Source organism: Bos taurus, chromosome 8, assembly GCF_002263795.3.
Source record: "Bos taurus isolate L1 Dominette 01449 registration number 42190680 breed Hereford chromosome 8, ARS-UCD2.0, whole genome shotgun sequence".
Taxonomy (NCBI): Eukaryota; Metazoa; Chordata; class Mammalia; order Artiodactyla; family Bovidae; genus Bos; species Bos taurus.
Window position 1 is genome coordinate 82,845,037 of NC_037335.1, and position 243,049 is coordinate 83,088,085.

Sequence of the window (243,049 nt, forward strand, 5' to 3'; positions counted from 1 at the left end):
CCATAGGATTGCTGAGAGTCAGACACGACTGAAGCAACTTAGCACACATGCACACATACACACTCCGATTGTGTTTTCCTACCCATAAGCCGTTTATTCAAAGTATTCTTCCCTCTTGTTCCTTCCAGCTCAAATATGACTTCCCCCTCCTACCCAGACCTAGCAAATCAGAATCTCTGAGGGAAGACCCATAACTGCATTTTAACCAGCTTTCCCAGGCAAGACTCTGATGTGAAGCCACTGACAGCCCCCCAGTGAGGAATGCAAGTCCAGCCTTTCAGGATTTGGAAAATATGCTGATATCACCAGAGCATGAGGAGATGGTTCATACAAGTGGTGGGTTTGGAGAAGCAAGCAGAAAGCATTCCAGGAAGGGGGAAGCCATGGAGGAAAGGGCAAGGAAGTAAGATAAGCACAGGGCTAGTGGGGGGAGGCAAGGATTCCCATCTGAGTGAAGCAGTGGGGAGGAGGGAAGCAAAGATTGGCTGAGCATGGCAGACACAGCACGGTTAGCTCAATCCAGCATTAGTGCACATTTTTAAAGCAGGGAATTAACATAAGAAAAGTAGTGTTTAAGAAAGTCTTGTGGGGACAGAGTATACAGCATAGGATCTGCTCTTCCGGAGATGGAGGCATGGTTCTTGAATGTGCCTCTTCATTTCAGTCTTGGAAAGGATTGTGTTGTTTATTCAGAGACCAAGATGTGGTCAATTTCCCTAAGTATAACCACTGAGAGACAGAAGACACAAGCAGGCAATGGCCAGACCATATATAAAAATAGAACTCTGATCCACAATCTGCATCACCCACCTAGGATACCGACCCACAGGCAGCCTGCTATCTATAATGCTTACAGGAAGTCATACCACTCTCTCTAGCCACTGGTCCAGGAAGCCAAAAAATAAACTGCAGAAGTCAGTTCAGAACAGCCAGGACTTTATTAAGAACTGACAGCTCCCCTAACTTTTGTCTCTACTTCCAGCTTAAGACCAAAGAGGTCTTAGAAGCAAAAGCCAAATTAACACCCCAATGAACTACATTAGGAAGCCCCGCTTCTAGTCACTCTTCTGGCTTCCCCAGGCCCAGGGTCTCCAGACAGGAACACCTGAAGCCTTTCCTTTTTCCTACAACTATAAAGCTTTGCAACTCTTCTGCCTGTCTTTGAGTCTCTGCCAAATGTGAGTGATAGTGGCTGACCCTCTTGCTGGAGCCAGTTCTGAATAAATAGTCTTTGTTTATTCTCTGTGGGTGGTCTTTGTTTATTTCCACATCACAAACAGTCATCTACATCTCAGCTCATTCAGCAGGAAGATGTTCTCAACCCGAAGACCTGCCAATTTGAACCATGCAAGGTTATTTCTACCATTAATTGGTTTCATCTGTATGTGGAATATCGTGATTGACATTTATTATTTCTACACACATCAATAGACATACCATTAGGCAGCTCTGGTAAGTAAAAGAAAAAGTGGGAACTTAAAAGACATGGATTCCAGTCCCAACTAAGTACCCACTCTGTGAAAATCACAACACTGAATGACTTGGTGGTGAAAAAAGATGAATGATATGGTTTGTGCCTTGAGGATCTTACACACTGATTGAAGGAATTTGAAATTTTTCCTTGTAAATCTATCTTAAAAATACAGATGCCAAAAATGGGTCTGGACAAGAAGTGTTCCAGGTGAGCAGAAGAGAGGGAGAAGTCACTGAATTAACTTGTCACAGTGAAGTTGGAATGTGAGCGAGATCTGGAGAAAGGCTATCTTTGAACAGATGGAGAAGAGAACAGAGGTCATTCTAGGAAGGATTCAGAGCCCTGTCAGACTCAACTGTTTGAGGAGGCAGGAATAGTGATTTTAAGTTGAAATGCACAGGACTGCAAATACTATGCTCAAAACCACAGCATAATTTTTGTTTTTTCTTAATAAAAACCTTAATGAGTATGAAGTGGTATCACAATGTGGTTTTCTAATTGTTGCTTGGCATCATTTCAGTTTGTCATAAATCCTGTTCTTTTTTTTCTTGAGCCTGTGACAAAACACTTTTCTTGAGGACTGAAAGAAATAGAGAATGAAGGGAAAAATCTGACAAAGTTTGACTTATGCATGTGTGAGACTCTGTCTCTAGTAATACTCCTTAAAAATATTGTGTGTGCTCAGCTGTGTCCAACTCTTTATGACCCTATGGACTGTAGCCCATCAGGCTCCTCTGTCCAAGGAATTTTCCGTGAAAGAAGAATGGAGAAGGTTGCCATTTCTGACTCCAAGGGATCTTCCTGACCCAAGGATTAAACCAGTGTCTTCTGCCTTGGCAGATGGATTCTTTACCACTGCTGCTGCTGCTGCTGCTGTGTCACTTCAGTCGTGTCCGACTCTGTGCGACCCCACAGATGGCAGCCCACCAGGCTCCCCCATCCCCGGGATTCTCCAGGCAAGAACACTGGAGTGGGTTGCCATTTCCTTCTCCAATGCATGGAAGTGAAAAGTGAAAGTGAAGTCGCTCAGTCGTGTCCGACTCTTAGCGACCCCATGGACTGCAGCCTACCAGGGTCCTCCGTCCATGGGATTTGCCAGGCAAGAGTACTGGAGTGGGGTGCCATTTACCACTAGCAACACAAATTTACCATTTTAAAGTTAAGTAGTATGAAGTACATTCACATTATTGAACAACCATCCCCAACATCCGGAACTTCTCATCTTGCCAAATTGAAACCTGATACCCATTACACAGTAATTCCCACTTCTCCTGCCCCAGCTTCTGGTAACCACTGTCCTCCTTGATGACTTTGCCTCCTCTAGGTACCTCACACAAATGGAATCATACAGTATTTGTCCTCTGTGTCCAGTTTTTTAGCATAATGTCTTCAAGATTCATCCATGTTGTAGCGTATGTCAGAATTTCATTTCTTTTTAAGGCTAAATTCATTGTGTGTATATACAACATTTTATTTATCTATTTACCTGTCAACAGATATTTGAATTGTTTTCATTTTTTGGCTATTGGGAATAATGCCTCTATGACCGTGGGTATACAAATACCTGTTCAGGCCCTTGCTTTTAATTCTTGAGGGTACATACCCAGAAGTGAAATTGCTGAATCATATGATAATTCTGTTTAATTTTGGCGTTTTCTTTGAACTAACCATACCATTTTCCACAGAGCCTGCACTATTTTATATTATACCAGCAAAGCACAAGTTTCCAATTTTATCTTTTGTTTTGTTTTTTCTTAGTAAAAACCTTAATGAGTGTGAAGTGGTATCACAATGTGGTTTTGATTTGCGTTTGATTAATGATTAGTGATGTTGAGCATCTTTTCATGTACTTTTTGGTCATTTGCATATTTTCTTTGGTGAAATGTCTATTCAAGTTCTTTGTGCTTTTTTTTTTTAAAAGAAGAACTTGGTTATTAGGGTTTTTTGCTGTTAAGTTGTAGGAGTTATTTATAGATTATGGATATTCATTCATTATCAGGTATCTGATAAATATTTTCTCCCATTCTGTGGGTTACCTTTTCACTCTGTTTTCCTTTGACACACAAAACTTTTTAACTTTGATGAAGTCCAATTTATCTATTTTACTGCCTCTGGTTTTGGTGTCATAGTCAAGAAATCATTGCCAAATGAAGCTTTTCTATATGTTTTCTACTAAGAGTTTGATAATTTTAACTCTTAAACACTTAGATCTTGGATCCATTTTGAGCTAATTTTTTACATATGACATAAGGGAAGGCTCTAACTTCAGCCTTTTCCATGTAGATTTCCTGAGCACCATTTGTTGAAAAGAATATACTTTCCCCATTGAATGGTCTTGACACCCTTGTCAAAAATCATTTGACTATATGTGAGAGAGTTTATTTCTGGGCTATCTCTTCTATATAATGTTAGCCTTTTAAGGTGACTAACAATTATACTGAAGACCCAAAGATGGTGCATGCTACTCCAAAAGAGAAAAATTAAATTGCTTTCTGAGTAATTATAATGAATTTCCAATGAGAGAAAGTGCATTCCTTATATATTTATTTTTCTATTCAAGAATTTTTTTAAACTAAGTATAGGTTCACGAGAGATTGCAAAAATCGTACTGAAGTCCTGTGTATCCTCCACCCAACTTCACCCGATACATCTTACCTATGTGTAGTACAGTATCAAAACCAAGAAATTTACATTAGTACAATCCCAGATCTTATTCTGATTTCATCAGTTTTACATGCATTCATCTGCATGTATATGTAGCTCTTTACACTTGTATTATTACATGTGTAGATTTGTGTAATCACCATTACAATCATGGGCTTCCCAGGTGGCTCAGTGGTAAAGAATATGCCTGACAATGTAGGAGCCTCAGGAGATGCGGGTTTGATTCCTGAGTCAGGAAGATCCCCTGGAGAAGGAAACAGCAACCTACTCTAGTATTCTTGCCTGGAAAACCAGATGGACAGAGGAGTCTGACAGACTACAGTCCATAGGGTTGCAAGTTGTCAGACACGACTGATTGACTAAGCACACACACTATAACCACTAATCTCCTCTCCATCTCTATGATTTTTGTCATTTCAAAAATATTATATTATATAAGTGGAATCATATAGTATGAAACACTTTGAGATTGCTTTTTTTTAACTATTAATAATGGATCTCATTATTACCTTGAGATCCATCCTACTTGTTGCATGTATTAATAGTTGACCAACATTTTCACTTTGTATTCTGTGGTGTCAACTACAAACTGGCACTTGCCATGGGTGCTCGCCATGTATCCTTACAAGGATTAAATCAAACCTGCTGTCATGGCTGCTGATCTTCAACAAGCCCTGCTGGGAGTTCAGGGTGGAGATCAGGAATGAGGCACTCTGTGTTCCAGAAAACTGGCAGAACAGGTCTTCAGATAGTTACATATTTTCAGGAGATACTTTTATAAGCCCAGTTCTTGCATCTCTTCATATCAAGAAAAGCACCACATTCCTTCATGGCTGCAAAAATATGTGCTTGATTGCATGTACTCCCCCTCTCCCAAAATCACATATATCCTGAACTTCCCCTACCTCTTTGGAGCAATTTCTCAGAGCTCTCAGAAATGCTGTCTCCCGGGCTATCATCCTCATTTTGCCCCAAATAAATCTTAACTCAGAACTCTTACATTGTACATTTTTAAAGTCAGCAATGGTTTGAATATTCTAGTATGTTTACACATTTATCCATTGATGATATTTGGGTTGTTTACAATTTTTGGTTACAACAAATAAAGCTAGTATAAAGACTCCTGTACATGTTTTTGTGTGGACATAAATTTTATTTTCTCTGAGAGAAATGCCCAGGAGTGCAATGGCTGGCTTATAAGGTATGTTTAGTTTTGTAAGAAATTGCTAAACTATTTTTCAGAATGGCTATGCCATTTTACATTCCCATAAGTAATATCTGAAAGACATCCAGTTTTTCTGAATTATCAACAGCATTTAATATTGTCAGTTTTTTATACTCACTCTTCTAACAGATATGTAATTCTATCTCATTGTGATTTTTCACACATATGACTTGTAATTTGCTACGTAGCAGATCAACTACTTTGCATTGCTGTCTTCTTCCTCTTATTCTCACATTCCCTTCCCTTTCCTTGCTTCATTATTCCTCACAGAATTAAAAAATGTAAAAAAAAAAAAACCACTTCTCATTTTCTCTTGGGTTATACTGTCCTAATGAAGTCTCAGTTTTATCATCCTTTATTTGCTTTAACTATTGGCTTTGTAGTCAGGAGGGAATAAAAGAAAGAAGCAGCTGGCCAGAGGGCTAAGAGAAGGAGGTCTGTTCTTTGTGCCTGTGTATATTCATTTTCTAGTCACAGCTCAAGCTGTTTTGCTTTCCACTGCTCAGGCAAAGAGGGAAATGGAAATGTACTCTCTGTTGTTTAAACCTCCTGGACAGTAAAACAAAGGCAGCTGTACTGCCTTTTTCCTAGATAATGTCACATAACCCCTCTGAGAGCTCTTCAAAAATGATCTACACATTTCAAATCTACACTTTTAAAATTAGAAAGAGTGCTGGACAAGGCCCTCAATAAACATTGATTATATGCCTACTGTATGCCCTGCTCTAAGAAAAGTCCTAGGTTAGAGATGTGAATCCTAGTAAGTCAGGCTCTCCATCCAGTGTCAGCAGCTATGAGTGGGATGGGTGAAGTGCTTATGCAGAGAGGTGAGCAAGCAGCTGCTGGATTCCTAAGGGCCCAAAGCTCATGGCCTGGGAGTCAGGAAACTCAGTGAGCAACTTACCCAGAGCTTCTCAAGCCTGAGTGAGCCTGAGACTCATGTAGTGTAGCTGCTAAAAAAAATTTCTGTATACTGCCCAAAACAGACCAAATTAGAACCTCTGGAGGAAAGACCCAGGAAGCTGTACTTTACAGAAACTATTCATATGTGTGATGGACTGAAATGTGTCCCCCCATCTCAAATTCATATGTTGAAGCCCTAAACCCAATGTGATGATGCATGCGTGCGTGCATGCTAAGCCACTTCATTCGTGCCCAACTCTTTGTGACCCTGTGGACTGTAGCCCACCAGGCTCCTCTGTCCATGGGTATTCTCCAGGCAAAAATACTGGATTGGGTTGCCGTACTCTCCTCCAAGGGATTTTCCTGACCAAGGAATCAAACCCACATCTCTTATGTCTTCCTGCATTGGCAGGCAGGTTCTTTATCCCTGGCACTGCCTGGAAAGCCTGTGATGATGCACTGAGGTGGGCTTTTTGAAGGTAATTGGGTTTAGGTGAAGCCATGAGGGTGGGACCCACATGGTGGGATTTGTGCCCATTTAAAAAGAGACACAAGACATGCATATACACAGATAAACAACCATGTGAGGACAGAGAGAAGGTGGCTGTCTGCCAGTCAAACAGAGAGGCCTCAGAAGAAACCAAACCTGCTGACAATCTTGATCTCAGACTTCTTGCCCCCAGAACTGACATGGCAAGAAGTCACTGTCTGCCAGGCAAGAAGAAAGTTGCCACCGGGGACCGAATCAGCCAACACCTTGATCTTGGAATTCCAGCCTCCAGAAGGGTGAGAAATAAATTTCTGTTGTTTGTCACCCAGCCTATGGCATTTTTTCATGGCAACCTGAGCAAACTAATACAATAATACAATGTGATTCTTAGAGTCATCCCAATTGAGAACCATTGACCCAGTTCAGCCCTCTCATTTGACAGGTGAGGAAACTTGTTTTTTTAATTTTAAAATGAATTTATCGAAGAATGCTTTTAGAAAGGCAACAACATTTGATTCATCATTTTTAAAATGTTCTGTTTCTTTGTGCTGTATCATAAAGGTAATGTAAGAGGGTTTGGAGTTATAAACTTCTTTCTACTGAAATTCTCTGATATTATAGCACAGGGCAAAACAAATTTTTTAAAAAGTCTCTTCTATGCTTCTCTTTTAAGAGAGGTGAATAACAGACGATGATATAAAAAACTATTTTTTCCTAGTCATTCTGGAACCAGTATTTTTACCATCACAGGCTACAATTTTCACTTTATCCACTTTAATAAGTTCTGTCACCTCTCTGAATTCAACATCATACAATACAAAAGGCCTCATATTATTGTAGAATTTGTACATATTTAGGCAGGTTAAAGAATCTCATCTGGTGCCCCCACATCTAGTTAATAGCCTAAAAGTGAAAGTCGCTCAGTTGTGTCCAGCTCTTTGTAATCCTATGGACCGTAGCCTGCCAGGCTCCTCTGTCCATGGCATTCTCCAGGCAAGAATACTGGAGTAGGTTGCCATTCCCTTCTCTGAGGGATCTTCCCGATCCAGGGATCAAGCCCAGGTCTCCCACATTGCAGGCAGATTCTTTACCAACTGAGCCATCAGGGAAGCCAGTTTATGGCCTGGTCATTAAGGCCAGGTTCTCTGGATTTTAGACCAGTGCCCATTCCACCAACTCAAAGATGACAGATAACATTATATGTATATATTGTGCATGTGTGTGTGTGCATGCTGAGTCACTTTACAACCCTATGGACTGTAGCCCTCCAGGTTTCTGTCTCTGTGGAATTCTCCAGGCAAGAATACTGGAGTGGGTTGCCATGCCATTCTCCAGGGGATCTTCCTGACCCAGGGATTGAACCTGTGTCTCTTATGTCTCCTACATTGGTGGGTGAGTTCTTTACCACCAACACCACTAACTCTGGTTAGTTGTTTGTGGCTGCTAAGAAGGCCGTGCCAGGATGGATTCTGAGTACAAGTTGAGGCTCAACTGATGTGGGCACCATGACTGGCAGGGGGAGCATGTGAGGAGTAAGAAGCATCATGATATTGGTGGGAAACCTGGACTTAGAGCCCAGCTACCCTGGTTGAATAAAGGCTCTTGTTACGGAAGCTCACTGAGAACAGTAGGGTTCAAAGGTGTGGTCCACGATCAGCAGCATCAGCATCACCTGAGAGCTTGTTAGAGATGTACATTCTTGAGTCCTATCCAGACCAACTAGATCAGGAACTCTGGAAGTAGGCCCCCTGAACCTGTCCTGCTTTTGCACACTACAGTTTAAGAAGCACTGCATTAGAATAGAAAGACGATAATGTCAGTGTCTCTGGATGGTGACCATGAAAAGATGTCATAAACTACAAAGCAGTTCACAGGCGTAAACTAGCGTCCCTCTTCCTAGCTGGAGTCTTGTTTCCATGGGCTTGCTCTGTATGTTGTATAGATCATAGTATTTAGCATAGCACCTCTCACATCTACTCCTCTGGTTGTGGGTGGAACAAATGGAAGCCCTCAGGGACCTCCTGACAATGTCAGGAAGCTTCTTCCAGCTCTCATCCCTTATAACCAATGAAAAAATGCCAGGGTTATGCATTTTTAGTTGAGGACATCTACATTTGCCAGCCCCAAGCCCGCCTTCTAACCATGTGGCCAGCATTGTGCAACTACTACACTCCTTTATGACAAAACCTTCCATTTTCTGTTAAGTAATGTGTTTGGAAGCTTGAGTGAATCAGAGACAGTAAGCATTTGATTGCTTACATTATTTTGGTTCAAACATGGCTCACAGCCCAGGAGTAATTTATTTATTTTTATATGGTACATTTCTATTTCACTTGGGAATTTGCCACCCCCCATTCCCTCTTCCAGCTGCTCTCCCTTCACCCACCCACCCCCTCTTGCCACCCTTCTTCCCAGGCCTGCCTCTCCGGTCGGGTGGAAAGTTTGTGAAAGATGCCCCCATCAGCAGCCTCCATGCCACAGACTCTGTTCTCTGCCACTGCGGTTCGCTCGCACGTTCCGCTGCCCACCCACAGCCTCAGACCTGACAGGCAGAGACCACCTACTGCTGGCCCAACAAAGGCCCACATTTTCCACAAGCAAGTCAGCCTTCTCCGTCTGAGTGCACCGCTAACCATGTGGGTGTGGGTCTGGGCTCATTTTTCCAGGAGCCACCAAGCCCAGACACAAAGATTGTAGAAGGTTTTTGCTCAGAGTCACCCTGGGAAGGAATGCCAGCAACCTGGACACGACAGAATCCATATCCTATGACAGGTCCCTTGAATCGAGCTGTCCCCTGCCTACCCCACCCCCATCTGCTAAAGCAGCCTGTTCTGCATATGTGATGGAAATTGTGTCCTGGCAAAACACAAAAAGTAAATATTTAAAGGGAAAAAAGCACACACAAGGAAACAAAATGCCTTGCGTTTATGTTTCCATGGTCTGCCGCCAAGTACCTCCCAGCCTCTCCCGGCTTGAGTTCAGCATGCCATATGGTTTGAGACCAGTGGATTAAACCCTCCACGGTTGTGAAAAACATCAGTCCATTTGGTCTGGCCTTTCTCTCCCTGCATTTGTTGTTCATTTGCAAGTTTCTCACATCCCTCAGCTGACTGCTGTCAGTGTGTTTACAGGTTTTAGATTTCTGATGGAATCTAAAACACCACACCACCCAGAGCCTGCTGCAGACCATCTCCAGAAGGAAGGGAGGTGGCCCTGGGGTGTTCAGATGGACATTTGCAAACAGGGCCCTGGGACATGTGTGACCCAACAAAACACACATTTTAATGTATCAGTGATACTTCCCCCCTGAAACTCAGGCCAAATAAAGAGTGATATTGTGCTTTAGTTCCCACTTGGCATCCTCCTGAGACATTGATGAACCAGGGCTGGAAGGGTAAGTCCTTGCCAGGAGTAGAAAACTGGCTGGCACTGGAGGGAAAGGTGGCTGCACCAGGATCAGCTGGAACAAAGCCTTGTCCACTTTTCACTTAGGTAAGGAACCAGACCTCTAATTCTTCACACGGAGGGTATAGCATTAAATAGTCATAAGAAATATTCTATACAACGTCTGACACTTCCCTACTACAACTGTGGGAGTGAAAGCACAGCACTGATGTGATGATTGGGAAGGACAAGCAGATATAAGGGGATGTCTTTCCTATTAAAGAAGTTCAGATAAGTGGCTAGAGCATGATATGCAAGCCCGGATCAGACTTCCAAGCCTTGTGCCCACAACCTTTCCCTACCACCCATCATTTTTTGCCTTCATTTCTAGAGACAGAACCATATGGAGTAAATTCCAATCTTATTTCTCACTCAGTTCTATCCAATTCACATTGGGATTCTGTTTAACTCAGGCCCTGCAACACATTTAGTTGGTTGTGGGAGATTGTTTAGCAAGATTCATAGGCGACTTTCAGCTGTGGATGTACGGGTGGGCTAAGGGGCCAACAGATGTGTGCTCATCTTTGAAGACAGAGGAAGACATAATATAAACTCATTGCCTTTATTTTTTTGCAGCTTCTAGCCTGGGTTCACAGAGAGGCTATCACTATCCTGATTTGGAAGAATATGAACTACACTTTTTCATTGTAATAAATCATGCCCTGAAGTTGCATAATTATTGGAGCAAAAGGCTTTAGGGACCTTAAGAAGTATTTTGCCCACCCCTGACTCCATCCTCACCTCTGTTCCTTTGAGTACTAACTTTCAGCTTGGAGTTTTATAGGACCCTTTTTTGATAAAATGCCCTAGAGTTGCTCAGATAATGAGTGCTGTTTGTGAGACCAGAGTGATTGGACATTAACACTTGGATATGCCCTGGTAGAGAGGCACAAACTCTTAGCAGGTAACTTCGTGAGCCAATACCACCAATGTTGCTACAAAAGGATAGAACCACATGGCACAAGACAAAGTAAACCCCAGAATAGGCATAAGAGACAAGTAAAGGAAAGCACATAAAGGAAGTACCCTGGAAAGGCCCCCCTTCAATCAAAGCCAGAAAGCACCCATCCTCCTGAGGTCACAAAGAGACTAGCAATCTTAACTATAAGACATATAAAATAGAAATGGAGTACAACATTCTTTTGAAAAACATTAATATCTTTTGAAGACTATAAATGTTGCTCAGCACACAGCCCTGACCATAATTCATAGTTTTTGATATAAAGTATCCTTCTTTTCTTTAATTTCTAGATAATTTGTCATTTTAAGTTTGTCCTTTTTTTCATTTTAATAGGTACCACCAAATTATTTTCCCAAAATGTGTGCCAGTCCAGGCCCCACTGGCATGATAAGACATGAGAGAGAAGTTTCCCACACCTTTACTGGCATTGAATATTACCACTAATTTTTGCCAACCTAATTGGCAAACTATTGGGTCTCTTTATTGTTATATAACAGTCTGCCTGCTAGTAATGTTGGGCATATTTTCAATTGTTTGATACTTATTCATTGAACTGCTCACTGTCTTATTTTTTTCTGCTTAATAATTTATGAAGCTATCAGTAGTATTAGGGAGATTAATATTCTATCATCTGTGTTCCAAATATTTTCTCTAGTCCCATCATATTTCTGTCAATATTTTTGTATTATCTTTGGCCACACAAAAATATTGAATTTTTGTGGAGTTAGACTTGTCAGATTTTTCCCTTAAGACTTTTTAGTTTCCTGCCTTGCTTAAAAGGGTGACCCCTCTGAAAGGCTGAACAACATTATCCTAAATTCCTGATTAGAACTGCATTAAATGAGGCATTAATTTAGGAAGTTTTATTTTTATGATATTTTCTTCCTCCATAGCAGGGGTCAGCAAATCACAGCCTGTGGGCTGGCTCCAACCCATTGCCAGCTTCCCTAAATAATGTTTTATTGGAACCCAGCCACGTTCATTCATTTGCATATTGCCTGTGTCTGCTTTTGCACTGCAATGGTAGAGTTCTGTAGTTGTAACAGAGACCCTAGAGCCTTCATAGACTAAAATATCTGTTATCCGATAGTTTATTTTAATGCCGAAACAAAAGAGTTGCAATAGGCGGTAAGACATAATTCTTGCCATTCTGAATTTCTTGATTACCTGTAGATTTTCTTTAAAATCATCTGCTGACTTATTAGAATTGTTTTTCTGGACTGTAAAACTAATACAAATTCATTCTAGAAATTAAAATTAAAATCTCCCCTGACCTTCTTACCTAGAGAAACTACCATCACTCTGTTGATCTGTATATAGTGTGGTTTCGTCTGTACATACTACCTGTCACATGATAACAATTCCTTGACATTTGGCTTGTAGAGATGTCACATTTCTTTTTCTAAAGCAAATTCTCATTCTGGCTGAGCCTGGTGAGATGGCCAAGATCAGTCCCTTGGGGTCTCTGTCTTATGCCTTATAATGGGATCAACTAAGAACTCTAGGCTATTTTGCTTTTGGAGAGAAGGGCAGGTACGGTCCTTGCTTCAGGGTGGTCACTGCTGTTACTAAGAACCGTCAACTAAAAGCACTAAAGTTGCCAATGGACAGAATTTCTTCACCACGGGTAGGCACCGCTGCCCCAAATAGCTCCAGGAAGGTCCTCCCCACTGACTACTACTGAGCCCTGAAGACCCTGGCTGCTGTTCCAAAGCCACGGCTTAGTGACCAACCCTCACAGGTACCCAGGCAGCCATAAAGACTTTACTACTGAAAATTGTTTTCAGTAGATGAAGACAAAGGACTTTGTGATTTACTCAAGTGATTAGGTACAAAGTTCCTTCCAGGAAACATAATGTTAAAAAGCTCTTTTTCCTGAATTATATTCTGCTGTGTGCATGAAGCATAATGGTGTTATTAAACATGCTACTTTTGTACTTTTTACAAGAGTTGACAGCATGGTGGATTAGTGATGAAGTCAAGTGCATTTCATCTTTATTTTGGTGCCAAGAGGTTCTGCTTCTTCCCAGCATAGTGAATCAGATTGAAGAAATATTTATGAAATGAAAAATCCATCAAGAAAAGTGTTGGGCAATTGTCTCTGACAATGGAACAAACACAGCGAAGGCTACGAGTGATTTAAGGATCATAAGCACCCCACGTTGTTCACACTCTTCAGCTGCATGTTGAAAAAGCTATTATGGCACAGAATTGCTGCCTGTAGTCACCAGGGATGGGCCCCCTTTCATCGTTCTTTTTCATCCAAAGATAAACTACATGATATAGAAGAGATTTTGGAACTGTCTTATCACGTAAATTTACAAAACGTTCCAACGAACTAGAACAGCAGCTATTGTGTGTTCAAAGGCTACTTGTACCAAAAAACCTTGAAATTGTATCTTGCAGCATGCCAGTTCAGCATGGGTACTAACAGTGAAATGTTGCTTCCAGAGAAAGTAGTTCATTTGTGAAACATGCTGAAGAAGTAAATCACCTAATGGATTTTAAGAAGGCAAGTATTTCATTCTTGAACTTGCTTTAAGGGCCTCTTATGTTCCTACTGCTGTAAAGGTGCTGGACTTAGCACGGGAAGCTGAGGAGCAGGTGGAAATTCCCGGATGATAGTGTTATCTTGAAAGCCAATTACAAGTTTCCCCCGCTATCCAAAAGTAGAGCATTCCTATGAAATCTTTTATAGCATGAAGCTAAGAAGTAATTACCCCAGGACATATCACGCTAATGCAGACATAGAATAACTAGAGATAAAGCACAGAGACTCACAACACAGCTCAAAGCTATAGCAACTTGAGGCTGAGATGCAGAGTGCAGTTCCCTGGGGAGGAGCGTGGCGTACCCGCCGACTATAACAACTCACTGCAAAACAAACACTGACACCACTTTGCAGTTTTACTTTTTTCCATAAAATTGAAAATCCTCTTCAAATCTCTCTCGGTTGGCTAAAGGAGGTACTAATGCAGGTCTTCCATAAAAGCAAAGTGGTGAGAAGTGAACTCTGGAAGAGCTGGGGATACTTACACATTGTTCCATTTTTAGATTGAACATTTAAGGACAAAATTTTCCTGAAGTCCAAGCAGAAACAAAGATGACCAAGTGAAGGCAACAGTCAAAGTTCTGCTTCTGAAATACTCAGAAACCCTCTTTAAGAAGTGCATACAGCTTTGGTTTGAGTGTTGCTTCAGCTCCCTAAGCCAAATCTGCAAGCCCAGGAGATGAAGAGGCAGAAAGACTTGACTTTAGTTGGTTATTAATGTCTAGAGCAAGTTTTCTTAACATCTGCACTATTGATATTGTAAATCAGTAATTCTTTGCGTGAGCTGCTGGCTGTCCTGGGTGCTGTAGCATGTTTACCAGCATCCCTGGCCTCTATTCACTAGATGTCAGTAACACGTCTCCCTTGATTATTACAACCAAGATTGTCTCTAGACATTTCCTAATGTCTCCTAGGGGGTAAAACCTAAAATCACCCTGAAAACCACTGGTTTATAGGAAAGAAGTCTTAACAACAGTACAGATGTTTCTAAAGGTACATGATAACCCTTCATAAAGATGCTGCCATTAATTCTCCTCAGGCCCTAGCGACTTCTTCAGAACACAGCACTGACAAAGCTGCCAAACACACCACACTCCCCACTGATTTCAGTTGGAAACAGGCTTCTGTTTTGCTCACATGTGTGAGCACTGCACCAAGGGGCCTTCTGCCGGTTGATAGTGCTGGGACATCATTGATACTCTACTGTACTATCCAACTTAAAAAATTTAACTCCTGGATGTCCCTGGTGGTATGGTGGTTAGGAATCTGCCTGCCATTGCAGAGGACACAGGTTCGATCCCTGGTCCAAGAAGATTCCACATGTCATGGGGTACCTAGGCAGGTGCACCACAACTCCTGAGCTCATGGGCTACAATTACTGAAGCCCACACACCTAGAGCCTGTGCTCCACAAGAGAAGCCACCACAGTGAGAGCCCACGCACCATAATGAAGGGTAGCCCCTGCTCTCTGTAACTAGAGAAAACCCAGCACAGACAAACGTAATTAATTGATCTTAAAAATTAAAAAAAAATTTTTAACTGCTAAAAAATTTAACTACTAAAGTTCTTAAGTGAATATCGAAATGTTATTTTCATTTTTAAATAAAATTTCAGATGTATCTATGTAACCTGGAAGTTCTAAGATGGCAATACGTGGCCTTGACAGAATATCCATTTACAAATGTGTGCGTTCAACATTGGGTCACAATTCACAGTCAGGCCACATGTCTGAGAAGAAGCTGCCTGAAGCAGGACCAGGGCTGGAACAGCAGTGGGCACTGTGGTGGGGTGTTCAACAAATGATTCGCTTGGCCAATCCTACGTGGGTGAGCATTGAAGTCATTTGCAGTATTTTGGCCTTAACATTACTTTGTGATGAACTTTCCTATTTAGAAAACAGTGAGGTCCTATTTAATTATCCCCTCAGAAATATTCCTGTAAGTAAAATTATGGCATCAAAAGGCCAGAACCCTTTTACGCTTTTTTATACCTATTATTGTGTCCTCCAGAGAAATCCCATTTGCACTATCAGCAGTAAGGGTCTTGGCAGACCCTAAATGTTATCATTTTTTCAAAGAACTTTATTATTATGACAGGGGAAGATCATAACTTCTTTTAATTATTTCACAATTCTCTGGTTTAAGGAAAAAAAAAACAAAAATTACACAGTGTCAAAATGACCATTGATTACTGTTTCTTTAATTAAGCCCCTGATGACACAGTTGAATTACAGAAAGGGCACATGAGATATGAAATGTACACAGCTTTAAACTCTAGAGTGACACTTGGCATGGTAAGACGCTTACACCGAGGGGGATGTGGGAACTGAGCTCTGTTAGGGAATAGCAGACGCTTATCCCCCAAATACAAGTTCATTGAGTGAAAGAGCAAATAAACTCAGGAGATTTTCAAGCTGCCTTGTTTGAACAAGATTTTTACACAAACTGCAACTACTCATGTTATTTTAACTTAGTCCACACTCTTTCTTTGCCAAGTATGAGCAGTTGAATTTGCAAAGTTCTAACTCACATGTGATATGACTGATTTGTAATACTTATTGAGTTGCTGCCATGTCTCATAGATGTCAATTAATCCCATTCAGTCTTTGAAACAGTTTTGCCAGGTAGATAACATGTCTATGATGTAAATAAGGGACTTGAAGTTTTAAAACTGGGCCTGAGGTTCAAGGTTATTGAGTGGCAGAGCTGGAAATCACACCCAGTTCTGCCTGGTTCCAAAATTTGTATTCTTTTATTTCCCATACCATATAGTGTACCAATATCAGTCTCAAATATTCATGTTTCCTCATGAACCCTCCCTCCCCTTAAGAATGAAAAATACATGATTCTCTCCAACTTGACTTCAGAGAGAACTATTGAACTTATTTAATTATTTTGATGACTATTATAGAACACCATCATGTACAGATATGAGAGTTGGACCATAAAGAAAGCTGAGTGCTGAAAAATTCATGCTTTTGAACTGTGGTGCTGGAGAAGACTTTTGAGAGTCCCTTGGAAAACAAGGAGATCAAACCAGGCAAGCCTAAAGGAAATCAACCCTGAATATTCATTTGGAAGGACTGATGCTGAAGCTCCAATTCTTTGGCCACCTGATGCCACGAGCCGACTCACTGGAGCACAGGAGAAGGGGGCGGCAGAGGATGAGACAGTTAAATAGCATCACCAACTCAACGGACATGAATTTGAGCAAACTCCAGAAGATAGAGGCTTCTCTGGTGGCTCAGATGGTAAAGAATCTGCCCACAGTGTGGGAGACCGTGATTCTATCCCTGAGTCAGGAAGATCCCTGGAGAAGGAAATGGCAACCCACTCCAGTATACTTGCCTGGAGAATTCTGTGGACAGAGGACCCTGGTAGACTACAGTCTGTGAGGTCACAAAGAGTCAGACAGGACTAAGCAATTAACACTTTCACTTTCCTGGAGATAGTGAAAGACAGAGCAGCTTGGTGTGCTACAGTCCATGAGGTCACAAAGAGTCAGACACAATTTAGTGACTGAACAACAATGGAACATCTGGGTCTCTTTTTGCCCCTGTTGTATAGTGGGGGAGAAATAAGTAGGAATAAAAGGGGAATTGGAGAAGGCAGTGGCACCCCACTCCAGTACTCTTGCCTGGAAAAATCCCATGGATGGAGGAGCCTGGTAGGCTGCAATCCATGGGGTCGCTAAGAGTTGGACACGACTGAGCGACTTCACTTTCACTTTTCACTTTCATGCATTGGAGAAGGAAATAGCGCCACTCCAGGGTTCTTGCCTGGAGAATCCCTGGTGGGCTGCCGTCTATGGGGTCTCACAGAGTCGGACACAACTGAAGCGACTTAGCAGCAGCAGCAGCAGTGCAAGGAAGCACAGCATATTACAACAGCAAGCACGCAGTCCCTTGTTGTCTTAAAAGCCCTCTTTTCAGTTTGTGTCACAGCAACATGACATGGCAGAGCCTGGCCTAGGCTGTCATTTCACATTCCCCCTCTGAAAACATTTGAAAAAGTGTAATCATTTGTTCCCTCCCCAATAGGACTCTTTCTGGCTGAAGGGCAGACTCTGCCTCCTGGGTGCTGTTGCTCTGATGCCATCCTTCTGTGGTTATTTCTGCTTAGCCCTCACGGGCCCTTGCAACTAAAGTCAGCATTACTGAATGACCCTAAAATTCAAGTCTCCAGTGAGTACTAAGAAAAGACAGGCATTTGAATTTCTGTAGTTAAGTTTTATAGAAGGGGAGGACACTGAGCATCCCGTGACATGCATTCTAATTCCAGAAAAGTCACTTTTACTCATGTGAACCTGAGGGATTTCCGTGATATTCCAGGCAGTTTACTCTTGTGAAAATCACATAGAATATACACATCCTGGCCCATGGAAATGAAGTCGTCTCATGTAAAAGCATTTTAGTGCTACTCATAATAGCACTTTTCACCATTTATTAATAACAGACTCTATATTTGACTCACTTTTGTTTCTTTTCTAGCCTCACGTTTTCTAAATTTTCCCCTCCCCCCATTTAGAATGTAAGACCCATGAAGGCTGGGATTGGGGCACTTAATTAATTATTATATCCCCAGAGCTCAGAAAAAGACCAGGCACAAAGTGCACATTTGATAAATATTTGTTGAATGAATTTATGATAATCCCTCTCGGGAATTAACAGTGTAGCTTGTAAATTTTTATTTCCTGGAAAGCTTTAAGAGAAGGGCAGGCAGGGACTTATCCAAATGAGTTTAGCGATAATACTACTTGGAAGACAAGACTAGGACCAAGGAACTCAGTTACTTAGGGTCCTGATTCTGTGGTTTTATGGCTCTTTGTCTAGTGCTGGTTTCATTGAGCCTGCCCACTCACCATGTTCAAGTCACGGGTCAAAGTTTTCCATTAAAATGTGTAAAACTCTGGCTCAGTGAATCTTAAAAACTTGGCATAGACTGATTCCCCTCCTCATTATCCCTGGGGAAAAACTGCTGTTATTGATCATACATTTAGCTACTGGCCACTCGGATACTCATGAGGCACTGATGCTGCCCAGGACTTTCCTAAACAGCCTTCAACTTGACAGACTGGCTAAGGTCTTTCCAGGATCCTAGTGACTAGCTGCCAATGGAATCCAGGGCTGCAATATTTAGTTAGCATTCAGCTTGTACATTCTGTCCCCTCCTTCTTCCCTCCAGGAAAACATATGGTGAGAGATGCTTTTTTTGGAGCAAACTCTTAAGGGAAAACAAGCTTTTCATCTTAAAAAAAGGTTCCAGGAAACCCTCCTTACTGATTTCTAAGGAAATCACTCCAGAGCTTAATTTTGCATTTCCCATCAGAGTAATCACTTCTGTTACTGGAGAAAGTGCTAACTGACAAGGATTGTGAGACAGCACTGGGTGGGCTTTAGTGCCTACCTGCAGGTGTGTGCACACATACTTGTGTATACAAACCAGTGTACATGGTACACTTAGTGATCACTGCTCAAGAATAGTCTGTTTCCTTTTCCAAAAATGTTAAAACCATGACATTGCTGACAGCTCAGCTGGGCAAAATCTGATGAAATTCTTGGCCCTGGAAATGCCAGGTGTTGATGCCTCCAGCCTCCATCAGCACCTCTGAATATGAAAGGGTCTCAGTGTGCGTGTGTCAGTGTGGAGGGGCAGGAAGTGCACAAGCAGGAACAGGGGGAAGACAAGTGTGGGTTCTGTGGGTCTTTACTTCCTTTGCTTCTCCTAACAAAGGCAGGAGTCAAATGCCAAGGCCAGAGCTGGGGGCAGCCAAGCCTAGCATCAGTCCTGAAGACAGGAATGCATTGTAATTAGTGCAAATGTTAATTATGTTGAAACAGAATCGGGCCAAATTTGCCCTGGGTATGTGGATCATGTCCCATAGGAAAGCCCTGTTTCTCTTTTTATTTGCAGTGTTTAGTGTAGGATTTTGTTTTTCTTAAAAAGTAGATGGAAGTATAAAGAACATAGTTTTCTTTTTCTTTCCCCAGATGCCTGCAATATTAGCTCTATTAATACAAGAGCGGATACAATACAAGTAAAAGAAAGTATTCTTCACTTTCTAAGAGCTAAGACATCTCTGCCTGGGCCCAGGGGTGCCAGCTCTGAGAGGTTGCCAGGTGTCATCTCTCAGTCATTACCTGAAGGGGAGCTCAGTCCTGGTTCTCACTGGAGCCCGGAGCTGTTCAGAAGTACAGCTCTTCAGGAAGGGAGAAGCATGTATCTATCATTGAGCAGGTAGACTCTGTAAGGCTGTGTGGAAGAAGCGGTATCAGGCGCCGCAAACTGCAGGAAATGGAGAGAAAGGCCCATGTGGAGAATTTCACAACATGTCTTAGGAGCAAAGAAGAAGCACTGAGCATTTGAGAGCTCCAGTTTTTATCAGAAGGTATTACACACTTTGGCTTTTATCATAGTTCTCCCTGAGATAAAAACCTTGATGCCTTTCCAAATAATAAAACAGAGCCAGAAGTCAGAGAAGGGAAAGCGTGTGTCTGTGTGTGTTCTCAGCGCAGCTTTTGAGAAAACCCAGGAATATTCAGGTCTCCACTTACAGTTTTCTGCCTCAGGTGACACACAGATATCATCTGCTTCTTTATTTCCCTGTCCAGTGTTTTCTAGGTAGCTGGCTAACAGGAAACTTCAGTGAATCAAATTCAAAGTCACAAACCTGTGGCGTCCCTCTGGGAGAATGAGAAAAAGTGCACCCTATGAGCAGACCCAGACCCTCACAGAGCACACGGCTTTGCAAACAGCCGCCGAAGTCTAGCCCTGCTCCTCTGGGGGCCCTTTGTATCATGCTTCAGGTGTAGACAGAGGCAGAGCAACACTCACCAACTTGAAATTGGGGCTAAGAGAGGGGGAGGGTATGACTTTTCTTTCAGCTTGGGATGCTACCAGCTCGGGATGGCCCCTTCAAAGAATTCCAAAGCACGGAAAACTGTTCTTCAGTTACTACCACAGCTGTGGTCTTCAGTTTCCTAGCTCGGTGGTCAGACTCCACCTGGCTTTCTCTTTGCCTTCTACCCATTGCTTGCAAACAGCCTTACACAGCTCTGGTATCCAAAAGATGCTCCATAAATATTTGGAGTTGGCTGATGGCCTGGCTACCAAGCACCCTCCGAGGATATAAGCATTTCCTTTGGCAAGCCTTCTTCCCACTGCTGGCTTCATTGACCCCTTTGTTTCAGAGGATTGCATGCAGGGGATGGCTCTCTGAGATGCATCCCAGGTTTCATGAAAATCCACAAATAACAACAGATGAGGTCTTAACGTAATTAGCACAATTCATATCATTCAGACTCCCAAAGAACAGAAAAAGAATTCTACTAAAATAAGAGACCAAGAGAAATTTGAGTTTGTTTCACCCTGGCAAGACTTAAGATCAAGTTAGAAGAGAATTAAATGTCTCTAAGGCAAGAAGTCGGAGAAGGCAATGGCACCCCACTCCAGTACTCTTGCCTGGAAAATCCCATGGACAGAGGACCCTGGTAGGTTGCAGTCCATGGGGTCGCTAAGAGTCGGACACAACTGAGCGACTTCACTTTCACTTTTCACTTCCATGCATTGGAGAAGGAAATGGCAACCCACTCCAGTGTTCTTGCCTGGAGAATCCCAGGGGCGGGGGAGCCCGGTGGGCTGCCATCTATGGGGTCGCACAGAGTCAAACACGACTGAAGCGACTTAGCAGCAGCAGCAGCAGCAGCAAGGCAAGAAGTGCTAGTGACCTCTCACTGGTCCTGGAGGTAATTCAATCACAGCTCCACAAGAACCCTTCCTCCACCACAACTCCTAGCAGTTGCCTCAAGAGCCTTCAGCACAACTATAGTAGGTATTTTTTGTGGTTTCCCCTGAAAAAAATTAAGCTCAGATATGATGGGACAAACGGCAAAGATATTTATTGGCTACAGAGAATCTTTTCCTTTTCTGCCTAGAGCAACTCCTCTAAATATTAAGTTGTTGATAGAAATCACTTCAATAAATGTAGTTTTTAAAACAAGACCAACTCTGCAAACACAAGCTCAGACCTTAGTACTATGCCATATTAACCCCTGAGCCCACTGCTTATTATAGCTTTAAATTTTAAGCCATATTGAAATCTGGCTAATCATCTCAAGGTTATACAAAATTATGAACATTGTTATGAATAAAGAAGCGACAAATCTACTCTTCCCTTGGGAACCAAACATTATTTTCACAGCATGTTTAAGGATTTAAGCATCAAACAGATTGATTTACTTTTTAAGATAAAAGTGGTTCAATAACCATCTCTTGATACACTGTCTAGTCTCCCCCAAATTTGCCTTCCCTCTGGTGTTAGCATTGGTGTGTGAAGTTGTTCTCTACAATAAGTCACCTGAGAAATAAAAGTTTCCTATATATCTTTTGAGGTAGAATTCTCCCAGAGAAACACAATTAGGCTGGTGACTCTATAAAGACTGTTGCCAAGGTGATGGACAAGCACCTCTGGATGTGAGAGACTTCCTCACGGGGCACTGGGGAGAGGCAAGGGCCACAGAGCACAGGCATGCTTCCAAGAAGAGAGAGGAACTTGCTGAGACATCCAGGATGGAGGGAAAACAAATGAAACAGGGAGAAGATGCAAGCATGCCCATTTCTCAGGTAGGAAGATCTACCCTCAAGGACTTGTGAACAATAGGGAGAAAGAAGGTAGGAAGGAAGGAAGGGAGGGAGACAAACAGGAAACAGGAGGTGAGTAATCCCACTTTCTCTGTCTCATGTTATCTTTATACAACCTGCATTCCAAAAGGTGATGTCTCTCTTTCTCCATCTTCCTGTTCCTAATGGAGTTTTTAGATACACCTTTTAGGTGGTTCTTGAACTAAACCTTACATTATTGGATCCAAGGCCCCACCTACACAGAGTTGGGCAGATCCATTTCAAGATAAGAATTAGAAGAAATCAAGAGGCACAGCTAACTAGGAAGTCAGAGAAGAAGATAAAAAAAAAAAAAAAAAAAAATTAGCCTTCATTGCACATAAATGGAGGCCAGAAATATAGATTTCTTGGGAATCTGTAATGTTCTCATTGTTTATTATTTTTGTTAATATCTGTCTATTCCCTATAAGTACAAGCAGTAACAAATCTTGAAACAAAACAAAATTGGCAAAAGGGTTATGGGATTTATTTTGGAGGTCAAAAAAGATATATCTTATCTCACTGCTCTTTTGTACAATCAGGAGAGAGAATCCTGAGAGGAAAGCAGATGAAAAGAGATTAGAAAGAAAGGTAACCCCTTAAGTTCTCTGGGACAAAAATAAACAGAGGAAATGTAAATTCAGCTTGGGGAGAACTGTTTCTAGGGAATTAACCTCCACAGTAGTCACTTTCCTCCTGATGTCAAGTCATAGAAACTTGCTATGCTAAGCATATGATCACTCAACTAGAGCCAGACATCCTGGAATGTGAAGTCAAGTGGGCCTTAGGAAGCATCACTACAAACAAAGCTAGTGGAGGTGATGGAATTCCAGTTGAGCTATTTCAAATCCTAAAAGATGATGCTGTGAAAGTGCTACACTCAATATGCCAGCAAATTTGGAAAACTCAGCAGTGGCCACAGGACTGGAAATGGTCAGTTTTCATTCCAATCCCAAAGAAAGGCAATGCCAAAGAATGCTCAGACTACCGCACAATTGCACTCATTTCACACCCTAGTAAAGTAATGCTCAAAATTCTCCAAGCCAGGCCTCAGCAATACATGAACCCTGAACTTCCAAACGTTCAAGCTGGTTTTAGAAAAGGCAGAGAAACCAGAGATCAAATGGCCAACATCCACTGGATCATTGAAAAAGCAAGAGAGTTCCAGAAAAATACCTATTTCTGCTTTATTGACTATGCCAAAGCCTTTGACTGTGTGGATCACAACAAACTGTTGAAAATTCTTCAAGAGATGGCAATACCAGACCACCTGATCTGCCTGTTGAGAAATCTGTATGCAGGTCAGGAAGCAACAGTTAGAACTGGACATGGAACAACAGACTGGTTCCAAATAGGGAAAGGAGTACGTCAAGGCTGTATATTGTCACCCTGCTTATTTAACTTATATGCAGAGTACATCATGAGAAACGCTGGGCTGGAGGAAGCACAAGCTGGAATCAAGATTGCCAGGAGAAATACCAATAACCTCAGATATGCAGATGACACCATCCTTATGGCAGAAAGTGAAGAAGAACTAAAGAGCCTCTTGATGAAAGTGAAAGAGGAGAGTGAAAAAGTTGGCTTAAAGCTCAACACTCAGAAAACTAAGATCATGGCATCTGGTCCCATCACTTCATGGCAAATAGATGGGGAAACAGTAGAAACAGTGCCTGAGTTTATTTGGCGGGGGGGAGCTCCAAAATCACTGCAGATGGTCACTGCAGCCATGAAATTAAAAGACGCTTACTCCTTGGAAGGAAAGTTATGACCAACCTAGACAGCATATTAAAAAGCAGAGACATTACTTTGTCAACAAAGGTCCATCTAGTCAAGGCTATGGTTTTTCCCGTAGTCATGTACAGATGTGAGAGTTGGAGTATAAAAAAAGCTGAGCACTGAAGAATTGATGCTTTTTAACTGTGGTGTTGGAAAAGACTCTTGAGAGTCCCTTGGACTACAAGGAGATCCAACCAGTCTATCCTAAAGGAGATCAGTCCTGGGTGTTCATTGAAAGGACTGATGTTGAAGCTGAAACTCCAATACTTTGGCCACCTGATGCGAAGAGCTGACTCATTTGAAAATACCTTGATGCGGGGAAAGATTGAGGGCAGGAGGAGAAGGGGACGACAGAGGATGAGATGGTTGGCTGGCATCACCAACTCAATGGACATGAGTTTGGGTAAACTCTGGGAGTTGGTGATGGACAGGGAGGCCTGGTGTGCTGCAATTCATGGGGTCACAAAGAGTCGGACATCACTGAGCAACTGAACTGAAGCATATGTTGGATTATGCAGAGCTGAGCTATAGTAGTTTTCCATCATACTTCAGGTTTTCGGGATAGCTTGTTAGTTATCACTGAAGTAACATCAATAATACCCAAGTTCACCAGAAGTAGAATTAATTTCCAGCGAAAAATTTCAGCGAACATTACAAATTTCTAACTGCCACTCTCAACCAGTTTCTGTCTTTCGTTCTACATCTGTCAACATTAGCTATTAAGCTCCTGCAAATGTCATCCTTATATGAAAATTATAAATGTAAGGATGGTAATAACAGCAATAACAATAACATTAACATTTATTGAACATTTAATATGTGCAAGGCAGTATTTTGTGTACTCTGCATATAGTAACTCATGCCTCACCAAATCCCCTTAAAGAAAAAAACCACTCTCATTTTACAGATGAGAAAACTGAGGCTTAAAATAACTCAGCTAGTTAGCCAGGAAGCCAGATGTGTTTGTACAACTCCTAACCTCATAAACAAAGAACATCTAAACACTAAGCATCCTCCATCAAATACAGACTCTCCCAGACCACCCACACTCCTGTGGCTTTTGAAACATTTAACCCCACGCACTCCTTTCTTCAAGTAAAACCTTGCACAGAAACCCCAAGTCTACATTAAACGGATAAAATTGAGGTTTGCTGATTAAATCAGGTGGAGAAACAAAGACCATTGCCTGTCCCATCTCCACTCAGCCCTTCCTGCTGCCTCAGAAGGTTCTGCAGAGCCTTGGAGCTTCTGTGAAACACAGAAAACCCTTAACAGTCTTTAGCTGATCTCCTTCCACCTGTAAAATTGCCAACTCAAGAGCTGCTTTCCAATCTGCTTTCAAAATTTCAAGGTTTTTGTTGCTTCTAGGATAAGTTTTGAAATTCTGCATTCCCATGCACCCAGACACTCCCTCTGTATCCCCATTCCATCCAGCTGGCCTGACCTCCTTGTCATCCCCTAAAAGGCATCATTCTTTGAACCATTTGAAGTGACTTCTGCTTTCTCTTCCACTCTTGCAAATTCCAGCATCAGAAACTGAGTCAAGTGTGAATTCTCCGTAAAATCTCTGACTGCTGTAGTCCTGTTCACCTTGTCACCATGTTTAGCGCTCACTCAGGCCCTGCCCCTTCCTGTAGTACCTAGTAGATGGGTTCCACTGCCAGAAAGAGACCAAAACAATGACTTAAGATACAAGTTTCTTTCTCTTGCAAGAATTGTCTGAGGTGTGCACGCTGGGCTAACACAACACCCCACAGGCTGGGACCCAGGCTCCTTCCGTATTGTCACTCTGCCTGACTCTATGATGGCTCACCACTGTATCCCCATCAGAATGAGGAAAAGGGAAGGAAGGACATATTCTTTCCTTTTAAAGACTTCTCCCTCTACTTTGAGCATCACTTTTCGCCTTCATGCATTAGAGAAGGAAATGGCACCCCACTCCAGTACTCTTGCCTGGAAAATCCCATGGACAGAGGACCCTGGTAGGTTGCAGTCCATGGGGTCGCTAAGAGTCGGACACAACTGAGCGACTTCACTTTCACTTTTCACTTCCATGCATTAGAGAAGGAAATGGCAACCCACTCCAGTGTTCTTGCCTGGAGAGTCCCGGGGACGGTGGAGCCAGGTGGGCTGCCGTCTATGGGGTCACACAGAGTTGGACACGACTGAAGTGACTTAGCAGTAGCAGCAGCAGTAGCAATCTCTTCCACTTAACTATTTCAAGGAGAAATTAGGAAACAGCATTTTGTCTCAGCTCTCATACACTCCTGAAATAAAGAGACTTTGTCTCACACATTGCATCCCCAACAATACCTATCTAACCTGGGCATCTTAAAAGTACTCAATATTAAAAGTAAATTATTAAAGAATTAATATATAGATATAGGCTTCCCTGGTGGCTCAGACGGTAAAGTGTCTGCCTACAATGTGGGAGACCCAGGTTTGATCCCTGGGTTGGGAAGATCCCCTAGAGAAGGAAATGGCAACCCACTCCAGTATTCTTGCCTGGAAAATCCCACGGACGGAGGAGCTTGGTTGGCTACTGTCCATGGGGTCGCAAAGAGTCGGACACGACTGAGCAATTTCACTATCACTATGACGATCACTATTAGTGCATGAGAAAACAGATGTGCAGACATTTTTGGAAACCACTTTGGAAACCAAAGATAATGTTGACTTTCTTTACATCAGTGATGAATTAAGTTTCTGATTACTGGGTCCTAAATCTGAAGGGGTTTTAACTTTTAGAAAAGTTACCCAAAGAGATTATTTAAATGGGTGATACTCTTCCCAACTATCTTCTTCACACACACACACACACACACACACACACATCCAGCTTATTAAAATACAAATTCTAGGAAACTGCTTCACCGATACTCATATTTTTTCCCCAAGATAGTTAATACAAAGTCAATGAAAGGTTTGGAAAGCTAGACTTTAAAACATTAAAGTATAAAGATAAAATTACCTTTTCAGATACAAATCTATTGTGATAACATCTTAGATAATTCACTGAGCTCTTTACCAAGCGATGAAAACTTTGGCAATACTTTGAGCCAGGTGATGTTACTATATTTAGGAGTATGAGTTTCATTGTACCTCCTTTTCAAAGACAATTTATTTTTAAGTATGTATTGAACTACAAACTATCATATTCTTTTATTTTAGGCAATAATTGGGTTTATGTGTTGATTAATTCATCTGTACACATATATTACCAATACTACTAAAAATTTTAAGAAGCTTTAAAGCAAATATAGTTAAGGAACAGTGACTAACTACAGGAACCCTACTGGCCAGTTGCAAAAACACTGTGTCAGTTCAGACTTCCCCAGCCTTGAATGAAGCCTGAGAAATAATAACAGTAATAAAAGCAGCTTCCTTGTGTACCCGGTAGTTTGGGCCAGATAATGTACTAACTGTGTCGCATGAATTCTTTCCATCCTCTAACAATACTGTAAGAAATTTAAGATAAGAAATCTAAGGCTCAGAAAAGTGTAATGATCTTACAGAGGAGTATTAGAAGCCCTTCAGAACTGGGTTCAAATTGAGCACATTTATTTCCAAAGACCTTTGTTTTTTCAAATGTAGATAAATCAGATTAGCAGTTGTCACTCTGCTGCTCCATGCATGCGTGGTACAGAGTTCTATGCAACTATCTACAAGAAGGCGCCAGCTTGTGTCACTGGTACTTGTTCTCACGTCTCATGGCAGGATTAAAGGGATTAGTTAGAATGTGTCCACAGATGCCCCACCAATGAGCTCACACAGAAAAACCCCCTTGCTGGCTGGGAACCTCAGGAGACTTTGGATAGAATGGGCAAAGGCAGTCTAAGGATCTGACCCAGACTAGACATAGAAGGAGGCACTTCCCTCGGAGGAGGCCCCCTGGTCTTTCCCTTGCTCATGTAGACTAACCCTCCCTCGATGAGGCATTCTCCCATCTGCCTTGCCCCTGAAATCCCCAGTTCTTGTGGCTGGAAATCTGGGCTTCTGGCACCGCCTGAGTAAAGACAGACCAGTCTACTTTATCCCTGGCTATCACTGCAGTACAGTTACCATTAGGGGCACTGAGAGAGCTAGTTTGTGCTTTGAATACGATGTTTCCAGCAAACGAAGGCCTGATCCTCAAGGCCTCTAGGTCTAGCCACACTCAGCAGGAGTCTGGCAGCATTCCAGCTAACATATTCTTCCAGGTCCCTCAAGGAAGTAGTGGGGATTTTCACTTCCCTTCAGTACAGAAAATCATCCAATACTTCTTCAAAAGACCTGGCTGGGAGACCCTGGCTCAGAATCACATATGCATGAAAATATTCTAGGATTTAGCTCTCCCCTGATGCTAAATTTGCAGAGTAGGACACAGGCCAGCACATCTCAAGCAGATTCGGGTGGCTTGTGTCTGCAGTGCTTTCCTCAGTGGAATGGAATCTTGCATAGACCTCCTGCATCATTCTGGCTCTCCCACATGAACCTTGTCTTCAAGTGTTTCTCAAGAAGCTCTCTCTCCCTGTTCTAGCCCAGAGTTGCTCAACAGCAGTACAACTGACATGTTAGGTTGGATAATTCTTCATCATGCAATTTTCCTGTGGAAACCTAGCAATGTCCCTGGCTTCTACCTACTAGTTGCCAGTAGCACCCACCTCCCCATTTGTGACAACCAACTGTGTCTCCAGACATCGCCCAATGTCATCTGGGAAGCAAAATCACCCTGTATGAGGACCACTGGTCTAGCCAGTTGAAACCCAGCCAGTTCTGATGGTCTCACGCTGCTTCTTCCCAGGGCAGCAGGCACACTCATCCCACCAGATTCTCTCAACACAATATTCAGATACTAAAACTCTTGCATGTTTGAAAACACCTGTAAAACAGATGTCCCAGACCTTTCTAGCAATTCAAGTTTGCTCTTCCCCACTAAAGTTCAAATTATTGTAATCCGAGTGCCTTTCCTGAGGAATTACAAGAATATCCTTTCCTGGGCATTTCTGCAGTCCCACTCTCCCCCAGCCCTCTCATCACTACCTTGCTGCTCCAGAATGCCACTCAGTCCAACCACAGGGCCAGGGTCTTCTCTAAGCCATAACAGAATGAGATGGTCATGCTTAATGATGTTAACCAGCAACCTTGAGAAATTACAAAGTAAAAGGGGAAATAGGCATTAGATATTAGCCCTCACAGCTCCCGAGCACCAGTGGCCATGTCTTTTGCACGGGCTCATCTCCCTACCACCCTCCCCGGGCCTCCCCCCAACCCTCCCCGCCCCACCACCCCCCCATCCCTCCAGCCCCCAGACTCTCCTAGACCACAAGCCTAGCACATTTCTCCCCACCCCTGCCACTCCCCACTCCAGAGGGTCAATAATTCCTGCAGAGATGCAGCCAGCCCAGTGAAGGCCAGCATTTGCCCTTCATTACACAGAACACTGCATATTCTAGCCTGAGGTGTGAACCAACCGCATTTGGACTCTTCATCTTCGGGACTCCCACAGAGGAAAATGAGCAGGTGCTTCAGGTGCAGCTGCATGACCAAAGACCAAGTCTCACGCGATAAGCTGCATGAAGAAATGGTTACAAAGCCAGTCCACCCTGCCCAGTCTTTCAGGACTTTGTTCCTTCTCAGCATCACACTAGGGACCAGAATCAATGTTGATGCACCCTTAAAACATGACTTCCCTTTTTAATCACTTCTATGATGTAGGGCTAAGAAGCCAGGAAATTTCTAGTTTTAGAACCATCCTGGTAAGGGACACTAGTCATATGAGTGGCAGTTACTCATCACCATTCCAGGAATATCCCTACTCTGCCACTTTCAAAGAGCCAAGTTAGAGTCAAAGGATTGCTAGTGGTGGTTTTCAAACTTCTCTCATTGTCAAGATCCTTCTGACACATGAGTCTGGCTAAGGCCTCAGGTGGAGCCATACTGGCTGATGTGGGATGGACCTAGAGACCCTGAACACACCTTAAGGACTGATGACCTGAAGTATGATCAGAATAAAGATGACCTGGGAATTTGGTATCTAGAAATCTGGTCTCAAAGGCTAAAGAAAATGAGGTGTGAGTCCATGTCCCCTTCTACCTAAGCCAGGTCAGATTTTATTGTCACAATAAGGAAAAGGAATGACATGTCTGGAAGGCAGAGGAAGAGCTGTGCTGGCTGGTGGACGAAGAGGAAGGAGGAGAGCCCTGCAGTTTTGCTGGGCTGTTAGCTTCCTTGGTTTCCCAGGCACTAGCTTGTTAAGCGGAGAAGGCAATGGCACCCCACTCCAGCACTCTTGCCTGGAAAATCCGATGGACAGAGGAGCCTGGTGGGCTGTAGTCCATGGGGTCACTAAGAGTCGGACACGACTGAGTGACTTCACTTTCACTCTTCACTTCCATGCATTGGAGAAGGAAATGGCAACCCACTCCAGTGTTCTTGCCTTGAGAATCCCAGGAACGGGGGAGCCTGATGGGCTGCCGTCTATGGGGTCGCACAGAGTCGGACACGACTGAAGCGACTTAGCAGCAGTAGCAGCAGCAGCTTGTTAAGAGGAGGGTGTTGCAGGGAGAATCCAAAGGGTTTCCCTAGACCAGGCTTCTCAGCCCCACACCATTGACATTTGGGGCTGGGTAATTCTGTATTTGGAGAAGGCAATGGCACCCCACTCCAGTACTCTTGCCTGGAAAATCCCATGGACAGAGGAGCCTGGAAGGCTGCAGTCCATGGGGTCACTGAGGGCCGGACAGGACTGAGCGACTTCACTTTCACTTTTCACTTTCATGCATTGGAGAAGGAAATGGCAACCCACTCCAGCGTTCTTGCCTGGAGAATCTCAGGGACAAGGGAGCCTGGTGGGCTGCTGTCTATGGGGTCGAACAGAGTCGGACACGACTGAAGTGACTTAGCAGCAGCAGCAATTCTGTATTGGGGGTGGAGGCTGTCCCGTGCACTGTTGGATGTCAGCAACATCCTTGACCTCCACCAACTAGATGTCCATAGGACCTTGTTCCCAATTTGTGCAAGTTGTAACAACCAAAAATGTCTCCAGATGCTGCTCCAGCAACATTACCCCAGCTAGAATCAATGATATGTACACAAAGCCTACCAGGCTAAGAGGAGATAAAAGGATGTAAGACATTATTCTTATCCTCCAGAAACTTAACATCCAGCTGGAAAGACAAGAAGTAAACATGTTAAATTAGTGAAATAGGTAAATAATAACAGATCAAGATAACAAGAGATGTCACAAGTTGGTATGTAATTAGAAGGATCTTAAATAACACTGTTGACTGAAAGGAAATCAAAACAGTCCATCCTAAAGGAAATCAATCCTGAATATTCATTGCAAAGACTGATGCTGAAGCTGAAGCTCAATACTTTGGCCACCTGATGCGAAGAACTGAGTCATTAGAAAAGATCCTGATGCTGGGAAAGATTGAACGCAGGAGGAAAAGGGGACAACAGAGGACAAGATGGTTGGATGGCATCACCGGCTCAATGGACATGAGTCTGAGCAATCTCAAGGAGATGGTGATGGACAGGGAAGCCTGGCGTGCTGCAGTCCATGGGGTCGCAAAGATTCGGACATGACTGAGTGACTGAACAACAAAATAATACTCTCCTAACACTTGTTACATTGTATTTTATTGAAATTACTTATCTATCTTCCTTGATGTGAAATGAAAATACCATGAGCACAGATTCTGACTCAATTTTCTTGACCACAGACATCCTCCCCCAGGGTCTGGCACATAGTAAGTGCTCAATACTTACCAGGGACAGTCTTGTACAGGATCAGACCTGACAGAAGAAAAAGGGCACTGAAGGGGATCCTCTCCAGGTTTCACGCACTACGCGATAACCAAATGAACTGGGCCAACCTGAATGCTTGACCATCCAAAGACATCTCTCTCTCTATGTGTGTATATATGTGTGTGTGTGTGTGTGTGTGTGTGTATAGTTGCTGTTTAGTAGCTAAGTTGTGTCCAACTCTTCTGCAACCCCATGGACTGTAGCCTGCCAGGCCCATCTGTCCATGGGATTTCCCAGACAAGAAAACTGGAGTGGGGTGCCATTTCCTTTTCCAAGGGATCTTCCTGACCCAGGGATTAAACTCATGTCTCCTGCATTGACAAGCCTATTATTCACCAATGAGCCACATACTCCTATATATATATATATATGGTCAACAAAATAAGAGGCAGAGTCTATGCTCATGGCAGTCTTGGAAGAGAGGTTTTCCTCTACCCCATAGCCCTCCCATCCCTCCATCACTGAACTTGTCTGTGGCATAATCCTCTCAAAAAGATAAGTGGATGGAAAAACCCAGTGAAAAACCCTGGGCCTTCTGCTGAGATATACTGTGAAGGGCCGGGGCAGAGGTGAACTCGTGGGAAGGAAAAAAGGAAAACACCAATCCAAATCAGCTAGCTGGCCCTCCCCTCTGCAACACCTGTTCGTTTGTAAAATGCACATTGAGCACCTGCTCAGGGCTGGACAGCCCTTGGGGCCTGAGGACCCAGCCACACAGAACAGATCAAAGTCGAGCTCGTGGGCAGCCAGCAGCCAGGCTCCTTGGTTCATATGCTAGGGTGTGCATGGAGTCACCTGGATGGAGAAGCTGTAGAAAAGTCGGCTGGGCCCCTTTCCCAGCGTTTCTGATTCAGCAGGCCCGGAGCAGGGCCTGAGAACTGCATTCCTGGCCAGCTTCCAGCTGAGGCCGCGCTCCCAGCCCGGGACCACCCTTTGAGCCTCCCTGGACTCCAGCTTCCGCGCAGAAGATGCTAACTGGCCGCGGGGAAGTGTCTGGGGCAGGAGGTGGGCCAGGAAGAGAACCCAAGGGAACATCTGAAAAAACAAGATTGAACGGACCCAAGTGCCTCCCGGTGGCCCGGGACAAAGATAGAGCTTCTCTGTTTACTGGAAAGTCCAGGGACTGCCCGCGGTCCCGCCTGCGCGGTGGGTGGCGGCGGTGGCTCCGGCCCGGGGGTGGGGCGGTGGGGGTGGGCATGGGGGTGGGGAGGCCTGCCCGGTATGGGCCGGCGGGAGAGGGCGGGGGCCGGCCAGCCCGGCCTCCGACCCGTTTATTTACTTAAACAACACAGAGCCCGCCCTCCGCGGGGCCAGGCCCGGGGCAGTTCCTGAATGGGACTGGACGCCGCGTCTTTGCAGCAGCCCACCCACGTCGCCGGAGGCGTCCTCGGCTGGGCCTCCGTCCGAGGAAATGACGGGCTGCGCTGGGGCGTCGCCGGCGGCCCGGGAACGTGGGTGAGGCCGCGCCGCCGCAGTGTCCCGGGGCGGCGCCCCCCTCCACAGAGCGCCCTTCTCCGCCCGGCTTTAAATCTCCCTTTATTTTGCTTCAGAGCTTTTCACTCTTTTCGATGGCGATAAAGAAAAGCAGATAATATTTTTTAAAGAAGAAGGGGAAAAAATGTTAAGCTGTCTCCCTCAGAAGGAAAAAAGGGGGCTGAATAAACAGAATGTCACTGAAAAGACAACAAACAAGACTGTTTCTGAAAGAACCAGATGGACTTGGAAATAGCCTTCGATTGCGGCCACAGGGCTGCTTCGGGAGCGGCCCGGGGACAGGGGACGGCTGGGACTGGGGACGGGGGCGGAGGGGCGGGGAGGCGGCTGATTTAGTAATTTAGTTCGGGAATCGAAAGCCTACAGGTCTGCCTGTGAAAAAAGAGCCGATTTTGGAAACCTCAAACTTCACTGCAGTGAAATAAAACGAAGCCACTATTACCTTCCCTTTCTTCTGACAGATCACCTATGTCTTGAATAAGAAATTGCTGACTAGATGTTTTTCCTTTCCTTTTCTTTGCAAAGTTGAGGGAGGATTAGGTGTTTGTTTTTTCATTTTTCTAAAGCTTTCTCAACTTAGCTAAATGGACACGTGCAGAGTTAGATGGGCTAGTTTGGCCTTTTCTGCTTATCTATTTAACTTATCCTTTACCCACTAAATCAACTATATTTCAAAAAATGGTACCAGACTGATATCCAAATTCCTGTAATAATTTCTCAGCTGCTGGATGGTGTGTACCACATAGATGGAAGGGGAAAACATTTGTCATAAGAATCAGGTTTCCATTCTCTAAGGATAAATTCAACTTTTTAAATACACTATTTTTAGAGCAATTTCAGGTTCACAGCAAAATTATGCAAAAGGTACAGAGATTACTCATGTACCCCCTGTCCCCACATATGCAGAACAAGCTCTCCTTGGGTACAAAGGAGAACAAGCCAAGCAAAATGTGAAACTGTGGTGAAACCTAGGGGGCACACATGAGGTTAGAAGGCAGAAATTCTGAGCAATATATAGACTCTGGTTCCATTGCCATTAATCAACTGGATCGTGGACAGGTCACTCTCTCTCTCCAAACCTTGGTGTCCTATCTGCAAAGGGAAATAGTCACAAGGCATAGCTTGTTGTGGTGATGTAGAAAGCAAGTACCTATAAAGGTTTCTTCACTATGATGTGTATTTTCTTTTAATGAATGTTTATATAACAGACCTATTCCTTTTGTTGCTTCTTTTCCAGAAAAGGAACAGGTAGGTGAGATAAATTTAGATGAGTGCTGGAGGAGGGAGACGTCTCATCAGATTTAAAATTGCTGATATAAAATAGGGAAAGCAGGAAGGGAGGGAGGGAGGAAACAAAACAGAACAGGTCATGCTTTTTTAAAAGCACTGATGGAAGAGTTTTTCAGCTATAGCCTCAGTTTTCAAGTGGAGACAATCCTAAGAAGTATTATTTTCTAGTATCAAAACTGCGTTATAGGCTACAGTTAAGGACCAGCAGAAAGAGGAAAAATACTCATCAAGGCTCTTAAACTTGTTCACAGCAAAATTACAACATTGTATCATGGCTAAACAATTTCAGAATTTCCTAATATGTGGCATAGCTTCAGAGGACATGGTGACATTTTACCAAAACATAAATTCTTCATCAATGTGGACTCCTTTTCTTTGGTTGGCAACGTTAATGAATTCTTTCTGAGCAGCAGTTTGTCAGGAACATTTTATGATCTTTACCACACAGAAACAAAGCCACTGAAGTCATGCCCAGCAGTGTTGCTACTTTGGCCATGTCCCACCACCAGAACATTCTCCATTTTTAGGGTTACTCCAGAATCACCTGAAGGACTTATTAGGATACAGACACTGGGTACCACTCCTAGGGCTTCTGATCTAGCAGGTTATGGATGGGCCTGAGAGTTTGGGTTTCTTATAAGTGGGTAATGTTAAGGCTGCTCGTCTGGAGGCCACATTTGATATCCACTGGCATAGAATAGGGCTTCTGCATACCAGGTCCTTAATAAATGTGTGCTGGTTGGAGGAAAAGGCAGTGTCTTGGATTATATCTGCCAGTGAAGGGTGGAGAAGGCTGAGTGCTTTGGGTTGCTTTGCAGGGTTTCTGGAACTTAGGGAGAATCTTAAAGGTCATTAGTCCAACCACACCCAAGGTAGACATTTTTGTAAGGCCAGGCTTTATTGATCAAATCTATTCAGTGCCTAAAATAAAAGCAAGAGCATCAGGATATCAGAAATCTGTTGCATTTCTTTACACTAATGATGAATTATCAGAAAGAGAAAATGGGAGGGGAGGGGAATCTCATTTAAAATTGCATCTAAGAAAAACACCCTTAGAATAAACCTAACCAAGGAGGTGAAAGACCAATACACTGAGAACTATAGGACATTGATAGAAGAAATTAAAGATGACTCAAAGAAATGGAAAGATATTCCATGCTCTTGGATTAGGAGAATGAATATTGTTAAAATGTTCTTATTACTCAAACCAGTCTACAGATTTAATGCAATTTCTATCAAATTACCCATGACATTTTTCACAAAAGCAGAATAATCCTAAAATTTATATGGAAAAACAAAAGACCCAGCATTGCCAAAGCAATCCTGAGAAAAAAAGCACAAAGCTGGAGGCATAATCCTCCCACACTTCAGATAATACTACCAAGTTATAGTAATCAAGACAGCATGGTATTGGTACAGACATATGGAACAAAGTAACTCAGAAATAAACTCACTACATTCAGTTAATCTTTGACAAAAGAGGCAAGAATGTACAATGGAGAGAAGACAGTCTCTGCAGCAGCTGGTGTTGGGAAAGCTGTATAGCTACATGCCAATCAATGAAATTAGAACATTCCCTCATACTATATTAAAAATAAACTCAAAATGGTTTAAAGACCTAAGTAAAAGATATGACCCCATTTAACTCTGAGAAGAGAACATAGGCAAAACTTTCTCTGACATAAATCACAGCAATATTTTCTTAGATCAGTATCCTGAGGCAAAAGAAATAAAAGCAAAAATAAGCAAATGAGCCTAATGCACAGCAAAGGAAACCATCAAAAAAAAAAAAGGAAAGAAAGAAAGAAAAGACAATTTATTTCCAAAATACACACAGCTCATATAACTCAATATCTGAAAAACAAACAACCTAATAAAAAAGTGGGCAGAAGACCTAAATAGACATTTTGCCAAAGAAGACATATAGATGGCCACCAAACACATGAGAAGACACTCAGCATTGCTAATTATCAGAGAAATGCAAATAAAAATTACAATGAGGCTATCACCTCATACCAGTCAGAATGACTATCATGAAAACATCTACAAATAATAAATGCTGGAGGAGGTATGGAGAAGATATAACCCTCCTATGCTATTGGTAGAAATGTAAATTGGTGACATCACTATGGACGACTAGGTGACTCCAACTAAATAGTATGGAGTTTCGTTAAAAAACCTAAAATATGAGCTACCATATGACCCAGCAATCCCACTCCTGGGCATATATCCAGAAAAAATAAAAACTCTAATTCAAAAAGATACATGCACCCCAATATTCATAGCAGCACTATTTACAATAGCCAAGAGATGGAGGCAAACTAAGTGTCCATCAACAGATGAATGGATAAAATTTTGATACCAAATATGGAGCTTCCCCATTGGCTCAGTGGTAAAGAATCTGCCTGCAACGCAGGAGACGTGGGTTCAATTCCTGGGTCAGAAAGATCCCCTGGAGAAGGGCATGGCAACGCACTCCAGTATTCTTGCCTGGAGAATGCCATGGACAGAGAAGCCCAGTGACCTACAGTCATAGGGTCACAAAGAGTCAGACACAATTGAAGCAACTGAGCACACGCACTCATACCAAGTACAAAATGAAATATTACTCAACCATAAAGAAAAAATGAAATATTGCCAACTGCAGTGACATGGACAGACCTAGACAATATCATACTAAGTAAAATAAGTCACACAAAAACAAATATTATCTAAAAACAAATATTATCTAAAAAATAAATATTATCTAAAAAATAATACAAACAAATTTATCTACAAAATAGAAACATACTCACAGACATAGAAAGCAAATTTATGGTTACCAAAGGGAAAAGGGAAAGGGAGGGAGGGATAAATAAGGAATAGGGAATTAAAGGATACACACCGCTATATAACTGGTTAACAACAAGGACTTACTGTGTAGCAAAGGGAATTATATTCAATATCTTGTAATAATCTACAATGGAAAAAAAATCTTTAAAAGTATATATACTTATATCTGAATCATTCTGCTGCACACCAGAAATTAACACAGTACTGTAAATCAGCTACACTTCAATGTTTTTAAAAAGCAGGAGCATCCAGTGTTTAAAGCAATTTACTCCACCTTCTCCTTCCCCAGTGTTAGTTGACCCTGAGTTCTTAACCAGAATTGTCATCCTGTTGCTCTATTTCTACAACCAAGAACTACTTCTGTTATCAGGCCTTATGTGTCTTCACAGACAACCTTGAATTCATTTCTGATCTTAGGCAAGTTTCTTTGGCTCCTCTTGTTTTAAGGATAAAGGGACTAAGGCAGTCAACTGAGATTTGGAGATTTATCCTAAGAACTGGTTCCTCACATGTCTGTGGTAGGATTATCCGCCTCTCCCTGACCAACAGCCCTCCCAACAGTTGGCCTGATGCTCATAGGTTACGTACAGGTTTGGTTACCTGATAAGCACAACTCAGCATACTCTTTTTCTTATGAAATATAGGGTGCCCCATTCAGACCTCTACGTGGTAGAGGTCCAACCATAATATTCTTCTGGATGATAAGATAGAGGTGCTATATCTCCACCTGCCCAGGCAAGATGAGAGCTGTACTATCTCTCAAGATATGTTTGTATTAAGCATATTAACCCTGATCATTGGGTTGAACCATTTCCATTGAGGAAATAGCGCTGAACTATTGATTTTCCAACCAATTCAACCTTGATTGAATCCAGCTGTGCTTTTCAAGGAGCAAATCTTTGACACTGAGCCTGAAAGCTTTTAAGGGCAAGAGGAGAGAACAAGTGAAAGCTTGATAGTAAGCCAAAGAATTGATCCTACACCAGGCCAAAGAGAAATACTTGCAACAGCTTGGGAGGATAAAAAGGGAAAGAGGAAAAGAAAAATTAGGTTAAGTCCTATAAAATTACTACTTTTGTAGGTCAAAAGTGGTGCATTATGGACAATTTCATGTGGTTCAACTTAATAGGTAAGAGAAGTCCTGACTTATTACCCACCTGGTATACACAGCTTCCCTTTCCCAAAGTCCGGGCAGTTCTACTTTCAGCCACTTCCTTTCAGCCATGTGAACCCTATCTCCTCAGTGGAATAAGAGCAAGAAGTGTAATGGCCCTGGATCAGCTAACTCAGAGCATAGGCAGGAAGCAACATATGCTAACTCCAAGCACTTTTAGCTTTTCCCTTTCCTTTGCCCTCTAAAAAATCAACCGAGGTAGATAGAATATCTCTTTTGGTTAATTCTCAAGTCACTAGCATTGTCCATTAAGATAAGCCAACTCAAAATCAGTCATGAGCTGAGCAGTAAAGTGTCCTTCATGGAATAAAGCCTGAAACTTTTGTATTTGGTAGACATTTTACACTAGTGAAGTTAATATTCTACAACTATAACTGTAATAGAGTAACACGATAAGGACCCATAAAATAAGGGATTGTAGTATTGAGAACATCATTCTTTTTATGTAGACTAAGAGGAGACTAAAGCTGGAGCTTTGTGCCCATGGGAGTTCATTTCACCTCTCTGAGCCTCAGATCCCTCAGCTATCAAAGAAGGGGGTTGGGATTTAGATCATTTAAAGCTGAACCTCCCCTGTTTACTGAACCTCACTGGAGTCTATGACTTTCTGGAGCTATGGATACAGCATGACTCTCCTGAAGGACAATATGAAATAGTGAGAAGGTACATAAGGGGGTTGGGCAATAACAACATAAGTGACAACAAACCTCACCATTTAATTTATGCTGTTTCAAAATAATTAATTCCAGCCTGGATGAAGAAAACTTCCCAGACTTCCAGTTTAAGGTGCTTATCTGAAAGAAGCAAAGGCAAAAGGTAACCATCCCCATTGGGGTGACAGGTTTTCCTCTATCGCACACATCCAGTGTTTTTCTGTTTTATAGGGATGATCAGTCCAGTTTGGTGCAGCAGAAGATCATCAGTAGAGAGCAGAGACTGGGGACCTCAGCTGATGGGATAAACTGACACTGATGATAAAGGTGCATGTTATGAAAAGTTTCCTTTCAAACTTGAATAACTTAGGTCTTGGCTATGATGATAATCACCTCTTACTGACAATTGAAAACAAATGCACGGCGTGTCAAAGCTGTCTTACAATTGAAGTTAAAATGTGATAGTGAGTTTCGGTGTTGTAGGCTCAGTCCCTGCATGGCTGAACACTGTTGACAGCACAGGGCAGGGCCTAAGTCTCTGCCCTTCCTGTTTTGTCCACCACTGTGTAGCTAGCCTGAAGAGCAAATCCTCCTCAACATACACCTGTGGAATGAATGTGCTACCTATGTTTACAAGATTGTACACAGTGCACAGGACTCATGCACATGACTCTCCAAAGCTTTAGAAATAAGATAACTTGAGTGGCTAGCAGAGTCAAAATCTTTCTTAACTATGAGAACAAAATTCAACTGATACTTGAACAACACTTTCTACGCCATTTGCAGACTAAATTTTTACAATTTAAAAAATTATGTAATAGCTGAAAGTAGATTCAATTTCAAAACAAGTAAGTAGGTTGTAAGTAGGTTTGGAAAAGATGACTAGCCTATGCTTTCACTTTTGCTACCTTGTCCCAAAGGATGCAAATAATAAAGTTAAGCATTAAGTGAGGAGAAAACTTTGGGCCCTGTGTTTAATATCATTTTACTGTTTTGCTTAAGTCTATTTTTAACAGAGTACTCATAAGGTTGGGGTTTTCCTAATTCCAAACTCTTTAACAGAAAACAGAAACCAGTTAAGAATAGAAGGCTCTATTTGTCCTGCTTAAGGGGAAAAAAAAATACTTTTGAGGAAACAGATGGTATGTAGCTAACCCTAACCACGAAAGAGAAGTGTTGCCGAACCTCAGCCTTGGTTCATCAAAGTTGAATAGAAACTCGGAGACAGAGTTTTGGGTGAAGTAGAAAAGAGTCAGGAAGCAACAGTTAGAACTGGACATGGAGCAACAGACTGGTTCCCAATAGGAAAAGGAGTTCGTCAAGGCTGTATATTGTCACCCTGCTTATTTCACTTCTATGCAGAGTACATCATGAGAAATCCTGGACTGGAAGAAACACAAGCTGGAATCAAGATTGCCGGGAGAAATATCAATAACCTCAGATATGCAGATGTCACCACCCTTATGGCAGAAAGTGAAGAGGAACTCAAAAGCCTCTTGATGAAAGTGAAAGTAGAGAGTGAAAAAGTTGGCTTAAAGCTCAACATTCAGAAAACGAAGATTATGGCATCTGGTCCCATCACTTCATGGGAAATAGATGGGGAAACAATTAAACAGTGTCAGACTTTATTTTTCTGGGTTCCAAAATCACTCCAGACAGTGACTGCAGCCATGAAATTAAAAGACGCTTACTCCTTGGAAGGAAAGTTATGACCAACATAGATAGCATATTCAAAAGCAGAGACACTACTTTGCCAACAAAGGTCCATATAGTCAAGGCTATGGATTTTCCTGTGGTCATGTATGGATATGAGAGTTGGACTGTGAAGAAGGCTGAGCGCCGAAAAATTGATGCTTTTGAACTGTGGTGTTGGAGAAGACTCTTGAGAGTCCCTTGGACTGCAAGAAGATCCAACCAGTCCATTCTGAAGGAGATCAGCCCCGGGATTTCTTTGGAAGGAATGATGCTGAAGCTGAAACTCCAGTACTTTGGCCACCTCATGCGAAGAATTGACTCTTTGGAAAAGACTCTGATGCTGGGAGGGATTGGGGGCAGGAAGAGAAGGGGACGACAGAGGATGAGATGGCTGGATGGCATCACTGACTCGATGGACATGAGTCTGGATGAACTCCAGGAGTTGGTGATGGACAGGGAGGCCTGGCATGCTGTGATTCATGGGGTCGCAAAGAGTCGGACATGACTGAGGGACTGAACTGAACTGAACTGAACTGAGAAAAGAGTAGCCTTCATTGCTTTGTCAGGCAAAGAGGCCACAGAAGGCTAATGCTCTCAAGACTGTGTGACCCACAGGAGGGTACTTGGAGAGGGTAGCAAGGAGTTCTATAGTGTTCAAAGAGCAGGACGTGATCAGTTCAGGGACAATTTGGGGGTTGGTTGGCATCATGATGAAGTTTCAAGCATCGTCAACCTTCCGGTTCCAACCAGTCTAGGGTCTGTGTTCTTGTGGTCAACTGTTTTCATCTGGGGGTGAGGTGGAGGTCTGCTTCCTGTAAAAACAATTTAGGAATGAGTGTCAGGTCTTTATCTGTATCTGTCAGGGAACTAGGAGTTCAGTGATTCTGCTCTGTGGCAGAATCCTGGTGTAAATTGTTTCCAGTTCCCCAGCCCAACAGCTATTCTTTGTTTCTAGAGCTCCGCATTTCCCATCATTAACTCTTAAGTCAGCCTTTTGCTTCAAAACAAGGACACAGAGACTCTTACATGGTTTCAAAAAGAATCCTTGTACTTCTTGGAATTTAGAGATAACTAATTCTTTTCTAAAATTAGCAGAAAGCAGTCAGGGAAAGATTATCCAAGGACATTTGAAGATCCCAAGGGAACTTTTAAGAGATGAAAAGCTGCAAGATTTACAGATCTACTGCATTGAAAGTGAGAGAAAGAACTAAAAAGTACTTTAAACAACATAAGAAAGGGAGGAGAAAAAGTAGTAACTCTCAAATTTTAATTTTAGATTTACACCAAAGTGCTTGTATTCCTTTACATTTTTCTCTACAATACATTATACTTTAAAATTAAAAAGTTTTAAAAATTCTAAGTACAAATATTAGTAAATATTATGTTTTGATTTTAGTAAGTTTCACTCAAGGGAAAAAAGTTTAACTAAATAGGAAAATGCTTTATATTCTAACATCTCAGTCAAACATGACTATGGAAAGTCACTTCATTGGATAACAAAGCTTAATGCAGAAACACCCACTCATCTGCATCAATACACACAAGAAAATAGTTTCCCTTAAGCATGTCTCATAAAACTACGAATGATGAGAAACATCTTCTGTGTGCTATCAACATGGCTTTGAAATTTCCTAGTCTTCCTAGCTAAGGACATGAGTCATAATTCTGAAGGCAAATATAAAATGTGATTCAAATGAACATCTACTGAGTTTCTAGCATTAAGTTTTATCTAATACTTATTGAATGTCTACTATATACAAGAGACTTGCTGACCATTTCCAGGGAAACAAAGATGACCAAGACATAGATCTTCATCTTCAGGGAAGTTACATGCTACCAGAAAAGAAAAATGTATGCACAAATAATATCAAACACAGAAGTATTTTCTGTAAAATACTTAAAACATAAACATTTCCCTTAAAGAAAATACTTATGTGTTCAGAGCCATTTTTTTAGTGTTCAGAAGATAACTTTTAGATGGACAGCTCTGGGATGAAACATGGAGAAACTATCATTTAAGCTAGATTTTGAGGGGAGGAGGGCATTTAGAGAAAGAAACAATAACACAAAGCAATGGAGTTTATTGGCTGAAACTAGAAATTACAAACTGGCAGCCCATGGCCAAATTTAGCCAGCAGATGTGGGTTTTATTTTATTTTTTGGCCTGAGCAATGTCTTTAAAAATGTTTGAATCTGTTGCCAGTGTTTAAAAACTGAGATTTTACATAAAATTCTGGATTTTGCAGCTGCTCTTAAAGAAATCAGAAGATGTTAGCACTGGGCCTGCAGCCCACCTAATACAAAGAGTTTTGTGGCCGTTGCTCACTTTAGCAAGGTCACAAAGCCCACACTGTGAGCCCCCTCAGCCAGCCTCATTCTTGGTGTGTCCCACAAGTACCCTGCAGGAGATTACATCATGACTTCCAATTTAAAGTGAGCACAGGTCAGACCAGTGCTAGATATGCTAGTAAATGTTTAACAGACTCTCTAAGGGGGGGGAAAAGCCCCAACAGTAGTATTTGGCAATTTCTGTGGTATAAATACTCTTACCATGGTCAATTTCAAGCTACTAACGTTATGGCACTGAAAGCGGAGTCGGGAAGAGATGAACCCAAAGGGTTCTCCCAGGTGACGCAAACCAGCCCCAGCATGCTGCTGCGTAGAACAGATCCGAGGTGCCCTCCTGAGAAGGTTTCCTAACTCTTCCTGTGTTAACAAGGACAAACAATTGCCTGCCTTGAAGTGTCACTGTAGGTTTCATGATTTCCCCATGTCTGCCTCTCATTCATCAGCTCATGCCGAAGGTTAGCCTCCTGTTTAATCCTTATCCTTCTATGAATATCACTGTTTTTAATCTCATAATTTTCATTTGGTCCTTTTTATAAATTTTCCTGTTATTTTAAAATGAAATCTCAGTTTTGCCTTATACAGGGTTGTTACTGCTCTCATCTCCCTAAGCAAGGGGCTCAAGATGTCCTACTATTTGCATTTTTAGGGTGTGAAATCTCTGTACATTATTGCACTGAGAGCTTGTTTTCTATGCAACTGGAAGTTTCTTGTGAGGGATCATCTTCAGGAAGAATTTTGCAGGAGAACAATTGTCTCTGTAACAATATGATACAGTTCTGCAGGTCTAGCCTACCGTTTTATATTAACTTATGGGCTCAGGATTCCCACAGTGCATGAATAATGTGGACACCCAACTGCACATGGGCAGCCTGGGGTTTACATTTTTGCTGAAGGTTTTTTTATTCCCCCATATTGAATGAGCAACCCTTCCTTGACACAGCCCTGAGCCAAAGAGTGGAATTTTCCTCTAGTGGTGGAGGCACAATGCTTAGAGATCCCTGGCTTTGTGTAGAGGGCACTTCTAGCTCCCCAACCCTGCCTGGACCTAAGGTCCCCTATGGGACATTCTGAGTTCCAGTCCTCTCATTGACTCTGGATTTAGCTCTTGCTCACCTCTCTGGAGTTGCTTCTAGCATCTTGGATTTCTCTTCCTAACTTCGTGCTCACTATAAATTTTTTGTGTTACATTTGTTCCATTTTAGGCAGTAAAAAGGGACTGACTGGTTGTCTGTAAGGAGTAAATGAAATCGTGTAGGTGAGGTACCTAGGACAGCTCCCAACACACACTAGGTGCTCCTTAACTAGGATTATCTTCATGGAGACAGGACAGGCAGCAGGACAGCTTGGTTTGCAGGAACACAGGGCCATAAAGGGAAGCCAGGGATGAGACTGAAAGGAGGAGTTTCATCCATATCGTGGGATGTTGGAAGTCAGAGCCCATGCTCAGGGCTTCAGATGAGAGCCTCAGACAACAGGGCTCACTGAAGAGTTTCGGAAAGGAAAAGGATTTGAGTTCTGCCTTTAGAATTTGATGCCACAAGCAGAATCAAAAAGGTTAATTAAGAGGCTTTTGACACAGTGAAAGGATGAGGCCATGGGAATCTGAGCTGGGTACTCAGTGTGGGGATGAAACTGAAGGATGGAATGCAGGATCAATACATTCCAAAGCCTGACTAGCTATGTGTTATTAACAGAAGTACATATATATAGGAGGATACAAAAGTGAGGACCTTAAAATTGACTTAGACATATTTAGCTGAAGTTGGATCTTCTTTATTCTGGATAGAAGAAAAAAGGAGGGAACTGATGCTGCTGAGGAAGCTAATACCACCTGAGTTCACTCACAGTGGACTTAGAGATAGTAGGTGGCAGGACTAATGGGCACGAGCCCGTCCACGTGCACCTCTAGGTCTATTCACTACCCTTACCCAACCTGTTCTGTGCCCTGAAGTTGACCTATGGCAACTACAAGATTTCCTCACCTTTAGAGTTCCTGTTGGGTTTGGGTAACAGGGAGCCCCAGAGGGACCTGAAGGAGGCGAAGAGAGTGAGCTTTGGTGTTTATTCTCACCTTCTCCCCTTCAATCCCAAGGAGGTTATTTCAGGCTCTCTGCTCCCCACAAAGCAGCTTCCTGTCAGGAAGGGCCCCTCATGAGCACTCTCTGGTTGGTCGTTATGGTTCCTGCCCTCAACCATTCAGGTCTCTGTTACCAGGCTCAGATCCTGCACCGTGTCTTATGGTTTCCACATCTTTGTAAATAGTCCCCTGTAAGCTTTTCAAATAGAAAAGAGCCACAGAAATAATTTGACTAGCTTCTAAATTTTATCAAAGAGGAAACTGGAGCCAGTACAGTGACTCGCACAAAAAAGGTTGATGGCAAATGAGGAATAAAGTAGAACACTGGTGTCCTGCATCTCCATTCAGAAGTCTCCGTTCTGACCGTGATCACTGGACTCCACAGTGGTGGCATCATTCTTCCAAAGCCATAGGTGAGGCCATTGTGTGTCTGCTCTTACATATACATACACAAGACCATAACCTTGACCATATGGACCTTCGTTGGAAAAGTGAAGTCTCTGCTTTTCAACACACTAGGTTTGTCATAGCTTTCCTGCCAGGAAGCAACTGTCTCCTGATTTCATGGCTGCAGTCACCATCCTCCGTGATTTCCTACCAAAAGGGGCCTATTCATTTAACATTCCAATTATTGAAAATCTTGTATTTCGTTTCAGGAATTCGTGGCAGTATTCTGAAAAGAAATAAGTGAAGTGAAAGAAATACTGTATCTATAGATTTCTGAGATAGATCTCAGAAAATATTTTCAAGTGAAGTGTCAGATTTAGACAAAACTCCAATCACACATAGGCTGTGATAGTTGGGGTATAGGATTGGTAGGAAATGTGCTCTTAGACACAGGTGCAGGTACCTGGAGGTTCATCAGAATGCACTAAATGTTTTCAGAACAATGGACATGACAGGGAGAGCATTTAGCACACAGAATACTAGCACATCAGGGGCTTCCCTGGTGGCTCGGACAGTAAAGAGGCTGCCTGCAATACAGGAGACCCAGATTCAATCCCTGGGATGGGAAGATCCCCTGGAGAAGGAAATGGCAATCCACTCCAGTGTTCTTGCCTGAAAAAATCCCATGAAAGGAGGGGCCTGGCAGGCTACAGTCCATGGAGTTGCAAAGAGTCAGACACGACTGAGTGACTAACACACCAACCACAGCACAGACAGCATTTATCTCAAAAGACACGTCTTTAACTAGAAGTTATAAAAATCAGTTTTCCTGTAGTCTTCCTAATGGACGTGAAAAAGGAAGGGACAAAGAGGGGGATAATATTGTTGAGACCAAATGGGAAGCTGCAGAGGACATGGAACAGAAGGGACTCACAGCAGAGCACTCATTCAGCACTCATTGCTCCTGAGGGAGCACTGGAGCTCAGAGGGGAAGTACTGACAGAAGCCTCCTTTTGTGTGAAAAACCATCGTTCAGTAACATTTTCTGGCTTCTCGACTTTTTAACAAGAGAAATTTTAACAAGGGACATTCCCTTCAAGCTTTCTTTATAAACCAGGGGAGCTAAGTTCACTATTTCTCCCTGAGATTAAGCTCTGTTCTAAGAGGCTTTCTTATCATCTTTCATATTCTTGTGTGTGTGTGACTTGTTTATACATATATCTTTTTATTGGAATGTAGTTGATTTACAATGTTGTCTTAGTTTCAGGTATGCAGCAAAGTAAATCAGTTATACATGTTTCCATCCTTTTTTAGATTCTTTTCCCATATTGGTCATTACAAGAGTATTGAGTAGAGTTTCCTGTACTATATAGTCACCTTTCATATTCTAAAAAAAAAGAAAAAGAAATAATTGAGTTGATTTACTTGGAGATAATTTTAAAGAGAGGGGAGAAAGAGAGCGAAATTGCATTTAAGGACTGGTATCTTCCCTGAGATTGGTCTTCCCAAGACTAATATCCCGGAAGCAGAGGCAACACAGCTCCCACAGTATGAGAGGGGCCCAGTAGCTTTTCCACGTCTCTAGCTGTGGGAGCTACTTATTATTTTTCCTCATTTAAGTTTTTTCTGAGGAAATGATTGGAAAAACCAGTAATGTTGTCCTCAGAATTATATCAGGAAATCCAAGTCACTTCAGTAGTACAAAGCAAAAAAAACAGACTCACCAAAGCAATGCCATTTCAGAGGTGGCCATTTTGCAAATGACTGTCACTCTGACTTGGTGCTTCATTGAAATTCTGGACCAGAGACAATCTATTAGCAGTCACCTCCCTTGAGAATCTAGCCTGTCCATTGGGTGGTTTGATGATAGAAGCCAAATTTTGTCTTGGATTTTTGGTTTCGATGTGATCAAAAGCAAGCCATGGCCTTTCTGCCGAACTTCACGTTCCTCCCTTGTCAGTGAAGTCATGGTTCTGAGTCCATCTCAATACACTGTGAAAAGAGATAGGGAAGAAAAATGCCTAGTAAAACTCCTTACCTAGTAAGGAACTGACAGCTACTCACCCAGTGATGGTTTTCAGGCTCACTGAAGAATTGCAGAATCACTCCAAATGAGAAATTGTCCTGTATAGTTGAATCCTTCTTTTAAATCTTACTTCTGATCACCAAGTCTGTACAGTTATTGCGGGCTCACCAGCAACATGCAGATCATTGTGACAGGACTGTGGGAAGTACAAAAAGAGTAGAGACACAGTTGTGCCATCCCCACTTGGGTGGGGAACCTTTCCCACTCATACCTACTCATTGTTCTCAGGGTCCTTACACCCTTCTGTTTCCCACTTTCTCATACCACAACCTGCTTTCCACCAAAAGAAAAAAGGAACCCAGTGCTCATTCACAAGATTCACAAGTATTAGGGTGGAAACGACCGATAGCAGCTTAAAACCCACTAGGGAGACTTAAAATTTCCCAGGGCATAGTAATGAGGCTGCTAAAGTGAGATTTCAGCCAATACAGTGAATGCAATGTGGGTTGGAAGTTCTATTCAACATCCAGGAACCCTACTACAGAAGGCTCTGCCAAGACCAGCTCTGTCCAGTAGAAATACAATGGGAGTCACAGATATAATTTAACATTTTCTAGTAACTATATTTAAAAGATAAATAGCCGAAATTTATTTTAACAATAGATTTTATAATTTGGCTATAAATATAGCCAAACGATCGCTTCAACATGTAATCCATATAAAAAGAAATAGAAATAATATTGTACATTCCTTTTTTCATACTCTGAAATCCAGTGTGTTATACAGTTGCACCACTTGTCAATTTGCACCAGCCACGTTTCAGGGGCTCTGTAGCCACCTGTGGCCAGTGACCACTACGCTAGACAGCAGAGTCTAATGAATGACTATGAATGAGACACTCATATCTCTGAAAAACTTCATAGTAAGTAGTTGATGAAAACCATTTATCTCCCTTTCTTCCCCTGCATTCACCCACCCTGTGTCTTTTTATAACACCTGCCATTCAGTGAGTACCCACAATACATGGGATTTTAAGCCTCATAACTTCCCTGCAAGCCAGGTTCAGGTGAGGAAGGAGGCACAGAAAGTGAAACTCTAGCTAGCAGTTCCCTAGCTCAGAAGTGGGGGAGCTGGAAAAAGCAGGAAATGATCACAAAGGAAAGAGAAGAAAAGAGGACAAAGGCCATAGGCTGAGCCGGCTAGATCCATTTGAAGACAAACGTGTGGGTCCCAGGATGGCAGAGATGAACTTAGAAGTGTCGCATCACAAAGCCTGTCTCCCCCAACCACCTGTCTGTTCTTCCCCAAAAAGTCAGGTAAAATGGGATCTCCAGTTTCACAGCCTGTGTGGCTCTATGCCTGCAGCCCACTGACTTGTTAGACAACAAGTACAGAATATGGAGAAATATAGGACACAAGCCTGCCTTCCAGGGTCTTATAACCTACTTGGGCAAATAATGAAAATGCATTATATAACTCAACTCTTAAAGTCAATATACAGACTCGAATTTAGAGCATTTAAGCAAGGCTTCATGGAGGAGAGAGTATGAAGCTGAGCTTTGGAGAACAGGAAACAGCCCTGGGAGGCTATTCCAGGCAGAGGGAACTGTTTAAGTGATGGCTTGAAGGTGAAGTAGGAGTCAGGCTGCCACTGACAGAAGGTGAACCCCTGGATACCACAGATACCAACCAGCGGTCGGTAGGTTGTAGGACGGTCACCGGTGCTAAGATTTCCATCACAGTAGGAAAAAGGCCAGAGCTGTTCGTGACAGCCAAGCTTCATTCCCACCCACCCTGAGGAGAGCTGTGTTCCAGGATTCCCAGAAAACATCTGGACATTCCTTCTGCTTTGGTCACATGCCCACCTCTCAGTAACAAGTTCCACCCCAGGATCTGGGGCGACATTTGATCTTCGGAATCTCCTGGAGATCCAGACGAAGCTATCCCCAAAAGGGAAGAAAGAATGAATTCAACAATAGCGGGAAAGTAACCGTAAATTGTCCATGACATTGAGTCCCTTAGGTGTGCACACCTTGCCCAAGTTTTAAGGAAAAAGTATTGTGGTTTTGGTGCGGTTTCTGAAGAGTTTTGTGCATAAAGGCACAGGCTGACATTGCAATTCGGTAACAATTTATGGGAGCTGTTTTATTCTCACTCCACTGTTTCTTCTCTTTACAATTATTCACAACATAGTAAACTGCATTAAACCTAAATGTCACGAAATAGAAAAAAGCATCTATGGCAGGATTTCTCAGTCTGGACACATTTTGTTTTCAGTCAGATAATTCTTCATCATGGAGGCTATCCTTTGAACTATGAATGTTGAGTAGCCTCCCTGGCCAGTTGCTAGTTCCAGCCATCAAAAATATCTCCAGACATTGCCAAATGTCCCCTGGGGGAAATATCACTCCTCAGCCAAAAACATTAAGTTTAAGGGCCTTCCTAACCTGGAAGTCATGGATAGGAGCTCCAGGGTCAGCCAGACACCCACTGGAGTTAGCAGCTGTGTGACCCTGGACAAGTAGGTCTAGCTCCTTTTCTGTGTAGCATGGGGATATTGCAGTTCTTACCTCATGGAATGGTTATAAAAACTGCAGAAGAGGGTATTACATAGGCCTCACCCAAAGGTAGTTATTGATACCATTAGAAAATATTCCTGGCGAGACAATAAAACAGGTTTCTTTTTTTTTTTTTTCAGATGGCCCATCTCGGGAGAATATTTGCAGGGGCACAGGGAGTGTTTGCTGGTTTGTTGCTTCTTTTTTTCTTAAATTGATCTCTGCTTTAGACGAGTAGCAAAGAAAACCTCTCTGGGGATAGTTTTTGTGGTTAGGCCTCCTTGAGTATCCCATCTTCAAAGAGAGCCACTCCTTCTCACTTACAAAGAAGTGGTCAGTAGGGGCAAAAGTCAAACAATCTGCAGGGTAGCTCAAGACTTGGGGAAGCTGTGTGGTGACAGAGCCAGGGGGCACACAGCGGGGCCTGAGTCTCCCACACACGCTGTCCGCGCTGGCGCTCCTCTGGCTTCAGAGGGTGGTCATCCTGCTGGTCAAGGGCTCTGCCCGTGTGGTCCCGGCTGCGGGTTCTTGGGGCTGTCTGTGGCCTACACGGTCCTTGTGCAAGAGAAGGGCCTTCAAGGTGGCGAATGTGCCTTAAATAACTAACCTTGCTTTCCAGAAGGCACAAGTTTGCTCCAAATGTCAACCCTGGCTTTGTTTCCTTGCCCCTATTTTTTTTTTTTTTTTTTTTAATTATGTTTGGTCACTCGCCACAGCCCTCAACTAAGACAGATGAAAATACCCAGGGGCACTGATCACAAACTTTTGGACTTCCCACATGACATGGAAATTTAGGAAACCGGACGTGGTGACCACCCTCTAATTTTATAACCCTACTTTATTGCCAGCACAGAAGCAATAAAGAGAAATAATAAACGAAACAGCATGCGGAGCTCAGGAGACAGCAGGCTTGCCGAATCTACCCAAGACACTTAACCTTTCAGTGCAACAGTTTCCCCTGCCCAGAAAAGGAAATGCAGACCCTTCCTCAAAAGCGAGTTCCAGGTGGCTTCATAAAAAGATACGTCAAATACTGTGTTTCTGGTAACCCAGTGTATAGGTCAGCAGCATTATGATGGAGCATCAAGACTGGGAAGACAAACAAAAACAGTATGGATTCTCACAATCGTGAATCACAAGAAGATTAACATTTAAGGTCTTGGCACATAAGAACAACTAACATTCTGCCAATTTTTCTGTTATTCAGTGTCCAGAACTATTCTTTTATTTAACTCATATGTATTAAAACCATTTGTATCTACATGTTGATGATAACCTTGTAATTCTCTAAGGGAGTACGGTAAGTATGGCCTCAAGAAATGGGAAACCTATGTTATTAGTTTAAACTTTTTAAAATTCCATAGAGTCCTCATAGTATGGATACTTGCTAACTATTAAATTAGATAATCCCAAGTTGGGATCAGTGAACAATGGAAAATTTAGATAAAATAATAGGAATACATGCATATGTAGATATGTGTGTATAAAATATGTTCCCCAAAGTATTCAACAGTGGGTAATGAAGTGCAAGAGAGATTAAAGGTAAAAAGAGCGAAAGTATAGCCAATGAATTCTGGAAAGTAGAAATCTGCATTCCCATTAGTAGTTTCTACCTGTTGGCACTACCTCATTCTTGACAGAGATCTGATGGAATGACCTATGGAACTCAGGGTCTGAGACAGCACAGGCTGAACTACCTCCCGTGGTTCTTAACCAGGTGCCAGGGGAAGAACTGTGTGGACACTGTTCACCTCTGACTTTGAGTCAGCCCTTGTGCCTTTGTCCTCAGGCTCCTCACCTTTAGAAGTGAAGATACGGTTTCACGGCCAATAAGAGCCGGTTATAAAACGTAAATGAAGTAAGGGGAACCCAGTTTACCTTGTGACTAGGAATAGCCGCAGGGAATCCTTATAAGAAGTTTGCCCCAAAGCAAACTAGCTCCATTCCCACTATCATTTTGCCAAAGAAATGTTTTTCTTCTGTTTTAGGGGTTTTTCTTAAGCACTCATTTATAAATTCATTTTGTGACACAGGTGAGATGGGAGAGAGGTCCAAGAGGGGGGGATACATGTATACTTATACCTGTTTCAATTCATCATACAGAAGAAACTAACATAACATTGTAAAGCAATTATACTCCAGTTTAAAGAAAAAGAAGCCAACCCAGAGGTCATCCTACCAATCCAGAGACCTGGGACCAAAGCAGCTTTTTCTTTTCAGAAACTTTCATTATGAAAAAAGACTGTGAATCTTGATTTATTTTGTTTGGAAACAATGCCCATATTTTGTCTCAGAATGGACTCAGTTCTCAAAACCAAGATGACACAGAAGAGAAGTAACAGGTCTTGAAGCAGCTCTGGAGTTAGTATTCTGCTGCTTTTGATTTCTGGCCAAAGGCATTAGCTTCCAAAGGTAGTTGAGGGTCTTGTAAACACAATGAACCGTTTTTTCATGGACAGTCTATGAGGAAATGATCCTAAGAATCATATACTTGAGATAATTGAGGTCCTTCCTGAGTAGCCACTGGCCATTGGGCATGTCGCTGCCCTCCCCCCAGGGACTGGTAAAACCCTCATGGCAGCCATAGTTGAAGAACCCAGCCTTCTGCCGACAGAATGCAGACAGACTCCAAGGTCTGGAGTACTGGAGTCTACCCTGCAGGCCAATCTGTCCCTGTGTGGCCATTCTTTCTTGTCCTCATATCATCCTTACTATTGCTCCTTAACAAAGTATCCCAAGTCTTCAGTTCAGCTCAGTCATCCAGCCCAGCATTTCTCATGATGTACTCTGCATATAAGTTAAATAAACAGGGTGATAATATACAACCTTGACATACTCCTTTCCCAATTTGCAACCAGTCTCTTGTTTCATGTCCAGTTCTAACTGTTGCTTCCTGACCTGCATACAGATTTCTCAGGAGGCAGGTCAGGTGGTCTGGTATTCCCATCTCTTAAAGAATTTTCCACAGTTTGTTGTGATCCACACAGTCAAAGCTTTTGGCATAGTCAATAAAGCAGAAGTAGATTTTTTCTGAAACTCTCTTCCTCTTTTGATGATCCAATGGATGTTGGCAATTTGATCTCTGGTTCCTCTAGCTCTTCTAAATCCAGCTTGAATATCTGTAAGTTCACGGTTCACATAGTATTGAAACCTCGCTTAGAGAATTTTGAGAATTACTTTGCTAACGTGTGAGATGAGTGCAATTGTGCAGTAGTTTGAGCATTTTTTGGCATTGCCCTTCTTTGGGATTGGAATGAAAATGGACCTTTTCCAGTCTTGTGGCCACTACTGAGTTTTCCAAATTTGCTGACATATCGAGTGCAGCACTTTAATAGCATCATCTTTTAAGATTTGAAATAGCTCAACTGGAATTCCATCACCTCCACTAGTTTTGTTCATACCTAAGGCCCACTTGACTTCGCATTCCAGGATGTCTGGTTCTAGGTGAGTGATCACACCATCATGGTTCTCTAGGTCATGAAGATCTTTTTTGTATAGTTCTGTGTAATCTTCCCAAGTCATAGTGGCTTTCAACAACCATCATTTTATTATATTGCCTGGTTTTATGGTTAAGAAATTTGTATAGGGTTCAGCAGATCAATTCTTCAGTCTCATAAAGCAGCCATGAAGGTCACTCAGTGATATTCAGCTGACAGATGAATACCAAGTGGTATCCAGCTGACAGATGATTACCAAGCCCTTTACTGTCAAGCCCTGCACCTTGGCAGGAATGGTTGGAAGACTGGGCTCATCTGGAATTGTATCCATATGGCCTCTGTGGCCTAACGCTGGACTCCCTGCATGGCAGCTCAGGCCTGCAAGAGTATTTTTTATGCATTGGTTTTTATGATTCAGCCTCAGAAGTCCCCCAGCAGCACTCCACCACACTCTTGGCCAAAACAGTCACAAATATGCTGAGATTCAAGGGATGCAGGCACAGACCCCACCTCTCTATGTGAGGCATGCCCCAAACCTACAGGAGGCCTAATCCGCTGTTCCCGAGAGCTGCTCCCTCTGGTCTCCAGGCACTGAGAAGAATCCAGGACAACCTACCCTTTGCCTCACCTTAGGGGGGCTTCTCATGGGAGCGTGCTCACCCACCTAACCATTAGCTGTAACAGCAGGTATATGTCACCAATGACTCTTCTTCAGAAGGGCAATTTGACAAAATTTGTTCAAACCTTTCCAGAGACGTGTTAATAAAATGAGTCTTCTTCATTAACTTCAATGACTTCCCAGCACACTGAGAATAAAATTTAAACTCCTTACTAAAACTCCTAAAGGCCCTAGCTAGCCTGACCCTGCCACCTCTCCAAGCCTTCATGTCTCATTGCCCTTCCTGTTCTGTCCTCTCCAGTCACACTGGCCTTTCTTTTTTCCACCTCATCAGACTCCCTCTCCCCTCAGGGTCTTTGTATTTCTGTTGCCTCTGCTGAGAATGCAGACCTCTCATTCTTCACATGGCCTCCCCTTTGAATCTTTCAGGTCCATCACACGTCATGAATTCAGGCCTCCCACCACCACCTATTTTACTTCTTATTATATCACTCTATTCTGTTGACCTCACACAAACATCTAAAATTATCTCATTAATTAATGTTAACCTACATGAGACTGGATTGCCCATATTCCATATACCCAGATCAGTTCCTAACACATAGATGACACTTTAATATTGGTTGAATGAATGAAGGAAAAAATAAATGAATGTTATTCCCCTGACTGACTTCCCAACTCCAATGGCAGGTCACAGGCTCCTTTAGGCTCGATGTGAGATTCTGTACAACTGGATCAGAGCCCATCTCAGCCCTTCACGCTGCGCCTGGTCTCAGGCGTTAGGCACTAAGCGATTCGGTAATGCCTTTCTTGGTCCCACAGGAACAAGATGCAAATGCAGTTCCAGGAAAAGTCTGAGCTTCCAATAGCACTGCGAGGTGAATACGCAGCATAAGCTGATAGAGAACCTGGCCCTCACAGAGAACCAGGCACCAAATTTGTCAGTAGGTCCCTGTTGCCAAGAGGACCGGTTAAACTGCTCAACAGTAACAAGAGGCCGTAAAGCAGAGGTGACCTCAGTTCATACCTGCTCTTCAATCTTACTCCAATCAGTTCCCAGTTTTTCAGTTTTCTCAGCTGCACATTAGTGTTGACAATAACAATATAATATGAGAATCAAAACACCTGTAAAATCTTTAGAACATTGCATCACACCTGGGGAGTGATCATTAAGTCATTAAGTATTAACTGATTGTCAACCTGATTTTTAAAGCCTTTCACATCCTAGCCCCTATCATACACTGATAAAAATCTTCTCTCCTTCATTCAGTTTAGCTGATCCTCTGTCCAAGGTAGACTGGTCTTCTCAGTGCCTGAGAAAGCCCCATATGGGTTCCAACATCTATGCGTTAATCCCCTTCTGGGAATATGCCTCATGCATATCTAGGCTGACTTCTCTGCCCAGTCCATGTTTTCGAATCCCACCTTGTTTTTCTCCCTGAATCAGTTCAAACTCCAGCCCCTCAGAACTGCAAAAAGTTCTGTCCTTCCTGCAAAGCAAGATATGTACAAGTCATTGGTTGATTACTCATGTGGCACCCATTGGTTTCAAATTATTTGAATCTTTTATCATCATTCCAATTTTCATATTTTGAGGTCCTATCTTCTTGGAGAGACTAAGTCTCCTCGAGAACATTGCTGCTGGGCCTTTTCACAGTGAGCCCTTAGATCATCATCCGGAAATTGCCGTGACTATTACCTGGGATCAGCCCAGTAGGTTTTAGACACAACTGGACAAATAGCCTTAGTAAAATTTAAGGTGCATTAAAACTTTCAAGTCCAATCAGAAGAGATTGTCTTCTGTTGAACTGTCTCCTTGTTGAGCTGTTATTTAAGCTCAACAAGGAGCTTAAATAGACCCTCAACATCTATCTTTAAATAGCCAGCCTCCCAGAATTGATCTTCAGGGTACAGAAGCGGGGGAATGTATTATATTTACAATCAATTTCTTAACTTGAGGACTTGCAGTCATCTGATTTAAAAATTAAATCTAAAAGGGTTCGTCTGATGTGGTGAAGCAAAATGTTTATACCACCCAACAATCTGAGCCTTTAAAAAGAAATACTAATCATATCCAAGTGGAAGTTTCAACAAGTGGACAGCCAGCTGCCAACTAAGAAAGGAGTGTCAATGGAGGAATCCCTGGAGGATCACAGTCCTGCAGAGTCTGCTCTGTTAGAGAGTATCCCTCTCTTGAGGACACAGACGCTTAATAGGTATCAGGAGTATGGTCAGAATATTCTGAGGCAAAATATGACTGGTGGAATTGGACAATTGCCTTAGCATATAATTGGTTTTGTTTGGGGTTTTTTTTTTAAGTGTTTTTAAAATGTTAGAACTGCTACTAAACTTAGCGCCCTCTCCCTTTGAGCATCACTTTCCCAGCAGCACAGCAACTTACTCCAAGACAGAAAACTTTTTGAAGGTTGTTTGTGTCTGTGCTCATTAGTATTTTTGGATTGGAGAAAAATGTGCAGGGTGTCTATACAACAGAGCCCCCAGCTTGTGATCCACACAGTTGGATTCTGACCATGGATTAATTTTGAGAGGAGCAAGAACTGGAAGGTTCTTGGAGGTTTCCTTTTAGTCTTTTACAGAACTTTCAGACAACAATGGCTGTCCTCTATCCAACACCACAGAAAATACTGAGGCCCCATAAATCTCTGCTAGAAAAGGGTGAATAGCCTAGACTTTCATCCCCACCAACAAGATGCCCGAGATGCCCAACATTGTCACCAGGATGGTGTCAGAGAAGGCCAAGAGGCGAGCTCAAACTTTCAACCTACTGAGAGATTGAAAACCCTCCCCCTACATGCTCACACCATCTACCATGTCCGTGGGAAACCACGTAGGGAGCCTGGACTTCTACCTCTGGAACCCGCAGTAACCCTCCTCACTAGGGCAGTGTTTTGAGGCCCAATGGAGAGTCAGGCCTTCACCACCACTCAGCAGTTACAAGATCACAGTCCCCGGGGTCAGTGGAGGCAACATGGGGAACAGTATCAAGGCAACACTCCCCATCCCAGCTAGGATGGTATCAGTGGAAGCCTAGCAGGGGGCCTACATTTTGAAATTGAAATATAGACTCCGTGGCCTCTCCATGAGCAGATAGGCCTGATGATGGGAAAGGGTAGATGGTATCCTTACCACTAGGCTACTAGAACTATTTTCTCAGTATGAGCCTGTCCCGTTGTCTTACAAGACCTCATTCCTGTGGCCAGAACAGCCTTAAACTATACCCACAACTTCAAAAATAATTCCAGTGGTAACCTGGGTTTTACGACCTGTCTGCTTTGGGAAGGTGATTATCAGGGTCTTGGCCCCCTCACTTCTCCTGCTAAGTTATCAGTTTACCAAATCCAAAATCAATACCAATCAATGCCCGTGGAGTTGGGATTTTATTTTGTGTGATGGAACTGGAAAGTTTTAAGTGGAGGCTGATAAATATGATTATGATTTTTAAACTTCTCCTTTTTGAGAGCACTGTGGATAATGGATTTGGCGGAGTGGGGAGAGATAAGCAAGAGCAGTAATCAAGTGATAATTGAAGGAGGCTTGAACAAGGCTGACAGAAACAGTGGGAAAGGACTAGATGTGAGGCATGTTTTTATGGTAGAGGCAGAAGGACTTGCTGTTAGATTGAATGAAGGGTGTGAGTGAGAGTAAGGAACCAAATGTTTCTCATCAAAGCAGCTGGGTGGATGGTGAAAACTTAACTAAGCTAGGAAAGGCTAAGGCAGGAAAGGCATTGGAGATGAGGAAGGAGTTGTATTTATTAGGGCTGAAATGTCTATTAAACATGCATCCTTTCACAGAAGTTAAACACATGAGTCAGGAGTGCCCTTGCCTTCCCACCATGTAATCTAGAATCGAGAAGCACCTGTGCACATCTCTCTGTTACTTCCCATGACCACGGAGAGAGCTCCAGATGTCAAAGACAAGTCCCTCCATTTCCTCTTTCCCTTACCTCTTTTCACCTACTTGGGACTTGCCTTGCAAAAGTCCTCCGCTCTCTCTCTCTTTGAAACACTACCCTGTCCTGGTTTTACTCAACCCCCATAGCCATCTTTCTCAATCCATTCTGTTGACCTCTACTGTATTTCTAAACCTTTAAGATCTTGATTTCCTTCTCTTCTCCATCCAAACCCTATTCAAACTGTGATATTATCTAGATTTGTAATTTTAAATGTCACGTATACTTTGATGACTCTCAAATTTTTACCTCTATCCCCAGCCTTTCCCTGAAACTTCAGACTCACATATCCAGCTGCCCATTTGACATCTCTTCTCTGATGATTTGAGGAAGGAGAAAGTGGAAGAGATTTGAGGCAAAAGGGAAGGTTTGAAACTGATGATTCAGGGAGGAACAAGCTCACTGAAGCTTCGGAGAATGGTCAGATATGGTGTCCCCTGGATGTTTAAAGTGAAACCAGTCATCCCTACTTTGTCATTTTCTCCAGTGGCTCAGGGATAGGAACACAGAAACCATATGATTGGGTTCAACCAAGTGTGGGATTTTAAGTAGAATATTCCTATTTTGATTACTGGGTGAAAAATTGTCCAAAGTTCTAGTGGCTTAAAAGAACTATGATTTTTTTTTTTTTTATGTTTCACAGTCAGAAATTCAGGCAGGGCTCAGATGAATGATTCTTCCGCTCCTGAGGACATGCCAAACATCACTCAGTGGTACCCAGTTGGCAAATAGACTAGTCTGAAGCATCTAAGACCACTTCACTTGCATGTCTGGCACCTTGGAGGCTGGGTTCACAAGGACTAATAATGATTCAAGACCCTATACATGGTCTTTTTAGCATGGAAGTTTCAGGGTGATTGGAATCCTGACTTGGTTGGCTGACTTCCTTAGAGTGATTATCCGAAAAGAACCAGGGGGCAGCTGGATGGCCATTTCTAAGCTACTTTTGGAATTTATTCATTGTTTCTACTGCATCCTTTTAATTACAATCAGATCATGAGCCAGTCTAGATTCAAGGGCAGGGAGTCTGACTTCATCTCTCAATTGACAGTGATAAGGTCACATTGTAGGAGAGCATGTGGAAGGGCTACATGGTTTGGAAAATATAATCTGCCTTTCAGAGCATTCAAAAAGAATGCTCTCACAAACAAGGCAATGACTACACATATAAACATGGAATCTAAGCAGGTAGTGAGTTAAATGCCTATGAGCAGATGTTAGGTAGAAAGTATAGGGTGTGACAGATTGCTGCTGCTGCTGCTAAGTCACTTCAGTCGTGTCCGACTTAGCGACCCCATGGACTGCAGCCTACCAGGCTCCTCCGTCCATGGGATTTTCCAGGCAAGAGTACTGGAGTGGGTGCCATCGCCTTCTCCGGTGACAGATTAGAACTCCCATAAAGAAGGCATTTTAGCAGTGAGAAGACTAAAACAATAGGGAGTGCTTGTCAGAGAACTGCATGTTTGAAAATGAGATTTGGATAAAACAACTTTTGCAAAAGACAAGATCCAGGGTGTGACCTTGGGAGCAGATGGTTAAAGTGGAAGTAAAGAAAGGCTACTTAGTAAAGTGTCAAGGACAAGTAGCCAAGGGTTTTGATGTGCCATCTATGTGGATATTGAAGTCCCTGAGAAAGAGCGTGAGCTAGGCTTGGGAGGAAGATTATAGGCCCCCATCTGTACCCAGGAGGAACCAGAAGACCAGCACCAGGAATCTCAGCATAACTGTAAGGAGGACTCAGAGGGGGCACAGATCCATGTCTTGATCTTCAAAGAATCAGGGAAACTGGCAGGAGGAGGAACAGATACACTGAGAGGCAGACAGACACGGGGAATAAGGAAGCCACAGACTCCACCTCTCTCCCTGAGGGCCCAGAGTATAGGAGAAAACCTGTACTAGCACAGCAAGCAGGACACCCTGCTCTCCATGGCTAGCCCCCTCATCCCCACCCCTGCAAAGGCCAGGTACCAGGACAACACTCAGAGGGGACTCAGGGTGCAGGGGCCCAGGTCATCTCAGACCAAGAGCCCCCCCAGAGTATGGGGAGAGAAGTCTTGGAGTCGTGAAAGTTGAGGATGACTGAGGAGGTCGTGCTGCCCGAGGTAAACAGAATATGAGGCCTGTCCCGGGTCCCAAAGGAGGATGAGAAAATCAAACTTGTGACCCAGAATGTTTTCCTCTGAGGAAGTCTGCTTTGGGGAAGACTTTGCCCAAGGCCACACTGGAGCGGTGGGTGCAGTGGGTGTGATGGGGCTGGGGTCACCCCCCTTAGGCTTCACTCCTTTCAGGAAAGCAGAACTCCTGAGCTGTTCACATTCTCTGCTCATTCTGTCTTCTTCCCTGAGAGCAGTCATCCCTCCCTTCAGGGGAGGAAGTCCCAGGCCTTGAAACCTCTCAGAGATGGCCCTAGATAGGGGAGCAAGCCCAGGGGAACAACCAGCAGCTTCCACTCAGCTGCAACTGGCTTGCTCTCAGAACATCCAAAAGCAAGCTTGTCATGCTTCACCAAGGATTGATGTCATTCCTAAGATGCTCCTTTCTAATCTGTACTAAGAGATTCATGCTCCTTCAGTTAATATGATGTTGGCCATATTTCTTACAGAACCATAAGCCTGGCATAATTTTGCTAAGGAAACAACCATGCTCTCCCTGTCCTGGTTATATCACAAAGTGTCCTCATATTAACTGTCTGTTCATTCATTCAATGGGCTTCCTAGGTGGCTCAGTGGTAAAGAATCTGCTTGTCAATGTAGGAGATGCAGGAGATGCTGTTTTGATCCCTGGGTTGGGAAGATGCCTTGAAGAGGGAAATGGCAACACACTCCAATATTCTTGCCTATAAAATTCCTTGAACAGAGGAACCTGGCAAGCCCCAGTCCATGGGGTCGCAAAGAGTCGGACATGCCTACAAATAGTCGGACATGGGACACTCCTGAGCAACTGAACACACAAATACACATTCATTCAACAAATGCTTAATGAGTGCCTGCTATGTGAGGCCATGTTCTGAGAACTGGGAATGCTTCAGTGAATAAAATGAGAATTAAAAAGAAAAGAAAAAAACAGACTAAAACAGTAACAACTTTGCCCTGTAGTTTATATTCTAATGAAGGAAGATGGGAAGTCTTATAAAATAAAACAGCAAGGAAAATATCATGTTAGCTACCTCCTTAGCACTTTCTCCAAATGCTAAGGAGAAAAACAATGCTGAGTGGGTCAGGAATATCGGTGTGGGAAGCAGAGTGGTTGGGGATGGCTTTAATGAGGGAACCTCGAGCAAAGCCTGAAGGATGTGTCCAAACCAGTTTTGTGGAACCCCTTTCTCTCCTGGCTACACCCAAGGGGAGACATCCACCCAGCACCTCTTGCCTTCTACAGGGTCCTGGGCAGAGCAGCACAGGGAGTCCACTGACCTGCCTCGTCTGCTGGTCCACATCACTCTCTATCCCTGGGCCCGTGACGCAGCACTTGTAACTGATGTTTGAACGCAGGGTCAATACAAGGACAGAGAGGGGAAATCCTGCCTCCTCAAGACCTAAAGGTGTGGTGCGCTGAGTCATCTCCATTTGCAGTGACCTCCTCCCGCTTGCTGGACTTTCCGGCAGAGCTTCCTTCTATTACCAGCAGCCACTTTCTCATGGTTTTTCAGTGTCTCTCGTCTTTCCTTCTTTTTGCTCCTCTGCCTGTTTGGTTTTCCCTTCTCCCTGTCTCTCACAGACAACTGCTTATTGTAGGTATAAGGGGGACAGAATGGTGACAAATACTTATCTCACTTAATCACTAACTTCCCTTCTGACATTCTGGGTTAAGTCATTTCAATCTCCTTCCCTTCCACACAGCTGGAAAGCTGAAAGGATGAGCAATACTTCCCTACAGACCAGAAATAACATCAGTTCCAAGCAGAACCCTCTTGGACTAATACATTTTACCAAAAAGAAAGACCTCCAGTTGCCAAAAAAGAGCATCTTGTGTCAATCACTGACATGAAGGGACTGCCTCATGCAAAGTTGGACTAAATCTTTAGGAAGAAGGAAAATCACCAGAAAGAAATGAGAACGTGTCAGAGGGAGCAAGAACAGCTCTTAGGGGAACAAGCTGAAATAAAGAGAGAATGTGCAAGAGACAAAAGAGGGAAAAGCAAAATAGCCATGAAAGCAAAAAGAAGGAAAAATGAGAGACATTAAACAACACAAGGAAATGAAAGGAAGCTGAAGAAGAAAAGCCAAAAGAAAACTGGAAAATAGGTACATAACAGTTCTTTGCCTTCAGCAGCTGAAATATGTAACAAGCAGAACAATCCGCACCCAACAAGCAGAGCAATCCACCCCCAATACTTGCTGCTATTAGTAACATGTTTCACAGAAGAGAGTTTCCTAATTGGGCTCATTTATTTATTGGTTTAATTTCAATCCCAAAGAATCCTGTTTAGGTAAACAATGAATGGTGCAGAACAGTGGTTATAACATGCCTTCGGCTACATTCTTTAGCACATGTCTGAACATGTGTATTCACATTCACACACATATGTCTCTACGTGGGGGTCGTCTCTGGAAAGAGATAAAAGTAACTGAACAAAGGTTGGTTAGGGGACAGGGTTAGGAGGTAATTTACTGTTCATTGTATATACTTTTAAATAGTGCATATTTTTTATATTATACATATTATCTATTAAATCACTTATAATTCAATTGAAAAAACAGAGTTAGAATAAAATGTGGAAAAAACATTTTAAGCCCCTGAAAAAACTCATGGATATTTTCTCAGCTTCATACAAAGATTAAAATGTATGTGTGTTGTGGGGGGCTGGTGGGGGGGAGCGCGGTGGTGGTGAAATCTACAAAGTAAGTCTCATTCAAAACCCTACATCCCCCTTGTTATCTCCAAATCTTAAAAGAATGAGCCACAAGATGAGAGAGTATGATACCACAAATGGATCAACCCCAGCCTCCTTCCTTTGATCTTCTTGAGGGCAAATCTTGGCTTGTATTATATAAAATAAAGTGATCTGCTCAATTGTGAATTTACTCAGGGTTTGGGCCAGTCCTCTGGAATAATAAATCATTCACTGTCTACCAAAAGGTATCTGTAGGAAGTACCATCGTGCCTATTTTTTTCAAAGTATCTAATTGTGGTTTTTTTCATGTCTTAAGCATCATAAAAGTTAAAATGCCCTAAACCCTCCATTTCTATAAGCATTTAAGCACATTATGATCCAGACAGAGGCCAGAGACTCCTTGTTCACCCCTATACTTGTGTTTTTTGTTAGAGGCTGCAGGTCTATCCCTCAAAACTAGCATTTTCTTTTAATTCCACACTAAACATGGCTTTGCACATTCAAGAGTGAATGAAGAATTATAAATTAGTGAAACTAATTAGTAGATTGATTCAAGCTAAGGGAAAAAATAGGTAAGACTTCTGCCTCTGCACAAACCTGAAATAGCTTGTTACTCACCAGATGCTAAACAAACCACGGACACGAAGGACAGCTGATGCACTGAGTTGAGACAAGCCTTTACAATGAAGAAAATCACTAAAAGAAAAATTCAGTGTCAGTCAACAATGTGGAAACAGACTTTAAATACATGGTGTGCAAAAGCACATGAAGGAGAGCTGGTTCTTGCTTTAGGCTTTCTTCCCACCATTACTATTTTTGGTAAGTAATGTTTCATATTATTTCCTGGAGATTTTTAGTTGGCTGTGGTGTAAGACAACTGGTCCCAGGATGTTTCACCAGGTTGCCCCTGGAGAATAGTCTCCCCGAATCGCCCTGATGGGTGCCCCCCAAAAGATCCATGGGAATCTTACAGCTCTTCCTCTGGAGGAAGTTGGCAACTTTCCGCCCTTGAAGATTTATTCAAGTACACATGCAAGACACTAGAGTTGCTTTAACTTAAGCAATGGTTGTGGTGGTTTAGCCGCTAAATCATGTCTGACTCTTGCAATCCCGTGGACTGTAGGCTCCTCTGTCTGTGGGATTCCCAGGCAAGAATACTGGAATAGGTTGCCATTTCCTTTTCAAGAGACTCTTCCCAAATCAGAGTTCAAATTTGTGTCTCCTGCATTGCAGACAGACTCCTGCATTACAGGCAGATTCTTTACGGCTGAGCCACCAGGGAAGCAATGTAATTTACCCCAAATCCTAGGCAAGACAGGCTGGGCAGCCAACCAAAATCATAGATGCAAAATGATCCCATAGAATCATATAAATTGGAAATACCAGCCACTCCCTCCACCCTTCTTTGGTTGGGCCAGGGGTGAGGGGGAAAAGGGGTAGGACTGAGTGAGGGATTCAGAAAATAAAAAAGCAACTAGTGCAAGAGTTTTCCTCTACTTCAGACACAGGTTCTCAGATAATTTTGTGTCAGCAATCACAGATGGACCAATACCCACAACCTATTCCTTAATAGTCCCCTGTCACCTCCCCAGTCAGGCCCTTTTAAAACTCTTACCTGGATTACTGCATCACCTTCTAACTGGTCCACTGGCCTGGACTATATCTGCATCCAACCATGCCCCGGCAGTACCTTATAGGGCTGATTTAGACCGCCACCCACAGTATGCAACCTTCCTATAAATTCTTGCCTGACACTTAGCCTCCCATCACCCTTTCCAGAATCGCCTCCATATTTCCTTCAAGCTGCAAACTTTTTTAAAAAGTAGCTTCTGTCTTCTTTGATGTCTGACCATTTATTGTGTGTGCCATTGATCTGGTATCTATGGGCTTCCCAGGTGGCTCAGTGGGTAAAAAATCCACCTGCAATGCAGGAGATACAGATTCAATCCTGGGTCGGGAAGATCCCCTGGAGAAGGAAATGGCAACCCACTCCAGTATTCTTGCCTGGAGAATTCCATGGACAGAAGAGCCTGATGGGCTACAGTCCATAGGATCACAAAGAATCAGACGTGACTAAAGTGATTGAGTATGCACTCAATCTAGTATTACCTTGTGCCAGCTTTTATATTTTTTATTAGCTATTTTTTAATTGAAGCATAGTTAATTTACGTGTTGATTTTAGGTGTTTAATAAAGTGATTCAGTTATACACATGTATGTTTATATTCTTTTTCAAATTATTTTCTATTATAGGTTATGACAAGATATTGAATTTAGTTTCCTGCGCTATACAGTATATCCTTGTTGGTTATCTGTTTTGTATACAGTAGTGTGTGTATGCTAATCCCAAATTCTTAACTTCTTATCCTCCCACCCCCAACTATAAATAACCATACAGTTTTTTTTGGTAACTGTAAGTTTGTTTTCTATGTCTCTGAGTCTATTTCTGTTTTGTAAATAACTTCATTTCTTTCTTTTTTTTAGATTCCACATATAAATGGTATCATATGGTATTTGTTTTTCTCTGTTGTTGCAAATGGCAATATTCCATTCTTTTTATGGATGACTATTATTCTGCTGTAGATGTGTATACCATATCTTCTTTATCCATTTGTCTGTCAGTCGACACATAGGTTGCTTCCAGGTCTTGGTTAGTGTAAATAACACTGCTATAAACATGGGGGTGCATGCATCTTTTTGAATTAGAATTCTCTCCAGATATATGCCCCCAGTTTCTTTTAAAAGAACCCCCATACTGTTCTCCACGGTGGTTGTACCAATTTACACTCCCACAAACAGTGTTGGAGGGTTCCCTTTTCTCAACACCCTCTCCAACGTCTTCTTTTTATAGACTTTTTACTGATGGCCATTCTGAAGGTGTTTGGTTTGTGTTTCTCTAACAGTTAGCCATATTGATTATCTTTTCATGAGCCTGTGGGCCATTTGTATATCTTATTTGGAGAGATGTCTATTTAGGTCTTCTGCCCATTTTTTATTGGGTTCCTTGTTGTTGTTGTTGTTTTAATATTAAGCTGAAGAGTATATTTTGGAAACTAACCCCTTGTTGGTAGCATCATTTGCAAATATTTTCCCCTAGCCTGTATGTTATCTTTTTGTTTTATGGTTTTCTTTGCTGTGTAAAAGTTTTTCAGTATAATTAGGCCCCATTTCTCTATTTTATTTATTTATCTATTTTATATTAAATATTTATCTATTTTATTTCCATTAATCTAGGAGATGAATCCAAAAAAAGGATTGCTATATGTCAAAAAGTATACTGCCTGTGTTTTCCTCTAGGAGTTTTATAGTATCCAGTCTTGCACTAAAGTCTTTAATCCATTTTGAGTTTATTTTTGTATATGCTATTAGAGAATTTCTAATTTTATTCCTTTACATGTAGCTCTCTACTTTTCCCAGCACCACTTATTGAAGAGACTTTTTCTGTTGTATATTCTTGCCTCCTTCATCATAGATGAACTGACCATAACTGCATGGATTTATTTCTTGGCTTTCTATCCTATTGGTCTCTGTGTCTGTTTTTGTGCCTGTACCATACTGCCTTAATTACTGTAGCTTTGTAATAAAGTCTGAAGTTAGAGAGCATGATTTCTGTAGCTCCATTCTTCTTTCTCAAGACTGTTTTGGCTATTTGGGGTCTTTTGTATTTCCATACAAAATTTTAAGTGTTTTGTCTAGTTCTGTGAAAAATGCCATTTTCATTGAATCTGTAGGTTGTCTTGCATAATATGGTCATTTAAAAGATATTCATTCTTCTAGAATCAATATTGTGAAAATGACTGTACTACCAGACACAATCTACAAATTCAATGCAATTCCTATCAAATTACCAATGGCATTTTTCACAGAACTAGAACAAAAAATTTCACAATCCATATGGAAACACAAAAGACCCCAAATAATCAAAGCAATCTTGAGAAAGAAGAATGGAACTGGAGGAATCAACTTACCTGATTTCAGACTATACTATAAAGCTACAGTCATTAAGACAGTATGGTACTGGCACAAAAACAGAAGTATAGACCAATGGAACAAGATAGAAAACCCAGAGATAAACCCTCACACCTGTGGGTACCTTATCTTTGACAAAGAAGGTAAGAATATACAATGGGAAAAGACAGTCTCTTCAATAAGTGGTGCTGGAAGAACTGGGCAACTACATGCAAAAGAATGAAATTAGAACACTTCCTGACACCGTACAAAAAGATAAACTCAAAATGGATTAAAGATCTAAACATAAGACCAGAAAATATAAAACTCTTAGAAGAAAACATAGGCAGAATGCTGTATGACGTAAATCATAGCAAGACCCTTTATGACCCACATCCTAGAATAGTGGAAATAAAAACAAAAATAAATAAATGGGACCTAATTAAACTTTAAAACTTCTACACAGTAAAGGAAACTATAAACAAGGTGAAAAGACAACCCTCAGTATGGGAGAAAATAAAAGCAAAGGAAACAACTGACAAAGATTAATTTCCAAAATACACAAGCAGCTCATACAACTCAATATCAGAAAAACAAACAACCCAATCAAAAAGTGGGGCAAAGACTTAAACAGACATTTCTCCAAAGAAGACGTGAGGATGGGTAATAAACACATGAAGAGATGCTCAACATCACTCATTATTAGAGAAATGCATATATATCACCTCACACCAGTCAGAATGGTCATAATTAAAATAGCCACAAACAACAAGTGCTGGAAAGGGTGTGGAGAAAAGAGAACCCTCTTGCACTTCTGGCGGGAACATAAACTTATACAGCCACGATGGAAGACAGTATGGAGATTCCTTAAAAAAACTAGGAATAAAACAACCATATGACTCACAATACCACTTCTAGGCATATACCCTGAAGAAATCAAAACTGAAAAAGACACATGTGCCACCAATGTTCATTGCAGCACTATTTACAATAGCTAGGAAAGGAAGCAACCTAGATGTCCATCAACAGATGAATAGATAAAGAAGCTGTGGTACATACATACAATAGAATACTACTCAGCCACAAAATGGAGAAGGTGATGGCACCCCACTCCAGTACTCTTGCCTGGAAAATCCCATGGACGGAGGAGCCTGGTGGGCTGCAGTCCATGGGGTCGCTAAGAGTCGGACACGACTGAGCGACTTCACTTTCACTTTTCACTTTCATGCATTGGAGAAGGAAATGGCAACCCACTCCAGTGTTCTTGCCTGGAGAATCCCAGGGATGGGGGAGCCTGGTGGGCTGCCGTCTATGGGGTCGCACAGAGTAGGACACGACTGAAGGGACTTAGCAGCAGCAGTTTAAGCAGAGAAACTTCTTAACACTGCTGGATCTACACTTCAGCTATTTATTCAACTTGAGAAAATTTAGTCATCTGTGAACGTCACCTTGAATCCAATTGTAACAGTTAATTTATTAAAGTAAAAGTTTAGAAATCTAAAAATATTGATTCTTCTAATCCAAGAACACATGTATCTTTCCATCTGTTCTTGTCATCTTCAATTTCTTTCATCAACGTCTTATAGTTTTCAAAGGGTAGTACTTCTGCCTCCTGAGGTAGGTTTATTTCAAGATATTTATTCCTTTTGATGCAATGATAATTGGGATTGTTTCCTTAATTTCTCTTTATAATATTGTGTTACTAGTGTATAGAAATGCAAGAGATTTCTGTGTGTTAATTTTGTAACCAGAAACTTTACTGAATTCATTGCTGAGACTTAGTAATTTTCTGGTAGTGTCTTTAGGATTTTCTGTGTATGGCATCGTGTCATCTGCAAACTGACAGTTTTTTCTTTTTCAATTTGGATTTGTTTTATTTCTTTTTTTCTCTGATTGCTGTGGCTAGGATTTTCAAAGTTATGTTGAATAAAAGTGGTGAGAGTAGGCATTCTTGTCTTATTCCTGATCTTAGAGAAAATGCTTTCACCATTTCTCCATTCAAGTGTTGTTATATATGGGTTTGTCATATAAGGCCTTTATTATGTTATGTTCCCTCTATGCTCACTTTCTGAAGATTTTTTAAATCATAAATGAATGTTGAATTTTATAAAAAACATTTTCTTCATCTATTGAGATTATGATCATATAGTTTTTATTCTTCAATTTGTTAATGTGGTATATCACATTGATGAATTTGCTGATATTTTTGTGACATCTTTGTCTGGTTTTGGTATCAGGATGATGGTGGGCCCATAGAATGAGTTACTCTGCAACTTTTTGGAATAGTTACAAAAGAATAGGTATTAACTCTTTTCTAAATGTTGGTAGAATTCACCTGTGAAGCCATCTGGTCCTGGATGTTTTAAAATCACTGATTCAACTTCAGTACTGGTAATTGATCTGTTTATATTTTCTATTTCTTCCTGCTTCAGTCTTGGGAGAGTATACCTTTCTAAGAAGTTGTCCATTTCTTCTAGGTTGCTCATTTTATTGGCATATAGCTGCTCATAGTAGTCCCTTATGAACCTTTTTATTTCTTTAGTGTTGGTTATAACTTCTTTTCATTATCAAAGATTATTGATTTGGGCCCTCTCTCTTTTTTCTTGATGAGTCTGGTTAAAGGTTTAAGAATTTCATCTTTTCAAAGAACAAGCTTTCAGGTTCATTGATCTTTTTGATTGCTTTCTTCATTTCTATTTCATTTAGTTCTGCTCCGATCTTTATTATTTCTTTCCTTCTACTAACTTTGAGTTTTATTAGATTTTCTTTTTGATTTCCTCTTTGATTTCTTTGTGATCCATTGATTGTTTAGTAGAATGTTGTTTAGTCTCCACACATCTGTGGTTTTTGCAGTTTTTTTTCCTTGTAGTTGATTTCTAGTCTCATAGCATTGTGGTCAATAAAGATGCTTGATATGGTTTCAGTTTCCTTAAATTTCCTGAGGGTTGGTTTGTAGCCCAGCATGTGATCTACACTGGAGAATGTTCCACGTGCACTTGAAAAGAATGTGTATTCTACTACTTTCAGATGGAATTCTCTATAAATATCAATTAAGTCCATCTGGTCTAATGTGCCATTTAAAGCCTGTTTCCATATTGATTTTCTGTCTGGGTGATCTGTCCATTAATGTAAACGGGGTGTTAAATTCTCCCAGTATTATTGTGTTACTGTCCATTTCCCCTTTATGTCTATTAACAAACATTTACTTGTATACTGAGGTGTACCTATGTTGGGCACATATACATTTACAATTTTTATATCTTCTTCTTGGATTGATCTTTTGATCATTTTGTAGTGTCCTTCTTTATCTCTTGTAAGTCTTTATTTTAAAGTCTATTTTGTCTTCTGTAAGTATTGCAACTCTAGCTTTCTTCTGATTCCCATTTGCACGGGATACCTTTTCCCATCCCTTCATTTTCAGTCTGTATGTATCTCTAGATCTAAAGCGAGTCTCTTGCAGGCAGCATGTATACAGATCCTCTTTTTGCAGCCGTTCATCCAGTCCATGTCTTTTGGTTGGAGCATTGATCTATTTACATTTAAGGTAATTTTCAAAATGTGTGTTTCTATTGCCGTTTTATTAATTGTTTTGTAGATCTTTTTTCCCCCTTTCTTCTTTTGTTCCCTTCTCTGTAGTGTTATGTTTGGATTCCTTTTTTCTTTTATGTATGTATCTATTATAGATTTTTGGTTTACAGTTACCATGAAGTTTTTGTATAACAGTCTCTCTCTTTCTTTGTATATATATGCTGATCTCTTAATTTCAAATGCATTTTAGATACCTTGTATTTGTACTCTCCTCCCCTCATGATTACTGTTTCTCATGTTATACTTTACATGTAATTGTAAAATTTTACATCTAACTGTCTTATATATCCTTTAACTGTTTATTGTGAATACAAATTATTTTACTACTTTTGTCTTTTAACCACCCTAGCTTAATGTGTGGATGATTTCCTACCTTTATTATATATTTGCCTTTACCAGTGAGCTTTTCCATTTTGTAATTTCTTGTTTCTAGTAGTGACATTTTCTTTTCCACCTATAGAAATTCTTTTAGCATTTGTAGTAAAGCTGGTTTGATGATGCTGAATTCTTTTAGCTTTTTTTTTTTCTTGTCTGTAAAGCTTTTGATATCCTCTTAAAATCTGAATAAGAGCTGCACTGGGTAGAGAATTCTTGGTTGTATGTTTTTCTCTTTCATCACTTTAAATATATCTTTCCATTCCCTTCCGGCCTGCAGAGTTTCTATTGAAAAATTAGGTGATGACCTTATGGGAGTTCTGTAGTATGCTATTTGTTACTTTTCTCTTGCTGTTTTTAATATTCTCTATTTATCTCTAATGTTTTCATTTTGATTGCAATGTGTCTTGCTGTATTCCCTTTTGGGTTAATCTAATATGGGACTCTCTGCACTTCCTGGACTTAGGTGACTATTTCCTTTGCCAGGTTAGGGAAATTTAAAGCTACGATCTCTTCAGATATTTTCTCAGGCCATCTCTTCCCTCTCTTCTCCTTCTGGTCCCCCTACAAGATGAATATTAGTGTGTTTGATGTTGTCCCACAGGTCTCTTACACTGTCCTCATCTCTTCTCATTTTTTCTTTTTTCTGTTCAACAGCCATGATTTCCACTACTCTGTTTTCCAGCTCACTGGTTTATCCTTCTGCCTCATTGAGGGTACTATTGATTTTGCAGTATAGTTTTTATTTCAGTTATTATATTCTTAAATTCTGTTTATTCTTTATATTTTTTAATTCATTGTTAAAATTTTCTATTTTTCTCTGTCTGAGAATTCATTCTCCTGCTGAGTTCTTTGACCATCTTTATGATCATTACTCTGAATTCTTTCTCAGGTAGATTGCCTATCTCCACATCTCTTAGTTCTTCTTCTAGGGTTTTCTCTTTTTCCTTCATCTGAAACCTATTCCTCTGTTGCCTCCTTTTGTCTAAACTACTATTTGCATTTTTATGTATCTGATAGTTTAGTTACATTTCTCGACCTTGGAGAAGTGACCTTTTGTAGGAGACATCCTATGTGTTCCAGCAGTGCAGTCCCCTCTCATCAGCCAAGAACCCGGGGCCAGTTGGTTCAAGGGTACTGTCTGGCCTGAGTTTGCAGACTCAGTCTTAAGACTGCAAGGCTGAAGTTCTCTTTCTTCTGGTGTCTGCCTCTTGGAGAGACTGGTCTAGAGGCTTGTGCAGGGCTCCTGGCAACAGGGGGCCAGTGCCCGCCCCTCAGTGGGTGAAGCAGAGTCTTCTCCCTCTGGTGGGCAAGACCATGTCTAGGGGGCATGTCTAGAGGTGGCTGTAGACTCAGGAAATCTTTAGGCAGCCTGTTGGCTGATGGGTAAGTCTATTTCCCGGCCCAATTAGTTGTTTGGCATCCCAGGACTGAAGCCTACAGGCTGTTGGATGGAGCAGGTCTTGATGTCAAGATGTCAGCCTCGAGGAGGGTTCACACAGATGAATACTTTCTGATATATAAATCACCAGTGGCTACATCTCTAGGGTGAGCCACAGCAACCTCCTACCTCTCCAGGAAACCCTCCAAAACCAGTAGGTACATCTGGCCCAGGCTTCTATAAATTATTGCTTTTGCCCTTGGGCCTGGTACATGTGAGATTTTGGTGTACATCCTTTAAAAGTGGAGTCTCTATTTTCCCCAGTCCTATGGAGCTCCTGCAGTCAACTCCACTGGCCCTCAAAGCCAAATGTTATGGAGGCTTAGACTCCTGACATGGGTCTCAGAACTCTCACTCCTGTGGGTGAACCTCTAATATATTTATCCTCCAGTTTGTGGGTCACCCACTTGACTCACAAAGTGTAAGATTTCATTATATTGTGAGTCTGCCTCTCCTACTAGTCTTGTTGTGGTTCTTTCTTCATGTCTTTAGGTGTAAAAGATCTTTCCTGGCCCAATCTTTTTTAACAATGATCGTTCTGCAGATTGTCCTGAGTTTGGCAGGCTCTTGAGAGGTGATGAGTTGAGGGTCCTTTTACTCTGCCATCTTGGCTGTCTCTCCCAAGCTACAAACTTTTAAGCTGAGACCTAAATGATCAAAAATGTTGATCAAGTGAAGAGCTGGCAAGAACATTCCAGGCACTAGAGAACGTATGTGAAAAGTACCTGAAGCTAGATAGAGTTTGGGCAAGAGCAACAAACTCCAAGAAGCCAGTATTGTTGGAAAGTTGTAAAAATAAAAAGGGGAGTGGCAGCAGCTCAACATGCAGTGAAGATGAGAGCCAAGGACCAGCCTGTGTGTGCCACAGAGAAGGGTTGCCTCTTCAGTCATTCTAAGAGCTCCTAGCCCGATGCTGAAATGACCTGGTTCATGTTGGAAGATCCCAATGACTGCTGCATGGAAAACAGACCTAGACAGGGTGTGGGTGGGACAGGAGCAGAAGTAAGGGCTATTGTAATGGTCTGAGCTAAAGGAATGGAGGCTCACGTGACTGGCAACCATGAAGACAAAGAGAAGTGGACAGACTTAAGGTATATCTTGGAGGCAAACTGGAAAGGATTTGCTAGTGAAACAGGTGTGTGAAGGGCAAGGTAGGTTGAGGAGAGAGAAGGAGGAAATCAAGATTGACTCCAAGGTTTCTGCCTTGAGCAGAGGAAAAGGGTGGCAAGTTCTACTGAGATGATGAAAACAGGTGGAAAAATGAGTTTCAAAATAAAAAATCATGACTTTGGTCTTCAATGTGGGAAGTTTGAGGTGCTCATAAGACATCCACATGGAGACACCCTGAAGGCAGTTGTCCATACAGGAGTGGAGCTGGAGTTCTATGGAAGTATCTGATGTGGAGATAGATACTTAGACGTTGTTGGTGCAGATGGGACTGAGTGGGAACAGCTTAGGGGTTCAGACACTAGTATGATGCTCTGCCCACAACTGAGCTTGGCTCCTCTGCTGCCCTGCCAAACAGGCTCACAAAAATCCCCCTCTCCCACCCAGTCACTGAGAAATTTTATAAGCTGTCTTTTCCAACAGGCTCTAAGCTTCTTAAAGGGATGTGAAAAAAGATTGATTTTGAAATCCAAAGTACAAGAAAAGCCTAGTGATAATGGGAAGGGTTCGATCTTACAACCCCAAAATGGTTCCCAGTTGCTGGCATGATTTCCAGGCCCGTCTGCCCACACAGGAGCTGCTACAGTGGCCAACCAGCAGAGGACAAGCCAGATCCGGTCAGGGGAAAATCTGATTATCTATCTAACAGCATTTGATAGCAGCATCCAAACACCCTACCCCTTCTCCGAAAAATCTCTTCACACCCCCAAGCCCTCAGAAGAGACTCTGCATTACTATTGCAAGCTAGCTAGAAAGAAGCTTTGGCTGAAAGGATGTGCTGAAAGCCAGCAGAGAGAGATTGATGTGTAGAGCTGGGCTGCCCAAGGCATGTGTTCGCCATCTGTCAGGCGGAGGGAGCCCTGCCAGCCCTACATGGTAATTCAGTATTAAAAGAGTATCTTTGAATTTGACTGACACCCTGGGCAGCCTCAGCCAAGACGGTTGGGCTCTGGGGTCCAGATGGGATGGAGGGGCTCTGCTGTCCTGAGGGAGATGCCTCCGGAGGGCTGGGCCACCCAGGGTATGCAGGCAGGCTCTCCAGGGCTGGGAGGAGAGTGTGGCTTGGCCCAGGCTGGGCAGGCTTAGGCTTGAGCTGGGACTTTTATGTGTGGCTCAGCTTCAAAGACAAGGGTGGAACTGAGAGAAAATGTTCTTCACACATTACCCCTGCTCCAAATGATCCTTGAGGGAACAGTAATGTCAGAGTTTCAGGGTGCCTCCTGCAATGGAATAATCAACTTTAGACTTTTCCTGAAAATGTGTGTACATAGTTAAGTTTAGTCCAGTAATTTCAGGCCTGAGACCAAGAATGAACAGAAAGCCCCTTTTTAGTGCCAGCTCCTGATAGCTCCATGGAGTATTCTGGTCCCTTTCCCCCGCCCAACACAGAGTTCAGTTCAGTTCAGTCACTCAGTCATGTCTGACTCTTTGTGACCCCATGAACCAACTCTTTGCAACCCCATGAAATGACTCTTTGCGACCCCATGAACCGCAGCACAGAGACTCTCCTCCAAAAAGAGTTAGATGTTCTCTTGGGTTCCCCTTATAGCTCAGTTGGTAAAGAATCTACCTGCAATGCAGGAGACCTGGGTTTGATCCCTGGGTTGGGAAGATTCCCTGGAGAAGGGAACAGCTGCCCACTCCAGTATTCTGGCCGGGAAAATACCATGGACTGTATAGTCCATGGGGTAGCAAAGAGTCAGACATGACTGAGTGACTTTCACCCACTCACTCCCATAGAACACAGGAATGGTCAAGTGATCTGCCTTGGTCAATGAAACGCAAGCAGAAATGAAATGTGCCAGCTCCAGGCAGAAGCATTCAAAGCCAAATGTGGTCGACTGGATCTTCTCTCCCTCTGTCACACCAGTAAGCTCAAGACAGAAGAGTTCCTGAAGCCTGAATCCCAGAACACAGCTAACATGGAGCCGAGTGGCAGCCAACCCATAATAATACTATGATGTGGGTGAGAAATAAGTCTTTCTTTAACCACTGAGAGTTGGGGTCTGATTGTGCAGCAAAACCCAGTCTATCCTGACTGATACAGTCTCCAGCCCACCCTACCACCATGCCCTCACATACCTGAGAGGTATCATAAGTTTCACTTGGCAGGAGGCAAAACTCCTTTGCAGCAACAAAATTCAGAGGGAAAATTGAAGGAGGAGATTTAAAGAAAGCCTATCTCATATTGTTGTCCTAAGTCACGTCCAACTCTGTGACCCCATGGACTGCAGCACGCCAGGCTCCCTTGTCCTTCACCATCTCCCAGAGTTTGCTCAAACTCCTGTCCATTGAGTTGGTGATGCCATCCAACCATTGTCCCCTTCTCCTCCTGCCTTCAATCTTTCCCAGCATCAAGGCCTTTTCCAGTGAGTTGGCTCTTTGTACCAGGTGGCCAAAGTATTGGAGCTTCAGCTTTAGCATTAGTCCTTCCAATGGGCGTTCAGAGTTAATTTCCTTTAGGATGGACTGGTTTGATCTCCTCGCAGTCCAAGAGACTCTCAAGAGTCTTCTCCAGCACCACAGCTCAAAAGCATCAATTCATCAGCACTCAGCCTTCTTTATGGTTCAACTCTCACATTCACACATGACTCCTGGAAAAACTATAGCTTTGACTATATGGATCTTTGTTAGCAAAGTGATGTCTCTGCTTTTTAATATGCTGTCTAGATTTGTCATAGCTTTTTTTCAACACAACTTAGGAAAGCACCAGGCCTGAAACCACAAGAGGTTGTTTTAAAAGCATTACATTTGTGACAGAAATAACTAAAAGTAGGAGACCCAGACAGAAAGGTCTCAAGTCTCCTCAGCAATGATACTGTGGTGTGAAGGGTACAAGATGGCAATTCAGGCACAAAGACGCAGATGGACAAAATGTACCTGTGGATTATTTACACATCTTGCTTTATACATGCGGGGGCTCTTTTTTTTTTAATCTGACTATAATACTTTCATCTTGGTGTGTGATCTAATCTTTCTCGTCTAGTAAAAATCAAACTTCAACAGCAGTGCCTATTTTGGTTAATGAAGAGAAAGAATTCTGCTCCTTTGAATCAATTCCAAGTTTATCAATGAGTCTTTCTGGTGTGAGGATTACCTGCACACCTCAGAGCCCCAGCTGAGAACATTGACTCGCTGGCAGACAGGATGCTTCCCGTTTGGTTACCAGGACACTTCCAGTTCAGCTGCTAAAAACCCAAACATCTTTCTTGTGAGCTGTTCCCCTGAGATGCCCGAGCTGGCTCTCAGAACTGAACTTCACATTTTCCATTGTGCTGTCAGTTACCAAAAGGGTGGGCTTACCCCCATCTAAAAGAGGCTCTGAAAAACCTGCATCTGATTTAGTGTTCAGCTCACAACTCTGCACTTCCAACAGGTTGCAGTCATATGAATTGGGGCACTCGTGCTGTTTACACGAACACATATGGTTACATGTGTCAAATGGCAGCACTCCCTCTGCTACAAGGACAGGGCTCTTCCAATGGGTTTCAGATGCAAGCCAGTGTGTTTCAGGATACCTGGGATATCTCCACCCCCAATGAGCATTCAGCAGCAGAGGCAAGGATGGCCCCCAAGAGTGGCAAGTGACTCTGGAAGGGGAGATGTTTGCCTTGCCACAAAACTATCATCTGGCTGCACAATTTTTTAAATTTTGCCCTTCTGTTTTTTTTCTTTTCCCTCCTTCCCAGTACTGGCGTCTGAGACCATTGTGTGCCTTCCCACTCCCAGCCTCACCCCAGACACAACCCCACACCCGCTCCAGCCTCCTCAACTTGGAACTGCCCTGTGGTCTTGTTATTTTACCCATGAATAAGCTTCAGTTTTATAGCAGAAAAAATTACGCGTGTTATCAAAATCTAATGCTGTCTTTGAAATGAGTTAACAGGCATTTAAAAAGAAATAAATTGTAGAGAGGAAGTGTGCGCTCTCACCACACTATGAAACACCTTAGACTGAAACACGGATAAATGAAGGGATTGAGAAGGAAAGAACTCCTGAAATACTCAGGGCAAGTACCAGAATAGAGGTAGATAGGTTTTAAAAAGTTGAAGCCTCCCACAAGTTTTGCTATATCCCATGTTAAGATGCCACCGCTGGGACCTCCTTTGTCTCAGGCCTTAATTCTTTCCTCTGTACTCTTGGTGGTGAAAGCAGTGAGGCTTTGGGAGTTTAAAGCAAGAGTTACCGTTTCTGCCCCTCCCTTGGGATCTCTACCCTCCCTTAAGACCCTCCATTGCAGGGACAGAACCATGAATGGGGGCCAGCAGAAGGCACCCCCAAGATGGGATCTGGTTTGAGGCGTCACTTAGATTACATGCAACATGTAGCTTGTCTTGAAGTGATGCTAGGGAAACCTTTCCTTAAATCATCTAGACTTGTAAGTCTGACATTTAACCATGAAGAAGGGTCATTCTTTTGAGGCTTCTGCTTTTTTATTATGCTCTTAGCACCCTCACCATGAAAACCTGTGATGAGTTGAAGGTTAAATTAAAGACCACCCCCTATCCACCTCCACCCTAAGACATAGCGTAAAGGCAGCAGTAGAGTCCAATAGTTAGGGCAGAAGATCCTAAAAACAGAAAGCCTAGCTGTGTGACCTTGGGCAAGTTACTTAATTTTTCCCTCTCTTTTAAGGAAAATGAGCACAGAAGAACCAACCTCTTGGGCTTAGAATGACAGAAAAACAACCCAAGGTGTGCCACATGCTCATCAGCAGTGCCTGGCCCAATAGAGAGAGTTGGGTGAGCTCTGAGTTTTATCCTTAGATGAGCAGATGTAACTAACTAAGCCAGGGAAGGGAGCTTTCAACTTCCTTCCCCACGGCTGGTGTGGTCAGATGGGTTTACCAGGAACCAGGAGGGGCCTTCACCCTCAGAGGGCCTCATATATTATCTCTATCCCTGGAACTAGAGGGAATTTCAGAATAGAATATCACAGAGTGAGTGTTTTTTTCATTCATTGTCCTGGGTGCCTAGGGGATGCTTTCAGTCTAGAGCAACTAATTTAATTAATTTAAATTAATTTAAATTTACATAGCATTGGTGGTTAACAGCTACCATGTTGGACAATGTGGCTCTAGAGATTCACCCATAAATTCTAACAAAATGTCTTTTTATTTTCTATTTCCTCTTTTTCAACTTCCATCTTTTCCTTCTTCATTGTTAACACCCTTGATCAATCCTCTTAAGTTTCTTACATTTAATGTTCTTTTTTTCTACCTCTTATTTTTTTGTGCTTCCTTTCGGGACATTTATTTTCTAGTTTAACTTTTCTGATAATACCTTTGCTTTTCTGGTTAAGTTTCAGAAGTTCTTATTTCTTAAGTTCTCATCTGATTGGCTTTTCTAGTATTTCTTTTAAAAAGAATCCTATACTTGTTTATGATACATTGTATTACTTTTTTCTTAGATTCTTTTTGTGGTTTTTTTTCTCCTTAAGTTTTCTTGTGTTCTGTGCATTTTCTCCTTTTTTCCTATGTTCTTTTATTCTGCCTCTGTTATGCCAACAATATTCCTTAAATGTCTGAAGATCCAGGACTATTTCCTTATATTTAAACTGTCCTGTTCTCTGTCCTGGCTGGCACAGCAGCCATAACAGCAGATACACTATATTCTCTCCTCTCATGGCTGACCCAATGGACACAGCCATGACACAGCAGTAAAGCGTGGAGCCCCCACAGGCATACCACACAAAGTAACCCATGACCAAGTAAGTACCTAGTGACCAAGTGAGTACCTCATGACACGCATGTGCAGTGTTATAAATGATCTCAGCTGTTATACAAACAGTATTTGCAAAATGTGGGGCAAGAGAGCCTAAACACACCATCTTGGCTAATTTTCTCTCCCCCTACACATATATTCTAACACTATTTATTTATTTGGGCAATTATTCTTTAACTTGTTTCTAAAAAGTTTTTAGGTCATTTATTAAGGGGAATAAAATATAATTAACTATTATTATATAACTAGGGCTTCCCTGGTGGCTCAGATGGTAAAGAATCTGCCTGCAATGTGGGAGACCCAGGTTCAATTCCTAGATCGGGAAGATCCCCTGGAGAAGGGAATGGCTACCCACTCCAGTATTCTTGCCTGAAGAATCCCTGGACGGAGGAGTCTGCCGAGCTACACTCCATGGGGTCGCAAAGAGTCGGACACGACTGAGTGACTAATACTCATACACAAATATTATAACTAACACACATTACACAAGTATAGGAAAGAAAAGGGAAAGGCCAGAGTAGAGATATAAAGAGGAACCAATATAAAAGCATGTACTATTATATATTATGTTCTACACTCTTGATGGGCGGACCTTAAATTGGCTTGAGGTTTCTAGCAGGCGATACAAACAGGGAAACTATACCACTTACTCAAATATGCGCACCCATGATGACAGAATCCAGCTTGAGAAAGTTAGATTACCAGCCTCGGCCCACCACCAGCAGAATAATGACCCATTGTGTATTCAGTTTTCATGAAGGAGACCCTGTGCCATGTAATGCACAGCACCTTCAGCTATACCAACTAAGAAGACCCGAAGACGGACTCTGTGAGACTACGATGAAAGAGTCCTTAAGCTTTTACGGCTAACACAGCAGATGAAAACGATCACCTTCTTTCCTGAAAGAATATTTGATACTCTTGTTGGAAACAACACTGGACCACCGGAGAACATGTTCACTGAAGCACCAGCAGTCTCCCCTGGGCAGTGCTTGCTCTCCTCTGGTTTCCTCTGAATTTCAGTTTCCTTCCTTGTTAAATGGAGATACACATCCTTGCCCATCACACAGGATTAATATGAGAATCAACTCAGTTAATATCCAATACCATTAACGTTTTAAAATATCAAACAAATGCAATATACTATTATCTTCTTGTTGTCTATGATTTTTCCTGATGTCTAAATTTACCATTGCAAGAAGCTGTACTATCAAAACCTTAGGTAGTTTGAAGATGTTTTACCCATGACACAGTATAAGGTCCTTACAGCACATTGGGCTGACCTGAGTTCTAAAATACAAAACCACCTCTCACTTAGCTCTGAATGCCCTGAACCTAGAACAGAAAACCTAACACAGAAGATGCTCAGTACAGGCAGAGAGTCAAAATGGCAACGGAATAGGGCAGAGAGTGTCAGAGTCCTTCCTCATACTCCATCTCGTTATGTCTACAACAACCCAGAGAGGTGTGCATTATCCCTCTCAATTTACAGGAAAATTAAATGAGTCATTCAAAACTCAGTAAGTAGTAGGGCACTTCTGAGTTCTAAATTTTTTTGAGATCTACCACAATCTAAAATGTTTGTCCAGCCAGGGAGTATGGTGAGAAACAGGATGGACAGGGGAATTCTAAATCTTCCATTATCTGTAACAGAGCCACTTGTGCACACACACAGACATGCAAAACGTAAAGGACCCATCATCACTCAGTGGCTCCAGGAATAATTGCGACAAGCACAAAACAGTAATAACAAAATAAAACCCTCTTTCTGGAATGAGCTGAATAAGTTCTTTAAATCTGGTTTAAAGCGAGATCGAGGGAAAGATGTTTTATGGAATCTATGTTTAAAACCTTGTAGTATAAATTCCTTTGTTTAGAATCTGTCTCATGCCCCAGGAAAAGAACATTTACTTTCTTGACCTTTGTCTGAAATCCCTAGAGTGGAAGCCCCTTGGCTTTCAAACAAACCACTTACAACATCTCAGGATTGGAGGTGGAAGGAAAAGAAAGCTGTTTCCCATAACCCAGCCCTGACACATTGATTGCCCCAAAGTACTGAGCTCTTAGGAATCACTCCACTCATAGGTCACCGACAAAAGGCAGCAAGACGTGAGGATAGATAGCAAAATCCATTTGGGCAACATGATTTTGCTTCATAGCCACTTCCTGCACTGCTAACCCAGGGGTAAAAGGTGAATAGTGAGAAGATCTCCAGGTGGAGTTGCTATGATTTCTGGTACTAAGCTGGCTAGTAGTTAAACCATCCCTTCCCCCACTCCAGTATTCTTGCCTGGAAAATCCCATGGACAGAGGAGCCTGGTGGGCTACAGTCCACGGGGTTGTAAGGAGTCAGACACGACTGAGTGACTTCACTTTCACTTTCCCACAAGCACACTGAAAGCATCCAAAAATGCTGATGATTGTTCTATCTTTTGAAAGCATCAAAGAATTGATCATTATCAGGCCAAATCTAAATGAAACCAGAAACACAAAGAGAGCTGTGATTTGAAGCTCTTGGCCTCGGGGGCATTTGCTGAACCTGGCACATTTGAGCTCCAACTTTTACAGCTTCAGGAAGTGCTGGGGAAGAAGATGACACCTAGAGACCACCCAACAAGGGAAGTCTAGAGTAAAAGTGTGACCCATGAGGCTGCCCCATCCCTCCCCCAGGGAACAACAAAGAAAAGTTGCCTTGTGCTGAGCGGAGTGGGGCGGGTGGGGCGGGTGGGGAGCAGTACAATAGTGGAGAAGTTGTACCAACAAGCCCACCCTCTGCAGCATTTGCAGCCAAATAGACAAAACATCAAGCTGTGAATTCAGTGGCTTCAGGTGGCAGAGAAAAGTACAGATCCTCTCTGAAGAAACTCCCTCATTCCAAACCTCAAAGAATTCTCACAAATAGCTTTCTGAGGGCAAGAAGTAACACAGTAAAAAAAAATAATTAAAAAAGCAAGCACACCAGGACAAAGGCATCATGAGTGAAAAGTAGCAAAAACAGAGTTAGGTTCCAGGCATGCATTTAGAACCTCCAAGGCCTATTACAGAGGAACCTGATAGACCACATCTCACCACACCAAGACATTTTGCCCCAAAAAAGAACAGACCGTTAAAACAGGGAATTGTCTCCAACAACCAGATTCACATTGGTTGACTGGCAGCTTGGTTCCCTAAAATTTAAAATTGCTGGAAAATTAAAGGTGTGTTTTGGGTGGTTCTTCTGACCCATTCTTTGTTCCCCTGCTGTTTTTCACTCCTACTTAAATCATGAGTGAAACTGCCGCATTCCTTATATTTCCAACTGCCAGGGTCCTCTGCTGCTCCTCAATTGATAACCCACCTCTTAACTTTCAGGAACCTGCCAGAGAGCCTGCTCTTAGTGCCCCAAAACCTGAAGGACTGCCCACACTCAGGATACCCTTAACATTAACCTGGCTGAAGTTCATCCCATGGAAACTAATGAGTTTTCTGGTAATCTGAACCAGTTTGGCTAATGGTGATCTAAAACCAATTTTATCAACCTCAAGATCTCAACACTTTTTCTGAATAACTATTCCTCTTCAGTAACGCTGTCCAGGACCCCATGTGATCTGGCTTATAGTCCCTTCCTCTGTTTTCTTGGCCCCTACAACTTTCATAAGCACTCGAGTCAACCACCCACAGCACTGCCATTCCTCTACCTCTCAGAACCAAGCATGGCTCCCTGGTGTCTTCCAGCCATCCACCTCAGCTCAGCGCCCTCTACCTCGCTGCAGCTGAAGCAACTGTGAACTCCATTATCCTGCCCCTTCATATCTCTTCATCTTTCTTCATATCCCTACCCAGCCTGAGCTCCTGACCTGGCACTGCAGCAATTCTCTGCTGGGGGAGTCTGTGCTGGGTGTGCTAACCCCTCAGCTGAGACTGGAATACTAAAATCTAAGGCAGGAGGACTCGCGGCAGAACAGTAAGCAGGTACAAAGGCCCTGAGGTAGGGACAAGCTTAGCAGGTCCAAGAAACATCAAGAAGGCCAGTGCCCTGGATAGAAGTGAGTGAAGGAGGTGTGGCAGGAGAACAAGATGTAATACTAAATAGATGTAAACATGTGAATACACAGCTCGGGGATGGGCACCAGCATATGTTCAGCAAACTTGTATTTCCTTTCTTTCTGTGTTCAGTGGTATCAGGCACTTCCAAGTTTCTAGTGTGGAAAGCACATTCAAATGTGGCCAGATCACGCAGGGACAAAAGACTGAGACAAAGCTTTGAACTTCACCCCAATCTCATGGAAAGCTGGTAGAGGGTTCTGAGCAAGGAAATAGCTAGTCTGAACCATATTTTTAAAAAATCATTTTGGGAGAATTCCCTGGTGGTTAGGATTCCCAGCTTTCACTGCCGGGAGCCTGTGTTTCATCTCTGGTCAGAAAACGAAGATCCTGCAAGCTGTATGGGATGGCCAAAAAACCATTTTGGCTACTGTGTAAAGAAAGATCCATGGGAGTGAGACACATTAAGAAGCTACTGCAGAGACAGAGCCTCAGTCTAGAACAGTGGCCCCGGTGGCAGTTGAAACAGAGAGGACTGAGTGAAGAGGGATAAACTTTGGACACAGAGCTCACTGGATTTGCTGATAAACAATGTACATCTCGCTGTCCCAGTCACATCCCTAGGGTCTCCAGCTTCCCACTGACAGTGTCTGCATCTCTGGCCTGAGCCTTTACCCCAGAACCTCAGAAGTCTCTCTGCCAGGTACCCACAGCAGGCAGGAAAGCCTAGGGAGCTAACGTACCCCTGCCATTCCCACTAAGACCCTAAGTCAAATACTCTTTTTTTTTTTTTTTCCATTTTTATTTATTTATTTATTTTTGGCTGCACTCGGTCTTCATTGCTTCATGCAGGCTTTCTCTAGTTATGGAGAGCAGGGGTCACCCTCTAGTTGCAGTGGCTTCTTACTGTGGTGGCTTCTCTTGTTGCAGAGCATGGGCCCTAGGGTGCACAGGCTTAAGTAGCTGCAGCATGTGGACTTAGCTGCCACGGCATGTGGAACCCTCCCGGACCAGAGATTGAACCCATGTCTCCTGCATTGCAGGTGAAGTCTTAACCACTGGATCACCAGAGAAGCCCATAAGCCAGTTATTCTTAAGTTTGACATGTCAATCCCCCAGCTCTCTTGTGCCTTGAGCTGGCTGGTTCGAAGATGTGTTTCCTACATTTCCACATGAGACTGTGCCCCGGTGTTCCACTGTGCTAGCTGGCCTTGTGCTCACCTGCTATTGGTCATCCTTCCCTGGAACAAAGTCAACCCCACGCCCTTCTGCAGTCCTCAAGTGAGGACGACCCAGGTTGTCTAAATGGCTGACTTCATTCTCCTCTCTTCTATCTGGACAGATGTGCCTGTCCTGGAGGAATCAAAATGCTTCACCTACTTAAAACATCTTTACCTCCCAACACCAGATATGAAACAACCATATCTCTATTTCAGGCAGTCTCCAAATGCCCCCAGAGGAATGAGACCAGGATGCAGGGCTGGGGCATATGAACTCATCAGCCACAGGAATCCACCACTTCTGGCTGGATTAGAGGACTGGCGGCAGAGACACAATGAAAGCAAGAAGAGTAATTACTCAACATGAAAACAGTATTGATCTTTGGAGGGCTGTGAGGGACTTTTTCCCCCCTTCTCCTTGATTATACTTTAAAAATTAACTAAAACATACAATGTATATTAAAAATAGAGTATTCCTAAGATACTTGTGAATTATGAAGGGGAAAACTATAACTTTACAACGGAGAAAACTTGCAGACTTTTTCCATGATAATGGCGCAAGCAGACCTTTCTGCCTCCTTGGGTAGAGAGCCCTGTGAGACCATGAGAGGATGTCAGGCAACCCAAATTCAGGGGCTTCCTACCAAATAACTGGCTTATATTCTTTCAAAATGTCTAGGTCATAAAAGACAAAGCAGATTGAAGAACTACTCCAGATTAGGGGAAACTAGAGAACCAATAGCTAACCCAAGATGTGATCCAGAAAAAGACATCTCTGGGGCAATGGGGGAAATATGAATGTCTATAGATGAACTATTGCTGTGCCAGTGTTAACTGCTGGATTTGATCTTTAGACTGGTCATAATTTTAGGTAATACAGACTGAAGGCTTGAGGGGTAAAGGGGCATTGTATCTGCAACTCAGTCTCAAATGCTGTTACCGAGGCAATCTGGGTGAAGAGTATATGGGAATTCATTGTATAATTTTTCCACATTTTTATAAGCTCAAATTTATTTCAAAATAATAAATTAAAAAATAAAAATGTATTGAATTTTTTAAAAAAATTTAAAGAACTTTTCAGAAAGAAAATATTTCCACATTCAGAGCCTGTGCTGTGAACCCATGGGATAGATTTTTGCTGTCAGCAAAGTTCCCAACAGCCGGGGAAGAACGAGGAACAAAGGCCCCCGCCCTGCCCTCCCCAGCTGTCAGAGCGCCAGACACACACACAGCTGCCTCTGAGGGGCTTTACTGAGAGATAAGTGCTGATAAGCCCTGCAGGTCATCTTCGTCAGCCACTGGCCCCCCAGCTAGCTGAGAGGAGGCCAGCCCTTCCAGAGCTCCTTCCGACATAAGCCAGAGCACAGCGAATTTCTTTCAAGTCCAAAGCTGCAGCTGGCCTCCCCCCGGGTATGAGCAGCCCCGCAGCGGGGTGCCCGCCAGAGTAGGGGTACTGCCGGCGCCCCTTCCCAGAGAGGCCAGGAGGTCACAGTTGGAGTCTCCTTCTAATTTACAGGAATGCCGTTCTGTTTGGATCTGTTTGGGAAACTGAACAAAATCCCCACATCACGCTTAGTAAAAAGATAAGCTACAAGAAATACCCAGTGACCTAAACGTGTATCACTCCCATCAAGTCCAGTGCAGAATGGACCTGGGAGAACATTTCCTTTGCCCTCCTTTGGGCAACGCCTGACAGGCCTGGGTGGATGGACCTCTGACGCTGCTTGTCATAGGACAAAGGACCGATCGCCTGGGGACCAAATCCTCCTTAACAACCATGAATGGTTTTCCAGGCCAGCCTGACCACACTGCACTTGTCTCAAGGAAATGTTACACTAAAGCACAGTCAAGTCTGTGCTTTGTAGCTCAGTCAGCAGAGGCTGGAACTGGACGTCTGGGTAGGACCCTGGACAGATAGACCCCAACTAGGTCAGTAAGAGCAAACAGAGGCTGTGCTCACAACAGATGCAAAACGCTGCTCTCCCCCACTTTAATTGGTAGTGGTGGGGGGAGCTCATTATCCAGTCCACAGGTTTGGGTTTGTTTTCTTTTTAACTTCTGGAAGATGTACCAATGAATCAAACCCATTCCACCACCTTGCAGTCATCCTGAGAAAGGAGAAATGAAAGAATCCTGAGGCTGAAGAAGTCTCTAGTGCCGGAGAACTGCTTCTGAGAGGAAGCCACTGGAACGCTATCATGGAGGAACAGTGCCCTCGTGCGGCAGCTCTGGGCACGACCTGCGGGGCCAGCATTCGCTCCCTTGCCCCTCACTCCTCGCCTCAGCCTCGTAAAGGTGTGGAAGATAAACTGTAACCGTAGGTTGCATGTATCACAATTAAGATTGGTGTATGGGCGATTGGTTAACCTGAAGCTGGGAAGAACAGTCCAAATAAGGAGTTAAAGCTGTAGGCTTAAGGTCTGGCTCTAGAACGCTGGGCAAAGTGCTGAAATTCTCTGTTCTCTGCAAAGGGAGGAAAATAGTTTAAAGCTGTGTTGTTTGCATCACAGGTTTGTTATAAATATTACATAAGATAATGTGTGTGATACAGGCTTTACCATTCCCTACAAACACATACAATTCACACACACAGCAAATAGTAACTGAATGGTTTCAAAGGGATTCTCAACAAAACTCTGTCCTTTGAACATCCTCCAACACAGTCCAGTCCAGCTTTCAGGCTCACCCAGAATCTTTTGGTTGTAAGGAATAGAGATCTCTCTCTGCCCACCTCAGTGAGGCCAAGGACAGAGTGGCACTGCAGCAGGGGCTGGTGGAATCCAAGGACAGAACCGGTCCTTCAGCTGTAGTGCAGGTCTAGCCTCTATGGGGTGTCCACTGTACTGGGGTCTGTGCCACATCATGGTCTCTGCCAAGTGGCTATCACCTACAAATTGGAACTCTCCATCTACCTCTCCAAAGATTAAATTAAGAGCCTCTGCAGTTGCTGAGCTTCAACATCTTTTGAAAGGAGTTCAGGGTGGCACTCTGCTCTGGAAAAAACTGGCAGAACAGGTCTTCAAATAGGTATTTTCAGGAGACAATTTTATGAGCCCAATTTTTGCATCTCCTCATATTTAGAAAAGTGCTAAAATCTGACATGATGACATCTGCTCCCCACAGTAAACTTCACAAGACTAGCAGAAACCTTCTGCAAAAAAAAAATATATATATATATATGTGTGTGTGTGTGTGTGTGCGTGTGTGTGTGCACACGCTTGGGGACTTGCCTGGTGGTCCAGTGATTAAGAATCCACGTTGCTATGTAGGGGATGCAAGGTTGCTCGTCCCTGGTCAAGGAACTAGGATACCACATGAGCCCATGTGCTCTGGAGCCAATGCACAGCAACAAAAGATACAACGAAGATCCGACATGCTGCAACTACCACCCAACGCAGCCAAATAAATAAATAAATACTTCTTAAAAATATGTGCTCGGTTGCATGTACTCCCCCTTCACCAAAATCACATGTATACTGACCTTCCTCTCTACCTCTCTGAAGCAGTTTCTCAGCGCTATCTGAGAGCAATCTGAAAGGCTATCTCCTGGATAGGACTCTGGATAGTGTCCTATCCCGTTCACATTCACATCACACAATACTGCCACTAACCTCAGCCTCTTTGTATCCAATTCCCTTGATCTCGAAAGTAAAATGTGTTTAGCCCCACCTTCTTTTAGAGTGGGGTCACTAACCAGCCTACAGATGGACCACAGCTAGTACTAGAGAAATAGCGTGACTTTGGATAAATATGCTTGTGCGTCTCCGCGGGGCCATGAGCCAAACGGTGGGTGATTTGGGCCAAATATTCAAGTAGAAGATGGGGAGGGTGAAGGCTGCACGCCTTTCTTGGATGCTAAGCTTTTTTCTTTGATTTTCATCGAGTCCCAGGGGCTGTGAAGGCACCCTGAGAGCAAAGCTTTGTAACTGTGGAAGACAAGGCTCCACTGCACTTTCCGAAAGTTCCGTGAGCCTTGGGGAGACAGACACCTTCCTTGGAGCAGAAGCAGGAGGTCTGATAGGGGGAGTGGGGTGGGCCTGCTTTCTGGTACCCCCTAGGTGAGCAGCACCTCTGAGAGCTTAGCCAGGTGCATTCTCAAAACTGTCAGGGAGGTGAGAGGACAGACCCAGTTTCTCAGTCCCCCAGAACTAGACCTGAACCCTCAGCCCCTTGCAGTTTGCATGTATTAACCCTGGATAAAAGACTCCAGTTCATCAGGGACTATCGATAACCTTGCTAAATCCCATTCTTTCTACATTTTGGCACGTGTGCACACACACACACGTAGAGACCAGCAAACTGTCTGTGCCCAAACAGTGGCTGATCTTTACTTCCAAACTAGATGTAAAAGAAGCACTGGAGTGGAGGCTGGCAAGGCCGTGACTGAGAATGGGGATGCTTTACTCTGCGTCCCGGACGCCTCCCTTGCCTCACTCTATTCCCAGCCCTGCTTCTCGACCTCCTTGACTAGTGGAAATCTCCAGATGCTCACAGCACTGGGTCCTCTTCTCCAGATACCTGTCATAACTGCAATTCTACCTTCGTTTCTGGGGTGATTTGGCTGTCTCCCCTGTTGGGCCATCAGCTCCAGGACAGCTTCGGTGCCTTCTTACTGCCAGGTATATATTAGATACAATAAATACTTGTTGATTAAATGAAAAAAAGAAAAACTCAGCAAGATGACAAGACCTCTGGAGCAGGCCAGAGTCACCACACTAGGAATCCCCAGAAGGCAGAGCTCCATTCAGTGATTCTAATGGCCCCCAAATGAATGTTACTCAAAATGTCCTCACCATTTTTATAGAGCAATGCTGTGAGAACACAGTCTTGTGTATATAATAAAATTGAGTGGATATAATAAAATCTGCTCTTGAGAGGGAAAAAAGGCCAAATGCATAAATGTCTAGAGTAGAAAGACAGAGGAAAGAGATGGCATTTGTTGGGTACCCGTGATGAGCCAGGTACTGGAGGCTTCACCTGCTGTATGCTTAATCACTCAGTCATGTCTGACTCTGTGACTCCATGGACTGTAGCCCACCAGGCTCCTCTGTCCATTGGGATTCTCCCAGCAAGAATACTGGAGTGGGTTGCCTTCCCCTCCTCCAGGGGATCTTCCCAACCCAGGGATTGAACCCAACTGTCCCAAACTGCAGGCAGATTCTTGTACCAGCTCGGAGGCTTCACCTGGCTGCATTATCTCACAACAACCCAACCGTCACATCCTCTTATCTTCATTTTCCAGGCAGCTAAGTATGAGAAATTAAATAATATTTAAAATGTACATGTACCCACCTCTAAACCTTATATTCTTTCTGCAGCATCAATATAAAAGAGGTGTCAAGCGATAAGAAGGTTCTGAGTGAGAAGAGAGATAGAATTTGAGATAGACTTTAATGTTAGAATTTTAACTGGCATAGACGATAAGAATGAGAAGAAAACAGCGAGGTCTTAGAATAGCTCACAGCTTACGTGGGTGTGTTGTTTCATGTGTGTGTCTTAGCCTGAGGCACTTCATTTGCCCAACCCTCTGCACCTCCTCCCAGCTGCTAAGTCCCTCAAAGAATTGCCTGGATCTGCAGTGGCCAACGAACGTCTCAGATGGTGGAGGGCCTGCTGCTTCACGATTGCTGCAGATGATAGTGAGTCACTTAAAAACTCAGATCCTGTAATACTGTGAAGTGGCTGGACCTTCACACATTGTTGGTGGGAATATAAGATGTGTAGTCACTTTGGAAAATAGTTTGACAGTTTCTTCAAAAATTAAGCATATACCCAGCATACAATCCAACTCTTTCATGGCCGCAGTCACCATCTGCAGTGATTTTGGAGCCCAAGAAAATAAAGTGTGTCACTGTTTCCACTCTTCCCCATCCATTTGCCATGAAGTGATGGGTCTGGATGCCATGATCTTTGTTTTTGGAATAATAAGATTGACTTACAATGATATATTTTTTCATTTACCTGTTGATGGGCATTTGGATTGTTTCCAGTTTGGGATTCTTACACATGTAGCTGTTATGAACATTTATGTTCAAGTCTCTCTATGGATATATTTTCATTTCTCTCGGGTTAAAATCTAAAGTTGGATGAGCACTGAAGAATTGATGCTTTTGAACTGTGGTGCTCTAGAAGACTCTTGAGAGTTCCTTGGACTGCAAGGAGATCAAACCAGTTGATGTTAAAGGATATCATTGCTGAATATTCATTCAAAGGACTGATGCTGAAGTTCCAATACTTTGGCCACCTGATATGAGGAGCTGACTCATTGGAAAGGACTTTGATGTTGGAAAGACTGAGGGCATAAGGAGAAGAGGGCAACAGAGGATGACATACTTGGATGGCTCAGCCTTCTTTATGGTCCAGCTCTCACATCTATACATGATTGCTGTCTAGATGATACATGATGCTGTGCTGTCTAGGTTTATCATAGCTTTTCTTCCAAGGAGCAAGTGTCTTCTAATTTCATGGCTGCAATCACTATCCACAGTGATTTTGGAGCCCAAGAAAATAAAGTCTGTCACTGTTTCCAATGTTTCCCCGTCTATTTACCATGAAGTGATGGGATCAGAAAAAAGATTTACTGAGCATGGCCACACCCATCAGAACAAGACCCAGTTCCCCCTCAATCAGTCTCTCCCATCAGGAAATTGCCATAAGCCTCTTATCCATCTCCATCAGAGGGCAGACAGACTGAAAACCACAATCACAGAAAACTAACCAATCTGATCACATGGACCACAGCCTTGTCTAACTCAATAAAACTATGAGCCATGCTATGTAGAGCCACCCAAGATGGATGGGTCATGGTGGAGAATTCTGGCAAAACTTGATCCACTGGAGAAGGGAATGGCAAACCACTTCAGTATTCTTGCCTTGAGAACCCCATGAACAGTATGAAAAGGCTAAAAGATAGGACACTGAAAGATGAACTCCCCAGGTTGGTAGGTGCCCAATATGCTACTGGAGATCAGTGGAGAAAAAACTCCAGAGAGAATGAAGAGACAGAGCCAAAGCAAAAACAATACCCATTTGTGGATGGGACTGGTGATAGAAGCAAGGTCCAATGCTGTAAAGAGCAATAGTACATAGAAACCTGGAATATTAGGTCCATGAATCAAGGCAAATTGGAAGTGGTCAAACAGGAGGTGGCAAGACTGAGCATCAACATTTTAGCAATCAGCAAACTAAAATGGACTGGAATGGGTGAATTTAACTCAGATGACCATTATATCTACGACTGTGGGCAAAAATCCCTTGAGAAATAGTGTAGCCATCATGGTCAACAAAAGAGTCCAAAATGCAGTATTTGGATACAGTCTCAAAAAGGACAGAAGGATTTCTGTTCATTTCCACGGCAAACCATTCAATATCACAATTCTATGCCCCAAGTCTATGCCCCAACAAGTAATGCTGAAGAAGCTGAAGTTGAACGGTTCTATGAAAACCTACAAGATCTTCTAGAACTAACACCCCCCAAAAATGTCCTTTTCATTATAGGGGACTGGAATGCAAAAATCGGAAGTCAAGAAATACCTGGAGTAACAGGTAAATTTGGCCTTGGAGTACAGAACTCTAGACTATTAGAGTTTTGCCAAGAGAATGCACTGGTCAGAGCAAACACCCTCTTCCAACAACACAAGAGATGATTCTACACATGGACATCACCAGAATGGTCAATACCAAAATCAAATTGATTATATTCTTTGCAGCCAAAGATGGAAAGGCTTCATACAGTCAGCAAAAACAAGACTGGGAGCTGACTGTGGTCAGATCATTAACTTATTGCCAATTCAGGCTTAAATTGAAGAAAGTAGGGAAAACCACTAGACCATTCAGGTATGACCTAAATCAAATCCCTTTACAGTGGAAGTGAGAAATAGATTCAGGGGATTAGATCTGATAGAATGGATGCCTGAAGAACTACGGATGGAGGTTTGTGACATTGTACAGGAGGCAGGGATCAAGACCATCCCCAAGAAAAAGAAATGCAAAAAGGCAAATGGTTGTCTGAGGAGGCCTTACAAATAGCTGAGAAAAGAAGAGAAGTGAAAGGAAAAGGAGAAAAGGAAAGGTAAACCCATTCAAATGCAGAGTTCCAAAGAATAGCAAGGAGAGATAAGAAAGACTTCCTACGTGATCAGTGCAAAGAAAGAGGAAAACAATAGAATGGGAAAGACTAGAGATCTCTTCAAGAAAATTAGAGATACCAAAGGAACATTTCATGCAAAGATGGGCACAATAAAGGACAGAATGGTAGGGACCTAACAGAAGCAGAAGATATTAGAAAGAGGTGGCAACAATACACAGATCAGATCAGATCAGTCGCTCAGTCGTGTCCGACTCTTTGCAACCCATGAATTGCAGCACGCCAGGCCTCCCTGTCCATCACCAACTCCTGGAGTTCACTCAGACTCACATCCATCGAGTCAGTGATGCCATCCAGCCATGTCATCCTCTGTCGTCCCCTTCTCCTCCTGCCCCCAATCCCTCCCAGCATCAGAGTCTTTTCCAATGAGTCAACTCTTCGCATGAGGTGGCCAAAGTACTGGAGTTTCAGCTTCAGCATCATTCCTTCCAAAGAAATCCCAGGGCTGATCTCCTTCAGAATGGACTGGTTGGATCTCCTTGCAGTCCAAGGGACTCTCAAGAGTCTTCTCCAACACCACAGTTCAAAAGCATCAATTCTTTGGCGCTCAGCCTTCTTCACAGTCCAACAATACACAGAATAACTATACAAAAAAGATCTTCATGACCCAGATAACCATGTTGGTGTGATCACTCACCTAGAACCAGACATCCTGGAATCTGAAGTCAAGTGGGCCTTAGGAAGCATCACCACGAACAAAGCTAGCGGAAGTGATGGAATTCCAGTAGAGCTATTTCAAATCCTAAAAGATGTTGTGAAAGTGCTGCATTCAATATGCCAGCAAATTTGGAAAACGGCAGAGGCCACAGGACTTGGAAAGGTCAGTTTTTATTCCAATCCCAAAGAAAGGTAATGCCAAACAATTCTCAAACTACCACATGATTGCCCTCATCTCACACGTTAGCAAAGTAATGCTCAAAATTCTCCAAGCCAGGCTTCAGCAGAACATGATTTGTGAACTTCCAGATGTTCAAGCTGGATTTAGAAAGGCCAGAGGAACCAGGGATCAAATTGCCAACATCTGCTGGATCATCGAAAAAGCAAGAGAGTTCCAGAAAAACATCTACTTCTGCTTTATTGACTATGCCAAAGCCTTTGACTGTGTGGTCCACAGCAAACTGTGGAAAATTCTTCAAGAGATGAGAATACCAGACCACCTGAACTGCTTCTTGAGAAATCTGTATGCTAGTCAGGAAGTAACAGAACTGGACATGGAACAGCAGACTGGTTCCAAATAGGGAAAGGAGTACATCACCCTGTATATTGTCACCCTTCTTATTTAACTTCTATGCAGAGTACATCATGAGAAACACTGGCTGGATGAAGCACAAGCTGGAATCAAGATTGCCAGGAGAAATATCAATAACCTCAGATATGTAGATGACACCACCCTTGTGACAGAAAGTGAAGAAGAACTAAAGAGCCTCTTGATGAAAGTAAAAGAGGAGAGTGAAAAAGTTGGCTTAAAACTCAACATTCAGAAAACTAAGATCATGGCATCTGGTCCCATCACTTCTGCAAATAGATGGGAAAACAGTGGAAACAGTGACAGACTTTATCTTTTTGGGCTCCAAAATTACTACAGATGGTGACTGCAGCCGTGAAATTAAAAGATGCTTGCTCCTTGGAAGAAAAGTTATAACCAACCTAGACAGCATACTAAAAAGCAGAGACATTACTTTGCCAACAAAGGTCCATCTAGTCAAGGCTATGGTTTTTCCAATAGTCATGTATGGATGTGAGAGTTGGACTATAAAGAAAGCTGAGCACTGAAGAATTGATGCTTTTGAACTGTGGTGTTGAAGAAGACTCTTGAGAGTCCCTTGGACTGCAAGGAGATGCAACCAGTCAATCCTAAAGGAAATCAGCCCTGAATATTCATTGGAAGGACTGATGCTGAAGCTGAAACTCTAATACTTTGGCCATCTGATGCAAAGAACTGATTCATTCGAAAAGACCCTGATGCTGGGAAAGATTGAAGGCGGGAGGAGAAGGGGATGACAGAGAATGAGATGGTTGGATGGCATCACCAAATCGATGGACAAGAGTTTGAGCAGGCTCCAAGAGTTGGTGATGGACATGGAGGCCTGGCATGCTGCTGTCCATGGGGTCACAGAGTTGGACATGACTGAGTGAATGAACTGAACTGATGGGATCAGATGCCATGATCTTAGTTTTTTTAACATTGAGTTTTAAGCCATCTTTTTCACTCTCCTCTTTCACCTTCATCAAGAGGCTCTTTAGTTCCTCTTTGCTTAATGCCATAAGGGTGATATCATCTGAATATCTAAGATTATTGATATTTATCCCAACAATCTTTATTCCAGCTTGTGCTTCATCCAGCCCAACATTTTGCCTGATGTACTCTGCATATAAGTTAAATAAACAGGGTGAAAACATACAGCCTTAACATACTCTTTTCCCGATTTGGAAGTAGTCTGTTATTCCATGTCTGGTTCTGACTGTTGCTTCTTGACCTGCATACAGGTTTCTCAGGAGGCAGGTAAGGTGGTCTGGTATTCCCATCTCTTTAAGAATTTCTCACATTTGTTGTGATCCACACAGTCAAAGGCTTTAGCATAGTCAAAAAAGCAAAAGTAGATGATTTTCTGGAATTCTCTTGCTTTTCCTATGATCCAACAAAAGTTAGAAAATTTGATCTCCAGTTCCTCTGCCTTTTCTAAATCCGACTTGAACATCTAAAAGTTCTCAGTTAATGTACTATTGAAGCCTAGCCTGGAGAATTTTGAGCATTATTTTGCTAGCATGTGAGATGAGAGCATTTGTGCAGTAGTTTGAACATTTTTTGGCATTGCCCTTCTTTGGGATTGGAACGAAATTGACTTTTTCCAGTCCTGTGGCCACTGCTGTTTTCCAAATTTGCTGGTATATTGAGTGCAGCACTTTCACAGCATCATTTTTAGGATTTTAAATAGCTCAGCTGGAATTTTATCACCTCCACCAGCTTTATTCATAGTGATGCTTCCTAAAGCCCATTTGGCTTTACACTCTAGGATGTCTGGCTCTAGGTGAGTGACCACACCATCGTGGTTATCTGGGTCATGAAGATCTTTCTTGTATAGTTATTCTGTGTATTGTTGCCACCTCTTCCTAATATCTTCTGCTTCTGTTAGGTCCATACCATTTCTGTCCTTTATTGTGCCCATCTTTGCATGAAATGTTCCTTTGGTATCTCTGATTTTCTTGAAGAGATCTCTAGTCTTTCCCATTCTATTGTTTTCCTCTATTTCTTTGCACTGATCACTTAGGAAGGCTCTCTTATCTCTCCTTGCTATTATTTGGATACATATTAGTCAAACTAACAAAAACTAAACTAGAGAAAAGAATATTAAAAGTGAAAAAGAAAAAACAACAAGTAACATCCAAGAGAATCTCCATAGGGTTAACAGAAGATCTTTCAGAAGAATCTCTGTAACAAGTAGGAAGTAACAAGATATACTTAAAGTGATGAAAGGGAAAACCTACAACCAAGATTACCCAGCAAGTATCTCATTCAGATTTGATAGAGAAATCAAAAGCTTTACAGATAAGCAAAAGTTAAAAGAATTCAGCACCACCAAATCAGCTTTACAACAAATGCTAAAGGAACTTCTCTAGGCAGGAAACACAAAAGAAGGAAATGACTTACAAAAACAAGTCCAAAACAATTAAGAAAATGGTAATATACTGAGCACTGAAGAATTGATGCTTTTGAATTGTGGTGCTGGAGAAGACTCTTGAGAGTCCCTTGGACTGCAAGGAGATCAAACCAGTTAACCCTAAAGGAATTCAGCCCTGAATATTCATTGGACGAACTAATGCTGAAGTTGAAGTTCCAATAATTGGCCACCTAATGTAAAGAGATGCAGAGAAGGCAATGGCACCCCACTCCAGTACTCTTGCCTGGAAAATCCCATGGACCGAGGAGCCTGGTAGGGTTAGGGGTCACTAAGAGTCGGGCACGACTGAGCGACTTCACTTTCAATTTTCACTTTCATGCATTGGAAAAGGAAACGGCAACCCACTCCAGTGTTCTTGCCTAGAGAATCCCAGGGACAGAGGAGCCTAGTGGGCTGCCGTCTATGGGGTCGCACAGAGTCGGACACGACTAAAGTGACTTAGCAGCAGCAGCAGCAGCAGCAATGTAAAGAGATGACTCATTGGAAAAGACCCTGATGCTGGGAAAGATTGAAGGCAAAAGGAGAAGGGGAGGCAGAGGATGAGATGGTTAGATAGCATCACTGACTCAATGGACATGAATCTGAGCAAACCCTGGGAGACAGTGAAAGACAGGGGATCCTGGCATACTGGAGTCCACGGGGTAGCAAAGTGTCAAATGACTTAGTGACTAAAGACAACAAATAGGACGTTCCATCCAAAAGCTGCAGAATATACTTTTTAAAACACTTTTTTCTCAAGTTCACATGGAACAATTCTCCAAGATAGATAAAATCTTGAGTCATAAAACAAGCCTCGATAAATTTAAGAAAATTGAAATCATACCAACCTTTTTTCAAACCACAACACTATAAGATTAGATACCAATTACAAGGGGAAAAACTGTAAAAAACACAAACAGATGGAGGGAAAACAATATGCTATTAAATAACCAAGAGATCATTGAAGAAATCAAAGAAGAAATAAAAAATACCTAGAAACAAAGACAATGAAAACACAGTGACCCAAAACCTATGCAGTGCAGCAGAAGCAGTTCTTAGAGGGAAGTTTATAGCAATACAGTCCCACCTTAACAAACAAGAAAGTCTCAAATAAAAAACCTAACCTTAAACCTAGAACAATTAGAGAAAGAATAACAACAACAAACCAAAGTTAGTAGAAAGAAATCATAAAGATCAGAGCATAAAAAAAAATGAAAAAGAAATGAAGAAAACAATGACAAAGATCACTAAAACTGGCTGATTCTTCTAGAAGAAAAACAAAGTTGATAAACCATTAGCCAGATCCATCAAGAAAAAAAAAGTGGGGGGGGGGAGGAATCAAATCAGTAAAATTAGAAATGAAAGGAGAGAAGTTACAATTCATACTGCAGAAATACATAGAATCATAAGAGACCACTACAAACCATATGCCAATAAAATGAACAACCTGGAAGAAATGGACAAATTCTTAGAACAGTACAACTTTCCTAGACTGAATTAGGAATAAATAGAAAATATGAAGGGGCCAATCACAAGCACCGAATTTGAAACTGTGATTAAAAATCTTCCAACAAATGAAAACTCAAGGCCAGATGGCTTCAGGTGAATTCTATCAAACATTTAGAGAAACGCTAACACCTATCCTTCTCAACAGAGAAGGCAATGGCACCCCACTCCAGTATTCTTGCCTGGAAAAATCCCATGGATGGAGGACCCTGGTAGGCTGCAGTCCATGGGGTCGCTAAGAGTGGAACACGACTGAGCAACTTCACTTTCACTTTTCACTTTCATGCATTGGAGAAGGAAATGGCAACCCACTCCAGTGTTCTTGCCTTGAGAATCCCAGGGACGGGGGAGCCTGGTGGGCTGCTGTCTATGGGGTCACACAGAGTCGGACACAACTGAAGCAACTTAGCAGCAGCAGCAGCATCCTTCTCAAACTCTTTCCAAAAATTGCAGAGGGAGTAACACTCCTAAACTCATTTTCCAATGTCACCATCACTCTGTTACTAAACAGACAAAGATATCACACACAAAAAATTACAGGCCAAATCACTGGTAAATGTAGATGCAAAAATCCTCAACAAAATACAACAAACAGAGTTAAAAGGATAGTATGTCATGATCAAGTGGGGTTTATCTCAGGGATGCAAGGCTTCTTTAATATACACAAACCAATCAGTGTGATATGTGCCATACTAACAAATATCTACATTACCAATATCAAATTACCAACTTCATTTTTCACAGAACTAACACAAAAAAATTTCACAATCTGTATGGAAAAAGAAAAGACACCAAATAGCCAAAGCAATCTTGAGAAAGAAAAATAGCTCCAAGTATCAACATTTCTGACTTCAAACTATACTACAAAGCTACAGTAATCAAGACAGTATGGTCCTGACACAAAAACAGAAATATGGATATGGTATATTGTTATATACATAGTACTGACACAAAAACAGAAATATCATATGTTAGTAAAATAGTGCCATACTAACAAATAGAAGGACAAATACCATATGATCATCTCAATAGATATATTTAATAGAAAAGCTTTTGACAAAATTTAACACCCACTTATGAAAAATCTCTCCAATAAGTGGGCATAGAGGGGACATAACTCAACATAATAAAGACCATATCTAGCAAACCCACAGTAAACATTATTCTCAATGGTGAAAAACTGAATTTCCTCTAAAATCAGGAACAATACAAAAGTGCCCACTCTCACCACTATTATTCAGCATAGTTCTGGAAATCCTAGCCATAGTAATCAGAGAAGAAAATGAAATGAAAGAATCTGAATAGGAAAAAAAGTAAAATTGTCACTGTTTGCAGAAGACATGATACTATACATAGAAAACTCTAAAGATACCACCAGAAAACTAGTTGAGCTAATTAGTGAATTAGTAAATTTGCAGGATACAAAATTAATACACAGAAATCTCTTGCATTGCTATATACTAACAATGAAATATCGGAAAGATAAATCAAGAAAACAATTGCATTTAGCACTGCAACAAAAAGAATAAAATACCTAGGAATAAACCTACTTAAGGAGAAAACTATAAGACACTGATAAAAGAAATCAATGATGGCACAAACAGATTGAGAGATATATTATATTCTTGAATTGGAAGAATCAATACTGTGAAAGGGGCTATACTAACTCAAAGCAGTCTACAGATCAAATGCAATCCCTATCAAATACCAATGACATTTTTCACAGACCTAGCACAAAAAAATTTCACAATCTGTATGGAAAAAGAAAAGACCCCAAATAGCCAAAGCAATCTTGAGAAAGAAAAACAGCTCCAAGTATCAACATTTCTGACTTCAAACTATACTACAAAGCTACAGTAATCAAGACAGTATGGTACCGACACAAAAACAGAAATACAGATCAATGGAACAGGATAGAAAGCCCAGAAATAAACCCACGTAACTATGGTCACCTCATCTTTGATGAAGGAGGCAAGGATATACAATGGAGAAAAGATAGCCTCTTCAATAAGTGGTTCTGGGAAAACTAGACAGTTACATGTAAAAGAATGAAATTAGAACACTTTCTAACACCATACACACAAATAAATTCAAAATGGGTTAAAGACCTGAATGTAAGGCCAAATGCTACAAAATGTTGAGAGGAAAACATGGGTAGAACACACTTTGACATAAATTGCAGCAAGATCCTTTTCGACCCACCTTCTAGAGTAATGAAAATAAAAACAAAAATAAACAAATGGGACCTAATTAAACTTAGAAGCTTTTGCACAGCAAAGGAAACCACAAACAAAATGAAAAGACAACCCTCAGAATGGAAGAAAATATTTGCAAATGAAGCAAGTGACAAAGGATTAATCTCCAAAATATACAAGCAGCTCAATATTAAAAAAACAAACAACCCAATCAAAAAATGGGGAAAGACCTTAATAAAGTGTTTTGCCAAAAAAGACACATACAAATGGCTAACACATGAAAGGATGCTCAACATCTCTCATTACTACAGAAATACATATCAAGACTACCATGAGATATCACCTCACATTAGTCAGAATGGCCATCTTCAAAAACTCTACAAACAATGAATGCTGGTGAGGATATGGAGAAAAGGGAACTCTCTTGCACTGTTGGTGGGAACATAAATGGATACAGACACTATGGAGAACAACATGGAGGTTCCTTAAAATACTAACAATAGAATTACCATATGCTAACCTCCTGGCCTGAGAAAACCGTAATTCAAAAAGACACATTTACCCCAGTGTTCACTGCAGCACTATTTACAATAGCCAGGACATGGAAGCAACCTAGATATCCATCAACAGATGAAAGGATAAAGAAGGTATGGTACTTATACCATGGACCATTAATCAGACATGAAAAGGAACATAATTAGGTCATTTGTAGGGATGCAGATGAACCTAGAATCTGTTATACAAAGTGAAATAAGTCAAAATGAGAAAAGCAAATATTGTATAGTAATGCACATATATATATATATATGGAATCTAGGAAAATGGTACAGATGAACCTATTTGCAGGGCAGGAATAGGGACATAGACATAGAGAATGAACATGTGATTACAGGGGAAAGGGTGAGTGGTACGAATTGAGAGAGTAGTATTGACATGTATACACTTCCATGTATAAAATAGATAACTAGTTGGAAGCTGATGTATATCTCAGGGAGCTCAGCTTGGTGCTCTGTGATGACCTATAGGGGTAGGATGGGTGGTGGGTGGGAGGGAGATTCAAGAGGGAGGGGATATGTGTATACATATAGCTAATTCACTTTGTCATACAGCAGAAACAAACACATATTGTAAAGCAATCATACTCCTATAAAGAAAAATTCCATGGGATGCATTTAAAAAATAATAATGGGAAAAATTATGATGAGAAGTAACAGGCTATTTGCATAGTCTCAAAGTATTTTTCTACAAGATAATTATTAACTACAATGAGAAAAATAGTGCCTTTATGGTTACCATCTTAACCAGTGTTCAAACTTAACATCACCTATCATGAGATATTGTGAGTCCTCTGAATGCTGTCCCGAAAGCAAATATTTCTGTGGTTATTGATATTCAGTTGCTAAGTCATATCCAAGTCTGCAACCCCATGGACTGCAGCACACCACGCTTCCCTGTCCTTCACTATCTCCCAGGAGTTTGCTAAAATTCATGTCCGTTGAGTTGGTGATGTGATCCAACCATCTCATCCTCTGATGCCCTCTTCTCCTTTTGTCTTCAATCTTTCCCAACATCTGTACATGACTACTGGAAAAACCATAGCTTTGACTATACAGACCTCAGCTGGCAAAGTGATATCTTTGTTTTTTAACATGCTGTCTAGGTTTGTCATAGCTTTTCTTCCAAGAAGTGTCTTTTAATTTCAGGGCTGCAGTCATTTTGGAACCCAAGAAAAGAAAATCTGTCACTGCTTCCACTTTTTACCCTTCTATTTGCCATGAAATGATGGGACCAGATGACATGATCTTTGTTCTCTGAAAGTTGAGTTTTAAGCCAGCTTTTTCACTCTCCTCTTTCACCCTCCTCAAGAGGCTTTCATTACTTTCTGCCATCAGAGGGATATCATCTGCATATCTGAGGTTGTTAATATTTCTCCCAGCATCCTTGATTCCAGCTTGTGATTCATCCAGCCTGGGATTTCACTCGATGTACTCTTTATGTAAGTTAAATAAATAGGATGAAAATATACAGCCTTGTTGTACTCCTTTCCCAATTTTGAACCAGTCAGTTGTCGCATATCCGGTTATAACTGTTCCTTCTTGACCTGCATACTGGTTTCTCAGGAGGATAGGTAAGGTGGTCTGATATCCATATCTCTTTAAGAATTTTCCACAGTTTGCTGTGATCCACACAATCAAACACTTTAGTGTAGTCAAAGAAGCAGAAGTAGATGCTTTTTTCTGGAGTTCCCTTGTTTTCTCTATGATCCAACAAATGTTGGTGATTTGACCTCTGGTCCTCTATCTTTTCTAAACCCAGCTTGGACATCTGGAAGTTCTCAGTTCACATACTCCTGAACCCTAGCTTGAATGGTTTTGAGCATAACCTTACTAGCATGAGAAATGTGCACAGCAGTCTTGTAGTTTGAACATTCTTTGGCACTTCTTCTCTTTGAGATTGGAATGAAAACTGACCTTTACAGTCCAAGGTCTGCTGCTGAGTTTTCCAAATTTGCTGATATATTGAGTGCAGCATTTTAACATAGCAAGGAGAGATAAGAAAGCCTTCTTCAATGGACAATGCAAAGAAGTAGAGGAAAACAGTAGAATGGGGAAGACTAGAGATCTGTCAAGAAAACTGGAGATATCAAGGGAACATTTCATCCAAGGATCAGCATGATAAAGGACAGAAACAGTAAGGACCTAACAGAAGCAGAAGAGATTAAGAAAAAGTGGCAAGAATACACAGAAGAACTATCTAAAAATGTCTTAATGACCAGGATAACAAAGATGGTGTGGCCACTCATCTAGAGCCAGACATCCTGGAGTTTGAAGTCAAGTGGGCCTTAGGAAGCATTATGACAAACAAAGCTAGTGGAGGTGATGGAATTCCAGTTGAGCTTTTTAAAATTCTAGTAGATGATGAATCACTAGCTAATCCCACAAAAAGGATGGGCAAAAAAGTCCATAAAAATATATTCACTATCAGCTACTTGTAAAAAACAGAATAACTCTGAACTAGGTTAAAAAACAGTGCATTTCCTACAAATTCACTAGAACACTCTCTTTTGAAACCCTAAGTTACCAAGCAAGATCTCTGTGCTGTGAGGAGGCTCAAGCCACATGGATAGGCTTCAACTGACAGCCCTAGCTAAGGTCCCAGCCAATAGCTCACATCAATTGTCAGATACTGTCACTTCCATCCATCACACCTTCCAGGTGAAGATGAGGCTTCATGCATCTTGAAGCAGATACAAGTCTTTCCCACTATTTTGTTATTGTTCAGTCACCAAGTCATGTCCAACTCTTTGTGACCCCATGGACTGCAGCATGCCAGGCCTCCCTGTCCCCAACACCATCTCCCAGAGTTTGCCAAAGTTCATGTCCGTTGCATCGGTGATGCCATCCAACTATCTCATCCTTTGTCTTTCCCACTGTATCCTATCTGAATTCAAAACCTGCAAAAGCCACAAGCATAATAGAATAATTTCTTTAAGCTGTTAAATTTGGGTGTTCATTACACAACAACAGTAACCAGAGCAAACAGATATTCTTAGTTCTCTCTGAAAAACATTGACTACAAATCAGGGACTATGCTAACTAAACGTTTATTACCAAGTATAATGCTCCTCTCTGTTATCTACCCTTTCATTTCTTCCTACCAAAAGAATTTAGTGCTTATGAAGAGAATTGTGTTATTCCTGTTTTTATCTGTTGCATTTATCATTATAATTATTCAACGAATTAAAAATTATATAAACCAACAAAATCTTGTTATGAAAAGAAAGATGATTCAGTTCAGTTCAGTTCAGTTCAGTTGCTCAGTCGTGTCCGACTCTTTGCGACCCCATGAGTTGCAGTGACCCCAGGCCTCCCTGTCCATCACCATCTCCCGGAGTTCACTCAAACTCACGTCCATCGAGTCAGTGATGCCATCCAGCCATCTCATCCTCTGTAGTCCCCTTTTCCTCTTGCCACCAATCCCTCCCAGCATCAGATTCTTTTCCAAAGAGTCAACTCTTCGCATGAGGTGGCCAAAGTATTGGAGTTTCAGTTTTATCATCATTCCCTCCAAAGAACACCCAGGGCTGATCTTTAGAATGGACTGGTTGGATCTCCTTGCAGTCCAAGGGACTCTCAAGAGTCTTCTCCAACACCATAGTTCAAAAGCATCAATTCTTCAGTGCTCAGCTTTCTTCAGAGTCTAACTCTCACATCCATACACGACCACTGGAAAAACCATAGCCTTGACTAGACGGACCTTTGTTGGCAAAGTAGTGTCTCTGCTTTTGAATATGCTATCTAGGTTGGTCATAACTTTCCTTCCAAGGAGTAAGCGTCTTTTAATTTCATGGCTGCAGTCACCATCTGCAGCGATTTTTGAGCCCTCAAAAATAAAGTCTGACACTGTTTCCACTGTTTCCCCATCTATTTCCCATGAAGTGATGGGACCAGATGCCATGATCTTTGTTTTCTGAATGTTGAGCTTTAAGCCAACTTTTTCACTCTCCACTTTCACTTTCATCAAGAGGCTTTTTAGTTCCTCTTCACTTTCTGCCATAAGGGTGGTGTCTTCTGCATATCTGAGGTTATTGATATTTCTGGCAATCTTGACTCCAGCTTGTGCTTCTTCCAGCCCAGTGTTTCTCGTGATGTACTCTGCATATAAGTTAAATAAGCAGGGTGACAATATACAGCCTTGACATACTCCTTTTCCTATTTGGAACCCGTCTGTTGTTCCATGTCCAGTTTAAGACCTAACAGAAGCAGAAGATATTAAGAAGAAGTGGCAAGAATACACAGAAGAACTGTACAAAAAAGATCTTCACTACCAAGATAATCACGATGGTATGATCACTCACCTAGAGCCAGACATCCTGGAATGTGAAGTCAAGTGGGCCTTAGAAAGCATCACTACAAACAAGGCTAGTGGAGGTGATGAAATTCCAGTGGAGCTATTTCAAATCCTGAAAGATAATGCTGTGAAAATGCTGCACTCAATATGCCAGAAAATTTGGAAAACTCAGCAGTGGCCACAGGACTGCAAAAGGTCAATTTTCATCCCAATCCCAAAGAAAGTCAATGCCAAAGAATGCTCAAACTACCACACAATTGCACTCATCTCACATGCTAGTAAAGTAATGCTCAAAATTCTCCAAGCCAGGCTTCAGCAATACATGAACCATGAACTTCCAGATGTTCAAGCTGGTTTTAGAAAAGGCAGAGGAACCAGAGATCAAATTGCCAACATCTGCTGGATCATCGAAAAAGCAAGAGAGTTCCAGAAAAACATCTATTTGTGCTTTATTGACTATGCCAAAGCCTTTGACTGTGTGGATCACAATAAACTGTGGAAAATTCTGAAAGAGATGGGAATATCAGACCACCTGACCTGCCTCTTGAGAAACCTGTATGCAGGTCAGGAAGCAACAGTTAGAACTGGACCAGGAACAACGGACTGGTTCCAAATAGGAAAAGGAGTACGTCAAGATGATTATTATTATTAATATTAGGAAAACTAAAGTTAGTGCTTTGGCAAGACTCAATAATGGGAAATCAATAAAAAATTATCACAGTAGAATTAGACATGGACAAAACAACTGTGAAATATTGTTGGGGGGATTTTGAAACTTCAAAATGATTCTGCATTCAGATTGCTTCTAAATGTGAAGTTCTCATCCCCCTTTAAAGAAATAAAATCTATATGCTGTAACTGATGCATTATATGAGTATGATTTATGTAAGAAAGACAAGTTGCAATTCCAATCAGTGGGACCATATTTAAAAGAAAGGACTTGGCCCTATGTCAAAAGATTGCCAAAGAAATACACTTTTACAAGTGTATTGGAAAACCAAATGTCCATCAGGAGAAGAATGGATAAACAAAATGTGATATGTTCCTACATGAAATAATATCCAAATTGGAAAGGAATGATTGAAAAAACATAGATGAAACTCACAGACATGATACTGAGTAGTCAGCCGCAGAAGAACCAAGACTATATGATTCATTTACATAAAATTCTAGCACAGGCAAAACTAATCTATACTGATGGAATTCAGAAAATTTTCTGGGGTAATGAAAATGTTTGATAACTTGATAAGATCATGGATCACACCTGTCATTTTCAAAATTGTATAGTTAAGATTTGTATATTTTAATGTATGTAAATTTAACCTAAAGAAAATGGAATTTAAAAATTCAAGTGGAGGCTTGGAAGAAGATGAAGTTATAGATGAAGCAAGAAGAGCAAAATGTTGATCATTGTTGAAAAGTATAATGAGGGTGGCTTAAACTACTGTGATTGCTTTGTTTGTGTTTAGAATTTTCCATAATAATTTTTTAAGTTAAAATGTTTAACGTATGTGTTATCCTTCTTGATTCCCAGGTTTAACCAATGTTTCTGATGAGCTTCCCAACTCACTGTCCCACTTGGCGGTCTTTGTCACAGATTCCTGTGAGCTCTCTTCAAAGGGTGAGTCACAGCTCTGGCATGAAGTTGGCACGTGGGAGCTTATAAGACCACAGCTAGAACGGGGGGCCCACTGCTCCCTGACACATATTCTAACACCTTAAAAATATCTGCCTTGTTTTATAATTGATTCGTGTCTTGGTATCTCATTAAAACTTTAAATGAAATGTGATGTGATATAATAGAAATAACATGAATTTTATTCTCAGAGAGAGCTAGGGTCAAATCTCAGGTCTGGCATTTATACGTGTCCCTGAGGTTCCATGTCCTTATCTCTAAAAGGAGAGCAAAAACTATGCACAGACTGCTGTTCTCTCCCCATTTCTTTTATCCTTTTTTTCACATAATAGAAGTCTTGAGATTTGCATGTGTTGTCACAGAATGTCATTCTCTTGCAGCTAGTTTCTACCCATGGGAAATCAAAGAATATAGCTTTTACTATGTAATAGGAATACAAGTTCTATTATATAAAAGGAATGTTTCTTCAAATAAAACTGGCATACACTCTTTGTTCCATTTTTGTCATCCCTTTCTTCCATTTTGCTACCAAAATGCAGATGGCATTTAAATGTGTGAGATTCAGCCACCAACTTGACACCTTAGGAATAGAGTAGTAATAAGCTGGCAGGAACCTGGGTATTGAGATAGACACTGTGGGGAAATTAACAAGATGGAGCCAGTTAGGCTCTCTTGCCCTACACTCTCATGCCCTCTTGCCCCATGTTCTGTAAACAATGACTTTGAGTGGCTATGTAACAGCTGAGCTCACTTACAGCATTGCGCATGCACATCGTGAGGTACTCGCTTGGTCACGAGCTACCCTGTGCATTACGCCTGTATGAGTTCCACCATGAAAGCCCTGGCTGCTGCTGCACTGGAGCTACACTGGAGCGACACCATGCTTATGTTGTGTAAGGTTATGTTGTGGCGGCTACTACAGCTGACATGCCAGCCAGGAAAGAATAAACATATCTGCAGTTCCTATGGCTCCTCGCGTCTTCTTCCAGCCTCTTAGCTCGAGTCTTGCCTAACCTGGATTCAGTGAACAGTGCAGACAGTATGAACAGCGAGACAGTTGGCTATAACTGTGCACTGTAGGATGCTTAGAAGCATGCTTGGCTTCTATTCATAAGAAATGCCAGTGGTATCCTCCTTCCCTGAGTTCAGATAACCAAAAATATCTCCAAACATTGAAAAATGTCCCCCGGGAGAGAAAATCACAACCACGATTGAGGACCACTGCTAAAGATGGAGGTATAAATTTATGCAACTTTTCTGGAAACAATTGGTAATAAGCATTAGGAGTTTGTTTGTTGTTGTTGTTGTTGTTTTAATGTTTAGATCTTTCCCTCCAGAAATCCTACTTCAAAAAAAATAACCAGTAATGTAAATTCATACACACATGACATGCAAAGAGCTGACTCACTGGAAAAGACTCTGATGCTAGGAAAGATAGAAGGCAGAAGGAGAAGGGGATGACAGAGGACGAGATGCTTGGATGGCATCACTGACTCAATGGACATGAGTTTGAGCAAGCTCTGAGAGATAGTGAAGGACAGGGAAGCTTGGCGTGCTACAGTCCATGAGGTCGCAAAAAGAGTCGGACATGACTGAGCGACTGAATAACAACAACATTTAAAAATGAGCAAACAATCTGTGTAAACATTTCTCCAAAGAAAATAAAGAAATGGCCAATAAACACTTAAAAACGGCTTGACATCATTAGCCGCCAAGGAAATGAAAATCAAAACCACAGTGAGATATCATTTTAAATCCACTAGATGGTTATGGTTAAAAAGATAGATAATAACAAGCACTGGTGAGGATGTGGAGGGCCCTTAATGCTTAAACCTTTAAACACTGCTGGTGGTAATGTAAAAATGGTATCCTCAGTTTGGAAAACAGTCTGGCAGTTCTTCAAAAGGTCCAAACGCAGAGTTAACGTATCACCCAGCAATTCCACTCCCAGGTATATACCGAAGAGAAATGAAAACACAGAAATTTGTACAAAATGATCATACTACCATCATTTATAACAGCTAAAAAGTAAGAATAACCTAAATGTCCATCAAATGAGCTGACAAATAAAAGGTGATATTCTTCATAAAATAGAATATTATTCAGCAATAAAAAGGAGATACTGATATCTGCCACAAGATGGATAAACTTTGAAAACATTATGCTAAGTGAAAGAAGCCAATGAAAAACCTACGTTTTATATGACTCCAGTTACACCAAAAGTCTAAAGTAGGTAAATCCATAGAGACAAAAAGTAGATTAGTGGTTGCCTAGGGCTGCGGATGGGGCATGTGGATTAGAGAGTGACTTATGGGTATGGGCTTCCTATGTGGGGTGATGAAATGTTCTAAAATTATTCTAAAATTAATTGTCAGTCGCTGCTCAGCTTTGTGAACAATTTACAGTCTAATAAATACCATCTTACGGAAAATCCCAGATGAAACTTTTGGCCAATCTAATATATTGTTATAAGTTATTTGTAAAATTTAAAAAATCAGAAAATATCTAAATGCAAAGCAAAAAAAATTATACAATAAATATGTTTAGTCATATTAAGTAACCATTGTAAATCATCTTTTGAATACTGATTAACACAAGGAAATTCCATACTATAATCTTAAAGGGAAATGCAGAATGTAAAGTCTGTGTCTCAAACACACACAGAGAGAAAATGTAGAAAAGAAAATCCTTAACCAGTAAAGAATGGTTAATACTGGGTGATGGGATAAATGGTGGTCTTTATTTCTTCTCTTTCTTCTGTAGTTTCTATATTTCCTATACTGTGTGTATTTTACAGTAAGGAAAATTATCTTTTAAAGATTGAGAAAAAAAGCTTATTTTCAAAACTTACTTGAGATGTATAGACTATAAGAGCTGAAGAGCAAATTATTGATCATATAATACTATATATACTATACTAAGTCGCTTCAGTCGTGTCCAACTTTGTGCGACCCCATAGACGGCAGCCCACCAGGCTCCCCTGTCCCTGGGATTCTCCAGGCAAGAACACTGGAGTGGGTTTGCCATTTCCTTCTCCAATGCATGAACGTGAAAAGTGAAAGTGAAGTCGGTCAGTCGTGTCCGACCCTTAGCAACCCCATGGACTGCAGCCTTCTAGGCTCCTCCATCCATGGGATTTTCCAGGCAAGAGTACTGGAGTGGGGTGCCATTGCCTTCTCCGTGATCATATAATAAGATCTTTCTAATTTTACTATTGAAGTAATTTTACTGAAAAGGCTAAGTGCCTTAGCCCAGCGGTCTCCAGTCCCTGGGCGGGTGGACTGCTACCAGTCCTAGGCCTCTTAGGAACCTGGGCCCACGGCAGGAGATGAGCAGTGGGCAAGCGAGTGAAGCTTCATCTACCACTCGCATTACCACTCGCAATGCATCGCTCGCATTACAGCCTGAACCACCCCCTTCACCCTCCTTCTCTCCCCTCTGCCCGCTCTTTCTCTCTTGATGACACCCTACAAAGATACACAAGCACACTCACTCACAAAAGCAGCTCAAAAAATGAATTGAGGGCTAGACCTTGAGGGCATTATGCTAAGACAAACGTCAGACAGAAAAGACAAATACAATATGATCTCATCTGTATGTGGAATCTTTTTTCGAAAACCCACTTTCATAGATACAGAGAGCAGATTGATGGTTAGCAGAGGCAGGGTGCAGTGGGGGAATGGGTGGGGGAGGGTGGTCAAAAGGTAAAAACATCCAGTTATGACGTTATCATATTCCCAGACAAGCAAGTCCTGGGGATGTAATGTGAAGCATGGCAACTGAAGGTACCAGTGTGCACGCAGGCTTCAGTCGTGTCCAACTCTATGCGACCGTATGGACTGCAGCCCCCCAGGCTCCTCTGTCCACGGGATGCTCCAGGCAAGAATGCTGGAGTGGGTTGCCATGCCCTTACAGGATTGAAGGATTGAACCTGCCACCCTTACATCTCATGGCAGGCAGGTTCTTTACCACTAGCACCACCTGAGGAGCCCAAAGGTGACAATACTATGTTGTATATTTGAAAGGGGCTAAGAGACCAGATCTAAAAAGTTCCCACCACTAGAAAAAAATGTTTGTGACCATGTGTGATGATGAATGTTAATGAAACTTATTGTGGTGAGGATTTTGCAATATATACATGTATTGAATTATGTTGTACACTTGAAATATGTTATTTCAAATATTTTTTCATAATATAATGTTATATGTCAGTTATGTGTGTGCATGCTAAGCCGTGTCTGACTCTTCGTGACCCTATGGACTGTAGCCCCCACCCCCATCTCTTATGTCTCCTGCACTGGCCACCTTGGAAGCCCCATAGGTCAATTATACCTCAATTTAAAAAAAAAAAAAAAAAAGAACTAAAAATAATCTGAGAGATTCCTTTCCCCAAATTGGATTCTGTTCTAAAACTCCTATAGGATTATGGAGAAAAACCCAACAGTGCCTGTCCTAGACCATTAGAGGGCAGTCACAAGTTAAAACAGACTGAGTCCTAAGTGCAGTGGATAAGCTACAATGAAAAAAATCATCATTTTTTTGGCATCGGAAGCAGACAAACATGATTAAAATCATGCTGACCTTGGGATGACCGTCTTCAGCTTTCTTTGGCAAGCACTGGCTAAAAAATCTTTTTGAAGTAGGGCATTCTGGTTCCCATCCCACAAGAACAAGAAATGGACAATGCCTGAGGGAACTGCCCCAGCGACAGCTCCCAACTTTTTCAGAGCAGCAGCCCATAATCACCTCATTTTCCTGCTCCAAGTGTTGTCAGGGAGATTCTTCCGCCTTTGGCATCTAGGGAGGTAATACAGATGGAAGGCTGGAAGGACGACCAGCTGCTAATGCTGTTCCTTGGGGTCCTAAGCCCTCCAAACAAAAAGAAACAAGAGTCCAGTCCTACTCAGCGGAAACAAAAGTTCCATGAAATTTGGCAAGCTTCCCTGTTCCCAAATGATTCCCAGATGATGGTAAATTTGGAAAATGGTCAGTGTTGAAATCAAGACACGTGGGCCTGGTTGCAAAGCCTGATTCCACCTCTCTCTCCACGACATGTGAAAGTGAAAAATACAGAGTTGGGGGCAATAGTGTTCACTCCTTGCTATTAATTCCAGTTAAAGAATCTTATCCAGGCAGGTAGGGCTATACTGTAGTGCTTCAGCCTACAGACACTGGAAGAGGACCCATTTCAAATCCCAGCTCTGTTACTCACTGGTCAGGGGAACCTATACAGCTTACTCACTTCACTGTGGCTCGCAATTAACTTTCCTCATCTGTACAATGAAGGTAATGATAATGTGATTTCTTACCTATTTCCTAAGTTATTACAGAAGAAGAATTTACATAGTCCTGACACATTATGGCATCTGGTCCCATCACTTCATGGCAAATAGATGGGGAAACAATGGAAACAGTGACAGACTATATCTTTTTGGGCCCCAAAATCACTGCAGATGGTGACTGCAGCCATGAAATTAAAACATGCTTGCTCATTGGAAGAAAAGTTATGACCAACCTAGGCAGCATATTAAAAAGCAGAGACATTACTTTGCCAACAAAGGTCCATCTAGTCAAGGCTATCATTTTTCCAGTGGTCATGTATGGATGTGAGAGTTGGACCATAAAGAAAGCTGAGTGCCGAAATTGATGCTTTTGAACTGTGGTGTTGGAGAAGACTCTTCAGAGTCCCTTGGACTGCAAGGAGATCTAACCAGTCCATCCTAAAAGAGATCAGTCCTAAATGTTCATTGGAAGGACTGATGCTGAAGCTGAAACTCCAATACTTTGGCCACCTGATGCAAAGAACTGACTCATCTGAAAAAACTCTGATACTGGGAAAGATTGAAGGCTGGAGAAAAAGGGGACAACAGAGGATGAGATGGTTGGATGGCATCATCGACTCATTGGACATGAGTTTGAGTAAACTCTGGGAGTTAGTGATGACAGGGAGGCCTGGCATGCTGCAGTCCATGGGTCACAAAGAGTCAGACACGACTGAGCAACTGAACTGAACTGAGCAAATGATTAGTACTCAACAAGTTATTATCTAGTGCTAGTGGTGATGGGAATAAAGATCTTAAAATACAGAATTTTTCTACCCTCATTTCACCCAGTCCAACATCTTAAGACTTTCCTATGAGGAAAATTCTCTCTTAAAAACCCTCAAAAATCTCATTAGATAATCAATCCTTCAAATCAACCCAGGATTAACACACCAGAAAAACCCCTATTTCACACAGGTAAAAATTACATCTAAAATCTGGCTCTGGTTTTATTAGCTGAGCTGCATTCCTTTTATCACCTAAGATACTGGTTGTATAAGTTCTTCTCCAAAGGCAAATTTACCAGGGATTGAAATAAAGGTTTAGAAACACAATGTCTACACTTTTAAAAGTTGTTCCATTGATAGTTGAAATGCAGTTGTTTTCCATAATTGATACAGGCCAGGACAAACTTATGGTAAGACTAATTAGTGTGGCTCATTTTCCAAAGATGTTCACAACAATATTTCCTATTACATGTGATACTTCTCTGATCAAGAGGTGGAGTTTGTGTTTCCTCCCATTGAATCTGAGATGGCTTTCAAATAATGCCATGTGACTTCCAAGGTTAAGTCCTATAAGACACTGTGGCTCCCTCCTAGTTTTCTTTGGGATGTGCATTCATAGGACCCAGCCACCATGCTGTGAGGAAGACCAAGTAGCATTTAGAGAAGCCATGTAGGCATTTCCATCCCACAGCCCCATCCGGGGTCCCAGGTAACAACTTCCATCAATTGTCAGACATGTAACCAAGCAACCCTTCCAATGATGCCATCTCCAGAAACTGAATCATTTCCAGTCATTGAGTCTTTCCAGCTGAGCTCCCAGACATCATGGAGCAAAATGAACCCTCTCATTGTGCCTGTTCTGACCCCTAAAATCCATAAGCACAAGAAGACGGTTGTCAGTTTATGCCACTAAGTTGGGAAGTCAGTTATTACATAGCAGTAATAACTAGTACAGCTAGCAAGAGAGACTGTCTCACATTTAAGTAGATGAGCATTTAATGTCTATAAAATACCTCCCACTTTGTTGATATCATAAATTTCACAATGAGATACATAGTCTTTTGGCTTAAAGTTTTATCCCCTTTGAAACACAGAGTGAAGTAAAGTAAGAAAAGAAGTTTAATGCCCCAATCTAGGTGCTAGGAACTATTAATGGTACGACTTTGGGAAATCTCTTAATATGTGGGACATATATTGCAACCCTTTCCTCCAGATCCAGTCTCTACCCTTCCCCCTCCCCACCCACAACTTGGTATCTAAGGAGATTGATCTTATGAAATACATCAATGAGTTTCCAGTTGGGTATGTCCAGTGGGAGGCACCAGCTGGAGATTCAGAAGAGAATAATGTTTGGATATCATTCCAGTAAAGGAAAAACATCCCTGTTTTTCCATTCATCCTTCTCACTACTCTCAAGTAATTTTGATCATCAGCTGTGTGGGGAGATTTGCCCACACCAGGCAATTCTTGGACACCTGCTGGATGTCCTACAATTCAACTCAATTCTGATGCTATCTGCCTGAAGATAGCATTAGATCTCACAGGTTCAGGGCTCAGTCCCTCAAGGCTGCTCCCACTTCATATGGGAACTGAACTTCAGGCTGTTACCTGGGCTTCTGACCAACTGGTTATAAATCAGGAGTTCCTACAACCCCCTCCTCAGGTGTGATCATTTGCTAGAATAGGTCACAGTTCTAAGGAAAATAGATTACTTACTAAATTACCAGTTTATATACAAAGGAACACAACTCAGGATCAGCCAGATGAAAGAGATGCATAAGTCAAAGTATGTGGGAAGGCATGTGGAGCTCCATGCCCACTGTGGGCATGATACCCTCCCAGCACCTGCACATGTTCACCAACCTGGAAGTTCTCAAAACCCCATAATTATACTTCATATTTTGTGGAGGCTTCATTACATAGTCGATTGATTAAATCTTTGGTCATTGGTGATTGAACTCAATCTCATCTCTCCCCAAAATTTGAGGAGTGGGGCTAAAAGTTCCAACTCTAGTCACATGGTTGGTCCCTTGGCAACCACCTGTCATTTTTAGGGGCTTTCTAAAAGCAACCTCATTAACTTAAACTAAAGTGCAGATGAAAGGGGCTAACTATGAATAACAGTTGACATATTTATAGATCTTAACATTTAGTAAATTCCAAAGAATGGTAATGAAAATGAAATATATGTTTCTTACTGCAAATCACAATGTTGCAATCCACCTCTCCCTGTCTATGGTGTGGCCACAGCCTAGTAACATCTTTCAGTCGAAGGTCACAGCTCCTCTGAGGCAGTGCTTCTTATACAATGCCCCTCTCTCTCTGCCTCCCTCCTTCCCAATCTTCCTAATATTTCCTCTTTTCCTAGCCCTTTCAGACCTTGGGGTAGTAAAAGCACCCCTCAATCACTAGCTCGGATGACTTACCTAACACTCTCCCCACACGTTTGCAATTAATTCCTCACATTTCTCAATCATGCCTTCTGTTTCCTCTTGGGATACTGGCTGATAAGGAGATTTTATTCTTCATCATAAAAAAGAGATTTCACACAACCAGCCTGCCTCATAGATAGAGCAAGATAATCAATGTGACAAATTAGCTTGGGTCCAGTCACAGGCTTCCCTGATAGCTCAGTTGGTAAAGAATCCACCTGTAATGCAGGAGACCCCAGTTCGATTCCAGGGTCAGGAAGATATGCTGGAGAAGGGTTAGGTTACCCACTCTAGTATTCTTGAGCTTCCCTCTTGGCTTAGCTGGTAAAGAATCCGCCTGCAATGTGGGAGACGTGGGTTCGATCCCTGGGTTGGGAAGATCCCTTGGAGAAGGGAACAGCTACCCACTCCAGCACATAATCTTTGTTCACACCACAAATGCAAATGACAGTCTCAGAAGAGATAGATGCCGCCAAGCACTGCCAGTACTTGGAGCATGATGATGTCTAAGGGGGGCACCCTTCCCTTCATTAACACCAGACAATACCAGCTCACCAGCTGGCATGCTCCTCCCTCAACTCCCTCAAGACTTGAATGAGTAATTCCCCAACATGCCACCCTATATATGTTGACAGTTGAAACCCTCAGTCCAGCACCCCAAGAACTGGAGACCTGTAAAAACCTCATTTCTGTAGATATCAACTCCTGCACTAGAACAATGGTTTTTTAAACTACTTTTATTTAGCAATGTATCATTTTTTGTTTTTATTTTTATAAACACAGTCTTACATGGAACTCCAAATAAAATTGAAATAGATAAATCTGGGGCAGCATTAGTTGAAACAAGGGGTTCCCAGCAACTGTCCTGAAGTAGCCATTGCCCCACCTATTCTCCTAGACAGTTTCCTGGGTCTCTAAGGAAGCCAGCTTGAGAACCAGTGACTACTCAAGAACTACTACAATCTTGATAATGTTTAGGGAATTCAGACAGTCTATCATATAGCTATAAAAGTAGATTACTAGGTATAATTGTTTTTAATATTCAAAGAATCAGAAGCTTTCTTCTCACATTATATAATCCCATATAGAAATTTTCCAGTATGACATACAGACACTCTTACCTTCTCTATTAAAACCTTATTGCACAACACATGTTTTTACATCACAGCTCTCCCAAAGATCTCCAGACTTGAGTAAAATTGCAAAAAAAAAGTTGAGTTTTATGTGCTGTATCTGTGACATGGGCCCTCCAGTTTCAGGGAGGTTAAAGGTAGTGGTCTGTTTCTGAGTCCTCTGTGGCCAATGCAGAATCTGGTGAAGAAAGCAATGCTGGATGGCACACAAGTTCACCAGCACTATCTGATGTTGGCATTCTTCTTGAGGTAGTCCACGTAACGAGTCAGGAGCATCTTCTGAAACACACTGCTGTAGAAGGCCCACGATGGGATCAGGCTCAGAATGACAGCCTTAAATAGACAAAAACATAAGTGTCTGGGAGAGAAGAGGAGCAAGGAGGATGCAATATAACATCTCAGTTTATATTCATCATCTTTAAAAATACATATCTGATGAATGAGGTTAAGTACCAAACCTTGTAAGTAGTCATTAAAGTTTCAATGTCTTGTGACACTTTCTTGGCAAATGAGGTTTTCTCAGGAACCAAAGTGGTCACTTGTCAGATCAGTTGTGGTATATTTCTAAATTAAGAGAACTCTGTCCATAGTAACACCCTCCCTATCTTCCTTCTCTTGGTGAGCACCTTTCTCTTGGCCCTTGATCTCCCAGTATCTTTATATTTATTCTACCAAGGTTCTACTAAAATGAGATTCCAGGAAAGAATCAGAAATGCTTTCCATCACCTGACACAATGCTGAGGCACACTGGTGTACCTGAACGCATGAAAGAGTTAATGAACAGGAGATTGGCCAAGACGGTGGAGTAGGAAGATGCTGAGCCCCTCTCCTCTCACAGGCACACCACAATTACAGCTATTTACAGAACAACGATTAATGACAGAGACCTGAAATCTAGCAGAAAAAATCTCCTACAACTAAAGACAGAAAGAGGAAACCACAAAGAGATGAGTAAAAGTGGTGGAATGTGGTATAGTCAAGGCCCTTTCCCTTGGGTAGGAGACCCACAAATAGGAAGATAATTACAAGTGCCGAGGTTTTTCCTAAGGAGTAGGTGTCTGAGCCCCACACTGGGCTCCCTAGCCCAAGGGTCCTTTGTCAGGAAGAGGAGGCCACAGAATGTTTAGTTTTGAAGGTCAGCAGGCTTACTTTCAGTAAAGCCAGAGGGTGTTAGGGAATAGAGACTCCACTTTTAAAGTGCTGTGTGCTTAATCGCTCAGTCATGTCTGACTCTTTGTGACCCCACGGACTATAACCTGCCAGGCTCCTCTATCCATGGGGATTCTCCAGGCAAGAATACTGGAATGGGTTGCCATGCTTTTTTCCAGGGGATCGTCCCAATCCAGGGATTGAACCCAGGTCTCCCACATTGCAGGCAGATTCTTTACTGACTGAGCCACCAGGAAACCCCCACTTTTAAAGGGTGCACACCAAATCTTACACACTCTGGGAACCAGGGCAGAAGCAGTAATTTGAAAAGAGCCTGGGTCAGACCCACTTGTTGATCTTGGAGAACCTCCCAAAAAAGGCAGGAGACAAGTAGAGATCACTCTGGAGATATAGACCCTTGGGCAGCCACTTGGAGAGCTCATTCTACCACTGATGCTGGTAAGCACCATTTTGGAATCCTCCGACTAGCTTTTTAGTGTCAGAACGTGGCCCCACTCACCAGCCTCTCAGCACCAATACTGAGACTACTCAGGCCAAGCAACTAGCCAGTCAGGGACACAGTTTCACCCACAAGTAGGCTGGCTGTCTTAGGACACCTTCTTGAACACCTAGCTTCCCCAGGATCCAGCCCCAACCTCCAGTGTATTGGCACTGGCCCCAAGACCCTCAGGGCCCCATGGTCAGCTGTCAGGCCCAAACCTGCCCATTAGCAGGCCAATACCAACTCCAGGACTCCCAGGGCCTGCAGCCAGAGACCCTGGGACTCAGTTCCACTCACTAGTGGGCTGTCACTAGCTCCAGGACACTCTGGGTCCTAGTCTTGAATACCAGCAGGCAAACACCAGTTCCAAGACCCACAGGCCCTTTAGCCAGAGAAGCCAAGACCTGGTTCTGCCCACCAATGGGCTGTCACTAGCCCCTGAACCCAGTCTCACCTACCAGCAGATGGACACTATTTCCAAGAATGCAACATTCCCACACCCTAACATGTCAAGACCCAGTCCACCCACCAGTAGGCTAACATCAGTAGCCTCCTGAAACACCTTGGGACTCATAGCTGCCCTGGAATCAGACCCAGCTTACAGCTTTGGAACACCACAGACTCAGCAGCCAGCCATGTGAAGAACCAGCCCCACCCACTAGTAGACCTACACTAGATCCAGGATGCCAAGCCCTGCAACCAGTCACCCTGAAGTCTGACTGCACACACCAGTGAGCCAGCGTTAGCCCTGGGACCCCGCTGGAGTTCCCACCTGGCTCCTAACAACCCAGACCCACCCGCCAGCAGCCTCTGCAAAAGACAGAACTGGAAGCCAGCCAAGCTTATCAGACCACCCACAGTAATCAGCCCACCAGAACAGACGAGCTCGCACAGTCCACATGGGGGCACTCCTAGAATATACAGCTCTGTTGAGCAGAGGAGACCGTACTTCTAGGATATACAGAACCTTTCCTACAAAAGGCCACTTCTTCAAGATAGGGAAATTTAACCAACCCACCAGATACATAGAAATGAAAACAGTAAATTAGGCAAAATAAGGCAACAGAGGAATATGTTCCAAATGAAGGAACCAGATAAAACACCAGAAAAAAAGAATTAAGTAAAGTGGAGTTGAGCAATCTATCTGATAAAGTTCAAGGTAACGATCAGAAAGATGCTCAAAGAATTCAGGAGCAGAATGGCCAAAGATGAACAGAGTGAGAAGTTAAAAAAAAATTTTTTTTTAAAGAGAAAACATAAAGAGAAGATATTTGAAGATATAACAGCTAAAAACGTCCCTAATCTGGGAAAGGAAACAGATATCCAGGTCCAGACAGCACAAGAATCCCAACCATGATCAACACAAAGAGGACCACATCAAGACACATAGTATTAAAAACAGTAAAAATTAAAGACAAAGAGAGAATATTAAAAGCAGAAAAAGAAGAGCAACAAGTTACATAGAGGGGAATTGCCAAATGGCTATCAGCTAGCTTTTCATCAGAAACTGCAGGCCAGAGGAGAGTGGCGTGTGTATTGAAAAGGATGAAAGTGAAAAGCCTACAATGAAAAATGCTCTACCTGGCAAGATTTTCATTAAGATTTGAAGGTGAGAACAAGGGTTTTACAAACAAGCAAAAGCTTGAAGAGTTCAGTGCCATGAAATCAGCTTTACAAGAAATATTAAAGGAACTTGTTCCCTAGGCAGAAAAGAAAAGACCACAAGTAGAAATACAAAAAGTACTAAATAAAAAATCTCATCAGTATAGCCAAAGATTCAGTAAAGGTAGTAAATTAACCACATATAAAGCTAGGAGGAAAGTTAAAAGAAAAAAGTAATAGTAAAAGCATCTATATCCACAATAAGTAGTCAAGGTATAAACAAAACAAACAGATACAAATTATAATGTCAAAAAAGTAAATATGGAGGGGCAGGGGGTAAAAATGCAGAGTTGTTAAACTGTGTTTAAACTTGAGCAATCATTAACTTAAAACAATCATGTTTTAAGTCACCCAGTTGTGTCCAGCTCTTTGTGACACGATGGACTGCTGCACACCAAGCCTTGATAGCTATATATAAACCTCACGGTAACCACAAACCAAAAACCTATAATAGATATATATGCACACACAAAAGAAAAAGGAACCTAAATATAACATTAACAACTGTCACCAAATTAAAGGAAAGCAAGGAAAAAACTTTGAAAGGAACTACAAAAACAACCCAATTCAAATGGCAGAACATACATATCAATAATTACTTTAAATGTAAATGAATTAAATGCTACAATCAAAAGACACAGAGTGGTGGAGTGGATATAAAAACAAGACCAGTATATATGCTGCCTACAAGAGGCTCACTCCGTATCTAAAGACACACACAGGGAATGCTCTGGTGGTCCAGTTGTGAGGACTTAGCACTTTTACTGCCATGATCCCAGGTTTGATCCCTGGTCAGAGAACTAAGGTCCCACAAGCTGTGGCACTGTGACCAAATTAAGTAATTAATTTGGACACATACAGATTGAAAATGAGGGGATGGAAAAAGGTATTCCATGCAAATGGAAATAAAAAGAGTCAGGTTACAGTACGTATATCAGAAAAATACACTTTAAAACAAAGACTGTGTAATAAGAGAAAAAGTAGGAATTATTTAATAATTAAGGGATCAGTTCAAGAGGATATAACTATTGTAAATAGATGTGCAACCTACATAAGAGCACACAAACACATAAAGCAAATACTAAAGGGGGACACTGACAGTAGCACAGTAAAAGTGGGGGGACTTAAATGACTCACTTGTCCATCAGCGGACAGGCCACCCAGACAGAAAATCAATAAAGAAACACAGGCCTTAAATTACACGTTAGGACAGATGAACTTAATACATATATATATATAGAACATTCCTTCCCAAAGCAGCAAAACACACATTCTTTTCAAGTGCACATGGAACATTCTTCACAATAGATTATATGATAGGCCACAAAAGAAGTCTCAGGAAATTTAAGAAGATTGAAGTCATATCAAGCATATTTTCCAACCATAACACTATGAGACTAGAAATCAAACAACAACAACAATGAAAAAAAAACTGAAAAAAACACAAACATGTGGGCCATTGCTTAGCAGCATAAACGATATGCCACTAAACAGCTAGTGCATCACTGAAGAAATTAAAAACTGTCTGGAGACAAATGAAAGCAAAAATAATGATGTAAAACCCATGGGACACAACAAAAGCAGTTCTAAGAGGGAAGTTTATAATGATACAAGCCTATCTCAGGAAACATGAAGAATCTCAGATAAACTATCTAACCATACACCTAAAGGAACTAAAAAAAGAAAACATCCCAAACCCAAAATTAGTATAAGTAAAGAAATAATAAAGATCGAATCAGAAATAAATGAAATAGAGACTAAAACACAATAGAAAAATCAATGAAACTAATACCTGCTTCTTTCAAAAGATAAAATTGATAAACTTTTAGCCAGACTCATCAAGAAAAGAAGAAAGAGAATCCAAATCAGTAAAATCAGAAATGGAGTTACAACCAACATCTCAGAAATAAAAAGGATCATAAAATATTACTATGAACAATTACATGCCTATAAAATGGACAGCCAAGAAGCATTGGACAAATCACTAGAAATGTACAATTTTTCAAGATTAAACCAAGAAGAAACAGAAAATATGAACAGACCAATTACCAATAATGAAGCTGAATCAGTAATTAAAAAGACTCCCAATATCTCCCAAGGCAATAAAAATAAAAGCAAAAATAAACAAATGGAACCTAATCAAATTTATAAGCTTTCGCACAGCAGATGAAACTATAAGCAAAATGACAACCTATGAACTGGCAAAAAATATTTGCAGACAATGCAACCAATAAGGGCTTAATTTCCAAAATACACAAACTGCTCCTATAACTCAGAAAACTCCAAACAACCCAACTGAAAAATGGGCAGAAGACATAAGTAGACATTTCTCCAAAGAAGACATTGTTGCTGTTCAGTCACTAAGTCATGCCTGACTCTTTGTGGCCACATGAACTGCAGCATTCCAGGCTTCCCTGTCTTTCACTATCTTCCTAAGTTTGCTCAGATTCATGTCCATTGAGTCAGTGATGCTATCCAACCATCTCATCCTCTGCCACTCACTTCTCCTTTTGCCTTCAACCTTTTCCAGAATCAGAGTCTTTTCCAATGAGTCAGCTCTTTGCATCAGGTGGCCAAAGTATTGGAGCTTCAGCTTCAGCATCAGTTCTTCCAGTGAATATTCAAGGTTCAGATGGCCAATGGGTACATGAAAAGATGCTCAACATCTTATTTATTACAGAAATGCAAATCAAAACTATAATGCATTATCACCTCACATGAGTCAGAATGGCCATCATTAGAAAGTCTACAAATAATAAATGCTGGAGATGGTCTGGAGAAAAGGAAACCCTCCTACACTACTGATAGGAATGTAAATTAGAGCAGCCACTATAGAAAACAGTATGGATGGTCTTTAAAAAACTAAAAATAGAGTTGCCATATGATCCAGCAATTCCACTCATGGGCATCTGGACAAACTTGAATTTGAAAAAATATATGCACCCTAATGTTCATACCATCACTATTTATAATAACTAAGACATGGAAGCCACCTAAATATTCACTAGCAGATGAATGAATAAGGAGGATGTATATATATATACATCTATGAATGAAATGATTTCATTTGAAGCAACATGGATGGACCTAGAGATTATAATAAGTGAAGTAAGTCAGACAAAGATAAATATTATATGATATCACTTACATGTGGAATCTTAAAAAACAATAAACAAATGGACTTATTAAAAAATAAAAATAGACTCACAGATATAGAAAACAAATTTATAGCTACCAAAATGGATAGCAGGGGGGAGGGAGGTAAATTAGGAGTTTGGGATTAGCAGATACAAACTACTATATATAAAGTAGATAAATAACAATATCCTATATCTCGTGATAAACCATAATAGAAAAGACTGAAAAAGAATATATATATGTAAATGTGTATATATATATATATATACATATACATACATATATATGTATGTATATGTATATATATATATATATATAAACTCATTCTATGATACCAAACCAGACAAAGATATCACACACCAAAAAGGAAAATTACAGGCTAATACAACTGATGAATATAGATACAAAAAGTCTCAACAAAATGTTAGTAAATTCAACAATAATTAGAAAGATTATACACCATAATCAAGTGAGATTTATGTCAGGGATGCTAGGGTTGTTCAATATTCCCAAATCAATCAATGTGATACACCATATTAACAAATTCAAGAATAAAAATCATATAATTATCTCAATAGATGTAGAAAAGGCTTTTGACAAAATCTAACATCCATTTATGATCAAAACTCTCAACAAAGTGGGTATGGAGGGAATTTCCTCAACATAAAAAAGACCAAATATGGCAAGCCCACCACTAACATACTAAATGAGAAAAAGCATTCCTTCTAGGGTCAGAACATTCTCATCACGCTTATTCAACGTATTAGTGGAAGTCCTAGCAAAGCAATCAGACAAGAGGAATCCAAGTTGAAAAGGGCAAAGTAAAACTATCAGTTTGTAGATGACATACACTATACATAGCAAATTTTAAAGAGACCCAAGAAAACCATTAGAACTCATCAATGAATTCAGTAAAGTTTCAGGATACAAAATTAACACACAGAAACTTGCTCTGTTTCTATACAATAGCAACAAACTATCAGAAAGATAAATTAGGAAAACAATCTCATTTACCATTACATAAAAAAAAAAAAAAAGACCTTTTACCTAAGGAGTTAAAAGACTTGTACTCAGAAAACTATAGGTCACTGATGAAAGAAACTGAAGATGACACAAAGGTGGAAAGATACAACAAGTTCATGAATTGGAAGAATTAATATCGTTAAAATGACCACACTACCCAAGGTAATCTACAGATTTAATTCAATCCCTATAAAAATGCCAATGACATTTTTTCAAGGAAGTAGAACAAATAATTCTAAAATTTTCATAGAAACACAAAAGATGCAAAGGAATAGGCCAAACAACTTCGAAAAAGAACAAAGTTATGTATCATGCTACCTAATTTCAAGCTATACTATACAAACTATACTACTGTAATCAAAACAGTATGGTACTGTCACAAAAACAGACAGATCAGTGGAACAGAATAGAGAACTGAGAATTGAACTGACATTTACATGGGCAATAAATCTATAACAAAGGAGACAATAATATACAAGAGTAGAAAGACACCCTTTTCAATAAAAGGGATTGGGAAAACTGGACAGCTACATGCAAAAGAATCATACTGGACTATTTTCTCCCATCATGCACAAAATTAAATTCAATGTGGATTAAAGACTTAAATATAAGACCTGAAACTATAAAATTTCTAGGAGAAAATATAGGCAATATGCTCTTTGACATCAGTCTTAATAATATCTTTGCATATATCTCCTCAGGTAAGGAAACAAAAACAAAAAGAAACAAAAGAAACTATATCAAACTAAAAAGCTTTTGCACAGCTAAGGAAACTATCAACAAAACAAAAAGGTCACCTACCAAATGGGAGAAAACATTTGCAAAAGATTTGTCCAAAGTACACAAAGATCACATAAAACTCAGCATCAAAAAAAACAACCAACTTGTGTGAGGGAGATTCAAGAGGGAGGGGACATATGTACACCTATGGTTAATTCATGTTGATGTATGACAGAAATCAAACCAATATTGTAAACCAATCAACTAAAAATAGATAAATATTATTTTTTTAAAATGGACAGAAGCTAGAACATGGAAGCAACCTAAACATTCACCAACAGAGGAATGGATAAAGAAGATGTGGTGCATATGTACAATGGGGTGTTACTTGGCCATAAAAAAGAATGAAATAATGCCATTTGCAGTGATATGGATGGAACTAGAGATGATGATACTGAGTGAAGTTAGAGAAAGATAAATACTATATAATATCACTTGTATGTGGACTCCAAAGAAATAGTACAGATGAACCTATTTACAAAAGAGAAGTTGAGTCACAGGTGATGTAGAAAACAAATTTGTGGTTACCAGCGGGGAAAGGAGGGGCAGGGGGTAAGGATAAATTGGGAGATTGAGATTGACATGTATAGAATATATGACTAATAAGAACCTACTGAGTAGCACGGGGAATTCTATTCAATACTCTGTAATGACCTACATGGGAAAGAATCTAAAAAAGAGTGGATCTATGTATGTATAGCTGACTGACTTTGTTGTACAGAAGAAACTAACACAATGTTGCAAATCAACTATACTCCAATTTAAAATTAATTAAAAAAGAAAAAATGGGCAGAGGATTTGAATAGACATTTTCCCAAAGAAGACATATAGATATCCAGCAAGCACATGAAAAGATGCTCAACATCGCCAATTATCAGAGAAATGCAAATCAAAATCACAATAAGATACAACTTCACACCTGTCCGAATGACTATTGTCAAAAAGACAACAAATAACAAGTACTGACGAGGATATGAGAAAAGGGAACCCTCAGATATTATAGAAAACAGTATGAAGAGTTCTTAAAATATTAACAATAGACTACTGGAGAAGGCAATGGCAACCCACTCCAGTACTCTTGCCTGGAAGATCCCATGGACAGAGGAGCCTGGTGGGCTGCAGTCCATAGGGTCGCTAAGAGTCGGACACGACTGAGAGACTTCATTTTCACTTTTCACATTCATGCATTGGAGAAGGAAATGACAACCCACTCCAGTGTTCTTGCCTGGAGAATCCCAGGGACAGCGGAGCCTGGTGGGCTGCCGTCTATGGGGTAGCACAGAGTTGAACATGACTGAAGCGACTTAGCAGCAGCAGCAGCAGAACATCCAGCCACTTCATTCTTGGATATTTATCTGAAGAAAATGAAAACACTAATTTGAAAAATATATGCACCTTTATGTTCATTGCAGTATCATTTATAGTAGCCAAAATATGGTAGCAACCTAAGTGCCCATTAGTAGATGTATGGATAAAGAAGATGTGATATATATATACAATATATATGATGCAATAATTTATATATTAATAATTAATGTGTGTAATAATTTATATATTATACATAATTTACTCAGCCATAAAAGTAATAAAATTTTACCATTTGTGGCAACATAGGTGCACCTAAAGGGCATTATGCTAAGTAAAACAAGGCAGATAGGAAGACAAATACTCTATGATTTCTTTCATATGTGGAATCTAAAAAATCAAATGAATATACAAACATAACAAAACAGAAACAGACCCAAAGAACAAACACGTGGTTTCCAGAAGGGAGGTTGGTGGGAGGAGAGAAATAGATGAGGGAGATTAAGAGGCACAGACTTATAGTTGCAAAACAAATGTGTCACAGGCACGAAACGGACAGTGTGGGAAACACGGTCAATAATTATATAATATCTTTCTGTAGTGAGAGACTTACGGGGATAACTTTAAAATTTATAGAAGTATCTAATCACTATGTTGTGTAACAAGAACTAACATAAAATTGTAAGTCAATTATTCTCCAAAAACAAACACACAGAAAAAGAGATCAGATTTGCAGTTACCAGCGATGAGGATATGCTATGTGAATGAAGGTAGTCGAAAGGTACATACTTCCACTTAAAAGATAAGAAAGTACCAGGGATATAATGTACAACATGATAAATGTTGTATTATATACATGAAAGTTGTTAAGAGAGTAAATCCTAAGAGTTCTCATTAAACAAAAAATTTATTTAATTTTGTATCTGTATGAGATAATGAATGGTCACTAAACTTATTGTGCTAAAGTTTTCATGTAAGTCAAATCATTATGATGTACACTGTAAATCTATAGAATGCTGTTATGTCAATTAAATCCCAATAAAACTGGAAGAAAAAAAATCATTTACAGAGTTAATGACTTACAGTCATGCTGCTAAGTCACTTCATCGTGTCCGACTCTGTGTGAACCCACAGACGGCAGCCCACAGGCTCCTCTGTCCCCCGGATTCTCCAGACAAGAATACTTGAGAGGGTTGCCATTTCCTTCTCCAATGCATGCATGCACGCTAAGTCGCTTCAGTCGTGTCTAACTCTAAGGGACCCTATGGACAGCAGCCCACCAGGCTCCTCCGTCCACAGGATTCTCTAGATAAGAATACTGGAGTGGGTTGCCATTTCCTTCTCCAGAATCAGTCATGCTGCTGCTGCTGCTAAGTCGCTTCAGTCGTGTCCGACTCTGTGCGACCCCAGAGACGGCAGCCCACCAGGCTCCCCGGTCCACGGGATTTTCCAGGCAAGAGTACTGGAGTGGGGTGCCATTGCCTTCTCCACGAATCAGGCATAGCAAGGCGTAAGTTATTATCATGGAGTATTTACTTTGAAAAAGGGGGGAAGCCGCAAGTTGAGGCACAGATGCCTATTTACATACATATGAGGCAAGAGGCGCGGGCGTTGGAAGGTTCTTGACCTCAAATTACATTTGTGTCCTATAAGACAGGTCTAGGTAAAAGCAATTATTTCATCCACAGTGTCATCCTGTTAATCCAACATTCCTCAATCGATCTACAAAACATCCCAGAAACCATTTTTAGTTTCCTGCTTTGGGATACCTCAGAGGAGTGCAAAAATCACAAGGCTCAAGCTGCCTGAAGAAATCACGATACTCCCCACAAGGTTCAAGTTTTCCTCTAGTTGAACTTCTGTTGTTGAACCAATTGCCTTCTTCCACTGGCCAATTCTATGAATCAACACAACTTCTTCAAAAAACTTCATTTTTATCCCAGCCAGAACTTTTTAATTTCACAACAAAACCATTAACTTGGTTTTTTTAATTAATTAATTTATTTTTAATCAGAGGATAACTGATTTACAATATTGTGTTGGTTTCTGTCATACATGAATCATCCATAGATTAACATCATTAGCCTTGTCTTGAACTAAATGTTCTGGATTACTGAAGTCAGCCATAGATAAAATAAGTGGAAATCTCAGCCTCCAAGAAAACGTTCTAAAAAGCCCCCTCTCCCATCCCCATCTTTATCTACCTTCTCCCAACCTGGAGGCACCATGTAGAAGGGACAGGAAATGTTTGGCATCAGGCAAAAGTGGGCTTAAAACCTTGCTTTACCATTACAAGCCAGGTGCTCTTAGGCCATTGGATCCATCTGAGCTTCATTTGATCTGATCCAGCTCTGAGCTTCGGTTTCCTCAGCTGTAAAAGGGGAGCCAATGTCCTGTCTCACAAGATGTTTAGGAGAATTAAATGAGGTAACTATGAAGCCCCAAGTTCCACATGGATTCTTAGGCAGAGGCTCCAGTCCCACCTCACTTGTTGCCCCAAAACTCCTTGGGGGTACACAGCATCCTGTGTTGACCTCACCTCTCTGAAGTGGAAGACTTGCTTGTCTGCTGGTTGATTTTATTTGATTACCCATAACTTTAGATTCAGTGATCTTTCTACGCCCTGGCATATTCAAAATTGGTTTTAAGGGTTTTAATGATTTACGTGTTTTCCTTGTTTTCTCTTTTGCTTCACCAAGCACAGACTTTTTTCTTGTTTTTGGCATCTGTTTGCCAGTAGAGATCAGAATTTGTTACATAAGAAATCAAAGAGAAATTTTTTTTTAAATTCAACTTTTGACATCTAGAATTGTATCACAGTATGTAGCAAGTATGTAGCAAGCCACGCCATTGTCTCAAGAAAATATTTTCTAAACGCTATCCTGGATGACTGCAAGTACAGAGTTCTGCTAAGGGATGGAGAGGATGTCTTACCCACTGAAAGTGAAAGTGAAGTCGCTCAGTCGTGTCCGACTCTTTGAGACCCCATGGACTGTAGCCTATCAGGCTCCTCCGTCCATGGGATTTTCCAGGCAAAAGTGCTGGAGTGGATTGCCATTTCCTTCTCCAGGGGATCTTCCTGACCCAGGAATCGAACCCAGGTCTCCTGCACTGCAGGCAGACGCTTTACCATCTGAGCCCCCAGGGAAGCCCACCGGAGCTTGCTGAAGCCCACTGAAGTCTTACCCACTGGAGCTAGCTAAATCCCTCTGAGATGGACAGGATGTGACAGTGGGAAAGCATGCAAAAAGCCCTGGAGATGATGGGAAGGAGAAGAGAGAAAGCGCGAGACATAGCCAGATGTGTGTTCTCTGATATGTTTGCCCTCTGGGCTTATGCTGGAGGGCTAGGGGCCTGGGGTGAATGATAGAGAAGTGTGATAAATAAGTAAGGGTGGCCAAGGAGGGTTTATTGTCTCCACTCTTCCTGGAGTGCAGCCACAGAATATTATCTCAGCTTAGCAAGGCAGGTGCTGAGATTTGATTTTCCAGCACCTCTCAGTTCACATTGATGCTGATGCACAGCTGGCCTCTGGTGGGATGAAGGAGGTAGCAGAGATTCAGGGATCTGCAGCCATCACTAGCTAGCCCAAAGGACAGAAAGAGTCACCCCCTCACGCCCACAGACATAAACCAGCAAGGTGAGCGATCATCAGGTAGATGAGGGGACACCGGCCACATACACTTAAGGACCAGTAGGAGCTCATAAGTACTCTTTCCCAGTGTCATCTTAGAGAGGCAGGAAGAAGGGACACTCCAGCAAGACTTTTCTCTAAATAATGGGCAGCATATTTCCTAAATGCACAGTTTAGATTATCAGATCAAACTAAGTTAAAATTCATTAGACATTCCACTAATTTGTTTTCATGTCATGCAGAAAGCAGTGGTCTGAAGAAAAACGAGATCAGCAATTGGCAATAAAGATCTTATATTCTTTCTGGTTGTCTACTTTGCAATATGAGTTCGAACAGTGATTCCACACATTGTTGACATTCTACAGTAAAAGTAGCAAGTAATCAGCTAAGACATTCAATACCTCTTGCCACAGCCTCAGTACTGAGGCCCAGGAGATAGCCTAATGCTTTGGAAGGATTCAGTGCACTGCCCTATGAATCCCTCTAGCATCAGAGAGAGAAAGAAAGAGATAATTCCCACAGCAGGAGGAGAAGGGAACGACAGAAGATGACGTGCTTGGATGGCATCACCGACTTGATGGACATGAGTCTGAGCAAGTTCCAGGAGTTGGTGATGGACAGGGAGGCCTGGTGTGCTGAAGTCCATGGGGTCGCAGAGTCAGACACGACTGAGCAACTGAACTGAACTGAATTCCCACAGCAGAAAAGCATATGAGATAGAGGAGAAAGTCAATATACGAAGGAAAAGTAAATACCTGGCTAAAATTCTTTGGTGATGCTGGAAACAGAACTATCCTGTCTGTTTGTTTTCAGTATTAGTATGCAACTCCTCTACCTTTGTTTCATGTTTGTTTGTTTGTTTTTACTAAAAACAGCCCAGGGATGGCCAGAACTCCTCATGCCACATACTTCAGACTTTATTTCCACATTTGATGGAGTCCATAGCGTACAGGAACCGTCTTGTACTTGCTCACGAGAGCCAATTGTGAGCTTCCTCCTGAGTTCATGTGCAGTGACAACACAGTGGTAGCTTCACATCAATCATGGTAATCAATCAGTAAATGCTACACAATGGCAGTCCACTCCAGCACTCTTGCCTGGAAAATCCCATGGAAGGAGGAGCCTGATAGGCTACAGTCCACGGGGTCGCAAAGAGTCGGACACGACTGAGCAACTTCACTTTCACTTTCTTTCACTTTCAAGGTATTTTGTTTTTTGTTTTTGTTTTTTCCTGGAAAGTTAAACATTTACTGGCACAGAAGGCCAAAAACATAGACAGCCCCTACAGGGAAGAAGCACCTTGAGTTTTGGTCTGACCTCCGCAAAGCTCTGGGAATCACTTTACTTTCTGAGGGGAGAGGTGAGGCACCCAAGGATGAGATAAGCCAACTTCGGAGTCATCTACAGCTGGACATCCAGCCCTCCAGCTTCTCCTTGCCCTGGCTAAATATGCCTTTTCATGGGCTGGATTACCCTCAGCAGCATACCTCTGGCACCACCACCCTTGTGTGACAGAGAACTACTGAAAGCTCCGACAGCAAGGAAAAGCTGACTAATCCCTGCTGGGGCCACACGCATGCCTGTCCTCCCTTGCTTCAAGAAAGGAGAAGTTATCAATTACCAAGATTTCATGGGTGAGGCAGCCACAGGTTTCGTCTCCAATCGTGACATAATTCAGTGATTCTTTAACAAACTCATCCGCAGTCTTGGTTATCATGTTGGTACTTAGATACTTGGTCATTGGAGTTGAAATGGCATATGGGGTCAATACCTACAACGGGAAATGAAAACCATGACACAGGAGCAATCTGCCCAGCCCTGAGAAATTAACACCCATGTTACCATCCCTTCGTGTTCGAACTCTATTCTTCCCTTAAAAAGTCTCAGGACAATATATGATCATAGAATAGTTAAAGGTGTGGAACCAGCACAGAGCTGGGATCAGAAAGGTTGATTTCTGGCTTAATTTAGCAACCAACTCCGGATGAGGCCTTAGTCACACTACATCAGGTGGTTCAAGTAGACACAATGTGAGTGAGAACATGAACTCTTAGAACCCAGTTCCCCCACTTGGAAAGTGAAAATGCAGGACATCCAGTTATATTTGAAGTTCAGACAAACAATGGAAAAATGTTTAATTATATATCAAGTTGATGGGATATACTTATTCTCAAAATATTATCTGTTACCTGAAATTCAAATTTAACTGGATGTTCTATGTTTCATCTGGCAGAGATATCACAGAAGTTTATTTCTAACACACGTTACCAAAGTTGGAGCCCTTTCAAGTACTTTAGATTCCCACTTTCACACTTTAGTTAGGAGCCAGGAACGGCACATACCTCATAATCTTTCCTATTCTGGTAGGAAAAAAAAAAACCCAGCAGCACACTGGATTCTGAAAACCCCACCATGCTTCCACCAGTGGTCTCACCACATGTGGCCTGGCGTGAGGTTTCATGATGGGGTTTCTTACTTTATTCCCTGACATAGAGACCTTGGCATCTTTAGGGAAAAAAATCCATGTTGTTTTCTTTTTCTTCACATTACTTTTGAAATTTTTGTCACATCACTTTTTTTTTAATCACACTTGAAATTACATTGTTTCACAGTTGAATCCAGTGTGTGTCAGTCAGTTCAATTCAATTTGTTCTCAAGGAAATTGACACAGTTATTCATTTGTATAATACTTTTCTTCCAAAGATCTCTAAGTGTAAGTGGCTCTGGTAATCATTAGCACTGCTCACCAAGTATTTCTAGTTCTTCTTTCTTCCAAACACATGATAGACTTGCACTTCCTGGGTCCCTATAGTTGGGTGGGACCATGTAATCAGATCTAACCAATGAGAATGAGTAAAAGTGACAGGTGACCTATCTGACCCAGAGCCCTTAATTATCAAAGGAAGTTCTCTTGAACTTGTTCTGTTTTTTCTTTGACATGCCAACTGACAGTATTCAAGATGGAGGCTGCTCCATCAGCCAGGCACCCAGTCACTACAATGAATTAATCCCCTCTGACAGTTCACAGTGAATATGTAGCATGAATGAGAAATATATCTTTGTGGTTTTAAATTAATGAAATTTTAGGAATTGGTTTTTACTGCAGCAAAATTAGCTTACGCAGAGTAACACTGTTGCAAAAGGAATCTGTCCTCAGCTAGGAGCTGCAGAATGGATAGAAGGGAAAAATCTTTGATAAGTAAGACTTCAGTTCAGCAAGGCTGAGAATGGGATTGTACTCACTATAACTGGAAAGATGCTTTTATTTACACAGTTCCTACTATTAACTCACACCTGCCTATTGAATAAGCTTCATCCTATAACTTGTTAATTCATAGGAATGTCCACCTGAGTGTTTTAATTGAAAATTGGTATGTATAGCACTAATTTTAAAAATAAAACTATGAGTGTGACTTTTTCATATATAATGGTGGTGGTTTAGTTGCTAAGTGGTGTCCTTGTGACCCCATGGACTGTAGCCTGCCAGGCTCTTCTATTCATGGGATTCTCCAGGCAAGAATATGGAGTGGGTTGCCATTTCCTTCTCCAGAGGATCTTCCCGACCCAGGAGTTGAACTCAGGTCTCCTGGATCGCAGGCAGATTCTTTACTGACTGAACTGCATGGGAAGCCCTATTCATATATAATAGCATGTCATCAAACTTCTCCACAAACAATTAACACAAAAAACCTCTCTAAACTGTTTATTCCAAGTTCCAGAAACCACTTGAGAGTTAACTGTGTTGCCAAAGAAAGCACATGGCATATTGTTCAGGCTAAAGACCGCAGTGATGATACAATTTTCTGTTTACAGTTCAAACAAGGTCAACTCCATGACTCAAGAGGAAGCAGAGCACCTCTTCCCCTACTGCTCAAGAACCAGACTGTGGAATCTCTGTAGCCCATCACAGATGAACAGCAACCAAACACAGCATTCTCTCCCCTCTTCCAACATAGACCAAGTACCCGGTTTTCTGTTGCTTGTTCCCCACACATAGTTCCTCCCACATGAGCCTATCTTCTGGATCTAGGTCAGAGAGTAAAGGATGGTTAGACAAGATCCTAATTTCTGTCCTGATGGCAGCATCAGGCAGCAAGCATTTCTGAGCACCCACTCACCCCACCCCATTTCCTTCTCCGGCACTCAGGGCACGGATGAGGGCAGCAACAGGCAGAATGATGGTGGCCCCACTGCCACCTCAAGGATCACAGGAACCCACGTGGTGTCATACAGACCCTCTCTCCCAGTCACACATGCTCAGCCCATTCTGCCAGAAGGAGTGGCCCTGGCTCCATGGGGTCCAGAGTCCCCATTCCCAAGGACACAGAACTATTGACCTCACCTGGATGATGATTCCCTTGTCCTTATATTCTGCTTGCAGTGCCTTGGAAAATGTGCACACAAAAGCCTGGAACAAAAAGAAGAAACACCTAAGGACTTGATTCTCTCTTGGAGCCAACTTGCTCAGATTTCAAAGGACACCAAGAGAGCTTGCCTTGATGGGAGTTAGTTAGAACTTCATTTCCTGGTCTGGGAAGAGCTTCCTCAAAGCAGAAATATACATTTTGTAATAAATACCTACTTAGGGCTGCCACATGTGTAGATGCCATACCCAGGGAGGTCTCTGGGATGGAAAGAAACTATCAATACAATGTTACTTGCTGGCAGGAAAAGTGCACCGGCTCCCAGGCAAGGAAGTGAAAGGGGGCTGGAATTCTAAGGTGGCTGCAGAGCCTGGCTGTGCTACCCCAAGGCTTCATCAGCCCAAGGGCACATCTTTTTCAAATTTGCACCCAGATACTGGTGGACTAGCTCCCTGTACCTAGAAGAGTGCCTCTAGGCAAATCTGCCTATCAGCTTGCCAGATGATCTGAAGGAAAGAGCTAAATGGGAAAACCAAAGGAAGGAGAAGGAGACTTGGGCTACATCTGTCACTCACCTTGGAAGCTGAATACATGGAGTACAGAGGCCAGGGAAAGAGGGCCACCCCAGAAGATATGTTCAAGATGAGACCTTTCTGCCTAATAGGCAATGAAACAAAGTTTCAGTTACTTTGATACTTGATTACACCTTGAGAAGGGAGAAAACAAAGGGACTCATGTGAACACTAGGAAACTTCCATCCTCTCTAGGTTTCTGTGTGTGTGCTAAGCATTTTGCTTCCAAGAACTGAGTCCAACTTCACCTCCATCATGAACAATACTACCATACAATGATGTCAGTTGGTAGCCAGTTGACCTCAAGGGCTGGTGACAGGAAACAGGGGCTCAGCTCCAGCAAAGATCCCCCATGAAAATGCAGAGAACTCAGCTCAGACAAGACTCAAGGGGGAAGGGAGGCCTCTCTCTCAAGTGTGACCACATGAGCTCAAAGTCCCTTCTGACTCATAAAAATGACCCACAACAGGAAAGATGTCATATGTAGAATCCTTCCCTGGGTGGAATTTGACAGTCCATCATCAGCTTACACAGGCACTTCTACACAAGTCTCTGAGGTTCTTACCCTTTGGAAGTTCAGTATCTTTAACCCTTCCCTAATAGATGGATTCAATCCAGAAAAACCAAGAAGCTTCACATTTGAATACCAGGGCCAAGCCCCTTCTTTCTCTAGGGAAGATAAAACTATCAACCATTTGCTTTAATGAATACCACCTGAGCAAAACCAGTTCCCAAATGGGTATTGTACTGCTGCTGCTGCTGCTAAGTCACTTCAGTCGTGTTCGACTCTGTGTGACCCCATAGACGTCAGCTCACCAGGCTCGCCCGTCCCTGGGATTCTCCAGGCAAGAACACTGGAGTGGGTTGCCATTTCCTTCTCCAATGCATGAAAGTGAAAAGTGAAAGTGAAGTCGCTCAGTCGTGTCTGACTCTTAGCAACCCCATGGACTGCAGCCTACCAGGCTCCTCCGTCCGTGGGATTTTCTAGGCAAGAGTACTGGAGTGGGGTGCCCTTGCCTTCTCCAGGGCATTGTACTAGGGTGATTTAAAATGTGGAATAAATAGAGACACTGATGGGATAGTGATTTTTACCCCTAAGTTGGAGTATTCATTCTGACAAGAGTTGAAATACATAATAACAAAGAAATGGTCTCAGCCCAACTTCTGAAGTTTCTTTTAAGCTCATTGTGAGTTAGTTTTTTTTAATACAAGGTCTGCTGGAATTGCTGTTTTCTTCCTCCCTCCAGTATATGCTACATTTGACCTTCATATATGCTTATCTGTTGGCAAAGCTGGCCTGGTCCAGAATGTTAGGCTTTCAACCACAATCTCCATGAACTTTCACCGCAGTTTTATCATTTGTTAAAGCAGCAGCAGATGAACCTTGTCCCCCTGATCCCCAGCTCAGCTGACTGCCAGGCCAGGCAGCACAGGCTGCTCCAAGCCTTTTCAAGGAAAGAACTTACCTTGATTCCATGTGTTTCAGAATCAGCTGTGTCATCTATAAGAGAAGACCAAAGCCCTGACATTAAAGAAACAAAGTAGCAATGGGCAGTGGGAATTTGGGAAATAGGTGCTGGAAGAAACTGGAGAAAGAACTTCAGCTTCTCAAATGGCCTTGAAAATCTGCTGACACTCATTGGAGGTAATTTTGGCAACATTAGAGTCTGCTGGAACCTACCCAAGGCATCTTAAACAAATGGCAAACAGTTCAGAGGCCTCTAGTTTCTTCTTCCTAAAACTGAAGTCTTTGTGGAAAACGGAGTGAAAAGCTATGGAACTGACATATGGCTATGGGACCAACAATGAGGCTCCCAGACTCCCTTCATTCTGGCAGAGAGCTAAAAGTAGGTTGGCCATTATAAAACCCCACAGGAGTTAGAATTAGGGAACCGTCAGGAAACCTAACAAGTGTCCATCTCACATACAAGGTACGAGATAAAGAAGGACATCTCTTCAATTCAACAGCAGCCTTGTTAGCCTGCATGCGGTCTATGAAATAGCTCCCTAGATACATGTCTGCTGGTCTGCTGGAGTTACAACAGGATTGAAAAATCCCTTCCCCAGTCCAATTTACTGCCCCCGGGAGAGGTCCTCCCTGTCAGTTCTGGAGCAACACCCTTGCCTTGATTCTCCCAACTTCATTAAGGTGGAGCACTGTTGGACAGCATTTCTCAAAGTCTCCCAAAAGCCTGATTGGGTGAATGATCCCAATTAGACAGACAACACCGGACTTTGTGGGTCCCTGTCTCAAACATTCCAGTATTTAGTCTCTTATCCTACCTTCCCTTTGCCCTCAAACTCATTCTCCAATTTTGCCCTTGATAGAGAACTCTAGTGTTTCCAGATGGTTCCTTTGGAATAACTAAATGATACTAGTCAACATTCAGAAAACTAAGATCATGGATCTGGTCTCATCACTCCATGGCAGATAGATGGTGAAACAATGGAAACAGTGACAGACTTTATCTTTCTGGGCTCCAAAATCACTGCAAATGGTGACTGCAGCCATGAAATTAAAAGATGCTTGCTCCTTGGAAGAAAAGTTATAACCAACCTAGACAGCATTATTAAAAAGCAGAGATATTACTTTGCCAACAAATGTCCATCTAGTCAAAGCTATGGTTTTTCCAGTTGTCATGTATGGATGTGAGAGTTGGATTATAAAGAAAGCTGAGCACCGAAGAATTGATGCTTTTGAACTGTGGTGTTGGAGAAGACTCTTGAGAGTCCCTTGGACTGCAAGGAGACCCAACCAGTCCATCTTTACAGAAATCAGTCCTGAATATTCATTGGAAGGACTGATGCTGAAGCTGAAACTCCAATATTTTGGCCACCTGATGCAAAGAACTGACTCATTGGAAAAGACCCTGATTCTGGGAAAGATTGAAGGCAGGAGGAGAAGGGGACAACAGAGGATGAGATGGGTGGATGGCATCACCAACTCGATGGACATGAGTTTGAGCAAGCTCTAGAAGTTGGTGATGGACAGGGAGGCCTGGCATGCTGCAGTCCACGGGGTCACGAATTGTTGGACACAACTGAGCAACTGAGCTGAACTGAACTGAGTCATGTTTCCAACCAGCATGGCCATCTTGGGCATGACATACTTAGAAGCTAACCTTCAATTTGTTTTCTTTGTTACTTAAGGAAGTTAGTGTCTACCAGTGTGTAAAAAATATATATATTTTTTAGAAAATCAAAGCATTTTTCTGCTAAAAGAATCAGAAGGTTGTGAAATACATTTGGGAAACCCTGTGATCAAACAGACCAAGACTAAAAGAGCAATGTATACATTAATGGAAAGGTTTTAGTGGTAAGGCTGCAGACAACAGTGGGACATATAAAACTTTCAGTTATATGGCCTGGGGATTTTAAAAAGCCATTAATTGCTCAACATAAAAAGAATGTATATTTACCAAAACAAACAAAAAAACCAATGGTATATATATAGAGAGAGAGAGTTTTGGTCTGCTCAGCATCTACCCCCCTTTCCTCTGGAAAGCAGTCTTCTGCTGCCAGTGCATGTTGTGAAGATGAGTCTGCACTTCCCACTGCTCTACAACAAGGGTCCCAGTTTAATAAAATCAGTCATGCCTGATTCATTGCTGATGTTTCACTGAACCATCCAGAGCAGTTATGAGGGCTTCCATGCACAGTTGGGAACTGCGTATACCATACAAGATGCCCAGCTGTGGGAGTGAGTGTGGGCTAAAAGTCCAGGGTTCACTCAAGCCATTTAGATGGCTTTCATCATTCAGAGGTAAAGACCCTGATGCTGGGAAAGATTAAAGGCTTTTTTTGTTTCCACACAAAAGCATCATCTACTCATCAAGCATAGGGCTATGTCCACTCTCAGGCAGTACCTTTCTCCAAACTGTCTGCCCAATCTGTCTACCTTTTTTTTATTCATACAAAGGTACAGCATAGGATAGCCTATAAATGCTTATGCAGTAAATTCTAATAAAAGGACCTGAGTGCTGAATGGCACTTGACACACCATTTAGTTCAACCCTCAATACATTAATAGCAGATGAAGAATATGAAGTTCAAGGGAGCTAAATGGCATGCCCAATGCTGTCTACTTAACTAGTAACTGATCTGGAATCAGAACACACATGCACTTGAACTTCAATTCAACAAAAAAAATTTTTTTAACAAGTCTATAAAATTTAAACCACAGTCTCTGTCCTTTTTCCAAACAGAGTGAGCTTTCCTCTATTTACAAAGACTAAATTCAGAGGAGGGTACTCATTTTTATAAGTTGCTTTGGAATCCTGAATTCATCATCATCAAGCCGCATATGTTCTGACATATGACAAAACTGAATGCAGAAATAAGATTCAGATGCTAGGGAGAGTGAATTCACTGTATTTTCTTAATGAAAAATGAATGAGACAATTAAAAGGCTACTACATAGTCTTTCAATCAAGTACAGTTCAATTTTAAAGAATTCTACATTTACAGGGAAGGGGCCAGTTCTCCTGAGTTGCCAAATTCCAACAGCTACTACATTTTAATGCGCTGAGCACATACATTGATCACATACCTTCACAACGGAGGTGATGTTACAGTGGATGAGGCTCTGTAATAAATAATCACAATCATGATTTAGCTGGATCATTTGAGAAATTCTCTTGAGAAATATTCAATGCTAAAGAACCACAAAGTGGACAAAAGTGTGTGCCTAAATTGTTGTATCATTTAGTCTGCAAACTACACTCCAAGTTGATATTCAGCAACAATGCACTAGAACTGGGGAAAATCTGACAACTATACTATGCGTCTCCAAGAACATGATCTTGAATAGAAGTCAATTAAGAGTTTCCTTGAAAATTTAGGGAGGAATATGGACACTGTTTCTCAAAGGGAGATGGTCAATTTCCAGCTAAAGAAAGGGAGGTTGGTAAATGTGGGTCTAGAAGACACTAACATAAAGATTTGGAGAAGGCCATGGCACCCCACTCCAGTACTCTTGCCTAGAAAATCCCATGGACGGAGGAGCCTGGTAGGCTTCAGTCCATGGGGTCGCTAGAGTCGGACACGACTAAGCGACTTCACTTTCACTGTTCACTTTCAGGCATTGGAGAAGGAAATGGCAACCCACTCCAGTGTTCTTGCCTGGAGAATCCCAGGGACGGAGGAGCCTGGTGGGCTGCCGTCCATGGGGTCACACAGAGTTGGACACGACTGAAGCGACTTAGCAGTAGCAACATAAAGATTATTAAGATGAATGGTTGTATAATATAAGGTAGAGGTTCTGGGCTCCAGAAGCCAGATAAAGAAACTACCAGAATCACCCAAGACACACAAAGAAGGAAAGAGGGACAGACACATAGACAAGTACAAATGTAGACATAAATAAAGAAAAGCAGGAATGGAGTGAGCTTAATGAAAAGACACACAGACTTATGCCAGAAACAGGAACATGGAGTTAGACATGTGGCCAGAAGAGGTTTGGTGAGGAGGTTCAGCAGTGTCCAAGCAATCTGGCATTATTCGTCCATGCAGTACACTGGGGCTTACATGGAACCTTTAGGAATACTTGCAAGATTGGGGAATAGAAGCATCATAGCCTGTTCAAAATTGGTATAACCCTTTGATTTCAAAGGGCAAAGCCTGGAGAAGAGTCAAAATACACTGCCTTCAAAGACTGTTAATGCATAATAAATTTACTCAAGACCAACAATGACAGTCATGGGTCTGAGTTAAGCTTGTTGAACTTACAACACCCTCAGCCACAAAGTCTGTATTATGGACTTCCCTCACACTGAAAGTTGAGTGAATCTTATGACCTTGAAAGGCAAAGAAAGCCAAAGAGCTGGCTTTCTCCCAATGAATCCAGAGCTATGAATTTGTTAGGCAGCATTACTTCCCTTATAAAGCACAGTATAGAGCCCCCAAAAGACTGGGACAAGTGAATTTTGATGTGTGGAGAAGAGGGAAGATGTTCTTTTCCTAGAGATAGTCCAGAACAGTGATACCCTTCACTATGTATCAAGTACTCACGTGAGTACTTGAAAGGGACACCTCCAGTCATCCACCTGCATTGCAGAATTTTGACCACACTCCCATCACCCCTTCCCAGCCCTGGTATTACCCAGCTGGGGGCTCAGGACTGGGGGAGAGGAAAACATCCACAGAACAGTACAAGCCTACCTGGATGTCATCTGACGTGTTAAGGAAATGGCTTGGGAGAAGGTTTGGAAGCATTCCAACATTGTTGACTGACCAAGAAAGGCAAAACGAAAAGATATCAGAAGAGTCCATGTCAAATGTCTATTGAAAGCCTTAAAAATTGTCATATTCAACCCAGAAATTCTTCTCTTGAGAAGTTTTCCAAGAAAGCATGTACAAAAAGACTATATAAAAGGCTGTTCACTGCAACATAATTCAATAACAGTGAGGAAACTGGAAGGGAAAAAATTGTGGTCCAATAATATAATGCAGATAAAATGAACCATGGTACAGCCATATGGTGGGATGCAATGCAGTCATTCAAAACTATGACTGCTCAGAGTTTTAAAAACCTGGGAGAACATTTGTAATGTATAATTTTTTTAAATGTTGCAAAACCGTATGTAAGTTTAATCCTCATTTTGAAAATATGCATGTATGTATCTGGAAAAATATGTACCAAGATGCCATCTCAGGCTGTTAAAGATTTTAAGGAACTCATAATTCTTTTATGTGTTCATCTGCTCTTTCTAGTTTTCCTAGAGTACATTTTACATTATTATTAGTAAACATGTAATTATTTTGAAAATCAAATCCTCCTTCTCTCTACAATACATTGTACTGTGTATGCGCTCACAAAACAGATCATCTATAAATTATCACAGAAAAAAAAATTGGCTCTTATTTCCCAGATGAGAAACTCTATCCTCATATAACCATACTGACTCACTACTTCATGAATCAATCACGGCAATGTTGGTTTACTAAACTAATTCCATTAGACCAAAGTTTCCCTCTTCCTGTCAAATGTCAACCTTCAGTGAAAGAAAAATATTTTAATACTAGGAAATATGGTTGGGAAGATTGAAATTATGTAGGTTTGCTACATTCCAAAACCATATACAAATTAGTTAATCCAGTAATGCCTTTTGTAGAACTGAACTTTAATATTTGGTTTAATGCTACAGCTTACAGTCATGGGTTAAATTTAAGCTACTACTGAATAATCAAGTCTCACTAAGATCATTATTTCACTGACTTATTTCGACAAGCTTTGCATTATTGCAATTTACTTACCTAAAATTCCAATTTCTAAGCCTTTAAGTTTTTCTTTAATATAGTCATAGATGTCATCTTTGGCAAAATCTGCTTGTATTATCTTCACAGTACTTCCTATCGTCAGCTCTGCATCAGAGACAATAGTTATTTTTCAATGAACAGGTGTCTAAATCCCCCTCTTGTCCTTATTCCCCTAATATTCCCTGAGTATTACCTAAACAGAACAGACTCTTAAGAACACAAGCCCATCATCTTAATTAGAAACAAGAAATAACCTCAGATAAATGCTGGAATGTGTTAAAGGATTTGTGAATGATGGTTTCTGTGTGATTCTAAGAGTCACTGCAGTGACAAGTAAAGGCATTATAACAGATTTAATACAATAGTTCTCAAAGCAAGGCCCGCAGACCATAGCATCAGCATCACTGGTAACTTGTTAGAAATAAAATCTCAGGCTCCACCCAGACCTGCTGAACCAGGAAACCCTGGGAGTGGGCCTGGTGATCTGTTTTCACACGCACTGGGGGTGACTGTGGTGCATGCTCAAGTTTCAGACCCGTGGGCTGAGGGCTGTTAGAGCAAAGTGTGAGCCTTGTCCTCAGTGAGTATCCGGTCCTCTCCACGTACACTCAGAAACCCTTCGCATTTGTCCAACACTTTAGCATTTACAAAACATTTACACGCACAGTATATTTTTTTAATATTCTCAAGAATGAGGTAGGCATTGTCTCCACTTTCTGCAGGAGAAAATTAAGGCTCTAAGAAGCTTACTAGCTTGACCAAGGGCACCCACACCCTGCTCCGTCCAAGTTCAATCTTCTTTCCACTGGTCTATGTGAACTTGCCTTCTGCTGGAGCTTTTTCTTAGATATAAAAACTGCAGGCAGATTTCACTAGCTGCTGCCCACTCAGCTTTGGAGTTAGACCCAATATTTCTGGGGCAAGTGATCTTAAGGCATAGCCTGGGGACACTTCAAAGACACTACTTGTTTTTCAAAAAGACAATAAAAAGTGCACATTAAGGAAAATACTGAAGAATGTCCTAGTCCTGGTCAAAGTTATTTCAGATATCCAGTCAGAGAACAAAAGCAGAATTCACTGGTTCAAGGGCACTGAGCCTCCTCATTGTGAGTGTTCAGACACATACTCCCCCACGGTCTTCTCTTATTCAAATTTGTCCCAGGGAAATAAGACTGTCTGCAGACAGCCTGCTATGGTCTTCATGAGTCTTCATAGTTAAAGACTCATTCCTTTGCATTGAGTTTATTAATCACTAAGTTAATAGTTAATTATTCAAATTCAAATGCTCAGAAGGGGATATGATGATCATTATTGACTAAAAACACTTCAGAGTGGATCATCAAAATAAAATATTATAATATAAATCCTACCTTTTAGGGTTGTATAGTGACAACCCTCACACCATACATAGCAGCCCTGAATTAAATCTTTTTTTTTTTTTAATCTAACAACTAGCAGTGAGCATTGTCTCTCATCCCTCTGCAAGGAGCACCGCACAGACATAGGAAGTCCCTGCTTTCGAAGGAAGTAACTGAAGCATTCAGACAGCTGAGGCCTCTGGATGAGGGGATCTGATTCTAGAGACAGACCCTAGACACAAGAAAGGAGTGGACCTATTTGTGGGGTGAACGTGTTTCTGCTTCATGAAGCCCAAAGAATCACTGATGAACTAAAGTGAGCTCAAGCCACTTATGTCCTGCACTTAACTTTGTAAACTGGGCTCCCCAAAGGAGGCTTGTACCCCAGGCACCAGAGAGCAAATGTAGGGATGCTGACAGATGCCTCTGCAGGCAGGATGTGAGCAGACCTGGCTAGTGGGCTCCACAAACATCTCCCTTATTTCTTGGAGTCACTCACCAATCTCCGCAGCAATGGCCTGTAGTTTTTCCAGTGTCCGGCTGATAAGCACGACATTGAATCCCTGTCTTGCTAACTGATGGTAGGGATGGGAAAACCAAAAGAGAGATGATAAGCAGACAAGGAAGGCTTGTTATATTAAAGTGAGTTGGGGCATCACCCATTTGGTCATAGGGTGATATGCTTGATCTTCCTAAGTTTAAATGTGCACAATGTGACAGTGGCTTCTAGGCTAAGTAAAACAGCCACACTGGGCCAGGCTGAACGTGACGTAATACCAGTAGTTTCTTTGTGTATGTTTATTATACACCAGGGCTTCCCTCGTGGTCAGCAGTAAGAATCCACCTATAACGCAGGAGACGCAGGTTCAGTCCCTGAGTTGGGAAGATGCCCTGGAGCAGGACACGGCAACCTACTCGAGTATTCTTGCCTGGAGAATCCCACGGACAGAGGAGCCTGGAGGGCTACAGACCACAGGGTCTCAAAGAGTCGGAAAAGACGGAAGCAACTGAGCACACATTACATGCCAGGAACTATTATTCTAAGTGCTTTTCTGTACAGATCCACAATCTGAATGCCCTCTACCTGAAGCATTTATGATCAGATGTGTGTTGGAATTCAGAATTTGGAGGATTTCATACTATAATTTATGTAACAAGGTCTAGGGCAGCAACCTATAATTTAAAAAAAATTCTGCAGCAACTTTTGAGCTGGCTTCTATTCACAAGGACGTTCTTTTGTGGTTCTCTTCACTCAGGCACAGTCATGGACCTGAGCCCTCTCTTTCTGCTCTCTGGCTCCCAACAGGATAGAAAATGAAATAGGGAACTGGAGAGTAAATGGATGTTTTCCTGAGATCACAAGGAACTCTCTTCAGAATGGACAGTGCCTTGACTCACAGGGGCAGAGCAACAATGTGCAGAAGCAGCGTACATTAATATGGCCCAGAGGACACCTGTGCTGGGCGGCCACAGACAGGCCCAGACTCCTCACACGTAAAAAATGCTACAGGTGAGGAAAGACAGAGTTTTGCCTGAAGAAAAACGGGAAAACCAACGTTCATCTGGAGTGAAACAGACAACATCTGAGTTAGTGACAGAGGACTTACAGAGTCCTGTCGCAAGCCCACAGGTGCAAGGCTGCACACGAAGGCCACAGAGGCAGAGCCCAGAACCAAGGTCATTTCCAGAAATGATTGAGCCCCTTTGTAACCGCTGCCAAAAGCCCCCGATCCTTATTGGCCAGTTCCTGACCCCGTATTAGGCAAAAATGCCCACCCTGCTGCTCACGCTAAAGTGCCCTAATCAATCACTTAATGCTACCCTTCCAGCAAGAATTTTCTTTGTCTTGAGGCTCCAAAAATTGGCTACTAACCCATGAAGAGTCATCTTTCCCTGGTCTGTCAGGAAGTCGGCCTGGTGTATTTGCAGCCTCCCTCACTATCTATTCCCTCACTATCTATTCAGAAGTATCTATTCACTCAGAACTATCTATTCAGAAGTATCAATTCATTCAGAACTATCTGTTCAGAAGTATCTGTTACTTCTGTGGGCTCTCCCTTGAGCCAATCCACTGGTCTAATAGCTTCCTGTGGACTCTCCCCTGGTCTGTTAGGTCAGCCCTCTGTGCTTGCAGCACCTTCATTATCTCTACTCTTTGTTCTTAATAAACTCACTCCTTTCTGAAATACTGTCTGGAAATTCTTTTCCAACCCAAGCTCAGACTATGGAGACATGGCTCAATGAACTGAAATCCTTCTTAATGTTTTTAATTAAACAAAACTGTTACAATTTTAAACCTTGGTAAAATACACATGACATAAAATTTGCCGTCCTAACAACTATATGGAATGTTTCACAAATTTGCCTGTCATCCTTGCACAGGGCCCATGCTAATCTTCTCTGCATCGCTCAGTATTAGCGTGTGTGCTGCCAAAGCAAACACTATGCCAAATTTTAACAAGTTATACTATTAAAACACTTAAGCTGAATTGAGGACTTTACCATATAGTCTCCAATAGCCAGTATTCAAGCCTGTGGTCTCAGAATCACCTAGGAAGACATCAAACAAACAAACAAACAACACAATTCCCACCAAAACCATCCAGTTAACAATCTCTTAGGGCAGTGGCCAAAGCATGTGCAGCATCCTGCTCATTCCAGGCCCATACCCAGCCATGCTGCCAGGGCCACCCAGCAGGTGCTGAAGAAGCAAGGGGACTGGAGATGCAACCAGGCTGCAATCTTCTCCCCTCGACAGGCAGCCCCAGAGTCTGGGCCTGCGCAGCAAGAAGCACCTGCTGCCCCTGCCGCAGCCATCTGCTGCTGGAACCCCCTGGCAGGGCCTTGAGACCCCAGGGCCTGCTCAGCCCTCAGACTGGGCCAGAGCCTGGACAGGCAGGCTGAGTGTGGCCTGCCCTCGAGAGACGCAGTGGGATGTGCCTCTTTAAAAGAACCAAACATATCTAGATCCCCAGACCCAAAGGCATGGAGGAGGCTCACTTCATCAAGGACATAAGGCAGTATGACTCCAAGAACCACAGGACTGCGCTGATCTGTGCCAAGCGGTCCCAGTGTGCAGCCTTCTCAGGCCCACCCTACAGAGAAGGCTGTGGGTCAGTGACCTGAGGGTGGGCAGCCAGGAGCAGACGCATCCCTCCAGCGGCTCTTCTGAGACAGTCTTCCAGTTGGGGGCAAATGGAGAGGTTGTGCCTTACGTCAAGTTCCTGTACTCCACCAACACCCTAGTCACACTCAAGACAGACAGCCCTGGTCCAGCGTCCCCTCACTCTGCCGGCTCAGATCTAGGGGACAACTCGGGGATGCCCTGTAGTACAACCCCAACCTCCTGGATGACTCTTGGGCCCTGTGGCAAGCACAAGTGCCGTCTTTATGTCCATCTGCTACATCACCACAGTGATAGGGTACGTGAAGCCCCCCAACCTCAAGAAGGACATGAGCAAAACTTTCCCAGAGAAGTCCCTGCACATCGAGCTAACGCTAAGCAAAATTAGAACTTTAAAACCAGAAATGCAGAGCCTGTCCAGGAAGTGTGGTTTGGAGCCATGACGGTGTCCATGTCTACCTGTACTTGGAGAAGTTGGTCTTGCAGGGTGAGCTCAACAAGCAGAACTGCAGGCTCTGCACCAAGACCAGCAGCGACCTCCTCAAGTGTGACATGGAGCAGCTCATCAACAAGTTAAAAGAAAGGTTTCAATTCAACAGATGCAATCTAACTGGGTTTGAGTTCATGGTGCTCGTGGTCTTGGAACTTGTTCTCCACCTTCCCAAGAACCAAGTGTTACCTCATTATGGATGCTTCACTGGAGCTTCCCTGGTAGCTCAGCTGGTAAAGAATCCGCCTGCAATGCAGGAGACCCTGGTTCGATTCCTGGATTGGGATGATCCACTGGAGAAAGGATAGGCTACTCACTCCAGTATTCTTGGGCTTCCCTGGTGGCTCAGTTGATAAAAATCTGCCTGCAATGTGGGAGACCTGGGTTCGACCACTGGGTTGGGAAGATCCCCTGGAGAATGGAACAGCTACCCACACCAGTCTCTGGCCTGGAGAATGCCATGGACTGTATACTCCATGAGGTCACAGTCAGACACTACTGAACGACTTTCACTTTCACTTTCTTTCATGCAGCAGTTCTAGCCCTGCCGGCCTCCATGGCGCTCCTGGCACTTCATGAGTCCGAAGGTGGGCTTCTGCTATCTTTAGTTTGCTGTTGATCCTCCTCTCTAACTTTCTCCATATACATGTTCCCATACGTACATACAGAAGTAGAAGTTTGTTTTGTGGGGTTTCTTTTTTTCACACTTTATAAGTGGCATTCTATGTGTATGTGCTAAGTCACTTCAGTTGTGTCTGACTCTTTGCGACCTTATGGACTGTTGCCCACCAGGCTTCTCTGTCCATGGGATTTCCCAGGCAAGAATACTGGAGTGGGTTGCCATGTCCTTCTCCAGGGAATTTCTCCTGTACGACGAACTTATTCAGTTATACATATATATACATTCCTTTTTAAATATTATTTTCCATTATGGTTTATCACAGAATATTTTATTTGTTTTTCTCTTTTTGTGACTGGTTTATTTTACTAAGCATGTCATCAAGATTCATCCACATTGTAGAGTATGTCAGAATTTCCTTCCTTTTCAAGGCTCAGAAGTACTGTGTTATATGCCTATATCACATTTTGTTTATTCGCGCATCATCAATGAACCTTTAAGTGCATCTTTTTTGAAAAATTTTCCCACTGTGTTTATATTTTTAATTTTTATTGGGGTATAGTTGATTTACAATGTGTGTTAGTTTCTGCTGTACAGCAGAGTGGATGAGTTATCCGTTCCTTTTTTAGATTCTTTTCCCATATAGGTCATGACAGAGTGTTAAGTAGACTTCCCTGTGCAATATAGCAGGTTCTTATTAGTTCTCGATTTTATATATATTATTGTGTATATGTCAATCCCAATCTCCCCTTGTAACCATAAGTTTGTTTTCTACAACTGTGACACTATTTCTGTTTCGTAAATAAGTTCATGTGTACCATTTCTTCTAGATTCCACATATAATCGATATCATATGATATTTGTCTTTCTGTCTGACTTCACTCAGTATGACAATTTCTAGGTTCATCCATATTGCTGCAAATGGCATTATTTCATTCTGTTTTATGGTGGAGTAATATTCTGTTGCGTATGTCCCCATCAACAGAGGAATGGATAAGGAAGATGCGGTACACATCAGAGAACACTGAATGTAGCTCTCTGTACTATACAGTGGGACCTTCTTGTTTATCCATTCTCTATATAAAAGCTAATATCTGCTAACCCCAACCTCCTAGTGCATCCCTTTCTAATCCTCTCCCCCTTGCCAACGTCCAGCCTGTTGTGTTTCGTAGAAAATTTCATTTATGTCATATTGACTTACTTCACTTGGTATGATAATCTCTAGTTTCATCTATGTTGCTGCAAATGGCATTATCTAGTTCTTTTTCTGGCTGAGTAGTATTCCACTGTGTGTATGCACACATCTTCTTTATCTGTTCATCTGTCAATGGACATTTAGGTTGCTTCCATACATTGGGTATTGTGAATAGCACTGCTATGAACATAGGCGTACATTTATCTTTTTGAATTACAGGTTTGTCTAGATATAACCAGAACATACCTTTTGCCCATTCCACTCTTTCAGTTTTCATTTTCTTATCAATTTGTAGGAGTTTTATTTTTATATATTCTTGGTATTAATTATTCGCCTAATCTCAAGGATATAAATACATTTTCTTATAACCCTTTGTAGTTTGTTGATTTTTGTTGCTGTTGTTTATTTTTTGAGAATAGTGTGAGGTTGAAATCATCCAGTATTATTTTTTTTTCAAAATGGGTGGCTAATTGTCTTGGCAACATTTTTCTATTCATCCATTTTTTTCCTGATTTGAAATACTTAGTTGCATGCCCAGTTCTCATATGTATGTGGGTCTGTCTTTGACCTGTTTGTTCTGTTGCACTGGACTGTTTCTTACTTCCTATGTCAGTGTCACTTCTGATCGTCTTATAATAGGCTTTGATACCTTGTGTCTGATATCAAGGAAGTGGATTGCCATTTCCTTCTCCAATGTATGAAAGTGAAAACTGAAAGTGAAGTCGTTCAGTCGTGCCTGACTCTTAGCGACCCCATGGACTACAGCCCACCAGGCTCCTCCTTCCATGGGATTTTCCAGGCAAGAGTGCTGGAGTGGGGTGCCATTGCCTCCTCCAGAGGAAGTCTCTACATTTGTTATTTTCTTTCAAAATGTTATTGTGTTTTCTTCTTTGTTTAATTTACCAAGTAAATGATAAAATTGTATTTTTTATGTATTATATTGAAATTAGATGGTGATTGCAACCATGAAATTAAAAGACGCTTACTCCTTGGAAGGAAAGTTATGACCAACCTAGATAGCATATTCAAAAGCAGAGACATTACTTTGCCAACAAAGGTCGGTCTAGTCAAGGCTGTTTTTCCAGTGGTCGTGTATGGATGTGAGAGTTGGACTGTGAAGAAAGCTGAGCGCCGAAGAGTTGATGCTTTTGAACTGTGGTGTTGGAGAAGACTCTTGAGAGTCCCTTGGACTGCAAGGAGATCCAACCAGTTCATCCTAAAGGAGATCAGTCCTGGGTGTTCATTGGAAGGACTGATGCTGAAGCTGAAACTCCAATACTTTGGCCACCTCATGCGAAGAGTTGACTCATTTGAAAAGACTCTGATGCTGGGAGGGATTGGGGGCAGGAGGAGAAGGGGATGACAGAGGATGAGATGGCTGGATGCATCACCGACTCGATAGACATGAGTTTGGGTGAACTCTGGGAGTTGGTGATGGACAGGGAGGCCTGGTGTGCTGCAATTCATGGGGTCGCAAAGCTCGGACACAAGTGAGTGACGGAACTGAACTGAACTGAAGGAGAACGTTATATCTTGTTAGAAATCAGTTATCTCGTCCATAACATGCTATTTATTCAGATCTTCTGCATTCTTCTAAAACTTTTAGAAGTTTCTTCATAAAAATCTTGGGCATTTCTTGTTAGTTTGCATTAGTTAGGATAACTTAAGCTTCTATAACAAATAACTCCAAAATTTCAGTGGCTTCACACAATGCAGTTTGGTTTTTATCTTATATAACAGATTCTATTACACATAATTCTTTAGGACCCACAACTGAGAAAGGCATTGCCACCTTTAACTTTAGGTTTCCAAGGTTGCCCTGGCTGTTGACATCCAGCCAGTGAGAGGATTGAAAGAGGGTAGAGAAGACACAACTCTTCCCTTAACCTCCTTGACCAAGTGACACACATCGTTTCTACTTGATTTCACTGGCCAAATGTCACAAAACTCCAGCTAGATGTAAGGGAGTCTGGGAAATTCCCTGGCTGGATAGCTGCCTTCCAGCTACACCTTTATACAATGGAAGAATACGGAACTGGGGGACACTTAGCTGTTCCAGCCATCAATATCTTATGTGGCCATTGTGAATTAAATTATTATGAATAACTAAATTGGGTCAATTTATATAATGGAATACGAAACAATACTGAAAATGAATGAACCAAGTTCTACACACACAAGCATGAATGAATTTTAAAAAGCACAGTATTGATCAGAAGCAGAAACAGATTCCAAAAGACATATGAATCAATTTACATTAAGTTCAAATTAAGTAATGCAGCCAAATGTACTGGGAGACACACACATGCTACAGAACTTTTTTAGAGTAAGGGAATTATTAACACAATGTTCATGATAGTGTTACATCTATGGGGGTGAGGGAGGGGAAACACAAAGGCATGACATGTGCCTGTATGACAAGCTTCAAGGGAACTGGGGAGGCTGTATTTCTTAAGCTTGGTGATAAGGGATACTGCACTCATTTTAATTTTTATTTTTGTAATCACATTCAGACATTATATGAAGAAGGAAATGGCAACCCACCCACCCCAGTATTCTTGCCTGGAGAATTCCATGGACTGAGGAGCCTGGCAAGCTACAGTCCATGGGGTCACAAAGAGTCAGACACAACTGAGCGACTTTTGCTTATTCATTATATACATTCTTGTCTGGTACACCTCCTTCCACACACACACACATGAACACAGCCACAACATAATTGCACACTATTCAACATACAGTGAATTTAGGATATTCAAAGCCTGAATCAGAAATTATAGGGTTGAAGTCAAGCCACACAGGAACAGAGAAATGAAGCCAAGAAAATATAAAGATAATTAAAAGCTGCTGCTTTCATTTAAGGCAAGATGAAAGCAAATACGCTTACAGTGCAGCTGGAGTAATTTAGACTAGAATAATTTAGACATTAGGAAGAAGAAATTCCTTGCTGAAACAGCATAAGACACCATCATATATTGCCAGTACATGTAGGATAATATTCAAGAATAGAGAAAAGCAGTTGTTTTTCTTGGGTTGGGCTGAGCCAAGGGATTTTAATCGAAGAGGCAACTCTGTGCCATTACCTGTATCTGCCGGGATCACTGTCCTGAGAAGAATTCTAACAGCTTGTCTGACACACTGGAGCTTGTAGCATTTTTATCATCCCAGATGTTGGGGGGTGGCACTAGAACTGCCCAGGTATGAAGAAATTAACCAGACAATCTTTAGTCATATATTTTGCTTCTAGCACTCTGTGCACATTAATAGCCAAGAATGCATGTTTACATATATTAGAGTGATGAAAAGTAAATCTTATAATGTTTAAATATATATTACATATATTATACGTATATAAATATTAAAATTTATAGTAGTAGAGGGTCAGTTAAAATTGGTTCAATAGTATAGAGGACAATCTGGCACTCATATCCAGTACTTGAGTGCACACACCCATTGATCCAGCAATCTTTCTGATAGGGATGTATTCTTGGATATATGTAGGTTTATTTTCAAAGATGTGTCTTGAAACATTATTGCAAATACAAAAATAAAAGACAAGCCCATCCCAATAAAAGAAACATAGTACATTGCTGGGATAGGATAACCTGAAATGATTAAAAGGAATGAAGGCCATCTGTTTGCCTTTGCTATGGCAAGATCTCCCTGTTACATTATTAAATGAACAAGCAAAGTTTAAACAAGGGTTTATGGTTGTGGGACACAGGATCCCAATTGTGCTCATGTGGAAAAAAGGTAAACATATAGGTGTAATTTCTGCTAAGAGACTGCTAGGGGGCCAGTAAAACTTGCCCCCCTCTTCTTCCCAGGTATGTGACTAGATGACACTCCTGGTCTTTCTTCTGGTTACAGGACTGAGTACTGTCAATGGGCTCCAGGACACAGACATGCTTATGACCCAGCTCCAATCTTGAAGAGTAGCACAGAGGCTTACAGGATAGATGAAGAGGCAAGACAGAAGGAACTAGACAGAGCCACTTGCCACTCAGGAAAGTCTCTGGATTGTTATGCTGAAATTACTCTGTACTATCAACCTCCATATCAACATGTAAGTATGGATATAGCCATGGTTTTCCTTTACCTTTTCTGAAAGGAACCTCAAGATATTGTGAACGCTGGTGACCTGTACAGAGAAGGGCCAGGTAAGGGCAGGAGTGAGGAGAGTCCTTTATTTCTCGTTCTATGCCTTTCTGTGCTGCTTGAGTTTTCTAATTTTATACCAGTATTACTTTATCTTTAATAGGAATTATCTGGGCAAATAGATAACGACCTTTTCTCTCTTTTCTTCCTTACACTTCTTTGAATTAAAAACAAAAACATTCTATGAAGACCTACAAGACCTTCTAGAACTAACACCCAAAAAAGATGTCCTTTTCATTACAGGGGACTGGAATGCAAAAGTAGGAAGTCAAGAAATACCTGGATTAGCAGGCAAATTTGGCCTTGGAATACAGAATGAAGCAGGGGAAAGGCTAATAGAGTTTTGCCAAGAGAATGCACTGGTCAGAGCAAACACCGTCTTCCAACAACACAAGAGAAGACTCTACACATGGACATCAACAGATGGTCAACACCAAAATCAGATTGATTATATTCTTTGCAGCCAAAGATGGAAACGCTTCATACAGTCAGCAAAAACAAGACCGAGAGATGACTGTGGCACAGATCATGAACTCCTTATTGCCAAATTCAGGCTTAAATTGAAGAAAGTAGGGAAAACCACTAGACCATTCAGGTATGACCTAAATCAATCCCTTATGATTATACAGTAGAAGTGACAAATAGATTGGAGGGATTAGATCTGATAGAAAGAGAGCCTGAAGGACTATGGATGGAGGTTTGTGACACTGTACAGGAGGCAGGGATCGAGACCATCCCCAGGGAAAACAAACGCAAAAAGGCAAAATGGTTGTCTGAGGAGGCCTTACAAATAGCTGTGAATAGAAGAGAAGCAAAAGGCAAAGGAGAAAAGGAAAGATATAAACATCTGAATGCAGAGTTCCAAAGAATAGCAAGGAGAGATAAGAAAGCCTTCCTCAATGATCAATGCAAAGAAATAGAGGAAAATGATAGAATGGGAAAGACTAGAGATCTCTTCAAGAAAATTAGAGCTACCAAGGGAACATTTCATGCAAAGATGGGCTCAATAAAGGACAGAAACAGTATGGACCTAAAACAGAAGCAGGAGATATTAAGAAGAGGTGGAAACAATACACAGAAGAACTACACAAAAAAGAAGATCTTCATGACCCAGATAATCACGATGGTGTGATCACCAACCTAGAGCCAGACATCCTGGAATGTGAAGTCAAGTGGGCCTTAGGAAGCATCACTATGAACAAAGCTAGTGAAAGAGATGGAATTCCAATTGATCTATTTTAAATCCTAAAAGATGATGCTGTGAAAGTGCTGCACTCAATATGCCAGCAAATTTGGAAAACTGAGCAGTGGCCACAAGATTCTAAAAGGTCAGTTTTCATTCCAATTCCAAAGAAAGGCAATGCCAGAAAATGCTCAAACTACCACATAATTGCCCTCATCTCACATGCTAGTAAAGTAATGCTCAAAATTCTCCAAGCCAGGTTTCAACAGTATATGAACCATGAACTTTCAGATGTTCAAGCTGGATTTAGAAAAGGCAGAGGAACCAGAGATCGAATTGCCAACATCCATTGGAACATTGAAAAAGCAAGAGAGTTCCAGAAAATCATCTACTTCTGTTTATTGACTATGCCAAAAGCCTTTGACTATGTGGATCACCACAACTGTGGAAAATTCTTCAAGAGATGGGAATACCAGAGCACCTGATCTGCCTCTTGAGAAATCTGTATGCAGGTCAGGAAGCAAGAGTGAGAACTGGACATGGAACAACAGACTGGTTCCAAATAGGGAAAGGAGTACATCAAGGCTGTATTTTGTCACCCTGCTTATTTAACTTATATGCAGAGTACATCATGAGAAACGCTGGGCTAGATGAAGAACTAGTTGGAATCAAGATTGCCAGGAAAACATCAGTAACCTCAGATATGCAGATGACACCACCCTTATGGCAGAAAGTAAAGAAGAATTAAAGAGCCTCTTGATGAAAGTGAAAGAGGAGACTGAAAAAGTTGGCTTAATGCTCAACATTCAGAAGACTAAGATCATGGCATCTGGTCCTATCACTTCATGGCAAATAGATGGGGAAACAGTGGAAACAGTGACAGACTTTATTTTGGGGGGCTCCAAAATCACTGCAGATGGTGACTGCAGCCATGAAATTAAAAGATGCTTGCTCCTTAGAAAGAAAGTTATGACCAACCTAGGCAGCATATTAAAAAGCAGAAACATAACTTTGCCAACAAAGGTCCATCTAGTCAAGGCTATGGTTTTTCCAGTAGTCATGTACGGATGTGAGAATTGGACTATAAAGAAAGCTGAGCACCAAATAATTGATGCTTTTGAACTGTGGAGTTGGAGAAGACTCTTGAGAGTCCCTTGGACAGCATGGAGATCCAACCAGTCCATCCTAAAGGAAATCAGTCCTGAATGTTCATTGAAAGGGCTGATGTTGAAGCTGAAGCTCCAAAACTTTGGCCACCTGATGTGAAGAACTGACTCATTTGAAAAGACCCTGATGTTGAGAAAGATTGAAGGCAGGAGGAGAAATGTACGACAGAGGATGAGATGACTGGATGGCATCACTGACTCAATGGCCATGAATTTGAGTAAACTCCAGTTATTGGCAATAGACAGGGAAGCCTGGCATGCTGCAGTCCATGGGGTTGCAAAGAGTCAGAAACGACTGAATGACTGAACTGAACTGACATAAACATGATCGGCCATCAGGAAAGTGCAACTCTAAAGCATGATGATATGTTACTGCACAGCTCTCAGAACGGCTAAAATAAAGAAAAAAAAATAACAACACCAAATGCTGCTGAGAATGCTGAGAAAATGGACCACTCACACAGTGCTGTTGAGAATGGTACAATCAATCTGGGAAATAGTTTGGCAATTTCTTAAAAAACTAAACATGCAGCTACCATGCTGTGCTGTCCTTAATCACTCGGTTGTATCCCACTCTTTATGACCCCACAGGCTGTAGCCTGGCCAGGCTCCTCTGTCCATGGGGATTCTACCATACCAGCTGGCAATTGCACTCCTGAGTGTTTATTTCAGAAAAAAATAGCCTTATGTTCACACAAAACTTACACATAAATGTTTATAGAAGCTTTATTTGTGTTGCCAAAATACAGAAACAACTTAAATGTCCTTCAATGGATGAATGGTTAAACAGACTGTGTAACCTCCATACCATGGAATTCTACTTAGTACTGAAAAGGAACAGAATATTGGGACACCCTGGATTAATCTGTAGAAAATTATGCTGGGCAGAAAAAAACCAATTCAAAAAGGCTACAAAGCATATGATTCCATTTATATAGCATTCTTTAAAAGACCATGTTATAGAACTGGAGACCAGATAAGCATTTGCCACAGGTTAAGAAGGAAGTAAGAGACACAGAGAACATATTCATGATTGCCAGCGGGGTGGAGAGGTGGGGGAGGAAAGGATTTGGAGTTTGGGATTAGCAGATACAAACTATTTTGTTATCAGCTGGATAAACAACAAGGTCCTATTGTAGCACAGGAAACTATATTCAATATCCTGTTATAAGCCATAATGAAAAGAATATGAAAAAGAATATATATAACTGATCATTTTACTATGCAGCAAAAATTAACACATCATAAATCAATTATACTTAAAGAAAGAAATAATGAAAGAAGGAAGGAAGGCAGGAGAAAGAAAGAGGGGAGGTGGGGGTATTTATAAAACAGCCACACAAGGGCTCCTTATGATGATGGAAATATTCTGTATCTTGACTGTATTGATGTTGATACTGTGACTTATATGATAACTTTGCAAGATTGGGTAAAGGGTACATGGGATCTCTTTGTATTCTTTCTTACAGCTACTTATGAGTCTATAAATATCTCAAAATGCCTGGTGGGCTGCAGTCCATGGGGTCTCGAAGACTCAGACATGACTGAGTGACTTCACTTTCATGCATTGGAGAAGGAAATGGCAACCCACTCCAGTGTTGTTGCCTGGAGAATCCCAGGGATGGGGGAGCCTGGTGGGCTACCGTCTATGGGGTCGCACAGAATCGGACACGACTGAAGTGACTTAGCAGCAAAAGGTTAGTTTAAAAAAAAAAGTTAAAGGAGAACTAAATAAATACAGGAAAATTAGGTAACAGTGCATATGCTCCCTAAGCACTGGGCAGAGCTGACTAGAACTCTGAATGACTGGAACCCTGCTGCTGCTACTGCTGCTGCTGCTAAGTCGCTTCAGTCGTGTCCGACTCTGTGTGACCCCATAGACCAGCCCACCAGGCTCCCCCGTCCCTGGAATTCTCCAGGCAAGAACACTGGAGTGGGTTGCCATTTCCTTCTCCAATGCATGAAAGTGAAAAGTGAAAGTGAAGTCACTCAGTCGTGTCTGACTCCCAGAGACCCCATGGACTGCAGTCTACCAGGCTCCTCTGTCCGTGGGATTTTCCAGGCAAGAGTACTGGAGTGGGGTGCCATTGCCTTCTCCAGACTGGAACCCTGGGAGGCATTAAATATGCCTATTGACCTAACCTACTTGATTGTTCACAATCACTGGGTTTTCTTGTAGTCTCCAGTGATTAGAGGTAGATTTTGGCTACAGATCTCCCTGCTGCCCAACAACTACCCAGCAGATGATGTGTTGCAAAATGCAAACAAGTCTAAGACCAAATCCTACCAATAACGAATTCTGTCAGTAAGCAGCCATCAAAGCAATTATGAACCTGTTCTCATAGCTTAGTGGAGTCCCAGCCATCTGTCCCTTAGGCACTCTGTGAAGGCTCATCCCAGGTAGATACGATCATGTTCTGGGGGCGGGGTGCAGTCAAACTTCTGGCAGGGTTAGGTGACCGAATCCTCCACTCTCAGGACACGGGGCCAAATCCATTCAAGGTCAAGAACACCACTCTGCCCTGCTCATAGACACCACATCCTTGTTCACAGAGGGCGAAAGTGCCTGTGCAACACTTCTAGCAAATCCACACATCTTGGAAGATACTTCCTCAGGAAAACTATCGATAACCTTTCTTAGGCTAAGGGGCAAACTCTCTAATGAAAGTCAGGTTAGCTGAAGCACAGATGTTGATGAAGTCTGATTTAGCATCTTTAAAAATTAGCTGAAACCTGAATTTAGCCAAAGTCTTGGCAAAAACAGCACACTCTCTGGGTAACTTGCAGACAGTTTAATAAAAGGCTGATTTACAAAGTGTGAGTAGTGTGTGGAAAACCCACGATATTCTGGAGCTATTAACAACAGCAGCTGTGAACCTGAAAGGGTTGGGGGATGAACGGATACCAGAACCAGAGGGTGGAGAGGGCTGCTCAACAGAGCTACGGCCTTCAGCAGAGGGACACAGCCTTCCCTGACCCACAGAAAGAGAGCAGAAAGAAACCCAGCTTCATGTTCCTGACTCCCTCTTACCTATTGCCAGTGTCTCCCAACCCCCACAAACCCTGCTGAAACCAGAGATCAACTGAGGTGCTTGGTGCAGGTCAGCCTCCTGGGGCACAGAGGAGGGTGAAGAAGAGCAGAGAGTGAATCCTGAGGGGGCAAGTAGAAGAAACTCAACACACACCACCTTGGACATTATCTTCAACTGTTAACGCACAGCAGAAACGTGCACTCACTAATCTTATATACAAGTTTACCGTACAACCCAGTGATTCCATTCCTAGGTAATCTACCCAAGAGAAATGGAAATATATGTCCATGCAAAACAGCACATAAGAGTATTCGCAGCAGCATATTATATACCTCCCAAGAGGGAACAACCCACATATTCATCAGTTAATAAATGAATAAACAAACTGTGGTGTATCCATATGATAGAATATTATTCTGCAATAAAAACTGAAGAACCACTGACACGTGCTACAACATGGATGAACCTCAAAAATACTCTGAAGGAAATCAGACCCAAACGACTGCATAGTGTGTGGTGGTATTTGTATGAAATGTTCAGAAAAGATGAGCAGCAGCCTAGGACTAGGGGTAGGAATGGGGGATTAACCATGGCCAGTTGTCAGTGATCTCACTAGGGTCATTAGGATGATGGACATATGCTAAAACTGGATAGTGATGATGGTGAACTCTTTGGCCAATTTACTAAAAGTTATTGTACTGTACATTTAGGTAAATTTTATGGTATGTGAATTATACCTCAAGAAACTTTTTAAACTTACAGACTCACATATATATCATATTATGCATGCTGAAGTATTTTAAAGCAAATTATACTCAGTATAACGCTGATCTTCAGTCATAAAGTATTATTACAAGTCCCACCCCTGGCCTGGAATCTGTATAGTGAGGTTTCACTTTGTAAAAAGACATATATATAATTAGGGGTGATATTCTGGGTTCAATCCCTGAGCCAGGAAGAACCCCTGGAGAAGGGAAAGGCTATCGCTCCAGTATTCTTGCCAGGATAATTCCATGGACAGAGGAGACTGGCAGGCTATAGTCCATGGGGTCGAAAAGTCAGACATGACTGAGTGACTAACACCTTCCCTTTTTTTTTTCATTCTGCATCTGTCGTTTCTTTAAATAGTTGATTTCCTAGTATATTTTTAAATGACATGCAAAGAAATTTACTCACAGGCAGTTTGGCTGGAACATAGCTATGGAAAGGAAATAAGCCACAGAAAATCTCTCAAAGACTTTTGTATCAATTTTGACTGACTTGAGATAGAGAAAGCTTCATTCAGACCAGACTGAACAGAGGAGAGGGTAGGAAGAGGGTCCCTAAGAGAAACACATTTTCAGCTGTGCCCATACCACACTTCCCTCTGAAAAACAACCACCATGGAAAAACTAAACCAAGAAGAGTGAACCCCAAGGTAAACTGGGTGATAATGATGTATCAGTGTATGTTCACTGATTGTAGCAAACTTGCCACTCTGGAGTATATATGGGGACAGGGCGTATATGTGAACTCGCTGCACCTTCTGCAAGATTCTGTGGTCAGTCTAGAACTGCTCGAAAAAGTTGTCTACTTTAAAACTCTCAAAATAAATAGAAAATTAAAAGATAAAAAAATTAAAAGTAAGAACTGTCCAATTTTAAGGCTAGTGATATCGTGAAGTCTTCTCTTTCTCTCCTGGAAAATCCCCCACCTCCCACCCTCCACCAGCCCTCATTTTCAGTCTGGGAATCTAGCAAAGCATGGCTAAAAATTAAGCACCTTCGTCTCACAATTCACTTCATCAGCCTCCTGGAAAGGAAACTGTTCATTAAATGGAAAACAATTTGCATTTTCAGCACAAAGGACTCTCTGCCTTGTGGGCTTCCAGCCTCTCCTGAATTGTGCCATTTCTCTTACGAGCCATAGACTTTGTAAAGGTTCCCTGTGAAGTGGTCAGAGTCAGGAGGGGGGCATGGAAAACACTTGATTGTCTGGGCCAGCATTGTTTCCTTTGTCCATTTGAGCAGGGCTCAATCTTATTTCTAGAATGTCCAGGCTGACAGGCTCCATATATGGGTTTTACTGCCCCCTGCTTCAGGGAGTTAAGCCCCTGAAGCACTCACTTTCCCAGAATTCCCCGCTGGGCACTGTACTAAAGAAGAATGGCTGCTGCTGTGATAAATGGGCCGTTTTCCTTCTGCTGTGTGTTAGGGCCTGGTTCAAGGAAGGTGCTTGTCACCGCTAATCTGTAACAGGTGGTGGGAACACCAGGGAAGACAGGGCTTCTTCTGTGAGGCAGTAAATAGAAAAGCTTGAATTCAGGTGCCAAAGGAACAGAAATGGTGTGAAATACAGAGTGAAGCAGAGGCTTCAGAGGTGTGAAGAGCAGGCTCATTCTTGTCCTCCTTCCTCCATGCCATCCCTCTCAACAACTTTTTTCACCTGCTTCCAGTAATGGTTGACATTCCTTTAAAAGGAGACAAAGTCTCTTTTGCTTCTCCAGTTACAAATACAGACTAGGTTAGAATGCTTCCAGAAAGATGGAGTGAAAATACTTTTCCCTATCTCTACTATGAAATGCAACTAAAACAGGCAATGTGGACATAATACATAAAATAAATATAAGAAGACTCCAAAAGAGAGTGAGAAGAGTAGCTATGGGCCTTGAGACCTGAGGAAACCAGCCATGAGTTTCCTGGGTTTTATTTTTGCCTCATATATCCCAGACTTATTGCTGGATAAGCTGGATATTCAGAAACACCAACAGATATGGACATAAAAAGTCCCAACAAGAGTCTGCTGTCTCTAACAAAAAGACTAGAAAACGGGCACGCTAGCAAGGCTGAAAACTTTAGAAAATAACTGCTTTACTGCAGGCAAACAACTCAAATATATATATATATATATATATATATATATGCATATAAGCTTCTACTGCCACCCTCGCCTCCAAAGGTTGAGGGGGGAGCTGACACTTCCACCCTGGGAAGGCTGCCCTAACAAGGATTCCAACCCCTGCCATGTTGGCATCAGATAAGTCTGAGCAGGATGCCAGGACTTTCATCCCAGCCATCCTACCCCTCATGTCAGCTGAGACTTGAGCTTCCACTTCTACCTGATAGTGCCAGAGCACCCCCTCAGCTCTCTCCCCTCTTCCTTCCCCTGGAATGATGACAGAGGAAGCCTAGTGGATATTCAGGACTTATACCATCACCGCAGTAACAGTGAGACCACTGCCTCCAAGCACCACTTGTGGAGAGCAGTAAGGACGCACTCTTTCCCCCCAAAATCCAGAGTGGCCTTTGAGGAGCCAGAACTCCTACCCATATCCAGCAACTGCCAGTGGAGGCCAAGTGGAAAACCTGGGCTCCTATTTCACCTGATAGAAAAATGTCAGCACCCTCTCCTCCCCATTCTGAAGCAATGGCCATACACATCTAAATAGGAAAGTTTAAATATGATCCAGAGTCTCACAACTTAAAACCAAAAATATCCAAGATTCAATAAAAAAAAAAACAAAAAAACACACCAAGAAGATCTCGGTTTGAGTAAGATAAAAGCAATCAACAAATACCAACATTGAGATGACATAGATATTAGAATTATCTGGTTAGAATTTCTAAAAAGCTGCCATAAAAACACTTCAGAGAGCAATCACAAACCTAAGTAAAACAAAAGAAAAATAGAATGTTTCAGCAAATAAAGATAAAAAGAATCAAATGGAAATTTTAGAACTGAAAAGTACAGGAAGTGAAATTAAAAAATCAATGGGCTCAATAGCAGAATGGAGAGACCAAGGAAAGAATCCATGAACTTAAAGATAAAACAATAGGAATTATCCAATCTAAACAGTGGAGAAGGAAATGGCAATCCACTCCAGTATTCTTGCCTGGAGAATCCCATGGACAGAGGAGCCTGGCGGGCTATAGTACATGGGGTCACAAGACTCAGACATGACTGAGCAACTAAACTGCAATCTAAAGAGAGAAAAAATACACTGAAAAAAATGCACAGCATCTCAGAGACCTACAAGGAAGGACTATAAGAAAAATCTCACATTGTGTCACCGGAGTCCCAGAAGAAAAAAAGGCAGAAGGAATATATGCAGAAAGTATAAATGAAAAATTCTCAAATCTGTGAAAATGTATAAACTTACAGATTCAAGAGGCTAACTGAATCTCAAAGAAGATAAACTCAAATAAACCCGCACCAAGAAACATAACTAAACTCCTGAAAACTGAACACAAAGAAAAATGTGTTGAAGACAATGAAAGAGAAACAACACTTGACCTATGAGAAAAATTATTTGAATGACATGAAACTCACCAGAAACCATACAGGCCAGAAGGAAGAGGCACAACATTTTCCAAGTGCTGAAAGGAAAGGATTGTCAACTATAAATCCTATATTCAGCGAAATTATCCTTCTGGAATGAAGGGGAAATTGATACATTCTATGATGAAGAAAAACAATGAGAATGTGCCACCAGCAGAACTACTATAAAAGAATAGCTACAGGAACTTCTCTAAATAGATAGGAAATTAGAAAAGAAAAAATCTTGGAACATCAGGGAAGAATAAACAATAAAAAGAGTAAAAATATGGTAAATACCACACATTTTCTTTCTCAAAAAAAAAAAAAAGCAAGATATGGGAGAGAAAAGGCAGCTTATACATTCAATAATAACAGTGGCTAAACTTGGAGAGCTTACTCTCTGCAAAGCATTTTGCCCACCTCATCCATATAACTTTTACAAAAGCCCAGATGGAATTAGCATCTCCTCCAGTTTATTGATGTGGAAATTCTGCAGTAAGCATATTGAGGCAGAGTTTGAACAGACAGTGATCTAATTAATTTTCAACCTCAAATTCTTAGCTATTACAATCCATAGTATTCCAGACTCTGAACTGCTTTCCTTGAAGCAGCATTTAGCAGGGAGACAAGAACAGGTTCTCTGGAAGAGAGAAAATCTTGCATGAAAGAAAGATCACAGAAAATTGTTTAATACAGCCTTAGAAAAGAATGAAAGGAAACAAAGAATAAGATTCTACAAGAGCAAGACAAGAATTAGTCTAGAACAGAAACAGAATTTGAAAGTTCTTAGGTGGTATCTTTTGTGCTAATAAAGACCTGGAAGCCCAGAAAGGATATATAATTCATCCAAAATCTGCAGACCGTGTCTGAGTGAGGACTAGAGTACATAGCTCCTGACCCTTAGACCACTGCCTAGTCGCTAAGTTGTGTCTGACTTTTTGTGATCCCCATTGACTGTAGCCTGTCAGACTCCTCTACCCAAGGAATTTTCCAGGCAAGAATACTGGAGTGGGTTGCTATTTCCTACTCCAGAGTATCTTCCCAGGGATCAAACCCACGTCTGCTGTGTCTCCTGAATTGGCAGGCAGATTCTTTACCACTGAACCACATGGAAGCCCAGTAATAGCTTACCAAACTACATATCCTGTAAACGCATTTTTAGAAAAGCGTTACTACCTGCTATCTATCTGTCTACAGAGAAACAAAAACCCTGGAAGAAAACACTCAAAGACATCATACACCAGTGACCCTCAACCCTATCAGATTCTCTTTATATTATTTTTTAATGTTCATTAATCTTCTTGAAATGAAAGTTTTATATATATATGCTACCTATACAAATGATTTTTAAATTAACATATACCCTGGCTATGATGTAAAGGATAAACACAAGGAAAGTAGTTGATAATTTTTTATTGTTTTAAGTATAATAAATGCTTATGGTACAATTACCCTAGAAAATAACAGTGCCCCCATAAATTCTAAAACAATTCCTAAGGAGAGATACTGCCACCTTTGAATATCATTGTATTTTTTTAAGGTAGCGAGGGGGTGAGATTGTGATTTTTAAATTTCCTTTTCAATAGAAAATAGTTTTCTTCGTAAAGGAATGTCTCTTGCTTTTCTAATCAGAAAAGTAGTGTTTGTGGTGACACATGACCATGGTATGTTTAATACAAGGAGAGGAGAAAGTCCCCAAGAACACAACCTACCTCGAATGAGTAAGCTTTCCCAATCCCATCTCCTGCTCCGGTGATCACTGAAAAAAGCAGAAATGGTTTTAAAGGATAGAATTAATTAATCTTTAAAATCTTCTTTCTTGCTGGCTACATTTGACTGCAGGCCTACTCTCTAAGATACAATATAATATTCCAAAGCAATGCCCTCCTACTCTCTAACCCAACTCTGCTCAACTGTGACCAACTTTGCTTAACTGGGAATGTTCCAGCCTTGACTTCCTTCACTAAACTTCAAAATGAAACTTTTTTTTGGATGAGGTTGGGGAAAGAGTTGGTGAGGCTATGGAAAACATGGTCCAAAATGAAACAAAGTGCCTTAGCCAGAAAACACTTTATTCAAACCCCATAAGGGTTTACAGTTCTAAGCCTTAATTCATCAAGGACAAGCAGTGTACTCTATTCTCTCTCTACCCACACACCCAGTTGTCACTGTAAGGATGTTTCAAGGTTCCTAGTGAAAGTCAAGTTCTCCCCATTTCCTATCCTCACCCTCATAGGACAGCAGAAATCAAAACCCATGGAAGATAGAGAACTTTTAACAAGGAGGAAAATACAGAAATGCAAAAAGAAGATGGAGTGACATGAAGGAACCTAAAGAATTTGTGTTCACTAGATCAACTGATTAATAGATGACAGTGAGATGTGCTATCTAGTCCTTTTATAGTCCATAGCACATACATTAAAAATTTTTTTTAATTGGTAGAATATTGCTTTACAGTGGTGTGTTGGTTTCTGCTATATAACAATGGAAATTGGTCATAATTATATATTCCCTGCCCCCATCCCATCCCTCTAGGTCATCACAGAGCACCAGGCTCGGCTCCCTGTGTTATATAGCAGCTCCCCACTAGCTATCTATTTTACACATAAGAGTGTATATATGTGAATTCTACTTTCTGCAACTCTTGCCACCCTCTCCTTCCTTCACTGAGTCCACAAGTCCATTCTCTACATCAGCATCTCCATTCCCTCCCTGCAAATAGGTTCATCAGCACCATTTTTCTAGATACCATGCTATGCTATGCTATGCTAAGTCACTTCAGTCGTGTCCGACTCTGTGTGACCCCATAGACAGTAGCCTACCAGGCTCGCCCGTCCCTGGGATTCTCCAGGCAAGAACACTGGAGTGGGTTGCCATTTCCTTCTCCAATGCATGAAAGTGAAAAGTGAAAGTGAAGTCGCTCAGTCGTGTCCGACTCTTAGCGACCCCATGGACTGCAGCCTTCCAGGCTCCTCCATCCATGGGATTTTCCAGGCAAGAGTACTGGAGTGGGGTGCCATTGCCTTCTCCGCTAGATACTATATATATATATATGTGTGTGTGTATATATATATATATATATGTATGTTAATATATACTTTTCTCTTTCTGACTTACTTCACTCAGTGTAACAGGCTCTAGGTTCATCTACCTCACTGCAACTGACTCAATTTTTTCCTTGTAGAACTGAGTACTTTTCCACTGTATAACAGCACATACATATTTAATGACTGAGCTCTAGAGTAAAACTCAATTGTGTGAATGTCATAGCTTCAAAATAAACTACAATTCAGTATATACCTATCTGCAATTTACCTTTGCAGCAAAATCGAAGGATATGCTTTCCAAAAGTGTGTACGAAAGCTGTGTGTGCATTTAGTTTACTTGAGAGGGAAAGCGGACCAAGCAAGCAGCACACTGGCAGAAGCACCCTCATTTTAATAATTACCAATTATTTTATGTGTTTATTTGGATACTTTTAAGTGACTCCATGCATATGACCTATTTCACTTGGTAGAGGTACTATGGTCAGGGTTCTGTTGTCTTCCGCTCCATCTTCCCCTTCCTTACAGGCGTCCTCCAAATCACCAAGTACCAGGCCTGAACTACATAGGCAAGATCCTGTCGCTAAGTGGCTGGCATCTACTGAGTGCTTACTTTCTGCCATGCACTTTATTTGGGGCGTTTGTTTGTCATTCACTTAGACCTAATTATTTACCAACTAAATTACACAGCAGCTTTACACAGCGTGAGATGGACAGGAGACAGAAGAGAGGAGGCGGCTGGCATCTGAGGTTCCTGGCTGCCTCCCCTCCTGCTCCTGTGCGTTAGCGGTGAAGTTCTCAGTGCCGCCTCCGTCCCAGTTCCCGGACCGGGCCTGGGACACAGGTTAAATTAGGTCCAGGCTCTGTCACTCCACAGCCACCTGGGTTCCCACTAGCAGCTTCTTCACGGGAGTTGGGGGTGAGGGTGACAGATGAGGCTGTTTGAATTTAGGGAGAAGGTGGAACAGGCATCATAGGTCCAGTAAAGCTCTTCCTTGTCAGGCTTACAGAAACACAGAAAGCGCATGTGGCTGGGCAGCCCCACAGCCACCATTTCATCTAACCTTCAAAACAAGCCTGTAATGCGGGGACCATCATTTCCCTTATAAATGAGGAAGCTAAGGGAAAGTTCTTAACCCAATCAAGGCCGCAGTGCTAAAGATGATGGCAGCAGGATCTGAACCCAGGCTTTGATCTTGGCCCCAAAACTCTATAAAGGATACCAGTGACAAAATTGGGAAATCGGCCACATATAGCTGCATATGAATTTCTTTTGGAATGCTTGTTCTTAGAAGGGCCAAGTTCTAACCCCTCAGAGCATGGCATTTAAATCTGTGTGGAGCTGGGCTTAAAGGATCCAGAACACTCAAGTTCAGAATGCTCAGCAAGTACTTTGGGAACTTCCTACTGACCTGAGAGGAAGGAGTTCTCACACATACATATCCTCTCTCTCTCTCTCTCCAGATATAACAAGCAACAGTTAAAAACACATTTTTTTCATGCCAAACAATTTCCATATAATAATTTTTTAATTTCCAATGCTGAGGGTATAAGGTTGCCAGCTCTTGCAAATAAGGACACAGGATGCCCAGTTAAATTTTAATTTCAGGTAAACAGCAAATAATTTTTTAGTATAAGAATGTCCCATGTAATAACTAGAGTATCATGTATTAAAAATTATTTATTTATCACTAAATAAGAAATTCAAATATAACTTGAGTATCCTGTATTTTATCTGGCATTCCTATAAGGTTGTTTACAATCTCTCCTATTTAGCCTGGGATTGTATTCCTAAAGCCACTTAAAATCTTTTTTATTTTTTTTAAGTCACTGGATTTCTTACAACCCTATTGTAGCATAAAACCTGACAGCTGGGTTTTTGTTTTTGTTTTTTTCTTTTTCATAATGCAAGGTCTTGGCTTATGCTTTGATTGCCAGTTAGGTATCAGTTTCAAAGAGGCACCTACTTTAAAAACGGTGATTGCTAATATAAGTTATTTTGGCCACAGGATAACGTAAAGAGCCAGATAATCTCCCCCAAACGAGGTCTCTTTTTTAAAAATTTTGTTATTCAGTTGCTAAATCGTGTCCAATTCCTTGCAACCCCACAAAACTGAAGCACATCAGGCTTCCTTGTTCTTCACTATCTCCCAGAGTTTGCTCAAACTCATGTCCATTGAGTCAGTGATGCTATCTCACCCTCTGCCACCCACTTCTCCTCTTGCCCTCAGTCTTTCCCAGCATCAGGGTCTTTTCTGATGAGTCAGCTTTTCGCATCAGGTGCCCAAAGTATTGGAGCTTCAGCATCAGTCCTTCCAATGAAAATTCAGGGTTGATTTCTTTAGGATTGACTGGTTTGATCTCCTTGCTGTCCAGGGGACTCTCAAGAGTCTTCTCCAGCACCACAATTCAAAAGTATCGATTCTTTGGCATTCAGCCTTCTTTATAGTCCAATTCTCACATCTGTACATGACTAGAAAAACCATAGCTTTGACTATACGGACCTTTGTAAAAAAAACCTGACGTCTCTGCTTTTTAATACGCTGTCTAGGTTTGTCATAGCTTTTCTTCCAAGGAGCAAGCATCTTTTAAAAATCTTGGTTGGTTTCAATAACTGACCATTTTGACCACTTGTTTTTTCTCTTCCCGTGCTTTAACTTCCCTCTCTTATGTTTTAAATTCACTATTAAAGAAAGAGTTCTTGAAACCCTAGGCCCCCAGTCCGGAATAAAATAAATGCAGAACCCCAGGCCCGTTCACTCTCTCCCTCTCTTTCTACACATGACCTTGTTGTGGCACCAGGTGCGCTGTATAATTTACAGGTCCTGTAGGTAATAAACCTTTATTTTTTCTTAAGTTTCCTGATGGTGCTGAAAGGCATTTTGCAATCATAGTAAGACCTACAAGGGCAGGCCAGGTCACAGCATTGGTTATTGATAGACTGACACCAACGCATAATACCAACTTTGAAATGCAAACCTAGCACTTCATTCAAGGAGATGCTGAAACCATAGCCTCCTGTTCTTCACCTTAAACTCAGCATAGGGCTGAAATTCTGCATGACAGTTTCAGGAGCCAAATTCTATTGAGAGGCAGTGATTAATCAATCTACTTGGGACATAAACCAGACCCAGATTCTGAATATAACCATTTAAAAACATGTCTCCACAGAGATCTTTATTGCCTTGATTTTGCATTACCCTCACTTGGTGACAGGTCTCTGAGAAATTAGTATAATAAAATGGATTTAAATTATTATTGGATTTCAGAATTTTGAAGCTCTGTTTAAGGAAATGAAAGCACTCTGGGTTTTTGAAAATCTGGGGAAGATGATACATAATTTTCTGCCTCATCCATGATTTGTATCATCAGAAACTCCAAAAATAAGAAAAACCCAACTAGTGAGGATGAGAGGAAAAGCACACAGGAAAGAACTGAGTCACATTCTTCCTGAATGATTCTCCTGATGCCTCACATCACGTTTTTCAGTCAAGTTCATTTGTACTTTCCAACCCCGCAAATTAACCCAAAGGAATTACAACTTTGCTCTCAAAAGGAAAAGATGCAATATATCATTGAGACCTAAGTAATAATAAAAACAACAAGAACAAAAGATGAAAAGCTTTCTTTACCTGCCCATTCTCCCACTGACTTCAAGAAAGACCTTGGCAAAACTTTCCAGAAGTGCAGGAAAATACATTTAGAGAATCTCACGCATTTCATCAGGTAGACCAGGCAAACCAGCAACCCTACAAAAATGAAGAACTGCTCCAGAGCCTCCTTCATGATGGCACCATGGCAGATGCTGTTTCAGACCTGGTCCAGTCCCTCACAGCCTTCGAAGTGAGCGTGGCTGCTCTGCAGGAGCATCGGTCCCCTTCTGGAGTCACTGGGAACATTTCAATGAGTCACTGTGTCAAGGCATTCAGATTAGAGTAACTTCTTTACACAATCCTCTGATTCACAAGCTTTAAAATAAAATATTCTTTCTAATATTTTTATAGCACAGTTGGGCTTTTGTGAGGCAGGGGAGTGTTGAAGAAGTCAAAGGTGAACATAAAGATAAAGACCGGACAAAGAAAAATGGCAGCCCAGCATTCCCTCCCTAAATCTGGAAGCTAAAAAAGATACTAAAAACTATGCAAAATTCTAGAAGTCATTCATTCACTTAGTCAACAACTATCTATTGACTGCCTACCAGGTGGCAATCACTGTTTGAAGCCTTGGGAATAGAGAATAGTAAACACGGGCAGTCACTGCCAGGGGGAGCTGAGATTCAGAGTCAATATGCAAATAAAAAGATAATGTCACATATCAGTGCCATAAAAAAGTGCTGTGGAGTGACAGGAAAAAATTCTGTGAAGAGGTGGTATTTTGAGCTGAAATTTGAGTGGAAAGGAGATAGCCCTACAAAGATAAGTTTCTTCCTCCAGGCTGAGGGAACAGCTAGTACAAGTGACCTGAAATGAGAAAGATGCATGTATTTGAGGAGTAAATAGCACTACACAGAGGATCTGGTGTGTACAGAACAAAAGAAAAGAATAAAGTAAGATGGAGGCATGCGGAGGAGCCAGATACTCCTGGTGAGGAGTTTGGACTTAAGTGAGAGGAAGCCACCAAAGACGCTCAGATAATTGTTGTTTTCGTTGTTCAGTCACTCAGTCGTGTCTGACTCTGTGACTCCATGGACTGCAGCATGCCAGGCTTCCCTGTCCTTCACTATCTCCTGGAGTTTGCTCAGACTCATGTCCATTGAGTCAGTGATGCCATCCAACCATCTCGTTCTCTGTCATCCCCTTCTCCTCCTGCCCTGTCTTTCCGAGCATTAGAGACTTTTCCCATGAGTCAGCTCTTCTCAGCAGGTGACCAAAGTATTGGAGCTTCAGCTTCAGCATCAGTCCTTCCAGTGAATATTCAGGGTTGATTTCCTTTAGAATCGACTGGTTTGATCTCCTTGCAGTCCAAGAGATTCTCAAGAGTCTTCTCCAACCCCACCATTCAAAAGCATCAGTTCTTTGGTTCTCAGCCTTCTTTATGGTCCAGCTCTCACATCCATACATGACTACTGAAAAAACATAGCTTTGACAATATGGACCTTTGTTGGCAAAGTAATGTCTCTGCCTTTGTCATAGCTTTTCTTCCAAGACAATAGCATTACATAATCTGAGTCACTTGATGCTGAGAAAAGGTGACCTTTTGGAGGTAGAGATGGAGAATGGTCACGACATAGAAACAGGGGAATGAAGAGACTCTGACATCATCCAAGAATAGTGTCCTCATGTTCAGCTCTTGGCCCTCTTCTCTTTGGTGTCCACACTTAGTCATTTGATGGCATTACCTAATCTCTTGACTTTAAGGACTTTGTGCACTGAGAACCCCTAAATGTATAACTTCAACGGTAACCAGGCTGCTCATCCATACTTGCATTTCCATTTGAATGCAAGTAACATTAACACCTCCATTTGAATGCTTAATAGTCATCTCAAGCTTAAGTCTAATAATGGCTTCTGATATTATCTTCAAATGTCAAAACTTATTTCCCTTGCCAATTTCCCTATACCAGAACATGGCAGCTCTTATGTTCCAGTTGTTCAGATTAAAAACCTTGGAGACAGGTTTGCCTGTATGTCAGGTGATGAGCAAAATCCTTTCAGTGAGGAGGAGACCCAGGAAGGAAAGTGAGAGGTACAAGTTACTGCCAAGTTCAGCCTGCATCGTTCTCTAAACCACGGCATGTATTTACCCTGGCACTTTCAACTAAGGTCCTTATCTGGAGCAGCTTCTCAGTTCCAATTGTCACTTGTTCATGAAGCTAGGGGCTACCTGAAAAAAGTACAAGTAATATGGAGATTAAACTATAATTAGAGCAAATGAGATGGCCTTTGCCAACAGCGGCTCCCCATTTCTTCCCATTTTTCCGACTGCCCCTTATTTACTATGTCTTGTGTACCCAACTCTGTACTAAGCACATTACAAGGATTACCTGTCTTGGTTAATTATTACTCTTTCCACTGATGGTTAGTTGGCAGAAGCAGATAGTGTAGATCAACCATCTCAGCTCATCCACAAATGTTCCCAAAGGAGTGAGAGGCTGAGGTGTTTGATAAACATGAAGACAACAATTATTGTTTTTACTAAGGTCTGGGAAAAGCCAGGCCAATGTCCAGCAGTCTGTCCTGTGACTCTGGTTTAGTTTTATTCTGAGCATATTTTTTATTGGCTTATCTTATTTATTGCTTGTGGTTGGGTCTCCTGCCACGACAAGTAAATTCCTTTGGATTGGGACTTTGCTTTGTATTACAAAAGTACTCTGACCCACAGAATAGAAGAATATTCAAAAGAGCATTGTTTCAATAGGGAAAACTGAGAACTATCCCAATGAGTTTATTCTCACAGTGGAATATTATACAGTAGTGCAAATGAATGAATGATAGCCAAACAGAACAATATGTGACATTCAGACACAATGTTGAGTCAAAAAAAGCAAATGCCAGAATATTACATTAAGTCTGATATTTTATAAACTCAAAAAAGCAATATAAAGAAATATATTGCTTATGTTAAAATGTGATAAAATTGTTGTTACAAACAATGGAATGATAAACACAAAATTCAATAAAGTGGTTTCATCTGGGGAAAAATGATATGATGGAGAGGTCCTATAGGCAGGTATAAGCTACTGGTATCATGTGCTTCTTGAACTTAGCAGTATGTACATGAGTGTTTACACAATATAATACAATGTTTTATAACTTATATACATTTCACACATAATCTTTTGCTTGCAATAATTATACTATACTAAAATGTACAGTGAAAAACCTGAATATTCATGATGATTTCAAACATGAAAATTAAATAAAATATAATTATATGGTTAAAAAAAAGCAAGTAGTCAAGGTTGTATATTGTCACCCTGCTTATTTAACTTATATGCAGAGTACATCATGAGAAATGCTGGGCTGGAGGAAGCACAAGCTGGAATCAAGATTGCCAGGAGAAACATCAATAACCTCAGATATGCAGATGACACCACCCTTATGGCAGAAAGTGAGGAGGAACTCTTGATGAAAGTGAAAGAGGAGACTGAAAAAGTTGGCTTAAAGCTCAACATTCAGAAAACGAAGATCATGGCATCCAGTCCCGTCACTTCTGGCAAATAGATGGGGAAACAGTGGAAACAGTGGCTGACTTTATTTTTCTGGGCTCCAAAATCACTGCAGATGGTGATTGCAGTCATGAAATTAAAAGACACTTACTCCTTGGAAGGAAAGTTATGAGCAGCCTAGACAGCATATTAAAAAGCAGAGATATTACTTTGTCAACAAAGGTCCGTCTAGTCGGGTGATGGTTTTTCCAGTGGTCATGTATGGATGTGACAGTTGGATTATAAAGAAAGCTGAGTGCCAAAGAATTGATGCTTTTGAGCTGTGGTGTTGGAGAAGATTCTTGAGAGTCCCTTGGACTGCAAGGAGATCCAACCAGTCCATCCTAAAGGAGATCACTCCTGGGTGCTCATTGGAAGGACTGACGTTGAAGCTGAAACTCCAATACTTTGGCCACCTGATGCAAAGAGCTGACTCATTTGAAAAGACCCCGATGCTGGGAAAGATTGAGGGCAGGAGGAGAAGGGGACGACAGAGGATAAGATGGTTGGATGGCATCGCCGACTCAATGGACATGGGTTTGGGTGGATTCCGGGGGTTGGTGATGGACAGGGAGGCCTGGCGTGCTGCGGTTCATGGGGTCGCAAAGAGTCGGACACGTCTGAGCAACTGAACTGAACTGACTCAATAAATGTTGTTGTCAGTCACTCAGTTGTGTCTGACTCTTTTCGACCCCAAGGACTATAGTTCACAAGGCTCCTCTGTCCATGGGATTCTCCAGGCAAGAATACTGGAGTGGATTACCATTTTATTCTCCAGAGGATCTTCCCAACTCAGGGATCAAACCTGGGTCTCCTGCATTGCGGGCAGATTCTTTACCGTCTGAGCCACCAGGGAAGCCCACTCAATGAATATTCACTCTTTAAGGAAAAAGGAAAAATGAGCCTTTGTTTTGTGTGGGTGCAATGAAGTTTGTCCTGTTAAAGAAGTCTTTGGTAGACAGGTGACAGACACTGGTACAGGTCAGGGGCAAGCTGCAGAGCCTCAGGGAGGAGGGCTGGATCTCGACTGGAAGCCTGTGCAGTTAAGTGACGAGGAAATGCAAAAGAACGAACAAAGCAAAGAAGGGAATGGATTCCTTCACAACTGACCCATTTATCAATATTTGTTTGGGGTTTACCTGTCCCAGAGGACACAATGGTTGGACTTAATGTGATAAGATGTGGAGGGGAGAGCCAAGGGGGTGGGAAACTGGAGAAATTCAGAGAAAGAAATAGGCCTGAAGAAGGCTGTAAGATATTTGTAAGGGCGTGGCCTTCCGCCTGAAGCATCTGTGTAAGTAAGCTGTGGTATGCATTAGGGGAAAAAATTATAAGAAGTTTCACACCAGAGAGACCTGAAGAGAATGTGACTTTGTCGCCAAGTTTTCAAAAAAAGAGAACAAAACTAATTTTTTCTAATGATGTGTGTCATCAAACGTCATCCAGAAATGGATAGCAGCTTTCACAAAGGTTTCTCTGATAGCTCAGTTGGTAAAGAATCCGTGTGCAATGCAGGAGACCCCAGTTTGATTCCAGGGTCGGGAAGATCTGCTGGAGAAGGGATAGGCTACCCATTCCAGTATCCTTGGGCTTCCCTGGTGGCTCAACTGGTAAAGAATCCACCTGCAATGTGGGAGACCTAGGTTCGATCCCTGGGTTGGGAAGACCTCTGGAGTAGAGAAAGGCTACCCACTCCAGTATTCTGGCCTGGAGAATTCCATGGACTCTATAGTCCATGGGGTCACAAAGAGTTGGACACAACTAAGATATGCAGATGACACCACCCTTATGGCAGAAAGTGAAGAGGAACTAAAAAGTCTCTTGATGAAAGTGAAAGTGCAGAGTGAAAAAGTTGGCTTAAAGCTCAACATTCAGAAAACGAAGATCATGGCATCCGGTCCCATCACTTCATGAGAAATAGATGGGGAAACAGTGGAAACAGTGTCAGACTTTATTTTGGGGGGCTCCAAAATCACTGCAGATGGTGACTGCAGCCATAAAATTAAAAGACGCTTACTCCTTGGAAGGAAAGTTATGACCAACCTAGATAGCATATTCAAAAGCAGAGACATTACTTTGCCAACTAAGGTCTGTCTAGTCAAGGCTATGGTTTTTCCAGTGGTCATGTATGGATGTGAGAGTTGGATTGTGAAGAAGGCTGAGCACCAAAGAATTGATGCTTTTGAACTGTGGTGTTGGAGAAGACTCTTGAGAGTCCCTTGGACTGCAAGGAGATCCAACCAGTCCATTCTGAAGGAGATCAGCCCTGGGATTTCTTTGGAAGGAATGATGCTAAAGCTGAAACTCTAGTACTTTGGCCACCTCATGTGAAGAGTTGACTCATTGGAAAAGACTCTGATGCTGGGAGGGATTGGGGGCAGGAGGAGAAGGGGACGACAGAGGATGAGATGGCTGGATGGCATCACTGACTCGATAGATGTGAGTCTGAGTGAACTCCGGGAGTTGGTGATGGACAGGGAGGCCTGGCATGCTGTGATTCATGGGGTCGCAAAGTTTGGACATGACTGAGCGACTGAACTGAACTGAACTGAACTGAGCGACTTCCACTTTCAACCTTACCCCGCCCCCCGCACCACCACCCCCCCGCCCCGCCCCACACACACATACAGCTAGATGTTCCTTGACACACAAGTCTCTTTGGAAAGCAACTTGCAAAATGGCACCTTGCTTCATCAGATCAAGCAAATGAGGAGTCAGATGAAAGAGAGAAGCCACACTCTTTTGCAACCTAATCTTGGAAAGAACCACCCATTACTTTTGCTGTATTCTATAATGAGAAATTAGTGCACATTCTAGGTCCAGCCCATATTCAAAGGGAGGAGATTATACAAGGAAGTGAATATGAGGAGGCAGGCATTGTGATCCGTTTCAGAAGCTACCCACAACATGTATTTACTATACGATGCCATTTCAGTTCAGTTCCGTTCAGTCGCTCAGTTGTGTTTGACTCTTTGTGACCCCATGGACCACAGCACACCAAACTTCCCTGTCCATCACCAACTCCCAGAGTTTACCCAAACTCATGTCCATTGAGTCGGTGATGCCATCCAACCATCTCATCCTCTGTTGTCTCCTTCTCCTCCTGCCCTCAATCTTTCCCAGCATCAGGGTCTTTTCAAATGAGTCAGCTCCTTGCATCAGTGGCCAAAGTATTGGAGTTTCAGCTTCAACATCAATCCTCCCAATGAACACTCAGGACTGATCACCTTTAGGTTGGACTGGTTGGACCTCCTTGCAGTCCAAAGGACTCTCAAGAGTCTTCTCCAATACCACAGTTCAAAAGCATCAATTCTTTGGTGCTCAGCTTTCTTTTTAGTCCAACTCTCACATCCATACATGACTACTGGAAAAACCATAGGCTTGACTAGACGAACCTTTGTTGGCATAGCAATGTCTCTGCTTTTTAATATGCTGTCTAGGTTGGTCATAACTTTCCTTCCAAGGAGTAAGCGTCTTTTAATTTCATGGCTGCAGTCACCATCTGCAGTGATTTTGGAGCCCCATAAAATAAAGTCAGCCACTGTTTCCACTGTTTCCCCATCTATTTGCCATTTAGGGAAAATCTAATCTTCAGTAAAATAAATCAGAACATTGATTTATTTAACCCTAACCCTAACCCCCATCCCTGGGATTCTCTAGGCAAGAACACTGGAGTGGGTTGCCATTTTCTTCTCCAATGCATGAAAGTGAAAAGTGAAAGTTAAGTCGCTCAGTTGTATCTGACTCTTAACGACCCCATGGACTGCAGCCTACCAGGCTCCTCCATCCATGGGATTTTCCAGGCAAGAGTACTGGAGTGGGGTGCCATTGCCTTCTCCGGGAAAGTCATCGTTAAGTATACTTATATCAGCAAATTTTTTAAATGTTTGAGTTTTTTATTGAGGTATAATTGACATATGACATTATATTAGTTTCAGGTACACAACATAATGGTTTAATATTTGTACATGTTGCAAAATAGTCACCACTGTAAGTCTAGTTAATATCCATCACCATATATGTTACAAAATTTTTTTTAAATATTTATGGTGAGATCTACTGTCTTAGCAACTTTCAAATAGGCAATACAGTATTATTAACTATAGTCACCAGGCTGTGTATTATATCCCCATAACTTATTTATAGCTAGATGTTTTTACCTTTTGACCTGATCACCCTACATCTAGTTCACCCACTGCTGCCCCGCCCCTTTGGCAACCACCAATATATTGTTTATCTGTAAATACATTGCGTGCTTAGTCGTTTCCAACTCTTAGCAACCCCATGGACTGCAGCCCACCAGGCTCCTCTGTCCATGGGATTTACCAGGAAAGAATACCGGAGTGGGTTGCCATTTCCTCCTCCAGTGGATCTTCCCAACCCAGGGATTGAACCCAGATCTCCATTTCTGCAGGCAGATTCTTTACTACTGCCACCAGGGAAGCCTAAATTCAATAAATGGTAACAAAAAAGTGTCCTTATGATACATGTCTCATAACTCTACATAGGATGGAGACAGAATAGTTTGAGAACTGGGCCTCTGAAACTGGAATCAAAGACCGAAATGCCTACAGTCAAGGCAGATTAGTGTGCATGTTAAGTCACTTTAGTCACGTCCAACTCTACAGCACTGTGGACTTCACCCGCCAGGCTCTTCTGTCCATGGGGACTCTCCAGGCAAGAATACTGGAGTGGGTCGCCATGCCCTCCTCCAGGGGATCTTCCCGACCCAGGGATCAAACTCATGTCTCATATCATCTATATTGGCAGGTAGGTTCTTTACCACTAGCACCACCTGGGGAGCCCCAAGGCAGGCAAGTAATATAAATTAATGAAGTAGGCCAGGCACCTTAATCTGTATTGTTTCAAAACAAGCACATAGTAGGTGTAATTTCTATTTCCACAAATACACTCTTGAACCTTTGGCTCTCTTGATTCAGCTTTTATTTTCCTCCTATGCTCTCAACTCTGTTGTTTGGAGGTTTTTTAGCATTTATTTTTATTTATTTGGCTGTGCCGGATCTTTAGGTGTGACATGCGAGATCTATCAATAGTTCCCTAACCAGGAATTGAACCTGGGCCCCCTGAACTGGGAGCTCAGAGTCTTAGCCTCTGGGCCACCATAAAAGTCCTTCGACTTTGTTTCAAGGAAAACAACACTACAAGCACACTAATGAAAGGCAGACACTCAGTCACACGACTGGAGACACAGAAAATGGTGGAGAACATGACAAAATAACAACTACCCCCGACCTCAGCTCCAGCTGACTGTTACCCTATGGAGATTCTGGCCCACCTGGCAAGTTGTGATTTTTTTTTCAACTATTGTAAGAAATCCAGTTTCTAATGTGAAATTTCTCAATTTTTATTAAAAAAATTTATTTGAATGACAGCTAGAAAATAAAGCCACTAACTCAAAAAGCATTTTAACAAAGCATAGACTAAATAATCCTAAAGGAAATCAGTCCTAAATAGTCATTGGAAGGACTAATGCTGAAGCTGAAACTCCAATACTGTGGCCACCTGATGCGAAGAACTGACTCATTGGAAAAGACCCTGATGCTGGGAAAGATTGAAGGCCAGAGGAGAAGGGGACAACAGAGGATGAGATGGTTGGATGGCATCACCGACTCAATGGACATGAGTTTGAGCAGGCTCTGGCAATTGGTGATGGATAGGGAAGCCTGGCGTGCTGCAGTCTATTGGGTCTCGAAGAGTCAGACACGACTGGGCGACTGAACTGAATTGAACTGAGACTAAATAATGCAATCTCTAATCTCCCTTTGGACAATTTCCAGGGATCTTAAATGGTTTTACAGTCTTCTCTACTTCCCCTTGTATCCCTGGAGAGTGGGCCCACAGAGCATCTCACGCTGCTGTCCCACCTTCCCTAGACAGAATGTCACACTTCAAGTAAGCAGAATTTGAAGAACAAGGTTCAAGTACTGTGACACAATTACGAGGCACATCTCTGTTCTGAGCTGTGAGTGAGAAGGATGTGGCAGTGAAGCCTAGCTGCCTGTCTCCTGGTCTCTCCCTTCCCTACCCTTTCCCCGCTTTTTCCTCCCCTTCCTTTCCTTTTGCCTCTCTCTCTCCCTCTGACTGCAGCCAGCTGACCACACTGGCTGGAGGAAGATGCCTTCCCACCAGGTAGCAGATACAAAAATTACCCCTGGGCTCATCCAGGAGCAAGCCTCCTGAGGCCAAAAATGGGACAACTTCTTGAGGAAACATATTAATCTTGAATTTTTTATTTTCCTCTACAGCAGGGATCCTTACTTTTTTCAGTGCCATGAACTACAATGGCAGTCTATAGATGGCTACAGCCTCCTTCTCCAAATAATGTTTTTAAATGCAAGAAATAAAACACATAAAATTATAATGAAAACCAATTGTCATAAAGTTACAGCAATATTTTCTAAATATGATGTACTATAACATTAAAATACATATGAATATTAAAATACATCTAAATCTGATGTATTCTTCTTTATGAACATATTAAACAATAAGAACTAGTGGAGGCACTAAGAACTATAAGAATACTGAGCAATGCACCAATGATTTTCTACAAAAACTCTAAGGTGATACGAAAATATTTCAACTTCTATCGATAACTAAGTCACAAGTACAGCCAGTATTAACTATGGTCTTGCCTACATTCAAATGAAAAGAAATGCTGCATTTTCATTAGAAAAAATGAAGATGTTTTCTTTCTCCATTCAAGTTCATCAGCCCTCTAAATTCTGTGAACCTCAGGCTATGAACCCTTGATACTAAAAAGATGATCTGGACCAAAAGTCTGGGGTAGTGTGGCACCCCACTCTAGTACTCTTGCTTGGAAAATCCCATGGACGGAGGAGCCTGGTGGGCTGCAGTCCATGGGGTCGCTAGAGTCGGACATGACTGAGCGACTTCCCTTTCACTTTTCACTTTCATGCATTGGAGAAGGAAATGGCAACCCACTCCAGTGTTCTTGCCTGGAGAATCCCAGGGACGGGGGAGCCTGGTGGGCTGCCGTCTATGGGGTCGCACAGAGTCGGACACGACTGAAGCGACTTAGCAGCAGCAGCAGCAGTGCTCCTCAGATTACCAGGGTTAAAATGCAGATTCCTATTCAGTGTGTGTGTGCACCTGATATTCTGCATTTCTAACAAGCCCCAGGTAATGCTGATATTCTGATCCAGGAACCACACATTGCAGAGAAAAGGTTCTGAGGCTTATCATGGGAGACCTCAGCCTGAAATGGAGGTAAGAATCAGAGACACACAGATGGTGTTCTGTGACCCTGGGAGGTCCCAGGGATGGCTTCATCCTAAAGGGACATGTTTTGTTTTACCACATGCTTCAGTATGTAGTGACAGAAAGGGAACTTAGAGATCCTGAGTTGCTGGGCGCCCTCAGTTTCCCAAAGTACAGAGTGGCAGCTACTGATCAGCTAAACCACTGACCCTTGACAAGTCCCAGTCCTCAAAATATATGCACAAGCACACACACCCATTCACAGAAAACAAAAAGTACTCACAAGTTGTAAACATGACTCAACAAGACTGCAAAGCTGAAGTGATCATGCAAAAGGAAAAAACTCACTAAAGTCTCTGAAAGTATTGACATATGTATCTTTGCCATTTTCCCGAGAGCACAGAAAATATATATAAATAAAAAATATGTAAAATATATAAACATATATTAACAATTATACACATATAATATATAACTCTTCTCTAAACTAGGTTTTATTCTTTAGGCAAACTCAGCTTTCACTAACTTCTAGTGCCCCTGTACTTTTACTTATATATGGAATATATTTTAAAAATACTAAAACAACGGGAAAAAGTACAAGTTAACAAACGTCACTGCTATTAGCAGTAAAATAGCCAAAAGTAAGCAAAGTAGCAAGTATATTAAACTAGTTTTCCTTGTTCCACTAGAATGGTTTTTATTACTTTTTTTTTTTTTTTTAAGAAAAAAGAAATCTGGAGACCTGATGCACTGGGCTATTCTTCTTCAGCCTCTCTGAAGTTCGTGGATCCCTTTTGCACCACCTCTCTGCATCCAGCATTCTCAGCTAAACTTAATTCAAAACCCAGATTGGCATTCCCATCAACCCACCCTAGTTCTGTAGAGGAGAGCAGAACTTGCACGTTTCAACCCAGCTACAAAAATCTGCCTGCACTGTCAAAGACCCAGGTTCAATCCCTGGGTCAGGAATATCTCCTGGAGAAGGAAATTGGCAACCCACTCCAGTATTCTTGCCTGGAGAATCCCATGGACAGAGCAGCCTGGCGGGCCACAGTCCATGCGATCACACTGAGTCGGACAGGAGGAAGCTAGCCACAACACACAGGACTGCTGGACTGCTCATAGGGTGCCCTCTGCTGGCCACATATGGAAACAAGGGAAGGAAAGCTTTCCACACTGATTTAAAAAAAGGCGGGGGCAGGTCATGTAAGACCAAGCATTTGAGGTGATTGCAAAAGAAAAATATTTAAATAAGAACCCCATTCCGGGAGGGATGTTCAAGACGGAGGAGAATATGTATACCTATGGCTGCTTCATTTTGATGTTTGACAGAAGATAACAAAATTCTGTAAAGCAATTATCCTTCAATTAAATAAATAAATAAAAGGACCCCATCCTGAGGCATCCTGGCTATTGAAACAAAAGACCAACCATAGTAAGACTAGAAAAACACAAAAGCATCTTCCTTTAAGAATTCTAAAAATGAAAATTAGAAAAAACAATTTTGGAAGAAAACAAACCTTGTTTAAGCTTAACATTGAAAAAAAAAAAAATGAGTTGAAGTTAACATTTTTCAAGTCTTAGTACTTTTGGTCCCTGGATTTCATTTGATGATGATGCAAGAAAAGGTGGTTACCCTGTTTGGGAGCCCCAAGGTAATATTCGAGAAGCCTTTAAAAGTAAATTGAAACAATAAGGAACTCCTACAATTCAAAAACACAAACAAAACCCAAACAACCCAATTCAAAATGGGCAAAGGATTTGAACAGACATTTCTCCAAAGAATATGTACAAAGGGCCAACCAGCACACGAGAAGACACTCCACATCACTAATCACCAGGGAAATGCAAATCAAACCTACAGTATCACTTCACACCCATTGAACAGAGGAGCCCGGCAGGCTACAGTCCATGGGTTCACAAGAGTCAGACACGACTTAGCGACTAAACCACCACCACCTCCTACTACTGCTACCAAAAAGAGCAAATAACAAGTGAGGATGTGGATAAACAGGAACCCCCTCACTGTTGGTGGGAATACAAAATGGTCTCTGTGTTACTGTGAAAAATGATGAGGCTTGGAGAGCTTCCACTCGATGAACACATTCATGTGCCAGGAGGGGTTATGAAAGCTCCAAACCATTTCCAATATACCTTGTCCTATGTACTTCTTTCCCTTTGGCTATTCCTGAGTCAAATGCTTTATAATAAACTGGCAATAGAGAGTAAAGCACTTCCCTGAGCTCTGTGAGCCATTCCAGCAAATTACTGAACCCAAGGGGTATGAAGACTCCAGCTTTCTGGTCAGTTGGTCAGAAGCACTAGTCACAACCTGAGACTTGGGACTGGCATCTGAAGTAGGGGGAATCTTGGGGGACTGGGCCCTTAACCTGGGGGGTCTGTGCGAAATCTGGGTGGAGACAGAATTTAACTGTAGGACCCCTTGTTGGCATCCAGAGAGTTGAAGAATTGCTTAATGTGAGGGAAAGTCCCTACACATTTGGTGTCAGAAGTGTTTTATGTGTAGAAGAAACAGGTTTCCTTTTACCATCCAAGAGCTGAATGCAGGGTCTCAAAGAAATATTTGTACACCCACGTTAATAGCAGCATTATACACAAATAGCCAAGAGGTAGAAGCAGCCCAAGAGTCCACTGACAGATGAATAGATAAACAAAATGTGGTATATCCATATGAGGGAACATTACTCAGTCTTAAGAAGAAAGGAAATTCTGACATATGCTGCAACATGGATGAACCTTGAGGACATTATCCTAAGTGAAATAAGCTAGCTGAGAGATAAATACTGTGTGATTCTACTTTTATGTGGTATCTATAGTAGTCAAATTCATAGAGACAGAAAACAGAATGGTGGTTGCCAAGGGCTGGGGAAAGGGAGGAATGGGGAGTCATTGTCTAATGGGTATAGAGTTTTGGTTTTGCAAGATGAGAAGGTTCTGGAGATTGGCTACACAACACTGTCAATATACTTAACACTACGAAACTGTACACTTAGAAATGGTTATGCTGATAATTGTATGTTATGTGTATTTTATAATTAATTTTTTTAATTAAACATGTCAACACAATCATTCCTTCATTTGCTGCCCTGTCCATCTGGTTCAGCTTCTATAAACTTAGAAAGTCAGAGCTGGCAGGGATTTGGGAATATTGTTCCATTGTACAGATTAAAAAATGGAGGCAACCATGGCAAGGTGACTTGTGGAGCTCTCAGTGAGTCAGCAGTGAAGACAAGACTGAAAAGAAGGGCCCCTGATTCCCAGAGTGGGGCCTTACCTTGCGCCACAACCCCTGTGAGGACAGTCCATTTCTAAATGGTGCCGTATAGTGCGTGCGTGCTCAGTCATGTCAGACTCTGCAACCCAGTGGACTCCTCTGTCCATGGGATTTCACAGGCAGGAATACTGGAGTGGGTTACCATTTCCTCCTCAGAGGATCCTTCTAACCCAGGGATCGAACGCACATCTCCTATGCCTCCTGCCTTGGCAGGTGAATTCTTTACCACTGAGACACCTCGGAGGAGATGATAAGAACTGTCATCCAATCCGAGGTTGCTTCCCATGCACCATTGGTCTGGGAAGTCAGGCAAGCCCAGGAAAAAAAAATATACCTTGGTTAAAGTTGATGTGATCTGAATTTCAGAGTCCCCTGAACAAACCTGGGAGGAGAACAGGAGAGAAATATAACCTACTTAAATAATATAACCTACTTAAATGTTGACAGAGCACGCTGAGTATTGTTTTTCCATTGAGTTATTTTGTAATTTTTCCCAACATGAGTCATTTATTACCCTTCAAGGCAGACTGAATAAAATGACTTACTGTTTATTGCCTGCCTACAATAACATAACAGTATGAGGCATGCATATAAATTATTTTTTATTTTACTTTGATGGTTGTGAAGATACCAACATATAAGATCAAATCAAAGCTAACAACTTTACTGGCAGTTAAGTGGTTGATTTTACTAAAATGAAGACATGTCTGCTTAAACCAAAAAAATGTTCTCATTGGCACTTTGCTTTGGCTGGGATCTTTGAAATTAAGGCCAAGGTGCTGATAAGCACGCTCACCAGCATTGGCCTTTGACCGCCCCTGAAGCACTTTGGATACCTGGAAGAGTACACAGGTGTGTGGGCCCCGCAAGTGCCTTGGAAACGATCCCTTTCACCAACTGTTTGAAAAGATTCACTTTCAGCTGGTAAGGCTTTGCCCGGGTACGTTTCTCAGGGTTGATGATGACTCCTTGTGCAGCACATGAGGTAGATTCGCTTTGCATTTTGCAGACATTCCTGTTGTGCCTTAACCAGAAGGGCAAGTGCCACAGCCAAAACAGCTGGGAATATCCCCCCCTCCCCACAGTCTGCAAGCAACTCTGCAATTCTGCCCCAGGTTCTAGACCTTCAAATCTTGAGAGATGTTTTCTTCATCCACAGGTTGTTTAGGCTTTAACTGGCTGCCTAGAGTTAAAAAGGAATATCTCAAGCCTCCTGCCATGCTGAAAGAAGGAAAAAAACAACAGTAAAAATAAATTCCATAGGTGGTACCATCAACAGTTATACTCTTGATAAAGATAATCAGCCTAATTTTTTTGATACTTTGGCTACTTATTTCTTTTTTCAAATTTTGTTGAAGTATAATTGATTTACAATGCAGTTGGCCTAATGCAGAGACATTACTTTGCCAACAAAGGTCCGGCTAGTCAAGGCTATGGTTTTTCCAGTGGTCATGTATGGATTTGAGAGTTGGACTGTGAAGAAGGCTGAGCACCAAAGAATTGATGCTTTTGAACTGTGGTGTTGGGGAAGACTCTTGAGAGTCCCTTGGACTGCAAAGAGATCCAACCAGTCCATTCTGAAGGAGATCAGCCCTGGGATTTCTTTGGAAGGAATGATGCTAAAGCTGAAACTCCAGTACTTTGGCCACCTCATGCGAAGAGTTGACTCATTAGAAAAGACTCTGATGCTGGGAGGGTTTGGGGGCAGGAGGAGAAGGAGAGGATGAGATGGCTGGATGGCATCACTGACTCAATGGATGTGAGTCTGAGTGAACTCCGGGAGTTGGTGATGGACAGGGTGGCCTGGGGTGCTGTGATTCATGGGGTCGCAAAGTTTGGACATGACTGAGCGACTGAACTGAACTGATTATCCTAAAATGGTGTCCTACCTCTGAGACCCCAAAATGCCTTTCAAAAGTATCTCCCAACATCTTTAACACATGTGCTTTGATGGAGCACAGATTTAGTGAGGCCCATTCACAAAAGGAAGGCCACGTGTAGGGTCTTTTCTGTGAGGAGGACACATGAATTAAATTCATCTCTCGACTCTGAATTTTCATTACACACATCCCCATGAACCACATGAGCAAGTATGTCATAAAGAGATGAACTGAATATTTCAAGTAAAACTTATTCTAGGAATTGTAACATCAAAACACCTCCTATTCTTTCACTTATAACATATTAATCAGGCTTTTAAAATTCATGTTACTAAAATGAATTCATTTAAAAATCCCACTTACCAAATATTTAACCCTACAAAGTTTAACACAGAGAAAATGTAGTCTCCACCTACTAACATTCCAATGTAGGCCACGGATACATTCTGCAAAAAGAGGATTAGTGATCTTAGAAGTAAAGGATTTGGGGGGAAAACACATATATATGGTGAAATCTGAAACAAAATATTTCAGTTACTTTTGAAAGAGATTTGCATATAATAGGAATTCATGGAATATTGAATATGTGAATAAAAACTATAACATATGGCTTTATAAAGAAAATGAAGTAAACTATAACACTATAATCACAGAACTGCATCATCCATACCTTCTTCCACATACTATACCAGAAAAAAGATGTAAGAGTTGGGTTGTAATCAGCTTTTCAGATCTCATCTCTTTATCATCACTGGGTAGGGAATTTTAATCATATTAGTCCTAAATGTAAACTGATTAAGACAGCTGACAAATTCTAAGCAGTACTCGGTCCAGTATATTCTCAATGGTCTTTGGGTAGCCAAAAGATAAGTCTACTGATGAAGCACTTATTCATCATAGAAGCTCATGTGAACAGAAACACAAAGCAACTGCAGAACAGAATTTAGAATACCTCACCCTCCGATTCATTAGTGTGTGTACTCAAATGCTGTACACACACAGCATATACACCAATCCCAGCATTAATCACCTTATAACTGTGTGCAGATCTAGACTGAAAACAGTTCTTCATAAGGATTCCCTTAGTCAGCAGTATTCTCCCAGAAAATCAAAATGTAGATCACTCTGTATCTTGTCGCAGAAATTTGTAATTTTTTCAGCTATTTTACTTGGTTTTCCCATACCATCCCTTCCTTCCATTCCCAGTTTAAAAGTTATAAAGGATGAGATGGTTGGATAGCATCATCAACTCAAGGGACATGAGTTTGAGCAAACTCCAGGAGACAGTGAAGGACAGGGAAGCCTGGTGTGCTGTAGTCCATGGCGTTGCAAAGAGTCAGACCCAACTGAGCAACAGAACAACAACCTTTAAGTTAGCAGGCCTTCCCTCTGTCTTGTGGATTAAAAGATTAGAAAATGTAAGAAGGGATTACCCAGCCATAGCTGAAAATATCACAAGCCTCCATTCTTACTATACCATGGATAATAACAACAATAAAATCAAACAGTCAATCCCCCAATTTGGTTGTTTATTTCAAGGCTTCAACCACTTACCTTGATGGCTCCAACCACCGCCGTTGTCAGGGCTGAATTGTAGTAGCTGCACAAAACTGTGGAGTACATCAGCAGAAACCTGGGACAAGGAAGCAAACACCTAAGTGGAGAGTCAGCTGTTTTAAACAAATAAAAAAGAAAAACATACTATGAAGATTTTAAAACCTACATTTTAAAACACCTCCTTATTAACTTCAACTTTTTACAGGAAAATAGTCTAGTCGTGCATTAGCCAAACTTTCTACCTTAGGTGTCCTTTTCATTTTATCTGTGCATTTCCCATCAGTGTTTCCACAAAAAGGGCATAAAGACAATAAGATTTTTTTAAATGATCTGAACTCTTTCACTTAACAGCTATGTTACAACAATGGTTTTCAATCCTCTCTGTGGATCAGAATCGCTTGATGCACTTTTAACACCATGATGCCTGACAGACAGTCTCCTTCATCTGGTTTGAGGTGGGGCCCCAGACATGTGCTGTATCAAAGATCTGTGGATGATTATAACATGCAGCTAGTTTTGAGAAACACTGGTGTTAGCAGGGAAAGCTGCTGAACGATTGCTAGCTTTGGACTAAGAAGATTTAGATAATGGGTTCCACATGCCTAAATACTCCTGTACTCTACTACCAAAGTTAATTCAACAGGTATTCAGCATTGACCAGTATGTCCGACACTGGCCAACAAAATGATTACAGAATCATGACCAGGCATCAGAGAAGAAAATATATATTCACATACACAGAAAAGAATGAAGAATCCAATCAAAAGTAAAGAAATACATTCATTTCATTCAAGTAGTAAAGAAAATTAGGTGTAACCCAAGTGGGGTGCAAAATTTCATCCACTGGAATCAGAGATTAAATGTTGAAAGAGGTTACCATCAAAACTGGTTAAGAATGAAACTGGAAAGATACAGAGAACATAAGATGTGTTGGATTTTAAAGCTAAATCCTAGCTTGGGAACTGTACTCTAAGAAAGGGCTCAGGCCCCAGGCATTAGGGAGACTCCCCCTGGGGCAATGTACCTACCAGTTTCAGGTCCAGGTCCAAATTTCTGATTGTTAACAATAGAATCTAGATCACTAATATGCAACACAATAACTGTTTTTGGCCTGAATATGTTCATTACCAGGAATGATAGAGAAAAAATATTAGAGATAATATATATCAAGTTTTTATACTAAGTTAAGGAATAAACTCAATTACAAATAAATTTTGTAATCTTCAGAATAATGTATGTCTTTGTTACTAAGGTAATTACAACAATTTTACAAGTGAGAGAATCCAACATCTTGACTTTTGTTGTTTGTATCTGAAATCTATATTAAATTTGCAATTTTCACTTGAAAAGAATACAAAAATCTAAGTCTGTACACAGTATTCTGATGTTTAAAAGGTGATTTACCACATTGCCAAGTTTGGTTTACTAGATTTCAAAGAGTTTCTAGGTTTATAAAACAACCTGGCCCATCAGCTTCTCTAGGGTCTCATAACACCTTGGAATTGCTAGGAAAATATCAGGTAAATTACATTTGTAAATTACATTTAAGATGTTTAATTTTTTTTTAATTCACTAAGTTATGAGACTGATTTACAGTAAGTTGTTTAGGAGATTTCAATCACTTAAACTTCACTTAAACCATTAACCAAATAATGAAAGTATTCTTATATTAATACAAAAGTTACTAATTTTATAAATAAAGCAAGAGTATTTATAAATTGGCTTAAGAAAATCTAAGTTTTTTTTACAGTTTTAATAAATTCAACATTAATTTATAGACCCAGGCAGCTATAAATAAGCCAAAGCATGCATAATAAAAAGATTAAAAAATCAACTCAATGTTGATTGTTGCCTGCTTTTCTGGGCCTGGGTAGTAAGAGCACATAAGCCACAGCATCTGCCCTGGAGGAGCTAAGAGTCTAATAAAATAGCAGAAATCACAACTCCTGGGAGGGACCCAACCCAGTTTCCAGGACATAGTAAAGCTTCCTGTAGACTTCCTAACCTGGACCACAGCGTTATACCCAAGACAAGAAAGATGTTCTTTATGTTCCAGTTTTGTTTAAATTTCCTAATCCAGGGTTCCAAACGTGCAATGTTTTCTTCATTCCAAATTTTAGTGAAACCACCTTGGCCAATTTCCATCTACCATGAATGTGGGCCACCAGGACACTCACCCACCAGCTGGGCTGAGTGAGGGGAGGAGTCCTTGTCTCCAGCCTCCTGGGGGAATCCGAATTAGCAGCAGTTCTCCTAAGTGCCAGATGGCGTCTGATACAGAACAGCCACTTTCTACAGACAGACAGGCTGCATTTCTTTTGTTGTTGTTGTTCAGTCATTAAGTCCTGCCTGATTCCTTGTGACCCCATGGAGTGCAGGGTTCCCTGTCTTTCACTATCTCCCAAAGTTTACTCAAACTCATGTCCATTGAGTCCGTAATGTCATCTAATCATCTCATCCTGTCGCCCCCTTCTCCTCCTGCCCTCAATCTTCCCCAGTATCAGGGTCTTTTTCTAGCTTCATATCTGGTGGCCAAAGTAATGGAGCTTCAGCTTCAGTATCAGTCCTTCCAGTGACTATTCAGGGTTTATTTCCTTTAGGATTGACTGGTTTGATCTCCTTGCAGTTCAAGGGACTCTCAAGAATCTTCTCCAGCACCACAGTTCAAAAGCATCTGTTCTTCAGCACTCAGCCTTCTTTATGGTCCAACTCTCACATCCATATATGACTACTGGAAAAACCATAGCTTTGACTAGACAGACCTTTGTTACCAAAGTGATATCTCTGCTTTCTAATACACTGTCTAGGTTTGTCGTAACTTTTCTTCCACGGAGCAAGCGTCTTTTCATTTCATGGCTGCAGTCACCATCCACAGTGATTTTGGAGCCCAAGGAAACAAAGTCTGTCTCTGTTTCCATTGTTTCCCCATCAATTTGCCATGAAGTTATGGGACCAGATGCCATGATCTTAGTTTTCTGAATGTTGAGTTTTAAGACAGCTTTTCACTCTCCTCTTTCATCTTCATCAAGAGGCTCTTTAAAGAGTTCCTCTTTGCTTTCTGCCACTAGAGCAGTATCATCTGCATATCTGAGGTTGTTGATCTTTCTCCCGGCAATCTTGATTCCCACTTCTGATTCATCCAGTCCAGCATTTCACATGATGTACTCTGCAAAGAAGTTAAATGAGCAGGGTGACAATATTCAGCTTTGATGTACCCCTTTCCCAATTTGGAACCAGTCTGTTGTTCCATGTCCAATTATAACTGTTCCTTCTTGACCTGCATACAGGTTTCTCAGGAGACAGATAAGGTGGTCTGGTATTCCCATCTCTTTAAGAGTTTTCCACAGTTTGTTGTGATCAACACAGTGAAAGGCTTTAGGATAGTCAGTGAAGCAGATGTTTTTCTAGAATTCTCTTGCTTTTTCTATGATCCAACAAATGTTGGCAGAGAGAGTAACTATTATATAAAATGACTAGGCCCAAAGGAGTATATTAAAATTTTCTAAGAAATATAATAGTTTTCTATATGCAAAGGACCTATACAGTCCTTTGGCTAAGACCAAGATTCTGAACTAAAAGATCCTCCATTAGCTCAGTGCAAAGGAAACCACTTTTAAAACCAAAAATGTCAATCTTCACGTGATAGTTTTGATTTTAGCATCTATGAATTAATAAAATGAAAAGACATTTAAAAGCACTGCTGAATTCTCAGTAGCTTTCTGCCATTCCATACTTTTAAAATCATACTTATCATCTGTGTACATCTGAAAAATGATGGCACAGATACAAGATACATTTATTCAGACAACAGATACCAGCTGGTGTTTATAGGGCCCCGAGGGATGGAGGTGCTCATGTGGAAACCCCTGGACCAGAACCCCTGCTCAAAGGTTTCTTCCTGTTTCTGAAAAATAACACAAAAAATAACTGATTAACCCAAAGTTGGATGGCACACTCCTGGCAGTCACAAGCAGAACCTAAATGGCCTTGTTTACATCTTGTTGTTGATTGCTATTCCACGTACAAGCATATATAGAAATCCAACACAAATGTTTGAGTAATAAAAGGCCACTTTCACACTCCTTCCACCAATCACAATGATACCCAAGCACATTACTCTCTTATTCCAGATTTCAAAGAACTTCAAGTACTCTCATCTTGCCCAACTCTAGTAAGAACTCACTCTTACCCCAGACCACAGTGGTGTGCCAAGGAAGCCAAAGCCATGGGATAAATATGGCCCATTTTCCTGGAGCACTGAGTTCACACTAGGATGTACTTTGTTGGGCAATGATGGGGATATCTAAACTCTTTGAAGGTTCTGTCACTCCAGTGCCCAAGCAACCAGCAGAATTGTTTTGTCTTGTACCCTACATCTTGGCAGTATCAGTGAAGTTTCAAAGAATAGAACATTCTTTATACTGTCAGCAGGGAAAACAGATACACTTGTATTTCTATAAAGGAACATATTACTGCTTCAGTGAGATCAAAGAGGCTGCTGTGTGCATGCTCAGTTGCTTCAGTCGTGTCTGACTCTGTGTGAGCCTATGGACTGTAGCCTGCCAGGCTCCTCTGTCCATGAGATTCTCCAGGCAAGAATACTGGAGTGGGTTGCCATGCCCTCCTCCAGGGGATCTTCCCAACCCAGGGATCAAACCTGTGTCTCCTGTGTTGCAGGCGGACACAGGGACATTTAGGCCTTTACTGACTCAGCCACCAGGGAAGCCCATCAAAGAGGCTGCTATTGGGGCAGAAACAGAGTCAAATAATTGCCTCCAGGGCCTGGGGGCTGGTGCCAGCTGCTGGTGTGAACGAACCAGAACCTGTCACTTCTGGGCAAGATTAAAAAGACCGGCAGAGCTAGCTTTTTAAAATCTAGTTTGTCTACTTAAATTTCAGTCTTATTTTACCTTTGCCTGTGTTAAATTATCGTGGCTGCCACAATCCGGTTTACCTGCCTGATGCAATTTCATCATAAGCTTTATTTACAAATTCTTGGTTACAAATAGCATTCCTTAAAGCTGAATCCTTAACCCTAGCTCAAAAGAAAAATCTGCCCTTTTCATCATTCTGTTGGCTTCTTAATGTACATTTTCAAAGTGTTAAAAAGTTTTTAAATTACATTTTCAACTCTGGATAGAGGTTGGGTGGTCAGAAAAAGCAAGTTGGAAATGCAAACTTGAAAGCAGTGAAAATAAGAGAGAAACTGACAGAGAGTTTTCTGGAGTCAGGGTTGGAACGTGCACAAATTAATCCTGTGGCTCCTTGAGCTTGAACCAAAGCGAAGGGACAGTCCGAGCCCAGTCCCAGCTGCTCTGAAAATCCAAGGATGTGCTCAGAAGCTTACAAAGGTTTGTATTACTGCCAAGAAGGAAATGATCTGATCACAGTGTCTTCTGAGTGAGAAACTGTAAGAAAGCAGCATTCTGAAAAATGCACCATGAAAAAATAGATTTCTTCTAAATCAGTTTCAGACTTAAAACTGACTGAAGATGAAGTACACATAATAGAAGAAATAATAAAAAGGCAGAGGAACCAGAGATCAAATTGCCAACATCCACTGGATCATCGAAAAAACAAGAGAATTTCAGAAAAACATCTATCTCTGCTTTATTGACTATGCCAAAGCCTTTCACTGCGTGGATCACAATAAACTGTGGAAAATTCTGAAAGAGATGGGAATACCAGACCACCTGACCTGCCTTTTGAGAAATATGTATGCAGGTCAGGAAGCAACAGTTAGAACTGGACATGGAACAACAGACTGGTTCCAGATAGGAAAAGGAGTACATCAAGGCTGTATATTGTCACCCTGTTTATTTAACTTATATGCAGAGTACATCATGAGATGTGCTGGGCTGGAAGAAGCACAAGCTGGAATCAAGATTGCCGGGAGAAATATCAATAACCTCAGATATGCAGATGACACCACCCTTATGGCAGAAAGTGAAGAAGAACTAAAGAGCCTCTTGATGGAAGTAAAAGAGGAGAGTGAAAAAGCTGGCTTAAAGCTCAACATTCAGAAAACTAAGATCATGGCATCCAGTCCCATCACTTCACGGCAAATAGATGGGGAAACAGTGGAAACAGTGGCTGACTTTACTTTTCTGGGCTCCAAAATCACTGCAGTTGGTGATTGCAGCCATGAAATTAAAAGATGCTTACTCCTTGGAAGGAAAGTTATGACCAACCTAGACAGCATATTAAAAAGCAGAGATATTACTTTGCCAACAAAGGTCCGTCTAGTCAAGGCTATGGTTTTTCCAGAAGTCATGCATGGATATAACAGTTGGACTATAAAGAAGGCTGAGCACCAAAGAATTGATGCTTTTGAGCTGTGGTGTTGGAGAAGACTCTCCATTCTAAAGGAGATCAGTCCTGGGTGTTCATTGGAAGGACTGATGTTGAAGCTGAAACTCCAATACTTTGGCCACCTGATGTGAAGAGCTGACTCATGTGAAAAGACCCTGATGCTGGGAAAGATTGAGGGCAGGAGGAGAAGGGTACAACAGAGGATAAGATGGTTGGATGGCATCACCGACTCGGTGGACATGGGTTTGGGTGGACTCCGGGAGTTGGTGATGGACAGGGAGGCCTGGCGTGCTGTGGTTCATGGGGTCCCAGAGTCGGACACGACTGAGCGACTGAACTGAACTGAATCATAAGTGATTTGATTTAGGTCATACGTGAATTGCCTAGTGGTTTGATTAGATTTGATAGAGTACCTGAAGAACTATGGATGGAGGTTCACAATAACCATGATGGTGTGGTTATCCAGTTGGCACTCACCTAGAGCCAACATCCTGGAGTGTGAAGTCAAGTGGGCCTTAGGAAGCATTACTACGAACAAAGCCAATGAAGGTGATGGAATTCCAGCTGAGTTATTTCAATTCTAAAAGATAATGCTGTTAAAATGCTGCACCCAATATGCCAGCAAATTTGGAAAACTCGGTAGTAGTCATACAACTGGAAAACATCCGTTTTCACTCCAATCCGAAAGAAAGGTACTGCCAAAGAATGTTCAAACTACCGCACAATTGCACTGTTCTCGCCTGCTAGCAAGGTAATGCTAAAAATCCTTCAAGCTAGGTTTCAACAGTATGTGAACTAAGAACTTCCAAATGCTCAAGCTGGATTTAGAAAAGGCAGAGGAACCAGAGATCAAATTGCCAACATCTGTTGGATCATAGGAAAAGGAAGCGAATTCCAGAAAAACATCTACTTCTGCCTCGCTTTCTATGTTAAAGCCTTTGATTGTGTGGATTACAACAAACCATGGAAAATTCTTAAAGAGATGAGAATACCAGATCACCTGACCTGCCTCCTGAGAAACCTGTATGCAGGTCAAGAAGCAACAGTTAGAACCAGACATGGAACAACAGACTGGTTCCAAATTGGGAAAGGAGTACATCAAAGCTGTATATTGTAACTCTGCATATTTAACTTCTATGAAATGCCAGGATGGATGAGGCACAAGCTAGAATCAGAATTGCTGGGAGAAACATCAATAACCTCAGATATGCAGATGACACCACCCTTATGGCAGAAAGCGAAGAGGAACTAAAGAGCCTCCTGATGAAAGTGAAAGAGAAGAGTGGAAAAGCTGACTTAAAACTCAAGACTCAAAAAACTAAGATCATGGCATCTGGTCCCATCACTTCATGGCAAATAGATGGGGAAACAATGGAAACAGTGACAGACTTTATTTTCTTGGGTTACAAAATCACTGCAGGTGACTGCAGCCATGAAATTAAAAGATGCTTGCTCCTTGGAAGAAAAGCTATGACAAACTTAGACAGCATATTAAAAGGCAGAGACATTACTTTGCCAACAAAGATCTGTATAGTCAAAGCTATGGTTTTTCAAGTAGTCATGTATGGATATGAGAGTTGGACCATAAAGAAAGCTGAGCACAAAAGACTTGATGCTTTTGAACTGTAATGTTGGAGAAGACTCTTGAGAGTCCCTTGGACTGCAAGGAGATCAAACCAGTCAATCCTAAAGGAAATCGTATATTCACTGGAAGGACTGATACTGAAGCTGAAGCTCCAAATCTTTGGTCACCTGATGTGAAGAGCTAACTCATTAGAAAAGACACTGATGCTGGGAAATCTTGATGGCAGGAGGAGAAGGGGAATGACAGAGGCCAAGATGGTTCCACGGCATCACCGACTCATCAGATATGAGTTTGAGCAAGGTCCACAAGTTGGTGATGGACAGGGGAAACCTGGCATGCTGCAGTCCATGGGTCATAAAGAGTTGGACACAACTGAGTGACTGAACGACAACAACAAAATGCAGAGTACATCATGCTGGATGAATCACAAGCTGGAATCAGGATGCCAGGAGAAATATCAATAACCTTAGATATGCAGATGATACCACTCTAATGGCAGAAAGCAAAAAGGAACTAAAGAGCCTCTTGATAAACATGAAAGAGGAGAGTGAAAAAGCTGGCTTAAAACTCCACATTCAAAAAATGAAGATCATGGCCTCTGTTCCCACCACTTCATGGAAAATAGATGGGGAAAAAATGGAAACATGATAGGTTTTATTTTCTTGGCATTCAAAGTCACTGCAGACTATGACTGTATACACAGAATTAAAAGACGCTTTCTCCTTGGAAGAAAAGCTATGATAAACCCAGACAGCATATTAAAAAGCAGAGACATCACTTTGCTGAGAAAGGTCCATATAGTCAAAACATAGTTTTTTTTCAGTAGTCATATACAGATGTGAAAGTTGGACCATAAAGAAAGCTGAGCATCAAAGAACTGATGCTTTCAAACTGTGGTGCTAGAGAAGACTCTTGAGAGTTTCCCTGGACAACAAGGAGATCAAACCAATCAATCCTAAAGGAAGTCAATCTTGAATATTCACTGGAAGGACTAACACTAAAGCTGAAGCTCCAATACTTTGGCCACCTGATGTGAAGAGCTGACTCACTGGAAAAGAACTTGGTGCTGGGAAAGACTGAGGGCAGGAGGAGAAGGAGCCAACAGAGGATGAGATGGTTGGATGGCAGCACCAACTCAATGGACATGAGTTTGAGCAATCCACAATTCACAGAACTTTATAAATCAGCTATGTAACCTCATTGTTCTTGTTTTAAAGATAAGGAAATTGAGGCTCAAAGAGAGTAAATAACTAGTCCACGGACTCAGAACTAAAAAGCGGCAAAGCCAGGATTCAAATCCATCTGATTCCAGGGGAGAGGCACCGAACTGTTAGATTGATGCCATGAATTAATGTCCTCAAAAGACCCCCTTTAAAAACTGTTGCTTAGTCACCAAATCTTGTCTGACTCTTTTGCAACCCCATGGACTGTAGCCTGCCAGGCTCTTCTGTCCATTGGATTTCCCAGGCAAGAATACTGCAGTGGGTTGCAGTATTCTTCTCCAAAAAACTGGGACTCACCTAATTTTCATCTTTAAAGTTGTAGAATCTGAAATATTGTTTTTATTACTTACTGATTTATTTTTAATTACTATGCCTTTATTGAGCTTCCCTGGTGGCTCAGATGGTAAAGCCTTTATTAGATTTTACTTGCAAAATGACTACTCATAAAATAACAATTAAGAACATTTATCAAGAGCGTCTTTGTTTTCTAGGAAGCACACTGTTAACTGGAAAAAAATGTATAGAGTTGTAGACAGATGGGGTCAAGATTTTGACAAAGAAGCCCCAGAAGCTGCCAACTCACATCTAGGCACTGCCTACCCCACCACTCAATGAAGACAGCTGACATCAAAGGGTTTGTTTCTTGATTTTCTGAATGTCATGGCTACAAGAGCAAGTGAAAAAAAAAAAAATATATAAAGTGCAAGTGAAAAAAAAAGCACTTGTATCTCATTAAGTTTCTAATGACATAAGATAGAACTAAAACTTGACTCTGCTGTTTACATATAGGTGAACACAGGCTTAGGCAAGGAAAGGTACTAGTCTGAGTCTGTGATATAAGTTGAATTTTTTATTATCTGGAATGGGGGGAAGGTAATTGACAAAGAGTAACTCACACAGGTTAGTAGATTTTTTTCAAAATTATTTGTTCTCAGTCAGCAACTGGGATATAAATATCTTACTATGGTTAGTCATTCAACAATGGCAGCCTAAGTACTGGGAGCACTTAGTACTCACCATTGTCAAACAATCAACGCCTGGAAAGAACACATTATTTGAGAGATTACTGGTTTTGAAAGAGGCGCAAGAGGTTGCCCAAAATCCCTCCTTTGAAAACAGGAGAAACTGGGTACAGGATCAGAGTATGTCAGGGCAGAGGCCATTGCAAAACAACAGTCTCTGGGCCTGAGCCCTGGGCCAAACCTCAAATGAGAAGAGACACTAGCCCACTGAGCCCAGACCCTCAAAAAGGCCAGAATGGTCCAAGTCAGGAGCACACCTGGCTACCAACAAGACTAAAAACAATTTGTCCATACAGGAAAGTTTCTCAAATTCCTAATTTTGGTCCACAAAATTATGATTAATTAAGATTAATCCTAACGATTAAGATTGAATCACATGCTTGCAAATCACAGGTCACCAAATACACAAGAAAATAAACCATAATGACACTCACAAACACATATTGAGTGGACAACCTATATATTTAGATTTTCAAGACTGCAGATATTGGGATCATCAGATACAGAATAGCTATGTGTGTAATATTTAAAGAAATAAAAGATACAGTCACAAAGATAACCAACAAAAGAATGTCATGAATGAACAGATTACATTTTTAAAAAACTGGAACTTTTACAAATAAAATTGTTAAAATAAAAAACTCCAGTGGGGAGGAGCGAGAAAGGAATAGGGGATTAAGACGTACAAGCTGCTATGTATAAAATAATCTATAGGGATATATAGTATAACACAGGGAATATATCCAATACTTCATAATAACTATAAAGGACTATAACCTTTAAAAACTGTGAATCACTATGCTGTATACCTGAAACATATATAATTGCTGTTGTTTAGTCACTAAGTCATGTCTGACTCTTTGCAACCTCATGGACTATACAGCCCACCAGGCTCCTCTGTCCATGGGATTCTCTTGGCAAGAATACTGGAGTATTCTTATATATACTTATTAGAATACTGGAGTATTCTAATATATAATGGGTTGCCATTATATATTATTGTACATCAACTAAACCTCAATAACTATAAATTTTTTTAAAACTCCAAGAAATAGGTTAAATATTAAATCAGACACCGCTAAAGAAAGAATTACTGAGCTGGAGAATATACACAAACACTTTTACTGTATATGAGACTACATTACTGCAAGGAAGATCAAGTTTAAGAATTGAAGACTATTGACCAAAGAGATCATGAGTTGTCTCAGTCCATCTACACAACAATGAAAATAATAATAATAATAATAATAAGGGGAAATTCATCTTTCTTCACAGGAAAAATCTTTTGACAAGTAATTCCAAGACAGTCATTCAAAGACCCTTTCTCATGGGCTAAGACACGGGTGCTTGCGTGTACATGGAGCCCAGCCCAGGAAGGATACTTCAAAGACTTCAAGCAGTGGAGAGGAAGTCTCTTCAAAACTTCTAAAGAGGAAAACTTCAGTGAGTGCCACAAGGCAGGGAAGAACAGAGGGTAGCTTATGTTCCCCCATGCATCCTTTTGCAGCTTTTGAATTATTTACTAGTTGTATGTATTATCTACTTATGAAAGGAAATTTTCAAGTTTGGGGAACATATAAAAAATACAAGCTGCAAGGCCCCTCAACAGAATGATACACCTGAGGAAAATTTTAAGAACAAAAGCCTAAAATTATTGGACAATGGCCTGGGCAAATCTCCTCAGAAAACACCCTGAATATAACAGGTACAGCACTACAGAAAATGGTTATTTCCACATATTTATGTGAGGTGAGAATCTTGGGAAACTTGGGACATTGGGACAAAGACAAAAAACACATTTGAATGTGATACGGCAGCTGACTTTATCTCAAACTAACTTGCAGAAATCAATAGGCAACATCATATTTTGGAGGTCATGGGTCCCGATCCACTCCTCTGCTACAGAGCTTTGTGAAATTGCTCAGTCATGTCCAACTCTTTGTGACCCGGTGGACTGTAGCCTGCCAGGCTCCTCTATCCATGGGATTTTCCAGGCAAAAGTACTGGAGTGGGTTGCCATTTCCTTCTCCAGGGCTGCTACAGGGCTACTTCTCAGAAAAAGCTGGAGAAGCACAGACTAAGGGATTTTGACAAAGCAGAGAGAATGTATATTTTGATTTGACTTATCAAGAGATACAACAGACCAAAGCTTCTTATCTGTGGCTTCTTACCCCAAAAAACAGGAAAGAAGAAACTGTATGATAAACAGAACATTCTTCCATTGATTGAACTCAGTAGCCTATTGTTAAAAAAAGCAAAGAAAACTAATGGTTAGAATAATAATACTGGTTTTATCAATCTGCACATTCTAGTACAAATTCCACTTTCACAAACAGAAAAATACAGTTTCAAAACTCCTGGGTAATATCAGCTGTGAGAAATGGGGCAAATTACTTTTCTTCTCCGAACCTGAGGCTCATTTCACAAAATGGGAATTATTATTTTAAAAACTGCCTCAAAGGTCAATGTGAGGATTTAATTAAACTGTTTAGAACCTGGCAGGTGGCAAGAATAAAATGACAGCTATTATTGCTGTAGTTATTTTTAAATTTTTACTAATTTCTAGTCATAAAATCAAGGTTGTGTTCACTTTTTAATAATCTTAAAAGAAAGTTTATTATAAAATTAATGATATTGGCAAGACTAAGAAAACTTTTCAGTTCACAAACTATTTTTAAGAATTTGCACAAAAGGAAAAGGGTGGAAGGAGAATTCCCTGATGGTCCAGTAGCCAGGACTCAGCACTTTCACTGCTGGGGCCCAAGTTCCATTCCTGGTCAGGGAACTAAGAGCAGGCAAAAAAAAAAAGAATTTATAGATGCTTAAAAGTATCATGAACAAATAAACTATTGTTTCCTATTTACAAACCAATCAAGTAACTGGGTAAAGGAGCTGGTAGAGAAGTTTAATGCTCAGCTTCTTCTCTTAGTCCCTGCTACTGCTAAGCCGCCTCAGTCATGTCTGACTCTGTGCGATCCCATAGACGGCAGCCCACCAGGCTCCCCTGTCCCTGGGATTCTCCAGGCAAGAACACTGGAGTGGGTTGCCATTTCCTTCTCCAGTGCAGGAAAGTGAAAAGTGAAAGTGAAGTCACTCAGTCGTGTCCGACTCTTTGCGACTCCATGGACTGCAGCCTACCAGGCTCCTCCGTCCATGGGATTTTCTAGGCAAGAATACTGGAGTGGGGTGCCATTGCCTTCTCCTCTTAGTCCCTAGGTGAGAAAATAAAATTAACCCTTTTGAAAAGATAGGTAACAATAAAAAGGAGTATTTTATTCATGATTTTTCCCTTGCCTGAATCCAAAAATGATTTCACAGTGACTCAAGACTCTATGTAAGAATGTGCTTAATAACATGATTAAATATGACTTCTATTCACTTTCTATTTAACAACACTTTGTTAGCCAAGTTTTAGTAACTTTATAGATTTAACACTAAATCCTCCTTAAGTTTATAATTCAAATTTTTAAACCAATTAAAGTGGAATTCTCTTCTCTGACTAGTACAACCTTGTCACACTTTACTGTACCTGTTTCATCAGTAATACTTTGCCCACCTTTCTTATGAAAAAAATACACATTAAATGTTGATAACCACCAAACCTGGTTGATGGGTACATGGGACCTGCATACTATTCTCTTTCCTTCTGAATAGGTTTGCACGTTTTCATAATAAAACTTTTCTTTTTAACACTTACTTTTGAAACAAAAAACATAGTCAATATAAATCTGTCTTGCGGGCAAGCCCCAAGCCAATCAAAGGGTCAGAAAACATCCAGGACATTTTATGCCAAGATTGTCAAAAATCAAAACAAAACAGAAACTTCTGGAAAACATTCTGTGTCTGAAAAATTAAATAAAATTGGGAATAAGAGAAAGCCACATGGCCCAAACTTCAAACCAAAGATAGGAAACATTTATCTACTCAAAGCACTGGGAGTATTTATAAAAACAATAAATAAAAACTGTATGTTGTTGATACCACATAAGCCATTGAGTGCTATGTGGTAATTTTCATTAAAAATATTTGGATTCATTGCCAACTTCAATTTTGATAGATTTTAATTTTATTCTGTTCCTTTAATAATGATGAGCTGTGTTGGTGGCATTTTAAAAAATCACATAGAATGATACTTATTTGAAAACAGAAAATAATTTTAAATAAGTAACAATAAAGCACTTCCTGCTTTAAACTTACTATTTCTGTGAAAGTACGTTGGAGTGTGAATCTTTTTCATTTTTCATTATTTTTTTAAATCAGAAAAAAGTCCTATTATTTATTTCTATTCATCAACTGCAATACATTAACTGTACTTTGAACTTATTGCAGTGATTCGATTAACTAAAGAAAGTTTACACATTATTTTCCAGGAGCCTAATTTGTTAACAAGAGGAGCTGGCATTACTGACTTTGTTAATCACAAACAGAATCAAGGTGCTATTACCAGATCTGCAGACTGTGGAAGTCCAAGGTCCAGGAGTACAGTGAGTCACACACGTGAGTCTCAACAGAATCTCTGACCCTTCGGTCAACTGGGAAAAAATGACTCATCAAAGTACTCCTTCCATTAACAAGAGAAGTTAACCTTTCACTCAAATTCATCAATCAACTTTCAATACAATCAAACCAAACTTGGTAATAAAACACAATTTTATACGGCAGACTAACACACCTAATTATATAAGCTCACTACTTCTTATATTTTGTTCACAGTCTAAAATGGATTCAGCCATGGTTAAAAGTGACCAGCTGGAAGAAATTCATGATGATTCAGTGAACACAGGGCAGAACAATGAAGTGAAAGAAATGAGAATCTTACTATTTTTCCTACAGAGTTTTTTAAAATTATTGATTACAGTATCTCATCTCTTTTGGCATCTTTTACCATATAACACGTTTAAGTTAGTCAAATTTTTAACTTAATGATTTTTGTATTTTTGTCATCTTATAGAGGCCTCGGAGAAGGCAATGGCACCCCACTCCAGTACTCTTGCCTGGCAAATCCCATGGACAGAGGAGCTTGGTAGGCTGCAGTCCATGGGGTCGCTAGCAGTTGGACACGACTGAGCGACTTCACTTTCACTTTTCACTTTTCACTTTGATGTATTGGAGAAGGAAATGGCAACCCACTCCAGTGTTCTTGCCTGGAGAATCCCAGGGACAGGGGAGCCTGGTGGGCTACCGTCTATGGAGTCGCACAGAGTCGGACACAACTAAAGTGACTTAGCAGCATCTGGAATTTCAGAGAATAGTTATTATTGCTTGGGCTCTAAGGTAACTATAGGAACTTCTGTTTGAAATCTTAAGAGACTGATCAAATGGAAGAGGCTAGATAGGGTAAATACTGAGATACTCCAGCATGGAAAGTCAGAATAGAAATTCAATATTCTCCTAGAACACTAGAATTGAGTAAGCTGAAAGTCAGAATAAGAATACAATATTCTCCCAGAACACTAGAATTGAGTAAGCTGAAAGTCAGAATAGGAATACAATATTCTCCTAGAACACTAGAATTGAGTAAGCTGAAAGTCAGAATAGGAATTCAATATTCTCCCAGAACACTAGAATTGAGTAAGCTGAAGAAAATCTAAGGTCTCTTATACTTTCTAAGCTATAGTGATAGGTCATGCTTTTTCATATATGAAGGAAAGAAACAAACACTTTCAATATACAAATTTAAAAACTGAGATTACAGCAGAGAGTGTGTTTCTAGAGCAAGAGAGCCTCTTGGATCCATCACCTACTTTCCTTGGAAAGTTATTTGAATATTGTGTCCTAGATTCCTTGTATATAAAATGGGAATAATTAATAATACCTTCTCCTCAGGCTATTGTGGCAATGTAATGAGATAGGTCATGTACACTGTTTCAAACAATGTCTGATAGAATGATTCCTCGATAATTATTAGCTATTTTTATTATTACATGAGAAAGTATAATAATTCTGCATAATAATAATTACAGCAGGTGGCAACTTCTGAAAGCACCATGCTATAAGTTTGTAAGTCAATAACTTGAATGTAGAAATACATATTCCTATTGAAATACTGTTATAAATTATTAACATAATACATGTAGTCTATTTTCAAAAGGTACCTAAAATTCAGTTTCTGGTCACTATGCCATTCATAACATTGTTTCTATGGTGAAACAAGCTTTTAGTTTCAATCAAGTGTTCTAAGAGTTTCCAGATTTATACTTTAGAAATAAATATATATCTGAAAATCTATAAAGCATCGGAATCTCAGAAGAGATAAATTCCAGAGACTCAAAAGAAAAACTCCTTTTTATAATAATGAAATGAGGCAAGCCAATAGGACTACTTCATTGAGGGCTCATAATTTCATCTTGTTTATGTAAGGCTGCTGGCACTAAATTGGTTTAATTGAAGGTAACTAAAAAATAAGTACTGTGTTTTTAGATATTCTGCCCTTGTTCATTATTAATAAAGACGCTTGGGGTGCTTGCTTTAACTTCCAATATTCTGAATTAACAATGAGGCCCAGGTTCACAAACTGAGACTCCTATATTAAAACTGCTGTTTCTTGGAAGTCTTCAATATAAACACATGGAAATGGATGTTTACCCCTGGGGACATTGCTACTAAGCCAGTCCACTATTCCCCTGTTCTGAGAAAGAAATCAGAAAAGGGAGAAAGTATAGTTCTGAGAAGGAACAAGAAGCCCTGATATTCACCCCAGGAGTCCCCAGGAGTCTGCAGCCTTCTGAAGTCATTCAAACCCCCAGCGGGCACAAAGGGCACTGATGCTCAACCAGTGTGCACCACAACCGTGCTGTTAAATGCAGAAATACTGTCGTATGGTAGGCAAACGTCTGCTGTGGTGGCAGGTGTAGGGGGCTGTAAACACCACCCCAGCCTAGCAACAACAGGACTAATGAGGTTAATGCCTGGCTACTGGTGCGGGGGGCGAGGTGGGCATCTGTGGGAGAGGCCAGAGGCCACGCTGGACAAGGGTTTTGCCCAGCACACCTCGTTTCTCACACGAACTTCAAGTGGTGTGTCTGGCAACTTTCTGAGTCAGCACATTTCCAGGTGGCCATTGTGGATGTTATGGGGTGAACATTCACCCTTCCTAAGAGATACTCCCATGCCCCAGCTGAACCTCATATTCTTCTGCTAATTTACCTGTCTCTGACAGGTATGCAGCAGATAAGTGAACAGGGCAAATACCAAAAGAACAAGATCTTCTCAAAATTCCAGATCCTGGAATATTTAGAGGCAGATGCCATGGCATCTGGGATTAGCTTTAAAATACTCCAGGGGAAGGAGGGGGAGTGAAAGCAGATGACGACAGATGAAATAAGAATGGTGAAATGCCAAAATACGCTGAAGTTGTGTGATAGATACATGCGAGCTCATCAAATCATTCTTTACTTTGTGCGTATGTTTCCAAATGTCCATCATAAAGGTAATACATAAGTAAATCCATTTTTTAAACTATCAAAATCCCCTTCAATGTTAATTAACTTTCCCAGGGTCCTCACACCAACTAAGGGGAAAGGGAGACTCAAACTCCAGATTTTCGTTATTGTTGTCTTGCTAAAAGCGTCAAGGCCAGAGTTTTTTTGACTACTTCCTGCTACTTCCCAGGGGTTTAAAGACAAATGCAAAGAAAGGAAAGTGCTAAAGGTATTACTGAGGATATCAAACATCTTGCTTTTGGAAATCCTAGGTACCTTTAGACACTTTTTTCCTTTATACACTTTTTATTTTAATGAGTACTGCAGGCTAAATATTAAAATTGTGAAGACTGATAAGTAGAATGAATGACTGTCATCAGCTTACCTGTCGAAGGTCTCCAGTGGAGACACTAATGATAAGAGTTGGGATAATCATGAAGCAGGCATTGTAGAAAAGCACTCCATATTTCCCTAACTCCTGCAAAAGCCAAGAAACTCCACTCAGTTTTAGAAATATAAAGTGTCAGATTTCTTGGAGCCATTTATTCGCCTGATGTACTTATGCAGAGTTAGAATACACATTCTGACCGGTTCTGTATTTGAATATTTTCAGCAAATTTCTGACATAAAATAAAATGCTTCAAGTATACTGTGATTTTTAAAAAAAATTTGTTTTACCCAAAAAATGAGATATAAAATGGATGGAGCTGGATGGACTCCGAGGTTCCACCAATCTTTAACATGCTGCTGCTGCTAAGTCGCTTCAGTCGTGTCCAGCTCTGTGTGACCCCAGAGACAGCAGCCCACCAGGCTCCCCCATCCCTGGGATTCTCCATGCTAATTGTTCCTTTTTTTTTTTTTAAAGCATGCTATTCAAAATAGGAAGTCTGGAACAAAGTCAATAGCATTAAAAATGCTAATATAAACAAAACTTTTTAAAAACATCTGCTCCTTCTATTAAGGAACAGCAGGGTAAAAACACCAGGTATCTTGTTTCCAATCTTGCATAAATTTAATTTTCATTAAAGAGACTACATCCACCACTTTCCATACAGGGTGACATATTGTGATTCTCAAAAGGCAACAAACCCAGTTATGTAAAACTGCCATTAAAAAATAAATGATAATACAGAAAAATACAGTGCAGATAAAAAACAGCTCATAGGGATAAGCCTGTCCATCAAAGCAAACATCCTCACTCAACACTAAGAACTGGGAACAAAGGAATGTATGCCTGGCCCATCCTCCAGAGCTTCCTGCACAGCTGGGGTGGGGGTAAGGGCTTGGAGCTCCAACCCAGGGGCAGCCACATGGGAGGAAAGCCCATCTGCCCACCCGCCCCTCATGAAAGGGCCTTACCATTTATCCATTCCAGTCATCTAACTCCACAGAGGAGGAAACTGAGGTTTGGAGAAGTGAAGTCACATTAACCTGTCAGCCTGGTGGCTCAGATGACAAAGAATGCAGGAGACATGGGTTCGATTCCTGGCTCAGGAAGATCCCCTGGAGAAGGGAATGGCAGCCCACTCCAGTATTCTTGCCTGGAGAATTCCATGAGCAGAAGAGCCCGGTGGACTATAGTGCATAGGGTCATAAAGAGTCAGACACTACTGAGTGACCTTCACTTTCACTTTGTTCAGCAATACTTGCATCTGTAACCCACATCTCCAGACTCTCAAATTAGAGCTGCTTTCAGAATACTCCCGACTTTACTTGATCACTGATGGTGATGGTAAAAAACATCTAGTTTTACTTTGCCTTTCAAAATGATCCCCTTTCTATGTAGCATTCTTTCTTTGCACCCAAAATAGTGCCTATTTTTCCTTTCCTACCTAATTTTCACCCCAAATTTTGCATGACAAGGAATAACAAGAACCTATGCACAGTATAATTTAAAAGAAATTAGTAATCTGTAGATCATAACATGTAAATTAAATTACATGCCCGCTTTACAAGTTTATTTTTTTCATGTTATTTCAGGGGTCAGATGACAAAGCCTAAAAGCCAAAGAAGGGAAAGTCTGGTACCTTTGGGTCCATTTTCTGTTTGGTGTAAACGCCATTCGCTGCCGTGAAGATATCATTCAGGAATACAAAAATATACCCTTCCAAGTTAAAAGCAAGGTCAGAACTGGGAGGGAGAATACAAAGGAATATGATTATCAGAAACTCAAAAAAAAGAAAAACTCACAGCTTGGCCTCAGAGGCCTTCTGTTTTCTCTTTCCCTGATCAAATCCATTTGTAGTGCTAGCAAAACTGCCTTTTCTCTGGCATACTTTCCCCCTGTGTGGCGGTGAATAGCTAATTCTTCTCCCCTGCCTCCAGACAAGAACAAAATCAGGCCACCAGGAAGCTTCATCTTAATCATAACAGCTTAAAACCAGACGGACATTAACCATCTTCCTTTGACTAGGAAGCCCTTCTTTTGCTAATAAATCAGCATGAGCCTTGTTTTTCTAAGGGGAATGATTTGTTCAACCCACCTGTGGCTTTTCTTATTGTGGTACACAGGGCCATCCCCAGAGTACAGCCCTCTGGGGACAGCTGGGCAGTGACAGGCCAAAGAGGTCAAAGGAGGAACTGACACTTCCATCTGGTCCCCTAACGTCACTTCACCACCAGTACCCTCACTATCCATCAAAAAGGCAAGGCAGGGTCCATGTCCTTCTCTGCAACTCCTCTAAGGCCTCTCTCTTCCCATTCTTTGAAGGCTTCTCTTCAATTTCCATTTTAAATAAACAACACTACTATAAACATGTTTGAGGGGAATATGGCAAAGGGAGGAGAGTAAACAACAGCTAAGCCCAGATATGATTCATCACCTGCACTTGACCTTGCAAACAGCACCACACCCATGTCATAATTCATAAGTATGAATAACATGAATTATATATTGTCAAGGAGGATTCCTCTACCACCTTTGGGCCAGTATCTGGGGGCCTGCAAATTTAACTGACAATAGAGTAACAGGAGAAAAAAATACAAATCGTATTAAATATTTTACATGCACAGGAGTTCACAGAAAAAAAATGAAACTCAAAGAGGTGGTTAGACTATGGAGCTTATATACCACATAAATAGAGCAGAGGGTGTGGGCTTCAAGGAATAAATAAATTGTGGAAAAGGCACTGGGAAATATATGGAGGAAACTTATGGAAGATAAGGGTTATTTTAATAAGGTTTGCTTATGCTGACTCATCTTGATGCTGACTCTCTGTGTCTGGTGATAAGAACTGCTTTCCTATTCTGACTACGGACCAGGGACACCTTCACAAAGGGAAATTTATGGTCTACTTTTATGCAGAAAAGGGGAGGGCAGAGAACTCTTCCCACACTTGTTGATTCTCAATTCCTTCAACTCAAAATACCATTTATGTCAAAGTGGCACATTTTGGGGTGGCATATCCTCGTCCCCTTCAGTATCAAAATAAGATTATTTCTACCACAAAAGAGGGAAATATGCAAAAACTGCATCAAGATTGGAATGCAGATTAAACCAGACTTTGCCTGAAGCTTCCACTGGTATTACTTACCTACAAATATATTTGTGACATTATAATTTTAAATCATTGTAAATCAGAATTCTGTGGTTCAGTCACAAAAATAGAATCTCTCAAAGGAGAGTTTTCCAAATCGTGCCTACCCCATTCAGCTCAGTGTAAAGAAGAACCTGCACAAAAGATGGGCTTATTACAGAGGACTGGCATATGTTACAAGATTCTATGGAAGCTCCTGAGAGTCTAAACTGAATTATCTGGAAAATGTAAAACAATGCAAATAAAATAAGGATTTTGTATAACCAAAAAAAAAAAAAAAGAATCTGCCATCCTTAGGATGGCCAAGAGTTGAATGGGCAAAAACCTGAAGATTCCAGAGGAATGGAAAGGAAGTATTTTACTTACTTCCTCAAAGAGCCTTAGGGGAATTCTTGGAGTTTTCACATCTCCTACTTGAGGGGGACCAAGAATTCCCAACATCATCTGTTTAGGCCAGTAGTGAAAGCACAGAAGTTTGAGAAGAGTTTACTTGTGTTATAGATAGGGGCGGATTCATGGTTAACCCTTGTCATTTAGGGCTGTTCACAGACATTCTATTTCAACTGTTATTGGCCATGTAACTTGCTTTGGTAACACATGTCACTTCTGGGGAAAACTTTGGAGAGCCAGTGTACAATTCCCCACATGTCTTCTTCCTTTCTTGATGAGAAAGGAAACCCCCTTTGAGGCAGAGGTTCCATCAGCCTGGGTCCCTGAGTAGCTATAATGGGCAGAGCACCCCCACAGCATTAACTGATGTTGGTATGTACGTGGAATTGGGCGGAAATATATTTGGTATGTTAAACAACCAAGATGTGGGGTCTATTTGTTATAGCAGCCCAAACTGGCTCATCTATACTTGCATTTGATGAATTAATTTGAGTGACAGCACAGAAAGGTGGGGTTACAGCTGGCCTGCAGCTAAGACTGCACCCATTACCCATAAGGAGGTTATCCATTCTGTGGGTGCTGAGGAAAGAAAAAGTCGAGAATTACTACTCCAAGCTGGCTCTTGGGTAGAAGTCAGATGTTTCAGGAAGCACTATTTACCCTTTCAGCTCATTAGAGTTATCACATATGTTAAATATGAGCTGAATTCCTACTAACTGCTTCTGGAAATGTGCCTTCACACACACAGTACCTGAACTGCCATTCCTCATCAAAGACTTACATTTTTATAAACTAATTTTTTTTAAAGTCTTCAATGACTCTAAGTCAGTGGTTTTCAAACTGAGCTCCAAGAAACCTAGAAAAGAGAGGAGGCCCAGTGGAGACCTCAGAGCGCTGTAGGAGGAAGGCACTTTCAATAGAACAAATCCCATTTTTAGCTACTCTATGTATCTTATTCTGTTTGAACAAAAGTCTTCATGACCAAAACTTAGGCTCTAATTGTGGATACTTAATGTCTGGACCAGCACTGAAACCAAACAGGCCAGCTCAGACATAGCTAGAATTGGAGAAGAGGAAATTATAGATAAAAATTCAAATAATAAACCCTGGCCTAGGTAAGGCACTAAACACATTTATAACAATAATTTGTTGTTCAGTTTCTAAGTCATGTCTGACTCTTTGCAACTGCATGGACTGTAGCACACAAGGCTTCCTTGTCCTTCACTGTCTCCCAGCATTTGTTCAAATTCATGTCCATTGAGTTGGTGATGCTATCTAACTATCTCATCCTCTGCCATCCCTTTCTCCTTTTACCTTCAACAACATCAGGGTATTTTCCAATGCGTCATCTCTTTGCATCATGTGCCCAAAGTATTGGAGCTTCAGCTTCAGCATTAGTCTTTTCAATGAATATTCAGGGTTGATTTCCTTTAGGATTGACTGGTTTGATGTCCATGCAGTCTAAGGGACTCTTAAGAGTGTTCCCCAGCACCACAGTTCAAAAGCATCAGTTTTTTGGCACTCAGCTTTCTTTATGGTCCAACTCTCACATGGTACATGACTACTGGAAAAGTCAGCTTTGACTATATGGACCTTTGTTGGCAAAGTGATGTCTCTGCTTTTTCATAAGCTATTAGGTTTGTCAGAGCTTTTCTTCCAAGGAGCAAGCATCTTTCAATTTCATTGCTGCAGTAACAATCCACAGTGATTTTGGAGCCCAAGAAAAGAAAATATGTCACTGTTTCCACTTTTTTCCCCTTCTATTTGCAATATAACAATAATAAACATCATTATTATTGCTAATATCTGTCACCATCTACTAGAATGGAAACTCCATGAAGGCAAGAATTCTAGTCTGTTTTATTAACTGCTAGATTCTTTAGCACATAGAATGATGCTTGGCATACAGTAAATGCTGCAACATGTTTCTGTTGGACTCAGCCATAAATTATAGTGAATCCTGGCTCACTATTATCTCATTTAATTCTCACAAGTGACCGTATTAGGTGGATGCTATTCTAATCTTCACTTAACAGTCAAAATAACTGAGACACAGGGAGGCTGAGTAGCTTGTTCTTAGTTACACAGCTGGTAAGTGAGGAGACTAGAATAAGGTTCCAGACATCCTGGCTCTGTAGCCTATACCATTAATTTGCAACTGATGATCCAGAACTCTTGTTTCTAAATGAGTTAATGAAACTAGTTTAACTGAAATTTCTCCAACCTTTTCTTTCTCCCCTTCACTTCATGTAGGTTTTTCTCTTCTATTACGGTTGTACCTCCATATCCACAGGGGATTGGTTCCAGGACCCCACACCTCTAACCCCTCCACATGCAGATACCCAAATCTGTGCATGCTCAGGTCCCTTATATAAATCGATGTGCAAAGTTTGTATGTAACCTATGCTGTTTTTGTTGTTGTTGTTGTTGTTGTTGTTAGTCACTCAGTCGTGTCTGACTCTGGGACCCCATGGACTGTAGCCCACCAGGCTCCTCTGTCCATGGAATTCTCCAAGCAAGAATACTAGAGTGGGTAGCCACTCCTTTCTCCAGGGGATCTTCCTGACCCAGGGATCAAACCTAGGTCCCCTGCATTGCAGGTGAATTCTTTTACGATTTGAGCCACCAGGGAAGCCCTAATCTATGTACACCATCCCATATACTTTAAATCATCTCTAGATTACTTGTAATACTTAATACAATGTAAATACCATGTCAACAGTTACCAGTGCACAGCAAATTCAAGTTTTGCTTTTGGGGATTTTCTAGAATTAAAAAAATATATTTTTGATCCATACCTAGTTAAATCCACAGATGCAAAAGCCTCAGATACAAATGGCTAAATGTATCATAAATGAGGAAACAGGCACAGAGAGGCTAAGAAAGAGCTAACAGACAGCAGGGTTAAGTTTCCAACCCAAGAAAAGTAACTGCACACATACTTTAAACACTGTGCTATAAAAGGAGTCTGAGTGCCTGCTTTCAGATGCAAACTTGAAGTCCTTATTCCTGGTCAGGCTTATTAATGAACAAGATAGCAGTCATACACTGGTATTGGCTCATGTCCCAAACATACAAATACATTTAATGAGAGTATTCCACCCTTGGAAATATTGACCGCTAAGGCATTACTGGATGATAAAACAAATCAGCATATAAGGACTTTATAAATCTGTTATATTCTTAGCCTAAGAACTTCTCAAAACTCTTGGTAAAATTTTTATATTGAAGACAAACATTCAGTAATAAAAGTACACAGTTCATTCCTTTTATGAAAAAAAGCTGTATTAATATCTTGTAATGCTCTCTATACATATTTCTCGGAAATGTTCTGGCCAACTTGGAACTCAGTTTGACTTTCACAGTAATATATGGAGGTTCCACTAACATCAACAGATTTGTCTCTTAGCTGTTCAATTCAACTGCAACCAGATGGAAAATGAAAAACGAGGACAGGGCCAGGCCTGTTGTCAAAGACACAAAGGAGTTATTGAGCAGAAATAGTCCAAAGTCTTACCCAGCTGCTACGAAAGCACCAAGAATGATGGCAAAGACACTGACGATGATGTTCAAGGAATACTGTTTCCTGTAATAAATAAATAGTGGGTGGAGAGATAGGTAGATAGATAAAGAAAAGGAGGAGGAGAGGAAAAATATAAATTATACTTTAAAATAAACTGAGAATAGACATTGTTAACAGTTTTATAGCTATCATAAAATCTAATGGACAATGCTTTATGTAAAAAGAGCACTAAAAGCACATTAAATGGATTAGTAAATCAAACCAAATTTACTCTATTTCTTAAGTATTTGTCTTAATCTAATTACAAATGTATTTCTCTGTTCTCACTAGAGAGATGCTGGGACACAATGCATAAGAGGTGAAGTAAGTCAGAAAGAGAAAGATAAATATTGTATTCTAATGCATATATACAGAATCTAGAAAAATGGTACTGAAGAATTTATTTACAGGCCAGCAGTGGAGAAACAGACATAGAGAACAGACTTATGGACATGGAGAGAGGGGAGGTGAGAGTGAGATGTATGAAAAGAGTAACATGGAGACTTATATTACTATATGTAAAACAGATAGCCAACAGGAATTTGCTGTATGGCTCAGGAAACTCAAACAGGGGCTCTGTATCAACCTAGAGGAATGCATTGGGGCAGGAGATGGGAGGGAGGTTCAAAAGGGAGGGGATATATGTATACCTATGGCTGATTCATGTTGAGGTTTGACAGAAAATAGCAAATTTTGTAAAGCAATTTTTTTTGTAAAGCAAAAAAATAAAATTCTGTCAAGCAATTATCCTTCAATTAAAAAAAAAAAGTGGAAGAGCTCCTGCTGGTAGGTCTAGTTGGTTTGTATTTTTATCAAGCATCCAAAGATTAAGATAAAATTCAATAGTAAAACTTACAACACCGGACCATCATCCTAATTTCATTGTTAAGTAATCTCCACAGCAAAACCAAGAATCCATTTTAGAGTCAACCTGAATATCTTTTACATGACATTTTTAAGCCAACATTATAAGAATTAATTTATTCTGATGTTACATCATAATTACTGCATCAGAATGAATTTCCCTGATCTCCTGTACACCTACTATAGTACAGCACACATCCTATACATGTGGACAACTTCTCCTTGCCATTCCAGGAGCAGTGTATATTCCATTCAGCTCAGAAAACAGATCTACATCTGTTTTGCAGTGGTTGGTTTTTTTAGAATTTTCTACCACACATGCATGTTATTTGTCTAATTGTAAAATTATAACTTTTTTAAAAAAAACACTCATAACATGTTAAGAAATCATGGACATAGGAGTCTGCTTTTAAATGAATAAACCATTGGCCCTTAAGCTATTACAACAAGCACTTCAAACCAACTATTTGTAAAGATGACTAGATGTTGAGAATTTGCTAGGTAAAAATAATGTGGGCGTGTGGGGAGAGGACACCAAAGGAAGAGAGGAAAAACAAAAATCACCCGAGTATGATGGTTTCCAGCAGTAAAGTAAGTGGAATGGTAAATTTCCTGAGCACAGTGAACATCGGCAAGCTGTCAGAAAAGAATCAAGTATAATAACATCAGACACCAAGTATTTTTTTAATGTTTTACATTTTCAATTAAGCCCATTAATTTTCTAAATTAAATATGAGTCAACTTTAATTATCACATATGTTACTAAGTCATATAAAATAATAAAAAGAAATGGAAATTTAATAATTTCATGCCACTTGTACTTATTAGCAATTCAAAACATCATACTATCCAACTACTACAAAGTGTTGAAACTACAAAGATTGTGTTAAAAGATTATATGCAATGTGAACCTATACACCCTTTGACAAAACAAGTTAGGACTAGGTATGGACAGTCATTAAATGGTCCTAACCGCAGATCTAATCACTTCTTGTTAGGAAACTTACCCTAAGATAATAACCCAAAGAAAAGAGAAAACTCATGTGCACAAAGATGTTCGCTGCAGTAGTGTATTTGGGGAAAATATCAGAAACAATCTAAATATCAGACAAGGCAATGATCAAACAAATTCTGGTTAAATCCACTTGAGGGAACATTATGCACTAACCCTATAATATAAAACTCTACTACTCTTAGAAAACAAACGTTAAATAAATCAAGGAGGTAATGAAACTATATAGAGTCTACAACTGTAATAAGATACATTCTATGTACAGAAAGAGACTGAAAGTGAATATTTTAAATAGTATGCAAGAGGATAAAATTATGGGTAATTTACCCCCAAAACTTTATGTAAAAGGCCATATTCACTGCCTTTTAAAAATACTTATGAGGCTTTCACTCAAAACCCAGAGATTCCAGGACACAGCTCAATGCACAGCCACACTGCCAGGGCTGGAGAAACCCACCCCCATCTGTTTCCAGTGTGACTCTCAGAAGATGTGACCTAAAGAAGGAAAGTCAGAACCTTAAGGGAGAGGGGGCAGCTCCTCCTGACCAGACCTGCGGAGGGGTTTCCCACGACAACCAGCGAACAGTACAGAAAGAATTTTCAGGAACTTTACGTCCCCACTTAAAGATGTCTTATGAGACTGGTTTGAATGGCCTTTGTCAAAGCAAGATTTTAAAAAGTCATTATTTTCAATTAAATTCAAAAAAATACTTTTAGATGCCTTTTAAAAGCAGCACAGGAAATCCCTGGTGGTCCAGTGGTTAGGACTCTGCACTCTCAGTGCCAAAGACATGGGTTTGAGCCTTAGTTGGGGAACAAATATCCCATAAGCTGTACACTGTGGCCCAAAAGAAAAAACAATAATAATAAAATAAAAGCAGATATGGATACTTAATAGTAAAAAGCTGAATGTTCTTCCCCTAAGATCAGGAATGAGACTAGGATGTTTGCTCTCACCACTACATCTATTTCATATTGCACTTGAATTTCTAGATAGGGCAATTAGTCCAAAAAAAAAAAAAAGCATATAGTTTGGGAAAAAAGAAAAGAAAGTTGTCTCTATTTTCAGATGATACATATCTAGAAAATACTAAGAAATCCACCATAAAATTATTAGAACAAATGAAATAAGTATGCATGAAACAAAAAGAATATACAAAAATCAACTGCACTTCTATATACTAGCAATGAGCAACCCCAAAAGGAAATGAGCAATCCAAAAAGGAAATTAACAACTCCAGTTATGATAGCATCAAAAAGAACAAAATTCTTAGGAGTAACTTAACAAAAGCAATGTAAGAACTGGAATACACTACGAACTACCAAATACTGTTAAAGGATGAAAGATTAAATGGAAAGACACTCCATGCTATGGATCAGAGACTTAATGTTAAAATGGAAATACTTCTCAAATAAATCTATAGATTCAACACAATCCCTATCAAAAAATTTCAACCACCTTTTCATCCAGCAATGGACAGACTAATTCTAAAATCAGTGTGGAAATGCAAGAAAACCAACAAACCAAAACAATCTTGAAAAAGAAGAACAAAGTTGGTGAGCCCAATTTCAAAACTTACTACAAAGCTACAATTTTCAGTATTATCTAGTACTGGTTTAAAGTTAACCATTTAATCAAAGCATTAAGATTGAGAATCAAGAAATAAATCTTTCTAATTAATTAGAAATGTTAAATTAATTTTTAACAAGGGTACCAAGACCATACAGTGGGGAAATAGTCTTTCAATAAATAACGCTGAAACAACTCAACATTCATAGGCAAAAGAATGATTTTGGACCCCTACCTCACTCTATATATAAAAAATTATCTCAAAATATATCAAAGACCTAAATATAGGAAAACTATAAAACTCTTAGATGAAAGAATAGGATTATATCTTTATGACCCTGGATCAGGCAAAGTTTTCTTAGACACAATACCAAAAGCACAGCAACAATAACAAAAAATAGATATATCAGATTTTACCAAAATCTATAAATAGATAAAGAACATATGATAGATCCAAACAGTAGAATCTTATACAATCTTACTAAGGAATGAAATTTTGATACATGCTACAACATGGATGAAACTTAAAAACATTACACTAACTGAAATAAACTGGACATAATAAAAGGACAAATACTGTATGATTCCATTTGTATGAAATATCTAGAACAGGCAAATTCATAGAGACAGTAAGTAAAACAGAGTTTACCAGGGCTGGGGGGAGGGCGAATGGGGCATTACTGTTTAATGGCACAGAATTTCTGTTGGGGATGATGAAAACTTTCTGGAAATAGGTAGAGGTGATGGTTGCTCAAGATTGTGAATATATGTAATAAACTGTCTACTTAAAAATGGTTAAAATGTTTATATTAGGTATGTTTAACTTTAATTATTCACTAAATTTTTAAAACCTTAAAACTTTTGTGCTTCGAAGTATACCATCAAGAGAGTAAAAAGACAATCCACAGAATAGGAGAAAATTTTGCAATCATGTATATAATAAAGCACCTGTATCTAGACTATATAAAGACTTAAAACTCAATAATAAAAAGATAAATAACCCTATTAAAAATAGGCAAAGGACTTGAATAGACATTCCTCCAAAGAAGCCAGATAAATGGCTAATAAGCACATGAAAAGATGGTCAGTATCATTAGTCAGCAGGGAAATGCAAATCAAAACCACAGTGAGATACCACTTCACAACCACTGCAACAGCTGTAATCAAAAAGACAGACAATAACAAATTTGGCAAGAATGTAGAAAAATTGTAACCCTCATACACTGCTGGTGGGAAAGTAAAATGGTACAGCCACTTGGAAAATAGTTTGGCAGTTCCTCAAAATGTTAAACACATATGACTCAGCGACCCCACTCCCAGGTATGGACCCAGTTGATAGCACTTAATCGGGCCCAAAACCATGAAGGCATCTTGGTCTTTCTTGTTCTCATACACTGTATGTTGTTAATCAGGATACTGTGTTAGCCCTTCCTTCCAAATATATCCAGCATCCATACTATGGCCTCAGTCTCACAACAAAAATAACTAGGAGATCCTTGGAGAAATGGCAGAAATAGTTTGATAAACCTGGACATCATGTGCCAGGAAGCAAGGAAGTAATCAAAGACTACTGGAGCCCTAGAACATAGGAGTCTACTCAAAGAGCTCCCACTGACCTGAGATGATACAATCTAAGCATCAAAAGAAGATGCGTATAATGAACTAAAACATTAGGTAAATGAAACAAATAGCTCAATGGAACAGAATAGAGAGCCCAGAAATAAACCCACACAAATAGAGTCAACTGATCTCTGACGAAGCAGTAAATACAGTTCAAGGGAGAAAGACTAGCCTTTCAATAAATGGTTTTCAAACAACCGGACATCTACATGTTAAAAAAAAAAAAAAAAAACAACTGAATCTAGACACAGGCTTTATACCTATCACAAAACTTAACTTCAAAATGGACCATACACCTAAATGTAAAACATAAAACCTCTGGAAGATAATGTAGGAGAAAATCTAGAGGACCTTGGTTTAGTAATGAGTTTTTAGATAAAATATCAAAGGCATAATCCATGAAAGAAAAAAACGATAGTGGAACGTCATTAAAATGTAAACTTCTGCTCTGAGAAACAGTGTTAAGAGAATGAAAAGGCAAGCAATAGACTGAGAGAAAATATTTGCTAAGTGCATATCTCATATGGGACTTGTAAATAACAATTGATGAGTTAATAATGCTGGTAAAAAACAAAACAAACAAAAATCTGCAGCTCACTACTGACGGTGACGCAACACTGGTTTATTACTCTGGAGGCCTAAAAATAAAGCTTTTGTCCTGCCTTTCCTGTATGAAATGGTGAGTGAAAATTTGTATTCACTGAGGAAGTTTAGATAATAATTGCAGAAGGGGAGATACAGTTTAGAAAATCATCATTTTTCAATTTGTAATGAAATAATGGATCTACACAGTGATCATCAGCGTGTGCTAACCTCATTAGGTAAAAAATTGATGGGGAACGTTCTAATGAAGGGACCAGACTGACCCCTTAAAATCATTAAAGACTGAATTTTTGATCAATTAAATATCATTAGAAGTGGGATAAAACATTATGTGCCCTGTGAGGTGATGCAGAAGAAAGAACCCAACATCACTAATAAACTGATCTTGCCTGAAAAACTGAATCTAAATTTGATTAAGCCTCTAGAACCAACTTCCAGTTTACTGAAAACAGGGGAGACAGAAACATACCACATGACACCATGCATAAGCAATTTCCTTCCTTTCTCCTCAGTCTTACTTGCTAAAGGCCTTCATCTTCCTCTTCTGCTATGCATGCAGAAAAGTATTGAAGAACACTTCTAATAAAGATGTTTCTAAGATCACTAAAAAAAAGAATCCCTCATCTACCCAGACCCCCAGTGCAAGAGCTGGGCAGCTATCAGGGTAACTGAAGGCACTCCCACGCTGCAAGTGGGCTCAGAGAGAGGCCAAGAGGTTACACGGCAATACAGCAACAGCACCTGCCACAGGAAGCTTTAATACAAACTTGGAAATTAAGGAAAATTGGTTGACCTGATCCCAGAGAGAAACAACTAAAAGGTATAATCAGAAACAGGACTGCACATTTTGTTTTTCACAACCACCACGATCTGCCCTTTCCAAACAAGAGTGACAGGCAACAGGTTTTATGTACTTTTTCCTTCTGGTTTACTTCCTACCTGCCTCTTTTCTACTCTTCCTATACGAACAGACTTTACTCCACTTCTGTCACCCTTTACATAAACTTGATTTTCTCATTATTCACATCTTTTTCATAAGGTTCGTGACCCACATGTGTACTCATTAGGCTACATATTTCACACCACATTTTACAAATTATAGGATGACTTGTTCATCATACAGTTCCATTTTCATTTTTATAGGGACTATTAACAAAGTAGTCAAAGGACCATAAAATAAATGCAGATGCAAACTTCAGAAATATGTATCACATACTTGAAAATAATATCTGTCATTAATTTTTCCTTGTACCAAACTTGAACTACCCAAAAACTGACAGTGTTCCTGCTTTTATAAAACTGTGATGGAATCAAAAGTTACACAGAACCACATTCATATAAATGAATCTTCCTGGAAAATCATACGTTCTCTGTCTTGATTTCTACAGATATCACATTCTATCTTCAGACTTGGACATAAAGAAAACTATATCAGCTTTTTAACATTTCTAAAGCATTATCAAACTCAAAACTACCTTATTTCCTTAAAATTATGAAATATTATTATCTTCCATATATAGCCCAAGCAATATCTTGAAAAAATCAAAGTTTATCTCTGTGACACTAAAAGAAAACTAGTGAAGAACCGCCAGTCAACCGTAATTCTGCACTCTACCTTAATTTACTTGTGCTTGCTAATCCACTTATGTGGTTTCCAACGTAGAGGAGAGGCAGAGGAAACAGCTTCAATAAAAAAAAAAAAAAGAAAGAAAGAATATTTGGTTAGAACTCCAATAACATTTTCCTTCATCAATAAAGATGGTGACATTCACTCCCCATCAGAAAGCAAATCATTCAGAGTTCCTTTGCTTGCAATGACTGAATTTTCCAGAATCCAGAACACATGCAAGTTTCTCCATATGATCAAAAAATAGGTATGCAGTGATATCCCCAATCCTGGTGGTGGTGGGGAAGGTGGATAGAAACAGAAATTTTGGCCTTGCCCGTATTAGTAGACTGTTTCCTGAAAACAAAGCTCTGAACAAGCACCTCTCTTGGGCGGAGACCCCTAGCTAGGTTGGTGAGTTGAGGATGGGTGCTTATAGTTTAGAAACTCTATAAATATAGATCATGGATGAGGCTCAGAAAGCCATTGAAAAAGTGTACAAACTTCTGCTATCTAGGCATATAAGCACTTTTCTGGACGAAGACAAAGGTTCACATCTCACTGACGTGTCAAATAGTGACGCTTTCAAAAAGCTGTGTATGCTGGCCGCATTACTTTGTCTTAGAGCCCTACAATAAGTAAATATCTACCAAGGTTAAACAATGTAGCCTGTTCTTCTAAGAAGCAAGCATCTTTTAATTTCATGCTTGCAGTCACCATCTGCAGTGATTTTTGGAGCCCCCCAAAATTAAGTCTGTCACTGTTTCCACTGTTTCCCCATCTATTTGCCATGAAGTGATGGGACCAGATGCCGTTCCATTAAGTTTTTGAATGTTGAGTTTCAAGCCAACTTTTTCACTCTCCTCTTTCACTTTCATCAAGAGGCTCTTTAGTTTCTCTTCACTTTCTGCCATTACAGTGGTAGCATCTGCATATCTTAGGCTGTTGATATTTCTCCCAGCAATCTTGATTCCAGCTTGTGCTTCATCCAGCCTGGCATTTCACTTGATGTACTTTTCATATAAGTTAAATAAGCAGGCTGACAATATACAGCCTTGACGTACTCCTTTCTGGATCTGGAACCAGTCTAACCATGTCCAGTTCTAACTGTTGCTTCTTGACCTGCATACAGATTTCTCAGGAGGCAGGTAAGATGGTCTGCTATTCCCATCTCTTTAAGAATTTTCCACAGTTTGTTGTGATCCACACAGTCAAAGGCTTTGGCATAGTCAATAAAGCAGAAGCAGATGCTTCTCTGGAACTCTCTTGCTTTTTCAATGATCCAACGGATGTTGGCAATTTGATCTCTGATTCCTCTGCCTTTCTAAATCTAGCTTGAACATCTGGAAGTTCACAGTTCACATACTGATGAAGCCCGGCTTGGAGAATTTTGAGCATTACTTTGCTAGTGTGTGAGATGAGTGCAATTGTGCGGTAGTTTGAGTATTCTTTGGCATTGCCTTTCTTTGGGATTGGAATGAAAACTGACCTTTTCCAGTCCTGTGGCCACTGCTGAGTTTTCCAAATTTGCTGGCATATTGAGTGCAGCACTTTCATAGCATCAACTTGTAGGATTTGAAATAGCTCAATTGAAATTCCATCACCTCCATTATCTTTGTTTGTAGTGATGCTTCGTAAGGCCCACTTGACTTCGCATTCCAGGATGTCTGTCTCTAGATGGGTGATCACACCACCGTGGTTATCTGGATCATGAAGATCTTTTTTGTACCGTTCTTCTGTGTACTGTTACCACCTCTTCTTAATATCTTCTGCTTCTGTTAGGTCCATACCATTTCTGTCCTTTACTATGCTCATCTTTGCATGAAATATTCCCTTGGTATCTCTAATTTTCTCAAAGAGATCTCTAGTCTTTCCCATTCTATTGTTTTCCTCTATTTCTTTGCAGCCTTTCTTAGCTCTGCTTACTGTTTTTTGGAACTCTGCATTCAAATGGTTATATCTTTCCTTTTCTCCTTTGCCTTTCGCTTCTCTCTTCTCAGCTATTTGTAAGGCCTCCTCAGACAACCATTCTGCCTTTTTGCATTTCTTTTTCTTGAGGATGGTCTTGATCCCTGTCTCCTCCATAGTTCTCCAGGCACTTTGTCTATCAGATCTAATCCTTGAATCTATTTGTCACTTCCACTGTATAATTTGTCACTTCCACTGTATAAGGGATTTGATTTGTGAAGGGTGTAAGGAAGTGAAACTAACACACGCCCCTGCCTGAGGCTTGCCACCCCAGGAGATATTTGCAAGAATTAAATGGTCTTTTTACTTTGTTTCCTTACCTCCCCACCATCTCTGATCATAAAAGAACCTGGCATTCAGGCCTCAACAAGACAGTTATTTTGAGGCCTAGCCTCTCTTCTTAGTCAGCTGGCTCCCCAAATAAAGTCTCTTCCTTGTCTTAAAGCTTCATTTCTTGGATGTATTGGCCTACCGTGTGACACATAAAGCGAGCTTGGACTCCTTAACACAACCACAATTAGAAAGCATTTATTTTTCGGCACTCAGCCTTCTTTATCGGAGAAGGCAATGGCGCCCCACTCCAGTACTCTTGCCTGGAAAATCCCATGGATGAAGGAGCCTGGTAGGCCGCAGTCCATGGGGTCGTTAAGAGTCGGACACAACTGAGCGACTTCACTTTCACTTTTCACTTTCATGCATTGGAGAAGGAAATGGCAACCCACTCCAGTGTTCTTGCCTGGAGAATCCCAGGGACCGGGGAGCCTGGTGGGCTGCCGTCTATGGGGTCACACAGAGTCGGACACGACTGAAGTGACTTAGCAGCAGCCTTCTTTATCATCCAACTCTCACATCATACGTAACAACCGGAAAAACCATAACCTTGACTACACAGTTTTAATTAACAGTAATCTTTTGAAGTTCCAACTACCTGATCTTTGTTGCAAAAATTTTTACATATGCTGGCTCCTCCCTTACCTCTTTGGCGCACTCTCTCAGAGCTATCTCAGCTGAGAGACTGCCTCCTGGGCTTAAGTCCTCGTTTTGTCTTCACAATAAAACATAATTTTCAACTTTCAGGTTGTGTGTTTTTTTCTGGTCAACAATATTCTGGTTAACAGTGTACAACTGACTCAGTCATATAGCTGGTGATATTACAATTTCAGAGCTTCTTAGGTATTGAAGAGAATCAGTTGCCCCTACTACCATATAGAATTCAAAATAAAGGCAGTACTGACTTCTAGTTTCTGGTAACCATGGGCAAAATTATTTGTGTCAATACCGCTGCTGAGCTCTCTCCCCCGAGTGCGTGTGCTCTTTCTCTCTCTCTCTCCCCAACATGCGTGCACTTTTTCTCTTTCTCTCTCTCTCCAGCGCGCTGGCGTGCTCCTCCACTCTCTTCTCTTCATGTCTTTGGGTTGGCATGCCTTCACGCTTTGAGGATGGATTCTCCTGCTATCTTTTAAATAAAATAGAGCTATAACACTGATTTGTCTAAGAGCTTTAACATGGTTTGTCTAAGACCCGAGAGCTGTGACGTGCTGAGGGCTTTAATGTCCATCACTCCGAACCTTTGTTGTGATGAGACAGAACCGAGGAGCATACACTCGCCTAACATCTATGGTGCCGTGACTCGAGGAAGAGGCCAAGCACAGCAGGAGCCCAATTCAGCAAAACCTCCCATGGTTGAAGCAGAAAGCGAAGAAAACCCAGCGCAAGGGAAGTGCCAAGAGGCCCATCATGCTGGAGACCAGGACAGCGAAAAACGAACTCAGCAGAAAGCTCACGCAGCTCAGCCTCAGATTCCAGAAGACCTCCAGTTAAGGACTGAAGAGGCCCACTCCAGCCAGCCTGCCTGTCACAGATAACCATCATGGGGCTGGAGCCAAGGGTGCAACTGGATGTGGCAGGTCAACAAGCTACAACATGCAGTGCCAGTTCAACAAAGATACAAAACTACAGCCGACCATGGAAAATACCGCTCACTCTTAGATGGACACCACTATGAAGACTCTGAGGCCTGAGACTAGCAAGAGGGGGAGGCCCAATACCCCTCGCTGTCCCAATTCAGCAGGAAGTAGCCAGAAAGACCTCGACGCCCCTATTCTCAAAGAACTGGACTTCTCATCTCTTCAGGGGGGAATGTTAGGTAGTTAGAATAGGAAACAGGAGTCCAAAATGGCGGTGGCTAAAAGACGAGGAAGGGAAAAGCCTGCAAAAATAGAATAAAGGAAGGTCAAAGGAAGGTCCGAGGACCAGAGTGAAGACCTCAGGTAGAACAAACAACACTCCTGGCTAGCCCAATTTGCATAGGGCAGGCCCGGGGGGGGGGGGGGGGGGCAGGAAAAAACATACAAAAGGAGGAGCCAAAGCGAGGTCTCTCTCTCTCTCCGCCGTGTGCGTGTGCTCTCTCTCTCTCCCGCGCGCTGGTGCGCTCCTCCAACTCTCTTCTCTTCATGTCTTTGGGTTGGCATGCCCTCACGCTTCAAGGAGGGATTCTCCTGCTATCTTCTAAATAAAATAGAGCTGTACCACTGGGGGGGGGCGAAAATACCGCTGCTGAAAACAATTAAAAACCCTAGGTAAAATAATTTAAAACCTTCATAAGGCATGAAAGGGCTAGGAAGATAGTGAGGAACTCCTAGGCCAAAAATAAAGGGAGAACAGAAACCCGGAGAGAAACAATGGAAGCCAGAGATAGCAGAATTACATCTCTGAAGCTCTGCGAAAGCAGAATTCAAACAAGAATATATTTCAAAAACAAAGGAATTTTTTTTTCCCCTTTTCAGACAAAAATGAAGAGAATTGAAGCAGACCATCAGAAAATTCTAAACAAGGTAGTTTGAGTCAGGAGGAAAACGGCAAGTGTGAGATCCACAAAGGAAAGGAAAACAAAGGAAGCAGTAAATATAAATGGACATTTTCTTAAAAGAAAATTAAAATGTATTACGAGATTTAGAGTGTTAAATCACTTAGTGGCAAGAGCATATAAATTCAGAGGAAAGGGAAATGGAGTGAAAGTCCTTGCGTTGTTGACGGGAGAATACATTCACCATTATAATCTGGTGAGTTAGGCATGCCTGTTTTGGATTCCAGGGAAACACTAAACGAACTGAAACAAGAGTTCCACCTCGTACAATTAAACACTTTAATGCACCAGGAAGGTTTAACTAACTTAAAATTTTAGGCACCTATGGGAATTCCCTGGCAGTCCACTGGTCAGAGCTCTGTGCTTCCACTGCAGGGGGCATGGGTTCGATCCCTGATCAGGGAACTAAGATTCCCACATGCTGTGTAGTGGGACAAAAAAAAAAAAAAAAGACCTAGGCACCTAATCATACAGTCTCAAAATACAGAAAACAAAACAAAAAAACCTAACAAATACCAAGAGAAATAGACAAATCCATAATCAGAGATAATGGCTGTAACAGTATCTCCATTCTCACATACTCTTAAAATGTGACTTTGATACTCCCTTCCATCCAGAGGTGGGCTTCCCTTGTGGCTCAGCTGGTAAAGAAACTGCCTGCAATGTGGGAGACTTGGGTTCGATCCCTGGGTTGGGAAGATCCCTTGGAGAAGGGAAAGGCTACCCACTCCAGTATTCTGGCCTGGAGAATTCCACGGACTGTATAGTCCATGGAGCCACCAGGAGTCAAACACGGCTGAGCCACTTTCACTTTCACTTTCCATCCAGAGGTAGGGTCTATGTCCTAACAGCAAAAGGTAACTAGAACACAGATAAAAGGCATCTCAAATAAACCTCCAGCAAACAACATACTTAATGGCGAAATAGTAAAAGCTTTCCCTTTGAGATCAGACAAAAATGCCCAGTATTTACATTTCTAACACCGAATTGTAGGTCCTATGCTATACAGGAAAGCAAGTAAAAGAAATGAAAGAACGTTGCAGATACAAAAAACTATATACAAAAGAAAGATGTACCTGAGAAATGGGCTATTTCATGCTATGTCACTAAACAAAGGTCATCAGCTATTGCAGCCGCCACCTGCGCAGCCACAGCCTATGGTGAGCTGGTGAGGCCTAAGGGAACTCAGGAAGGAAAGAAAACCTGCCATATAGGAGCCATCAGACTGCAGTTGCTCCCAGATGAGACTTAAGGAAATTTAGGATATGAAAACAGGATACTGGCCCAGATAGCTGAGGTGCATATCAAAGGAATGATTTCCAAGCCCAGATTTGGCATCTTCTTGTAAACAGAAAACTGCTATATACCTTAAGTTAACATATTTGGTTTTCTTTAATTAACAGTAATTGTTTGAAGTTCAGACTACCTTCACTTTTTTGCAAAACTCCTATATGTCCTAGCTCCCTGCCTCAACTCCTCAGAGTAGTTCTCTCACGATTACTTGAGATGCTGCCTCCTAGGCTTGAAGTCCTAAAAATTCCTGCTGAATAAACTACAATTCAGAAATTTAAGGTTTGTGAACAATATTAAGTCAACATACCTCTAACTTTCCAAATAATCTTTTTTTGCCCATGCCTTGCAGCATGCAGGATCTTAGTTCCCTGACCAAGGATCAAACCTGTGCCATCTGTAATGGAACTGCAGAGTCCTAACACTGGACACCAGGAAATTTCCCTGTTTAAATGATATATGCAACAACAACAACAAAATCTACTTCTAACAAAAAATATTAGAACTCTATGGCAACCTACTCCAGTATTCTTGCCTGGAGAATTCCATGGACAGAGGAGCCTGGAGGGCTACAGTTCATGGTGTTGCAAAGTCAGACACGACTGAGCAACTAACACACGCACATATAAAGAGAAAATTATAAAACTTTACTGAGGGCAATTTAAAAGGGAGTATGTGTTTTCCTGGTGGCTCAGATGGTAAAGAATCTGCCTGCAATGCGGGAAACTTAGGTTTGATCCCTGGATCAGGAAGATCCCCTAAAGAAGGGAATGGCAACCCAGTCCAGTATTCTTGCCTGGAGAATTCCATGAACAGAGGAGCCTGGCGGGCTTCAATCTGTGTGGTCACAAAGAGATGGACAAAACTGAGTGACCAACACTTTCACTTTTATGTAACCATGTACACAGATTGTAAGATTCAACACTTTAAAGATGTCAATTCACTCCAAATTGCTTTAGAGCCTCAATGCAATCCCAATCAAAATCCAAAAAGCTTATTTTTCCTGAAACTTGACAATGTGCTTCTAATATTCATCTAAAAATGTGAAGAACCAAGAATTCGGGAGGTAAAGACTTGCTCTATCAGACAGTGAGACTTTGCATAGTGAAAGATTCTTTTCCATGAGAAAGAAATACAAGATAAATACATAATCAATAAAATAAAAAGACATGCCACAGAAGGGGAAAAATATATTTGTAATGCTATAATAACTAACAAGAGGACTATCATTAATATATTTTTAATGTATTTTTTAAACTCCAACACAGATCAGTAAGAAAAAGACATAAACCCAACAGAAAAATGGGCACAAGTCTTAACAAGTACTTCACAGAAGAGGATATCCAAATGGGCACTAAAAAACGAAAAGGCACTCAACCTCATTAATAACCAGGGAAATGCAAATAAAAGCCAAGAAGATGTCATTACACACCCAGCATTGGCAAGAATGAGGAGCAATAGGGACTTTCATATACTTTTGTCAGGAATGTGAATTGGTACAACCACTTGGCAGAACAGTTTGCCGTTATCTTTTCTAGTTGACAATACGTTCACTCTAGGAGTCAGCAGCAGAGAAGGCAATGGCAACCCACTCCAGTGTTCTTGCCTGGAGAATCTCAGGGACGGAGGAGCCTGGTGGGCTGCTGTCTATGGGGTCGCACAGAGTTGCTCAGTTAGTTGCTCCAAAAACGACTTAGCAGCAGCAGCAAGAGTCAGCAGTTCCACTTCGTCATAAGCCTCCCAAAGAAATGACATGCACATGTGCTGTTTTGGACTGAACTGTGTCTGCTCTAAACTCACATCTTGAAGCCCTAGACCCCAGGTGACTGCAGGTAAGATAGAGCCTTGGAAGGAGGTAATTGAGGTTAAGTGAGCTAGTAAGTGTGGGGTCCTAATCCAATAAGACCTGTGTCCTTATAAGAAGAGGAAGACACACCAGGAGTGCATAGGCACCACATAAAGGCCACATGAGGTCACAGTGAGAAGGCAGCTGTCTATATGCCAAGGAGAGAGAACTCTCACCAGAAACCAACCCTATCAGCACCTTCATCTTGGACTTCCTGTCTCCAGAAGTGTGAGAAAATAAATTCCTTTTTTTTAAGCCACTTAGTCTATGGTATTTTGTTATGGGAGCCTTATCTGACTAATACATCTGCATCAAGATCCAACTCTCAGTACATTCAGAACAGTACCTTTTATTTTTCTAGTGCCCAAACCAGAAACACCTCCAATTACCATAAACAGTAAAACAGATAAATTATATTTATACAGTGAATATAAAAGAATACAGCTACACACAACAGTGTAGATGAATCTTACCATCATAATAAAGTGAAAGCAAAATACAAAAAAAATATAGTTTAATTCCCTTTATATAACCTCCAAAAACAGGCAAAACTAAATTCAAGTATACATACAAACTTAGAAAACTTACAAAGAACTCAAGAAAATCATTACGACAAAAGTCAGAATCAGATCAGATCAGATCAGTCACTCAGTCGTGTCCGACTCTTTGTGACCCCATGAATCACAGCACGCCAGGCCTCCCTGTCCATCACCAACTCCCAGAGTTCACTCAGACTCACGTCCATTGAGTCAGTGATGCCATCCAGCCATGTCATCCTCTGTCGTCCCCTTCTCCTCCTGCCCCCAATCCCTCCCAGCATCAGGGTCTTTTCCAATGAATCAACTCTTCACATGAGGTGGCCAAAGTACTGGAGTTTCAGCTTTAGCATCATTCCTTCCAAAGAAATCCCAGGGCTGATCTCCTTCAGAATGGACTGGTTGGATCTCCTTGCAGTCCAAGGGACTCTCAAGAGACTTCTCCAACACTACAGTTCAAAAGCATCAATTCTTCAGTGCTCAGCCTTCTTCACAGTCCAACTCTCACATCCATACATGACCACAGGAAAAACCATAGCCTTGACTAGATGAACCTAACAGGTAAGGATTCTCTGACCCTCATCTGATGACCTAGGTAAGGATTGCTGGTGCTGCTAAGTCGCTTCAGTCGTGTCCGACTCTGTGTGACCCCATAGACAGCAGCCTACCAGGCTCCCCCGTCCCTGGGATTCTCCAGGCAAGAACACTGGAGTGGGCTGCCATTTCCTTCTCCAATGCATGAACGTGAAAAGTGAAAGTGAAGTCGCTCAGTCGTGTCCGACTCCTAGCGACCCCATGGACTGCAACCTACCAGTCCCCTCCGTCCATGGGATTTTCCAGGCAAGAGTACTGGAGTGGGCTGCCATTGCCTTCTCTGAGGTAAGGATTACAATGTAATTATTCATTCAACTACACATTCATGGATGATGTCTTTTTACCCTATGTCTAGATATTTCACAGTTGTTTAAAGTATTTAAAACTATATCATAAACTAAGTGTAGGCAAGCCCAACAATATTCTGATTTTTCTTATGATGACTGGGTTAATACCTTTCCTACACTTCAGTGGTTTGTTTTTCTCTGTTTGTGGATGTCCCTGATTATTGATGCTGTAAGTATGTTTAGTCAGCCTGATGAATAATCCAGAGCTAGATGCCAATGTTTTTCCAGGCCTTAGAGACATGGAGTGAACAATCCATGTGAGCTCTTTACTTTCAAGGAACTGCAATCTGATTTAACCTCCCTAAATCCAAAAATGTCACCATGATCCATTTAATACCACCAGTCGCAGGGGATTGTTCTAGGAATTAAATGTCTGGCCTCATGCCTGGCACCTAGCAACTGTTCAATAAAATTAGTTCCATTCCACATACCCAGGAAGAAGTGGCAGGTCTCGTGTTTGTAGTTCTACCATGGGGGGGATAAAAACAAACTATGTATATCAAATTGTATTTACTGTTTATTCCACTCACAGGTTTTATCTACCCAAGCTAAAAATGAAAATTTAAAGCAGAGATCAGCAAACTGGGAAGGCCCAAGAGATAAATCTAATTCATCTTCTATTTATGCAAATAAAGTTTTATTAGAACACAACTACATCGATTCATTTTTACACACATCATCTACAACTGCTTTCAAAGAACAGAGCTGAATAGCTGCAAGAGAGATAGTCTGGCCCACAGAGTCTAATTATTTGCTATCTGGTCCTTTACCAAACAAGCTTGACTATTTCTGTTAGAGAGTTTTGCTATTTCAGAAGACACATAGTATTTACTTAATATCCACTGCTAAGCACACACTTTTAGTACCATGTTACATTAATGGACCACTGAATGATACGAAATCTTTATTAAGAAGTTTCTAACCAGCAGGAAGCACAAGGTTTATGGAAATGGACCTGTACTCTAAGATCAATTTGTAATTTTATATCATTTTCACATCTTCCAACACAGCTATATGTACTTTCCATCACATACCTTTGTAGGAATTTTCTTGTCAAAATCAGGAAAGTGAATTATTTTATTTAGCTTGGACACGTATAGTATCATTATGGTAACTGCCATCTAAAGAAAATGGAAGAGAAAAATTTCAGCAAAATATCTAGAAAGACTATTTGAGGTACAAATACATCAGAAGAAGAAAATAGATTCACCAAAAACATATGTATCAGAAAAATCTATTTTCTAGGTTCCAAAAAAATTATTATTCCTTAAAATATTAACTTTTTTTGTCACTGCATAGATTGCATTAGAACTATAGGCAAAAAGTATAACATTAAATAGACTCACACATATACATGTGATCTCAAGCGGTTCAAGGAACAAGAATAGAGGGAAAAAACAATGGTGTGCCCCAAACAGACCAGTATGACCACAGTCAGTGAGGCTGCTTATTGATCCTGAACCATACCTACCTCCCATGTACTAAGCATATGGTCACCTTCCCCCATAAAGTAAGTGTTGGGGTGAAAGGAGGGGCAGAAGGGAGGCAAATTCCACACATAAACATATTTTGTAAAGTACACAATTTCTATAACACAGAAGACATTTTCTCTCCACCTAGCCAGTGTTACCAAAAATACCTCATTCAAATGCTCTTCAGCTGGGTTCCACCAGGTATATCAGGAATACTCCAGATTATTATTATGAAATAAATAGTTTTAATATCATCTTTCTATGAAAATTTTAGAATTTATTCACTTTTCTCCATATTAGGATGCAAAAACATAAGGACTCCTTCAACATGATTATTGTCCTAAACCTCAAGCCTGAGTGTACAGATACTTATGATAGATTTATACAACTCGGGCCATTCTGAATAATAATTGTAGTTTGTATTTATGACTTACCTTATAATTCTTAACAGAAATATACCAACACGATGTAAACTATTCTGCAACTCAAATTTTTAAAGTTTGGTCTACTGGCTTCTTCCCTTACAAACTGCAAATCAGAAAGGTTTTTTCCTTAATTGAGTACAAGACAGTGAATTAATTTGCCTTGGGCGTTACATAGGGCATATTACCACATACTATTGATCTTTTAAAGTACTTCTTTAAACATATTTTCACACTGAACCATAAAGATATATTTTTATTACCTTAAGGAAACACTGTTTCCTTGTTATTTTTTCACCCTAAAATGATGTGCAAAGAGTATCTTGTTAGCAAAATGTTTAACTAGAATAATGTTTATTTGTATAAATTCCAGATTCACAATTTGAAATTTAGTTAACAGACATAATCTTTATATTTTTTCTCCCTGTAAACTAAAGATCAACAACAACAACAAAAAAACCCCTTCAGTACCTGTTAACATGGTCTACTAGAAATTACTAGCATATGACCCCAAACACAAAATGTAAGCAAGTCACAAAACAATATTAATGGAAAATTTCAGAAACAGCCAAATGTGGGTAAGTTTGAAAGTTTATCCAAGCTTAACCTTACACTTGAGAACAAACATCACGAAGTTCAGGAAGGAAACTGCAAACCTGTTTAGTTTGGCCCATAGAGAGTTTAATGAAAAAATATGAATCTGTTGCCACCATTTACAAATTGGGAGGTTTGCTGTGAAAATAAAATTTCCCTGATTCCTAGTGAGCCTCACCTCATCCCCCCAATCCTTTTCTTAAACAAGCACAGTGACTTCAACTGTGCACACTCATCTGTAACCCAGCAGGACTTAGAGGCTTCCAGTCTGCTGCCCCCTTACTTTAGAGTAATTAAATTCTATTAAAGAAATGAGAATTAGTCGTTTTTCCTACAAATACAACTATTCCTAAATTGTAAAACGAAATAAAACGTATCAATACTTTAAGTCGTTTCACCCAAAGTACCACAGTCCTCTGCCAACTGAACAAATTCGTAAACCACAGTCTTCAACAAAAGCACTTACAATTTCATCATATGTACTAACAAATAATTAAGAGGTTAATTTATCTTTTTTCACTTACCTGTCCAACTCCAAGAACAATTGGTGAGGGGAAACTACAAAAAATAGAGAATGACAAATAATTTTAGCAACTGATGAAAAAATTTGAAAACAATATACAACACAGAATGACAGGAGTTATTAAAAGGTTATGTTATTAAAAGCTTATTGAACTTATTAAACGGTTATTAAAAGGTCTTAGGCTATTTTTTCTGTCTTAGTGAAAATATCTAATTTGTTCATTGTTCATTTCTTTTCCATTTTTTAAACTGATCATTGCTAAACTTGGCAAACTTCTATTGCCCCTTAAGGCAGACTGTCATATTAACAAACAACACAGTTGTATATGTAGAAAGCCCAATTAATCTGGGGATAAATGACTAGAATTAATAAATAACTTTAGCAAAGTTACTGGATAGATGAACACGTGAAAAAAAATCACTTTTAAGTCTATATATCATAAAGACACAAAGAACATAATCCTTTTAAAGGTTTTCACTTTCAATAGCATGCAAAAACATCAAATAATACTAACTGGGTATTTTATAGTAATAAAAAATTATTTTTACTTTTTTAAGCATGAAATGATATTGTGGTGTTTTTAAAACAAAATAGTCCACCTTATCCTTTAGAAATTCATAATAATCTGGGGGGAGATGTTGGAATTGAGAAGAAGAGTGACATAAATGTAACAAACTTGTCGAAACTGGATGACGGCTACATGGAGATTCATTATACTGGTTTCCTTTCTTCAAAATACTATACCCAGGTACAAATCTAATAAAATGTTTCCAAGAACTACCTCTACATAGAAAACTATAAATCTATACTTAAAAAATGAAAGAAGTTCTAAATAAAGTTCATGGATTAGAATCAATATTGTAGTGAACAATTATCCACAAACTGATCTATAAACTCAAATCTCTCTTTACAAATAAGAACGGGTATTTTGTATTGACCCTGAAACTGAATTTCAAGGCAAAAGCAAACATGATGTAAGATAATCATGAAGAAAAAACATCGGAGGACTGATTCTGCTGGATGCCAGTATTCTCTTTCTTTCTTTTTTTTTTTGGCTGCAGCATGCTGGAATCCTAGTTCCCAGACCAGGGATTGAACCCATTCCCTGCAGTGGAATGGCAGAGCCCTAGCCACTGGACCACGAGGGAATTTCCCAGGATTGATTTTAAAGTCACACCAAATGAGAGAGTGTGGTATTTGCACAATGATATTCTAACCAGACAATGCAAGAAAACAGAGATGAGGACAGATACACGCCTACATGGAAACCTGACTCATGACAACGATGACCACACAGAGGAGTAGGGAAAAGACAGTCGGTCTTTTAACAAATGGCACCAGGCAACTGGATACAGAAGCTTGCTCCCTACCTAATACCGTACTTAACAAGGCAGCACATCACCTCGCCAGGCTCACTCACTGTCCAGCCCTTCACTGGCTCCCAGTCATTCTGTCCAGCTATTAAAAAGAGGGAATATCACTCAGAAAACCACCACCACCAACACCACCTCATCTCCTAAACTGCATGTCACAGGGAAACATGCCTGTTTCAGATAGGGTGAGAAGAGAATAAGGGACTAACTTACCTTGTCAGGGAAAACAGAATGAACAGCACCACCATGAGAATAAAATGAACTCTAATGGATGCCGGATGTGTCACCCAGACATCTGCTTCGGGACTGAAGCCCTCATTCCCCAGTTTCCCAAGAGCACCCTCAGAAGGAGAAAGCTGCCTTGCCAACAGCTCCCAACTCCCTGAGACCAGCCTGTGTTCCAAGCCTGCATGTCTGTGCAGAGGTATAAAGGCCAAGGGCCCTCGACCCAATTCAAGACAACTCTGTTGAGCCCTTCCAGCTCCAGAGACCCTGGGATAAGGCTCTGTTGTGATGAAGCATAGCCCAGCTTCTCTGTCTTCTTAATCCTGCTTCCCTCACTCTCCCACAGGAGTGGGTCCCAAGAGCACTGCCCAGTATACTTTCCTCACATCTGAGAGTCTCCTTGCCTAGGAATACAACCTGCAACAGCAAGCAAAACAATAAGATTACAACATAAACAAATAGTAAAACAACAACAAAAGGCTTATGGAAGGAAGACGAAGAGCTCAGCCTAGCAGAGAATGTAAAACAAGAAGCGAAGGCACCTTTTTAACTGTTTCCAGCTACAGAACACCTTAATAAGAAGATATCAACAAAATCAACAGGTCAAAATTGAGATAACAAAGCAAACAAGTGAGATGAAAAGGGAAGCACAGATCTTAAGGAAACCAACTGAGGAAGAAAACATAACTGCTGTATGAGTAATTTAGAAACAACGGAAGTCAACGACTGCTGCTGAAACATGAATTACCAAGACGAGGCAATCACAGTGAATGAACAGGAAAAAGATACATTCTCAAAGGTAAACAGATTTCGAAGACAGATACCACCAGAAAGGGCTAATTTCTGTGCTGTTTTCTCTCAATAGAGAAAATAATTCGAAGATAAAAAAGGCAAATTTGTTTCCTTGACATGAGGAAAATAAGCAAACTCTCCAGATCTAAAAGCACATTTGTTGCAGAAAAAGTTGTTAAGAATATTCAACACGATTAATACAGCAGCCATGAACTCTCCATAAAAACCCTGCAATGGAATCCACCACTTAGGAGTCAAACCAAAACACTGGACTCTGGAATGGAGACACTGCGATAAAAGACTGCTGACTACTGCATTCATTTAACATAGACCAGATTCAAACACCTGTGGGATTATACTTACACAACAGGATGCTACCCTATAAAAGAAGACATGGAGGGGAGGGGAGATAGGAAGAAGTACACAGGTGTCATGCTTCATAGCAGAGAGGCCATACATACAGTCAGAAACTGAAGAAACATATTTGAAAGTCAACAATTCTTTTCATTGAACTCTAATTTCTCTTCTCTCCATTCAATTCAGTTAAAACTAAATTTCACACATACATGCAACTTGCAGCCCTCACCTTAAGCCTACAAACGCAGCCAGAATGACTAATGGTGTTACAACCCCTCATATGATGCAAGCTGAAATTTACAGGGTCCATTATTAGTATAAAGCCAAAAAATGTTTAATGTGAATGTAATCAAGCCTTTAGATCTAACTTTCAGTTAAAAAAAAAAAAAGAAAGTAAGTTAAGTGAGACTTCAAAAAATAAATCAAATAATCCATAATAGGGGACACTTTATAACACACCTGGGTCAGGCATTTCAAAGTCAATATCAAGGGGAAGTGGAGAAGGAAATGGCAACCCACTCCAGTATTCTTGCCTGGGAAATCCATGGACAGAGGGGCCTGAAGGGCTGCAGTCCCTGGGGTCACAAAGAGTTGAACACAGCTTAGCGACTAAACAACAGCAATAATCAGGGGGAAGAGGTGGATGGGGAACTTTTCTAGATTAAAATATACTAAAAAGACGTATCTGTATACATTGCATGAAGTTCAATTTGTTCTTGATTCAAATGTTTAAAACAATCATAAAAACAACTTGGAGACAATTGGGATGACTATAGATTTGGTATTAGATTATTTTAGGAGATTACCATTTAGTTTGCTAAGAGCAAAAATGATACTAATGTCAGAGAATATCCATATTTCAGGAGAGGTATGTTGAAATAGGGCATCCCAGGTAGCACAGTGGTAAAGAATCCATCTACCAATGCAGGAGACACAGGAGATGTGGTTTCCATCCCTGGGTCAGGAAGATCCTCTGGAGAAGGAAATGGCAACCCACTCCAGTATTCTTGCCTGTGAGATCCCATGGACATAGGAGCCTGGCAGGTTACAGTCCATGGGGTAGCAAAGAGTCAGACACGACTGAACAAGCACACACATGCATGTTGAAATATCTGAGAGTGCAGTTCATGATGTATGAATGATGTATTCAATGGTTCATGCAACCCCATGGACTGCAGCACACCAGGCTTCTCTTCCTCCAAAATCTCTCACAGTTTGTTCAAATTCATGTCCATTGAGTCGGTGATGCTATCTAACCATCTCATCCTCTGCTGCCCTCTTCTCCTTTTGCCTTCTATCCTTCCCAGCATCAAGGTCTTTTCCAATGAGTCATCTCTTCGCATCATGTAGCCAAAGTATTGGAGCTTCAGCTTCAGCAAGAGTCCGTCCAGGGAATATTCAGGATTGATTTTCTTTAGGATTGACTGTTTTGATGTCCTTGCAGTCCAAGGGACTCTCAAGAGTTTCCTCCAGTACTCCAATTCAATAGCATCAATTCTTCAGCACTCAAATATAGCAAAATGTTAATTACTTAATTTTGGTGGTGTATGTACAAATGTTCAGTGTACTTTGCTTTCTACTTTCCTGTGTGCTTGAAACTTTTCATAATAAAAAGTGGTAGAGGGACTTAAGTGTTAATTGCTCAGTCATGTCGAATTCTTTGCAACCCCATGCCTCTCTCCATGGGATTCTCCAGGGAAGAATACTGGAGTGGGTATCTATTCCATTCTCCAGGGGCTCTTCCTGACCCAGGGATTGATCCTAAGTCTCCTGCACTGCAGGCAGATCCTCTACCATTTGAACCACCAGGTAAGCTCAGAGGGACTTTGGTGATCCTCAAACAATTGAATAATTAAATGAAAGCTCCCACTCATTTCCCACTCCTTTTTGAATTAAAGAAAGTAATTTATAAAGAAATGAGCAAATAAGTAGCTATATCTATAAATATACTTTATATAAAAAGTAATTCAAACTATCTTTCTCCAATCCATCCATCTATCTAAAAGATGTCTGAAGTTATTGCCTAATGTCAACTATATAGTAATTTTAAAAATTTTACCCTAATATTTTTCTCTTGTTTGAATTCTTTATAATGATCACACAGAATGCCTTTTCTTTTAAAAAATTCAAAATATTGATTCTAGATAGTGGGAATATGAACAATTATTATCATCATCTTCTTTGTACATTTGTATATTTAAATAACACCCAATTTTTAAACTGAATTATTTTTGGAGTGAATGCAAGGAAGTGAAGATACTATGTGTACACAACCTCTTAAAGTCTGACTCTGAAAGGATCAGAGAAATGAGCACTCACGTGGATCAAGGGATGGTTATTTTTGCTTGAGAAACCTAAACTTGTTTTAAGCTGACAGAGAGAGAGATGGCTGATGAAGAATAGAGGAGGATAATGAAAGGAGCAGGGAGGAGGGGACATCCAGAAATGGGGAGCTGGGCCCTCCACAGGAATAAAGCACTCCCTCCATCCCAGCAGAAAGGGGACCTCATCTGACAGTTTCTATTTTCCTCAATGAAGTATCAGAGGAGAGTGGAGGATGGGGGTGTGGAAGGTTTCAGGGTAAAAGAGAAAGCAGGAAGGAAACATTTCTGAAACAAGGAAAGCAAGGCTCCAGAAGAAACTAGCAGGTGGCAGAAGAGCTGGTTTTGAGGTTTGTGATCATCAAATTAAAGTCAACCCAGCCATACCTAAAGTGATTTTTTCTCCCAGGACAGTCAGAGTTGCTCAGTGCTGAAGGAAAGTTGCAAAAGGCAGGCTGTGTGAGATAAGTACCAGCCCAGGCAAGAGCTGGGAAGGAGTCTTAGGGGCTTCCAGGGAGGGGCCCGCCAGCTAGACCAGGAGAGAAGGGACGCCTGAAGGGTGGATGTGGCAGAAATACCTGGGCTGCAGCACTAAGCGTGGATATCCTGCAGAGGGACTGCAGTGGCTGGCAGGGCCACCCTGAGCACACGGCCCTGGAAGTGACACGGAACGTGGGACACAACGGGCTTTGACGGTTCAGCACACGTAGCACGAAGTCTCGAGGGCTTAAGCGAGTCTGGGTGGAGAGAAAGACCAGGACTCCACTAAATGAGCCCCAGAAGCTTAAGAGGCACTATAGAGAGGACACAAAGGGAGTGCTAAGCCTGGACTCGCCACAGAGCAGAGGCAGTGGGGAGCTACGAGGACCCAACCCCACCTCCTGGCAACAGGTGGGGCACGACCAGGATCCAGCTCCTTCCCAGGAGCCGAAAGGAGCAGTGTCTTTAGGAAAGAGCCAGTTTTCATCAGAGTAGGAGAAAATTTGGAGTTGTTCTTGATTTTTAATATAAACTTCCAGTTCCCACCACTGGAGCCTCTGATTCAATAGCTTAAAAAAAAAAATCTCTCCTAGGGATTCACATTACCAAGCAAGTTTGGAAACGACTGTGTTAAATGATCTCAAAGCCCTGGATTGTGTAAACAAACAGGAAGTACCAAGCAAATACTTGTTGAACTAAATACAACTAAGTTTACACTTTTTATTAAGCATTATTCGTAAAACCTTGCGCGTCAGAGAACAGTATTAACATAGTAACAAAAAAACAACTGAGATTGCCTGCACAAACCTCATGAAGGTGACTCCAAAGAACCACTGTTCTCCTCCCTGTTGGAGTGAGAGGGAGAAGAATCTGTGGGACAAGATGGGCTTTGATGGTTCAGCGCTGGTGTTCTTTGTAGTGCCTCCTGAGCTTCTGTGGCTCATTTAGTGGGGTCCTGGTCTTTCTCTCCACCCTTCAGGACTTTGGGCTACATGCGCTGAACCATCAAAGCCCATCTTGTCCCCAGATTCTTTTCCCTCTCACTCCAACATGGTCTGACTCCAAGTCCTTCCAAGGCTCTCTCTCAATGACCTAAGACTAACATATAACTAAGACCACTCATCAGTCTGGTACTCCAACCGGACACAATCTACTCAAATTGGAAGAGAAAAAAATATTCCCTGAGCTACATTCCCATAATCCTGTGAACTAGGTAACTGCAAAAGTTCTTCCTTCTACCTGACAACACAACATTCTATCCTCAAACAGTTAATGTCTGGATCAGATTTCTATGGCTTATTGTTATAACCCAATAACCCCAACTCTCTTCGCCTCAAAACATGCTCCGAAAGCATCCTGAGATGAGAGACTAAACACTGTTTTTTGAACAGGGCTCTCCAACTGTGTATCACATTACGGAAATGTAAAACATATAAGGTTATAAGGGGCTTTGCCTTGCTGAGACAAAAACAATTTCCTCCTTCAATCGTGGAACTCAAAATTTTAAAGATGGAAAGGTTAGAGCAGGAGATGCCTCATATAATTCTTTCCAATCAAACACTGTCCTTCATCTTCCAAGCACTTAACCAGTGTTTACTGGTCCCTGCTTCCAACAAGGAGACACATGTTTTTGGACTCATTGACAGTTCTGGTCAGTGAGCAGACTGCTTAGTCAAGAGCAGAAAGCAGAGATTTACCATCAAACTTCAACTGATATATCTGTCAGCCACTCCCCAAAAGCCTATTAACAGCATTCTCTTTTTATGATAAGTGTCTATTGAATATTATTGAATGAATGAAGGATCTGATCCTACTGACCTCAACACTCTCTCTCCTACCACTGGCTCATTCAGTTCTAGCCAGATCACCTTCTCTCTATTCCTCCAGTAGGCCAAGCTCATGCCCACTTCGCATATTTTCTTCTGTGTGGAATGCTCTCCACCAACCACTCCACCCCAGGAACTCTCACAGCAAACCTGAAATCACCTTGCTTATTCATGAGCCCACTTGTTCACTTTCCTCTCTGCCACTGATAAGGTAGGGGGCTCCACCGCAGGGTGGAGCTGCTTCCCTGGTGCTAGGGATTGGCACCTACTAGGTGCTCAGTAAATATCTGTTAGAGGTGGAACCAGCCAAGCTCACCTAGGTTTCAGCTTCTGCTAGTTTAAAAGAAGGAGGCTGAAGACACTCTGAGGTTTCTTTGTTGTTGTTAAGTAGTGTTCACTCTTTTCATGACCCCATGGACTGTAACCTGTCAGGCTCCTCTGTCCATCCGATTTCCCAGGCTAGAATACTGGAGTGGGTTGCCATTTCCTTCTCCAGGGGATCTTCCCCACCCAGGGATGGAACCTCTGTCTCCTGCCCAAGCAGGATGATCCTTTACTACTGAGCTACCAGGGAAGCCCTTTGGACTCTTTATAAAATTCTGATTTTACATTCTTGTAGCACAGTATAGTTTACAAGGAGCCCTCACTTATGACTGCTCATGCCGAGCTCTGGGAGATAATTTACAGAGATGTAAGTACTTTGGCCACCTCATGCGAAGAGTTGACTCACTGGAAAAGACTCTAATGCTGGGAGGGATTGGGGGCAGGAGGAGAAGGGGACCACAGAGGATGACATGGCTGGATGGCATCACTGACTCGATGGACGTGAGTCTGAGTGAACTCCGGGAGCTGGTGATGGACAGGGAGGCCTGGTGTGCTGCGATTCATGGGGTCGCAAAGAGTCCGACACGACTGAGCCACTGAACTGAACTGAATTATCTGGTGGAGCTGGGTCTAAATTCACAGCGCTTTCGATGCCTATATAACCAAAGCAGAATTAAACAGGATTTTCTATCTTTACAAACAGGTTCAAGGAAACACAAATTTGCTGGTTTACTACATATTCATAAAAAAAAAAAGTAGAGAATATGAAATTTTGTTTTCTCCATTTCCCCATGAACATGCTATGCTGGTAATTTGAGAATGAATGATCAAACTATGCGAATAAACTCATCCACTCAGGACTCTTCTGATGGTTGAATATCTAGACTTGTAGAAATAGCTTACATTTGAAAGACACATTCGGATCGCTAGTTTCAGTTCACTGGTGCTCTTGAAAGCACAGGTGCGCTTCCTGTCCTGCAGCAGTAAGTCGCGGTAAGGTGCGCCCGCGCTGACTTGCTAGCTTGTGGTTTGGTTTCCAGAAGAGTGCAAAGGTCCGGACTCTGAATACCTGGCCCGTGAGCAGTGCACTAGCCGCCCAAGTTGGCTCCGGAGTTAGCAACGAGACTTCCCGCTCGCCGTTCCCACCCACCCGCTGACCCGAGTGCGACCGAAGTGCACGAGGGCAGGCAGGCCCGCGGCTTTCCCTGGCTTCGGGACCTCCGGAGTCCGGCCAACACCCACCCCGCGCGGCGCCGGAGCGGGAAGGTCCCGGAGTCCCGCAGAGCAGCCAGGAGCCCCCGCGGACTGCTCCCAGCCCCAAGGCTCCCGCCTCACCGGTAGGTGGTCAGCAACGCCTTGTTGATCAGCACGAGGAGGAAGGAGCAGGTCCCGTAGAAGAGGGCCGACAGAAGCTTGGCCACCCTGGAAGGCAGCCGCGCGGAAGCGGGGTCCGCGCCGGCACCCGCGCCCTCGGCCTGGCCGCCGGCCGTCATGTCCCGCGGCCGCCCGTCTGGGCCACCCTCGGGCCCGCGCCACCCCAGTTCAGTCCCCGCCCCCAGCCAGCGCGGGAGGAGGCGCGGCCGAAACAGGAAGGGCCGCGAAGGGGACCCCACACGCCCTGCGCCCCAAAGCTGCCGCACGTAGGAGCGGGTTCGGCTCAAGTTCGTCGTCAAAGGCCCCACCCTCTGACTCTTGGCTGGGTTTAGGAGAGTTTTTAAAAACCCTATCTTCCTCTAAACTGCCACCTTAGAGAAAAACGTTAAGACTTAGGGTTTGTTTTGTCCTTTTTTTTAAAAAAACAGTATTTTCAGTCCTGGGTGTTCATTGGTAGGACTGATGTTGAAGCTGAAACTCCAATACTTTGGCTACCTCATGCGAAGGGCTGACTCATTTGAAAAGACCCTGATGCTGGGAAAGATTGAGGGCAGAAGAAGGGGAGGACAGAGGATGAGGTGGTTGGATGGCATCACAGACCCAATGGACATGGGTTTGGGTAGACTCCCGGAGTTGGTGATGGACAGGGAGGCCTGGCATGCTGCGGTTCACGGAGTTGCAAAGAGTCGGACACGACTGAGTGACTGAACTGAACTGAACCTTTAATTTACATACAGTGAAATGCAGATTTTACAAGTCCACAGCTGCCGGGGTCCAGCCCCGGTGAAGCCAGGGAATTCGAAGCGGGGACGGCATCGGCGAAGATCAGGAAACAATTGCCTAATTAAACATTAATTAAGGATATAAAGAGTGGTTAAATAAGGATAGCTCAGTGAGGAAATTCAGTGGAGAAAAGAGGCTGAATAATTCAGCCAGAAGGTGAGAGAAAGAACGACATGAGGAGACCAAGTTTCGGTGAACACGGCCCGCACTTTATTTTCCAAAGTAGTTTTTATACCTTAAGTTTGCATAGAGGATAATGGGGGAAGGGGTAGAGTCATGCAGTAAGCCAGGCTTTCTTCCTGCAAACTTATTATATGCAAAAGTTTAGGTGATGTGCATCATCTTCTGGCCCGGAGGCCTGTTTTAAGACCCTTTCTTCAGAAAACTTATTTTTCTCTAAAGGTGATTAGTCAGGCGCCACCCTCCAAAAGCATTAGATAAAGTTACATTCCTATAGGGCAAAGGTGTGGTGGGCTATAATAAGAAAAAGAATTAACTCAAGGGTCCAAGATTACAAACATTAAAGCTACTACTTACACCAATTATATTAATCAATACACTGCCAGGGACACAGCAGGTAAGGGATATGGAGACTCAGTAGCAAACATTGGCCGAACAAGTGAAAAACCCTTCACCAATACAATTTCTAATCAATCTTTTAACTGCTCAAAGGAATCTGTATTTAGACAGTTTAGAACATCTCATGCCTCTCACAGTTGGGAAGCTCTGAGCAATCACATGTGGCCGGAAAAACCTATTCAGGTAGGCTAGAGGACTTTCAAAGGAGTTTGTAGGTTGAAACACTATCACACCCAGGAACTTTATTAACTGGAGCTATAAGTTAACTCTTTTTTTCAGAGAGAGGTAGTGGGGGACAGCCCCCCGTAAAGTCAGAGGTGTAGGTGAGAGCACAAAGCAGAAAGTAGGCAGACTCTGGTTTTGGGGGTAGATGCTCGAGAATTTACAGGGGGACTCCTGAGGCTCGATCCCGCCTTTGCGTATGCCGAGCCTCCTTCCTCATGACCTTTGTCATGGGTGGAGCTCCTGCTCCCAGCACACAGCCGCTGTTTTGACAAATGCATACAGCCGTATGATCACCCAAGTCAAGGCACAGATCATTCCCATCACCCCAAAAGTGCCCTTTGTGTCCCACTGAAGTCAATCCCCCTGGCATTGCATTCAGATTTCTATTACCGTAGGTTAGATTTGCCTTTTCAGAAAGCTCATACAAATGCACATGTACTGTTTCAAGGCCCTTGTCGCCCAGTTTATTGTTTTTGTGACTCACCCATGTTTGAGTCTTCATTGTTGAGTAAGTACCACAATTTGTTTATCCATTCCCTAGGTAGGTGGTGGCCATGTTTGGTTGTTTCCAGTTTAGGGCTATTACCCAAAATAAGGCTCCCACAAACATTCATGTATAAGTTTTTGTGTGAAAGTATATTTTCATTTATCTTCAGGAAGTACCTAGGAGTAGAGGGGCCACGGGTATAGTGGGTGCAAAGTCTCCAGGCTTTTCTTGCCTCTGGGTTAAGGCAGGTTCTCCCCTTATGTATTTCTTTTCTACAGTGGTATAGTTAAACATTGGTTTGTTATCCATGTTAATTCAAGGAGGGCCTCCCAGAACTGCCTACTCTGACCAGTCTACCTGCTCTAACATTCTTTCAATTAAATGTCCCATATTTTCATTCTAAATAATTAATTTTAAAAACTTGAAATTTCAACTTTTTAGAAAAGCTAGTTTTCAGGTTAAATAGAGATTGAAGCTATGCCATGCAGTGGTTTTCTGTTGGAGGTAATGAACGACCAAGAA

The 243,049-nt window shown here is 41.3% G+C and overlaps 2 protein-coding genes, 1 long non-coding RNA gene, 1 other non-coding gene and 1 pseudogene across 12 annotated transcripts; 2 read left to right on the forward strand and 3 right to left on the reverse strand.

The window, feature by feature from the left end:
- The first annotated feature begins 22,169 nt into the window (after positions 1 to 22,169).
- On the forward strand, positions 22,170 to 51,729 carry LOC112447829 (uncharacterized). Of its 2 annotated transcripts, none has more exons than XR_003036093.2 (4): positions 22,170 to 22,333; positions 39,611 to 39,706; positions 50,612 to 50,660; positions 51,325 to 51,729. It is a non-coding gene; the product is annotated as an uncharacterized lncRNA (long non-coding RNA). The 2 variants fall into 2 exon arrangements; XR_003036094.2 differs by having other exon boundaries at positions 51,320 to 51,714.
- A 64,282-nt stretch (positions 51,730 to 116,011) lies between these two features.
- Positions 116,012 to 183,657, reverse strand: HSD17B3 (hydroxysteroid 17-beta dehydrogenase 3). Of its 3 annotated transcripts, none has more exon segments than NM_001076439.2 (11): positions 116,012 to 116,758; positions 131,240 to 131,389; positions 133,961 to 134,026; positions 134,558 to 134,639; positions 136,021 to 136,055; positions 139,104 to 139,139; positions 140,714 to 140,781; positions 141,809 to 141,916; positions 143,669 to 143,744; positions 164,145 to 164,191; positions 169,109 to 169,321. In NM_001076439.2, coding segments are annotated over 11 exon segments (933 nt in total). In that variant the 5' UTR covers positions 169,263 to 169,321; the 3' UTR covers positions 116,012 to 116,647.
- On the reverse strand, positions 145,507 to 145,612 carry LOC112447897 (U6 spliceosomal RNA). The gene has a single exon (XR_003036169.1). It is a non-coding gene; the product is annotated as a U6 spliceosomal RNA (small nuclear RNA).
- LOC112447862 (CDK5 and ABL1 enzyme substrate 2-like) lies at positions 146,104 to 161,501 on the forward strand (annotated as a pseudogene).
- An 88-nt stretch (positions 183,658 to 183,745) lies between the features above and the next one.
- Positions 183,746 to 240,623, reverse strand: SLC35D2 (solute carrier family 35 member D2). Of its 6 annotated transcripts, none has more exons than NM_001206266.1 (12): positions 240,415 to 240,588; positions 231,383 to 231,416; positions 229,405 to 229,491; positions 218,933 to 219,000; positions 213,077 to 213,148; positions 211,604 to 211,672; positions 206,188 to 206,290; positions 204,546 to 204,638; positions 198,911 to 198,978; positions 186,595 to 186,673; positions 185,404 to 185,486; positions 183,746 to 184,381 (listed from the first exon to the last, which is right to left on the reverse strand). In NM_001206266.1, the coding sequence occupies exons 1-12, from the start codon at positions 240,570 to 240,572 to the stop codon at positions 184,279 to 184,281; spliced, it is 1,017 nt and encodes a 338-aa protein (NP_001193195.1). In that variant the 5' UTR covers positions 240,573 to 240,588; the 3' UTR covers positions 183,746 to 184,278. The 6 variants fall into 6 exon arrangements, with proteins under 6 accessions (NP_001193195.1, XP_024851724.1, XP_005210470.1 ...); XM_024995956.2 differs by lacking the exon at positions 198,911 to 198,978 and adding an exon at positions 190,413 to 190,501 and having other exon boundaries at positions 183,750 to 184,381; positions 240,415 to 240,623; XM_005210413.5 differs by lacking the exon at positions 198,911 to 198,978 and having other exon boundaries at positions 183,750 to 184,381; positions 240,415 to 240,623.
- Between the last annotated feature and the right edge of the window lie 2,426 nt (positions 240,624 to 243,049).

Excerpts from the sequence above, each read along its gene's own strand:
- HSD17B3 (XM_059889253.1), bottom strand. The coding sequence starts at position 169,262 with ATGAAGGAGGCTCTGGAGCAGTTCTTCATTTTTGTAGGGTTGCTGGTT. Across the intron at positions 143,745-164,144 it reads GGAAAGCTTACTCATTCGAG|TTAGCAAGACAGGGATTCAA; the intron begins GTAGGTTGTGTT and ends CCCTACCATCAG. Across the intron at positions 134,640-136,020 it reads CTGAAACACATGGAATCAAG|GCAGAAAGGTCTCATCTTGA; the intron begins GTAAGTTCTTTC and ends ATTGCCTATTAG.
- SLC35D2 (XM_024995956.2), bottom strand. The coding sequence starts at position 240,572 with ATGACGGCCGGCGGCCAGGCCGAGGGCGCGGGTGCCGGCGCGGACCCC. Across the intron at positions 219,001-229,404 it reads ACAAGAAAATTCCTACAAAG|CTGTTTCCTCTGCCTCTCCT; the intron begins GTATGTGATGGA and ends TTTTTATTGAAG. Across the intron at positions 211,673-213,076 it reads CTGGAAACCATCATACTCGG|GAAACAGTATTCCTTGAACA; the intron begins GTGATTTTTGTT and ends TATTTATTACAG.